Consider the following 242,500-nt stretch of genomic DNA (forward strand, 5'->3'; position numbering starts at 1 on the left):
TGTGTGGTCTTCTATTACATTGTGGGTTGATCCATGCTACTATGTACACTATTGGCACTCACTTTTGTAGACCCAACAACAGTTGCATTGTGTGTTCATCTGCGTGTTCAAAAGATTTTACTGGACTTTTTTCGCTGATATACTGACATCTGTCATGTTTTTCTGTTTCAAAACACGATAGAAACTTCCGCAAACATCTTAGGATGGTGGGAAGCCGAAGGATGAAGGTCCAGAGTAAGTGAATATGTGTCAAATATTACCGTATTTGCCAGTGTATTGGTCGAACTTTTTCGATCCAAAATCGACCGAAAAAAATCAACCTCGACTTATACACCGAGTCATAAAATTTAACTTCGTATTCATCGCTTCAAATGTGATGGTAACCGAGGCCGTTTCTCATGCATCTCATTGTGCGTTGCACTTAGAAAATTTGAACCGGGCGGCGTGCGCGAGTGCGCGGCCCGCTGGAAGTCGAATGAGGCGCCGCGATTTCATCCGCGGTGCTTATAAAGTGCCGATCCGCTCGGCGGGAGCTATTTTCGGCCACTTGGCGCGTGAGCACGGCCTCCCGGATGTGCCGGGCGGCGTGCGCGAGCTCGCCGGCCGCTGGAAGTCGAATGAGGCTCCGCGATCTCCTCCGCGGTGCTTATAAACAGCCGATCCGCTCGACGGGAGCTATTTTCGGCCACTTGGCGCGTGCGCACGGCCTCCCGGATGTGCCGGGCGGCGTGCGCGAGCTCGCCGGCCGCTGGAAGTCGAATGAGGCTCCGCGATCTCCTCCGCGGTGCTTATAAACAGCCGATCCGCTCGACGGGAGCTATTTTCGGCCACTTGGCGCGTGCGCACGGCCTCCCGGATGTGCCGGGCGGCGTGCGCGAGCTCGCCGGCCGCTGGAAGTCGAATGAGGCTCCGCGATTTCATCCGCGGTGCTTATAAAGTGCCGATCCGCTCGGCGGGAGCTATTTTCGGCCACTTGGCGCGTGCGCACGGCCTCCCGGATGTGCCGGGCGGCGTGCGCGAGCTCGCCGGCCGCTGGAAGTCGAATGAGGCTCCGCGATCTCCTCCGCGGTGCTTATAAACAGCCGATTCGCTCGGCGGGAGCTATTTTCGGCCACTTGGCGCGTGCGCACGGCCTCCCGGTGGTGCCAGGCGGCGTGCGCGAGTGCGCTGGCCGCTGGAAGTCCAATGAGGCTCCGCGATCTCCTCCGCGGTGCTTATATAGTGCCGATCCGCTCGGCTTGAAGCTATTTCCGGCCTCCCGGTGGTGCCGGGCGGCGTGCGCGAACTCGCCGGCCAGTGGAAGTCGAATGAGGCTCCGCAATCTCCTCCGCGGTGCTTATAAACAGCCGATCCGCTCGGCTGGAGCTATTTCCGGCCACTGCGCATGCGCACGTCCTCCCGGAATTTGAACACATTTCGTCAATAAATTTCGCATATTTCTGATTGAATTTTGAAGTTTAATATAATGCAACAATTGAGCTCGACTTATACAAAGGATATATCACAAAATCGTAAATTTCCGTCGAATTGTAGGGGGTCGACTTATACACCGAGTCGACTTATACACCGGCAAATACGGTATATGTAATTTAGCTTATGTACAGTTTTATATTTTTTGGAGTAAAGGGCTTGAGCCCAACTGCGAATAGCTAATTTCCGCCAATCATTGAGACCTCCTTTTATTTTGCCTCCACTGAATATGGAAAATGTCAGCCTGGTATTTCAGTCATCTTAGTTTGGTTAGAAACATTTTTTAGCATCGATTGAGGCCCGAGACAGCACAACTCTGCAGTTGTTAGCACGTCTGCATCACTGTCAATTCTCCATTTGAACAACTTTGTGTATATTTCGAATGCTGTCCACATGCTCAGATGAATTTTCTATTTCCAAATTCCAAAAATGTTTACACAGGTGCTTTATGTCCCTTTGTCTCTTGCAACATTATAATGTTTTGTGCAACGAATTTCCCATCGGAGATAGAGATAGTATGGTAAAATGAAATACTATAATGAAACTTGATTTGTGAGAGACTAAGTACAATACGTGTCAGTACTTGTCATAGATACAGCATGTGCTATTGCATCTATAACTTCCATGCTGTGATAACCTCGCAGTGGTCTCACAGTATCTTGGCAGCACTCCAGCACATAATTAACTTACCAAAGTCTGAAGTCACGACCAAATATTCACTTTTTAATCAATAGTGTGTTTTAAGTTATCCTACTATTGTCACAGGCTCATAGCAGAAAATTAAATATAACAACATTAGCTGAAATCACTCAAGACAAATACCCATCAGGATAAATGTTGTTCCTCCTTGAATCACTGCAAAAGATTTTGCTGGATTTCTTTAGGGCTCACTGTGCTGAGTGTAAAAGTACACGTGAGTTGTAAGTAACGGACTTTCTCTTGAAATCATCAGCTTTTGCCGACCGCAGAGCCAAGAGCTTCAGCCGCTCATGGAGTGATCCCACCCCTGTCAAGCCTGACTCACTGCATGACTCCAGAGACAGTGAGTCAGCAAGCCTCTCCATCACACTTGCCCGTGGACACACAAAGACAACACTTTTTCTATAATGCTTGCAAACACAAGAAGAATCTATTCAAATATTTCACAAGGGCGATGAAGATGTGCTTACACAAACAAGATTGGGGCACTTACTTAAAATGCATATGCATGGAGATGGTAGAAAAACGAAGGCTGAAAATGCATGCAGCTCACTCGGAAACTCTTGTCAGTATAGTTTTAAATATCATGTGTAATAATATACCATGACAATCACCCGCTGAGAAACTATGCTAACATTATTTTCACTATTGCATTCACTGCTTTTTGATCTCGTATTTATTCTCGTATTGTGTTTATTCCATCTGGTTCATTTGTATTGTAGATGCTTGCAACAGTCTTGCGTCATTAGGGAGGTTTTTTTGTGAGCTCCCACCCCATTATTCTTAAATAAAATGACAGGTGCAGCACTTTTAAATGGCGCACATACTCTTTAATCCCGTTTGTGTTCTCCTTTCATCTCACCCTTTTGTTCCTGTGTGTCTGAGCCAGGTGGTGATCTCCAGACCTCATCGGGGACCCTCAATGAAGGGTTGGATGAGGATGTTGACTGGGGGGATGAAAGAGAGATGGAGAGAGTAGCATGTGAAGGAGATGACTTTGTCCCACCTAAAATCATTGTGAGGATCATAATTCACTTGTCAGCAACGTTGTTATTGTATGAATATGATTTGTATATAGTAATTCTTATATGTGGCTCTCTGCATGTTTATTTGCCTCCCACAGCTGATATCCTCCAAGGTTCCAAAGGCTGAATATGTTCCAAACATTATTCGTAGGGATGACCCTTCCATCATTCCAATTCTTTATGTGAGTACAACTTAGTATAAGTGTTACAGACCCACTTTTAAGTCATAGTGTGCTTCAAGTATATATTTCAGACCTAAGTATTTTGAGCCTTGTGAAAAAAAAAAAATCATCCAACTTTATCATAGCGCCATAGTTCATTTGTTAGTCCAAGCCAGACTTTACTGAAGCTGGCAATGATGCTCATTTCTTTCTAAGGGTATTTGTAGAAACGAGTAGAATGGCAAACTGATAAAAAAGTCAAAATATTAGACACAGCTTAATGTATGATGCCACAGGAAATTAGCCATTTTTGTAAATTATTTTGACAAACATTTTAATAAAAATGTATTTTGTTCTTGTATCTATGTCAGTCAAATGTTTCTCTACTAGATGCCAGAAGGTGCATAATTAACTAGTAAAATCACTTTTTGCGAATTGTTTTGCTAAGTGGTGCACCGTGATATTTTTTTTCCAATGTGAAATGTGCCTTGGAAACTCATGGCATTATAGCATAGCAGTTCATAGCAGGCAAACAAAGCTGTTGGGACTTGTTTGATTTCAATTATGTTTTTTTCCTATGAATACATACATGTATTATTTATAATGCTCAACGGGGGCATAGAGAGCATGAGCTTGTCATTATTCATTAATTTACAAAAGATACAATGATGGATAAAGGATAGATCAATAAAGTGCATCTTCTTGGGGATTGGGATATAGGCCGAAAGTTGATTTATTCAAAATGTTTTATTGCTAATTAATTCGTAACAGGCCACACACTCATTAAATTAAATGTTATCGGTGGTGGCGTTTTATTAAAACGACATCTTTCAGTGTACTTCTCTGCTCAATGTGGTGAAACAACGCCTGCTCCTCTCCAATTTTCAGGACCACGAGCACGCTACATTTGACGACATCCTTGGTGAGTATGACGTCTTTTGCAGTTTTAGCACCAGGCACGATGCTGTATGAAGATAAGGACAAGGTGCCATATTTCCACTTTGAGGCACTGAAATGATTCATTAGTTGACATGATACTGTCAAGGGACAAACAACATATGTGTTTCATCATTTGAGTGATGAAAAGTAACACCTCTCTCTTTTGCTTTCTCTCTCTCATTCACACTATGACACTCAGAGGAGATCAAGAAGAAGCTGACCGCCTACAGAAAAGGCTGCAAAATTTGGAACATGCTCATTTTCTGCCAAGTGAGTGACAAGATGGGCAGGATTTTAGGAATGTTATGACATTATTGGTCATATGTGACATACAGTGTTGTTTACTTAGTCATCCTATTGCACCGGGCAGCCATGACAGATGATTTGTTCCACTATACATGTTATTTAGGTATAAATATACTGGGGGGTTTTCAGGTTTCAATTATCTTTGCACTGTCAAAAAGGTATCACTGTATATTTGCGTGATAATCTTAAAAGTACTGATGGTGTAATTTTGACACTTACTGTTAATGTTAAAAATAACTCTTTGGCTCCTGGTATTTATTAACATAACGAGTTATAAAAAGCTCCATCTGAAGCAATGCAGTCCTCTGTTTTGTGTTTGTTTGCCACTGTCAGACGTTTTGAAAGGTAGCAAAACAAAGAATATGTATATTCCATATCACTTTTTGTGTCGCAACAAAGATGATGATTGCCCTGTGTCATGACTTAAAATGTATCCTTCCCCAGGGAGGACCCGGTCATCTGTATCTACTGAAGAATAAAGTGGCTACCTTTGCCAAAGTAGAAAAAGAGGAGGATATGATCCAGTAAGCATTTGAGCATTTAGATAGTATATATAAATGTATACTACACATCATATTACATCCAAAAATAAATGTTCTTGTCACGGTCGGGTGGAGCATGGAGCAGGACGACCAAGTGCAGCTTGGACCAGGGTTTATTGGTGAACTCAAAAAGGCAAACTAACAGACTCGGCAACCGACATGACTCATTAACAAAACCTAACAACAAGACTGACCGAAAAAGACGTGAAACAAAATGACCGGGTGACATTACCAATGACAGCAACTGGAACGAAAAAGACATCATGACGTTGACACAACATAACTCCAACACCGAACGACAGCAACCAATGATCCGACAGGGAGTGAGGGGCAGACAGGACTTATATACATGACAGGTAACGAGAGGCAGGTGGAAATAATCACACTGATCATGCGCACACAGGAGGGGAGGGGCGAACACACAGACAGAAACCAAGACGACACATAGTGGAGCAGTTGGGGACGAGACGTGACAGTTCTATATATTTTAAATACACTTGACCTGAGTATTTTGCTTAAAGAAATATAAAAAATCTGAAAGAATAGTAAAATAAACAGTTAAATGTGTTTTTCATCAATGCAACATTAATACAATAATCTTTATTGCATCAGCCATCATGCAATTGCATCAATCATAAACACATTTGAGGCATTTACTATAAAAATGATTCCCTTTTCCTCAGCCTTCTTTCAAGCTCTCTTGTCTGAATTGCCCCATTGTCGTTGATTTTGTAACCTCTCTTCTACATGTAGGTTCTGGCGGCAGCTGGGCAAGCTGATGAGTAAGCTGAACCCTGAGCCCAACCTCATCCACATCATGGGCTGCTATGTTCTCGGCAGTGCAAATGGAGAAAAGGTAATCAGTCTTTGTGTCGTGACTAAGACTTGAGATTCCACACGCACTTTTGAACATAAAAAAAGTGCTGCAAATGTGCGCATGCACAGAGTGTGCTGAGAGTGCTAATACACACATGCTATGTAAATGCCATTATGCTGTGAACAGCAGTATGACAATTATCGGGCAAGCTGTTTGTTTCAGCTCTATAGCCCAGAGGCTTACTTAAGAAAATTATTTATTTATTAGTTTGTTTGTTTGTTTGTTTGTTTGTTTGTTTATTTTAGGAATTGTACAGTGTGTGTCATTTGTGACCAATGACCTTTTAATGTCTTGGCTGCCTAGTTACTGTTCTTATCCTGCTGTCAGGCTCCCACATGCAGGGGAGTAGTACTATGAGGAAGCGCTCTCGCACACATACACTACACTTTGAAATGACAAGAAAACAGACTCCTTGACGCCCACCCATTTCATGGACTTTGTGACCTTTCTTGCAATTATGTGCTCCCTACACTTATTTACACACTCCCACCTCCTCTGTTACCCGTGCTATTGCCCATCCACCCCCACAGAGTCAAATGCACGCTTGCCATACGCAAGCAACTCACACGTATTGCATATGCCCACACAAGAAAATAGTTACTGTACAGCAGTGGCGGCTGCTGGTCATTCAAGGAGGGGAAGTTCAATTTTTTCCATCCTATATGATAAATGGGTTTATTAATTTTTATGAAAATTCTACCCTATGTTTCCTTTTCAAGGGAATGACCTTGTCCACAACATACATGTTTTATGCCATAATGTGCAATTTGGGCATGGTACATTACAGACAAAGCATTTGCATACTGTCACAGACGAGGCAGGGCAATCATGTTCAATACGAACTTTTATTTAACAAAAAGGAAAAGGGGGGAAATTGGAACTCCAGCAGGGCAGGTGCAACAAGAAAGCTGACACGCCGGTCAGCGAGCAGGCGTCGTACGTCATTGAGGCAGACAAGGACAAGTTCGGAGTCAGGAAAAGGCATGTGGTCAGATCTCGCAGGAAAGGAAGCAGAGCAGGCAAACAAGCAGGAAACAAGCAGGCGTATTGCTTCACAGCGAATCAGGCAAACTGGGAACAGAACAAAGTGCAGGGGTTTTATAAGTAAGTTAATAAGCCTGGAGCGGGTAAGGTGTGGCTGAAAGAAATTTGCGACCGTGGTGCTGAAAGAACAGTGAGAGGAGCGCGTTGAAGAAAAATAGCTGACCTGGTGCTGATCACACAAATGCGCGACAACATATAGAAATTCCGTACATGGTAAAAGAGCCCAGAAGGAGCAGGCTGAAGCTCATAGACGCTTACCTTACCACACATCGTGCCCTACAGCACGGGTGTCTCAGCTTGTTCCATCAAGAACCGCATATTAACATGAAAAACAAAAATATCACATGCAGTAAAAATAAAAATAAGTTTTCATCCTCCATGCAGTACAGCTGTCAGTTGTTCATTCTCAAAATATAAGTTGCAAAGACTCCTGGAGCTAAACATCTTTAGTTTATTTACTACAACTAATTATAACGTTATAGTTTTTTTTTTTTAATGAATGTATATTAGCAGCACTATTTAAGTCATTATCTAGCTTGCTAGATGTGTGACCGACGGGCTGTGAGTGGGAGTGATCGTGTCAGGGGAGAGAAGCTCCACAGCTGCCTCTGCTCTTTGGGGAAAGAAACCGCAAAATGACAACACTTGTTGTTTCTTACGAAGACAAAGTTGCTGCGGATTGTTGTGACAAATTTGATGATGTATTTGTTAAAATGTGCTCCATGCTCAACATTTGTCCTCAGCAATGAAGTTGTTTACATTTCAAGGTGGCCCAAGGAGAAGCTCATGAAAAAAAAATTGGACCTAACTTTTCTTTCCTTGAGGCGTTCACCTTCACTAAATGACACATTGATGTTTCAATTGTTTATAGCAGCATCTTCCAGGAAGGTGACAGTCTGGGATAAAACCAAGGAATATTAATGCATTTCTCACTTGGCTGCCTAATGTCTGTGTAGCATCGTTATGGCAGCTCAAGATAATCTATTGTCTTGGAAGAAAACAGTTACTCACCTGCATAGACATCCATCATCAGGCTTTTTGTTTTGTTGACTATAACTAGCTGTAAGACGTTAATTTGAAAATTATGTATTTATGTTCCAGAGTGAATACGTGATATTAGCACTGTCATAATTGATAAATCGAGTCGCTGCCGCCTGTGCGTGCTACTGCAAGCTCAGCTGGGTCGACGCTATTAATAGCGTGAGCTGTCTTCAGATGACGCAGCTTATAACCAGCTTGTCACGTTTTGGGTGGAAGGTTAGTGTGGTAGTAGGCAGTTAATAGGTGGACACAAGCACAGAAAAGCAGACAAGGAATGCTGGAAAAAAGTTATCAAATTATCAATATTCCAAAATACAATGTGAGACGCGTGACATTGGTCTCTCTCTATATATATATATATATATATATATATATATATTTACTTTCAGTTACTTCATTTTCACTGAATGAACTTGTGTCATATTTGAAAAAGGTGACTTTTGACAAATAAAGGGCAGCACTGTATGTAGTGTAGGCTAAGCAATAGGGCTCTCTATTGATGACATATCACTAAATGTCATGACTAAGCATAGATCCATGACCTTTACAACGACAGTTCATGCTGCTTGAGGACCACCAAAGTGTTGCTGGGCCTCTTCTATCACAGCCTGTCAGGCAGGGGACAAGACGGAGGACTCGGATGCAGAGTCGTTTCTTTCTGGGATTTATTCCAGCAAGCACACTGAGCAAAAGTACAAATCAAATCGCCTCTTGCGAGGGAAAACACGTGGCAAAAAGTACAAACAAAAGGTGTCGCACTGAGGCGAGTCAAAAGGCTAAAAGTACAAATCAAAACGCCTCTTACGAGGGAAAACACGTAGCAAAAAGTACCAACTAAAGGAGTCGCACTGGGGCGAGACAAAAGGGCGATGGAGACCAAGGCACAAACAAAAGCGTCGCTCGGTGGCGAGACAAAAAGGAGGGTTCTTACAGAGAGTTCGGACATCAAGGGATCGCTGGTGGTCGGGGCAAGGCAAGACACACTGGCACAAGACAAGGGGAAGACACGGACTAAATACACACAAAAGGGCGGGGACACAGGTGATGACAATTAGTGTCGATTACGCAGGTGCACACAATCGGGATCAGGGAAGACAAGACAACCAAACACCGAGGAAGGAAACACGAACTGAAACGGAAGGGATGACAAAATAAAACCGGAAGTAAAGTTACGACAATTGACGAGACAAAAAACCGAAAAAATAAACGCGACCGCATGACACAGCCATCCCTGCATAATCACGTTTTTTTTTTTTTAATTTAAAAATATCTTCTCCATCTGTCCTCTCTTCTTGCAGTTGATTCAGACTTTGAAGAGGCTGATGAGACCATCCTCTGTTGAATTCAAGTCCCCTCTGGAACTGTCAGCACAGGGTGAGATCATTTTACACCACCACGCGACCAGTTTGTAAACTGCATAGCCATTTATTGCACTATTTTTATCTCTGTTTCGGAATAACTGCATTTTTTTTCTCTGTTTCGGAATAAGTATAATACTTGTGGTTTGTCAGTTGTCACATCCCTGTGTCGATGCTTGTGTCCATAGTGCCTTAATTTCCTTTTTTTTACATTCCTGAACTTAAATGCTTTTAAGATCACTTTTGCCTTGCATTCTTGTCATTGGGTCCTCAACCCTGCCAGACTTTAACAATCAGAGAGCAAACTATTTGCATCCTTGACAAGCAATGAAGCAGTCAAATAGCCATCAAATGCCCGTTTCAAAATAAATACAGACAGTATTGATTTGTCTCACAATTTCAACTGGTGGATTTTCATCACTGTCATTAGTCAGTGTCAGGAAGCCTTTCTATTGATGAAGAAAGGGCATTAGGGAGTATGAGCAGCATGAACTCTGGTGTGCCACGTGCACATCTCTCATCTATCTGTCATTTTTCACAGCTATTGATGCTCTGCTAATTATTCTCTCAATAAAAATGTCATTATCTCAGGATTTCTCAAGCCTCTCCTCTTTCCTCTTTTAAATCCTATTTCGGAGTGTCAAAGTGTACAAAGCGCCATATTGTGTATAATACGTTATTTTTCACTTGTGTACTTGAGCATTGACAAGTTTACTTTAAATGTTTCCATTTCTGTATTCTCTTCTGTGAACTGTCAACACTCAGTGTGTGTGTTGTGTTGCCTTTCTGCGCCACTCATCAGTCATCCTTTATTTTCCCATGATTGAGAGGTGAGACTCACAGCTTCATCAATAATGTTTGAATGTCTGAATGTTTGTTTTGATTAACCCAAACAACAAACAATGAATGTTCATCTGTGTTTTCTGAAGAATATTTTAGGTTTGGAAAGTTTTTTTTTTGTTGTGGAACCCCTGAGATTACCCCCATTACCTCTCCCAAGGAAAACAAATAATCGTCGGACCTGAATAATGAAATTAACCATAATCTTATATTTAACTTGTTAATGCTATACCTTACTTTGCAAGTGCGACTCGACCGTGATGGAGTCGGCTTCTCCAAAAGTTTTCTAATTGGCATGTTTTGATTTTTCTTTTCTCTAGGTAAAGAGATGATTGAGATGTACTTTAACTTCCGCTTGTTTCGCCTGTGGAAAAGCCGCCAGCACTCGAAAATGTTGGACTACGATGACCTGCTGTGATGATGAAGCTCCATTTTCTGGCTTGTTGGCCAGTTGTCTCATACCTGAGCCTATGTGCTCTGACGGAGGCTGTGGACTGGCCCTCAGAGCAGCTTGGAGGTAGAGTCGGAGCAGCAGCACCAGCTCAGCTGGGATTTATTGCTCTCTCCTGAAGGGACAGAGGGGTCGAGTAGATTCAGCTTCAGTGGGTTACCCTCTCGCCTCTATCCACTTACCCTTCCTGCTAATCTTTCAGAGAAAGTAGAATGAGAAAGACAAGTAAATGGGGAAGAAGAAAAGGACTTTTCATCTTAAGCCCAAATGTGTCAGAACATTCTAACTCTAGTTAGATTTCCGAGTGTGTGGAGAAAGTTTGATTATAGAGCGGCAGAAGAAATGGCACTTCCTTCTTACTGAAGGTGATTTTATTTTCTCACCTTTAAATATCCTTTTTAAGGTGGAGGCTTGTTTAATTTCTTTAAATAAGCAAGTGCTTATTGGAGCATAGGAGAATAGAATTCCCGCATCTCTCTGCTGTTATTAAAAATGAACTAATATTTAGTCTTATTAATAAATTAAATGTAACTATTTTTTAATTACTTGAAAACCTATGTATTTGAATTTAGTACAGACTGTTGTAGTAACTCAGGATAAAGCCAGTGTTTGATATTTTGACTTTGATTCACTGCTCATACTGCAACATTTGGTACGGCGGCCTTCATACAACACACACGTCAAGCAGGATGGTCCAACTGTTAGAGTTGGTCATTCTCTACATTTTTAGACCCGTCTTGCCAGACAAGACAGTTGAAGTAGCGCTCTATCTTGTGTAGCATTACAATATTATATTCACCTGCTGCAATAGCACAAACTATTTTTTCTGGAGATGTTCAGCGGGTGGTTTTACATGTGTTTATATTGCATGCAAGTTGTCAACACAGTTCATAAGCAAGTGGTATATTAGTAGATCATCACACTAATACTTTTAACTATCGGATAGCATATGTGATTTTCAGTAATATTTTTATGAATTTGAGAGTAGCCTCAAAGTGAGGAGAATCTTCCTGGCTGTTATTTATAACATATTTGTGATTAATAGCAAATATAACACATCTACCCTAAAGTTAAAAGTTTTGTATTGCCATTTTTAAAGGGAAGCACCAGCTTGTCTTGCGGATAAACGCATTGTCTTGTGCCGTCCATATTACACATAGCAGAGGTGAAAGCCTATTCAGCCAAATTGAGATGACTTGCAGTAAGTTCTTCATATTACACTTGGGCTTGTAGCCGACATGATCAAACATGTTTTGTAACTGAATATTGTACATTGTCTAGTGAATCTGTTTTATCCAGCAATGCCTTGTGTACAGCTGAAATAGTCGGTGTTAAATGACCAAATACTACTTATAGAATATTGTGAGATCAAAGCTACTAGATGGATTTACTTATAACATACAATAAGAAAAAGTGCTTTATGTGTAGCGTAGCGACTGATGTTATCAGGCAATTGGTGCTGTGTCAACTACAGTGACTTTGATGATACATTGCTCTATCTCTCTTTGTTGAGATAGTCTGAAAGTAGATTATTCCCTTGTCTCTATTCACCTCTTTTGATTTGATTGCATTGAAAGGAGGTCTGCACCTTTATTTATTCGATGCACATATGCGGTATGTATGCACTCGAGTGGACGCTTATGTTGGATGACAATGAAGAAATGCAAATGTCTGATTTGATTCCCTTTAAAGTGAATGAATGACAACATAATATGATGCTGTAACGAAAACATCCTTTTTATGTTCCTCAACATTGACACTGTCCACGAGAGTATTTCTTTAAAACGTAAATTGTGTATTGCGAGTGTTGCGTATACTAAAAATGTGTCAATGATTCTACTTTTGTGAAGTATTGTTGTGCTACACTGGTTTGTGTGTTTAGAAAGACAAAAAATCCATCATGACTATTTCATTACAGGTATTTTTTGTGTCAAAACAGCGTGTTCCCACCAAGATTTTAACAACTTTTTGTACAAAAAGGTACTCTTTTCTTTTAGGTCTCCAGATAACTTGCTGAGAGTACCCAATTTTTTTTTTTACGACACGACCAGTGTTGCCAGTGACGAGCGACAACACATTACTCCAAATTAGGAACCGGTTCCTCAAAATTGTCGGTCATTTAAAGTAACTTGTAATCTAAGGCACTACTGTTTCATTAGTAGTCTAACTACAGTTCCTTTTAAAAATATTACCGGTTACATTGCGTTTTCCTTGCTTACTTAGTTACTAAGTCAGGTTTTCTGTAAAGTAACTTTACTATTTCAAGGTCACTTTGCCAACACTGTGTGCGACAACAAAAGTATCATTGCTCTTTTTAAGCCAGTTATACGCATATAGATGACACAGTGACTAGAAAGACTTGCGCTCTTGGTCTTGGAAGTAAGCTTGGTTCACACTGTTTGACTATTTGATGATAAAACTTGTGTTGGATCAGATGGACTTTAGATTAACATCCTGTTTCAAAGGATGTAACATTGGAGACACCACTCACATTGGCAGTCAAATGTTTAGCTCTAAAGGTTTTTAGTGAGCTTGTTTAAATCAAGTAATTATGACCAATTTTGCTTTAATCTATATATTGAGTAATGTCACATGGTAAAAAGATTTTCGGTGTGAAATCATCAATCTATATAATGTTTCTGTACGAAATGATCCACTGCCTTGTAGTTTAGGGTATACATTTTGGGCAAAGCTGAAGCTGTTTTTTTTTTGTGTTGTTTGGTTTTTGCATACTGTTACGTAAACACACACGCTTGTCTTGTCTGTCTTTAGTAATAGAAATAATCTCTGCTTCACTGTAATGTGCAAACTAAACAATTGTCAATATATATTCATGTTATTCCTTCTTGATGAAATGTGTGTATTCACAAAGTCTAGAATTATTATTCCATAGCAATACATCGATTGAAGCACGTATAATGATTCAATTAATTAGCATTTAAGAGTTATGACATTGTCCAAGACAATTTTTCATTTCTGATGAACAGGAAAGAAAGATTTAGAATTGTCACTTTACTGATGCCTCTAAAGTCAAGCCTCAGAGCCCAATGCAACTGTCAGTGCAACATCCTGAATTATGTTATCAATATAACCCTGCTGCTGCAGGTATTGATTCGTAATAATAATAATTCTGACAGAGAAAAGCCGAACATCGTTTTATACAATTTCATTAGAGGCCAGACAGATTGGTTTGATGAAATTATTTACCCATTGGACAAAATGCCAACATGAATTTGTCTTTCTTAAATGTATTTTCTGACTATTCATTATTCATCATTTTATGACGCGAGGGAACATTATTAACATTGTTTATGACTGTATTTCGAGAATAATCTAAACCATAATATACCAAACTACAGCAACTAACAACTGTAAAATACTATACAATTATGTAGAGTAGAACAAAATATGGTGAACATTTTTGTGAATACCTCTTTAAATATCTTCACACATTCTTGTGTCATTCTCAGCTAAAATATACGCATTCGCCTAATTGGAAAATTACTTTAACTCAAAATTTGGCCAGCGTATGAATAATTTGGGCTGTTGTACATGACAGAAGTAATCATCAATATATATCGTTATTGAAAGATGTGTTGCAACACGATTAGATACATTTTAAGGAGAGGACCAAACGTCATTCCAAAATCGTGTAAACAAGACCCTAGCAATCTTTTTGGATGTTTCTTAACAAAACATATGCAAAGTAATGCAGATCTCAATGTCCAGAGACTTGTAGGATAAGTGAAAATATAAATCAAACTGGGCTTCACTTCAATAGAGCCATCTAAAGACTGACCTTTGAGCATTTAACACGGGAACACACAGATCATCATCACAAACAGAAATGCCTGCTTGTATGGGTTTAGCATCACTGTCATTGAAAAGCCAATGAATAGAGACAATGTGTAGGGAGACGCAACAGCTATTTCCATTATGTTTTCATAAACTGTGATTGAAGATAGAAAATTGGGTAGCTCACTTTTGAAGTCCTATTTTGATTGAATATAAGGCGTCTATGTATTGCATCTGAACATCTAGAAGAGCAATAATGTATTGGTAAATGTGCATAGTTGGTGACTGTGTGAGAGAAATAATTGTTGAGCTTCTGTTCATTAAACTTCAGTTTCACACAGTTTGTCATCTTGTCTTGTTCTTGATGAAGTGGTGCCACTAAATGCACAAAAAGCAGACTGCCCAGAGTTTGTCATCTGAACCTCAATGAACTGAGCTTATGATCATCGCTGATCATCATGTCTGATGTCAGGCACATTTGTTTGAACTCCAAAGGTTTTTGCGATTGTGGCATTAAAATTGCATCAGTAACACTGGTCAACCAGAAAGGTTGAATCAGAGATGGTGTTATGTAACTTTGCCTACCATGATTGGTCAGAACAAAAGTTTGGTAGGCTGCACAACTTGCCACATCACCCATTCAGATTGGTCTCAGCAATCTACTTGGTAGGGATACTCATCAGTGCTGTGTTGAAATCATCCAGTAGTGCACTTCTTTTTTTAGCCTTGGCAAGAAGAACGTAGTTGAGTTCCCTGAGGGTTTAATGATGTCGCTCAGAGGGGTATTCCAGAAAGCGGGTTATGTGATAACTCTGAGTAAATTAACCCTGAGATGAGGGTAACTGAGTTATCCGTTCCGGAATGAGAGGTAACTTAAACTCTGGGTCAGTTACTGTGGTAACTTACTCTATGAACATAACCTGCTTGGTGGCAGGTTTACTATAAGAGACACAGAGTTTCTACCTATCTCCTTCCACACAAAGAAAGCGGTTAATTCTGGATTGGCCGTTCATTCAAACTCCGATGGACGTCAAAGCCGTAATAGTTTGAAACGCTTAAGTCGCAAGAGGACTTTAAGAGAATCTTCCAACCCAGATTAGAAGTTTTATCATTTCTTGAAGAATATCTTTTGGTGTAGTTGTGCACTGGCCTGTCTTGTGTGCAGGCATCATGAGTTTGATTCCCACATATGACGGTGTGCATGTGTGTGAGCGTGTGACTTAAAGAAAAATACGTTCGTACTAGCCGTAAGCCTGCATAAGGATCTCCAACTCCATCGTGGTAAAATAAGGCGATCTATTTTTTCACAGTTGTCATGGTATTGGGGCCCCATTGATGATGGCTTTTTATAGTGGTTGTGCACGCTCGTAACTCCAGGTTAATACTCAGAGTTTATTGAACTAACTCAGATCAGCTTATCTGGAACCGAATACTCAGAATCTCCCATCTCTGGTGTAAGTCAACTCAGTGTTCAGGACTCAGAGTATATTGAACCTGCTTTCTGGAATAACCCCCTAGTCAATCGCTGTTGTGTTGAGCACACTTTCTCGATGTTTGGAGGGGTGATGGTAAAACCACCCCACTAGTGACATTGTGTCACTAGTGGGGTGGTTTTACCCCACTAGTGACCTGCTTCCCCCTTTTGTAGGACCTTTGTACCAGAGATGAAGCACATTGATGATGACGTAAGTCAAATGACGTCGGATGGAAAACGGTCTATACAGCAGGTTGCTCAAATTCCATATGTTGTACATTGCACCGTTTTCCCTGAAATGTTATCGTATTCAAATGAGACACAGTCAGATTTGCTCATGAGACCTCTGAAATGTGATGATTTCTGTGAAGATCTAATTTTCTACTCACTCAGATCAAGATGTTCTGTGTATATCATTACTAACCTCATAATTGGATTCTACACAAGCTTCATCATCCTCCTGGTGTTATGAGACCATTAAAGCAGTCCAGCACAAACCTGATTAGCAATGACCCATATTTTACTTCTACTTGATCATCAGCTGTGTACAGCCAACCACAATAGCCACCACAAAAGTGACATCTTTCCTATATAAATATTTTGATGCCTTGAGAGTTAATTAAGTTCGTAGACCTCAGCAGGTGAACGTAATCCACTTTGTTGTCCAGCGATTGAACATTCGCCAGAAGAATGGAGGGCACCGCCGGGCGCGCTGGGTTGGCCGCCAGCCTGGCCCGGACGCCTCCGCGCTTGCCCCTCTTCTGCCTCCTCGCACACCGTTTCCGACGGCTCCCAACCGGGGGAGGAATAGTGGGTGAGGTCGGCGACGTTTCAGGACGTAGCAGTCCGAGCGCCTTTAATATCGACGCTTCAAAGTCCAGAACGCCGCAAAACCCACTTCTGCCGATGTCGAGCAGAACCTGCCTGCTGTACTTGTAGCACGATAAAGCACGACGAGACGAACACATAAGACTGTCGGACGAACACTCATTAGACGAACAAATCACCGTACTGACGGGACAGAGAGTGGCCGCTGCGTGTGCACGCGCCGCCATCTTGAAATCGAAGGCAACAGGATCGCGGCGCTTGGTGAACTGTACCAGGCTGTCAGTGAACAGCAAACAGCGCACCCTGACGGTTTCACCATCTTCGCTGGAGACTTCAATCATGCCAACCTGAAGTCTGTTTTCCCGAGGCTTCACCAGCATGTTACTTTTCCGACACGTGGAGACAGCTTCCTGGACCTAGTCTACTCGGCGCAAAAGGGAGCTTTCAAAGCCACCCCCCTCCCCCATCTGGGGCTTTCTGACCATCTCACCGTTTCGCTTTTGCCCGCATACAGACAATTGGTAAAGTCATCCAGGCCGGTTCGGAGGCGGGTTCGGGTGTGGCCTGAGGGTGCCTCCGATGCACTTCGTGACTGCTTCGACACCACTGACTGGGACTTGTTTAAGCAGGCAGCCACCTACAACGATTGGACGGACATAGAGGAGTATACTGACTCTGTTACCTCTTACATCACGAAGTGCATCGATGATGTGACTTGCTCGAAATCCGTCGTCACTCGCGCGAACTGGAAGCCGTGGCTGACGGGGGCTGTCCTCAGACTGTTGAGGGCCAGGGACAAGGCTTTCAGAGCGGGGGATGAGGCTGGCTTGAGGACAGCGAGGGCCGACCTGTCCCGAGGCATCAAAGAAGCGAAGAAGGCGTTCTCGTGCAAGGTCTCCACCCACTTCAAGGACAGCAAGGACGCACGTAGCCTTTGGCGGGGCATTCAGACCATCACGGACTACAAGCCCGCGCCGAGGAGCTGTGAGGGCGACGTCCGTCTGCTGAACGATCTGAACCGCTTCTTTGCTCGCTTCGACGCCCAGAACAGCACTTGCCCGCTGAAGACCACTCCCCCCCCACACGAGCAGCCCCTGCGCCTCTCTGCCGACGGTGTGAGGAGGGCGCTTGCCGCTATTGACACCCGTAAGGCGGCGGGCCCTGACAACATCCCGGGTCGAGCGCTGAAGGACAGCGCTGGGGAGCTGTCGGGTGTCTTCACGGACATCTTTAACGTTTCCCTGCAGCAGGCCATCGTCCCCTCGTGTTTCAAGGCTGCCACCATCGTTCCTGTGCCGAAGAAACCTGCACCGTCCTGCTTCAATGACTACCGCCCCGTGGCACTGACGCCCATCATCATGAAGTGGTTTGAGCGGCTTGTCATGGAGCACATCAAGTCCGTTCTCCCCCCCCACCATTGACCCTTTCCAGTTTGCGTACCGTGCCAAGCGGTCCTCTGAGGATGCCATCTGCTCTGCCCTCCACTCGGCCCTCACCCACCTGGAGAGGAAGGACTCATATGTGAGGTTGCTGTTTGTGGACTTCAGCTCTGCCTTCAACACCATTGTGCCGCAGTGAATAATCTGCAAACTCGACGAGCTGGGCCTCAGTACCTCCCTCTGCAACTGGCTACTGGACTTCCTCTGTCAGAGGCCTCAGGTGGTGCGTGTTGGCGACAAAATCTCCGCCAGCATCACGCTGAGCACGGGGGCCCCCCAGGGCTGCGTGCTCAGTCCATTGCTCTTCACCCTGCTGACGCATGACTGCACTGCAACCTACAGCGACAACCGCATAGTGAAGTTTGCTGACGACACGACTCTGGTGGGTCTCATCACGAAGGGCGACGAGACTCGGTACAGGTCGGAAGTTGACCTTCTGACCACGTGGTGCAGGGACAACAACCTCCTGCTGAACGTCAATAAGACCAAGGAAATCATTGTTGACTTCCGGAAGGGTCACACAACACACCTGCCGCTGATCATCGACGGTGCTGTGGTGGAGAGGGTGAGCTGCACCAAGTTCCTGGGGGTGCACATCAGTGAGGACCTCTCCTGGTCCGCAAACACCTCGTCACTGGCAAAGAAAGCTCAGCGCCGCCTGTACTTCCTGCGGAAGCTCAGGCGTGCATGTGCTCCTCAGGCAGTCCTGTCTACATTCTACCGTGGCACCATTGAGAGCGTCCTCACCAGTTGCATCGCTGTCTGGGGTGGTAACTGCACTGAACAGAACTTGAAGGCCCTGCAGCGCATAGTGAATACGGCTGGTAAGATTATTGGTGCTTCGCTCCCCTCCCTGAAGGACATTTACACCTCCCATCTCGCCCGCAAGGCAACCTCGATTGCCAGAGATGTGAGTCACCCGGCTCACTCTTTGTTTGACCTTCTGCCCTCTGGGAAGAGGTACAGGAGCCTGCGCTCCCGCACCACCAGACTCGCCAACAGCTTCTTTCTCCAGGCTGTTAGGGCCCTGAACTCGCTACCCCCTTCTGCGTAGCGTGCGGCACTGTTGCGCTATTTTCGGGAATGTCTGCTGTACGCGCACTTGCTCCTTTTTTTTCTGCTCCTCTTATTTATTTATTTATTGTTGTGTTATTTATTCATTCTTTATTCAGCACGCTTTTGTTATACTTGTTTACTTGTTTGTCTGTTGTGAGCCATGTCTTGTCACCGTGGGATAGGGGGGAACGTAATTTCGGTTTCTTTGTGTGTCTTTGGCATGTGGAGAAATTGACAATAAAGCTGACTTTGACTTTGACTTTCACTAATTTCAAGCTATTTGTGAATCATGATTCTTGTCATGAGTAAAGGTCGGATAACTACAAATCATTTTTTTTGTATACAGGTCTGTTCGAACAAGTAATAAAAATATGAACTACTTAATAATTCTGAACAATCTCAGTTGGCCTCAGCTTGACCAACATTTGAAAAGTGAATGACATAACGTAACCTATAGAGCTAATATGACCTTTCAACTCACAGCCATAATCAACCCTTAAGAGTCCTCCTGCTCTGTGGGATGTGCTCAAGTAGCATAAAGGTCATACCAACGCAAGCATTCTTTGATGTCTCCCTCAACCTCTGTTTGCGCATTAAGAAATTTGAATTACAAATCTTGGCCTTGCATTACTGTAGAAATGTGTCAGTGACTAATCACTCATGTTTTAATAATAAAATACATTGATTTAGTAGATTAATGCATTTACTGTGGACCATGCAGCTTTGAGGTCATTTAGCCTAACATAATTTGAGCAATTTTAAGCCTTTATCATCCCTCTTAAGCTAAGTCACCAAAGGCCGACAGTCACCAACGTGGTGCCCACCCCAAGGACTATACAAAAAGCCAATGTGTCTTTTCCAAAAATAGCTCATCAGTGATGGAACATTGTGAATTTCTAGAAATTATGTGTACAGTGATCGATTGAAAATGTGAACACTAGCAAAGATTTATAGAAATAAAGTGTTTCGTGTTCATATTTATCCGTTTTGTTGTGAGAAATCATTAGCATAAACAGTTCCTTAACATATAAATTATGACTTATAAACTCATTCACTGCCAATGACGGCTATAGACGTCAAAGATCCATTTTAACTGAGATGGCAGTGAACGAGTCAATAGTTAACAGGATATGATTAAGGGTAATGTGAGCAAATCTCTCTCTCTCAGATGACCAGTGAATCAGTGAAAATATCAAATTAAATGTCACGACTCGTCACCGATCGTGTCATAGTTTTGTTCGTGTGTCTGTGTGCTCGCCCCTCCCCTCCTGTGTGCCCATGATCAGTGTGATTATTCCCACCTGGCTCTCGTTACCTGTCGTGTATATAAGTCCTGTCTGCCCCTCACTCCCTGTCGGATCGTCGATGTCGTCACGTCTGCTGTCCTTGTGGGTCCTGTCTGTTTTGAGTCTGTTTCTGTTTGCCATCCCTGTCGGTCAGTCTGTCATGTTATTAGTTTGCCAGTTCTCGTCTGTTTCCCTCGATGCCTCGTTCCACTTCCCTTTTCCCTCAATAAACCCTGGTCCAAGCTGCACTTGGTCGCCCTGCTCCATGTTCCATCCGATCGTGACATTAAATTTACGCAAATTAATGTTTTTCGCATTTTAAAACTTGTCTTACAACGGAACATACTATTTGAGATTATTGAGGATGGCATTCACCCCAGCTCAGGCTTGGTTCAAAATAAACCATCCAATGAAATGTGTTTACTTGCTGTGAAATGTGCGACATCACTCTTCGGCAGCAGAAGTCCATCCTCATTTAAAATCGTGTGCGGGTGAGATGATAGTTTCATTCAGCATTAAATCAGTTTTAAATAACTGGAAACATACAAGGTAAGAAAGCCCCAGCAGCTGACATCACTGGAAGGATGTAGTATTTGAATTTTTTTTTTTTCTTTGCTTCGGCATCAAGTCTGCTCTTCGCTAACTAGTTCCTTTGAACTGTCTTGTTTGCTCAGGTTTGCCCTGCCCCAGAAATGTGCCAACCTAATTATTGGTAGAGCGTTGAGTCTGAGCTTGCCAGGCGAGCCATGTATTGCCTTAATATTTACAATGCCTTTCATCCATGAACTGCCACCTCTCACATCAGCAGCACAAACGGCATATGCATCTGCATTTTTCACTTCAATGACAACTCTTTCACCATCCTTGTCACGTTTCATTTTCAGTTTCATTTTCAGTTTCATTTTCAAGTGACCCAAAAAATATCATCTTTTGCATTTCCTATTGTATCATCCCTATTATTGAGTCTACTCCAACAGCAGTTCTTCATCTCAGTAGACCCCGTACTCATTACACGAACCATTTGCTCCCTCCCATTTATTCTCACCAAACTCAAAGTACACTGCAACATCTTTCTGGTCGTAAAGAGTCCAAGCTTCAGTCAGATCCTGGGCACATAACCTGCGGGCAGAGAGGTACCACGCAGTAGTTGTATCACGTCCGACTACTTCCACTGTCATCAAATCGATAATAGAGTATATAAGTACGGAGGAATAACTCACACCTCTGCCTTATTTGTTCGTGTGGAAGAAGTAAAAACTTTATCCATCCATTTCCGACAAAAAAAAAAAAAAAAAAGACTCGGGACCTCAAGACCAAAACATGCATGCAATTCAGTAGGAACACACAATGACGTTAATGTGCAGTTTATATTCAGGTTAGGGTCAAAATTCCTGTTTCTGATATATTCAGAATAACTCATTTACATGCCTGAAAGAACAGAGTTACTCACACATTTGAATATCCTGTTTGAAATGGCGATACACAGACGTCATGACGCAAATAGACGTTATTTCTGCTTGTTACTTTCAACTGTCAGTAGAACACATATGTCACTCACCACAGTAAAACGCCAGTCTGTTTCTCCCTCACTCCAAAAGTGTCCTTTTCTGCTACCATAAACAGAATAAGTTATGTTGAAAATAGATGGACGGACCTGACATGTTTTAACAGATGTCTTTTGCCGGTCACGTGATCGTGTGTGAATCATCAATAACAAGGCATGGCTCACCTGTCATATTTGAAGTGGTCTCTACCAGGTGGTAGAGACCATGTGCGTATGCTCTCTTGTTCTTATTGATGGTTGTCGGGCCTCGCTTCCTGATCTCAGTAACATCTCTGATCATGCGCTTATGTATATTGTCTTTCATGCGGATGGCTCTAGTCTTTTTCCAGTCCATGATGTGGTTTTCCCTTTTTCAGTGATCGGTGATACTGACTTGTGGGGTTCCTTTTGTGCCTTTCTTTTATTGTTCGTTTTTTTTTTCTGCCTCCTCACACGTTTTTATGTTCCTTCTTTGTTGTAATAAAGCCCCTCCATCATTTCCCCAGTGTATAATTTATTGGTATTTCATATATGGCGTTGGTATTATTATCTGGATGTACCTTGTCCATATGGTGAGCCAGTATTTTTCAGAATTTGCTGGAATAAAATTTGGTTATTTACGGTGATGTATTCTTGCTTGGCAAAATTACACTTCAGCGACAGAGGTCCATCATCATAAAATTCAAAATTCCTTCCTATGTATGTCTTCCCAAACGGTATTTTACACTAAGTTGATATTGCTTCGTACAATCCATTAAAGACATATTTCTGCACATGCTCACTGACTCTACTATCCCACTCACTCAGAACTTATTGGGTCAGTCATTCACAGGAGGACAAAGAAGGAGACTGGGACTTCAAGAGCCCCCTTGAGACAGTAATCAAAGTGCCGGTGTAAAAAAATACAAAAGCTCTCCTGCATACATGTCACTTGAGAGGAACACGTTGTTTTGAAATCAAAGAAATGGCATAGTATTTATGGCCATAATGGTTTGCCGTCAGTGGCACACCAAAATATACCCGTTTTTTTTAAATATTGTTGCAGAGCTGCCTTTCAACAATGCAATCAGTGTTGGAGCACCAATCAACAGAAGAGTCCAGCTAAAAATAGTCACCCAGCACACACAAGCCATCCATCACTCATTGAAGGACTATTAGGTCATGCTTCTGACAACCCATTGCTTTACCTATAATTATTGATCCAAAAAGCTACGTGCCACAACTGACCTTCACGCACATTTCACAAGCACTCCATCTGTCAGTATGACGCAGGACACACTTTCTATATAATGCCCTGACGTACCACCAAATCCCAGTTGTTGTTTTTTCCCATTATGCATTGGGGTGTGACATTTCCAGGCTGTTCACTGACCCAGTGTTGGAACTGGTATGTTAGAAGAAAACATTGCACTTAAACCACATTATGCAGTAGCATTTGTCAACTCTACCATTTTAGCTCAATGGTATAACACGATTAGAGCATGAATGCTGGGATGTGATCATAATATACTTTGTATGGTGGATCTCAATTTTGAGCTATCTAGTACTCTTTCTTTCGTTTGTTTGTTTGTTTGTTTGTTTGTTTGTTTGTTTGTTTGTTTGTTTGACAACGTTTATTCCGAACATTCAAATACACAAACAATACCGAGCTTCCCGTTTGCTATCAGACAAAATCCCTGCATAAAACCAAATGAAATCGAGGAGGCAAAATAAACACGGAGAGAAAAAAAAAGAGAGAAAAAAAGATATTCGGAAAGGAGTGAGAAGCTCTCACCCCTTTATCTAAACCAGTGGTTCTTAACCTTTTTTGAGGTACCGAACCCCACCAGTTTCATATGCACATTCACCGAACCCTTCTTTAGTGAAAAATAAAATTCTAGTTTTCAACCTCAAGACATCAATGTTTTTTACGGGTGCACAAAACGAACCATGCATGAACATCACATTGTTCAAAGTACAAAACAGAACACAAACAACTCAAAAGAAATTACATACCTGTAAATCAGTGTGACTTCTGCTGTTGCCTCTGCAAGACCAGTTCGGATACGTGTCATCATGAATTTACAAGATAAATCAGGTATGTTCGGACCTCCGCAGTGAAGCTTCTGCCGAACTCAAGACCGACTCACCGAACCCCTAGTTTGATCCACTGAACTAAAACATAATTTATATGCATATGTAGGTACATATATATATATATATATATATATATATATATATATATATATATATATATATATATATATATATATATATATATCGTAATTTTATATATATATATATATATATATATATATATATATATATATATATATATATATATATATCGTAATTTTATATATATATATATATATATATCGTAATTTTCGGACTATAAGTCGCGTTTTTTTTCATAGTTTGGGTGGGGGGGGCGATTTATACTCAGGAGCGACTTATATATATGTTTTATTCACAAATTTTTACTTGATCATTAACACATCACTAACTTACAAGTATAGTTGACCACTTCACATGTTATTTTTAGTATAGTTGATCACTTCACATGCTTTTATATCTTTATCTTGAACATATTCAAAACATAAAAAAATAAGAGAAAAAATCAAATGAAGCAATTAACACTTTAAAGCGCCATATCCAAGTCCACTGTCTGGTGTATGCACACTTGCTCCATTTTTGCTCCTCTTATATTTATTATGTTATTTGTTTATTAATTATTTATTCATCTCATTGTTTGTACCTTCTTGGTTTTTTTTTTGTGTTGTTTACTTGTATGCATATTGTGTACTATGTCTTGTTACCATGGGATAGTGGGAACGTAATTTCCATCTCTTTGTGTGTCTTGGCATATGAAGGAATCGACAATAAAGCAGACTTTGACTTTGATGAAACAACCAAGTAAACAAAACAAAAAAACTACAGCTGAAAATAAATATATTTTCAGACGAAACTAGATGAGGGCGCTCTAAATGGGAAGGGCTTAAGAAAAATGGCACCAAAAAGAAACTCATATTTTGCAGGTAACAAACTTCAAGTTGGAAAATATGCAGCCAAAAACAGTAATAGGGCAGCAGAAAGAAAGTTTGGAGAACCGTGACGTACCAAAGCATTACTGTAATTTAAATTTCAAGTGACGTCAGTGGCACGGCGCGGCGAGGCGGTTGTTTACATAAAGGACAAACGTACCCACGTATGTACTACCGGCATCATTAGCGGCTTTGTTTCTAAGTGACACGGAGGACGCAGAGCTTGAAGGAATTAAGGATTTGGAGTGACATAGAAGGTTTGAAAAACTATTATGGCTTTTACGGACGCCCGGTCCTACTCTACTGAGGTCTCGTTCACCTCCGTGAATCGAAGTCGGGGGCCGGCGCTCAGCCGGGAGGCTGTCTGCGGACGGCGCATGGGGTTCGGACATGGCTTTTACGCACGCCCGGTCCTATTGTATGGAGCTCTCTTCCACATCGGTGGCTGGAAGTCCACGCCGCCACACGCTTGGAAGTTTGTTTTGTTAAATAAAGAGCCGTTTACCAAACCCACGTCTTTCCTTGTACTTTGTTAATGCTACAATATAGTTATATAGTAGATCTGTGGAATAACGACGAGGCTGACGTCAGGACGCACGCGTGGCGTTGTTGACAAAGGACGAGGAATTTGATCGATGGATTTAATGATTTAAAATGCACAGATGGTTTGATAATATTGCTTATATAATAGTTATTTGAAATATAATTTAGATATCGTTATAAGGGCCTGTGGAATATTTTGAAATGGAAGCGCCGTCAGCCGCGCGTACCCATTGTTGACAAAGAACGATCGATGGATTTAATGAATTGGAGTGACACCGATGGTTTTATAAACGTGTTATTTATGTAATAGTTCTCTTTAATAACTCTATATGTTGCGTCAGGCCCATTCTCAGCTCTTTGTTTGTGTTTGTCACGTTAGCATACCTATCGTTTAGCCTGCTATCGTATCGAAGGATCGATGGATTTAATGAATTGGAGTAACACAGATGGTTTTATAAACATGTTATTTATGTAATAGTTGTCTTTAATAACTCTATATGTTACGTCAGGCCCGTTCTCAGCTCTTTGTTTTTGTTTGTCACGTTAGCATACCTATCGTTTAGCCTGTTGTTGCTCGTTCATGACTGTTCTTGGTGTGGGATTTTGTCGAATAAATTGCCCCACAAAATGCGACTTATACTCCGGAGCGACTTATATGTTTTTTCACTTTTTGGGGCATTTTATGCCTGGTGCGACTTATACTCCGGAGCGACTTATAGTCCGAAAATTACACACACACACACACACACACACACACACACACACACGCACACACACACACACACACCGTATTGGCCCGAATATAAGACGGTGTTTTTTGCATTGAAATAAGACTGAAAAAGTGCGGGTCGTTACACATTCGGGGTCTAGACATTATACCCATTCACAACGCTAGATGGCGCCAGCTATCCTTAAAGCGAATGCTGAACTTAACTCCCCAGGCCAAAGCGAACCCCTGTCATAAAGAATAAAAATAAAAATAGCGGTAGCATGAAAAAGAAAAATAATAAATGGCGGTAAGAAAGAAAAGAGACAAAAATAAGAGAAGAGATAACAGAAAATGGAAAAACCAGAAGCCATTCATTTACAAATGTGATTGCACTTTAGTTTACATATTTAATTGTTCAGCTATTAAAATGTGATAGACAGTTTTTGCATGATATGAAAGAGGATAAATAATATGCTTTTTCTCTCGAATATGTTATAATCATTTGTTTCAGATGTACTGTAATGATTTTAAGTATAAAAATTAAATTTGGTGTTCAAAAAGTCTTTTTTGAAACTTAAGTTTTGAAAAAGAGGGGGTCGTCTTACAATCAGGGTCGTCTTATATTCGGGCCAATACGGTATATACAGTAGATCATATACAAGCATATGTACACCTACATGTATCCATATCTATTCAGGAAGGGGGGGGGCTTCACTAAATGCCGTTGTTAACGATCGCTCCGATCAGCTCTTATGATCCCACTAACTGATTTAGTTAAAGAGCTTGCATCCTCCAATGTCACGCCAAGACTAGAAACAACTGTCAGGGTCTGGAAGCCTTCTCCTCTTTTTTCACAGGTAGCGTCCGTGAGCAGGGTGGCTGAGGACCCACCGGTGTTGCCGATTGAAGCTCATTAAAGGGAGGCTTTTAAGGAGCTTGCTGCCATCAATTCCTCGCCTGAGTGTTGCCCATGTGGTTGCCTACACGGCTTTGGAGTCGTCTGCCCTGCTCGCTTTCTGCTGCTTCACCTTGCACTCCGGTCTGCCCGTTCGCCCTCTGCCAAGTTCATATTGAGTCATCTGACAAACTCTATTGCTCCTTCCAGCTCCTGGATCCACCCTGCTGATCTCCCGGCAGAATCCACTCCTCTCTGGTGGTACTTCGCTCTCTCCACCTTCTGAAGAACCAGTTCTGTTGCTCCTGCCCCGGACCCTCAGCTCTGCTATTCATCCCCTTTTCAATAAACACTTAAAGTTCTCCTCGGTCTGCTGAGTGTGTTCTGCATGTGGGCCAAATCAGACGCCAAAACCATGACAACAACGATAAAAAAAAAAAAAATTCTATACTAAAAGTACACATTTATTGGTGCAAATAAAAGATACATGCCACTCAACGCCGATAGAATACAAATTAGTAATAGTAATAATGGTTTGCTTCCTTTCAGTACATCATTATAAAAGCATCTCATGAATCAAATGTACTTCTCACAGTTTATGATAAAAAACACATGGCAGTTATAAAGTTTTACGACTGAACCTCTGTACCTTGGTGACCCAGCAATAAACCGTATCTTATTCTTTCACTATCAAGGACAAGTTTATTTTTCAACTGATCAGCTGACAACCCGATCTACCCGATCAGCTGGTAGACAAGTTGACTTGTCCTTGATACTGTCCTTAGGCTGTGCTGCAATTAAGTCCTAGCTTTTTCATCCTCAAAAATAAACACATAACTATTTACTACCTTGTGATTAAAAAAAAAATAAAAATAAAAACCATGTAGCATTTTATTGAGTCACACTTCCTCTTTTAAATTACCAAATGACAAATGGTAAACTCGTGAGCCAACAGTTACGACATTGACAATGTACACCGTATTGTTCAGCTTGCTTTCGACACACACTTTCTAATAGTCTAAACAAACAAACAAGAATTATTAGCGGTGCTCGTTAATTATCTAACAAGGTCTCAAACATTTTTCCCACCTTCTGCACCGGCACAATGTTAACACTCCGGAGAAGCATTCTCATGCGGGCGATTCTTATTTTGCCAGTCCCGCCTCATAATGTCGTGTCTTGGGCAAACATCGGACAGTCCAAAAAAAATTATTACTGATTTTGAATCGTAACACAAGGTGAAACTGGAATTATATTCAGAGGATATTTATCCTCAGTCAAAAAGCAGGGGACGATTTTCATGTCGCTGGATGGGTGTGTCCAATTGGGAAGAATTGTTCGATACAGAAAAGTGTTTGTTAGAGATTCGGTGAATGAAAGTGACCTTTCGTTAGTGTCCATGTGAACTCGGATCCTCTTCAGTTTCACAGGCGGATACCATGGTTTTAATGGTTCTGAGACAATTCTGAAATGCGATACTAAACAAGGCTCCACCAAACATCACCCCCAGCTCCCAGTAAGTGTTGTCTCCCACCTCAACATCCCAGATGTTCATCCCCAAGGCCAAAGCAGAACTGAAAACACTGTTCGTACAAGACCTCTCTGGATTTTGGGGACGCTGCTGTTCGTCACCAGTTCTCACGCTGGTCAGATCTTCAGACAGACTAAGTCCTCGACTGGCTGTGTTGGGGTCCAGAATGATGGGACTGTAGGAAACAATCTCCCTCATTCGTTTCCACGCGGTGAACTTGAGGTTGCCCACGTGTTTGGCTTCATCCAGGAGGAATCCCCTTGGGAGCTGCTTGGGCTTGGACAGCTTCTGCATTCTGGTCATCAAAGTCTGGAAGTTATTCATGAAGGAAAGGTTGTCAGATACCAGCTGCTCCTCTGTGGTTCTGATCATAACTGAGAGAGCGGCCATGTCTGCGCTGAGAGCTTCAATTTCCTCCTTCATCATCTGAGTTTTGCTCTTCTCTTCCTCCCTCAGAGCAGACAACCTGATCTCCTCTTCAACCTGCAGGAAGTGACGAAGCTCCTCAAAGTCCTTCTTAATCTTGCTTTCCACATACTCCCTCTGGACCATGACGTACGCCGATTGTTTAATGCAGTTGCCCCTTCCCTCTGTATAATCTTTCAGCCTTTCCATTGCAACCTGCAGGACTTCCTGGAGTTTCTCTTTGTTACCTTTTGCAACTTCATCAATGGGACGGATCTTATGCCCATCGTGGGTTTCTGCATCTCTGCAGACGAGGCACACAGGCTCCTGGTGGTCCAAACAGAAGAGCTCGAGTTTCTTCTTGTGCAAGCTGCAGATGTCCTTCGACTCAATTGAGGCTTGTGAAGAAGCTGGACTCGCATTCCTCTGTGCAAAGTTCAAGCCTATCTCCATGGACGAAAACTCTTTTCTAGAGACTGGACAGGAGTGACAGCTTTTCTGCTCCGACCTTATCTGCAGACACTCTTGGCAGGAGCTGGAGATGTCTTTCGACTCGGTTGAGGCTAGTGAAAAAGCCTCACACGCGTTCCTCAGTGCCAAGTTCATACGCAAATCCATGGATGGAAACTCTGTTCTACAGACTGGACAGGAGTAACCGCTGTTCTGCTTACGCCATTTCTGGAGACACTCTTATAATAATAATAATAATAACCCAAGTTTGCTTTCATGCCCAATATCATTTTGTATTCATGTCAGTATGCATTGGATTGGAATTGAGTAGTTTTGAGCGTATTGGTTCTGTGGTATTGCGATATCGATACTTTCTTAAGTAGCAATTGGTTATGGACTACGCTCATCGAGGATCAATAATTAATAAATGCATGCGTCACGTGATCGAGTGCCATGCTGTTTCTGATTGGTGAGACAGTTTATGTGTTAACAGCAGATTCTGGATAGGTCAGGCTAAAAAATTAAGGTTTGACAATCACCAGATTGTCTTGTCTGAAATCGCGATTTGGATTCAAAAACGATTACCGTATTTGCCGGTGTATTGGTCGACCTTTTTCGATCCAAAATCGACCGAAAAAAATCGACCTCGACTTATACACCGAGTCATAAAATTTAACTTCGTATTCATCGCTTCAAATGTGATGGTAACCAAGGCCGTTTCTCATGCATCTCATTGTGCGTTGTGCTTAGAAAATTTGAACCGGGCGGCGTGCGCGAGTGCGCGGCCCGCTGGAAGTCGAATGAGGCTCCGCGATCTCCTCCGCAGTGCTTATAAACAGCCGATCCGCTCGGCGGGGGCTATTTTCGGCCACTTGGCGCGTGCGCACGGCCTCCCGGAATTTGAACACATTTCGTCAATAAATTTCGCATATTTCTGATTGAATTTTGAAGTTTAATATAATGCAACAATTGAGCTCGACTTATACAAAGGATATATCATAAAATCGTAAATTTCCGTCGAATTTTAGGGGGTCGACTTATACACCGAGTCGACCTATACACCGGCAAATACGGTAATCGTCCAGTCCTCTCCTTCCATCTCACAACAACAGACACACACACAAAGAGATTAATAATGCAACAAACAAGGAGCTAAACACGCTATGTCGATATGGATTCTACTGATGGGTCAGGGTACAACAAAGTTAAAATAAGATAAAACTCGCACGCACACACACACACACACACACACACACACACACACACACACACACACACACAAAATGACAATCCTTTAGTCCTTGTTGTCACGACTCATTCCCGGTCATTTCCTTGTGTCTATGTTGTCATGGTTTCTGTCGCGTCTCTGTGTACTCGCCCCACCCCTTCTGTGTCTACTCACAATCTATGTACTAATCACAGTCACCTGCCTCTTGATACCTGTCGCGTATTTAAGTCCTGTCTGTGTGTCACTCCTTTGTCGGATTGTTCTCATCGTTCTAGTCTCTTGTCTCGTCTCTTGTCTTTCTGTTCTTGTCTCTCGGTTTCAATTAGTTTAGTCTCTGTATCAGGAACTCATGTTAGTGTGCCTGTTCCTGTTTGTCTGTTCCCCTTCGTCTCCCTTTTCTCTCAATAAACCCTGGTCCAAGCTGGATTTGGTCGCCCTGGCTCCACTCCATCTGTTACGCTTGTACCCGCTAAACAACATATTTTTGTACATTTTTTTAAACTGGTGAATATTTGGTCTTTGCTTGAATTCCTCACTTAGACTGTTCCATAGTTTGACCCCGGTTATAGATATCCATAAACGTTTTAAGGTTGTTCTTATGTTGAAGATTTTGAAGTTATGATTCCCCCTTAGCTTATAACCTCCCTCCCGATTCCCAAATAAGCTCTGGATATTTTCTGGTAGTTGTTTTGCTTTTGTCTTACAAGATAGTTATTAAATTTACTTTTTTGGGTGCAGGATCTTCTGCTCTTTGCCCACACAGCTGAAGGAAATGATATACTACAGGGGTGTCCAAACCTTTTGCAAGGAGGGCCAGATTTGATAGAGTGAAGGGGCCCGGGGGCCAATACTTTTTTCAGACATTTTTTAACTACAGAAATTTCATGCAAATACATACTGTTATGAAACAAATTTCATTGTCCCAATTGTCTTTATTTTTTAAATGACAAAATAACCAAATATAAGCCACTCAGGCAGATGTGAACAACTTTAAAAACACAAATTCTGCCTTTCGTTCATATCTGAAGAGTCAGATAACATTGAACAAACTGTAAGAAATAATTTAATTTACAAGAGTTTAAAATTATTTTTGCCTCATGAGCATTTTAAACAGGAGTTATAAGTAATGCAAAGTTGTCTGCTATTATTAAAACTTAAAACAAGTGAATTTTGCTCTTGTCATTTACAATATTTTTCAGAAAGTAATAGTTTTCGTCACGTCTACAGGTTCATAACTTCAACTGTATTAACATGGCCACTTCGTAATATTTAATATTAAGTAATTTTTATTTTTGATTTACTTTGGACTCACAGCCCCACGTGATGAATCGCTGTTGTGATGCCAGTTCAGCTTGGAGCTGCTTCACTTTATCATCACGGTCACTCCCTTTTCGCTTGTCGTATGTGTTAGCATGTTTAGTTTCTTAGTGTCTCTTTAGGTTCAAATCCTTAAACAAAGCAACCGTCTCTTTAGAAATTAGACAAACACAATTGCCTTGATTTTCAGTGAAGAGTGTTGTAATTCCCATTTCTCTTGAAAGCGACGGCCCTCAATGTCAACTTTCCTCGTTTTCTTTGCAGTCGCTATGGCAGAAATGAGCGGAGAGTGCTGGTGCTGCCACCTTTTGGTAATAGGAGGAATTACAGTTTCAAGTTTCATGTTTTTTTTTTTTTTTTTTTTTTTTTTTTTTTAATTCAGTTTGACAGTGCAGGCGGGCCATGAATAATACATTATAAGACCAAAGCTGTGGGCCGTATGAAATATGACCGGGGGCCGGATTTTGGACATATCTAATGTACTACATGCATTTGCATACTGCACTGATAACACTGGGTTGAGGTTTCAGTATCTTGCTAGATTTCCCTCTTGGGAAGAATAGAGTATCATATTCATCCAACGATCCATCTAATGACAGCCAGGTTTCAAGGACTTTGACATCTATTATTGATTGTATATGTCAATTTAAATTAATAGGTGCTCTAACTGCATGGCAGTGAATGGTAATCTAATAATGTACAGAACATGTCACACATTTTTAGGCTGTGGTAGCAATTGGTTTCAAAGAGATTTAGACCAGCGGTTCCCATACTTTTTTACCACCACGGACCGGTTACATGTCAGACAATATTTTCACGGACCGGCCTTTATATAAATATATCGATAGATAATAAACGTATAATAAGAACTGCATAAAAATAAAACTCACCATTAAGTATCTGCTCCGTAGCTTTGCGGGCTCGATTGGAGAAACATGTTACGTGACCGGGACGAGCGTCTAGACCTGAATTAATTGATCGTCGATAATAAAAAAATATATATATATATACCTTATTTTTTTCTGTGCGGCTTGGTGGCCTTGCACCAAGTGACCCACGGACCAGTACCGGTCCGTGGACCGGGGGTTGGGGACCCATTAACGAGAGTATTGTTTTGAAATTGAAATTTGGAGTTATTCATCCGTCATTCTGTTCATTTGTTTGTTCATTCATTAATTCATTGCATTAATCATAATTTGGATTTTGCACCACGACACTATGAAAATTCAGTAAATTTCATGTACATTTTTAATATTATATGTACGGCAAACTAATTTTGGAACGCGCGCTATCTATTTTGTTCTATTGTGTATGCCGTACTGAGTCATCAAATAGAGACGAACCGTTGCGCATGCGTGCTGGAGATTGCCGAGCCGACCGTGTAGGATTGTCTTGCTGTGTATCTTGTAGTTTGTTTTATTTTTTAAACTTGTTTTTACGTTCATTCACCATGCCCAGTGACCGTTGGGAAACGTTACAGGCTCTTAAAAATTCACCAAAGGGAAGGATCACTTTCAATCCGTATTGGTCGGCAAGGGGTGAGGTGAGTGTGAAAATGTATTATTATTATTATTATTATTAGTTTTTAGCTTAGCTCAACTTTTGGTCGACTGGCGATTCACCACAATTTTCACCATCCAATCGGTATCATATCAGATTTGCACGTTTATTTAGGTCTCAGAACGTGTTAATGCATTGCACATTCATTCACTCGTGATTATAAAAAAAAAAAGAAGAAGAAAAATCTTAACTGGCCACGAGAAAGATGACACCCTGTCAACTAATACAGTACAGCATGCTCGAAAAGTCTGCAATGAAAATATTTTGATTTGTACCTCTGTACTTTTAACTGAAATGCAATCATTCATGTTACTAGTTTACGGTAACTTTCCGAAAAGCCCCTTATAAACCAATCTAATTCAGTTAATTTCCGTTAATCGTTTTAACCGTGCAGTACTCAGTTTAATTTGTTCGTTGTGTTTTAGTGTATTTCTACAAACGTATGTATGTGCTTTGCAGGACATTTTGTCAGGTTATCAAGATTCGATCAGCTTGTCATCGCAGTCTGGGGTCATACTGCAAAAACTTAACTCCCAATCTCCACAAAACGCTGATGGTTTGAATTATATCGATCAGTCCAGCCCTGGGCTTACGCCTTCTGTGTCTTTCACTGGATCGAGCAGTGACGTGACATCGAAAGACAATACAACACTATATTTGAAGACTGAACATGAACAGGCAAGTTCTGAAGATGAAATGAAATCAATATAATTTTATTTGACAATATTATACTTGGGACAACTTTTGTTGTGGGTGTTTTAAATTAATTGATGAAATTTTCCATTTTATCAAAGCTTGTTTCTTTTGTTATCCAATATTTGAGAATTGTTATTTAAAGATGAATACTATGTAATTACTTGAATGAATGATTCTATTTGGAAGTCTTATCTCCCCTTTTTTTTAATCAGACTCATGATGGGAACAATCAGCCTCCAGAAAACAATGCAGATGAACTCACCTGTCGCATGTCCTCGACCATCACTCTGCTCTCCCCTGAAGCCATGGCGATGGCTGGACGCATTGTTAGGTTTGAAAAGGAGCAACAGAAAAAAGCAAAGGTCTCAACCTAATCATTTTTTCTTCCCTTGCAATTTGTTTAAGAATAACAATTATTAGTTTTTGTGGGGGAAATTGTTCATGATCATGTTAAATCAATTTGTAAGATGGTCCAATTTGAGTGTTAGTTGGACACTTTTTTGCAGTGTAAAACCCTGACACTGTTTTGCAACAGAATTATTGCTAATGGCAAATTTAATTTTTGTGTGGATCAGATGGCGTTCAGAGTGCGTCAGGAGCTGCAAGAGAAGCTGGTGATGGTGGTGGCAAGTACAGAGTCCGAGCAGCTGAAGCGCTTTGAGGAGCTCATGGAGTTAAAACAGAGACAAGAGTACCAGAGCATGCGCGATATGATGGAAAGAGAGTGAGATTACCTGACCAATGTATAAAAGTGTGTCCGCTTGGCTTGCTTTTTATGGTTTTTGAATTTTCTCTACTGTAGAACAAAAGAGAGCATTGGACGTCAAGAGAAGCTGAAGGAAGAGCAACGCCACAGATTGAAGGTATTCTCACAATGTGACCCGTCAATACATACATCCATACATTTTAAAAAAATTGTCAGTGTGTAAATTCTCATGTTGGTCTTGTCCTCTGACTCAAAGATCCAGAATCTCCGCCTGAGGGAGGTAGAGCAGCAGCGTCTGAGGGAAGCGGAGCTGGAGCGGCAGCGGCTGGCTGAAGGCAAAGAGAGGCTGCGGAACCTCAACTCTATTCAAGAAGAGATCTTGCAGCTCAACCAGCTACTGGAGTCTTCGGCCCAAACTCAAACCACTGTCCTGTCAGCTAGTCTTGGCACCTACAGCATGCGTGGGAACCAACTGTGCTCCCAAGTGTCAGAGATTGTTCGAAAGACAGCAGAGGTCAGTGTAAAACTTTTAGTCATACGACTGCATTACACTAAAAACATCTTTATTTGGGATGATAACATGAAGTATTTAAAGGGGAAGTCAACCCCAAATCTTCTTGACAATAAAGTTGTATGTGCATCCTCTAGTCTAAACACAGCATTTTGATTAATATTGCGTTTGTGGAATATGAATTAAGGAACAAAATTCACCTGTTTTTATCCATCTCATGGGATGGTCGTTTTCCCACTTGCTGTCGACTGGAAAAAGGAAAAAAAATCACAGTTGCCAGGTCTCGGGTCCAATCACGGCTCAGCTTCGGAATACTGGTGAGCCAGGGTGCGCGCTCCCCTTTCGCCTGGTCACCAATAACAAGTTTAAACGGAGAGTGGTGTTAGTCATTCGAGTGAAAAGCCCAAACCTGCCCCACCCTCCTTAAAAGCACTGGCAACGAAGCGCAAATATCTGTCGGCAAATAATGTGAATAATACTACAGTTCTCCAAATGACTGGTTACCGTATAAATGCAACATTGATTGTCAGTAATGTTAACAAGAATAAAATCCCCCCCAAATGCTTATCAATCCAATGACACATTTTTATTTGTGTTCTTATGAGATTGGTAGTAATAGAGGCCAGAAGTGGGCACTTAACCCAATTTTGCCGGTCGGTCCTCCGTTCGCGACCTGGGCAAACTTCAGTCCTCACTTCCGTCATTCCCGACTCCCCAGGCCGTCCTTTTTGGAACTTTCTTGCCCCTCTTCCTTCGTCAGCGAAATGGGCGTCCGGCTGGAATAGACAGACCGCCTAGCACAAAATGTCCACCTCTGGTTGAGCACATGACACGCACTTCTTCATTACATTGTATGGTTGGAGGCTCTGGTGCACAATGTCTGCCTTCCTGTGGTATTACATTTTTCATTGGCTCACACATTGCCCATCCCTATTCGAAATATAAAACCTAAATGCCTGGAACTGGGTGTTATGACTTGTGTTGAAACAAGTTACTCAAATAATTTTTGAAAACATGAACAATGTTTCAAAGAAATCAAGCTATTAAGAACCCCCCTGAGACTTGTCTGAGTCATTCTGTTATCTTCACAGGGACAATATCCCACTGTGGAAGACATGACTGAGGCAGAGCGGGCCCTACAGGAAATGAGGAATCAGATCCGCCTGATGGAGGAAGAGGCAGTCAAAGCTCAGGAGGAGGAGAAGAAGAAAGAGTTGGCAGAGTCCCACAGGAAGCTGGTGGAGCTGAAGATGCAGCAGGAAGAGCAAAAGAAGGCGGAGCAGTTAGCCAAAGAGAGAGCGCATAAGCAAGGTGGGAAATTGAACACCCAAAACACAGACATTAAATTATTAGGAAAAAACAAACACCAGATGTTTTTTTAATGTTGTCTGGAAATGTGCCTCTGGAGGGGCAATACAAAGTAATTGATTTGCCGATGTATTAAAGTGCACAAGAAGAAAAGTTTGCATTTACATACGATTCATTAAGCCTCAGTTAAGGTCAGTGTTCAGGACTCAACCATAAGAAAGACTGGCCCAAAATTGGCATCCTAGGTAAAATTCCAAGGCAAAATCCACTACAGTACTTAAGTAAAAATAAAAAAAAAAGTGGGTCAAAATTCCTCCACCGTGGGACTATAGACTCACCAGTTTTTGCAAAGACTTGATTTTAGTCCTTGCTGCCGAGAGTGGTACGGCCATTGGTACAGGGAGTAATAGCAACATTTTATATTTTCTTGGATTGGTTATATGAGATAGTACAATTGGTTTGAGGATCTGAGATGTTGAAATCTGATATTAAATATGCCCTGCCTTCTCCCCCCAAAAATCTGGTACGATGCAGGAAGTGGAACAAATACTTTTTCAAAGGACTGCACATTTCCGTTGTCATTTTACAGAATTCTGCTGTTAACTTTGAGCGGAATGTTTGACACTACAGTCATGTCGTCCAATAGGGCTGCAAAACAATGCAGATGACACCACGCTGAAATGGTACAAGGAGCTGCAGGATTCCCTTACTCAGTGCACTCAGTCCATTGAACAACTCAGCTCATCAAAAGATGTCCAGGTTAGTTTGTGCACTTCAGCAATTTCTCAGAGACCCAACACTGTCTGAATGCATGCTTACTGTGTCGTCATTGCTCTTCATGTAGACAAAGAGACTGAAATTGGAGCTCCAGAAAGCCGCGACTATACCCATCAGTCAAATCTCCTCCAATTCTGGATCTCGGCTTCGAGAAATCTTTGAAAAAATTGACAAGCTGCTCTCTGGCCAGGCAGTGGTGTCGGGGGGGAAGTCAGTTTCCTCCTCCCATCACCCACAGGGCTTGGACTTTGTGTATTACAAAGTGGCTGAGAAGTTTGTGGTGAGTGCTAGTCACAAGAAATAATAAGAAAATACCTGAAGATGTCATGTTATGTCATGCATGTGATTTCTGTCGTAGAAACAAGGTGAGGAAGAGGTTGCATCTCATCATGAAGCAGCCTTCCCTATTGGTGTGGCAGCCTCGGGTATCTGGCAGCTGCACCCCCGATTTGGTGACCTCTTCCTTGGCCACCTGCACAAAAAATGCCCTTATGCAGTCCCCCATTATCCTCGAATGAAGGATGGCACACCTGTGGATGAATATCAGAGGTCAGTCACCGCTTCCACTAGGATTGGGATGATAAACCCAATCAACTGACTATCCCCTTGTCAAGGAGAGCGATACAAAAACCTCAGTTGAATCAAAATTTGCCAGGAATCCTTGGCTATATCGACCATAAAGCTGTGAACAAGCTATTGCAAGGCTATGAATCGGTTGCGTGAGACTTTACAGTTTTCATCTTTTAGAACAGGAGCATGAACTCTGGCGCAGTGCTCTCGTTCTAACCTTATGCTTACAATCAAAAGCAACATTAGTAGCGACACAACGAATTTCAGTAGCATCACCATTTCCAATGTCAAATAGCTTTTCAGTATTCAAGCTACTTTTGTCCTTACATCGCGATAGCAAAGTAAGTCGTGTTCATTGTCGCTTCATCTCCTCCTGTTGTAAACATTAAATGCAACGTCTAGTACCTGGCCTTGCACGCCAAATCTTAACTTGCCGTTCGTCTTGACATCATCGCCTGAGTGCTGTATAACATCAGATGTTTATATAATATGGATCTTTTTAAAATAGAAATGTCATATTGTAGATCAGGGGTCACTAACGCCGGTCCTCAAGGGCTCCAATCCAGCCTGTTTTAGGTGCAGCCCTACTACAACATACCTGATTCAAATGACCAGCTTATCAGCAAGCTCTATAAAACCATGATGATGATTCGAATAATTTGTTTTGCAATAGGGATACATCTAAAACAGGTTAGATAAGGAGGGGCCCTTGAGGACTGGACTTGGTGACCCCTGTTGTAGATCAATTCATGTAAAATCCAATACTATTATTTTCAAGTCTCCACAAATTACAAATGTCACAACATTGATTAAACATTTCATAGGTAGCCACTAGATGACAGTATTGACCCATTTGCTATGTATTAGAATCTCGTCAAGTATAAACAACTAATTAATTAGCTGAGAGGTCAGGAAATAGCTTTGAATGCTAGACATTATAAAGAGGAGCTTGTGCAAGTTTTAAATTTATATTTTTGAACAGAATAGAGTTAAATCGTAGGTTGTGATATTGGTGTGTGAATGTGAGGCATTGTAAAGCACTTTGAGCATCATATGGTGCAGATAAAGCACAATTATATAAGCAGTCCATTTACCATTTAAGATAATTCAGACCCACACTCAGAAGGTGACAGTGATCCACTTCATGTTGTTTGCCAACCGCCATAAAACAGAAGCAGAAGAAAAAGAAACATGACCTCGACTGTAAACACAGCCATACAAGCAATTGTGGAATACAGTACTTAGGTTTTTTGTCTTCTTTTTTAAACCAGTACGTCGGGGCAGCAATTGTAGTAAATCTTATAAGAATCAAGTCAAGTTTATTTGTATAGCCCTAAATCACAAGCAGTCTCAAAGGGCTTCACATAAACAAACAATTGACAATTATTCTCAAAGCATCCCCTGATCTTAAGATCTTAAGAATGAACTAAATAGTTGAATGTTTATCCTAAATGTTCAGTAGTTTTGTTCAAAATGTGTTCATCTTTTTTTTCCTGTTGTATGTTTATATTTTAAATATTGTATTGAAACGAGAATCTTATCGTATCATTTTGCTCAGAAAGGTATCATTTGCCAATCAAATACTAGCTCAATATTGAGATGTGACGAATTGGCCTCATTCCCAACTCCAGCTTTCACACTGGCCATCTAAAGTTTGTCTAATGCTGGGTTCAGACCGATGGTGTGTCTTGCGTGTTTGTTTAGGTTTTTTTTTCGGTGGAGAAGAGTCGAGGCTCCTACTATCGCTACATGCTACAAGCTAGTCGTTTTGCCAGCATTAGTTTGCAGTCGGATAAACGTTGCGTTATAAACAACCGCCACCAATTTTTTTGTTAACTTACCGCAATGTCTTTGTAATGAACCAAGATGTGTCTCTTTAGGTTTGTTTGTTTGTTTGTTTGTTTGTTTGTTTGTTTGTTTGTTTGTTTGTTTGTTTGTTTGTTTGTGAATGGATGATGGATGAAAGTAATTGTTGCTATTGCGCTGATGTCACCACTTATCTAATTTGTGCAAAGCTGCAACGGCTCAGCTACTTGCAGATCTCAACAGTGCATATGTGAGGATCTAGTGTTAAAAAAGAAAAAAAAAAACGCACAACAAGCTGTTTTATATATAGTACATAGGTGTGGGCCTCACTGTACACCTTAAAGCTTGCAGGCATCGATTAAAAGGCTGTAAGTGACGAAGCGACAGTTGCACTCTGTGCCATGTTTAACTGCACTAATTTTAGAGGCTTGAACACATTTTCAGTTATTTCCCAACAGGAAAAGATTCAGATGAATGAATAATTAGTAAATGCATAACAAAACTAATGACTCACAACTAATGCGACATGTCACACGGTCGGTGTGCTATTAAGATATTTCATTCCGGTATGTGTTATTAGCATTAAAATCCACATGCACTGGGGCAACGCAAATGACCACAAATGTCCTATCATACTCACGTCCTGGTGTTGCGCACACATTGCCCTCGCTGCACATATTAAGCAAACCGCCATCAAAGACTTGATTAATCGTGACTGTCGTGTCCCAGCAGAGGGCAGTCACTATGTCAGATGGAATTTAAAAAAAAAAAGCAATGCAACATCTCCAGTGGTTGTAATGCGCCAAATCATACCCCATGCAAAATTAAGAGCTAAACAATTTTCCTTACTCCTGATTACCGCTTAATTTGTTGTCAATGCAGTGTGTATATACCTTGTGGGACACACAGTGACTGAAAACAGAAGAACAGCTTTGAAAGTTATCTTTTTGCTTAACAGAATTCTTGGTTACCGTGTGGATGACTCTGGGGTTGAAGGTCAAGACAGTTTCCTGAAAAGGATGTCCGGCATGATCCGCCTCTATGCTGCCATTATCCAACAGAGGTGGCCATTTGACTCCAAGCATGCGGTAGGGACTCTTTCATTCGTTTGACCAGTCATGCCTGGCAATAATTTTTTTAATGCTTTTGATCATCTCATTTGTTTCAGTTCCAAGTTGTTTGCATCATTTGTTTTTATCAGGTGAAGGTAGAGCAGTTTATTAATGGTATCCTTTATATTTCAGTTGCCCACTCATAGTCTGAATCATGGTTGGCGCTGGTTGGCTCAGATGCTCAACATGGAGCCTATTGCTGACATCACCGCAACACTGCTGTTTGACTTTCTCGAGGTGAGTCCTCCTTAGTGTACCGTATTCAATTTGGGAAAAGGAAGCCTACATTAGTAGGCTTGCACCTCACAGCAATCATTGATTTAAACAAAGCTAGAACGGCTCTTTTGTCTTTTGATTCCCTCAGGTTTGCGGTCACGCTTTATTAAAAAGCTATCAGGGCCAGTTCTGGAAAGTCATCCTTCTTCTGAAAGAGCAATACTTACCCAGGTAAATACTCGCATGGACTTGTAGCTACTAGCTAAGAGACACTTAAATATTTTGCATGATGACCCAATTATGGCTATCTATTACCAGGATTGAAGCTGTGACAGGCAGTGGACAGATGGGTTCTGTCTCCAGGCTCAGATTATTCCTTGAGGTAATAGATGCAATCTTCCAATTAGCCTCTGCATGTGATAGCTATCATTCAAAATAAGAAAATGCTACAGGGAATACAAAAGCATTCATTGAAGGCTTGAAACTTTTTTCAGCTATGAAATCTGATTGAGGTATTGAAGAGATTTAATTTAGGATTGTGAAAGTTTAAAGGAGATTGTTTCAAGCCTAAAAACAACAATGAAAAAAATCTACATATTCAGATGAGATTGCGTGCGTGCGTGCGTGCGTGCGTGCGTGCGTGCGTGCGTGCGTGCGTGCGTGCGTGCGTGCGTGCGTGCGTGCGTGCGTGCGTGCGTGCGTGCGTGCATTCATGTTAATGTGTATATTATGTGTTAATGAATCCTATGAAATGAAACTCTGTAATGGGTTTGATGATTTTTTTTTGTGTCATACCCACAGAAATTGCTTCAAGAAGGGCACATCAGTCCACCTAAAGGCCAGCTGACATCCATGTTCTGGAGGTCCTGATGTTTTGGAAGACTATATTGATTTCAGGTGAAGCTGAAATATTTCTCGGCAACAAAGTCACCATGGACAAACCCTCCTAAACACTGTGATGTATATAATGATGAAAAATATCTAGTTGGTTTGTGTCAACTTTGTTGACCTCCTAGAGAAGAAAGACATCTAAACATCTATTATTACTTATAGGAGCTTTTGTTATGACTACCGTAATTTCCGGACTATAAGGCGCACCGGACTATAAGCCGCACCAGCTAAAATTCAGGGATATTTTAGTTTTTTTCTTACATAAGCCGCACCGGACTATAAGCCGCACGTGCACATGAGTTTTTTACAAAGAAAGCCGTAAAAATCCATAAATACGCCGCGCCGCCATTTAAGCCTCAGGGTTCAAAGTAACCTTCCGAATAAAATGCATTAAAAGTTCACATTCATTACAACTTGTTTTTGGTGAGGAAAATGTCAGAAGAATTGAATTCAAATGCTGATTGATTGGGTTTTAATACAATGCAGATGGTCCAAACAGCGCCACTGCTTTGTGTAATCTCTGAGTCACACGGCAGAGTAAGAGAAAGGGTTTAGAGCCCTTTGACGCAGGTCACCTAGCGTGCATTCCTGCTAAAGCTCATAATAGTCACAAGCAACACAGCCAGAATAAGCAGCAGCCATAGTAGTGTTTCAAAATAGTATTTTTGTTGTTGTTTTTTTCTTCAAGATACCGCACAACAGTGGTCCACAGCCTTTTTACGAGCGTATAAAAGTGATCAAGTCATCACAAAAATCAGGAAAAAAATCTTATATAAGCTGCACCTGACTATAAGCCGCAGGGTTCAAAATTTTGGAAAAAAGTCGCGGCTTATAGTCCGGAAATTACGGTATATTTCATTAATTGCAGGTGATGACAACTTTGTTTATCAGCTCAAACATGAAGGTTCCACTAAAGTTATTTTACTATGTTTCATTATTTTAAAATAATGGATTCTAGTAAACAAATAAAAAACAACCATATTTGCAGCAAATGAAATGTATTGAGTTTATTTTAAAAAATGACATTTCAAACAAGACAAATGATGTTTGATGTCAATGGCAGTCTGTTTTTTTATGTAATTTTCCATAAATGCAGTGCTTAAAGCATTTATCTTTATGTTGTTATTGCTGCACAACTTTGTCTTTCCATCAGTCATCCAGACTTGGTCTTCTTTTGTTGCAGACAACAGAACTCTAAAATAGATGCTCTCTAACATCCAGTGATTATAGCATAGAAGGATCATAAAAAAAAAAAAAAAAAACGGTGCCTTTTATATTACACACAAAACTAAATTCAAGACTCCCATTAGCAGTGTACGCAGCACATGCCGAAAAGTATGCACAGATAAATTCTCATCAATGGGACATAAATTTGCACGCTTCAGTAAAACTCGAATGACAAAATGAGGAACATTTTGGTTTTTATTTTTAGGTTACATTTTTTGCAAAATTATTAAAACACAAAACTATGCAATTACATGTACATACACTGAACAAAAATATAACAATTTAAAATCCACCTACCTCACAGGTGTGAGTGACCACCAAGTGCCTTAAGAAAGCCCACGATAAACACAATAAAACGCCATTCCAAGATATGTTGTTTTATCACACACTACAGTTTCAGATACTGCTGTCACAAGTTTTAACCATCACAAGTCGTGAAAGGTCCAATCAGCTCGCCGACAGCCATACAAGCAGTTTGTTTGATTGCCTTCTGCAGTAATACACAAAGGTGTGTTATTTTAACACTTCACATCTCAGTTTCTCACTGGTCTGTAATTTATTAAAATTTGGTTCCTGCGTCAATTAGCAGTAGTTCAATCTGGAAAGACGTTTGTTGTGACCAGAGAGGTTGGAGTGGAGTGATATGACAGGCATTATTAGTATTCACCTTTAATGCCATGGGGGAAAATAAATCACTGAAACATCTTTGTATTATGTTAGAGGAGGCTCTGTAATTATATTTTTGTTGTTAGGCAACTGCAAAACAAACATCTTAAAGTTTAATTTGCAGAAACCATGGTGTGTGATTAAATTACAACAAAAAGAGAAACAAAAATACACTATTACTAGTATGACATGGGTTCAAAACTTTATTTTTTTGAATGTTTTTAATTTGATAATACAAACAAATTAAAAAGATCAATTAGTTTAGAACATGAAAACTGCATTAGCAACCACAGAAAAGTACTCAATGCAGATCAATATACTAAGTACATCCTTGCTATACAGCTTCCAATTTCAAAGTCTTTCTGTATAAAAATACCCCAATTTCAGTTCAAAACAATTTTTCGATCCTGAAATCTATACAAATGTCTATTTAAACATGTTATTAATTTCTACATAAACTCTTATGTAGTCTTTCGTATGAAATAAATGAATGTCTAATATTAACATAATAAAAATAATAATTTTAAGACATTCTTTTATTTGTCCCACACAGGGAAATTCCAAGCAAAGTGTTTCTGCCACATCTCTTTAAAGAAAAAAGAAAAAAAAAAAACACTTCGATTCAAATACGACAATAGCTGGTCTTTTCTGCCCTAGTTTTTATATTTAAATGCTGTTTTCTCAGGCAAAGCTCGTGATTGTCCTTATTTCCAATTACAGTAGACATCAAACCTCTTAGCTGTCAAACTTGCCATAAAAGGAAAACTAAGGAACGGTTAAATGGCGTGGACAAGGAAAACAGTAAATCAACAGATGTGACTGTCTGTACGGTTAGTTACAATTAGCCAAACCCCGGCCAAGAACAAAAAAAACAAAAGCGCGTGTTGCCTTATGTTGGAATTAGACATAAAAAAAGAAACAGGACTTTCTGTGTACAGTGTACACTCCTTCCAGTCTATATAATGGCAAGTTTCAATACCAAAGTCTCTGACAAGTCGTCGTATTACTTCTCAAAAACATCAAATATCTTTGCACTGTCTCAGGTGAGCAGTCTTGTCGCAGGTGAATGAATATGATTATTTTTCAATCGGGTTTATGTTGTTCTTCCAGTGCTTCCAGTCATTCATCTACTCGGCAACTCAGGTCAAGGCCAGTTCCGTTTTTGGCGGTGATTCCAGACTCTCTGCAAATTCTCCTAACTCATCTAATAACTCTGTGAATGCTGGACGTTTGAAGGACTCAACCTAAGTGACAAAGAAGCACAATTGACAAAATGTTAGAGCAGTGAAAGCGGCAGAGCTTAACAAATTTGTTGCATTTTCATACAATGGTTTCATCAGCGCACTGTATATGAGAGAATCTTTCAGAGTGGTATTTAACAACATATTTATCCTACTGCACTGCATCATGCTGAGAGCAGCTTCTAATATTTTGGTGATGTCATTTAGCTACACCAGAAAGTCCACAATATTAATAAAAAAGATCTGACATTTTTTTTAATTCATATTGAACTATACTAGTGTCAGTGTATGTGTGGACAAAAAAAACAGATACCCACCATACAGCAGCTGGCCGCCAGTTCCAAGAGACGCTGAGGACAGTCTGTCACCATCTCCTTGAATGCATTCTTATCCAACCCATAGTCCTAAAATATATATAGTCATTATTATACATTAATTGCATTTCAAAAGGTTTTGACTATGTGCTGCATACATTGAACTATCTTCTCCAACTGAAGGTAGGAGTCTACTTTGACCTTGAAAAAGTCAGATACAACGTATCTGTGCTGCATGGGATTCAGAAGTCATATGCCCATTTTTATCTTAAACGTTTTGTCCAACAGAGAGGTACAACTACCTTTTCAACTCTTTCAAGATTAGGAGTTCTTCAAGGCAGCATTCTCTCTGTCACTTTATTCAGTGTTAAATTCTATCAGTATCGTACAAGCAATGCCCCCACTTCTATTTTGTAGCCTTTATGTCAATGACCTCTGTATCTGCGATAGAGGAAAATGTATGAGTGAGAGACAACTCCGACTATGTATAAATAAGATCAGTACTTGGTCGATTCAAAATGGCTTCAAGTTCTCTAAATTTAAAACTGTACTCATTTTGGTTAGCTGAGGTCATTACATCTTGATCCTCTGCGCGACATGGATGGACCACCTAAGTGGTGAAAGAAGTTAAATTTCTTGCACATACCTTTGATAACTATCCTTAATTCCACACATGAAACTTCTTAAGAAAATATGCTTTAAAACTTTGGACAGTTTAAATGTTCTATCAAGGACAAAGTAGGGAGCAGAGTAGACTGTGCTGCTGCAATGAGGTCCCGTTTGTCTACGGATCAGCAAGGAAATCATACATTCAAATGCTGAACACTACCTCAAAAACTGGCCTTGGGAGCCTTCAGAACCTCACCAATTGGGAGCCTTCATGTGGAGGCGAGGGAACCCCCTCTTCAGTTAAGGCACCTAAAACTTGCTCTACAGTATGCAATCAAACTCAAAGCAAACAAAGAAAACTTACTGCTTATTGTACTGTCTTTAGCCCCCGTTTTTTGCAATTTTATGAAGCTAGACCCATGTCCATCAGACCATTTAGAATTCGCAACGAACCCTTCCTGGAGGACTTAATCTGGACAGTCTGCAATCTACGTATGTCTGCCCCACTCCCCTTTGACAACCTGTAATTGTAAAGTATCAAACCCAAAGGAAATAAAATCTAACACTCACCCAAATGAGTGCCTTTTTTTATACAACCTATTATGTATATGATGCTGCCAAAATTGAAACAGATGCCTCTTGCCCAAAGTTAGCTGGGATAGGCTCTGCCACACCCATGACTCAATTTAGATATTATTTCAATAACATTATGAATGTTATGCCCAACAATATGAACAAGATATCTTGGTCATATTGTGTATTTCTCTGTACAAATACTATCGACTAATACTCTACCTGGGTCCTGGGTAGTATCTCAGGGTCAGCAGGGATCCTGGCCAGGATTTCACACAGCACAATCCCAAAGGAGAAAACATCCACCTATGTATGAGAGGTACATAAAAAAACATAACGGTTTTAGGTATGGGAAAGTATGGGGCTGAGTAGAGAAATGTTACTTTTAAACATTATTTTCGCACCCCTTGAATAAATACCTTGAGCCAAAACTTACCTCATTAGTAAAATATATATATATATATATATATATATTTTACTAATGAGGTAAGTTTTGGCTCAAGGTATTTATTCAAGGGGTGCGAAAATAATGTTTAAAAGTAACATTTATATATATATATACAATAGTCCCACGTTTATCGCGAATAATTGGTTCCAAAAACCACCCGCGATAAGTGAAATCCGCGAAGTACGGTCACCAACAAGAAGTACTGGGCAGGCTAACGAGTTAGCGATAAGATGCTAATCCGCAATCGTGCTAACACGCGAAAACGGACTTCTAAAGGAATGTAAACGAACATTTGGAGCAATAATACATTGTCCTAAAGGTTAGACACATGTTTCCTCAATTTAGAAATTTTATTTTGACTTTTAAATGTTTTTTTAATTTGGAAAAAAAATCTGCGATGTCGTGAAGCCGCGATAAACGAAACGCAAAGTAGCGAGGGATCACTGTATATATATATTTATTCAGGAATAAGGCATGCTAAAATATTCTCCCAAGTGTGTCTATTTTATATATGATGCTGCCAAAGTTGAAACAGATTCTATCCGATACCTTACGGTCATACGGCTCCCCTCGAAGCATCTCTGGTGCCATCCAAAAAGCAGAGCCCACCAATGAGAGCTTCCTGCCAGGGTCTTTGATTGGCAGTTCCACCACCTCTCTTGCAAGACCAAAGTCTGTCAAGAGGGCCTCCCGACCTCTGGATGTCATCCGGATCAGACAATTCTGCAGATAAACAATAATAGATCATTCAACCAGCAGAGGACAGAGTGGGACATCTTTTCATAACAACAATAACCGAGGCCCTTGTGTTCAATTAATCTGTCAATTTTCATTTATGAATGCGCATCAGTTCAGTCTTCCATGATATAAAGTGATCACTTTTTGTGTGTGTGTGTGTGTGGGGGGGGGGGGGGTCATCCAAATAGCTCCTGAGTCAGTTCATCTGTCGCTTCTCTCTGATGTCAGCATGTTTCCCGTGCACTAAATAATTCACCTGCACCATGTGTGAAGTGGCTCAAAAGAGAACAAAGGTCGCTTGTGTGGGTCAAAGCACCCTGCGTCACATCAAATAGTGAACGCTGAACGACATGCAGTACATCCTTTCTTGGAGTAGGGAAAATGCTCTCTGAGAGTTTTAGTGTTGAATCTGTGAAGAGAGAACTCTGTCTCCGTGTGTATTTATTTTACTGTACGTTGATTGCATCGACTTTCCCTTTCCCATAAAATAAAGTTTGAGTTCGTATTGAAATATTAAAAACTAACATTAAGTTTTGATTCTGTCTGGTAACTGTATCAACAGGAAGCAGGATTATTTTTACAGTACAGATGTTGCAACTCCAAATCTTGCGGAGGTATTTTGACCCTCTACTTATTTTATTCCTTGGGGAAAAAACGTCTGTGAGAGATTTTTGGTCTAAATTTAGCCCCACCTCTCTGCCAAGTAAAGCACCAATATGGGAAACCAAAGTGGAAAACATTTGTAAGTATGATGATTTAAAGTAAGCCCTAATTTAAGAGCCTCAACCTCAATCTTGGAAATTCAACCCGGGGGAGGGGGGGGGCATTTGGGTGAAAAGGGTAGGCTGCGATTGTCACTTTAGACAGGGGTTCAGCTAAATAAAACTGTCTTACTTTTGAGTTGAGATCTCTGTGATAAATATTCTTGTAGTGCAGGTAGATCATTCCTCTGCTAATATCACAGGCAAAGTCCACCTTCTCTTTCCAGCTCAAGGGAACGTCTTTCCTGGCCAGGAGCTCCTCAAGACAGCCACCATTCACGTACTAATCCAGGCCAGAAATAAAGTTTTGTCATTGTTTAGTTAGAAGTATCACAGTACATGGCCATACAAATCAATGAGATGATATCTCTACAAAGACACGATGTATGGTCAAAAAACTATGTATGTACATACACAGTTTCATGAAAAGTATTTACCCCCTTCTGAAATTCTACTTTTCTTACATAGTTTCTTCACTTCAGTCTGTAGTATCAAATAAATGAACAGAATGATAACCAATGTAATAAAATGAAGTTTTTAAATGTTGACTGAATTTGTGAAGAAAACAATTCAGCGCTATCTGACCCCGTGTGAAAAAATACTTGCCCCTGCCTTTGTTTAATCATGAATTTGCTGATTACCTACAAACCTGTTGAATCAAGAAATTGCATAAATAAGAACCTATCTGACCAAACATAGTCAACCAAAAGAGCTCCAAAAGCTGCAAAATATTGACTGAGAGACATAGAGAATGTAGCCTATGCTAGACTCTACATTTTCCCCAAGGCCTCATGCTGAGATGTCCCCCAAATAGCTCACCAGGGAGGCTTTCATGAGGTACCCATAACAAGGTTATGCAAGGTCTAGCTCTTGGACCCAGACTGGGAGATCATGATTTTCATCCGAGCAACTTCACAGTTGGCATAAAACTGCTCCAGTGAGAGTTAAAATTCATGACCCAATTAGGCCAATAGAACTAAATTATCTGCCAAAAGGCCACCAAACTGGACTATCTCAACATCTTGGCTTCATCTGGAATTTATTAACAGAATCATCAATGGTAAGGCCAGGTTTAGAAACAAATACCCGATATGCTTGGAGCAACAACAACAGAACTGTGTAACCTGCCCAATCCAGGACCAGGGTTTAGAGCTGGTCTACACACCCTTAAAATGCTGGGTTAAAAATTGTCATGCTTCTTTTCTGGAGCTGACCAGAATCAGATTCTGCCAACCTGATTTTTCAGTTCCCATCAACATCCCTAACAATATATAGCAAATAAAAAGTTTGACTCACCTCTAAAAGTGGATATAGTTTGTCTTCTTTAACACATATACCCAGATATCTGAAACAAAAGGCAATAAGCATGTTATCGATTGTCTCTGTTTATAAAATGTCAGCAGCAACCAGGAATTTGGGGTCCACCACATCAATACTGCAAATTGAAACTATTATTTTCAACAGCCTCAAGAGTTGTCTTCATCCTGCGCAATTCAATGTCACAAAACAGTTCAATCACCCTAAGTAAGCAGTTTCATTTTCTAAGGTTACTGCAGTTGCAGCTGAACACAGGCACCACTGACTCCAAGGACAAGCGAGTCACTGCAGTGTTAACTGTAAAGCACAGGTGTCAAACTCAAGGCCCGGGGGCCAGATATGGCCCGCCACATCATTTTATGTGGCCCGCGAAGACAAATTGTGCATCAAATTCAAGTATCATTACTAGATTTGCAAATTGTCTTCACTTTTAATATATAGATATTTTTAATATTTGACCAGTTTTTACTCATCTGATTTGAAAACGGGTTATTTGTCAGTTTGTTTTATAGCTTTTACTGTATACAATATGAGGTGCTCATACATTTATTTGGGTTGACAGTCATAATGCCCCTCCGAAAGAAGCTATGACTACAATGCGGCCCGTGAAAAAAATGAGTTTGACACCCCTGCTGTAAAGGATCAAATGTTCATTGATCCAACTGCAAAGTTCTCATTTTCAGCAGTGTTTTTTTTACTGGGTTGTTTTTCGAAGATGCTATAAAACCAAACATGAGTATACATGTCAAGGGCAGACAATCGCTAGCCTTAACATTTTTTGTGCTAACAACAACAATGAAAAACGCAATAATTGAGAGTCGAGTCTTCTTGTAGTCAAGGTGCGGAAAGAGAAACCTTTCCCACAGGTAGTCCACAAATACAGACACACAGTGATTTAATTTGAAATGTAGTGACATTAAATGCTAACTAAAACAATGAAAAACTGTGGTAATTCAATTCCAACAGCAAATACTAGAAATTGCAATCCTACGACTATAATAAAACTTATTAAAGTTAAGTTAAACTTAACTTTTCATTTTAATTATTATGATATATTTATTTGTTGCTATTGTTTGAGTTCTGAATGAGCTGCTCAATGACAGTGACATTTAGACTTAAACTGTGATGAAAGCGAGATGATTTTTTTAAAGTTTTGTATATATTTTATTTAAAAATACCATTTACTGTACCTAATATTAGACAAACCCTAGAAACCGCTGCATTTAGTATTGTAAAGTTAGAAGCTTATATACAAGTCTTAACTAGGTGTTTGAGAGAAAATGCATTTTATGGCACTGAACTGGGGAGTGGGTCGAAAAATTAATATGAAGTTCTATTAAAAAAATATGAGGTTCTATAAAAAAATAATGAGGTTCTATAAAACTAAGAAAACATCAATACACTAAACACTTCTGTTTTGTGCATTTACGTATATCCTTGCTGTGTTAATAGCTACTCTTACCTGACAATATTAGGATGAGAGAGTTTCTGAAGGAGGCTGATTTCACGTACAATGCTGTCCTGGTCCACGTCATTTTTGTATATCTTCACAACCATCACCTTGCGGCTAGTTGTGTGTATCACCTAAAAAAAAGTTATGGTGATGAATTTCAGCGGCACTGATAATGGTAAAGAAATTTCAATAACAGCTACAAGAATGATAAATAGGCTCTTTTGAGTTACCAATGGCATTTATAAGAATTGCAATGCTTTTCTTATGTCCCTGTTCTCTTTCACTGGTTCATTTAATCAGGCATTTAAACCATTTAAAATGGAAATCTGTTTTCCAATAGACATTACATAATGCCTCATCTGAGGATGGCATTGTGTCCCCACAGTGTACAAAGCGTGTGGGCCAATCATGGAATGGTAAAAATGTCCTAATTAATGGCTAGGACAAAGCATGCTTTGATGTTGGCTCATATGTACAATACATCTTTATTTAGGCTGGTAGATGGCAAAAAGTGGAAAAGAACAGTTTCTGAATGCACACCTTGTAGACCTTAGAGAAGAAGCCACTCCCAATTAACTCAGTGGTAAAGTTTTCCCAGAACTCCAGTTTACGCACAGCGGTGCGGAGTTTCTGCCAACGGTCCACATGGAAGTACTTGTCTGAAGATTCACCATAAAAGGTGGGACTGGTGGGCTCTGATACATCCACGTCACACATGCTGGAGATGCTCGCTGAGAGAGACAAGAAATGGTAGACTTGAAAAAAAATGTCTCATGGTTTGTTAGTCGTCAAATCACCAGCTACAGGCTTAGTAAGAGCCTGATCCGGGATGCTGAATTTTGGCTCAAATTCAAAGAGCTACAGGTTAATTTGTGATTCAATACTTCCCTTACACACACACACACACACACACACACACACACACACACACACACACACACACACACACACACACACACACACACACACACACACACACACACACACACACACACACACACACACAATAGACTCTTGTTTTGCCATTGTTGTTTTGAAAGTGACTCAGTGCATGTCCAATATTTTCTTTTGCAGATAGTACTTTGCATGGCTCCAGGGTTGTCCAAACTCACTTTACATATTTGTTTGTTCTTTTACCTCAGTCCCTTCTTAAACCCACTCTCTAGTTAAAAAATTATCTGGTGTCAATGTCAGTCAAGCAAAACAATAAGGTTACATTTACATGTCAATGGTGCCACACAATCTTTAAAGATGAATAAAACTCAAAAGAACTTCCACAGCCATTAATTGAGCTTGAATACAAATTTAAATTGCCTTGTTGAAAAATGAAAAAAAATGAAAATAAATACATCATCACCATATGACAGTACGAAGTTAAAAAATGAAAAACAATATGTAATTTATTTTCAGATCAAATGGGTTGTATTCTTTTTGGTGGATTTTCTCCAATATTCTGGGGTGTCACTGCAGGTGAAACATCTAGGTGTTCTGTTGTTCAATGCAAAGGTGTTTTGTGGGATTGAAGCCAAGGCTCCCCTTTGTGCACTTTGCATTTGACAGTGAAGCTGCAACAGAAAATAGCCTTACCCAATCTTTCAAATGTGTCAAGATGTGCTAACCCTTTATATGGTGTATTTATATAGTATACTCACTGATAAATATGGATAGACCGTGTTGGTCATAATTAGACAAAGAATACAAGCTACTGTCGTGAGTGGCACTGAGAAAGGCAAATGGTGCATTTGAATAACTCAGAGCACCGTTAGATGAAAGAGGGGCTCACAAAAGGGACCGCCGTCCCACATACTGAACTGTAGCCTTAAACAAAGACGGTGAATAATGTGAGACTGATTAATGTGAGGGCAAAACTCGAGGCTGCGTTAATGGATAACAGGATCAGTCATTGAACACAGACCGACCTCAATGTTGATGTAATCTCATTTTAGCTCTGGGCTAAATTGAAATGATGAATGTTGATGTAAATGTACATGAATGATAATTCTCTCAGCTTTGTAAAACTGATTCACAGAAGCATTTATCAAGATAAAACCAAGCTCCATTGATACAAAACAAACAAACAAGGAAGCAAAAACTGATATTTTTCAAATATAGTATTTCAAATCTCATAATTTTTTTTTTTTTTAGCCAGAAACTCATTGGAAATGCATTTTGGCAGACAACCGTGTCGTGTCCCACAATGTTGTGAAAGAGTTACAATAATAAGGTCAACATTAGGAGTATAGATATTCACTGTATCATACCGAGGGCCGTTTACAATAAATTATTTTGCTTTTCTTATTTTGTTAAATGAGTGGCTCAAAAAATTCAAACAGGCTGTCAGTGTATTGCATTGAAGTTGTACACAGGAGTACACCCCAACTGAAATTAAAAAAAAAAATTCTGAATAAAATATAAAATTACTTCAATATGTGGTGTCTAGGAATGCACTACTTAATAGATCGGGTGACAGACATACATGTAATATTCACACAACTGAAGTGCATATGATATCATATTTCACATAAAAGCAACAGTTGTCCTTTTTTCAAGAAAAAAAACCAATCCTTTTGTGCTCTGAATGATATTGAGTGGCAACTGCAATACAAAATTTTGACCTGGTTCTGCCCCAAGGATTGGTGTGACAACGCTGAGTATTTGACCCCCACCCCCTTTAACGCCCACGCGAGTCTTTGCAGTGATGCCGGTGGAAAGCACACACTGACACGCTAACACAATTGGCAGCGGACTTTCCTCATCAAGTCGTGTCCACTCAGCCTCACTTTTCATGCTGCTTTTGTTCATTCGGCCCCAAAACAATTGTCTCACTCTCAGCTCCAGCGCTGTCAGTTAGACACTTACAAGTGAAGTATTATCACCAAACTGCTGCGAGCTGTTCTGCTGTCTTTCATAGTTTCTTCATTTCCTTGTCGCACAAAGCAAACTACACACTTTTTTTGTTTATTGACTGTCTATTCTCCAAAAACAATTTGAGGTAACAAATTTCTTTAATCACACCGCGTTTTCTTGTCAGCTACCAGCCTGTGGGTGAGTACAAGCAAAACAAATCTTCCTTTCTACGTTCAGGGGGCTGATCTGATAAAATGTTTCTTTTTTTTTTTTATAGGTATGAAGAACCCCTCCTGCTCCTCCACATTCTTTGGGTATAATTTTAGGATTAATGTTAGTACTGTTTGTCAATGCTGCAAAAACAAACTTTTGGCTCTATCTGAGCCAGCTCATAAGACACAGTAGCCACAAACTGTGGAAAAACACACGTAACACATTCGTGACATCATGGAGCAACTTTCTGAAGCTTGTAGAGGCAGCATTTTTGGTTTACCACTTTTCTTGCATTTCAGGCAACATAATGATAATATCACAAATTTCATTAAATACATCTGACTGTTGGTTGTGGCTTTTTCTTTTTTCTTTAACAGCCCAACAACTTGTGAAGGTTGAACTAGCATGAGCATGGTAGTATGACACACGTGCACACACTAGAGGAAATGATCACAACCAACTGAGAATTTAAGCTGCGACAGACATCTATGAGACCTGAGCTTCACCATGCTGACATCCAGCTTGTCGATGTGGAATTCTGCTCACAGTAAAAGTCAGTTCACACCCAGTCAGTATTTTTCACCCCTGGACTTGAGTTTTTCTACAGATGTCATTTCCCTTAGGAATGCTCAAAATCTTTGACGTGGATGTGACTTTGGCAGTTTTTAAGTTGAATGTATATGTGTGTGTGTGCACACATTTATGAGCAGACCCAAAGATGTTAAGGGTTCCTTTTTTTCTTTATGGCCTTAAAAGGTGCTCTCAAATTAAAATACCACTGGTAATATACAGGATTGTCTCAGAAAATTAGAATATTGTGATAAAGTTCTTTATTTTCTGTAATGCAATTAAAAAAACAAAAATCTCATACATTCCGGATTCATTACAAATCAACTAAAATATTGCAAGCCTTTTATTATATTAATATTGCTGATTATGGCTTACATCTTAAGAAAACTCAAATATCCTATCTCAAAATATTAGAATATTTCCTCACACCACGTAAAAAAAAAAGATTTATAACAGCAAAACGAAATCAAACATTTGAAAATGTCCATTGATGCACTCAGTACTTGGTTGGGAATCATTTTGCACGGATTACTGCATCAATGCGGCGTGGCATGGAGGCAATCAGCCTGTGGCATTGCTGAGGTGTTATGGATGCCCAAGATGCTTCAATAGTGGCCTTTAGCTCATTTGCATTGTTGGGTCTGGTGTCTTTCAGGTTCTTCTTCACAATACCCCACAAATTCTCTATGGGGTTCAGGGGGGGGGGCACAGACCATCACCAATGGGGGGCCGAAGGGCATGCGGCCCCCAGACCCCCGCTACTTCTCAGTGTTTTTTTTCATTTGCCCTTCTCATCCCTGTAATAATGATTCACTAATTCATGGTTTAAAAAGACAAATACAATGACTAAACACAGTGATTGTGTTACTATACAGTGATTCACAAGATAATAAAATGCGTTTGTTACAGTGACATGATAGAGATTTCATATTGATTTAATTCATTTAGTACGTATAACTGATTATACAATGTGGTTTCACCCTTTCCCTTGTTATTAAACCTGGAGTCAATCTTCAACCTGGCCTTCAGAGTCTTGATGAGTGTAAGTGGTTGAGCTTACTATCTTCGGATATTCAACATATTTGGAGGGCAGTTAGTTGAATACCCTACTAGTATACTTATTCATGTTATTCTAATATTTTGAAATAGTGTCCAGATAGGATATTTGAGTTTTCTTTAGCTGTATGCCATAATTAGCAATATTAAAATAATAAAAGGCTTGTAATATTTCAGTTGATTTGTAATGAATCCAGAAAGTATGACATTTTTGTTTTTTAACTGCATTACAGAAAATAAAGAACTTTATCACAACATTCAAATTTTCTGAGACAGTCCTGTAAAGTCTGAAAAATAATCCCTTAATGCATTTTGATGCTGCAATGACATTTTGGTACTCACAGAAAGCCACAAAGCCACAACTTAGTCAGAGTACGGTATGTAGTATCTGCAATGACGTATAAAGTATGTAGGAAAAACTTGCAACTGCACCACAGCAATTTATCTGCCTCTACAACCTTTCTGGCCATGACATTTACGATTACAGCTTAATGTGTTAAAGCTGAGCATTTATTAAGTTATGACTCAAGCCCCCTTATTGTTTAGTGCTTTGTGCATTTTTTTTTTTTTTGCAGCAGAGTGATTCAGTGCCCATCACCCCTGGTTTCATCTTTTGTTAGTTTCATTTGCTTGCATTTGACTGCAGAGATTGGTGACAATGAATTGCTGAATACGACAACAGTATGGGATAGCCAAGGCTCAAGTACACAGCTAGCTGAAATTTCTTGCTAACGTCAGATACATTGGCCACAGCCAGAACAAAGATACCCACTTACGCTACGCAAGCAGAGTGATATGATTGATCATGATCAGCACTAAGGTCAAAGGATGCGTCACTACTTTTCCTGGCATGTTAGATGGATGGAGAGAGGGAGAGAAGGAGAGACGGACGGGCAGATGGATAACCGTAAAGCATGATGCTGCCATGCCCGTGCTTCACTGTTGGTTTGGTGTTCTTTTGGTGTTGTATTTGTGCCATACCATTTGGGATTATGGTCAAAAGGCTCAATTTTGATTGCATTAGATCATAATAGCACATTTTTCCACGTGTTTGGGCAATATGAAGGGCGTATTTTCTCCACTAGATAATGATCATTTATTATAGTATTTGTATATTTAGTACATTAGAAATGAATATTTGTACCATTCTCCCTACTGATATCATTGCATCGAGATTCCTCTGATGCTGTTGAAGCTCTCTGTGGATCATAGTCAGTGCTGGAGGATGTGACCAAAACATGTCTGAAAATTTTTAATAGAGCAAGATTTAGCAAAATGGTGGCAAGTGTGTCTTGATTCCCACTTAACATGAATTTGAATGCAATTGGTTCAATTTTAACTGCTCTGGCTATGAAAGGGTGTGCACACCTGTGCAACCAACCAAATTGTCTCAGTTGTTTATTTTTACACTGTCTCTCAATATGTTAAGTGGTATGTTTATTTTGGTTGTGTCGCCACACTCCAAAGTCAATTGATTTTATTTCAATTGATATTGTCCTATTGAAAGGAATGAAAATATCATGAATGCTACCCCCACAACAGAACAGCATTAATTGTTGTAATGAGAATTTTAAAGATTTAAGAGCTACTTCTCTTGGCGTGCCAGCCTAAGACCAGACTGGTCATTGATTTATTATCAGGAATCCTACTTGAGGTTGAGGTGGTCGTTGCCTATTTGCAGCAGCTAATCACCAGAGCATATCCTGCCTTGAACTCCAGTGAGATCCAAATAATGTCTCAACTCAGCTCATCAGTGCAGTAATAATATGTCATTTTTCACCGAAACAACCAAAGGGTAATGGGCTTGCTCCTTACCTGCCGTTTTATCCCTTCCTCCCCTATGGCAGCTAGTCACTTTGACTAGAATTAAATGAAAAATGTACAGCCATGTGGCCTATCACTATATAGGAAGTGATGGGTGCAAGGGAGGGCCCAGTCAGCGACTTGACGTCACATCCGTTTCCAACAAATACAGACAAGACTAGACGTACATGGGACCAACAGATAATAATCAAATTTTACAGTATTGCTTCATTTACCTGTCCAGTGTTGTACCTGAAGGTGTTCAATGAATGAAAGTTCTCACTTAAAAATGTGGCCATAGCGTTAATATTTTTTGGTATGTACATCAGGAATACCAACTGACTGCATGCCACTTGGAGTGGCCCCTTCAGTAAACAAAAAAAATTATCAGCATGTTCCCGCTACAACAGTACATTGGATATACTTTCAGTTTGGTACTCTTTCAAATACATTTCATCTATTCCAAGGGTCTTCACCTGGGCCTTGGGGGCCTGTTTACTGGATATCTTATTTCCTGCAACTCGTCTGATTTAAAGGATCAGGATTGTTAGTCATCTTCTGCTGATTATCTGATCATTTTAATCATCCAGAAAACCAGCCCACTAGTCCCGCGGGCGTGCTGAAGCCGATCCAAGCAGTCATCGGGCAGTAGACAGGGGATATCCTGAACTGGTGAGCCAGCTAATCGCAGGGCTACACTATAGCCAGTAGAGTGCAGGGCACACAGAGACAAACAATCATCTACACTCGCGCTCACATCTACAGGCTGTTTGGAGTGCTCAATCGAGCTACCGTGCGTTTTGGAATGTGGGAGAAAATCCACGCAGGCACGGTGAGAACATGCAAACTCCACACGGAGAAATCGAACCCCCAACCACTGAACTGTAAGGTTGCGTGTTAACCAGTGCGTCACTGTGCCGCCAGGATTGAACATGCCCATTTTGAGTGGAAAATGCATATTGGAGGTGCACCAGTATTTGTGGAAGAATTTTGGGGGTTTACCATAAAAGAAAGAAACAAATCTGAATGCTTTTTAGTGGATTTTTGCTGTTTTGGGCCCGACCCAATCTCTATCTCCTGCAAACGGCATGGGTAGATTTTTATAAGTTTAAATTGTAATATCACAATTCCCCGCTAGATGGCAAACATCACTTGCAGCATGTTTTCTACTGCCCTATTCTACAAAGTGGACTGGCTCAATATTTTGTGCATTTGGAATGACATGCAGGATAAATTTAGCAACTGAAAAATATTACAAGTTTGAGTGAGTTGATTTTTGTTGAGCAGTTTTGTCATGTCCTTGAATGATAATTAAAAAAGACAGCACTGATGTGTGGCCTTCATTTAAGTGACCCTTTGCTGATGTAAGTATTTTCTCTTTTTCTTGAATGCACATTTTCTCTTCTTTACCCTCCATAGTAGTACTATTGTATATTTTCTTTCACACTTCAACAGGCCACTTCTATGATTTATATGACATAATGTAGCAGAGGCCAAATGCTGTGCTACACTATTAAAACTGACTGTACCACTTAACTTGGGTGACTGTATTTTTGCTGTGCTGGAGGCCATAGCTATGTGAAGATCTATGGGAACTTCTAGCGACGATCAATGACTTAGAATCCAATCCTGGCTAATGAAATATTGACCTGGTTATGAAATTGGTGAACAGCAAACTGTGACATTAATAGCAGTGTTGTTGCTTGCCCATTAGGTGTAAGACTTCCCTCCTACTCTCCCATAATATTTTTATGTGAGTGTTTTGCTATCAACCCACTGTGAGTTAAAATTTCCTTATACTCTATCATGAGTGGAGTGTGATACAAGTTCAAGGCTAATACATTCACTGCTTGTTCATTCCCTCGAAAATTCTCGGTTTAGATGAACGCTGCAAGATGCTCTGCAATTTAGGCAACCAACCGAAGAAGACTGAACATGGCATGAGTCATAAGATGTTTTACAATTTATCATATAACTGCTATTAAAACAAATTCACTGCCAGCTATTTTCAGAGCCCCCTTTACCCAACAACTGGGGTTGAACGTCTGGATTCTTAAAAAAATAAAAATAAAAAATTATATGTCATTGGTAGTGAATGAGATAAACGAGTGAGAGAGAGCGAGAGAGAGAGAGAGAGAGAGAGAGAGAGAGAGAGAGAGAGAGAGAGAGAGAGAGAGAGAGACAGAGACAGAGAGAGAGAGACAGAGAGAGACAGAGAGAGACAGAGAGAGAGACAGAGAGAGAGACAGAGAAAGCGAGAATGAAAGAGGTGCTGCTAGAAAATGAGGTAGGCTACAGTGCTATATGTTTGAATTAAAAAAAAAATCTTATTATTAAGTTTATGCTTCAAATGTTGGAATGAGAAACAAGCATAGACTATTTTTTATAGCATTGGGCATATGAGCTACTACATAAGTTTGTGTACTAATGCAACAGCTTTTTTTAAGTACACTGATTTTGTCAACTTTACCAAAACCTTCGAAGATAAGTTTTAGAATTTAAATGTCCATGTTCTTGATTTTTACCAATTTTGTCCTTGAAAGTAAAATTCAAGCTCCGCCCCGCTCACTCGACCGAAACAGCCTGCTGCTATTTGACAGAACACCTAACAATTAGACTTGAGCGAGGGGACGTCATAGACGCGGTCTTCCTGGACCTAAGAAAGGCCTTCAAAATGGTCAACCATGATGTTCTCTTAGCCAAACTAACACAATTCAATCCGGCTCCTAGTGCCATAGACTGGTTCAGATCGTAGCTAACTATGCACAAGCACAGTACAAATTAATGAAACCATTGAGACGTATTGGCGTCTCGCAGGGGTCAATACTAGGACAACTACTTTTCGATCTCTACATGAATGACCTACCCTCAGCTTGTAACGATACTAGTATACAGATGTACGCCGACGACGCTGTTTGCACACGGCAAAGATGATGCCACTGTGGCAGAGACCCTAACCAAAACGATGGACAAAATCGCCAACTGGTTAGACTCCTCTCGTCTCGCTCTAAACGTTGCAAAAACAGTATCAGTTTTCTTCTCAAAAACGAGACAACACCATCGCCTGGCAGTCACAGTACGAGGGGAGCCTACTAATCCAACAGGAGAGACTAAATACCTCGGAATTATCTTAGCCTCCAACCTACATTTTTTGTAAAAACGTTAAGAAAATGACAAACAGTATCAAATACAGCCTGTACACCTTCAAACATATTAGGAACTCCCTCTCACGAGAGGCAGAAATAACATTCTACCATGGTATGATCCCGCTTCCTGTACTGTATAATGAGCTGGTCACAGGCAAACATAACTATCAAACCCCTAAAATCAGTATACAAACAAACAATAAAAAAGTAGCATAAAAGTCCAAATCATATCACATCTGTCCTCTCTTAAAAGAGTATGAGCTGCTAGATGGCGACAATCTAACAAAGCTATCAAACCTGACCCTGATATTCAAAATACTACATGGAGCTGCACTGCCTCCACTCAAACGGCTTAACCAGCCTTTCTCAGAACGTACAGAAAAAGCCACCAAAAAAAAAACCCAGAATTGCACCACCCCAAAAAGAAAAAACTGCTTCTCATATACAGCAATAAAAGAATGGAATGGATTCCCCCAACACATAAACTCCTGCACAATCATAGTTCACCAAACAAACTACAATGTACCGACTATCACAACAGACGTGCGCTCACTGATAATTGTGTCCAAATTAGGTTTTCATATTTAGGTTTTTAACCTCACAAAAAGCACCTGAAGTCAGATGTGCTTCGCGATTTCAATCAGGCTTTCAACCAAACAACAATGCAACTACAATCAGACATGCACCAAGATTTTAATTAGACTCCTAAAAGTTTTATCCTCGAAAAAACTGTTCTCACCATGATTTTGTTTGGGCTCGTAAAAGTGTTATATATTCTATATATTCTATGGTTTTATTATTTCCCCTACTTAACCCCGATGAAGCACTGGAAAATAGCACTCCTGCTAAATCCAATGTGACCATCTTGTTGTTGTTCATGAAGTGATAATGATTTATGGTATTACATGCTACTCTTTAAATCCATCCATCCATCCATCCATCCATCCATCCATCCATCCATCCATCCATCCATCCATCCATCCATCCATCCATCCATCCATCCATCCATCCATCCATCCATCCATCCATCCATCCATCCTTCCATCCCTCCCTCCCTCCCTCCCTCCCTCCCTCCCTCCCTCCCTCCCTCCCTTCCTTCCTTCCTTCCTTCCTTCCTTCCTTCCTTCCTTCCTTCCTTCCTTCCTTCCTTCCTTCCTTCCTTCCTTCCTTCCTTCCTTCCTTCCTTCCTTCCTTCCTTCCTTCCTTCCTTCCTTCATTCATTCATTCATTCATTCATTCATTCATTCATTCATCCATCTGTCCATCCATTCATTTATTTATTCATGCATTCCTTCAGTAATTTATTTATTCATTCATTTAATCATAAAATTCAAACTTCTTTTTACATAAAAGTAGGGGGGATTAAGTACACAAAAATATAAATACAACACGTGTACATCAATAATTTCCCTTTTTCTTAGTGCAAAAATCCCTATAAAATTCCTCATCCTAAACCATGTGGTCGAGTACAAGTTTCTACAGTCTTTCCACACCACTGACCTCTCACTGCCCTAATTACTACTCTGAGTCTCGTTTTACACTGATTTGACTCAGGCAGGCTGAGGAGTCGAGTCACCATTTTGGTCGTTTGTGTTGTTACCGTAACAGTTTTTACGGACTCCTGACATGGATGATGGTGTTAAAAACCCCGGTCAGGGTGCACGCTAACATCCATCTGCACCACACTGACTCAGAGGGATCAACGGGACATTAAACACACAATATAAAGAAGTTGAATACTGTTCTAGGACCCTTGTCAGTCATATTCCCTAACAATTACAACATTACAAGCACCACACTGCTGCTCAGGAGTAAATGTTTGAGTCAAATGTTTGGTAGATGAAGGCAAGGGTATATCCACCACTGACAATTACTAAACTATTGAACATTTCCTTGGTTGTTTTCCCCGAGAGTTGAAAGTTGTAAGCTCTGAGGGGTTATGGTAGTGCTGTTCCTCTCTGACATTTACAATATAATATTGATGATCTTAAAATAAATAAAAGACAGTTAACAATTAGTTTTTCTTGAAGAATTTGTATTAATTCAAATAATATCTATTTTCATGATTATTATATCAAGTTTTTCTTTAAGAATTTGTATTAATTAAAATAATTTCGATTTTCATGATTACTTGTCCAAAAAGTAAGCAACCGAAATTGGCCCAAGAATGCCTAGGGAGTTCAACACTGTGGTGTCCCACTGTTGCGAATAGCAGCTGTAGCACCATCCTCGGACATGAAGTGTCTTTTATGTAATGAATAAAGGAAGACTACAGATGCGTATTTTAATCTCACAATACTTACTCAATTGATTTAGTATGCTATTCATATGCATCTTGTGGTAGCTGGAACAAATCCAGATGTCTGCAGAAACTGAGGAGGAACCACATACATGCAACAACAAATGAGCAAAGCACATTCACAGGACTCCACAAAACATGCAGAAAAGCAAGCAACACTGTACACAACGCATAAAAATTGACTGGCATAAGGTTGGGCTGATTTGCTCGAATACTTTCCGGAAGACTGAATATACCGGGAAACAAAAATCCTCTTCTGTTGAATATACTGTATGTCGACCAATGGATGTCAAATTTGTGGTTGGTTTGTTAAATTATATTGTGTAGTTTTTTTTTTTTGTTTGTTTTGGCGGGGGTGCTTTATTAATGTTTCCAGTCAACTTCAGAAATCAGCACTCCCCTTTTAAAGAAATTCCATCAAAGTCCTTGAGCCCCATTATGTGCACAATTGTTTATAATAATTAGTAGAGAGTTTCTATTAGATGGCAAGTTGAACCTCCAACCCACAAATGTGACAAAAGCCTTTAGAGTTGCATAAGTGGGACTCCAAACATTTCATCTTCTTGTTAGCGATCATCTTGTGTTGCATCTTGGGGTTGCAGCTGGGGTCGACGGCATACTTCCACAACATAGTGTCAGTTGTTGTGTGTAGGAAAAACTTTCTTGGCTCCATATTTGTAATATTTGTAAAGCTCTTGTTTCATATTTATTCATGTGCAATACCCATATTCCTATGCCTATATGCCTATCCTAATTCCTATACATTTACGAACAGAGTAACAGAAGTCAATTACTGAGAAAGCGATGAACACGTGAAAATATATAATTTACTGACCTGAATTATTCTCTGTTGTAAGAGGCAGGTTGAGTTTATGTGGTGGGTTTCTGCATCATATATCCTCTCATGTGTCTGTCACAACAGGAAGTGTGGCTGGATTGTTCTCTCTGTCTCTCTCTGTCTCTCTCTCTGTCTCTCTCTCTGTCTCTCTCTCTCTCTATCTGTCTCTCGCTCTCTCTCACAGGTTTTGAGTAGTGGATTGAGTTTCCCGCAGCTGCTGTGAAAGCAGTCTCACTAGTGAGATGCATGTTTCATGGGTTGTCTTAGGAACCAGCTCCACCAGCCGTGCGTCGGTGGATGGAACTCCACCCACGGGGAAGGAGGCTGGAGGGGAATAGCAGACTGACTTGATTGCCACTTCAAGAGCTCTGCATTGGATGGATGCAGATTTTCACTGGCACTTGGGATTGGATTTACTAATGCCTCCAAACATATATTTTGTGATGGCTAGCTGAACTGGTTTTTATACTCTCCTTGGAGCTACATGTGCTGATGAGATGTGTCCAGACACAAGACAGCACAGAGTGGGGGAGGCATGTGTGTGGACGTGCATGTCTACGTGCATGTCTACGTGTGTGTGTGTGTATGTGTGTTTGAGTGGAACAATGAGGAGCTTTGGCCCAAAGCATTACCTCCTACTCAGACTGTGTGATAAATGAATAGACTCAAACACAAAGCATATACAAAACCGGCAAATGAACAGGCAAATGGCAAACTGTTTTACAAAACTGTTACACGTTGCGTGTTTTAGACCGGCATTAACTGCCGTAGATTGCACGGATATAGTAGTTAAAGAGTGAACACATCCGGGGGACACTGATTGACCTCAAATTAAAGACATTAAAATTAAAATTAAAAAAACTAAAACAAAAACTTAACTCGTCAGTTCTAGAGTAAGTGCATCTGACAATTTGGTCACAAAATTTACACAGGAGTTTAGACTTGCTAAAAACATGTCGAAATGGTAGCGCAGATGGTGTCAAAGTCAAGGCCTGGGGACCAGATACGGCTCGCCACATCATCTTAGGTGGACAAATTGTACATCGAATTCATATGTCAATTCCAAACTTTCAAATTGTTTTCGCAAAAAATAGAGATATTGTTAGCAATTTTTATTGCCATTCATTTTTTTAAAATAATTTTTATTTTTAAATAGTTGATTTAATTTGATTTAAATATTTCATTTTTAAATATTTGAACTAATAAACTAATAAAAACTATTAGTCTCTGTTTTGAAAACTAGTTATTCATGAGTTTTTTGTGTAGTCTATACTATATATACAATATGAGACGTTCGTACATTTATTTGGGTTGACAATTTTAATGAAGCAAAATATGACTGATGCAGCCCGCGACAAAAATAATTTTGACACCGCTGGTGTAGTGCAATTTTGGAGCGATCATTTTTCATGACATCACGATTCTGAGAAGTTCTGTGTTGTTGTTTTTTTCTAGAAAAAAGTATAATACACACAAGTGGTGCACGAGAGAGACACATATTCAAATAGAACGGATGAATATTCCCAAAGGTAAAGATTTGGACTCTACCGAGCAATTGCTAGACAATCGCATTGTATCACTTTTAGTGCTCAGAGTGACAGAAATGTCCAAAGTTTACACTTGCATCACCTTGCTAGTCTGCATTTATTCGGGGATTCCTTATCTTGTACACTATTTTGAAGACTCCACACTGACAAACTGTGACTGGTTCACCATCAGGAGTTAGACTGGGAAATTTGAGGGGGGAATGTCTATTTTTGTATTCATTCTTTATTATTTAAAAAGCAATCCATAGCTCAGCTAGAATCAAAGTCAAAGTCAAAGTCAAAGTCAGCTTTATTGTCAATTTCTCCACATGCCAAAGACACACAAAGAAACCGAAATTTCGTTCCCCCCTATCCCACGGTGACAAGACATGGCTCACAACAGACAAACAGTAAACAAGTATAACAAAAGCGTGCTGAATAAATAATGAATAAATAACACAATAAATAAATAAATAAATAATTAATTAAGAGGAGCGTAAAAACGCGTACAGCAGACATTCCCGAAAATAGCGCAACAGTGCCGCACGCTACGCAGAAGGGGGTAGCGAGTTCAGGGCCCTAACAGCCTGGAGAAAGAAGCTGTTGGCGAGTCTGGTGGTGCGGGAGCGCAGGCTCCTGTACCTCTTCCCAGAGGGCAGAAGGTCAAACAAGGAGTGAGCCGGGTGACTCACATCTCTGGCAATCGAGGTTGCCTTGCGGGCGAGATGGGAGGTGTAAATGTCCTTCAGGGAGGGAAGCGAAGCACCAATAATCTTACCAGCCGTATTCACTATGCGCTGCAGGGCCTTCAAGTTCTGTTCAGTGCAGTTACCACCCCAGACAGCGATGCAACTGGTGAGGACGCTCTCAATGGTGCCACGGTAGAATGTAGACAGGACTGCCTGAGGAGCACATGCACGCCTGAGCTTCCGCAGGAAATACAGGCGGCGCTGAGCTTTCTTTGCCAGTGACGAGGTGTTCGCGGACCAGGAGAGGTCCTCACTGATGTGCACCCCCAGGAACTTGGTGCAGCTCACCCTTTCCACCACAGCACCGTCGATGATCAGCGGCAGGTGTGTTGTGTGACCCTTCCGGAAGTCCACAATGATTTCCTTGGTCTCATGCGAGCATGCGAGCAAAATAAAATCGAACTAAAGTGTGTTCTGAAATTCACTCTGACGCCATGTTTACTCTAAGAGTGGGTGTAATCAGAGCCGTAGTGTTACGTGAGGAGCAGGATTTGGACTCAGAAACAGACATGACACAAAGTTGAAAAGTAACAGTCTTTATACACAAAAATAAAAAGTATCCAGAGAGCAGGGCTGGACGCAGAAGACATGAAGAAAACTAGACATTCTACCTGAAAGAAAGACAACTTGTCACTGAGTAATCCGTGTTTATATATTGTGAGACATCCGGCCTATATCAAGGAATGGCAAGTCACGACAGAACTCCCCCCTGACCAAAATGTGTCAAAATCAGAATTTTAAGGGAACAAGACAATCTGTGCCAAAAATACCAACCAATCATGATATGAAATGTGCCAATGCTTTGGAGGGGTGTCTCAAACAACAGTGAACAAGATCTAGTCTACGCTCTGGAGTGGTCGCCAGCCAAGTATAGGATGACTAATTGCACTCAAGAGATTGAAAAGGCATTTCAATTACTCCATTCCTACATAAAGCAACTTGATACATAAGGTACTTTTGGTACATATCAGTCAGCAGCAAGAAAAAAAAGAGGCAGATTTTAAAGGCATCAGTGGTTTCTTCTTGCTCTCAAGTTTTAAGGTCATGACAGCTGCCATTGACACACTCATCTTCTGTTTCATACTGCCACCTAAAGGCCACAGAGTGAAACAACAGCAATACAGTAATATCAAAACAGGCACAGCTACCTATAGCAAGCAGCAGGTTTTTCTTGGTTCATGTTTTATACCTGACCGAGAAGTGCAATATTCATATACATATGCATGTGTGTATATATACACACATATACATATACACACACATATACATATATATCTACACAGACACAAACACACGCACACACTTTTCCAAGGCAAATCAGTAAAAGAAGCCATGACTTTCATTTCCTAAACTATTGCAGCACCTAAAGTAAAATAAATACAGAACATAGTGAGCTCATATACATATTAAAAATGTCACCATATGATTCTTTTTAGACAAAACATTCTTTTATCAGCAGGATATTGTTTGGTTTAAAGTTGTTCTTTCTTGCACACCAGAAATGACATATACGTCTTCTGTATTTTGACAGAGGCAATAAAATGAGGTTATATTTACTATCTCCGCATCCACTTAAACCCTTGGTTGTTCCAAATGCTGACAGATATCCAGCTTAGAAGCACTCATTGGTCAAAACCAGCAGCTTTTATAGCCTATTGAGAAATCTTTCCAAAGTTGTCGCAATTGGGGAGGCTGAAAGCCGTTGATGATAACACGTCTGGAAAAAGTGCACCTGTCATAGTCCAAATGACTGATTTCAAAGAGGTTGATGAATTGCAGCCATTTTATTGCGTAGACAGGCCTTACACGAACCAAGCGCAGACACAATCCCATGTAGACGTCCTCTAAAGGGATCCATCGGACAAACTTGGAAGCCCATGAGACCTTGGCGGCCACGTCTATTGAGAAGACATAGCCAGCACCTGACAAATATGTAGGAAAGCTGTCTTCAGGGTACAGCTGCTCTGACAGGTGCCACTTGCTGTTGCGGTTTCTCGACGGCTTGCCATCAGCTATTACAGATCCTGTAATGTAATTGTTCCTGGGAGAGTTCCTCAGTATTCTGATGAGGTAGAATACATTCACAAATGTGTCAGCATCCACCTTCATGGCATAGGTGGCGTTGGGGCAGTAGTTTGCTAGCCAGTTCATTATCATCATGCTTTTGATTGTGAGATTCTGGTAACTGTCCACGAAGGTCATCTGGATGACATCTGAATATTTCTTGCTCTCCACCTCCAGCATGTCCTGTATTCTTCTCACCTGCCCCGCTTTAGGCACGCCAATGTAAAACAGTGTTATGGTGTCCTGACCTGCAGCACCCCACGTTTCTCTTATGGCATCCCTTGCCGACAAATCCAGAGGTGCCACTGGGACCATCAACACCAGGAAGGGACTTCTTTTCTTACAAACGTCAGGCTGATTGAGAAGATAGGAGTACGTTTCGGGGCGCAGCAGCTTGTACTCTTCCACAGGAAGAGGCCATGGGTCTGTAACTTGCTTAACAGATCCCTCTCGTCCAACTAACAGAACAATCGCGAGTAAAATGGTGAGACTGAGAAGCTTCACGAACCTTTGGAAGAAACACACCTTCATAGCCGCCAAGACCCCTGTTCGTACGCACAACTATTAAAGTAACCTCAAAACAAAAACTAACCTCGATTTGTAAACACGGAAGAGTGAAGACGACAGCGACTCCACAGATCTCCACCAGAAATCTAGATAGCTCATGGGAGGGGCAGCAATGACGTTCGCTCCTGGTAATTTTTGGACATTGCTTCGGTTCGGTGTGCTGGTGTCGGCGGTAAGAATTCACTCACTTAAATACTCCTAACTGTCTAAATTCTTGACTGGTTTACAAAATGATTATTTATTACAAACCTTATTTCATGGCTATGACTTTTGAATGTTTTTGAAGGTTGACGGTTTAAATAACGTATTATTTTTTGTAATAAACGCAGGCTACTTGTTTGTGTCATTGCTTCCTCACAATTGCTCACAATTTTTCTATTATCATTTGTATTTTCTGCAACTAATAACTTTTTTTGAGCTACCTAATCGATTCAATCAAAAGAAATGTTTCTGTCGAAACACAGAAAACATGTTTTTGCTTGATAAACCAGCCAATGAAGAACACCAATGTGATGCAAATAATTTCTCGATGGTCATTAATTTTAAGTTACTATAATGTCTACCGCAAATTTGAGGATTGGCATTGAAATACACACTACTAAAGAAGCTGTCCTGTGATGTCTGCTGGGTCAGCTTTGTGATTGATGCTTAATGTGCCAGAAAAAAACAGACCAACGACCCATTTATATTTTGTTCCATGTTCCTTCGAACCAGTGGTCTCAGAAAGTTCTCTTTTAATTGATTGTTTCATTTTATTATTTGTTTTGGCTATTATTTGAATAATGTAAAGATTGAAAATATAATTTCTGTATGTATTATATATATATATATATATATAGCATGCCTGCTGTGTGAGCAATCGACAGTTACATTCTTGCTCGGTTGACTGTGGTAAGTCATCGACCAGCTCTGTCCCAAGATGGCCGCTCTCTGGCAACGCGTACGTTATCTAGTGGAAACATTTATGTACCTCCGGGTGCGTTGGAAAATATACACTGACGCTTGTGCGCTACTCCGCGAGAGGGCGTGTTCGGAGTGGAAGAGTGCGCTCCGCTTCTATTAGACTTTTCTTAGACGTAAACAAAAAAAGGTTCTTGAAGAGTAATCTTATCTTGCTCACCTTCACAGTTGAAACATATATATTTTGACTAAAAGTACATAAAGTTTATGTTATACATGCATTAGTATATGTAACAGAGGTTTCGTCACCCTATTTAAAACAAGACATTGAATTACTAATTGAGAGAGTGCATGTAGACTAGTAGACTGCTTTTGAGGGTACTCAAACAATTAACGTTGAGAAAAGCTTCACCTCCAGCTTTTAACTCACGTTCAATCTGATTATTGTGTATAAGATTATAATGGTTTAGTTTATATGAACTTTCTTTAATTTTTACACAGTTGTATCAAATAATAGTCAACTTAGTTAAACGTTCTGAATTAGCCCTTCATCCATCCATCCATCCATCCATCCATCCATCCATCCATCCATCCATCCATCCATCCATCCATCCATCCATCCATCCATCCATCCATCCATCCATCCATCCATCCATCCATCCATCCATCCATCCATCCATCCATCCATCCATCCATCCATCCATCCATCCATCCATCCATCCATCCATCCATCCATCCATCCATTTTCTGTACTGCTTGTCCTCACGTGGGTCGCGGGCGTGCTGGAGTCTATCCCAGCAGTTATTGGGCAGTAGGTAGGTGGGGGACACCCTGAATCGGTTGCCAGCCAATTGCAGGGAATACAGAGGCGGAATAACGATGTGCACCCGCACTTACACCCATGGGCCGTTTAGAGTGCTCAATTGACCGACCAAGCATGTTTTTGAGATGTGGGAGAAAAACGGACTTCCTGGGGGAAACCCACGCAGGCATAACATGCAAACTCCACATAAGGAGGGCAAGAGCTACCATCTGAACTGTGAGGCAGATGTGCTAACCAGTGCAAGACCGTGCCACCTTAAATTGTGACCTTGTTTGGAAAATATTTTTTTAGTCACATAACTTTAACAGATGCCATTAACTCCAACACTGGCATTTTTTTTTAAAACGTGTGGCTCAACTATCGTTTGATTAATCAAGGAGTTGGGGTTAAGGGACCATCCTGGACCGGATAACGGCCCACCTCGGTCCGCTTTGCTTTGTCTGTTTAAATAAGTGTTGTTTTTGTACATTTCAATGTACATGTTAATTTGCTTGATGACACTGTTTATTCTCATGTTTTATTGAATGGCTAACAATAAAACAAACAAATACATTTATGTGAAACAGGTACAGAGAAGGCTGGTTAAATTAACACACACAAACTATCAATTTTGAACAGAAACAGGTTTTAGTGTCTCTCTGCAGCCATCTGTTTCGCATGGACTAACATTTATCCTTATTTCCTTCAGATTTTTTTTCTTTTCATTCCAATGTTTTCCTTAGCAATAACAATGCTCATGTGTCCTTATGTAATCTCATTAATTGACTGTAGAGGGCAGTAATGCATCCATCCATCCATTTTCTGAACCGCTTAGCCCCCACGGGGGTCACGGGCGTGCTGGAGCCTATCCCAGCCGTCATCGGGCAGTAGGCGGGGGACACCCTGAACTGGTTGCCAGCCAATCGCAGGGCACACAGAGACAGACAACCAATCGCACTCACACTCACACCTAGGGACAATTTGGAGTCTTCAATCGGCCTACCAAGCATGCTTTTGGAAAGTGGGAGGAAACCGGAGTGCCCGGAGAAAACCCACACGGGCCCGGGGAGAACATGCAAACTCCACACAGGGAGGGCCGGAGGTGGAATCGAACCCGCACCCTCCTAACTGTGAGGCGGACGTGCTACCCAGTGCGCCACCGAGCCGCCCAGTAATGCATCAATATCCATAAATAACTCACATTTATCCACACTTCAACCCAGAAAGCTTTGAGAAGTTGTCGTCTTGAATTGTTATGGGAATTTGATTTTCATTTTTCAAAAACAAGGTTATATCATTTGTGAACTGACTTATCACTATTTTTCTACACAACACATCCATCCATCCATCCATCCATCCATCCATCCATCCATCCATCCATCCATCCATCCATCCATCCATCCATCCATCCATCCATCCATCCATCCATCCATCCATCCATCCATCCATCCATCTTCTTCCGCTTATCCCGGGTCAGGTCGCGGGGCCAGTAGTTTTAGGAGGGACTCCCAGACTTCCCTCTCCCCAGCAACTTCATCCAGCTCATCCCGGGGGATCCCAAGGCGTTCCCAGGTCAGCTGAGAAACATAGTCTCTCCAGCATGTCCTGGGTCGTCCCCGGGGTCTCCTACCGGTGGGACATGCCCGGAACATCTCCCTAGGGAGGCGTCCAGGAGGCATCCTGATGAGATGCCCGAGCCACCTCATCTGGCTCCTCTCAACGTGGAGGAGTAGCGACTCTACTCCAAGTGTCTCCCGGATGACCGAGCTTCTCACCCTATCTCTAAGGAAGAGGCCGGACATCCTGCGGCGAAAACTCATTTTGTCCGCTTGTATCTGGGATCTCGTTCTTTCGGTCACGACCCATAAGCTCGTGACCATAGGTTAGGGTAGGAGCGTAAATCGACCGGTAAATTGAGAGCTTTGCCTTTTGGCTCAGCTCTCTCTTTACCACGACAGACCGGTACAGAGTCCGCATTACTGCCGATGCTGCACCGATCCGCCTGTTGATCTCGCGCTCTATCCTCCCCTCACTCGTGAACAAGACCCCAAGATACTCCAACCATCTAATAGGGCTAATGTTGATTAAAATATGACATTTCACCTACCATAATAAACAGAAGTGGTGAACTGCAACCTTGAGTATGGCTCTTTAAATCTCAAATCTCCATCAGGTGCCATTATGTAAAGCTACCGAACTATAAATGCACTTATAGAGTGTAGTAATAACGACAATAAATCTGCCATAAAACCCATAGTAAATTAAAATCCTGAAAACGAATGGATGCTCAACTGAATATGAAGTCTTTGGAAAGTCTAAAACTGAAATATATCCTGAATCATAAAGTCCGCATTCCACTTAATCCATTTCTAATATGATTATGGATTGCCCTCCCTTTCAAAAAGCCTGATTACGTCTCAATAACTTACAGAAGCCTCTTTCAACCTGGCAGCAATAATTCATTTTCAATAAAATTATCTGTCTCAATTTATCACGGTCTCTTATCGTTACCAGATTTTGGAATTAAGATAATTAGACCTTGTTTCAATTTCTGCATTAATTCCTTATACATTTCTATAAATTAATAAACAGGATCGCCTATATGCCACAGACTTGTGGTTTAAATGCTGTGTACCGGCCTCACTTCTGTTCTGCCGACGTCCCGCATAATAGCCGTGCTCTTGCCAAGATCGCTGCCAGTCTTACCTGCAGTGATTTTGCCGAAGGGCATACATCATCTCATCAAGGCCTTTAGGGGTGTCCATGTAGTGATTCATAGAAAAATGAATAAGGAAAGATATGTTTGAGGGAGTGTTTAATGAGCAGAAGTATCTTGAGACCAAGGATAAGGACAAAAGCGTGGCTGGCCACAAGGAGGCAACGTGCTGACTGAATGCTGGAGAGCTGACAATGGGATGAAGAAATGGCTCAAAGGTTCAATGGGAGAACAAGAAGTCAACCTCCCCCCCCCCCCTTCTCAATTGTGCTGCGCGGTCAAGGGTGCTTTTCAAATATTTTTAAGATGATCTCCTGTCTTCTGATGCCCCTTTTCACTGTGCATGTGTGTCTGTGTGTGTGCGTGTGTCTGTGTATGGTTTATAGTACATTACATGTTACTGCAGTATATCAGGAATAGTCAGGAATTCAATTTCTACTGTATATACACATAGATTTTGGGTAATTATATTGTTTTTCCTCAAAGATTTCTGCTTCAAAAATTGCTGATGTATGGTATAACTTTTGAATTCCAAACTATATTCATGACATACAATTACAATTGCCCCTCAGCTCTCGTAAGAATGAAGCAGTTCTCAATGAATGAAGGAGTTACAATTGCACAAGGTTCCAATCTGAGTTCAGGGGGGCTTTGCTACAATTTCAGAAAGCCACACTCGCACACATGTTCGCACATAAACGCGCACATGCACACAGAAGAATATTGTAATGTCTTGCAGATGTGTGTCACCTATTTCAAAAATTGAGATATATGTCCCTTGAGCCAGAAATATGGGTCCCCCAACCTTTGGGAAATGCTACAAGTTGTTCTTTGAGGAATGTTTCAAAATTCTTGAAGAAAAGTCATCATAGAAGACTAATGATAGATGCTGAAGGCAATGGTTTTTTTTAATGCTTCCTGCCTCTAAATAGTATCTGTGCTAGCTCATATCGCCTCTCACCTTTAAGACACTGAACTCAAAGTGCTTTCTTCTGTAGCACCACTCTCTCATTCTCACACATAGTTGCCAGTGTGTGAATGTTACCACGAGGCCATGCTGCTTCAAACACACAGAGCACCTGGTATCATTCTCAGGGCATTTCCCGGTCAAACACCAGCTAACCCCAAGCAAACTAAGATTTTGCAAGTCTTGAGCCAAAACAACAGATTGACAATCATGGAATATGGATCTTATTGTCAGATGCTTTACATTTCAACAGCAGAGCATATAAATTAATTCGTTTTTTTTTTTTAAATAAAAATACTTGACCAGATTACTTTCTCAGTCTGTGTTGTTCTCAGCTAATTAGACATGATGAAAATACTTTTTTTTTTAATTTAGGAAAGTCTGAAGATAACAGTTTGAAAAAAATAATTCCATCCATCCATCCATCCATCCATCCATCCATCCATCCATCCATCCATCCATCCATCATCCATCCATCCATCCATCCATCCATCCATCCATCCATCCATCCATCCATCCATCCATCCATCCATCCATCCATCCATCCATCCATCCATCCATCCATCCATAGAAAGAAAGAAAGAAAGAAAGAAAGAAAGAAAGAAAGAAAGAAAGACAGAGTAATGGTGCAACACATTATTAACTCAATGTGATTAAAATGGTGGAGTGCATGTTTCAGAGTAGCTACACCTTATGGTGGCTGCCAAAGAGCTTTACAAAGCCTCACATTCACTTGTTGTCCGTTCCTGTTTGCCGCTCAACCGTAGTTGGGGGATGCAGGCAGTGGCGTAGCATGGGTCCTCTGGGGCCCCAGGAAAGAAGGTAGTTATGAGCCCTACTACAGGAAGTGGGGGGTGTATTGGTCCAAAATACCAAATGTATTTGTATTTTTATTACAAAGCAGCCATTAATTTTCAGCGATCCCAAGTAACAAAACAGATAAATGAAAACTATACTCAGTTATAGATAATAGTAATGACACTTTTGTATCTGACACTGATGCTGCTGTTGCATGTACAGTTAAAGCAAATACAACTTATTCAACTAAAAATCATTTTACTTCATGTAGGTTCACTCATTTCATATAAATCATTCAACGAAGCTTGGTTGGGACTGCACCAGACTGAGTTGGTGTGGCAAACCCAACTATATGTATTTGTCTTCCAAGTTGGAGGCACAGCACAACCACAAAGGTGTATATTGCTTTCTTTGGATATTGCTCATTTTTTTTCATTTTTAGTGATTGTATTTGGTAATTACAAATTCCATTTGTAAGAATAAATAGTAATGACAAGTTTTAATATGATCGCAGTATTTTAGAGGTGTATTGTTTCTCAATTTTGTGGAACTTTTAGCGTTCATCTATTTTATTCAAATCCCGAGCTGGGCCTACAAAATAAAATAAGCCTTATAAGATTCTTAATAAATAATATGTTTCTACTTTATTGACAAATATTCTATACAGATGCAAATTATACATTTATGTTACAGTTTAACAAACATCCATAAAACATAACATTAACAAATTAAGCATCACAAACCCACAGATTACAGAATTTCAACTATTTTAAGCGCGTTGATTTAACTCTGAAGGGTGTGCAGCTATATAATCTCTGAAGTGTTACACTCTGTGGGAATATATATATATATATATATATATATATATATATATATATATATATATATATATTTATATATATATGTGTGTGTATATATATATATATATATATATATATATATATATATATATATATATATATATATATATATATATATATATACAAGAGAAGAAATTACACAATTAACAGCAGTATTAGTTTGCAGTGGCCTGTCCAGAATAATCTTCTTGCAAGGCTGTCATATCAAAATAGATAGGAGAAACACTGCTGCTGGTCAAAATCCCAAGATGTCTCATTAGAGTGCCTGCTCGCTGTATCTTTCTGTTTTAAGCAGTGGAGGGACATATAGGATTTATTGATCATCTAACCTTCCCTCTCTCTGTCTTGAGTTTAAAATGAACAGAATAGCATTGATGTCCTTTACTGTGCTTTACTGTGAAGAGGTCTTATGATTGCCATATACTTACAGTACATTCCCCTGAACTTTATGCATACTACATTTTGCCTTCCTCTGCAGACCTCACCAAAGGGAAAAACCCTGAAATCTGAAGCCTTCAAATTTATTTAAACCCTTTGAATAGGTCGGGAAACAGCTGAGTTATTCCAGGAAGCAGGTGGACAACCTCGCAACCAGACCCATGTGTGGTTTTGATGAATGGTGGTAGATTTCCTGCTCAAGCTTGTATTAAAAATCCCGACCTATGGGTAGTAAGCAGTCACCCAACTGACTTATGATTAAAAACTATGAACAAAAACTTGTGCTTTTTGTACAACAAAGATGGTAACATTTAAAGTACCATATTTCAAAAGTCTATGTTAAAATGTGATGGGTCCTATGCTTTTAATGCATAAGGTAGAAAATCACCGAATTGTATTTGTCGCTTTCCCGTGACTCCAAAATCTCACCAGGGGGCACCTAGGAGGCATCCTAACTCTCTGGCTGCTCTCGATGCGGAGGAGCAACGGCCCTCCCAGGTGACCGAGCTTTTCATCCTATCTCTAAAGGAGAGCCCAGACTCCCTGTGTAGGAAACTAGGTGAAGGTACGAATGTAGATCGATCAGAAAATTGAGGGCTTCATCCTTCAGCTCAGCTCCTTCTTTGCCATGAGGGATGGTACAAAGCCTGCATCACTGCAGACGCTGCACCAATCCATTTCTCTATCTCCCATTTCATTCTTCCCTCATTCGTGATTAAGACCCCATAATACTTGAACTACACATTATTGTATTCTCCTTTTCAACTACAGATTATCATCGAGATTAGCATGGGACCTTTCATCTTCAAGTGATTCCCTTGTTATAAGGCCACTTTACTCAAGTTACTCATGAAGGAATAAATGTAATTTACAAGCAAGTAATTTGTGTTTGGTGGTATTAATGTTAAACTCTCAAATTAACTATAAAACTGAACTTTTACATATGGACGTAATGTTTTTTTTAAGAAATGTTTCACAAACAGATTCTGATTTTAATTGATTTAGCACAAGATGACCAAATAAACAAGATGAAAAATAAAAAATACGTCTCAAAATTGTCCTATAGAATTTACTGAGCGTGAGGAAAACATAGTCTAATCTAGTCCCATTTGTTAGTTGTTAAATGCATATCATCATTTAAAAGAAAATTGACCTGAAGGTCCAGCAGAAATAGCTAATACAATGGGATTGTGCCAGTCATTCATAGTTTATAAATAGACTCTCCGTTCTGTCCTATTCTTTTTTATTCTTTTTTTTTTTTTTTTTCCTGCAGTGAAGTGATGTCATCAGACTTGGTGGAGCCCTCTGTCTGCAAGTCTAAGCTTATGGAACAACACCATCCCTACTGCTGACAAAGAACAAAAGAGTGGGTGGAATCTTGTCTGCCTCACTCCCAGTATCTTTTACTGCTTATTTGCCACCACCTATTTACATAACTACTGTGGATGAGTCATCTTTTAATTGTTTAGATACAAATATCAGTCTTTTTATACACACCCACTAATTAACCAGTCAATTAGTAAGCACAGGTGAGGCTGTAAACGAGGATTGGGTGCATTATATGACGAGGCAACAAACCTTTTGTCTTGCCAGAATCTGACCTTTCTGTTATCAGTATTTCTGCAATGAAGCAAATTTATTTTCATACATTCCAACTCATTTGGAAGAGTTTCAATTTTCATAGGAGGCATTTCTAAAACCAATGAATAAATTGAAAGTCAGGTTATAAGCTTTTGTTTCTACAAAAAGCAACAGAACTTCTGTCGGGCTGTATTGTAAATATGAACAATTACAGTAACCCAAAATATAATATATATAAATAAATAATAGAAATATAACCTAAATGTTCATGTCATCACCAAGTAAATTTATCTTGTTATTCATATTCTGTTGTTACATTGAGGCTAACTTTAGCAAATGCTACTCTATATAGTATGTACTGCAATCACAACCTTAGACCTACTTATAATGAGACAATTTTTGGAATAACAATTGCATTACATGCAGTATTATGAGTTACCACAATTATGAGTTGCTTCTTTTGTCATATTGTACACATATAGAGCTTCAAGCTATTCTTCCATGTAAAATGAAGATAATGCAACATCACTGATTTACGGAACCCATAGGCCAAGGTAGACATGGAAGGAACATGTGGCGTGCAACTACAATATTTTACAATCGTATGGATGGTGAGCGATGAATGAATGCCAGGAACTTAAGATGCCCTCTCTGTCAGTCAATGTCAGTTTAGTTTTGGGTTGTGGTTGACTGTGAGTGTTCACATTAATCTATTGAACCAATATCAACTGCGTTTTTGTCAATATTTTAATGCTTTTTCTTTTATTTGTGGTGTGTTACTGTCCTCTACCCAGTTTTTACAGCACACTCACATTAAAACTTATTGTAATAAAATTGCAACGATACAGCATTAACTAAGTACTTGCTATATACTTGTTTGTATGTACAGCTACGTTTTGAAGTGGGAATGAGCCGAGTAAAGGTATCCTTGGCCGCGGCTGACCTACAGCAGTTTTGTCTCCAGAACATCTTCCGTACATCTTCCATACATACGTGCATACATCTTCTGTATGTATGGAAGATGTAGATATTGTTACCTCAGTTTTGTCAATTCAAATTTGCCCACTGAATTTAATTGAACCTTGAAATGTTGATTATTTTCTTTTTTCCATCAGCCTTGGCATAAATTGATAGTTGAGAAATCTTGGAAAGTGCATTAGATTGTATGTTGTTTACTTTGAAGCCAAAACCTTTGTTTTGCCAAAATATCCACGCCAGAAGTTCTCTGACACATGTATTTGATGCCTAGCAAAATGGGGCATGAATACATTTCAATTTGAAGCTTTGAAATAAAACCAGTTTTGAGTATTGTAGGTTACCGGTAGGTCCCAGCATTGTACTTGGAAGACAGAGTAAGTGAAGTAACAGCACTATATCATTTCCATAAATAGGCTACAGGCATACATTGCATAAATGCGTATCTGAGCTGTGAAAGAAGGTAAATTGTTGGACATCTATCAAAGGAGTTGCCACTGTTATATAAGGGACCTTCTGTGAGGCAGGCCACATGGAAGAGACATACATTTATTAAAGCAGATACAGAATTGGCAAGTTGGCAAGGCTCAGCACTGCGCATATGGCAAAGTGAAAATAGATTATGAAATTCACAAACAGGGATTTTGCACTGCATTTAATGGTGATTGTTAAATGAAAAGTTAAATGAGAATTTGCAATATTTGCTTTAGCTTAAACTGTGAAATGCAATTTTAAATGCTTGTTGATGCAATTTGAGGACTGAAATCCATTCATCCTTTCTCTGAACTGCTTATCCTTGCAAGGGTCGTGGGAGAACTAAAATAGGAGGGAACATTTTCAAATACCATTTTCCAATATTTACTAAGGGACATATAGGGATGTATAGCATTCCATCTTAGAAAGGAATAAAATCATTAGCCCTGTTCCCAATGTCAAGAAACAATGTCAAGAGCTGTCGTCAAGCATAAGATGAGACCTTGTGCTTCATTGGAGCCCCAACTGGGACAAGTGAACTGAGTGTGCTGCCACAAGAAAGTGAATTAACCTAAAAGGTGAACAGACTTTCACCATAAAAGATGCTCGCTAATACATGACAAGTTTGTGAAAAGACGATATGACACGACCCGGGGGAAACAAAATGACAATTATACCATTACTTGGTTGCTTGTTCTGGCGACCACAAGGTTGGCCCAAATAGATGGCCAAACTGATTATCAACCAACACACAGAGGGCAAAGGGTCAGAAAAGCAGATTACAATGAAGAGATGACAAGGTCAGAACAAACTGTAGGGGAAGAAACTAAGCAAAACAAAACCCAAACTGGATTTCGAATCATAAAGTAGATCATAGGGTTATAGTGGTAATCATCACTTTCTGGAAAATCAGCTTCTGGAATTTGGTTTGCATGGGGATGTGATACGAAAGGAGGAACTGAAAAACTATCAATGGACACAGGAAAAAACTGAGGGACAAGAGGTGTTATTGACCGACAGCTGGTTTGCTTGGCAGGCTGATGATTGACGCTGTGTCAGGTCAAGTCAAGTCTATTTGTGTAGCCCTGCATCACAAAAGAGTCTCATAGGGCTTCACAGGCCCAAAGTTCACAAAGATCAACGACATCCCAAGGTCTAAACACTCCACCATCCGGGCAAAGAAAAAAACGGTGGGGGAAGGGAAGAAACCAAGTGATCACAAATGGAAGTCGCTTCTTTCCAGGATGACCGGGCTGCAACGGAAGTTCATGTGCGCAAATCACACAGTATAGTTCTCTACAATATAACTTAAAACAGCATGAGAATCCATGTAATGAAATGAAGCACAGCTGGTAGACACTTTCGGGGAAGTGGTTCTTTCTTAGACCTTGTTGCGAGTGGCTGATGAAGATTCTTCCACAGCAGTGATCTCCTACCACCGGGCAGCTGAGCTGGTACCGAGCCGTAGGTCGTCTTAGACCAAGCCACAGCGGGCCGCACAAATGAAAGAAAAAAAAAACTTAATTAGCACTTAATTAGGCGAGGTTGAAGAATATATATTTTTGAAAAGTGATTGCATTCCTTCCTTTCCATTTGACACGTCAAGTTGTCTGGGTTTGTTTTTGTGTTAGTAGTTTTTGTTGTTGTTGAATTGTTTTTGTTTTTTATATTTACTCTTGACTTTCTAGTTGTTTGTGTGTTCCTTGCATTTTGCATGTGGTTTTAGTTTGAACTTTTTGTCCTTATATCTTGCAAGCTCATTTTGCTGCTTTGTTCCTTGTGCTTTTAGCAAGTGCCTTTTCTTGTGCATGTAAGGCACACTCTCTTGCCAAAATAAATTAGTGTTGAACTTTTGTGGCGTCAGCTTCTCTGGGATCAACGTTTTCACCTTCCCAAACGTGACAATATTGAGAGTGAAACACAACGTTTACTGATAGACTGCTATAAAGTTCAGGTTTCACCAGCCATGCTCAACCAAAATAATAATTCATATATATATAACCTATGCATGGCTTGTTCAACACAGACATTTTCTGTGATATCCGAAAGGATTAACACTCTCCCTTGGTAAATCCTGGACTCCTCTTCCTTCTTTTATAGTAATATTTTTGTTTTCAAATAAAGTTCTTGAAAAAGCAAAGTTGCTACAGCAAGTAATGGTTTACATCCATGTCCAGGAATAGTGAATGACATATTGAAGAACAATTGCTACTTTATTGAACTCTGTCTAACCAGATAAATGCTTATTATTTTTTCTTTATTTCTTTAGTTGTAAGATGTTTAACAAAGATGCCAAGTTATGACAATTTAAATGCAGCTTGCAGGGGCTTCCAATGGAACAGCTTAACAAATTGCATTTCTACCTAGCTGTGTGAAGTCATGAGGGACAGGCTGAGTAATGAAATCATTTGAGCATAGAAAATATTCTCAAGAAGTCCTAGGTATGGGTTGGGAGTGGGACTAACCAATAAATCATTTAAGAAGCAAGTAAGTGCATGCTTGGATAAGCCGATTTTGTGGAAATTATCAATCAGGATGTTATGATCCACAGTATCATATGCCTTGGATACGATCTTGCATGACACACTTTCGCTCTCCAGTATTCTCCATATTACTTAAACAATACATATTACAATATACTCCATATATTATTTAAAAACCTCATGGGGCACTTTCAGTGTTACTCTCCCTGTTTGTTTGTTTGTTTGTTTTGATGCTGCTAGTGAGAACAATAGTTGTTAGAAAATACGCATGTGGCTGGAGTAGACGACGGAACAGGGTCAGGCATGACAGACAGTATGCAAGCAGAGTCAACAGCCTCTAACGCCAGACCACAGCAACAACTCAGGTTATTAACAGACCCCCATGTTTCATTCAGCACATACCCATGGCTAATGAGATTCCAGGTATCTGAGGATTATGATGAGCTGACTCCATTTGTACAGCAGTGCTGCCACCATTTAAACATTTTTTGCAATCAATCTGACACACACTGTAATAGAAGTAGTCGATATTGTCTCCTCAAACCCTCCAAAAGTACACTCCAGTAATCGGAATAGTATGATTGATGGTGAAATATAGTATGAGGATTTGTGGTGTTGAGTCTTTCTTTGAAGATAGTCTCATCACTGCGAATATTACTTCATGAAACGCTTCAGAGGATTGCAGTCCATTACACTAGTCCATTGATGACAGAGGATTATTTCATTTGACAGGTCGTAGGAAAGGTAGGCTTTTGCCTGGAGGCTTGACAATTTATTTTATGATCATCCATTGAGTGTTCAACGCGTAAATCGTACGCGTGATTCATCATGGGCGTTGCGCTATGGTGAGAGGATGAGAAAGCTTCAACAATCAAAAAAACAAAAAGCCAATCACATAATTAACCTCTGTAAATCACTTCATGTGACTTTTTTACAATGTTCTAGCTAACCACAAAATTCTAAAGCTCAAAGGCTGAGATCGAATTGCAGAATTTCACATTTTTAGACAGATGTGATCTCTCTCATGTCAGTCATCTCTACCTTCTATGTTCAGGCTTTTTGCAAGTCTGCATGTCTTTTTACCTTGCATTTGTTCGTGTGTGTGTGTGTGTGTGTGTGTGTGTGTGTGTGTGTGTGTGTTGGGCAGGAGGTTAGGGTTATGCAAGTCAATGGGAATTGGGTTGTTCCCCAAAACAAGTTCAATCATTGATTTAAAAAGAATAGTCAAAAGTGGGCAAGCACATTATATGATGGCAGCCATTGAGTCACCAAAACTGACACTTGTAAGAAATGTTACAGTAGAATAATATTATTTGTAATTATCCATTGGGGCGGCTCGGTGGCGCACTGGGTAGCACGTTCGCCTCACAGTTAGGAGGGTGTGGGTTCGATTCCACCTCCAGCCCTCCCTGTGTGGAGTTTGCATGTTCTCCCCGGGCCCGCGTGGGTTTTCTCTGGGCACTCCGGTTTCCTCCCACATCCCAAAAACATGCTTGGTAGGCCGATTGAAGACTCCAAATTGTCCCTAGGTGTGAGTGCGAGTGCAAATGGTTGTTTGTCTCTGTATGCCCTGCGATTGGCTGGCAACCGGTTCAGGGTGTCCACCGCCTACTGCCCGATGACGGCTGGGATAGGCTCCAGCACGCCCGCGACCCCCGTGGGGACTTAGCTGTTCAGAAAATGGATGGATGGATGGATGGATGGATGGATGGATGGATGGATGGATGGATGGATGGATGGATGGATGGATGGATGGATGGATGGATGGATGGATGGATTATCCATTGGCAGCTTCACAACACAGTGTTACAGAAAAATGAAAGTAGCACTATATGCGTGCTTTAAGGACTAATGTTGCCATAGCAGCTGTGTCTCAATTCCGTCTGGGAAAATTATCGAAGTCAACCCCAAATAAACCCTAGTAAATTACAGATGCAAATAACTTTGGGATAGAGCTAAGGTACATGGTACTGGTCAAGTGCCTAGAGCAGATACATGCAAGCTCAGAAAAACATGCAACGGCCACAATGGAAAAGCCTGAGCTGAGATTTGAAGGCAGAGCCTTTCCACTTTGAGGCTGACTTGGTAACCACAACTTCACCGTTAGCAAAGTTGAATCAATTTGCTTTTGATAAAGAAACAATGTTAGTGAACTCAACATTTTTGTGTGTGTGGTTATCAAACAATTAGGCCTAGTAGCAATTCAGAATAGATTTGTAAAGTGATTCAAACTATCTTTGGTTAGAGTGTAATTGCATGATGGGGCTTTAACTTTAAATTGCCATCATGTTAATAACATTACAATAACCTTAGGGAAATGCAAGGCGTATTAATTACAAACTTAGCCTTGTGTAAATTAAAAACCTCACTCGGAGATCCAGGACAAGTCAGTAATCGGTTTATGTTAATCCTTCAACAGAGTATCAGAATGCTAAATAAAAGCTTAGTTGAAAGACAAAAGCTTTCAAATCTTAAAACCTGATGGATTAAATGTCATGCTTCAGACATTTGAGAGCTTGGATACTGGATCTGCAAATGTGGATATCGAGTAATTTATAATGACTTTGATACAAAATGATGAGAAAATGCCTTCATTTGTTCATTGTGGAGAAAAATATTGGGGTCAATTTACCATCACGGTAACTATGGGACACGGTTGTATTATGTAGTAATAATACGGACACCGAGAGAGGTGGAATAGATAAATGGTACAGATAAAGGTAGATGTATGTTGCGCTCCAAATGTATTGGAACACCCAGTCCTGACTGAAAACTTTGCGTCTGACATGAGAAGTCCAACACTACTGCCAGGTATTTATATCTGAATACAACTTAGCCCAAGCAAAGCATTTACAACAGAAAATGGTGGTGGTGGTGGTGGTCCACTACAAAAAAAGCTTTTCACAATTTTGAAGCCACATTTGTGTAATGATTTTTTTAAAATAGGCCCATCTGGCAGCAACACCATTCAACAATTTATTTTCACTTTAAGAGGACTTTAACGAATGAAATCCTCATGAAGCCGTACCTTTAAATATAATATGCATAATAGTATCGGGTGGCACGGTGGCATACTGGTTAGCACCTCGGCGCACTGGTTAGCACGTCCGCCTCACAGTTCAGAAGGTGCGGGTTTGATTCCTGTGTGGAGTTTGCATGTTCCCCCCATGCTTACATGGGTTTTCTCCGGGCACTTCGGTTTCCTCTCACATCCCATAAACATGCTTGGTAGGCCAATTGAGCACTCCAAATTGCCCGTAGGTGTGTTACAGCTGGTTGTTTGTCTCTGTGTGACCTGCGATTGGCTGGCAACCAGTTCAGGGTGTCCCCCGCCTACTGCCCGATGATGGCTGGGATAGGCTCCAGCTGGCCACCTTGTGGGGACAAGCGGTACAGGAAATGTATGGATAGATGTATGGATGTATGTATGTATGGATGGATGTATGTATGTATGTATGTATGGATGGATGGATGGATGGATGGATGGATGGATGGATGGATGGATGGATGGATGGATGGATGGATGGATGGATGGATAATAGTATCGTGTTCGTCATGTGTTCGCTCCTCCAGTAACTTGGACAGGGCCCTGCCCCTGCCCCTGCTGCCCGACCATTCCCATACACTGCCTGGCCTGACACCCCACCTGTCCCTGACCACGTCTCTGCTCTACGTCTTGGCTGCCATTTTTTCCTTCGTTCCAGTCCCCCACTTCCCTTTTCCTTAAATAAAGTAGTTCGGGTTGCACATGATCGCCCTGCAACGTCCGTGACAGTGTTATCGGATACAAACGGGAATGTTTATCGCTTGACTCATTTTGATCTTTTGATGCCATAACAAATATAACACAACAAATTTAAATGTGTGTATCAAACCTAAAGGAGTTGGCAATATTGTTTCAATACTTCTTAAAAAGGGTGTATGATCTGAGGATAGACAGCTATCCTGAAGCAATGGAATTAAAAACACTTTCCCAAGGTATTGTCCTATTGTCCATAAACGCATCAACCAATTCAACAACTGTAAACAACCATTGTGTCACTACTCAAGTCACTGTCTAAGATGAGAAAACCTTATTGCAGGCTGTAATAAAAAACAAGATAAAATTTACCTCTATTTGCAATGTCTTGTGAATTGTTTTTGTTTTCATTTTATACAATAATTTCTAAAATTGACAGGGTAATTAATTAATTAATTAATTAATTAATTAATTAATTAATTAATTAAAGCCTTGGTAAAGATTTGGGGAAAGGAAGCTGAAATATAAATCTTAAAGGGGAGCAAATAATAATTTAAGTGCTAATTCGGTCAGTTTACATTGCCGTTGAGCATCTTACACACTACACTGTGTTGGCCACATGAAATGAGAATTGTCCTGTCCAACAGTCTACATATCAGAATTAATGTCTCTCAGTCAGATGGTTTTCTCATTTAAAAAAGGAACACTCCCCCCTTAGAACCGGAATGGAAAGCTTAAGGAAGGAGTACTGAGACCCTGGGGACCACGACATTCTCGGGTTACTAGGTTGACTATAACTCAATGAGGAGATGGTAACACTAGAAAATGAGAAAAAAAGAGAAATAAAAAACCACCCATTGATAAAAAAAAACAAAAAACAATAAAGAGCCAATTGAAAGACCAATCTCTTATGCTACAAAGCACAATATCAAACAGAAAAAAGTGGGCAATATATCATTAGCGATTTGGCACGCTAATATAGCACAACACAACTCAATATGACAGATTCTACATTAACAGGGTTTCAGATGCATATAAAGCATTTTCATTTAATAAAGTAATAGCCAAATAAAAATAGTTTGTTTGTTTGTTTGTTTGTTTGTTTGTTTGTTTATTAATTCATTTCCTAATGCCCATCCTAGCAAATTTTGGGCAAATGGAAGTGCACATCTTGGATTGGTCACCACTCAATTGCAGGTCACATATGGACTAAAAACGTTTGACACCGATGGACTATTTAGAGTCTTCAATGAATGGAACATGCAAGGAACAAAGCAGAAGGATCCAAAATAAACGCTCCTATGCATGGAGAAAGCATGCAGACCACACAGCAAGGTCTGCGCCAAAATTTGAACCCAGACCCACCATGCTGGGAGGCCATGATGGAAACGTATATTTGAAGAAAAATTTAATTCACTGACACAGTTGATAAAGTAAGTGTAAATGCACGTTAACTGCTGTTGTAAATATAGAAAATGTAAAAACATTACAATGCATAACCCTCGCTATACATTTAGCATCTGGAAAGGTAGAGAGGCAAAGCGATGCAATTTCCAGACAGAATAGTAGTCATTACTATTCTGTCTGAAAGGTGTATCGCTTTGCGTTCGTTTATTTTGTATTACTGAACAAAAATAATTGTTGTAGTTCTACATCAAGTTTACACATGAATAAAATGACACATTGATATTAATTGACTTGACTGTGGGAGGAAACCTGAGTGCCTGGAGAAAACCCACGCAGGCACGGGGAGAACATGCAAACTCCACACAGGGAGGGCCGGAATCGAACCCTCTTACCTGTGAGGTGGACGTGCTAACCAGTGCCACACCGTGCCGCCTCATATTATTATTATTATTATTATTATTATTTATTATAGTAAGTCAACTCAAGTCACGGACAGTGCGCCACCGTGCCGACAATAAAACATAACTACCAAAAATCTAAACACGGAATCGGACACATAGCGATCATAATGCTAACAATGGAAGTCGTAGTGTACTTAGAGTGAACACAAAGAGAGCAAAAACTGAAAAAAATATTTGAGGATACACAAAAACAATAATAACACAACAATGAAAGCTTCCGACGTGACATTGGAGGTAAGCAAAGAAAAAAAATATTTGAAATCTCCTTTCCACCACTGCTGTGCTATAAACCTCGCTGACTGACCTTGACGTCAGGTGGGAAGCAAACGGCTCCATCCATCAACATTCACGAAGGAAACGGAAAAACAAAACACACAAACAGGCATAGAACCAAGAACAGAACAGTTTAGACAAATTCACATTACATCATAGGAATGAAACTCTGTGGAACTCCAGGACCCCTGCTCTTACCTATGATAGTAACAGAGCTGGTGAAACGTCAGTCCATCCATCTATTTTCTATGCTGGTTTGTGAGAAACTGAATCCTATTCCACTTGAATTCAAGTCCAGCCTGGACTGGTTGCTAATCAGTCACACGGCACACACACAGACAGACAGACAACCTTGAATAATGGCTAGGTTCTTTTTGCAGATGCTACTCAGGTTTTCTGAGTGAAGATTCCTTCGTCCTTTTGTAGCATTGCCAAAACTCATCATAATGAATGGGAAAGAGTGGGAACCACTTGATTGAATGTGATGTGTGTAAAAATGCATCTAATTTATTTTCCTCCTTGTTGTATGCAGCATGCCAACAGGGAAGCTATTTCATATCAAAAGTTAAAAGGAAAATAAAATTCCAGGCTTTGGACAGATATTAGTAATATTAGCATTAGCCAATAGCATTATCAGCATCATCATATAGCTTTGCGTAACCCACAAATTCATTCAGAGAAGTTATCTTGGGGTCAGGTTTCCTACTGTGTTTGCTGTGAATAGATGCACTTCACTAATCGAGAAGTCTAATTTTGTGGCTGCCTCCTTGAGTAATAATGCAGATAATGCTTTTAATTCATCATTATGGTAGCTGGCTTTTTGTCTTCAAACTTTGGGCTCCTTGGGAACAAGTAACTTAGGCTCAGCACTCTATTTCTAGTCCTTTTTATGTGAAGAAAAAAAAAAGCACAATACGCACCCTTCAATCGTCAATGACGTAGTCATTTTGTGCAACAGCCCAGAGACATAAACAATTAACACATTTGAGGCATAAACAGTCAAAACAGGTAGGATTACCGTACAGTGTATCAAATGGTTGCAGAGAGTCATCCTTTGAAAAATAGTTTCAGGGACCAAACTATTGCCTGACGTTTTGGGACTGCTTGAAGCTGTTTCCATGAAGTAGGAACAAGTAATAGTCGAATGTAAGGGAGTGGCATGAATAACATGTTGGTCTTTAGTGGAAATTTATGACTGACTGTGAAATGCAAGCCACGGCTGTGGTTGGAAACCTACTGTGTGACTCGGATGGTGCAGACATCATACATGGATGTCACCAAGATAAATTACAGAAGACAATGTATCAGGAAGTAAAGATGGCAATCCATCAAGCATCATTTTCCTGGTTGAAAGCCTAAATGGAGGAAAGTAATCCCTCACAGATTTCCTTTTTCCAATTTATTTTGCTTATAGTGGCACTCAATATTGTACTTTGCTTTGGCCATCCCTCCATCGACACTGAAATGTATTCTGCACACCTACCTAACAATTTACTTTCAAATCTTTTTATAGTTCTTGTCATATTTGTGCACGCAAATATCAATTTTGGAAAGACAGGAGTCCCTTAAAAAGGGGTAAAATAAATTATGCTCTTTGCTAAAGCCCCAGATTCCATCACTTTCATGTTAAACAGACAAACGCCAAGAGACTTCACTAAAAGACAAGACAGTTTCCCGTGTCCCAGTAACCTAAATTTGCTTTAAAAGGAATTGGACTATAATTAGACTGTATTCATATCCGTTTGCAATGTTAATGAATGGATCAACCCCCACACACTACAAATGTCCCTTTTCTATTTTGAGTGGTATGTGTGTTGGCACCCAGATGAATTCTATCCAAAGTATACTTTATTACATGTATTAATGCGTAAATTAGGACGTTTGATCTAAACGGCTACAAAATGCAGCATGATTGGGGACCAATGCCTATTCTATTCTATTCTATTCTATTCTATTCTATTCTATTCTATTCTATTCTATTGATTGATAATCAAATTAATTGTTGGTTATTAGCAATCAGTTGTGTTTTAAAAGCACTAATAGACAAACTCTTTAAAGTTAGGGTTCCTTTTTTCTCATTTTTTATCCAATGTTTTTGACAATGGACTTAATGCTGCCGGACTTTCTAGCATAATTTTCACACAAATAAAACAATAACTCTAAATCAGTGGTTCTTAACCTGGGTTCGATCGAACCCTAGGGGTTCGGTGAGTCGGTCTCAGGGGTTCGGCAGAGCCTCCACTGAGGAGGTCCGAACAAACCTGATTTATTGTGTAAATTCTGATTTGCCAGTATGTAATTTGTTGTGAGTTCATGCATTGTGTTGATTTTGTTATTTGAACAAGGGGATGTTCATGCACGGCTTATTTTGTGCACCAGTAAAAAACATCGATGTCTTGAATTTCCAAAAAATAATTTTATTTTTCACTAAAGAGGGGTTCGGTGAATGCACATAAGAAACTGGTGGGGTTCGGTACCTCCAACAAGGTTAAGAACCACTGCTCTAACTGCAAGTGAAGTGCATCATAGTAATGTCAGTTCAACAGTCACATGTGCCAATCAAGGGTAAAAACAATCATAATTGAAATTTGAGCAGCTCCTCCATCCATTACTTTAAAACCCCCCATAGGGCAACTGGGAAAATATCTCACCGAATCTTTTGTTCCTCATATATTTTAATAGGCTTTTGAAATGACACTCCGCTGTGCATCTGTCACACATAATTTGTTGTTATTTGCTTATTTCAATGAAACAGAAAATTCCATTGCTTTCTTCCCAGTATTAAGCCTTCTCATGGAAGGCAATCTAAAAACCATTACATTTATTAACTTGTGCTCTCCTATCAGATCTGGCAAGCTATATGACAAGAACAAATGTAATTTTAATAGGGTTTCTAGTATATCCCACAATATCAATCTCATATTTGTAGAAAAATGTGACATTCTTTAGTCAGCACTGCAAGATTCCTTCTTATGATACTTAAAAGACAGCCTTTCTTTTTCCTACCCCAAAAATATCTATTCAAATACGTACTGATTTTGTACTCACCCCGAAGCGAGGAAAGTAAGGCTTTTATCGCGGTTGATTGTTCAGCTCCAAAACAAACCACCCTTATGCTGCACATTAAGGTTTTAAAAACAGGTTTCATTAGTACAATTCTCAGGAGAAAAACATATTCATAGAGTGCATTCTGTAGGACTACTGAACCAGAAATATAACTTCTCCATACGCATTTGTTTGGCCAGCAGGACTCTACTGTTTTAGATTTTACTTTTAATTCATCAAAACTTTCCCTTGCAAATCTAAGTGAACAAGGTCTCAAAATGTTAGACAATGCAAACATCTGAATGCACAAAAAGCTTAAATTCGCCAGAAATAACATTGACCTTTCATGGTTGTTTCAAAATGATGAGTGACATATTTAACCAATATTTTCCTGTCTGCAGCAAATATCCTGCATGGATACGCAAGAGGCTCATAAACCCATCAACAAAGCCATTGCGTAATAGCTTTGCCTTCTCAAACCTACACAGCCTAGAAAATGCATTGCACAGTATATCATATATACATATAACAGATGTTTTGGGGACGAATTATTTGCAGTGTTAACATTCAATTATGCCATGACTGCGCCATGTGATCAAATTTTCCGTTTTTGCATGGACTGTTTTAAGTCCCCAAGCTAACAAAATGTAGATGAACGACTTATTGAAGTTTGCAGTAGGTGGAGCTTGTTGATAAGACGAATACAGTTTTAGTTGCTGTCTCACAGCGGATGCAGTATGAAATTGTAAAAGTGATTCACTAATTTGCAATACATATATTACTACTCCAGTCATTAAGAATTGAAGTTAATGAACATGAACACACTGCTATGACTCAAGTCCCAAAATTTAACTCTAAAGTCAATTGATTTTTCATGAACAGTCAGACATCAGTGAATCAGTGAAAATTAGGGACGGTGATTTTGCGATATTAATTGGAAAGTGTTAATAGGGCTGTTCTTTAAATAGCTGACCTCATGCAACTTTTTTTTTTTTAAACTCGTAGTTGCTTTGCAATGTTGTTGCTTTTTTACAGCAAATAAAAGACAGCAAATGAAATAGTGTTGTTGGTGTAATTAAATCCCATTCATCATTGGAGACAAATTGTATGATGTGTATTATAACATCAGGTCCATTATAGCGACATCAATCAGGACATCGGGAAAGCAAATCCTTCATTGTCCATCTCGGCTGTACCTTTTATTATGTGTCCAGAATGTGGTTTAGTATTATTTTGCTGAGATATGCATGAAGGCAGCATATGTTGCTCCAAAAGTTGTGTGTCCCTTCAAGCATTAGTTGTGCCACCAAACGAGGGCAGGTTACTGTTGCCAATGGCATTGGCACGATCCCTTAACATAGAAGACCCCAGCATCTGGACCTATTGCTGTTGAACAGCTTGGGTGCTCCTGATTATGTTTGGTTCAGGGTGTGATTCACGTTAGATTCTTCCCAAAAATGAAGGGATTCTATTTGACCATCAATGACTTGAGACAACTTTAAACATTAAATACGTTTGTTTAACTGAAAAGACAGGTGCTTTAGCCATTGTATATGCAGTAAGAAATACTGTAGCTGTAAATAATATGAACAGATATTGTTATCTGTACTAAATGTTTTGAAATCGGTATCATTAAACATATTAGCATTATAAAGTACAATAGATTGAAAATAAGAATTACAAATGTTAAAAACTTGTGGCCAGAACATTGATTGTGCTACAAAAGCATGTTACATTGATGATTGTTTTAATTACACCAATAATGCTACCAAAAAATAAAGAAATGTTTTAATGCGAGATAGTGTCAGAATTTAAACTGTAAGTACGACTGGAGATTGTGATGAGATGATTTCTTGGGTTTATTAATCTTGAAGTCAAAACGAAATAAAATTAACTATTATAATCCCAATGAGTATGAATTTGTGGTGAGTATGAGTTGAAATTAAACACTGCAAATACAAAAGGCAATTGGACACCCACAATAAAAACAACATTGAACAAGTCTTAAATGACAGATGACTGTTCATTAACTGATTTGGCTTGTGTGCTGCACACTGAAATCTGACCTAGCCATTATGGAGAAGAACAGCCACACGGGTGTGTAACATGATCAACGGTATCCCCTTCCCTCGGACACCTACATATTAGAAAGGCCTTTGGACAGACAGATCCCTGTTGCATTGTTAAGATGAATGACACACTTTCAACCATTTGTCATGTCGAAATAAAAGGGCTACAAGGTTAACCATGATCCACTGACTGAGTCACAAAGGTTAGTGAAAGACAACAAAAGCACACCCACCCCAAAGCAGCAGACGTTTCGACTTACAACAGTGCAATAGATACATTTATGCCACTTGTTTTAATTCCATTTTAAAAGCAGCTTTTTAAACTTGAAATTACCATTCCCTTTTCATGTGAAAGTGAAATTACAATGATGGAAGATGATGTGTCTTAGAATTAAAACTACGTTGAATCAAATACATCTGGAATCAGAAACTTAGCATAGCTCATTGTATGAGATTGATTAACTGCAAACTTAAGATGTTTTTCAAATTGTGTTTGAACAGATAATATTTCTTGTTTTCCTTAATATCAGACCAATTAAATATATTTTGGCTGAGGTGCAGGACCTCTCTGAGGTCTGTGCTTGTCACCCCCTCCAACGTTCTGCTGATTTGATCACAAGTACTGTTGTACAAACGGTGTAAGGCAACTTCTGCACCATACTTGCGGCTCGGTAACACATAGTAGGTATTGCCGTCTTCAGCAAGTGGAGAAACCAAGTTTTCTCCACTGTATATGATTCCTCTATAGTAAGCTGTTTTCTAGCGGGAGTTTGTTGATTGTTGCATTGCAGTCTTATTCTCCTAGGAAAGCATGGCTGGATGCCTAAGTTTTAGAAACTGTATTAAATTCATCGTGCTCCTGCCTTTCGTTGCAATGTGCTTTAAACAAACTTGGCTGCATGCAGCGCCGCAAATCCAAATCAATTCCAAATTACTGACAACACTTTTGCTGGAAACAAACAGTCATGGTGGGCTAACTTATGAAGTGTGTAAATCTGTGACCGAAACAATAAGAAGGGCTCAAGCTAACAAAGCCCGCAGGGATAAAAGGTGCGCCAAACAAAAGGAGTAAAAACAAATAAATTTTGGGGGGGAAATTGCCCACAACAACAAAATCGAATGAATGCAAAATATATATATATTATATTGCCCATTGTCTGATAGCCTCATATTTCTTATCAAAGTCTTGCTTTGCCATGAAAAAAGCACATCTGCTCTATAATCTGATGGCATTGAGAGCTGACATGGAATCTGAAGTTTATTGATATTCAAGTCACACACAGTATGTTTCAAAACAAAATTGATTCTTGTTTGTACATTGGTCAATACTGGAATGGTAAGAGGACACCCGTGTTATAAAGTGTGGCCCAGTTGTTTCCGTGCAAGATATCGTTTTTGAGCTTAATAAAGCACATCAGCACATATTTAGTTTCCTGCTGTGGAAGCTGTGAATACTTGAGCCGCATGGCGTGCCGCAGTAATCATTAAAGACTCAGTACATACTACTACTCTGCAGCAAAGACACCGGGGGACATCTGTCGCTCTGATAAAGACGAATGTAGGTCAGCGTTCCTCATGCCTTAGCTGAGCAGGGCCTGATTAAAGGAGGAACCTGCATAAGACCACAAGCAAGTTACACAACATTTGGCATTATTTGCTCTTGTTAAGGCTTCCTGATTCGTCGCTGATGATCCTTGCTCTGTGTCTCCTCCAACAGCAGAGATTGGATTGCCCAACTGTCAATCAATCATATAGGCGTTGATTTGAGCCCACTGTTAACATCCCAAACAGATGGTCAACTACCACCACCACATGCGTGCACCCCCTTCCAGCCTGGGTATAGTCCCTTGGTAAGAGACTGTAAGCTTCTTAGATTTTTTTTCCTGCTTATCACTAATTCAATTTCTTTTATAAAAGCTATCATAGTAATTTACAATTTGTTTTAAACCAAAATGCTTAAGGAACATCTTTGCACAAAAGTCAACAGCTTTAATTCCCATTGTCATGTACTGATTTGATCGTGCGACCGCTGAGAAATATTTGGAAAAGTATTAATGAGAGCATAAATCCGCTGCAGTGCTTAAGACAATAGCATGTGAGGGGGCTGAGGGATGGGTATAATTTGGGGCAGGGCAGCGACCCCCGACACCCGGGCCATTGAAGGAGGCTGAGCCAGAGCAGGTGTCTGTGCTGACATCTGCTTCGGTTCTCTGGGGAAACACAAGAACCCTGCAGCTACAGCACTGACTATGGCACTGGAGTGCCCTGACTCCCAATAAACAAGGTAGACATCTTCTTGCTTCACTTTTGGGATCCAGTGGGGTCAATCATTTGGAGTGTTTTATTAAGAACTGCTCATTTGTGACATATAAATCAGAAATTGTTTCGTTTTATAATTTGGTAATGCAATTTGATAATACAGTTGATAATACTATTTGCCAGAGATAGAGGGTGGTTATTTCTACCAGAAATACACAATACGTTTGCTTTGCTTTTCTTTCCTAGAATAATTTGTCTCATTTGTGCTTGACACTTTAAATGTTTCATTTTAATGTAGCATAATCCGTGAAAATAAGAGTTTTTCATGCATGCGGAGTATTAAGAGGATTCGACCCAGATCTCTCACAGACATTAAAGAAAGAAACTGTTGGCTGCTCAATCTCATGTAATATTGATGCTGTCATGTTTACTCATCAACCCACTTTCCTCTGAATCTCATCAAGTTGACAAACCCTCAAGGCTGTTGATTCAGGCGCACCATCGATCCAAGTTTGCCTTGTATTGACCCAAGTGCATTTATAAAAGACTTTGTAGTGTAATCAAAGCTTCCCTGCCCCCCCTTATTTCTGGCTGACTTGCGCTGAGCAGCTGTAACAGATACAGACTATTTTTGTAGCTCTAACCGGCATTCTATCAGAATGTCTTGCTTTGTGAGTTTGCAGAACAGACATTGATCCTCCTTATTATAGATCTGTCTAGATTGTAATAGGACAATGAATGATGCACAATAATGTGAGGGTGGCAGGAGGATGATGTGTTGAGGGAATTGTGCTGATATTGAACTAGGGGCAAAAGTGGGGGGCGGGCACCTTTGAAGAGTACCTGATAGAGATTCTGAGCATGCACAGGAGTGGCGGTGAATCCCACGCAATGTGTGAAAAACCACTTTGGATTTGACCTATTTCGAAACTCAGTGGAAAAAACAATAGATATTAAAGTGTTCCATGTCAAGTTTATACAACTGAAAAGTAGAAAGAGCAAATGTGCAACCTTTACGATTTAGATTTCAAGTGCTTGGAAATATCGGCGAATGATCGAAATAGCAATAGGAAAAACACATTGTGACTAGATGAAGTGTCGTGGTAATGGATTGATTTCAAGCAACGTGGTGGCGCCAGACATAATTTTATTCTGATCACGCAATCGTTTTTCTTGAGCCAACAGTCTCGGCATTGCTACGTTTCCATTGAGTACCTGTAAATACCAAAGGTCAGAAGGTGAAATTGAGCTTATGGTAGAGAGCGCTTTGTGTGTTTGTGTTTTGACGATGCTTGAGCATCAGCGGAATGCGACCGTGTTCAAACACTGTGAGTTTAGAACCAATTCACAATGATGTGATGTGAGATTAAGGATAATACTTTTTTCATTTGTACCCTCACTTTTAAATTAATTTTAAAGGGGAGTGTTTGCAGAAGCTTCAAGAACCTCACCAAAGATTCTTAAAACCTTTATGTCAAATCTTCCCTGAGGAAAGTCCTCCATAAGTCCTTCTTTGGAGTTTTTTGATCAGCAGCTCTGTTTAAGATGATCATGGTGACGATAAATATGGATATCATTCTACTGATGTATAATGAAGTATAATACACTGAACAGTAGCTAAATTGTGGGTTGGTGAGTCTGATCATTTGTGCAAGGTCAAGGCGTTATATGAGACCTTGTAACAACTGAATAGTGAATTCCAACGCTATTTGGGTGTTCAAAATAAATGCAATACATTTAGTTAGAGACCATATCCAGATATCTATGGTATACTCTTTTGGTAAGGAGGCCAGATACTACATAGGCTTCATGACATAAAGGAAAAGCAGGAATGTAGCATGACACACATTCACAAATGCATTTTAGAGCTGTAAGTTTTGGTTGTAATCCTTTGATTAGTGGGCAGCATTACCATTTTTTGTTGAGACGGGGTCCCTCCGGCCTGAAGTCAGCTGATCTGGCATCAGTCTGTCTGGGGACAGGATTAGGGGGGCTGTGGAGGTGAGGACTTGCTGTTAGATCAACAGACACTGGCTGAACCATTCATGCAAACAAACGCATTAGATTAGCAACAAGAACACTTAGCTCAACATACCACTTAGTGCGTGTCAGTCAGCTGTATTAGAAATCGAGACTGGAGCTTTATACACTCAGTATGGATTGAATATGATGTGATTACACATGCAACATATAGCATGGGCTTGCCCATACATGTTATATGCTACAGTAATCATTAAAGATCTCATTGTGGTTTCAGTGCTTTACTAGATTTACCAGATCTTGAGTCTCTGAATATAACCAAATGCCTAGTTTCGTAATATAATGCACATATCATATTTTTATAGTAGAACATGAACATTTTGAAGTGAGCCTATTACAGTTACAGCCTAGTTTTCACAAGCTCTAATTTTTTAACTTTTCCTCAAAGTGGAATGTTTTTCGTATACTTAGACGGGATCATCTTCTTCCAGTTAGGGCTGGATTTTTTTTATTTTATTTAGAAAACATATATCCAAGGGGGCACTTTAAACAATAGTTAATATGAATTGAAAATTGATCAGTAGAAAATATTGTTTTGAAATTACAGCAAACTGGTCTTAGTATCCCTATGAAATCAGTTATCACCTATATGATAGCGTGTCTCAAAAGTTACAGAACTGGGGACACAATGCATATATCAAACACAAACAAGTGTTTTTCTTTCGTTGTGTGGCAGATGATCAACCAGCACTTTAACAAAGCGAACATTTTGCCTTTGGTTATTTCGGTGTCCTAGGAAAGGCGAGTGTTGTGTCAGGACAACACCGTGGTTCACCATGACACGCCTGCTCACAATTTCCTGACCATCTGACAGTTCCTGGCTGAGAACATCATTGTGTTGGAACAATTCCCCTACTAATCCAACCTTGCTTCTTGTGCCTTTTCCCCTCTTTCCCAAGATCAAAGGGGCATTTGAAGATTTTTTGACGGCCAACCGGAGGGAGCATCAGAGGATTCTGCAAGAACTTGAGAAAGTGAGTGAGAAACCAGGAGGATTACTTGGAAGGGAAAAAACTTGTAGTTTGTAGTTTTGAATTGAAATATATTTTACAGCAGTTCTGGAACTGTTTTGAACACACCTCATATTTGGTTCACATCTCGACGCAATGTCTCCAGTGTTTCCAAGGACAACAGAAACATCTGTATATTCCTATTTGCGTTGCTATGTTACAACTATCCAATCAACAATAAACAGACAAACTAAAGTTTGGGGTCAATCTGTTTCCTGTGGCAATCAGAAGTAAGGATAGAGCGGAAGATGAAATATGCGTTGAAAACAGTAGCCTAGCCAGTTTGAAAATGGAGTAGACCAAAGCTCTGCACACATGCACACAGACACACACATTCATGGGCAAGTACTCATGCACACGCCCCTCAAGCAACGAGATATGCAGGAGATTTAGTTTCCTTTTGAATATGTAATGAGTTTAACATTCATACTGAGCTGATGGTAGGCTCCTGGCAAAGCAGCTGTGATCCACGCAGCAAATACAGGATTATCTGCAACCAAAGATAACGGGCACAACAAAGCTTGGGAAATAGCTTCAGGCAGAGGAAACCATGGCCATTCAGCAGTGCCAGGCCCTCGCAGCCAGTTGATTGGAGTGCCTTGCCATACACACGTTACCTTTGCATGCCCTCAGGCTCTGCTCCACTTAAGGGTAGGTGGCCTTCGGGGTGATGATATAGGCTCAGCAGACAGCACGCATATGCTTACATCTTTAGAGGATAGAGCCTAAATTCTAAGCTCTGCTTTCCATCAACCCAACTTTGATCTCAGTCAGGCTTCCGGTAAACTGAAGGCTGATGGAATAACTACATACATTCATCTAGAGGACTGTCATTGTATTTCTCTCTGTGGAACTTTAACTTAATATAATAGTCATATAATAGATTATTAACATACAATATAGCATACTACGAGACCTACTGCAGTAGGCAAATCCAAAGACTATTTGGGGTCAAGCTCTAAGGAAATTCTGCTTATTCCATGGTGCAAACATTTCTGGTTACACCATTAGTGGAGGTGGAAGTATTTTCCAGGATACAACAAAAACCTTCCATAGCCACAAATGACTATGACACTCCTTGTCGTTGGCAGACTTCGAGGTTCCTGAAGAAAGCCCTTTTGACTCTTTGAGACCTAATGACCCATTACGAAAATCATTAAACCACACTGCAAACCAATGGATGACTTAAGTCTAACTACATGAACGTGAAACTCAGCAGCCCGACATGAGAACAGCTTCGCTCTCTGGTTCGGTTATTATAATTATTGTTGTATAATTATAATACAAAAGTATGAAAAATGAAGCACACGTTAATAAACCCATCACAATTCTTAAAAAAGTAGGTAAATATCTGGTTGAAAAGTCCATTAACTGCACAGTAACTTAACAGTGTAATGATGTATTCTATTTGTGGTAAAAAATATTTCCGGGTGTACGTGAGAGGGTATGTTATAAATAAGTACAGTCAGATTTCCTCATGGACATTGTTGTGTGTTAAGAGACATTATTTATTTATCCACATGATTTTTGTGCATTTTTGGTCAAGTAAAATGGGGGACTGCATGGTCAGCCTTCAATTGCAAGGGATCTAGTGACAATCAACCACAGTCAATTGGCAATTAAGTCTTCAGTCAACCGACCACGCATGTTTGTGGAATGCGGGATGAAGTGGCATCGCCACGCAGTACAGGAAGAAACGCCACACAGCCTGAGCTGAGATTTAAACCTAGGGCCTCTTAACTAATAATAATAATCAAGAATAAGAAACACTTACTAAATAAAGGACCTTCTCATAGAAAGATCTGGTCTTAGGGGGTATGTTTGCAAGGTATGTTGATATTGCAGTGACTTGAGATTCCTGACCTCTAAGAAAGAAAGGGCATTTTCAGTCTGCTGTAATAGTTCCACTTTTTCAAGATGATTTTAACAACAAATTCTGTAGTGACATCAAGGACTGTTCTGCTACCCATAGTTGGCCAGTGTCTGTCATGCAGTGCACGTCATTGAGTGCAGATGTTTTAAATTAGCCATTGGGCTTGGTTTAGCAACTATTTCCCCTCATCGTTTTCTGTAACACCTCTTAACAAGATCTCCTGTGGTGTGTGTGTGTGTGTGTGTGTGTGTGTGTGTGTGTGTGTGTGTGTGTGTGTGTGTGTGTGTGTGTGTGTGTGTGTGTGTGTGTGTGTGTGTGCGTGCGTGTGTGTGTGTGTTGGGGGTTGGCGCGGCTAAGTGGTTTGTGGCGCTGCATTCAGCCACCTCTTGCTTCCTGATTCTCGCTTGACTTGATCTAGTGACCTAGTTAGGAGACCAGTAGTCTCCCTGTCTTAGTAACATTTTTCCATGATTTGCTCTAAAGAGGGATTTCCTCTGAAGAAAGTCAAGAAGTCCTTTCAGGCTAAACCCAGCCTTGTGTAACCCATAATCTCAACGTATTCGTGAATCATCCAAGTAATTTTGCTGGCATTTTGGCAGTGGGAGCTGGCAAAACCTGCAGCTCTAGCTGGACTCGGCATTAACGAGACTTTAACTTACTACAGTTAGTCAGTTTCTGTTGGCATTTATTTTAGTGTTAGTAAGTGGAAAAACACCTTGCCATTCTTCTCTTTGACCATTTTTCCAGCCGCACAAGCCGTTCTAAAGGCCCGCTTTTGATCGAAAGAGCTGACAACACCACGGCTTCAGCCTGCTTTTAGTTCCTTTGTGGGGATTTTATTTTCCTGTCAGCAAATACTGAAACCCTGAGAGTGTTGGAATGAATGAATTCTCCTTGCCCCCTTTGTCTTGTATTTCTCTGAAGGAAGACTCTGTTTCTCATCACTTTTTCCGCCCTTCTTGCTCCCCCAAAGAGAAGGTGGCACTCTGCCTCAGGATAGTCTGCCAGAAGAACCCAATTGGTGCCAACTCCTTCTCATTCACACAGAACAATTGGCCGCATTATTCAGACTCCCATCACTCTAGAACAGCACTTCCCAGCTGCAGGGTGACACACTCTTGAAGAGACGCTTACTGTTCAAGTTAGAGCTATATCCTTTTAATGGTCTTTTTCAGGGCAAGACTTTTCTGGTTTGTGCCACAGAAAATCACAACAACTTTTATATCAGTCAGTTAAGAGTTAAACGTGGTTTCATAGATTTACTAGCTTTCAATTAGTGTTGATAACATACGGGAAAAGGAAAATACACAGTAGAGTGTATTTTTCAGCATCATAAAGCACACTTAAAAGCCTTTAATTTTCTCAAAAAAACGAAGGTACGCCTTTTCATATGGTGCATCTTTTGTGTGGACCGAATTCCAAAATCTGTTGTTTTGTGCGGCTTCCGCCATACAGACGTAATAGTAATGCGCCCTATAATACAGTACGCCCTATTTGTGGATTACATACAAAATAGACCCCGAAACTGAGTCTGCGCCTCAGGGTGTGGAAAATATGGTAATGTTAAAACGGGTGTGTTGTATTCCGTTTTTTATTACACTCTTTTTTACACACAAATTTTATTTTCTCAAGCGGTTGCACACAGAATGATCTGGATTTATACATGTTGAGTCGATAACCAGCTCAGGGTGTACCCCGCCTACTGCCGAAGTCAGCTGGGATAGGCTCCAGCACGCCCGTGACCCTTGTGAGGAGAGGCAGCTAATGGATGGCTGGATGGATGGATGGCTGGATGGATGGATGGATGGATGGATGGATGGATGGATGGATGGATGGATGGATGGATGGATGGATGGATGGATGGATGGATGGATGGATGGATGGATGGATGGATGGATGGATGGATGGATGGATGGATGGATAATATAGTCTACCTAAATAAATTATTGGTAGTCAAATTAAATTCAAATTATTTTGTGCAACTCCTTAATGAAATGGTAAATGTACTTGTATAGCACTTTTTTGTTCTCAAAGGGCTTCTCACTGCTTCCTCATTCACCTATTGATGACAGTCCATCAGATAAAATTAAATCAACACAGTTTTTTTTTCAAATCAGTTTTTTAATTAATTATGTTTTTATGTTTGTACATCAGTTCTTTTAAAAAATACATTTTGATGACAAAATAACATCAATCATTCATAAAAAAAATCACGATTGCAATCATAAAATATTTTAAGATTGATCCAAATCTGTAACTGGGGCAAAATTTGAGAAGCAATACTGTCAAGTTTCATTGCGTTCCAGAATGCATACTGATTATATTTTATTTTTTCCAATCAAATCTATTCATTTTCTGATTTTTCATTTGTTAAATATCCCTTTTTTGCTTATATGAAAGAATTACAGTATTATGTAACAAAGTACAATGTGATGCACTTAATACCAAACTTGGTGTCAGTGAGCAGACTTGGCTCCACAGTGGACCCTCACTAAGTAGCAGTTAGAGCATTGCCCTTCTCCCGCTCAGCCTGGTTAATGGCCAAATGATGATGTGCTGAAGGTCATATGGTAGGCTGCAATGCCAGTAGCCTGGTGTGTCAGAGCAACCTGCCAGCCCACCTGCTGTTTGCTGTCATTACGCTCACTGTGGCTTCTCTTCCACTATCCAAACAGATATTGTTGTTTGTTTCACTCTTTCTAAAATACAGTTGAGGGGCTTCATAAACTGATCTCATTATCCTAATAACCACTTGTAATTGGCGTAATGGTTAAGGCCATAGACAGTATAAAGAGGGCAGGGATTATACACATACTGTTTGCATTCAGACAGTCTCAAAAGTCAACACTGTGATATCTTTTAACCAGACAATAAACTCATGAGAAAAATATAGTGTTGATACTGAAACAACGCATGCATTAATGTCTCAACCCAGGGGTGACAAACTCGTTTTTTTCGCGGGCCGCATTATAGTCATAGCTTCTTTCGGAGGGCCATTATGATTGCTACAAAACAAACTGACAAATAACTCGTTTTCAAATCAGACGAGTAAAAACTGGTCAAATATCTAAAAGAAAAGATATTATTAAAAATGAATTTGATGCACAATTTGTCTTCGCGGGCCACATAAAATGATGTGGCGGGCCATATCTGCCCCCAGGCCTTGAGTTTGACACCTGTGTCTCAACCCCAACTGCATGCTTCATCAGCATAGATAAACCTTGCTACTGTTGGTGGAAAACATGCACATTGTTTTCATGCAGGTCTTCACGTAATATAATACAGTGTATGTATCACTGCCACAGGCAGAGGGTAAACCCCCAATAAATGCATTCTAACCTCAGATTCTTATAAATATGATTTACAGCACCCCTCAAGACAGACCTCATCTAAAGCCTGGGTGTTTATGGACTGCAGGTACTTTTACAGTAGAGTCTGTTACTGGTCATTGTCTTGTAATACATCTCCACAATCTGAGGAGGTATCACTTACAAAGGCAGTTATTTGAGTGACTGGTCATGAATTCTACAGCATAACTGCTACTCATGAATACTAAAGTCATCAAGGTGTAACGTGCACCCAAGAAAGGTTACCTGTCGGTCACATTACTATATTTATACCTAGTCTATCTCGCCTGTCTAAGCTGATTGGTGAGAGGCAGGGCACAGTAGACCTTTGTAGTCACAGGATAGAAAACATGGGGAACAGAATAAACTGTTTAGATCATTGCGTTGATTCATGTTTTAATTCAATCAAAAATACACTTTTACAATCCCCAGGAATGATCCTTATAACAAGCCAGTAAAAATGCTGGCTGAGGGAAGTGGCAGTCTATCCACGTAAAGCACACTTCTTGCTTTATTCACTTTGTGCTGAAGATGAGTGACGACACATGAAATGCTACCAAGGAAAATTTATCACTGTCACTTTGAAAAGGGTTGACACTCTTGGATAATGAAAATAATGTTTTCATCATATGAACCAAGTCTGGTTGGTGCATTCAGGTCAAAATCAGATGGCTGTACTATCATTGTAATCAAAGACAAGCCATCAGGTTTATGAACCAGCAAAAAATAATAATTATGACTATGAATAAGGAAACTGGGCCACATAGATAGAGATAATAGAATGACTTTATTGTCATGGAACAACTGATGCACAACGAAATTAAGATATTCTACCAGTGGGGGCTGCTGCCATGAAAGGTGCTGCCAGGCGCCACTGGGAGCAATTCAGGGTTCAGTGTCTTGCTCAAGGACACTTTGACATGGTCACCAAGGATGAGGATTGAACCCACAACCTGCAAGACATCCTTCAAATGTCGGCAACTGAGCTTTATTAAATTTCCAATGCAATCGCACATAACTTAGTAATGTGAGACCTAAATTGTTTATAAGATTATATATACGTATATATATATATATATGGCGGCTCTGGTTAGCACTTCCGCCTCACAGTTTGGAGGGTGCTGGTTTGATTCCACCTCCGACCCTCTCTGTGTGGAGTTTGCATGTTCTCCCCGTGCCCGTGTGGGTTTTCTCCGGGCACTCCGGTTTCCTCCCACATCCCAAAAACATAGCTTGGTAGGCTAATTGATTACACCAAATTGCCCCGAGGTGTGAGTCTGAGTGTGGATGGTTATTCGTCTCTGTGTGTCCTGCGATTGGCTGGCAACCGGTTCAGGTTGTCCCTCACCTACTACCCGGTGACTGCTGGGATAGGCTCCAGCACGCCCGCGACCCCCGTGGGGACAAAGCGGTACAGAAAACGGATGGATGGATGGATGGATGGATGGATGGATGGATGGATGGATGGATGGATGGATGGATGGATGGATGGATGGATGGATGGATGGATGGATGGATGGATGGATGGATGGATGGATGGATGGATGGATGGATGGATTTCTCCTGATAAAATGTGTTGAGTTCATTGGAGTTTGTGTCATAACATTTTAATAGCCATTGACGGTACATTTATCTTCTCTGATCTCATGCTTTTCTTGCAAAGTAACGTTTGGGCTGAGAAAATCATTGGGTAAACTTAACCCTCCGGAAAGCGTGAAAGACTTTTTTCCACATTTTGAATCTGTTCCGAAAATCTCAGCAGTTTTTTAAGCATTCATTTGGGAATCCAGCCAACAAAGGTCAAAAGGGCCACATAAAAATAACTGTTTATATTCCAGTGATAAAGATGTAAACTAATTGAGATTTTCCCACGTCTCAAATATCCAATGGCATAATAATCTTTTTTATCACCCAGCATATGGTGCAGCTCCATGGCACTCTTATATTGCATTATATGGTCAGGTTCCCAGAGAGGCAATAGCTTGTAATTAAATAAGTACTCCAAAGACTACTACACTGAAATCAAATGTTTACCTTGGCTTTACTACAAAAACATAAACACAATAACAGCATTGAGTTATCATCTAGCAATAGAAAATATCACTTAAATGTATGTGTATATAAACTGTCCAGACTGGTAGTTCCTCTGATAAAGCTAAATAAAAAAATATGTAGGCTATCTGTGTGTCAAAGAAGGTCATTGTTGGGTGAAAAGTCCATCACCTTTCTTGTTTTCAGGATGAGTAGAAAAAGAATTATGTTGACATGTGATGAGAATGGTAACAATATAGGACAATACTTCAACTTTAAAAAATGCTTACCCAATAATGGGGAATTGCTCGAGATAGGGGCTTTAAACAGATGGTACAGGGGGACGGAGAGCACAGCAAAGCAGCTGTGTGATCAATCCAAGCTTTGGTGTGACATGTCATCACAGCGTCTGTGTAGAAACCCTCAATCAGCCCATGCCTCAGTGCCCTTAACAATGTAATACTGCCACTTCCAACCACTCCTTTCGATTGCAGTCGAATGATGGATTTTAGGGTTCACGTGAGTTTATGAGACAAAAAGGTACAAATTGCAAGAGAGCCAAACCTGTTTTGAATTAGCAGGAGCACACATGACTTCTATGTTTAGTCAAAGTAGATCAAAACCAGGCATTGAAATATAAGTTCAAGTGAACCAGCTGGTGAGGAAATGTGTATATGGCTACATTGAAAAGGCCCCACGGGGTTGATTTCAACCACCAGTATGTGTTTTTCTTTTGGAGCGACGAGCCATCTACAACATTGTCTCAGTCCTGATTTGACTGAATTTAAACAATATACCCATGCATTAAAGCACTTGGGGATACTGGAGTGTCTTTAAGACAAACAGGTGGTGGTACTCATACATTCCCTCTTTCTCTCTCTCTCTCTCTCTCTCTCTCTCTCTCTCTCTCTCTCTCTCTCTCTCTCTCTCTCTCTCTCTCTCTCTCTCTCTCTCTCTCTCTCTCTCTCTCTCTCTCTCTCTCTCTCTCTCTCTCTCTCTCTCTCTCTCTCTCTCTCTCTCTCTCTCTCGTAATTTAATTTCTTTTAAGCAAATGTTTTGCATTTTCTTCAGTAGTGTAAACACTGAAACGCAATTGAGAGTGATTTTTCACTTGCCTCCGGTCACACTGTGGTTTTGTTATGTCATGACTCAAATGCAACTAATCACTAAGTCTGCATTCCCTTAATCCAACTAAAACTTTGAAATCCACTGTTGCGACATGGCAAAAATCTCCAGAAAAGCCATACTGTAAGGTCTTTTTACCATCTGTTAAGCCAGGAGTCTTGGTGTCTGTGTTTGGTTTGACAGACCTACTGTATAAACATCGTTCCTGTCACTCTTTTCTTCACCTACACATTCACACACTAAGCTCTTTGTATCACTTCTCGACAGGCACTTGCCTGATTGTGTATATGCTAGTTGAAGGGGAAAGAAGTTGAAATCACTGTGAGGAAAGCACAGGTCTCTATCTATTCAATCCAAGGACTCAGGCCATAACCTAATGTAAAGGCTTCATTCATATATGTCACAGATTGAGCCACTCACACTTGTAATGGGAGTGGTGAAACAGAAGGGCTTGTCAATCCCCAAAGAAGCACAGTATACAAAACTTAGACTGATGAAAAGGCAAGGTATATGCTTATATTGCCAGTTTTTAAAGTGATATTCAAACTATCCGATGCATAGCTTTACCTCAATTAGACACACGTCATTAAGGGATGCTGCAGAATTATTTAGGGTCCTTGAAGGAGAAGGTGTATTTTGTATTCTGTGTGGTCTGCTCGAAGTGTGCGCAAGTTTACGCTTTTGAATTTTGCTTTGGCCCAGTGGGATGGGATCACACTGCAAGGCAGCAAAGCCACAGCAGGCTGAGTTTGCCAACATCAACTCCTGAAAATATTTGGATTTCGCAACCCCCTGCCGGCTTCATGCTATACCCAATTTAGTTGCAGTTTTCTGGTTTACTAGCCCTGTTCGCAGTCTCGGCATGAGTGGTAGAATATTGATTGACTCACTGACACAAGTAGGCTCTTGCCTTGCTTTTCTGCAGTCCGTGTTCGTCTAACATTGATTTACAGAGGCACAGATATTTTGCTTGAACACCCTATGCCTGGAAATACCAGTAAGTCAAAATGTCTGGATGTGTCCACTCAGTGTCGTAGCGTGGGTTGCCAGCGCCCGAAGCAAGCTGTATATTTCCAGCATCTAATCCGTGGATCCACCAGACTTATACTCAGCCTGTTTCAACCTTAAGGACAGCCACAGTTCCGTCTCATATTCAGTTTAAGTCACATTTGATTTGTTTGTGGCACCCACTCCACTTACATGAAGAAGCAAAACAAATATGGCAGAGCTGCCAAGACCTCACAGTTTTCTTTTGGGCTGGCAGGGACTCTAAAATGTCTAGCGGTATCATGTGCTTCAAATCAGCATTTTTAATGACCATAACATGGTTTGAACTAAATCTAATGTAACATGTTTTCACATATTTTAATTCCCACATAGATTTATACTCAATAATAGAAACATGTATGGCTTTTTGTCTGACTGCCAGAGCTTTGATATCCTAAATATTTGTCAGGATAGCCTAAATTATCCCATGGACCAAGAATTATAGAATGCTATGTTTTTTCTTACTAATTACCTAATTTTTCGCTGGAGTTGTCTTGTCTCATGCTACCTCCACGCATATACGTACTGCTTTACCCGTGGCAAGTACAGATGTCAACTAAGTACAGAACTAGTGGCTGCACTTGAGCCATGAACCTATAAATAGTAAGGCAAACTTTAAAGCCCCTACAAAGATGGCATGGATTATGTTTTCCCTCATGAAGCTGACAGCTCATCAGCGAGTGATCGAAGTACAAGTGCAAATTAGTGTGCAGATCTGTGTACTGGTACATGCAGCAGACATATTTTTGAGGTTGTGTTATTATGTACAGAGTCAACTATATCCTAACCCCATTTCCATAATATGTCAGAAAAGCAGTCTCAAAAGCATTTGCTTCCAACAGAGAAAGGCAAGAAATTTTGTCGGTTCGTCCTCTGTCCTTCGTCCATGAAATGGGCAACCATGAGTCCTCATTTGCCCATCCTTATTCAAACTTATTTATCGGCCCTCCACCACCCGTCTATCCTCATTACTAAAAAGGATGTCACCATTTTGTCCATTGTCCCTCTGTGTTGGAAAACACAAAAGTCAGATATGAAATCCAATTTGATTCAAATGGTGGATTGCATCTTAATATCTACACCATACAGTGGCTGCCATTGAGCCTTAAAGAGCCTCACATTCATTGATGTTATCCATTTCTACTTGGCGCCAAACTGTAGTCAGGGGATGCAAGGGAGATTTTTCTCCAAGGCCGGAGTTGCCGACAGGGTCACATCATCACACATCATTAACGCCCAACAATACACACCACTGGGAAATAGTCTCTTGGCAGTTTTTATAATTACCTAATTTTTCGCTGGAGTTGTCTTGTCTCATGCTACCTCCACGCATGTACGTACTGCTTTACCCGTGGCAAGTACAGATGTCAACTAAGTACAGAACTAGTGGCTGCACTTGAGCCATGAACCTATAAATAGTAAGGCAAACTTTAAAGCCCCTACAAAGATGGCATGGATTATGTTTTCCCTCATGAAGCTGACAGCTCATCAGCGAGTGATCGAAGTACAAGTGCAAATTAGTGTGCAGATCTGTGTACTGGTACATGCAGCAGACATATTTTTGAGGTTGTGTTATTATGTACAGAGTCAACTATATCCTAACCCCATTTCCATAATATGTCAGAAAAGCAGTCTCAAAAGCATTTGCTTCCAACAGAGAAAGGCAAGAAATTTTGTCGGTTCGTCCTTTGTCCTTCGTCCATGAAATGGGCAACCATGAGTCCTCATTTGCCCATCCTTATTCAAACTTATTTATCGGCCCTCCACCACCCGTCTATCCTCATTACTGAAAAGGATGTCACCATTTCGTCCATTGTCCCTCTGTGTTGGAAAACACAAAAGTCAGATATGAAATCCAATTTGATTCAAATGGTGGATTGCATCTTAATATCTACACCATACAGTGGCTGCCATTGAGCCTTAAAGAGCCTCACATTCATTGATGTTATCCATTTCTACTTGGCGCCAAACTGTAGTCAGGGGATGCAAGGGAGATTTTTCTCCAAGGCCGGAGTTGCCGACAGGGTCACATCATCACACATCATTAACGCCCAACAATACACACCACTGGGAAATAGTCTCTTGGCAGTTTTTATCTGCCCCATGTTCACAACCGCACGCAATCAACTAGGCCTCCTCCGCCAGACCATTTCTTCACACACATCCGCACTCTCCATACACACATCCCACATACACATCCGTCAGTCGCACGCAAGCTGTCACATTTCAACAAAATCTGCAATAACGCCAAAAAGTTTTGTTTAAAATGACTTGCTTCAACCAGGATCCCACACTTTATTGTAGCCAAATCAATCCAAGTCAGTTATTGCGCTGCCATACAAAACCACCAGTGGCGACCTAAACCTGGGTTGACGATCTCATCAACTGGTTAATTGACTATTCACATTCACTAAACGTACGGACACGCACTTCCTGATTAACATTTACATTCTCTCTGAACGGAGTGTTTTTCTTTTTTTTGTTCTGCCTTAATAATAAAGAATACTTATCTGCATAAAATATCAGGATGGTAAATGCAAAAAAAAAAAATAACGTTCGACTGTTCCGTTACTAGTATGAAATAGCAACTTATGTCTTCCAGGTCACTAACATTTGCCACTGCTGAGATCTTGAGGGATGTTTCAGATTCTATTGACTTGTCAAGGCACGTGTTAGTGTAAAGTTTGTGTGTGTACGTGTGTGTGTGCATATTTGGTTGTGTGTGCCCATGTATTTAGCATCTTGTGCTGTAATTACTTGGTTATGCTTTGAAGAGGCCACAACCGATAGAAAAAGGCAGATTGATTTGTGTTATTTGGACAACGTGACATGTCACAAAAGCTGAATAGGTACAAAAAGCTTACAGTTCTTCCTTGCTTTATATGTATCAGTTGTCTTTTAAAAACACGGCTTTCACTGTTCTCTTGTCACTTTACAAACATTTATTTATAACCTTAAAACAAGGGGGTGGGGGGGTAACTTGGTTAAAAAGATAGGAGTCAAGAAATGATTAACAAAATTTCACATGAAAAAAAAGCCTAGTGAAACGTCTGTAGACCTCCATTTGCATCAACCATGTCAAGTCCAGCAGTCATCTAATAGGATTGTTAATTATAATAATTATCACAATTATATTGGGCTGGTAAGAAGAATTGCATGACTGCCTTCATGAAATAATAGTCGCTTCCTTGATAGATGGACAAACATCTATCGGTTGCTGCAAAGCATCACAAAAGGGGTTTTATGTGGTGCCCGAGAGACAAACCAACAAAATATGTCATAGCTAAACTAACTTTTATGCCTTGTCCATCGTTTTTTTATTTGTGGTTTCTTACTTACATCAGAGACAATAAGAGAGAATAAACATACGTCATATAGATAGGAGTTCCTGGTGACGCACTTTTTTGGCCCATATCTTGGCGTCATGTGGAACTCTATGGAACGCCACACCACACAACATCCTACCACCATGCATATGTCCAATTTCTTTCAGTATTTGTTCCAAAAATTATGGAAGATTCACAAAAAGTAACTGAATTTCACACCAGCAAAAAGATGGCTGTTAGAAATCACAACTGTTTTGAGCCAAGAATATTACAATTTTGAATGAGTTGATTTTTGTTTGTTTAGGCGGCTCGGTGGCGCACTGGGTAGCACGTCTGCCTCACAGTTAGGAGGGTGCGGGTTCGATTCCACCTCCGGCCCTCCCTGTGTGGAGTTTGCATGGATGGGTGGATGATTTTTGTTTGGAAAAAAAGGAGCAAAGTGAGTTCTTGCACTTAATGTTGGTTTCTTGTTCATTTTTATGCCGCCCTTGATTTATAGTTTTTATGCAAGAAACCTTTGCACTGGAAAAAAAATGATAGTATGTAATTATTTAGTTGTAGCCTATTCTTCAAACCCTTTGTTGCTCACTGGAGGATAGTGGATATTTTTTACATGCATTAAGAATTGTATTATAAAAAATGAAATGATGTAAGAGTGTACATTTTGCACATAATCAGATATTTTGTCCATTTCTAAAATAAAATTTGTGTCATACATCTGGTCAGGAAGTGTGTAGTCCATGTGTATGTGGCCCCCCGAGTAGTACTGATGATTTAAGTTGCCCAAAGTTGGCCGAAAGACAGTGAAGAGTATAAGAGTGTTCTGCACGGACACAATTACATTTATGGGTTGGTGCCCTAATTTAAAACAAGACACTGAATTAAATGTTTATTCATTCGTAGACTGGCTGGCATCTCTGGGTACTCTTAAAACAAAGGTTTAGCCATCCTTGTCGTAATTCAAACTCCAGGTTAAACGTTCTAAATTGGACCTTGGGAAATATTTTTTTGTAGTAGCAGAATAGTGTCATTACGGAATAACCTGACCATCTTAGACCACTTCAATCCCTGCTGGTTAATTTACTTGTTAGGGTTTGCCTTCTCAGATGTAATTGTTTCTTTTATTTTTCATTTTGTGTGTGTGCGTGCGTGTGTGTGCGTGCGTGTGTGTGTGTGTGTGTATGTGTATGTGTATGTGTATGTGTATGTGTATGTGTGTGTGTGTGTGTGTGTGTGTGTGTGTGTGTGTGTACGTGTGTACGTGTGTGTGTGTGTGTGTCTACACAGTTCTGAGTGTGTGTGTGGTTTTATTTTATGTTAATGGTTGTTTGCAATGTGACTTATATTACTAAATATAATAAATCAATCAATCAACCAATCAATCAACCGCTACTATCTTGGAATATAGCAGGAGATGTAGAGATCATTTATCAAACATGTCTAAGAGTGTCCTTTATTTCTGGCAGAAAAACGCACAGCAGGATATGCGTTACATAGAGTATGTCTTTTGAACTCGGTTTCTTGAGTTGATTCATTTGAATAAGTGCTGAAAATAAAGGAGCCATACTTCCTTTCACACTCTTAGTGGCAATTACCCAGCAGGCTCTCTGCTCTCTTCTCAGAGCTGCCTCAATAATTATATGCTTCTGGTACAGAAGCTATAGCTTGTCCTCTCTGTGGACCATACTTGTGTAAGCAACATGAACATGCATGCATTAGATGTCCATGCCAGAACACACGCAGCAGAGGAATTTGTAGAAAGCATGTACACATCATATACATGTGTTTTAATCGTAAACAGTGTGTTTAAGGCAGCGTGAATATATTTAGCTTAAAAAGATTGATGGCAGAACAATGTGTTCTTCTTTTTGAATGAGCAAAATTGTACCTGTGTGTAACCCGCATATGGAAGCCATTACATTCCTGTGCTACTGTTTCAAAGAGTGCACTTCTGCAGTGCGTAATCATTATCCTGAACAGGCAAAGCAGCAAGCAACCTTGAGCTGCACTTTCTCCCTTCAGCATTTACAATTTCTGGCTGTTGTGATGGTGGCATTCAGATGTGCAACATGGATGCTGATTTGTAAAAAGGGGATAAAATATTTGGATTGCTTCCTGTGCTAATGGAGAGTTGTGTGATCACACTATGGCATGATCGTATTAAATAAAAAAACGTCCATTGTTCCGTATTGTTTTTATAAAGTTATTTTGACATGTGGGATCAGTGTCAGTGTAACACATCTTATGTGAGTCAGGTATTAATAAAGTACACTCAGGTAGGGCAAACAGGCGCCATTTACATTGGGTTGGCTCAGTTGCTACAAATGTAGCATAAACCAGGATACCGTTCTGCATTCTAGCCAAGGGTAGAATGAAGTTCAAGTCCGGTTAATGCAGTGTCGTACAAAATATTATCCGACAGCCAATGATCTCTGAGAAAAACGGCTTTCGTTTTTTTGCCATGCGTCACGGCGAGGGTTCATAATACACAATAATATACATTTAAACCTCAGTATCTGACTAATTTACTATTCAAATTCACTTAACGCACCCACTTCCTAGTTAATGTTCACATTTGTTTTTTTGTGAGTGAAAACTATTTGATGATGACATAAGACACAGCAGGGGCACAAAGACCCCCAGATGGTAATATATTGCATCCGTATTTTTTTTTTAACTTAACACCCCCAACCAGGTAAAACAATCTGGTGTGATGAAGGACTGAGGGTAGACTGTCTCAATCCCTTTACTGATCCAGAGGGGGTTATCTCTATTTGCACCAAATTTGTAAAAGGCATATTAATATTCTAAAGATTGAGATGCTGAGTAGGTTGTCAGTCTCAATTGATATATTGAGTCGCTTCAATTCATTCTCCTGATGGCTTCAGCAGGAGAGAGGTCTGTTACAGGGCTTCTTTCAACATGAGCTTTGCAGCAGATGGCCTTGTGGTGCTGTGTGTGGTGTTTCTGTAGGTCAACAGGAAATTATGACGTCTTTACCGTGTTCCTTGTCCTTGAGATACTTCATCACACGCTTCCAAGTTTGCACAGTCCATTCAGCTATGCCGCCATTCACGGCAAGGCGATAAGGATCTTATGTGAGTTGATGATGCGCTCCTTTAGCATGCAGAAAGAAAGATCTCTTGGAGCTCCTTATCTCAAGCTGGTTGGACAGGAGATCTAAACAGAGACATTTTTTTCAAAGCTTTTAATGGTCTTTATGTAGTGGTTGACCTCATTATTGCAATATTAGGCCACTTTTTGGTGATGATGTTCACCAAGAACATCTTCATGTGCCATATTTTCCAATCACTGTGCTGTGGTATTCAGAGATATTCAGCTGTGCCGTAATAAATTGTCCAAAATTAATTACAGAGCGCATTGTAAAAAGGATCGCCAAACCACTGGTCAGTTAGCATGACTACATCATGCATATAAACCGCAGCATTATGACCACTTGCAAAATACAATTATATGCAATCCAATAATTGTGTTTTTTAAATGTACTAATGCTCCTTTTTGAGAGAGGTGTTGGTGAATGGTCATCAGGTCTCATAATAAGAGTTGTCTTTTTCATTATTTCAACTGGTCACATAGAAGAGTCACATCCTCTAAACATATCTCTCAGTACAATGTTATCTTTGTAAAGGCAGAATTTTTAATACACTGCATGTATTGGATGTCATGATATTGACCAAGTGGTCATCAAGCTGTGTTGACTGTAAGTTTCTCATCTATGTTTGAACCTCTAAAATCTCCCCATTAGTTGCTGATTCTTTGGATGATATAGGTCCCAAATTTTTAATTTGTAACTCACGTAATTAACCCAGTATTATTTTTGGTTGTCATGTTTGAATGTAATTTGCAAGATTTTTTTGGGTGATACTTTATAATTAAGTACAGTGGGGAAATCCAAACATAGTATATTCTCTTTAACATGCCTGACAGGTTGTTTGAATAAATAGAGCAGACTTGAAGGCCACCAGAGTTGTGCCTTTATCACTAATAAGTGTTTAGTGCTGTTCCCATTCACTTCCCCATCAGCTTTTGTACCATCAAACTTGGCAAACATGAATAGATCTTTAACAGACTAGGAGTAAAGCTTTATCAAGCTTTAGTAAGACATTTTGTTTGCATATTAAAAAGCACAACCATCGATATCAAGATCAGAATAATCTTTTTTAGGACAAGCATGTTCAAAAATACAACACAATGGATTTGTTTTCTGTTAGATTGATCTACTTTAGTATTACAGCAACAAACCAAAATGAACATTTAGGACATAACACAAATACAAAGAGACTTCAAGCACTGTGAATATACAATTAGTGTGGCATAGTAAATAAACAATGGCAGGCAGGTGTCAAGCAATGTAATGTGAGCAGTAGTGTGGTAATTGTGATACAATGACACTTGTGCAAAACTTGCAGCGTGCTTAATTGATTGAACATTTAAGCTCTTTAAAGTGTCTAGTACAGTGGTTCTTAACCTTCTTGGAGGTACCAAACCCCACCAGCTTCATATGCGCATTCACCGAACCCCTTATTAGTGAAAAATAAAACTTTTTTTTTTTTTTAATTCAAGACATAGATGTTTTTTGCTGGTGCACAAAACACAAACACCAGTAACAAGTCTCCTTGTTCAAAGTCCAAAACCAACACAATGCATGAACTCGCAACAAAACACTGCAAATCAGTGTGACCTCTGCTGTTGCCTTTGCGAGACCAGTTCAGATGTGCGTCATCACGAATTTACATGATTAATCAGGTGTGTTCCGACCTCCGCAGTGGAGGCTCTGTCAAACCCCTGAGACCGAATCGATCGAACCCAGGTTAAGAACCACTGGTCTAGTGGTATGAAATTTTGATCAACATCAGTTATGCAAATAATGCAGAGACACAGATACAATAATGAACATACTAATACATACTGTGCAACAGAGATGTGTAAACTTGGTAAAATGCCACTATGGAATTATGACTTAACTGTTTAGAAGGCTAATTACAAGCATGATGAATCAGCTGATTATGATGTGCATATTTTGATAGCGTCTATGGAAGGAGCTCCACAATGTGGAGGCTCCACGAGAATTTAGTTTCAGTTCTTGCAGCATGTCCTCAAGAGTGGGTGGTTGCGTACCTATGATTTTTTTTCCTGGCAGTCGGATTTTATCCATTGCCGCAACACCAAATTATACTGTGATTTAAAAAGATAGGACTGATTAGTGACTGCTGTCTAGAAATGCCTCAACAGCTCCCGTGACTTGCTCAGCAACAGCAGGAAGTTGCTGAGGCCTTTGTTAGGATGAAGCTGATGTTAGTATCCTGATTCAGGCCCGATGAGACATGCATTCCAAGGAAATGAGCTAAAACCACTAAAAGACAATAAACCAGCAAAATTTGCAAAACGAAAAGAAAAAAGAGATTGTTACCACAGTCTATTGAGAGGCAAAGGGTGGGGACCTCCTCTTTGGGGGTACAGGTTACTGGGCCACTGCTGAGTGAGACGATCTTGTGGAATCTGCAGTTCCCTTCTCACAAGCAAACAAGGACTGCAGCAACAAAACACAAACACCAGTAAACAGCACAGCAAGATTTTTCAGACGTCCCAGTCCTCGGCCCCCCTGCGGGTCACAACTTCAATTGTGCACCATCTTGTGACGCTTTTGAGGAAGGCTGTAGCCTTATAAAGGAAGTAGCCAAAACATGTAAAGTAGGTAAAAACTTTACCTGTCTGACCAAATTTTTTTTTAAAATAGTTCAATTGTGGTACTCGCAGCAGAGGAAGAGCTCTTTGCCCTGACGCCAATTATGACTGTAAAGTCAAAAGTCCCGATGATCATCGTCACACATACATCTGGGTGTGGTGAAATTTGTCCTCTGCATTTAACCCATCCCCATGTGATTTTGATCCATCCCCTGGGGGAGAGGGGAGCAGTGAGCAGCAGCGGTGCCGCGCTCGGGAATCATTTGGTGATCTAACCCCCCAATTCCAACCCTTAATGCTGAGTGCCAAGCAGGGAGGCAAAGGGTCCCATTTTTATAGTCTTTGGTATGACCCGGCCGGGGTTTGAACCCACAACCTTCCAGTCTCCAGACACTCTACTACTAGGCCACTGAGCTGGTAATGTAAAGTAAATGCAACCCATGGAACAAACAGAACACTACACAAAGCCATACAATCATAAATGAATGTAAACACTTCCGCCTTATGTCACAGTCTGTGCAATCTGAACACTCCTGGAGGTTCAGCTTTTGCCTAATTTGCTACAAATATTGCACATCAACTCATACGCTAATGTGAAGAACATGCCTGGAATCATGGAAAGAAAAGTAAATAGAACAGAATTACAATGCTTGCCTCCCTTTTGTGACATACAGTACACAAGCTGAAAAAAAAACAGGAAGCCGAGCCAGCAGGCCAGGGTGTCGTGAATCTCATCCCAAAAAAGATTTTAAAAATTACTACAGATTCTTTGAGTGGCGTGAATTTTAGTACTGACGTCATTTTTACTACATATAATGTAGATTTATTAAGCCATTCTGTATAGATGGCAATGTTGAGCTCACTCAACTGACCCTTTAAAGCCATTTAAAAACAAATAAGTAAAGGCATTTTGAAAACAAAGTACAAAGTATCAACCATCGCTTTTTCGAACCAAAAATTTACCTGCAAAGGCCTATCAATCAGATACAGACCACAATTTAGAGTTTCCTCTTAAAACAATCAATATGTCTTATCTGGATTATAGCTCTGAGCAAAAAGCACAATATGCCCTTGCATTTCACAGTAGTACAAGTAATCAACCAGTAGACCAGAAAATCCACTGGGGAGTTTGCAGAGAATTGGGTGGCGTACAAACCAATACATAAGAACGAAAATCAAATTGTGTTTGGCATTAGATGACATAAAAAAAAACTTTGTTTAATCCCAGGAAAAGGGCGATGAAAAACATTGTCGTTGAAAACAAAAGAATATATTCAGGAAAATCTGTGGCACTATGGCACAGTTGTCAAAACAGTTAGTCCCGACGTGTTGCGGTTGAATTCTAACAATCTGTATCACATTGAGAAACTGCAAGGGAGGTGGTCCTGATTTTTTATTTCTAATTTATTGTCTTGAGCTACTATGTAGCTTTGTAGCTTGCTTATTTTACTGTGCGCTCTTTGATATTGCTCACTAAAAAGGAGCTCATGTCAATTGTTTCATTAATGGCAAATTAAATGCTGATGTTGTGCACAATGTTTGTTGTTTTTCCTCTGTTTACTATTCTGGCTTTCACTATTTCTGCAAAGTTTGCAACAGACGAATATTCAATCCAAATGTAAATCAATCAAATCTGAATGGCGAGGGCGAAAGGTGAAACAACCACATTCTGGTAACACTATAATATATGGTGGATAGATGTAGAAAGTTCAAATCAATAGGCTGCCACTGGATGGGGCGCAACATTAAGGTGAAACCCCACCCTGTCCTCCCAGTTGATAGATGAAGTGTTTTGAGTGGTCCTAACAGCAGTGTTTCACATCCTCCTAGTGGAGGTTCTCACTGCAGGTCGAAGGTGGCAGCAAGCCAGATTAGTTTTGTATGTGTTCAGCTGGTCTCTGACATTATGTGGACATTTGTCACAGCACGGACACGCCGGCTAACAGTGAAATATGCAAGCAAACAGATGTTTAGGTGTGCTTGAGGAAGCAGCCATATATTTATGCAGAAATGCTGAAAGTAAGTTTTGGATACATTTTGGTCTAGTCTCCAGTCAATCATAAAACATAAAAAGAACCACAGAACACTTAAGAAGTACAAAACAACACTTGGATGTGTCATCCAAGAAAGGCAATAATTTGCCAGCTTCCAACATAGTATCAGGGGTGGAACGCAGCCAGCTAAGACCACATTTTGAAGTTTAACACCTGTCTACAGTACACCCTTTTGTGTTGAAAAACATTTGCCGCTCTGACTTTGCCAAACATATCATTATGTCAATATATCAACTGCATGAACTTTATGAAGGCAACTTGGGCTTGGCAATGTCCTTCTTTGGTTCTTTCTGAAAGACAAATGCAAACAACTCCTCGTCCTATAATTAGACATTTGATAAACTAATCTACAAGGAATTGCACTGTGTAAAAATGTGCAGTAACTGCTCATGACAAAAATGATATGCACTTTTAAACCACAAATATATTAGAACAGTAATAATCATAGCTAATCTTTTATTGATGTGTTCATCCATCCACCCTGAATTCCCTCTCCCGAGCCACTGAACCCAGCTCTCCGTGTGGAGGTTCTGCATTTCCCAGGTCAGTGAGAAGACCAAGTTTCTGAAGAGTGTCTTCCCTGGCCTTTCCTTCTGGTGGGACATGTTCAGAATACCTCACCAAAAGTTGTCTAAGAGGCATCCTACTTAGATGGCTTCTCTGATGTGGCACTGCTGTGCTGAGCCCTTCCCGCATTACCATTTCTCACAGTAGAGCCTGGACAATCTGTGGAGGAACCACGTGTATCCATGATCTTGCTCTAGAGACAAGTATGGGTAAATCTATCCACGCTAACTTTCAGTTATCTAGAACCTGTTCTACGGAATCATCTCCCTGAATTAGTCCGGAAGGCTCACACTCACTTTCAGAGCAAGGTCAAATCTTTCCTCGTCTAGAAAGGAATGATTTATAGCCTCATTCATTTTGTAGCTTAATGCACCAAGTGTCAGACACTGATGAACTGATTGGATGAATTGATGGGCCGCTATCTCTCTCTCTCTCTCTCTCTCTCTCTCTCTCTCTCTCTCTCTCTCTCTCTCTCTCTCTCTCTCTCTCTCTCTCTCTCTCTCTCTCTCTGTCATTTCTCTGTCATTCTCCTTTTCTACACTCTAATCCAACCGGTGGAAGCAAACGGCTGCCCCACATTGAGTTGGGTCTTCTTGAGTTTTTTTTCCAAGAAAGAGTTTTCCCTTGCCTCCACCCCCAAGTGTGGGTTTATGTAAGTTACAGTTGGGGCTCAGTTACTCTTTTAATAAGTGAAAAGTGTGGTCTTTGGACTGCTCCATGTTTAAAACACCCTGAGAAAACTGGATTTGTGATTCGGCACCAAATTTTAATTGAGTTATAGTTTTGCCTTTCAACATAGTTCATGCTGCACCATGAAAGAGTGATGTAGTCTGCATCACGAACATTGTCTGTTGATCATCAGCTCTATTGTCAGCCAGGTGGGAAAGGATATCATCCCTAAGTCAAGGTCACAGCATGCTTTTCTGACGGAGGAGCATGGTCTGATATTTGCAGGTGTTGATTTTAATTCCAATCGCTTCACACCAAGCTGTGAACCGCTCCAGTGGGAATTGAAGATCACACCTTAATCCACCCCTCCAGCTCAGTTCCTTAGCAACTACAGCCAAGGATTGAACTTTTTGGCTCCTGCCCAGCTCACACTTCACCCGATCCCATGGGAAGCGGGACCCACATTGCCTCCGCGCCATGCCCGACCAGTTCCCACCAGGTGCTTGCCGTTCATCAAATTCCACCTTCTTCCTGAGCTCCAAATTGGGTCCCAATGACCTTTCTTTGGATGAAGGAAAATGTGGTCTATATTTATTCCTCATCATCGTGGGTGATTCATTTAGTCCAGGGGTGTCAAACTCATACAGGCCGCATTGTAATCATAGTTTCCCTCGGAGGGCCATTATGACGTCTTCTATATACGTACGTACATACAGTATAGACTACACAAAAAAACTGATGAATGACTAGTTTTGAAATCAGTGAATAGTAAAAACGGATCAAATAGTTTAAAAAGATGAACGATAATAAAAAAAAATGCTAGCAATTTCTCTATTTTTAAAAAGTGAGGTCAATTTGTAGCTTTAGTTAAAATCGATGCAAAATTTGTCTTTGCGGGCCACATAAAATGATGCAGCGGGCCGTATCCGGCCCTTGGCATCTATGATTTGGTCCCTCACAGATCCCTTACCACCACGACGAGGTGACAGCTCAAGGAGGGTCTTATATTAATCTGAAGGAAAATCTTTTAAATGGTTTAATTTGATTTAGCATTTTACAGAACATTAATCCATGTAACCAATGACCCAAACCACCTTGGGCGTTTTGCATCTAATGTCATATCAATAACATTAATACTGTAATCTGACAAAGTACAGATAACCAGCATGATCCCACAAAACATGACATTTGACCCCAGCTACATTAATGTAGGCTCATGAATCTTTACGCATCAGATCAATGAAAAGAAATCACAAACTTGTATTCGGCTAAATGTTGAAGTGATTGAACCCTGACCTGCTTGAAAGATATTCGCCGCCGTGCAGTCAGATTTGGTGTAAATATTATTCATGGGTCACGGCTACTGCTACTTTTTTCATTGTTTACATCCCCAGTCAGAGCTGACGGTTTCAGCTGGTGTTCCTCTCCCTCTCACCACCCATCAGCTCTGTCCCTTCCTCCACCGTCAACTGTATGAGCCTGTTGTTGTCAGATAGTGACAGAGCATGTGCTGTGTGGAAGGAGGATCTCAGCTGTTCACTCTGAAGAACTCTTCTCCCCTCCCGTTCCGGTTCTAGGTGAGCCTCAGACCTCCCTTTCCTTTTGGCTGACATTACCCAAACTAAGCTCATTTGTCCCCCTCAATAGACCCATGATCGGGCTTTTGTTTGTGACCCAACCTTCCATTCACGTCCCCTATGAGAGCAGACAAAAGAGGAAAAGACACAGGACTGAACCCTTTTGCCCAGACAGACTGTGGTAAAGCAACCATAAAGAGATGCTTGGCTTGAATGGAACTGTGCAATGACACATTGCTCACAAGCTTTTTCTGGAGCCTCTGTGTGTCCTGTGTTTTTTTAAATCTATCTATCTATCTATCTATCTATCTATCTATCTATCTATCTATCTATCTATCTATCTATCTATCTATCTATCTATCTATCTATCTATCTATCTATCTATCTATCTATCTATCTATCTATCTATCTATCTATCTATCTATCTATCTATCTATCTATCTATCTATCTATCTATCTGTTTACAGTACTATAATTGTTCCGCATATTAAAAAAAAAAACGTATCACTTTGGTCAAACAAGTTGAAAACCTGCAAAATTAGTTGGCAGACAACTGTGATATGTTTGCCATTATGCCACCAGCAGACGCGGCAACGTTACACTGGTAGACTCCAATAAAGTAGTTCTCACGCATGGAAGCTAGCAGAAAAAGTCCGACATTAGCTGAAAGCTAGTGACTTGAGACTAAGCCTAATTGCCTTAAAACATTCATACCAGCTGAAAGAAACAGGGGCAGCTACACAATGAAGCTTCATTGCCAGCTCATTGTGTCCAGTAATACACAGACAACTTTGTGCCAACGAGAACTTCATTCATCATAGAATAGGATATGTCATAACACTTTATGGTACTGTGTCTTTACTGTTGTGATACATTGGTGCACTGGTTCGCCTCACAGTTCAGAGGGTGTGAGTTTGATTCCACCTCCGGCCCTCCCTGTGTGGAGTTTGCATGATCTCCCCATGCCTTCGTAGGTTTTCTCCGGGTACTCCAATTTCCTCCCTCATCCCAAAAGCATGCATAGTAGGCTGAGTGAGCACTCCAAATTGCCCATAGATGTGACTACGAGTGCGAATGGTTGTTTGTCTCTGTGTGCCCTGCAATTAGCTGGCAACCAGTTCAGGGTGTCCCCTGCCTACTGCCCAAAGTCTGCTGGGATAGGCTCAGGCAGGCCCACAACCCACGTGGGGACAAGTGGGACAGAAGATGGATGGATGGATGGATGGATGGATGGATGGATGGATGGATGGATGGATGGATGGATGGATGGATGGATGGATGGATGGATGGATGGATGGATGGATGGATGGATGGATGGATGGATGGATGGATGGGTTGGGTTGGGTTGGGTTGGGTTGGGTTGGGTTGGGTTGGGTTGGGCAGGTGGGCGGACGGACAGACGGACGGATGGATGGATTGATCAATGGATGGATGGATGGAACATACAAATGAGGGGATCGGACCGCCCAGGTCCCCGCCTTTGATTGCCGGCCGGCTCTCTCTGCACCCGACCCCATGGCCCCTCCCACAGGTGGTGAGCCCATGGGAAGAGTGAGGAAGCAGACCCTGAAGACTATAACGTGGGCGCTCCTATTACTGCTGTTGAAGTCACCGAGGTGGTGAAAAAGATCCTCAGTGTCAAGACCCCGGAGGTGAATAAGACGTGAACTCATGGTGAAGAAGGAGCTGAGCGGAAAGGCGAAGCTCTGGATTTACGGGCCAATGTACATTCCTACACTCTCCTATGGTCGCAAGCTCAAGGTAATGGCCAAAGGAATGAGATCCCCGATATAAGCAGCCGTGTCTGGGCTTTTATTAAGAAGCTCGGTCATCTGGGAGGGACCCGGAGTTGAGCTACTGCTCCTCCACATTGAGAGGAGCCAGATGAGGGGGCTCATGCATCTTATTCGGATGCATCGTGTACATCTCCCAAGTGAGGTTTTCCGGTCAAAAGGAGGCCTCGGGGATGACCCTGGACACACTGAGAGAGTATGACTCTCAGCTGGGATCCCCAGTGATGAGCTGGATGAGGTGACTGGGGAGAGGGAAGTCTGGACTTCCCTGCTGAAGCTGCTGCCACTGCGACCCGACTCTGGATAAGCGGTAGAAAATGGATGGTTGAATTAGCTTTGAATTACTATTAATGAATTAATACGAAGATGGCTTGTGTGTGTACTTGAGAATACATATTTCACTTGCTTGCATTTTTGTCATTTGTGCATGCATTCAGCCTTCAGGGACTCTGCAGACAGCGGGTACTTGCGTTTGAGCACTGTGTGAGTTGAGGAAGAAATATAATACTTGACTTTAATTTTCCCTCTGCGGTTGAGCAAATTACTTCTGATGATAAGATATCAACTCTTGCTCCATGTTGTCAAACTGTTGTCAAACTGACTCCTTCAGCTTATGCTTCTCTTGTGGTTTGTAAGATTTCATCCTATTTGAACCTATCGGCTATATTAATATAGCTCAGACTTTAGTATATGCTTGTTGGAACGTTCTGTACTCACTGACATTTTAATCTACAAAGCAAGAAAGCCTGACGTATAGAGCGTTGTATCTGTCTCCACCTGTTTGATGCTAAATGTGAGCTGGAGTTCAGCTCGGAGACAACGGGTGGGATCTGCCATAATGTTCTATAGGGGCTGCTCGGCAAAGCTTAAAATAGAAGCGATAAGCACCAAGCCACCGGAGGCGTTGGGGACATATTAAAAAAAATGTTATGTGCTGCTCGTATGTTATTCCACGGAGAAATGAGCCATGTAGAATGACAAGATGAAATTAAAGGTTTAAAATGTTTTATACTCGTTATCTGATGAAAGTGATGTCAACCTCCAGAAAATTGTGTTGATACGAGACTGAACACACTCAGCAACAAATAGATAACACCCTTCTTTGTCAGTTGCATTCCCATTGCACACAACTAATGGAAGGATTGTGAGATAATACACCAAGCCGCTAGATCAGGGGTGTCAAACTTTGGCCCGAGGGCCAACTTTAGCCTGCAGTGTAATCATATTAAGCTCGCAGAGACAAATTGTGCATCAACTTTGTGTCAATTCCGAACTTTCCAATTGTCTTCACTTTTACAAAATACAGTTGTTGCTAGCAATTTTTATTACCATTCATCTTTTTTAAACAGTTTTTTTTTTCTGATTTTAAGTTCTGATTTCAAAACTAGTTATTTATGAGTTTGTTGTGTAGCCCATACTGTATATAATATGACTTTCATACATTTATTTGGGTTGACAGTTATAATGGCCCTCTGAAGGAAACTATGACTACGATACGGCCTGCGACAAAAATGAGTTTGACACCCCTGCGCTACATGATAAGAAATACACTTAGAAACACAGATGTGGCCAATGCCAAATTGCGACTCTAGTGCAAGACGAGCACGCTGGGCGAGGGGAGCAAATTGTAGGGAAATTATTCACACAAAATGTTGTGATAAGCTTTAAAAGATCTGTGAATCCTAGAAAGTTTAACCTTACTTAAGATTTGCATTAGCATATTATATTTCATCCACTTGCATCTTGATCTTTTCTAATTCTTAAATGTTTACATCTTTTCTAACAGCGGTCAAGACAGAGAATTAAATGTATAGAACAGTATGTATACCATTTTAAATATTTTTGTAAGTTGTAACATTGAAGTAGTCACATCAAAATGAACAGTGACAGAAAAAAATATTCCACACCATCATCTGAAGTTTTTTGGGTGTCCCAGTGGGTCAGTTTGGCATTGCTTTCTTCAGTTTACTTTTGACGTAGGTCAGATAGGGTCATTTCACTCAGGATGTCGAAGCTCCCACATTCCACCGAATGTGAGGAATAGCATATGCATGCTTTTTTCTGCACAGCAAATTCAAGCCGCCATTTAATAAATGTTTGATATGTTTTATAACTCAATATTTTACCACTTGTGCTTGAGTTTCAGCTGCAATAGTGAACATTAAGAAGTATTGTAATATTTATCCATCCATTATTGAGCTGAAGTTTATATCTTAGCTAACTTTGAGAGATGTGTGGTACACAATGGATTGGTCACCGGTCATTTAGTACATGGCAGAGAAACAACCAGTTACGCACGTTTACATAGTGACATGATTTAGTCTTCGATTAACATAACATGCAAGTAGTTGGATTGTGGGAGAAAGTTTGAGTATCCGAAAAAAACACACAAGAGTATGAAGAGAATATGCAAACCACACACAGGAAAGGCGGAGTCGTAATTCAAACCCAAACATCAGACCTGTCAAGCAGACGTGATAAACATAATACAACTGAGTTCAGCTCAGCCGAGGTTAAATGTTTATTATGTAAAAGTTTATTTTACAAGTACAATCTGAAGAAAGAGCCAAAAAGATGTTATTTTCATTTTATGTGCTGCGTAAAGTTTATTACCAGTTACACATTTCAGGTTTTTAATCTTTTCAACAATTCATAGGCATTGAAGGTGTTGCTTGTGTGCCAAGAACAAAAAATAAGGGCATTATAAACTTGCACGGTTCCCCGCTCTCCAGCAAAGGTTTGCCCTCAAGTCTTTTGTGAATTAACATCTGGCTGTCAAGTTACAATAAATGAAAATAAAAAGGTGATCACATAGAGAAACCCATTTAAACCAGCAGCGTGGGACCTGAATCCTTGCTGCATTCACTGAAGTCAGGCAAATGTACCACTACACCATTTGTGAGACATGAAAAATAAAAGGTAATATAAATTGTACAAAATAAAACAACAAACAGTTACCAGTACGATGCAATGTAGTTGTTCACCGCTGTAAGTTACAATGACAATGCAACATAAAAAAATCATACATTCATCGGTTATTTAATACAGTGGTTGATTGTTGCCATGATCTATTTATCTATTTGTATATTATTATTATTTATTATTATTTATTATTAATATTGAGCTAACTTCTGTCTGTCTGTCTGTCCGTCCGTCCGTCCGTCCGTCCGTCCGTCCGTCCGTCCGTCCGTCCGTCCGTCCGTCCGTCCGTCCGTCCGTCTGTCTATCTATCTATCTATCTATCTATCTATCTATCTATCTATCTATCTATCTATCTATCTATCTATCTATCTATCTATCTATCTATCTATCTATCTATCTATCTATCTATCTATCTATCTATCTGTCTGTCTATCCATCTATCTGTCAGGGGGAAGAATGACGCACAGGGCTTTTCCAACAGATATTTGAACCCATATCTCAATCTCCTAACTGTTGGTATATGCTGGCACATTAATAAAGGTCTTAGAATATATATAGAATGTACGTATATAATATATAGAGTGTACAACTCATGTCCTGGAACTCGCTATATGTTATGTGATTCAGCTCTATAGGTGCCTATTGTATTGCTGTGTTGATTGCATATATATTGTCGTATTATGGCCCACTGAGTGGCAATTCAGAGTAGTTAATTTGTTGACGTTGCATATTCTTGCATGTTTTTAGCTGTGGGTTTTGTTTTTTTGCCTATTGGTTGACTTGTGTTCTGAAGCATCTTAGAGACAAGTAGGTGGTGGTAATCTAATAAACTCTCTCTCTCCCTCTCTCTCTCTCAGTGTGCTTGTGTGTGGCTGGTAGCTTCTCTCTATATGTGCCTGCGTCTGGCTGACGACCAGTTCAAGGTGTTGTGTGCTTTCGCCCGATATAAGCTGGGATAGGCTAAAGCATGTTTTATTTTTTTGCCTCTATTAAGCCTTTACATTATACGCTTCTAAATGTAACTTTTAAAATACAAAACTGATTAATAAATATATAGGTACTTACGGCAGAAGTTCTTCCATTTCAAAGATAATGAACAACTGTAGTCATGGCAACAAGAATTTACAGTGCAAAAAGGTGCATTGACTCACCGGGATTGTAATTTTGGCTGCAATGTGAAGCGGTGATTCTGTTTTAGGCAAGCCATTTTAAACTGAAATAGAAAACTTAAAAGTTGTTACAAAGTGCTTGTTGAATTGTCCTCGTGTGGTGCTGGAAGCAGAGAGCATGCTACTCACAAAAATTTATGAATGCATCCCTCCCCTAGAAAATCAGTTTTTTTTGGCTGGTTCAACTTAGAAGGAAGAAAAACAGGAAGAAAATGAGTCAAAAAGCATAGTAAACACACAATAGATCAAGTTATGGTCACAAATTAAAACTCTGCAATAGACCGAAGCTGCAACGGAGCAGCAAAGTAGTGACATACTATACAGTCCTGTATATGGGGACAAATACTTTGTTCTCCCAGTTCTCTTTATTTTGAAGACACGGGACTACTCTTTGTGAGCTTGTCAAACCCAAATTTATCCTTTCCATCTGTATTTATCTTAACACATTGACTGACATTTCTGACGTCCGCTTCCACTTGCACTCCAATCCTCTGTGCTCATCACCATCATCATACATCCCTCTACTAATGTCTCATTAAGGCATCAGAAAGGCAGGGGGTTCAGAAGGAGAATTTCGTCTGGGTCGTTGTCCAAGTGACCTTCCCTGAGGACTTAATCCATACCGTCTCTCCTCACTGCTCCATAATAGATGAAGGACAGACATTGGAAGGGTGGAAGAGTAGAGGCGCAGGGCCCTTATTACCTTGTGATTCATTTTTAATGAGGTAAACAGGTCTTTGCAGGTCACCTGCAAATCCACACACACACACACGCACGCACGCACGCACGCACGCACGCACGCACGCACGCACGCACGCACGCCTGTCGTTGGTGGTGTGTGTTAACCACCGCCTTATTACTGCCCACTTTGACATCCTCTGTGGCTACAGGGGCTCCGTAGCATAATTGGGTCGCACTGTCATTGAGATCGTGTTTCACTTCTCACAATATCTACGCTCCAGGTTAGATACCACCAATTATAAAGAGCCATGAAAGCCTTCTTTTAGCCGCTGCAGTCAAACTTGGCCAATTTTCATCAAGTTACAAATAAAGTTTGAGTGAAAAACTGAGTTCACCATCACTATTTAATTCTACGTACTTCTACGATTTATTTTATGTCAGCAACATATCTTGTTTTCTAAAAAAAGTGGGGAACCGAATGCATGTTTTGGAATGTTAGTATTACACAAAAATTCCACAGAAACATTGTGGAAGGCTAGCGTGGACAAGGAGGAGACCAATAGAATCAAGTTTTTGATCTTGATAAAATGCAGCTGATCCTTATTTTCGATTTTATTAATGTTTGAACAAAACAGGCTTCAAACACTCTCCTAATGAGATACAGGGTCAGCCGATTGGGGAGAAAAAAAATTGTTGATTTGTTTCGTTTGATTTGTGGATTGTGCAAACCTGAATATGCCCTACGGTTGGCTGGCAACCAGTTCAGCGTTTTCCCTGCCTACTGCCTTTAGACCGGCATGAAATTTGATGATTGGCATAGTGTGCATTTGGTACAGTCATGGTAAATCAAATTTACACAATTTAATTGAAAATCAGTGTACAGGTACACTTCCATAAACAGGGATGGGAGAAATTCCATAGCAATTCCCTCTCAGGCTTTGCGAGGCTGTGAAGGAAGGAAAGAGAGAGAGAGCGACAGGAAGGTGAGAAGAGGAACAGATGGTGTGATGCAGGGGACTCTACACTGACACTCTTTTAAAACAGGTGCTCTCCATAGACAAGCTTTCAAGCCATCATCTCATCTAAATGATATCATTATAGCCAGAAGTCATTAAAACCGATACTTCCCCCTGAGGATAAAGATCCTTCTTCTCTCTTGGGGTTTGGGGCGAAAATGAATTCAGTGCCCCTTCAGTCATTAAATTTTATTTTTTATCACCCAAAAACTGCGCTTCATATGTGTCATTGTGCTGTATATAGGATTAGAGAGGATCTTTTCTGCCTGACTGGCTACAGCAGCTCTCAGCAACAAGATGAGGATCATTTCCCCTGCTGAGAAAAGCTCTGCACATCCAGCATGGAACCATCATCACACGCACGCACACACACGCGCGCACACGCACACACACACACACACACACACACACACACACACACACACACACGTGGACAGTGTGTGGATCAGTACGGCTCATCACTCACATAGCACCAGCATTTATCAACATGTGCTGCATTTGTTACTGGAAATTATAAAAGCCATTTCGAAGAACATTTGTTTTTGATATCTTCAAATTGACATGTAGAACTAGCAAGTTCCACACGCAAGGAAGCAGGATGACAACAAAAAAAAAATTGAACTTTATCATCTTCCCTATTAAAGCTCTTTGCGAGACCACATAGTTCCTTTATATGTCAGGATGAGATGTTATGGCATGTTCATCCTGTTTAGACCGGTATAGTTTTACCGTTGTTAAGTTCTACCAATTACACCCTGGTTCAAAAATATATCTCATAATTGGCATGGCAAGTTTGCTGGATACTATTCTGCAGTCGTAAATGCAGTAGAAAATGTTGGTAATGTATTGTTTACCTACATTCTATGTATGTTTCTATTGACTTTTATTGCTATCTTATTATGAGCACAAACAAGTAAGTGTATGTCATAGAGTAAGAAGTGTCATCTTGAGCTTCCTCCACTAAATTCTTTCTTTTTTTTTCATCTTTGGTAATACAATATTGTTGATCTCCTGCACAGCCGCCTCCTATGCTGAATTGAAAGGGAATGGGTGGGGGCGCTCTTTGATTGCCATTGAATCTAGATGACTGTGTTCAGTCCCACAACAGCGCAGACTCCCATTTCTAACTGCTCACGTCTAAAAACAAAATTGCCAAAAGAAACAAAACTCAACTCATGCGTTAGAGTGGACTTTGCACTAGACTTGTAGTCACAAAAAATGGAGCCCATTGTCCATATGAAAACCATATATTCGGGTATTATTGACCCTTGTCTCACACCTTGAGGTTTTGGTGGTCCACAGAGAACTTTCAGATTTTAAATTAGAACATGGTGTTTATTGAGTTATGAGAATGAATGGGGTAGTGTTTTATTCAAAACATGTCTGTCAAAAATGGAAGGGGGTGCTGATAAGTTTTGCTAATGTACATGAATGTCAATGTTTCACTTAAAACATAAAGGCATTTTTTCTTTTTTATGGAACACTAGGATCAACATGCACTAGTATTCACATTTGAGAATTTGAAATCAGAGTATTTGAGCATTTCAGAATAATTGTTTAAAAATGGGTCACAACCTGTTCAAAACTGGTGTCGGTGCATATAAGTTATTATTATTATTATTATTATTATTATGATTATTATTATTATCAGAGAAATTTCAAGTGTTTGATCGTGAGAGTATCTACTCAGTGACGGTGTGAATGTAAGAGTGGATGGTTGTCTGTATCTGTATGTGCTCTGTGACTAAATACTGACCAGTCCAGGGTGAAAGTCAGCTGGGATAGGCTTCAGCCTCTTGTTACACTGAACAGTATAAGCAGTGTAGACAATGGATGTGTTCAAAACCTCTTTACTTAATTTCTACGTTGTGTCAAATAAACTTGCTATCAGAATTGATATTTTACTGAATTATGTTCAGTTTTGACATTAGTCATTTATGTATCAAGCTACTTAGAATTTGTGTTTCTTACCTCAACCAGAGTTGGACAATTTGGCGACTCAGTTCATTATATGATTTTTGTATTGATATATTATATACTATTTATGTTGATAATGATTTTTAATGGATTTGTCTAAGTGAAGTAAAATATCTGCTCATGCATCTTTTATTTTGAGTATATTTTTTATCTTTCGTTGGGCTTAGGTAAAGCTCTACCCCCTCTTAAATTGAGATGATGCTGTCCCATTTCAGTCACTGCTCTCATGCCCTTAAACGTTATGTTAATGTTGGGTGTGCATTCACTCTTATCTCACTTTCTATTGGCTCGCTGCTACAATTTGCAGCTAATAGACCACAGACACCCCCCCCCCCGTCTCTCTCTCTCTCTCTCTCTCTCTCTCTCTCTCTCTCTCTCTCTCTCTCTCTCTCTCCTCAGCCTTGAGGCATCCCGTTTCAGCTCTTTCGCTTTCAGTCACAATGCTGTGAAGAGGGTGAATGGGTGGGGGGCGTTTAAGAGAGCAGTAAGTGGGAGTGGAGTCTGACCGCAGAAGGTCCACTGTTTAAGCGAAAGGGAATTCTCTCTTTCATTTGCTCTCTCTTTCTCATTCAGGCACACACTCTCTAGCTCTCTCACCCACTCTCTCTCTCTCTCTCTCTCTCTCTCTCTCTCTCTCTCTCTCTCTCTCTCTCTCTCTCTCTCTCTCTCTCTCTCTCTCTCTTTTCACTGGCTGTGCACAACATCAGCAGGCTCTCTTGGTGGACTCCAGTAAACACTCAAAGAGAGGAGAGAGAAGCAAGATGATGGCAAAGCTGTCAGTGCTCTGAGAGGTGCAGACTGCTGATAACAGGCTTGGCTGAGGAGCTGTTCACTACTGCTTGGGCAAACCTTGAGAAATCAGTGAAGTGGGCGTTGTGTAGAAGGTAAGTTCCCTTTTTTACCTGTATGGACAAGAAGCGAAATTGACTGACTTATCGGATTGTTTGATTAATATAATATATGTATACAAGCAAAATTGACACAATGGCTCTCCTTAATATTTCCGCACTTTTGCGTATGTTAAAACATCTGTATCCATCATTATTAGAATTTATGAAGTCATTTTTAAACTTGCTTTCTTTAGTGATTATTTTTTTATCAAGTGTAATGATGTCATTAACAATGACGTATGGTTCCAATATTAAAATAGTATTAGCTTGTATATTTTGTCAATTATCAGAAAATTTGCCACTTGTTTGGACTATCAGGTAACCATGACTGTTGCATGGACCGATAAATGTTGCAAATCAGACTTAAGTCGTACATTTTGATTATAGCCAACTGAGATACTAGCTTACATATACCTGGGCGCCAACTTTTTACTGACAAACTTTATCATCTTGTCTCATTGTTAATAAAAATGTAAAGGGTGCTGTTTTCAAAAATGTACAAATGAACTACTGTGTTAATGTAGTACATTAGCTGTGGTTGGAGAAATAATAGAGAGTGCCACTGTAGGTGTGTGTGTGTGTGTGTGTGTGTGTGTGTGTGTGTGTGTGTGTGCGCGTGCGTGCGTGTGTGTGTGTGTGTGTGTGTGTGTGTGTGCGTGCGTGCATGTGTGCGTGCGCGGTGTGTGTGTGTGTGTGTGCGTGTGTGTGTGTGTGTGTGTGTGTGTGTGTGTGTGTGTGTGTGTGTGTGTGTGTGTGTGTGTGTGTGTGTGTGTGTGTGTGTGTGTGTGTGTGTGTTGACTGCCAGCCAGAGTAGGTCCAGATGTATACTTTATGGTACATGGCAGTAGACAGTGGGCTTGTGTAACCCAGGAAACAGACAGCTGCTTTACATTAGATGCTGCCGGTTGGTTCCTCTCTTAGATCTCCAGCATAGACACTGCAGGCTGAACACTGTCAGCTTCACAGACACACACATACAGGCACGCACACACACACACAATCACTGACAGTGTGATTCCGTATCTCCAATTTCCGCATCAGCATCATTTGTTAGTTACTTCGGTCTCATGGGGGAGATTGTGAAATGGGAAGCAGGCATCACTGGAAAGAAAGGATATTTGAATTCGTGAACCAACTATGTGTGAGAAGATATCATCAGATTTTATTTAGTATATTTGTTTTTGTACGATATAAAGCCCTTGTATCTTAGCTTCCATTGCCTTGACACTGTTTGCAGAAAATCTGAGAGTAAAGTAAGAGCTGTTGGGTGAAGAATTGTAATAAAAGAAGGTGGGAAGTGAAGGAAGAGACCCACAGGATCCCAGAGCATTGTGTGCTGCATGCTAATTATGTATGATGAGGAGCTCCAAGTACAAGAAAGGATCTTGTCAATGTTTGTTGGCTGCAAATTAACGTTCAGTGAGGCCTTTGTACAATTTAACTGGTATGCCATTCATCTTTTGCAACTTTACATTATTTTAAGTAACACTCTAAATGGGTGTTCTCTAGTGAGAACTTGAGTACACAATGTGTGCTATCCATTCATAGGTGGTCTTTTAGGATTGTTTGGCTACATATGTGAGCCAGCACTCTAAGACAGTGACACTCAGCATAATGTTGAGTGGGAAATGGGCCTTTGTTTGGACAGCTGTTAGCTCCCTATGCCCCGTGCCCTACGAAGCGTTATGAAAGGGCAGTTTTAACCCCACTTAGCTCCTTGACTGGTGATGGAGCACAAACAATAATTGCAGATATTCATGAACATTTATGATTGGAAAGATTCAGGAGTGATGAGATTGGAAAACAATCATTGACTTCCACATACATTCAGAGACATTCTTTAAATGATATCTGAACCTGGTGTAATTTATGGTGACATTGTTTGGATAATTTCACCTGGACCATACTACTGATGTAAATATGACCACGTGTGGACCAGATGGCTCCAAAGAACAACACAAGAACCAAACAACAGTAAGTTTCAAGAAAATTAAATCTTCATAGTGGAACATATATTATTTGTGTTTGCCGGGGGAATGGAAAGTGAGAGATCATAGAAATTTTACAGTAGTTCAGTCTAAGAGAATGTGTTTGATCAATTACAAATTTAGCATTTATATTGTACTCATGCCTGAATGATTAAAAATATTATTATGCACTAGAGAAAACTAGAGTGCTACTCTGAATATTTTTTATCCTTTCTGAATGTAAGGACACTGAGGACAATAGAAAATCATATATTATTCTGTATTCATTGCTTATCACAATTGGCTCTGAAGGTAAATATAATCCCGCCTGCATTTAAGAGTATCAATATTTTACTTCTCTTTTGATCTTAAAAAGAAGAGGGTAGTGTAACAGCATTTCCAGACGAACGCAGATTAGCCCCCTGTAATCCAAATATGGATCGCTGCGTTTAATGGTTAGGGTTAGCCAGATGGCTTTTAGTGTCCCTCTGTTGCTAATGTGTAAAGTAAAAAGAGTGGAAGTCTTGAAGTGCTGATATTCAGGACTGCTTTGTGTAGGTCAGCCCACCATTGGATGCAGCCAACAGATGAACACATATGTTAGAGTCTTCACTATGACACTGTGCCTCCACTGGTGACCTCACACAAGAATGTCTACACCATAGGGGACTTGGAAAAGGATGGGGCTCCTTTTGAAAAAGGCAAAAAACTTGAATTGAAAAAAAAATTGTTGAAAAAAAAAAAGCCAATGGAAGCCAATGAGCAGCCGACCTGAGGCACTAGGGTCATTAGACTCATACAAGTGTCTGAATGGATGACACTCCCAATTGGGACAGGCAACACGCTTCAGGCTTTCATCGCCGACAAGGACTAACAGATGTCCCACTATCTCTGCCAACTCACTCATCGCCTTTCTAGAGGAAGGATAATTACTCCTGCTTTCTATTAAAGAGAATTCATGAACAAATGTAAAATGCTCAAACGAAAATACAATTTAAGATATGAACTCCCTCTAGCACCTATATCAAGATTTTATTTATCGTATGAATAAAATGAGGTATTTTCTTTTGCGGAGTTTCAAATTGTTCTTTTTGATAAGCATTGAGAAAGACAAAATGGGTCAGTGAGTATTCAGTGATGGGATCGCTCAGCTTGTCAGTCATGCTGCAAGACATTTTTACGCAAATCTTTAGTATACTAGGCCACTCACGCCCTAAATAGGTTTGTCTGATCTTAAACTCCCCACGGTTTTATTTGTCAAAATGATTTCTCTGAGATTAATGCTTCTGATTGTTACGTGAAGGAATGCCTTGGGGTACATTTTGACGAGCCCTACAACATCAGTTTACGTCATCAGCTTTTTACAATAGGCAGCCAGGTACATGCCAGATTTTTTGTGTAATTATACTGCAACACAAAAGCTGGAGAGAACAAAGTTGTAAGCATTTACAAGTCTTTGGACAAAACAGCATGTGGATATGTTAATGCTACACACAAGGGTGCCAAGCCTCCGCACCACACAGACTAGACTAATAAAGCAAGATCGTGTAATGTTAAAAAGCTGATGAACAATGACTTGCATCCAACCTCTCCATCTGGACCCAGCAAGAACAGAAGCGGAAGACGGAGGCACTGCAGGGGAAGAACCATAAAGAATATTGATGGGCCTCACAGCAAGAAGTCATCCAAATAACAATACAATACAAATGGCATTGAGCTCTGATTGCTGCACGGTTGACCTGGTGAGCACCGCTTCACATCCATTGTCTCCATATCTTCCCGTCAAAGTCGAAAATTGGTTTTGCTCGGAGAAATACTTTTTGGGGATGCTATCAGGCACGTCAACTGAAGCTTTCTATCAGCCCAGCAGCTCTGAAAAGCTGATTGGGGCTCAGCCTTGCCAGCGACTTTCCCTATACCGGTAGTGTTTCTGCTGCATGATATCTTAAACCAGTGTGTTCAGGTCTTATCAGCTATGAACACACTAACCCCTACTACTCCTTTGTTATCTGTCATCAGACCCAATGGGATCAGGGCTGAGAACCGATGAGCGTCGCCTCTAGACCTGTCAAAACCATTCCCTCCCAAATCATTATCTGTTTGGCGAGTCAACCATTGAAAATATGTTATCATAAGAGCAAGCATAAAATCTTTTATGTACTGCCTCCAATAAGATGTTGAAGATGGAAACACAGAGCTCATGCCTAATGGAAACCATGACCACTTTGAATGATTTCATTTTTTTTATCATTATTAGTTAGCTGTATCTATTCCTTATCATCTCAGTTAATTTCCTTTTCAAGAAATCAGTCTAGTCATAATATCCAACAATGCATCACTTTGTCCATGAGCACTCCGGTTATCTTTTTTATGCAGGTGTCAATGGTTCTTGTAGTTCAGCACAACAGCGACAGCCACATCTGTCATAACAGCCAGAAAGAGAAAATGGCGTGTGCCTTCCAGAGCGTGCGGTGATAAAATGTTAAAAACCTTTTCTGAGAACCAGCATAAAACTCAGCCATCAATCCCGATGGAGCAGTCGACTCAAGCTATAGTTCGCTTCCTGCAAATTAATTTCTGTCTTTGAATTATCATAACTCACAGTTGTAGTGCTGTCCTCAGCAACTCGGTATCTCTCCAGCTATGACCTTGGTGGAAATGGAGGATCCAAATCAATACTCACCTGCTCGAGCTTTCTTTCACCTTCCAAGCACGTTGACTGTGGTCAATGTATTTATCAGCAAGTATGGTATTTCTTTAAGTCATGATTGAAGGTACCGTATTTGCCGGTGTATAAGTCGACTCGGTGTATAAGTCGACCCCCTAAAATTGGACGGAAATTTACGATTTTATGATATATCCTTTGTATAAGTCGAGCTCAATTGTTGCATTATATTAAACTTCAAAATTCAATCAGAAATATGCGAAATTTATTGACGAAATGTGTTCAAATTCCGGGAGGCCGTGCGCATGCGCAGTGGCCGGAAATAACTCCAGCCGAGCGGATCGGCCGTTTATAAGCACCGCGGAGGAGATCGCGGAGCCTAATTCGACTTCCAGCGGCCGGCGAGCTCGCGCACGCCGCCCGGCACCAACGGGAGGCCGGAAATAGCTCCAAGCCGACCGAATCGGCACTTTATAAGCACCGCGGAGGAGATCGCGGAGCCTCATTCGACTTCCAGCGGCCGGCGAGCTTGCGCACGCCGCCCGGCACATCCGGGAGGCCGTGCGCACGCGCCAAGTGGCCGAAAATAGCTCCCGCCGAGCGGATCGGCTGTTTATAAGCACCGCAGAGGAGATCGCGGAGCCTCATTCGACTTCCAGCGGCCGGCGAGCTCGCGCACGCCGCCCGGCACATCCGGGAGGCCGTGCGCACGCGCCAAGTGGCCGAAAATAGCTCCCGCCGAGCGGATCGGCACTTTATAAGCACCGCGGATGAAATCGCGGAGCCTCATTCGACTTCCAGCGGGCCGCGCACTCGCGCATGCCGCCCGGTTCAAATTTTCTAAGTGCCAACGGCTCTTGCGCCATAAAGAGTCCGCCTCGGCTGGTTCCCCATATCGGCCAGAACAAGTGAAAATTCGGCCTCTTCCCCTGGAAGTCTGGCCAAGTTTGGCGAATATTTTCTAAGTGCCAACGACATTCATTTAGACATGGCGATTGAATGTTTACGTACTGGTAGTTATTGTCGTTGCTTGACGCGCGATGACTCGCACATTCGCTCAATACCCAGTACTTCCCCCTAGCAGTCATCGTCGCTGCCTGGCTTTCGATGTCCGTTATTGAGGTGAGAATATGTGAAATTGTTGCTGAGGATGCGTGTTAATGCGACGAACGCTTTATAATGATTCAGTTTCTCGCTGTTTGATGAGCCTGGCGGACGCACACCGACGCACAATGAGATGCATGAGAAACGGCCTTGGTTACCATCACATTTGAAGCGATGAATACGAAGTTAAATTTTATGACTCGGTGTATAAGTCGAGGTCGATTTTTTTTGGTCAATTTTGGATCGAAAAAGGTCAACCAATACACCGGCAAATACGGTAATAATGTGCTTGATTATTCACATGTCCATAGTTGGGGATCTTTCCCATCACTGAATGATGCCATTTCAAGGTTAAACTTGAATATTTACAGGTTGTACACACCAAGTGGGTTGTGTTGCTCCATTATTCAGTTTGTGTTGCCAAGACATCAGGCAGGTGCTGTGCAGTCTTACTCAGCTACCAATAGTTGCTAAATATATTTATTTATTTAGAAATTCAGCCTTTGAAAATAATAATGTTCCAATTTTGATGTGACAATGTATTTTTATTATTGTGGTTGTATATCATTGTTGAGAGTCAAAATATTAGACACAATGTTGAATGCGTTGCAGACCCCATGGACCAGGATTGAAAAACCCTGTTGTAGAAGCTCAGTTTGTCTTCTGCAGAAAGCCTGCAGAACAAGATATTTTTCATAATTTATCTTCAACCTGCTATGTGTGAAAATCTCACCGAACTACAAATATGTGTGAGCATTTGGAACTGGCTGAGTTTGAGAGAATTTCTAACTTCTGCTTGTATTAATAATACTGACCTGCTTGACAGCGAGGATACAAATTTCTATCCAAAGGTTGAAGCTGCCTGTGATCTGTGAGATTGCTATTGACCATTTATTGACCACTGACCATTGCTATTGAGGCAATGGGTCATATCTTTTTGACAGTGGCTGGTTTTTGCTGTTTCCCGCCTATTTCATGTGTGTATTACAGGGATTGCCAACCGGTGGTCCCTGGTCCTCTAGTGGTCTGTGGCAGTATTGGAAGTGGTCTGCAAAATTGGAAATGGAAAACAGTTATACATTTTTTTTAAATAAAATGGATTTATTATTTAGACTTGATTTATTTTCCAGCTAATCTTGTGAATCATTTACCCATACAAATTATGTTAAATATAACTGAGATTCCCAAAATAAACATACAAATGCAAATAAATAGCTTGTATAGGTCCATCCTCCTTCGGTGCAAAATAAAATAATATTCCGCCAAAGCAATGGTCCCCGAGTTGCTTCTTGGTTATAATTGTGGTTACAAGGTTATTGCAAATGTGTTTGACATAATCATGATGTCAGTTTGAGGAATGTACCGGTATTTTCGCTCCGGAGTATAAGTCGCACCAGCCATAAAATGCCCCAAAAATTGAAAAAAAAAAACAGATATAAGTCGCTCCGGAGTATAAGTCGCATTTTGGGGGCAATTTATTCGACAAAATCTCACACCAAAAACAGTCACGAACGAGCGACAACAGGCTAAACGATAGCAACAACAGGCTAAACGATAGGTATGCTAACGTGACAAACACAAACAAAGAGCTGAGAACGGGCCTGACGTAACATATAGAGTGATTAAGGACAACTATTACATGAATAACATGTTTATAAAACCATCAGTGTCACTCCAATTCCTTAAATAGCAACAACAGGCTAAACGATAGGTATGCTAACGTGACAAACTCAAACAAAGAGCTGAGAACGGGCCTGACGTAACATATAGTGTGATTAAGGACAACTATTATATGAATAACATGTTTATAAAACCATCGGTGTCACTCCAATTCATTAAATAGCAACAACAGGCTAATCGATAGGTATGCTAACGTGACAAACTCAAACAAAGAGCTGAGAACGGGCCTGACGTAACATATAGAGTGATTAAGGACAACTATTACATGAATAACATGTTTATAAAATCATCGGTGTCACTCCATTAAATCCATCGATCGTTCTTTGTCAACAATGGGTGCGCACGGCTGAGGGCGCTTGCACTTCAAAATATTCCACAGGCTCATATAACGATAGATAAACTATATTTCAAATAACTATAATATAAGCCAATAATATTATCAAACCATCCGTGCACTTTAATTCCATTAAATCCATCGATCAAATTCCTCGTCCTTTGTCAACATCGCCGCGCGTGCGCCCTGACGTCAGCCTCGTCTTTATTCCACAGATCTACTATATAACTATATTGTAGCGTAAACAAAGTACAAGGATAGACGTGGGTTTGGTAAACGGCTCTTTATTAAACAAAACAAACTTCCAAGCGTGTGGCGGCGTGGACTTCCAGACAGACCGGGCGTGCGTAATGGCCATGTCCGAGCCCCGCGCACCGTTCGGGGACAGCCACTCGGCCGAGCGCCGGCCCCCGACTCAGTAGAGTAGGACCGGCCGTGCGTAAAAGCCATAAAAGTTTTTCAAACCTTCTATGTAACTCCAAATCCTTAATTCCTTCAAACTCTTTGTCCTCCGTGTCACTTAGAAATGATCACCGCTAATGATGCCGGTAGTCCTTATGTGGGCACGTTTGTATGTAAACAACCGCCGCGCCGCGCTGCTGACGTCACTTGAAATAGTAATCCATTGGTACATCACGGCTCTCCAAACTTTCTTTCTGCTGCTCGATTACTGTTTTCAGTTGCATATTTTACAACTTGAAGTTTGTAACCTGCAAAATATGAGTTTCTTTTTGGTGCCATTTTTCTTAAGCCCACCCAGTTGATGAGTCACGGCCAACAGTGAAATTTAGAGCGCCCTCATCCAGTTTCGTCTGAAAATATAATTCTTTTTGGTTGTTTTATCAAAGTCAAAGTCTGCTTTATCGTCATTTTTTTTTTTATATATACTAAGACACACAAAGAGATTGAAATTACGTTTCCACTATCCCTCGGTGAGATAGTACACATATGCATACAAGCAACACAAAAAAAAACCAAGAAGGCACAAACAATGAATAAATAAGAGTGTTGAATAAATGATAAATAAACAAATAATAATAAATAATAATAATAAAGATAAGAGGAGCAAAAATGGAGCAAGTGTACATACAGTGGACTTGGATATGGTGCTTTAAAGTGTTAATTGCTTTATTTGATGTTTTCTCTATTTTTTATGTTTTGAATATGTTAAGATAAAGATATACAAGCATGTGAAGTGATCAACTATACTAAAAATAACATGGGAAGTGGTCAACTATACTTGTAAGTGATGTCTTAATGATCAAGTAAAAATTTGTGAAAAAAACATATATAAGTCGCTCCTGAGTATAAGTCGCCCCCCCACCCAAACTATGAAAAAAAACGCGACTTATAGTCCGTAAATTACGGTAGGTGAAGAGACTTTCTGACCGACGTATCCACAATCCACATTGTGAAAGAGTATTAACATCTGTTGAGATAGCGCTATAGAGGAAATAGTTCTGCTTCCACAAAATTGAAATCGGTTATCTCTTTCTTGTTTTGCAAATTTCAGCTCTTTAAACACCAGGTGCAAAGTAATGGTATGTTTTCTGTATTTCTTAGCTTTTATTTAACTAGCAACTTAATCCGCTAATGCTGGGTTTAGTTTGTGGGTGTGTGTAGGTTGTTACTTATTGGATTTGGAAAAGTCGGTAACAACACTACTTGATACACGATAGTGTATGTCTTAAAAAAATAAAATTGATCCATAAATTTAAAATTGTCTGGATGGTAGTAATGAGGTGTGAAATCGACCATTAATTTTAGCAATGATGGAAGCATCAACACCATTTATTTGAGTGAGAGTCCTATTTTCTTTTGATGCTCACTGTCAAACTGGGTTCATGAAAGAACAGAGGTCAATCAGGGGTTCAAATGATAAAAAAAAATGGAAAATTATTACTGAGTCATCACTCCTTGCTGTCTACATTCTCCTGTAGAAAAGTGTCTTTGACATGAATGTAATTTCAGACACTGTATCTATGATTGGTATAGGAATACTGTTCACATTCACGCATGTTAATGAATAAGATACTGGTGCGCTTATTTGCTGATTAACCAAGTAAAATGCTATTTGTTTTCAATGAACAAATCGGACAACATTGGAAATGACACTTAATACATTTTTATATGACCACATTTAATTTAAAGTTACACATCTTGCCTTTTCAGACAATCCATGATTTTTCACCAGTTTCCCCAAATCCCATATTAGCATACCCTCTTGTATTCGGGTCATCATTTCCTTGCCACCCGTCCCCTCCACCTGTCTGTCCACCATAGGGGAGACAGCCTCTAAGCCTTACTGCCCCCCCCCCCCCCCCCACACACACACACACACCAGCAACCACCACCACCCTTCTGGAACGCAATACCTACCACACAATATCTGCAAAACTCATGGATGCACATTTCTGAATTCTGCATGTACTGCAGTACATAGCAGGCAGTAAAGGTATAAGAGTAAACATGTTTCTCAGATGCTGTAGAGGTTTGTTTAATCTATTTCAGAATAAAGCAGTATCCTGGAGCCAGATTTTCCCACAAAGCTGCACTGGTCTGTCGAGGTTGCCTTGTTTAGAGATCCATGTGGCGAGGAGCCAGCCTTCAAAGTGAGAAAGCCAACCATCCGGCCAGAACTAAAACCTGAGCTGCGACTCAAAGCAAGTTTTCAGCCATTTCATTGATCTTATCCCTAGTTTAAGATGCTTACAGCCGTCTGTGTTTCCCTACTGGTGTGCAAGCCCCAATGAGCACAAGCGACATAGTGTCTCAGCGATTGAGACACTGAGAGGATTTCTGTGCCCCCCTGGGTTTGGTTTGTCATCACTCCCAGCAGAAGGCTACATTATCACACTTGCAGTTCCCTACCTGTTTAATCATGAGATTGGTGGGTGAAGCCATGGGATCCTTCCGCACTTGAGCTCATCTGTCAGTTTGTCTAGTCACACGTGGAGAATAGAAGACTGAACATGTCTCGTGGATCAGTACCTGCTGTGTCTTAACACATACTGGCTGGCCAACAATTCCTCTGTTTTTGTTGTTTCCACATATGGCAGCATGTAATACAAACACACATACACACACACATGCACGCACATATATATTTATATATACATATATATATGTATATATATATATGTATATATAAATATATATGTGCGTGCATATATATATATATATATATATATATATATATATATATATATATATATATATATATATATATATATATATATACATATATACACATATATGTATATGTATATGAATCGCATTGCGCAAGCTAAATTAATGTATTGCATCTTCTCCTCTTACAACATGCAAAATTAACTACACATTTTCCATATTTGGCAGATGCCCAGTTGTGTTTGATTAATATTTGTGTGGTCAATCAAGTTTGCACCCATTTTGGCATACACAAAACTCTAGTGAATAAGACCCTAAATTGTGCTTGGGCATGAATGTGTGTGTGAATAATTGTTTGTGTGCATGAGCAATTCATTGACGACTAGTCCTCGGACAGATATTGTTTGCCTTCCACCCAAAGTCTGCTGCGAAAGCCTCAACACGATATATAGTTTGAATGCGATATATAGTTTTGTCCCACATGTCTCACTCGTAGTATATGTTAGTTCGCTACAGGGTAGTTGTTATTTGCTGCAGAAATGAGAAGAGGCTCCTCCTTCTCCTCTGACAATAAATCAAAGTTTTGACAATGCCAGTGAATCAGATGGCCCGTGATTGTGATAAACTTTGGCTAATACTAAATGCTATCTTGGTTCCCCACCACCCAACATGCATATGATTGTGGACCTATCTATGCGAACTACTACATTGAATTTAAATGTAATCGAAACACTCAACTCACCTTCAGCCTGACCGCAGCATAATAAATACAAGTGACATTGAAAATGCACAAGTGACATTGAAAATGGATAGGTGGATATACCAGATCTCAGACATTCAGGTATGCAAGGAAAGATGGCAGAATGAAAGGGATGAGTGAACAGCTCATGAGCTGTGCCTTGCTCTAGGGCAGCTCTCTTGTCGTCTAGCATCTGCCTTTTTTTTTTTTTTATAGCCGGAATTGAGCCTTCTAACTCCAAAGCCCAAGTCCTTAGAGATGAGCTACTACTGAGTTGGCTCTTTATTAGGAGAAGCCTAGGGCTTTTGTGGTGTCAGTTCAAGCACACTGTGGCTCAGATAAAGATCATATCGAGCCGTTTTATGACCAATTTATGTGGAAATCAAATTAATTCCCCAAAAAAGTTTACATAGTACATGTTTCATCTGTTTGTGCTATCAACAGCTTGACGCCTACACAGATAGTCTGAACTTGATTAGTAATCTGGTACTCTTTCAAATAAAAACACAGTAGTTAAAAGGATGAGAACAAAAGCACAAGCTAAGCAAATCTTTCCATCATACCTTCTAAACAAATCATGTCTCCGAGAGGTTTGGTAAAAGGTAATGAGAATCATGTTACACAACTCAAAGAAGCCTCAGTGGTTGCCAGGAAGGCTATTTGGAAATGCTGACCTGCTATTTTCCAGGTAGCAATGAAGCTGCAGACTGGTGTGCTTTACATGCTGACCACAGATAGTTCAGCCATTGTATTCTGTCAGCTGTCATCTGCAGAGGAAAGAGCAGACTGTTGTTGAGCCTTGTCTTAAGTTAACATCGTCCAAAAAATACATTTTCTGACCTCCATGTTCACACACCGTCTATCTAGTCGCAGTTATTGTACTGTAGTGAATGTCAAAAGCACACTATGTATCCCAAATGAAAAGACAGGCTTAAATGGAAAAAAAAACATCGGTAGAAGCTTTTGTGTGTTGTAGAGTTCACCATTTGTGATATAAAAACAAGATAAAGGAAATTGATGGTTTTGGGGTAATTATACTCAAATAATTTATTAAACCAAGCAATAGCTGCCCTAAATTAACCCCATTAACCATTCCGTCATGGTTTATAAACCAGTATGTGGAAGTATTCAATAAGAAAAAGGTAACACAAATTGTTATTCCTCAATTATGAAATCAAATGATAGTAAACAGAAAAATGTGTTATGGCACTTGTTAGGGGTGTAACAAAAACATTTATGTTGGAAAATAGGTTTAGTACTTTAACATCCATCCATCCATTTTCTGGAGCGCTTGTCTGCACGGGGGTTGTGGGCGTGATGGAGCCTATCCGAGCAGTCATCGGGGAGTAGCTCAGGGACACCCTGAACTGGCAAATCCACTTTAAGATTATATTAAAAATAACTAATAACTAGGTCTCAGTATAGCTTCAACCAGACAAAAAACAATCGCAAATTTACTAGTGAGTATGATGATTTGTTATTTCTTGGAATATAATTGGTAGTACCTTTAATAGTTTGGGCTTCTGAGTGGTTTTACCTGTTAATAACATGACAAAAGCTACAAATACACTTCTGTCTTTCATGAATTTCTTTGAATGAAATACCACATTTACAGTACTGACAAGTTAATTCATAATTCACTCATTGCATCATACACTAACTGAGCCATACCTTATCAAATTGAATCATAATCCCGCTGAATCGAATCAAATGAAATTGTTCCACTTTGAAATGCATTATTCTTGAATCATATTGCACCACATTGTGTCTGCTCATAGAAACCCAGTAAGCAAGTTCAAATATGGCTATGCCTGGTAAAACATTGCAATCTCACTGAAAACCATAGAATTATGAAATTCAAGGTTCTGACTGGTCTCTTCTTTGTCACTGCATGTGTGTGAACAAACAGAGAAAATCATGATTTTGATATAGTTGTATGGTACATCACTCAAGTTGGCATTTCAAGTTGCAATAATACTTTGCATTTATAAACAATGACAATATACTGTAGATTATTACACATCACTGGCATCTCCCAAAACATTGCTTTTTAGGGAAAAAGAAAGAGCAACCCAATATCCAGAGCCACACTTTGGAAATTGGTAAAATACTAATACTACTACTACTACTACTAATAATAATAATAATAATAATAATAATTATTATTATTATAAAATACGTGGATATTTTTCCATTTCAGGTCTGAAGAGTAGTATTGACTTTGTGGGGAAAAAAATGTGTGCGTGTGTGTGTGTTGTGCGTGTGGGTGTGTGTGTGTGGTGTGTGTGTGTGTGTGTGTGTGTGTGTGTGTGTGTGTGTGTGTGTGTGTGTGTGTGTGTGTGTGTGTGTGTGTGTGTTAATATTGACTTGACAACATCGAAGAAAAGAGTCAATCAAATCTTCATCCTTTCCCTCACTTATGTTTTCATTGTCTTTTATGAAAGGTTGCAAAGGAAGAATTGGAACAGTGTAGACTTCACTCTTGGTGCTAACAAAAGGTCATCATGGGGATGAAAGGCCTCATCTTTGGCTGCGTGATTGTGGCCATGGTCCTCCAGCTTTCCACCGCTGGCCTGGTTAAGAAGGTCATACGGCATCGCAGAGAGGCTTTAATGCCTAAGAAGAACCAAGAGAACCACACCCTGCCAAACCCTGAACACCCAGTCGTCTTCAACCACGTCTACAACATCAATGTTCCTTCTACATCCCTCTGTTCCGTGGACCTCGAGTCACCTGGCGGCACCTTGCCCAATCACAAGAATAGCCCACTGGACATGCAGAACACAGAGCACATGGAGCACACGGTGGATGGTGACAATCAGATCGTCTTTACCCACCGCATCAATATCCCCAAGCAGGCGTGTGGCTGCAACAATCAGCTACCTGATATAAAAGAAATCCTGAACAGACTGGAGATGTTGGAGTCGGAACTTTCCAGTCTGAGAGAGCAGTGTGCCAGTGGTGTAGGGTGCTGTGGATCTCAAGTGACTGGTAAGTTAAAATGTCATGCTGTATGTGGAATTTGGTGGCGAACATGTGATATAAATAAATCTCTTTAAAAGCCTTGCTCAAAGGTGTGCATGAAAAGACCGAAAAGAAAATCCATCACTACTGTTCCAGCAATTCCAACATCATTTCAAAACCTGATATCTTGTATAGTCATCTCAAACAACGCTCACTGTAGATGTAAAAATCAAAAGCTCAGTGGCAAACTTTTAAATGCAAATTAATTCCCATTCTTTTTCAGTGCTGTCTACTGACACAAAAAGGATTGTAAAGGTTTTAGTGTGATACATAAATTGTGTCAGAGTGTGCTTTGAAGCAACACAAAGTTTGCAACTTGGAATATCAAATAAAAATCTCACTATGCTGAATGGCACTGACTTCATTGAGGGAGTGGAATTTTGATACACTCTACAACACAAGTCAACAACCTTTTACAACTACTTCTTGGGTACTGATTAGTGTGAAGGGCTACCAGTTTGATACACACTGCAATATATTACATTACATTGATAGCTCAAATTACCTTGAATGTTTTACAAATAATGTTATGATATATTACTATAATAATGATGACAATATTCATGGACGGCACAGTGGCGCACTGGTTGGCACGTCCACCTTCGGCCCTCCCTGTGTGAAGTTTGCATGTTCTCCCCGTGCCTGCGTGGGTTTTCTCTGGGCACTCCAGTGTACTCCCACCCCCCAAAAACATGCATGGTAGGCCGATTGAGCTCTCCAAATTGCCCGTAGTGGTGAGTGTGAGTGTGGATGGTTGTTCGTCTTTTTGTGCCCTGCGATTGGCTGGCAACTGGTTTCCTACTGCTTGATGACTGCTGGGATAGGCTCCAGCATGCCCGCGATCCCAGTGGGGACAAGCAATATATGGGTTGGGTTGCGTGGAAGGATGGTTGGTTGTATGGATGGATGGATGGATGGATGGATGGATGGATGGATGGATGGATGGATGGATGGATGGATGGATGGATGGATGGATGGATGGATGGATGGATGGATGGACGGACGGACGGGCGGGCGGGCGGGCGGACGGACGGACGGACAGATGGATATTAATTAATGTGAAGACACTGACCTTGTTTGACGCCACAATTAGAAAACAGTGAAATTGACTTCTCTTGTCTTAGTTTGATTGAGCGAGAATGCAAAAGGGTGTTTGCTAATGAAGATCATGAAAATAAAACAATAAGATGGAGTAATGTGACTATAATCGCTGATTCCGCTTCTGGTTTCAGAAAATTCAATGCTTAACAATGGATTAATACTGCATGCTTGTGTTACCTTACTGAAGTGTGTTCAAAATGTTCTTGAAAAATGTCTTCTTCTTTTCTCATCTATCAGGTGAAGTCTCCACAAAGCCTTACTGTAATGGCCATGGAAACTGGAGTGCTGACACCTGCAGCTGTGTATGTGAGCCAGGATGGAAAGGCCCCAACTGCACAGAACCTGAATGCCCTAATGACTGCCAGGACCAGGGCCGCTGTGTGGACGGGAAATGTGAATGCTTTGAAGGCTTCAGCGGTTACGACTGCAGTACTGAGCTATGCCTGCTGGATTGCGGTGATTATGGGCATTGTGTTGAAGGGGCGTGCCTGTGCGAGGAGGGCTTCATTGGGGAGGACTGCTCCCAGACAAACTGCCTCAACAATTGTCTGGGTCGTGGGCGTTGTGTTGATGACGAGTGTGTCTGTGACGAGCCGTGGACGGGCTTTGACTGCTCCGAGCTCATCTGTCCAAACGACTGCTACGACCGTGGACGCTGCATCAATGGCACTTGCTTCTGCGATGATGGCTTTGCCGGAGAAGACTGCGGCGAACTCACTTGTCCTGGCCACTGTAACAACCGCGGCATGTGTGTGAGCGGACTGTGTGTGTGTCAAAGCGGCTACAGCGGAGAAGATTGTTCCAAGCTTACATGTCCCCAGAACTGCAATGAGCGAGGCCATTGCTTCAATGGCAAATGCATCTGTGACCCGGGATTTGAAGGGGATGATTGCTCTGTTCTGTCATGCCCTGAAAACTGCAGCAACAAAGGACAGTGCATAAACGGGGAATGTTTGTGTGATGAAGGATACCAAGGTGAAGACTGTAGTGAGCTGTCCTGCCCTAACAACTGCCAAGATCATGGGCGCTGTGTTACCGGCCAGTGTATATGCAATAAAGGGTTCACCGGCGAGGACTGCAGCATCAAAACCTGTCCTAAAGACTGCATGGGACGTGGGGAGTGTGTGGATGGCAAGTGTGTGTGCTTTGCTGGTTTCACCGGGAAAGGATGTGGTGAACTGACGTGCCCTGATGACTGTCTCGGCCGTGGCCACTGTGTGAACGGTCAGTGTGTTTGTCACAAAGGTTTCACTGGTGAGGACTGCAGTGAGAAGACATGTCCTAAAAACTGTCTGGACCGAGGATATTGCAATGACGGCATCTGCGTATGCTACGAAGGCTTCGCTGGGCTGGACTGCTCCTTTCTAACTTGCCCTGGGGACTGCCAGAATCAGGGTCGCTGTGAAAATGGAGTGTGCCTCTGCGATGAGGGTTTCATTGGTGAAGACTGCTCTGCAGGTAAGGATAATAGCTTGATCATTGCTTTGGCTTTCAGATTTTGCTGTACTTACTAAACTGCTTGCAATGCTCATTTGAGATCTGAATAGTATTATAACGTTAAACATAATAAATGCAATCATGCATAAACGTAGATTGGACACTATCTCAACTGCTTGACTGGCCATTCTTGTTATTGGGGGAAAAACTACAATGATGATTCTTGTGAACGAATGTAAATCTGTAATGATTGAAATAATAAAATATTCCTTGGGTTACCCAAAAACAAATAATAGTTCATGTTAAATTAAAAAACAATCAAATGCAATTTGGTGCCCATCCAATTGCGTAGCAATAATGCTCATTTTATTTTTTAGGGGTTGACAATTACCATACAACAGAAAGGGTAAAAATAAAAACACACCCAAGGCCCATTGGGAGTGTTGAAACTTATATACTAGCTGCTACTCCCTTCCCTATTCATTATCACCCTGTGATTGACTTGCAAACAGCCCATACACCTGTCAGCTGTCGTGCTACATGGGGTTTCTCTGATAAAGAATGTTTTCCTTGGCCCAATTCAAAACCTTCCACAAGGTTTCGTGTAAAATATGTAGTTTATTTATATGTTTGTTTATTTATAGTTCTCATTTTAAGCGTGGCATGTACTTTCTGTTTTCCTCAGTTTCACCTCCAAAGGACCTAACTGTGGAAGAGGTCACACCTGAGACGGTGGATCTGTCTTGGGAGAATGAGATGCGCGTGACAGAGTACTACATCATCTACATTCCTACATCGCCCGGAGGTCTGGAGCTGGATGTGCGGGTGCCCGGTGACCAGAAGAAGGCTACGATTAGAGAGCTCGAACCAGGCATTGAATACCTGATCAGCGTCTATGCTGTTCTCAACAACCAGAGGAGCATTCCTGTTAGCGCAAGGGTGGCAACACGTATGAGAGTTCCAGTTTATATGTGACTATAAAACAGTCTCAAGCCAATTAAAAAGATCGTAAATTAACTGTTTCTAAACATCCCAGACCTTCCCGAGCCAGAGGGCCTGAAGTTCAAAGCAGTGCGTGAGACGTCTGTGGAGGTACAGTGGGACCCCCTGGACATCCCCTTTGATGGATGGAATCTCATCTTCAGAAACACTGTGAGTAATGCTGGCAATGACTATTTACAATATAAGACTACAGTAGTTCAACCCATTGTATAAAGAAGCAAAATTTTGAAATGATCTTCATTTTGAATAAGTTTTGCCTCCATTGCTCAGAAACATTTGAAAACACTGCCAACCAATTCAAAGTCTATTAAAAGATGGTCTATGTCTCATCGCTCACTCATAAGTGTAGTGCTACACAATGCTGACTTTCATGCTTTGTGATTGATTTCCAATCAGTCACTGATGTGGAAAAATGGTTCTCTGAACTGTATGTGCCTGTATGAGTTCTGCTCAGTGGAAAAAAGGCATCATGTAGGCATACTCATAATAGCAAACAGTGTGTGGATATATTCAATGAAACAATGTCATGATGTTATGATGCAGTGTTTTTTTTCTACATTTATTATATTGACAATACATTGTAATTTAAGCAATGTTTCAGGCCATGCTTTGACAACACACTGAGACACTGAAAAGCACTGCTCAGTGGTTTTATTTGGTTCTCCCAGAAAGAGGAAGATGGTGAGATTCTGAGCTCCCTTGGCCGACCAGACACAACCTTTGAGCAGTCTGGCTTGGGCCCTGGCCAGGAGTACGAAGTCAAACTGGAGGTAGTGAAGAACAAGAAGCGCGGACCACCTGCCTCAAAGAATGTTGTTACAAGTAAGTGTACATATGTATTCATGCTGCAAGCTATTATTATTATTATTATTAGTAGTAGTAGTAGTAGTAGTAGTAGTAGTAGTAGTAGTAGTAGCAGTAGTAGTAGTAGTAGTAGCAGTACTGTACACAATGGGCTGGATATTTAACAGTCTACTTAAATGTTTTGCGTTTACTATTGCACATAATTTTTCTTGTTTTAATATTTTATTCACAATATTTTAGTTTTTCTCAATGTAAATATATATTTTAGGTCACAGGAGATTCCTTCAGCAAAAATGTATTAACAGAGGAGGAAAACCTGTTAAAGACGAGTACTTTGTTGATATTAAACCTTTATTATTGTCTTGTTTGGTATTCCAAACAAAATTACTTTAAATCAAATGGAGGGAGTGCCTTTATTGGCTTGAACAGGACCGCCTCCATAAAACAGGCTGAGTTCAGCAAGACTCAAATAAGAGTGTATAATTATTGATCGTTGGTGTAATGGAAAATGCCGAAAGCATGTCACAGACAAGACAGCTAGGGACTTTTAAGCGTGTTAAACCATGAGGAAAAAAGGTGTAACCTGTCTCCTTTGGAGGCAAAATCAGTCGGATCCTTCATACAGTATATCTGATTGATTCACACTGACATGCATGACATGTGCAAGCATGTCTGATTAGTTCAATAATTCCATTGGTTAGAGGCTAAGTATAAAAAACTGTGTCTTCATTAGAGTGGTTAATGATAAGGCGTTTTTTAAAGATTTTGACAGCAATATTCATTGACCAGATAAAAAAAAACAATAACTCTAACTTCTAGGTGTCCTTTGATTTTATTTTCCAATGCATCTCTGGAGTAGTACTAAAAGACAAATTCAAAAAGGTCCAATGCCATTTTCTGCACGCAGATTACATATATGTCAATCCTAAATTAGATTAGCGGGATCCGTTTTTTTTAGTTGTTCAGGCTATCTTGTCTATTGAATGTCTTGCAACACTCAATGAGACACTTACAGTTTGTACTCAGTTCAAATGTAGATTATCACAGGATGTCTTTCCTCAAGTTGCCTGGGTTTGACACGTCATTTCTAGCCTTTATGAAAAAGTGTCCTTCACAGAGCTTTGATCTGCACAAAGTTTAAATGACCTCATAAATACAAAAGAATGTCTGCGCTTGCATTTCTGAAATTGCAATAATATGCACAATACTCTGGTCTGTATGGAGGAATCCTTATCCAGTGGAAGAGACAATTGGTGTGTGCTGTGAACCAAAGTGAAGACACACAAGAATCTTGTACAAAGGTGTTTTGATTGTTTTTTAAATCAGTGTGTGTGTGTGTGTGTGTGTGTGTGTGTGTGTGTGTGTGTGTGTGTGTGTGTGTGTGCGTGCCTGCGTACGAGAGAGAGCGAGAAAGAGAGAGAGTGAGCGAGCGAGAGAGAGAGAGAGAGAGAGAGCTCTTACCCATGAAATAATATCATTAAACTTTTTTGTCACTGCTCACACAAAATGGCAATAATGAATTAAATGGTAGTAATAGTTTTAACCCGCGCAAGTTATCCCGCAATAAGTAGTGAAGTATTTAATTTGTGTCTGAGAAATGTGTCTAGCGCAGGTGCTTTTTACTGAAACATGCAAAATCTCCTCCTTATCTACCCTTATATTATTATTATTAGTTGTATCAAAAATGAGTTATTACCTTGACATATTACCTGTAGCTCCCTGTACTTGTTTAGCTCCTGTGTAAAAAAAAAAAGACAACTGGTTTAGGTGGAGAAGACCTGGTTCCTTCAAGAATGTAAAAAAAGTACAATAGAATACATCATACCTGAATGCACAAAGCGCCATGTGAGCAGGGCGGACTCGTTCAACATAATGTGATCTGTCAGCAATAATACTGAGTTTTATTACTTTGTCGCAACTATTGGGAGAAAGCGGCGTACTGCCACATACGAGAGTGGCTGGGGCTTGTGCACAGTGTGACGTCACTATGCAATCAGTAAGTATGCCTTAAAAGGGAAGCCAACCCCAAAGTTTTCTTTGTAATAAAATGTTCTGTGTAGCCCAGCTAGTGGAAACACAGTGGTCTGATTAACGTTTTGTTTGTGGAATATGTATTGAACAGGCAAAATCCATCACAACTAATCACGGATCACCAGTTTTCTGAAACTGAGGCGTGACTGGTTGTGACCTGAGACCTGGCAACTGCGATGTCATTTTCAGTCGACAGCAAGTGGCAAAATGGCTTTCCTGGAAATGGATAAAAAGAGGGGGATTTTGCCTGTTCAATTCATATTCCACAAAAAAAGCATTAATCAGAGTCTTGCGTTTAGACTACTGGGTCCACATACAACATATTATTGTGAAAACAATTTGGGGGTTGACTATCATTTTAAGAACTGTAACTGGATTCATCAAGCGATTAAGATTCATCAAGCGATTCATCGACGTATTAAGTTGTATACACGAGAGTCAATAAAAAGCACTTAAAACTTACTAAGCTATTCTTTTCAGATGCATTAGCAAGCGCTTGACTCAGGTATTCTGCGCGTTTTAACGACTGGGAAAAAAAAAAAAAGCAAATCCATGACGTCTTCCTGATTCCGTAAGTCCTTGAGGGCCATGAACAAAAATGGGTGTGGTAAACAGATTTAAAACCATATGAATCATTCTATAGCGCTGTGAGCTCATACAGTTCAGGTATAGCCACGGATGATACGAAAGAGGAGAGGCAGCTTAGTCTTCAATGCCTTCCAAGTTCCTGACAGATGCTGCACATCACCTTTCCACTCGGACTTGGATTTTACCTGCAAGCAAACTGAGTAGCTGATGTGTAAGGGGCAGATACAGCAACACTGCTTGAACACAAGAAATGGAAACTGAGTTTTTTTTAAACCTCCAATGCGTCAGTCACTAGTAATTTTTAGTGATATTATAGAATCAAAGGTATGTTTGCTTTTCTAGGGTAGTGAAGTCAAAGTACAACATTTCCAAAACAAAATGCAAACCAGTAAATTGTAAAATTTTTACAAACATCAGCCATTCATTTCCCATATGCCAGCTTAACCTCATTTGGGTCGCAGTTCTACTAGAGATATAACAGATGACTTTGGGGTGACAGTATATAGGACTGGTCGTACTTCCTCAAGAAAAATGACTTTGTTACTTACAGTCCACCACTGCAAGTTTGTGATCTTGCACATTACAAAAACAAGTGTTGTTAACAGAGTTTAATTAGTCTCGTTTCCATGGAGTCTGTTTCACTGGTCTGTGCAATGTTTTTTTGTTGTTTTTGTGTTTTTACACTTGACGTGGCATTGTATTAAAACTGCATACCCCTAGGAAATGGAAAAGTTAATTACTCGGTTCTTAAGTGTCATAATCTCACCGTGTTTTGAAACAAGGAAACAACATTTAGTTATGTGTGGTTTACTTCTCCAGGAATTGACGCCCCGAGCCAGGTGAACATACGGGATGTGACGGACACAACAGCGCTGGTGACGTGGGTCCAACCTGTGGCCCATGTGGATGGGATCAGCATCTCCTTTGGGCCTGGCGCCAGCCCTGCTGATCACAGTGTGGTTGAGCTTTCCTCCACAGACACCCAATACCACTTTGGGGGCCTCATCCCAGACACCCAGTATGAGGTGTCTTTGACAGCCCGGAGTGGAGAACGGTCCAGTGTCCCTGTTTATGACTCATTCCTCACAGGTAAGAAATACACACGGTAAGAACCTTTTCAGATGTGGAAATGTATCTTCTTTCCTCCACTGTATTCTAAACCAGTAATTCTTAACCGATGGGTCGGAACACAAAAGTGGGTCGTGTATCCATTTTGGGTGGGTTGTGGACAACTAGTAAAACATTATTATTTAGATTTTTTTCTACTACAGTACAGAGGTGTTCCCAGCTCCCAAGTTGAACATAATTAAGTGAGCAACAGGAAGTCTGGCTTTCTTGCTTTGAGTCACTAGTTTATAAACAAAGACAGGGCAGCTCAGCCTAGCTGGCTAGCGGATGTCACAGTGAGCAATGTTCTTTTGCCGGTAGGTCATACTCATTTTGAAGGTGTAATAAACAATACATGTGTTAGCAAAGGATCTACATGTGTTACTTTACCTGCTAGCTGAATTCTCGTGGTATTTGTGAGTTCACAAAAACATCTTGTAAATCCAGCTCGGAATTTTCTCCAAACAGAGCCACTGGTAGTACAGACCGACCACAAAGCAATAATTTGTTTGGGGGCAGGGTCAAAGTCAAAGTCAAAGTCAAAGTCAGCTTTATTGTCAATTTCTCCACATGCCAAAGACACACAAAGAAACCGAAATTTCGTTCCCCCCTATCCCACGGTGACAAGACATGGCCCACAACAGACAAACAAGTAAACAAGTATAACAACAGCGTGCTGAATAAATAATGAATAAATAACACAACAAATAAATAAATAAGAGGAGCAAAAAAAAAAACAAAAAAAAAAAAAAAAAAAAAGGAGCAAGTGCGCGTACAGCAGACATTCCAGAAAATAGCGCAACAGTGTCGCACGCTACGCAGAAGGGGGTAACGAGTTCAGGGTCCTAGCAGCCTGGAGAAAGAAGCTGTTGGCGAGTCTGGTGGTATGAGGCTGCGTGGAAAATAAGAAGCGCTGTGGCCATCGGCGCACGAATGCATGGACACTGCATGTAATTTTGTTCTCGAAGACTTAGTACTCACAAATTCCTTTTGCATGAAGAGCAGCAAGAGGCACTTTTTGCATTTTTAACTGGAAAAGAGGTTTGTGCTTCTTTTACTTCTTGACAAGGATTTCCATTGTCGTGAGAGGTCAAAACAAAAAAATGGTTGGCTGCATAAGTTGCCACATCGCTCACTCAACTTATCAGTATTGTACTCAGTTGTCCCTCCTTTCCCCAGCAGATCACAGTGGAGCGATCCCAGATTGACACTGCAAAGAATCCTTTCAGCGATTCACAATTCATCAGTCTGGCTCATGCCAGGTTAATACCTGTGTTAGCAGAGGCTATTTTGGACAAAATGTGTTCTTTCTTGTTTCAAACATCTAAAAATGTGGGTCACAACTACGCAAATAAAGGAAAATCCGGGTTCTTAAGTGACAGCTGTTGAGAAACACTGTTCTAAATGGTAACAATCTAAATCTGCATTACCTGAATAAAAAGCTACATACTACTACCTATTCTCCACAAACAGGTATTGAATCTGTACGGTATATTATTGTATCACCTAGATGAGGTAGAAAGAGAGAGGGGTATGTGAAGGACCACACATTCTACAGGTTTATGAGGAAAGAAGTCCTACTGCGGTGTAATTAATAATGTTTGGTTTTCAAAGGGCCACATATCCCACCAAGTTTAGAATAATGATGAATACGCATTTCCTGTGGTGGGCCGCTCTCACTCTAATGGAAACAACTTGTCAGAACTTAGCATCAGTATGAAATCAACTTCTCTGTGTGTGTTAGACTTGGATGCCCCCAGGGACCTTCAGAAGCTGGAGCTGACTGATGAAAGCATCACTCTTGAGTGGAAAAACAGCCACGCTCAGGTGGACAGCTACCGCATTAAGTACGGGCCTCTGTCTGGAGGCGAGCACAGAGAGCTACTCTTTCCTGCCGGACTCCAAGACACAACACAGGCTAAGATAATTGGTATGCACACTCCTTGTACCTCCACAGTCCACCCAGTAACTAATAATTGTACCATCCAGTAGAAAGATATATTGCACATTGGCAAGTTGGGCAGTCTGCCCAGCATCTCAAATAGCCGTTTGCTATGAAAATAGAAATATTGAAATTCAGTTTCAAGATGCGTAATAACATTGGTATCCATGGTTTGTCTCTAATATCAGTTAAGCACAAAGAATATGAAGTTCACAACAGAGATAGAAATGTTGAATGACGTTTATGATTATTGCCGCAAATGGGTACAGAAGGCACGCTTCCTGTTTTTATCTGTTCATTTACCATATCCATTTTATATATCAAAAGTACTCAATATATTTTATCACCTTAGACCAGTTAATGTGTGTCCAAACGAAAGGTACTTTAGCTTCATCGCTGAATGCAAGGTTTTTCTATTCCTGGCACAAACAATGATTTCTGAGTTGTGTCACTGCTCTGTCTGCATCTTACGTCACTGTAAGTGAAAAGCAAGTTTTGACAGTATGAAGTGTTTACTCTCATTATTTGGACGTGCAGTCTGTCTTAATAATTGGACAGTGTTGTGTTCTGCCAGCTGATTTCTGCAGTAGCTTTCCTTTGTTTTGGATTGCGAAATGTTTGCCCGTCTACAATAAGGCTGCCTTATGAGAAAACCACCCAGGGGGTTTGGCATTCACTGTTTAAATTGAATCAGTATGCTGCTTATTTCTCTTTTGCTCAAGCAAGAGACATGGGCATGTTTTCATCTATCAATGCTGTTGACATTATAAAGCAGCGCTTTGAGCTTTGTTTTTTTATTTTTTTTATTTTTTTATTTTGTCGTAGTTTGTTGATTAGACACAATAAGAGAGGGGAAAAACTTTGTCAAATGGTGTCTTTGTCTGGCACAATTCTTTGTCCTTGGGAGGCCCATCTCATGGAAATAAAGCATAGTGTCCATTCAGCAGACGTCCCCCTCTTCACCACACACCTCAGTAGTGCTTTCACACAGTTATTATCTGTAATTGCCTTCACGCTCGTGATTTTATTGATAATGAGTTTCCTGGGTATTAGGTGTAATTTCATGCTGCAGAACTCTGTGTGTGATGACCTCTGTGGGAGTTAATAAAGGAATTAAAGGCGATCAGGCCGAGAGAGGGCTTAATTGTGGAAACCAAAGGCTTTCCAAAGCCAGCGGTATCATTGGGAGTAGTGTTTCTGCTGCACGACAAGGGCCCTATAGATCCATCAATGCAAACACACCAGCCGTGTTCCACAAGGAGCTCAAGCTTACCATGAAATGCAATTTGGCTGCAACCTATTGTGCTATCATGCCACATGAAAGTGTTTTTGTGTTTGCCATGGCCACTGAAGCCATTAGCAGAAACAGCTGGCCACTTGACGAGACAGACTCCCAGCCATTCAGCTCAGGGAAGATAGAGGAATTTGGACAAACAACCATATCAGTTGGTTGATTTTGTTTATTTTGCATGGTTACCTAGGTCTGAGACCCGGCACAGAGTATGGAATGGGAGTGACAGCAGTGAAAGGGGAACGAGAGAGTCTGCCCACGACCACCAATGCTGTGACCGGTATGAAGATTTCACTTACTACCATAAGACAATTAATGTTAACTTTAACAATGTCTGTAATTGTCAGTAATGTCCATCATTCAGCAGTTACACTATGTATGTTTGTATGTTTGTCCAAAAATGTTATATTTTCCCAGTCTTGTGGGAGTCTTGATATCGTCTGAAGTTCAGTTTGTTTTGTTCATTTTTGCTAATTCATCAATTTTGTTTGTCAGAATTCCACCAAATCAAACGTATATACTGTATGCTAATTACAGAAAAGTTTCAATAGTTATCACAGTTAACAAATAGTAACAAAATTCCGTTCAAATCTTTGCAATAAATTTAGGCCCTTTAGTGGTAACATTTATTGATTCGCACACTCTGTCCTGTATCAAGCTAGCAGATTAACTTCCATTCTCTGTGTATGCAGTTACTGTCATCATTGGGTATAATTTAGTGAAAAGACTAAGGGAGGGAGAAGAAGCTAACAGAATCATTTTTTTGTAGGACGTCACTAAACCATTTGTAACAAAAACAAATAAAAAAAAACATTATTATTGAAAACCCGGTTGCTCATTCTCATGATGAACTAATTAATTATTGTAAATCACAAGGGGAAAACAATGTTTCCTTACAATAACCCTCATTTTATTTTGCTTTGTAGGGCCAAACACCTCCCCTTTGACTGATGACGAGGGTGACAGTCCACTGTCTCCCTCGCTTTGCATCAGCTCAAAAAGGCCCTGGCGTCAAATCGCAATTTACAAACTAGTGTCTTGTATGTTTCAGCTCTGGATGCACCAAAGGACCTAACTGTTGCAGAGGTGACAGAAACAACAATGATGTTGGAATGGAGGCGCCCCTTGGCCAAGATAGACTCCTACCGACTTGTTTATGTTTCCGCTGATGGTCAAAGAGCAGAGGAAGTGGTCCCAGGAGGCTCTGAGTCCCACACCTTGAGAGGCCTGACACCAGGCATGCTCTATACCATCAGCATCACTGCAGAGAGGGGCCGCAAGACCAGTGAACCTTCTACCATCTCTGCACCTACAGGTCGGTGAATATGAATCATCAGCAGTCTTTTTGACGGATAATGTAACATAGCTCCTTACTGGACAAAGTGATATGGCATTGGTATCAAACTCATGGCCCAGGGGCAAGATACGGCTCGTCACATCATTTTATGTGGCGCGCGGAGACAAATTGTGTATCGACTTCACGTGTCTGTCAGGCGCGGAGCAGGGAGAGGACTCGAATGCAGAGTTTCCACTGTCCAAAGATGTGTTTATTGTCTCCACTGGTAGTAGTAACAAAAAGCGCCTCAATATGAGGGAAATAAAGGGGGAAACTAAGGCGCCTCGAACCGAGGGAGAAAAAAGGGGAAATCAAAACGCCTCGAACCGAGGGAACTACTATAACGAGACAACGATGTAACCAAGTTACCATAGGTGATCAAACAAGGCTTCTAAGTGAAACTCGAGGGTTTCGTGATCGCTAGTGTTCTTAGCAAGGCAAGACGCACTGGCAGTGGACACGGGGAAAGACGCGGGTTATATGGACACAGGAGGGGAACACAGGTGAAGACAGTTGGTCATTGACGCAGGTGCACACACTTGGAATCAGGGGTTCACGTGACCGGACGCACAGGGGAAGGACACACCGACTGGAACGAGAGGAAAAGTACACAATAAAACAGGAAGTGATCCGGACGACAGATGACAGCATGACAGTGTCAGTATTAAAATTACAACTTGTCTTCAGTTTTAAAAAAATAGAAGTATTGGTAGTATTGCAATTACCATTCATCTTTTTAAAATATTGGAACAGTTTTTATTCGTCTCTTATTTCAATACTTGTTGTCCATCAGTTTGTTGTGTAGCCTATATTGTATCATCATATATGGCGTTGACAGTCATAATGGTCCTTCGAAAGAAACTATGATGCGGCCCGATCAGTGAAGTAACAGTTGACACAGATTTCAGCCAAGAAAGGCTCAACTCTTAAAAATAAGAAGTGGAGTCTGTACTTGTCTATCTTTCTATTTGTTTGTTTGTTTGTTTGTTTGTTTGTTTGTTTGTTTGTTTGTTTGTTTGTTTGTTTCCCACCAGTTTCTTTCACTTTTTTATTGATTCTTTCTTAGTTTGTTTCTTTGTGGAGTATAACATTTTTGTCTCCCTCCTTGATTCATGCATAAACCCAGTACTGTAACTAAGCAACACATTGATCAATTATCAATTGAACATAAGCTTCTGCCTAACCTTTTCAATTTGGTTACATATCTGAAGGTTTCTTGATCTCTTTAACCATGTTACTTTTTTGTGTTACTTTTCTTTTTCATTGAAATCTTACCAAAATGACAAAAATGCATGATTCCAGCAATACATTTTAAGGTCTGTAACATAGATTTTCCCATTTTGCAATAATGGTGAAGGGGTTGCTTTTGTCAACATGGTCCCGTGACAACAGCATCTGCATTTTGAATGAGCTTTACCACTTTCTTGGCTATCTCATTCAATATTCTGTCACGCCTTTTCAGTCTCTGTGGAGACGGTGCTGCTGATAGAGAAGGGCAGGGAACAACAACAATGCAACCCAAAAACAGTCGAACAATGGCTTTTCTTATGCTACCAGACTTTCCAGCAACTTTAAATAGATTTTTTTCCCCCCATTCTCTAACCATCCCCTAACCAGGAACTAACTCACTTGCAGACCACTGATGACCACACGATCTAATACTGCATGCACAAACAAGTACAGCCAAGCATCCTATAGTAATGGTCGTACATTTTAAAAGAATAATAGTGGTTCAAAAATACCACTGGTTCATGTAAGTATTGCTGCCCATCAAACAGAGGCAATAAATTGTTTGTTTGTTTGTTTGTTTATTTATTTATTTATTTATTTGTTTGTTTGTTTGTTTGTTTGGTTGGTTGGTTGGTTGGTTGGTTGGTTGGTTGGTTGGTTGGTTGGTTGGTTGGTTGGTTGGTTGGTTGGTTGGTTGGTTGGTTGGTTGGTTGGTTGGTTGGTTGGTGAAGAACAAAATCTATTGTAATTAAAAAATTATATCAAGAAGAGAAAGCACATCAATGGTTAAGTCGTTAAGCACAGTTTACATGTTCAAAAGGGAGTAGGAAGACGTAAAAAAAAAAAAAATCTAGTCCCACCCCTTGTTCTTATGTGACTCATAATAATACAAAAATAAGTTATTTGTTGGAATTAATTGTTTGCCTGAAGTAATACCGCCTATTTCTTCGACTGGGGCTCATATATAGTATGTGGGAATACATTTGCCATTACTGTGTAGTATTAATTTTTCCTCATCCTAAAAACAAAACAAAATAATTGTGGCACACTTACACACAATTGTCAAATCACCTTATGCAATAAGTTTCAACATCTGTGGACAAAAATCAAAATACGTGGGAAAAGAAAAAGATCTATAAATAACGGCTCATTGTGTATATCTGGACTGCACTTTAATTATAATGGGCAGGGTGATGGCAGTGGTGGTGTGGGGAGGGCCATTGAATAATGTTCATTCATGTGGTAATTGTTGACGTGAGCCTTGCTCCCCTCTGGTTTTGTGCGATTTGACCGCGATGAACTCTGGTTCTGTCAGATAAAAGGCCACATGCTGGGACTCCTGTTAAAACATTGTCTCTGAAATCAGCAGCCTTCTAATCCACAGCCTGCGTTGATCTGAGCTGAGCCTTTATCGTCTCCAGACATGAACGTAGATTGGACTCGTTTTAAAGGAGGAATTGGAGAAATGTGGAGCAGTGGATATGACAAGGTTTGGATGGACGGTTCAGTGATCTACTTACTGCCTAAGTGACGATTACAAGAATTTAATTTAATAGTGTTTGAAGGGATCTACTGAGAGGCAGATGAAAATGTTTTATGTGAATATAATACTTGAATGATAAATAGAGAAACAGACCACCGTCATAAGGCTCACACCAAATTTGTCACAACGTACCGTTGCATGCCTTGTGCGATTTCCCCTTGACGATTTTCCACAAGTACTTTAATGCACTCGTTGTCGCAGCAGGTCCATAGTTTACCTCTGTCTGACGTGCCATGTTCCTTTTCTTTGTTGACTTTATTGGTGGCCTGCACTTTGTCTTTGTGGTATGATGTCTCCTAATAATCTACCTACATTGCATGTTTTGAAAATGAGGTCTGCAACCCATGGCTCCAGAGCCGCATGTGCAAAGCAAAGAAGAAAAAAATAAGGCAAGCCAAGAGCGAATGCGCCAGCCCCACCCGCTTCCTCAAGTGACATTAATATCCATCCATCCATCCATCCATTTTCCATACCGCTTGTCCCCACGGGGGTCGCGGGCGTGCTGGAGTCCATCCCAGCAGTCATCGGGACACACTGAACCGATTGCCAGCCAATTGCGAACAACCATCCGCACTCGCACTCACACCTAAGGGCAGTTTGGAGTGCTCAATCGGCCTACCAAGCATGTTTTTGGGATGTAGGAGGAAACCAGAGTGCCCGAGATGTCAGATATATTTATTCATTTATTTACTTTTGTCATTAAGCCTTTTTATTCTGATTAGGCTTTTAATCCAAATGAATGCGTCCTAAAAACATAGCCACTGTCTCTCAGGACATCTGCTCTCCATAAACCTGGCAGTGTTGAGGACATTGCGAGTTGTGATGTTTTTCTGCACCCTCTATATCATTCTAATCTATTCTCTGAATGTGCACATAATGGTCTCGGATTACAGGCTGCTGCACATTGTTCCGCATGGCTTCCGCACTTCTACTTGAAGTGGACAGTGTACTTTCTACCGTTCTGGGAGGGCTACACTCCACCTTCAAATGTTAATGGCTCATTTGTGGTCATTAATGCACACAAGCTGCATTGCATGTCTCACTGTTGCTTTCAATTTTAAAGTCTTCTCTCTCATATGGTAATATGGACGTTATGGCTATAGGCAGCCATCAATAATGAGACGCTTTGTTCAGGTCTGTTCTTTTGTAGTGAAAATTGCAGAATTGCAGTCAAGTGAAAGCAGCATTTTCCTTTGAGACAGCAAAATGAAATGACTGAAATACAGCACCATTAGTGTCAACATTTTCGCTGCTACCACCTACGGTCTCACAAAACACCACTCATGTTTGCTCGGATGTTCAACATCATGCATTATAATAAACGTTTTGGAATGCTTTGTTTGTATGCTAACGTTTAGACCAATATCAGATGGATTCTATCAAAATATTGGCATTATACTACCTGTGATACAGCCCTAACTGTCAGCACAGCCAGGTGAACCTTGAAAGCCATATTGTTCTGTGTGAGTTGGAAGTTGGACCCCTATTGGCTATTGCATGACTGTGGCATAGCTGGAAATGTCATATGGACTAATCTTAATAGCTTCAGCTTCTAAAATGAGTTCACCCAGTTGTGTGTGTGAAGAGAACTGGTCGGGGGGGGGTGTTCCACAAGATCATTTAAAAAAAACATGGCGGACTCTCCATTCTTTCTATGTCACCACCCTGTAACTCCATATTGATATGTTTTTCATCACCCAGCGGACGAGAAGCCCATGGTGACACATGTCAGTGTCAGCAATGTGTCATGGGACAGCTTCCTCCTGTCCTGGTCCGCAGACGAAGGGGCCTTTGAAGCATTTCTGATCGAGATCACTGATGCAGAGACGGGCGCTGAGTGGCAAAATCACACTGTGCCCGCCGATGCTCGCAGCATTGTCATCTCTGGCCTCAGTCCCATCACCTGGTACAGGGCCAATCTGTACGGGGTGTACAGGGGCCTGCTGTTAGATCCTGTCTTTGCAGACACCATCACAGGTATAAACACCGTCAATGCTGTGACCTCACTCTTTTCTTTGCTTGAGTCCTCTCTTGCTGCTTCACACTATGAGAGTGATTATCTTGTCTTCGTGGAATTCTGCTCTGTTCAGCACCGACTTCAGTTCTCTCCCGAGGAGGTTTTAAAAAAAAAAAAAAGTTATTTTCTCCTTTTCCTTTCCTTTTAAAAACTATAAACTACAGCCTCAAAATTACCCTGGACCAAAGTTTGTAGAATGTTTATTTTATAAAAGGTGAAATAATTGGTATTTGCCATGTGACTGAAATTCTTTGGTTGAAAATCTGCATTGAAATCTAGAAAAGCAGGTTTTGTTCCCTTTCATTTGTTAGCACAAACATTTAAATAGTTGGAAAAGCACATTAAGAAACACAGACTAACCCATCACCCACTGCCAGACTTCATGCCAGACGCCAGTGTGACTAACTCAAATTCACCAACGACACCCAGAAATAGTTACGGAACTAATGCTCCATTTCAGAAAAGTTAGACGTATATACTACACACTTCGTTACTTCCTTGGAGGATATAAGTATGTAGTCCAATTTAGTAATCAAAAACATGACTAATGAGTGTCACATGTTTGGTATTTGTTTTTTTTTTAATTGAACAGTCGATTTAATCAGCAAACCTGGCCACAAAGTCCAGTTTTTTTCAGCCAAGATAAGTTTTTAAGATAAACTTGTAAACATTTGAGAGCACATGTTGTGTTGAATGGTACATGGTATATGTAGTACAACAATTAAATACAAATAGCTTAATGGCCTCCGGTGTACAGAAGTCTGTCTTGGCCATAAACTCCAGTTATATGAATAGTAGTTTGTAAGCTTGCACTTTTATTTATTGGAGATTAGATGGCCAACTTTGTTGCAGTTTTTTTTATATTTTCCCATTTTGAACAATTATGAAAATTGGGCTACCCCACCAGCGGCTCGGTGTGGCACTGGGTAGCACGTCCGCCTCACAGTTAGGAGGGTGCGGGTTTGATTCCACCTCCGGCCCTCCCTGTGTGGAGTTTGCATGTTCTCCCCGGGCCCGCGTGGGTTTTCTCCGAGCACTCCGGTTTCCTCCCACATCCCGAAAATTGCTTGGGAGGCCGATTGAGCACTCCACATTGTCCCTAGGTGTGAGTGCGAGTGCGAATGGTTGTTTGTCTCTGTGTGCCCTGCGATTGGCTGGCAACTGGTTCAGGGTGTCCCTCGCCTGCTGCCCGATGAAGGCTAGGATAGGCTCCAGCATGCCCGCAACCCCCGTGGGGACTAAGCGGTACAGAAAATGGATGGATGGATGGGCTACCCCCCACACACACGCATACACACACACACACACACACACACACACACACACACACACACAATCATGTCATTTGTGTTAAAATGGGTCACAAACTTGACCTTAAAGATGTCAGTCTGCATGCTGAAAAGCAACTGAGGTCCTATTTTCATAGACAGTGCATGTGCATTTGAGCGTAAAAACTGGCACATTTTGATTTCCGTGCTTGCATTTTGGCCCAATTTCCTCTGTTTGGGATTTTGTCAGACCGTGCTGCAACATGCTGGGCATTCCAGTGGATGGGAGACGAGTTTTTTTTTTTTTTTTTTTTACATGCCGTGATCCATCCAACAAATTGGTAGTAGAAAGTACAATCATTTCTAGATTATCTAAAAGCAGGTCTAAGTTTTGAGGCAGGTGATGTAACGCATTTGTGATGTATTTGATCAAAGTGGAGGCAGACAGATTCTGAGCTCTGCGTGAAATGTTTGGTGGCTCACGTTTCTGTGATTAAGGGCTATGTAAATAAACCTGACTTGAGTTGAATCAAGAGAACATTTTCAAATATTACACACTACTCTATAACAATACCCCCGACAAACAAGAAGATTCTTGTAGGCCAATTGGCAACATCGTAAAACTGAATCAATCCTCGCTTTATTCACAGTTTTATGAGTGTCTCATTCCAGCATAAAGCATCATTTAACCTTTTAAAGACTAATCAGTCAAGTGGGGAAAAAAATGGGAGAACTGACAGGAATTAAATAAAAAACCCGAGGCTTTGTATGAGACTTCTCGTCTGTATGCATCCCAAGTTCCCCAAAGACTGGGCCGCGCTTCATTCTCAGGCTGCCATTGCCCTTGCCTTTGCCAGGGGCTTCTGAGGCCACGCAGAATATGGCATACACTCAACACAGTCTATTGTCACCATGTTAATGGTCGAACAAACCATCTTTTTTCAAGAGCATTAAGCATTCCAAGTAGTGAATGCAGGCACTGACTAACTTAATTATGTCGTGCACAGTAGTCAACACTAGTCAAGTGGAGAAAGACATTACAAGGGAGATTAAGTCCTCCAACTGAAAAACATTAAGCACGGAAACTTTGATTAGCCAAATAGTTTTATGTAACAATGTTACCACAAACAGATGTGGACAGCATGCCGAATTACCTTGAATCTCTCTGGATTTTTATCACCACAAACTAGCAGTAAAGTTGTCAGGTGTAACTGGTACATAGTTTCTGCTTGCAGAACACTTGTTGCCGCAGGCGAAGCTCCATGACCTCATCCAAATGACAAACTCGCTTTTGTGAGTGGCGATTCTGTTCCCCCAAGACGTGGGGGTGTGCATAAAGACACAGTGGAAGGAGCAGTGGTACGGTGGAGAGGGTGAAATCAGTAGCAAGCTAGCGCTTGTAAGCTGATGGAGGTGACCCTCCTTCTGTTGCACTGACCAGTTAAAGCTGCCGATGCTGGCTAATGAGGAGTGACAGCTCCTTGTTGATTTGTCTGTTCTGTTTCTCATTTCCTCTGCTTCTTCTCACAACAAATGCCTTGCGCATTTTTTTCCTCGTAAGGAAAAGGGGCTTGAGGTGAACCCTTACAACACTCACATTTGGTGGTGTTTTAATGAGCAGTGGCACTAGGATTTATTCTAGGTTTTTCTTAGCCTTAATATGCCTTTTTCTTTTCTAGACTGCTTTAAAAGCTCCGTCTGATCCATGTGTCCTTGGATCCATAGATGCTACTGGATGTTTCTCTGGCTAATTAGGTTGTGGGTTTACTGTTGTCTTCCTATAGGCTGCTAAAAATGGCTGCCGGTCAAACAGCTTTTCAACAACACATACTCGCATTTGTGAAATGAGAGGTAGTGGGATGAACTTTTCCACTCGTGCAAATATTATTGTCAAACATTGTCTATTCTGTCATGAAATTTTGGAGATTCTAAATGACTTGGACAAACTTGAAACCAGTCACAAGAAGGAGTCATTTCATATTGCTTGACAAAACTCCTTTCAACTTTGCATTTACTTGGATCTCGGTCATTTGCTTTCAGTACGCTGTGACTTTTCCTGGAGGAGTTTCTAAGATGTGCTGTCCCAAGTTTTAAACTCAGCGTTAAGCAGAATGGATTCGATTCCCAAGCACCCGGACCAAGTTAAATTGAACAAAACATGGCTTTTAACCCAGTTATGACTTCTCTAAAATTACAGATGGGATAGATTTATTTTCTGTTTGTTCTTCTTAAACTAACACTTCAAATTCATTTTGTATGCAAACTTGTCAGTCAAAAAAATCAATAGGTTGAGGTGGAAAACAACTTTTTAATTGCAAGATTTAAGGTTTTGATGATGACCTTTTTGTACTTACACAAAAGATTTTAATACATATCCAGATAAAGAATTTATGAAGTACGCCCTTAAAAATACTGGGTTACAAACAACTCAACAAATTTATTTTGCCCAAAACACTCAGAATTTTTTTTTTTTTGCAAAACAACACAAAGTTTGATCAAATTGCACCAACTTCCTGGGTTGGTCCAGTTTTTTAACCCAGCAGTTTTAAAGGTGTGTTAGCCTAGCAGGTACCAAGTAATGAATTTGAGTAGCATTCAAAATATTACTTTTGTTGTGATTCGACCTAATATACAGGATTAGAGACTTTGGTGTGAAGTTAGTCAAATCTGTGGTCTACTGAACTTTGTAGAGACAGTATTTCAAAACTCAGGCTTACTGTTGCTGAATTTCCATTTCAGATCGATTTCATTTCATAACGGTGTTCCTATTACGTAAAAGCATTCTTGAGTTTAACAGAAGAGCAAATCTGACCTTCCCTTGTCACTCAGAGACTGAACCACAGGTGCAGGCTCTCCTCCTGTCTGACATCACTCCTGAGAGCTTTAGATTGGTGTGGACAGCAGATGACGATACCTTCGACACCTTTGTCATAATGGTGAGCCAGGCTGAGAGCCCTGACCAACCCCAAGAGCTGGTGTTGAGTGGCGAAGAGAGAAGCACAGAAGTGACGGACCTCAACGAGGACACAGAGTACAAAATTGAAATCTTTGGACTAATTTTGGGAAGGCGCTCCAAGTCTGTAATCGAGGGGGTGAGAACAGGTACAGCTTGAAAGGATGGCTCTCAATGAAAATCTGGGAAGAGTTATTCAGTTTTATTTGTTTTGTCAATGTTTTTTTCCTCCTATATATGTTCTCACAAGCATGGAAAGGTCCAGGATATTGTCTTTTTTAATGTGTTTACTAACCAAACAATGTCCAAACTACTTGATGCAAAGTCTAAAATCTTACGTGTTTCCTTTGAGAAGTAGATTTAGAACATGCATCTTTATGGCACGGTTGTATTTGTGTGGCCTTGTGTCACTGGCTTGGTGTCTACAGTAACCCTGAGTGGTTGAAGTCAACTGAAAAACTGCATAAAAAATGACATATTCCAAACTGGGTCTAAAGTTTCATCTGAAAATTTTCAGACACATCTGTTGGCTCCCACTCAGGAAGTTTACTGAGCTTTTCTGCAATCCTATTGTGACATTATTTTCATCTGGTTGTCCTACCAGTGATGTCTTTGATTTATTTATTTTTTGTGTGTGGGATGGAGATGGGGTTACTGTCTCTGTCTTATACTATACAACTGTGGCCTATGAATGTGTCCTTTTTCCTCCCTGGGGATAAGGCTTTACTCTTGGGTTGTGTGGTGGATATTTTGTCTCTTGATGAAATGGGGGCAATCTCCTCAGGTCTGTCACGCAAGATACTATTACTACTGGCCGTTACTGGGAAGTAGTCTGTCAGCACTGGTCTTCTTTTGTTTGTCTACATCACTTCACAATCTCACTCTTTTCCCCTCCTTTCTTCTGTGCCTTCTAGCAAATCTCCGACAAAGCGACAGTCCCTGTATTTTCTGCTTTAACAAATGTAATTTCATGCTAAAATGCTTGATTTCATGCATTATTGAATCCTCATTGATGTACTCTAATGTTCCTGTTCCATACTATGACTAGTCTGAGAATGCAAAAATCATGTTGACTCACTCCCTCCTGTTTTGTCTCTTTTGTGTCCCTTGTGTCATTTCTACCAGATCTGGGATCACCCAAAGGTATTCGCTTCTCTGATGTCACTGACTCATCTGCTACTGTCCACTGGGCAGTTCCAAGAGCCCGCGTAGACAGCTACAGGGTTACATATGTGCCTGCTCATGGAGGTCAGTCTCATCATGTTCGAACAACATTAATTCAGGCAACTTGACAATCTCTGTCAAGAAAACCAACCCATGACCTACGTATATCTAAATCTTTATAACCGCTGGCACTTTAACTCTAAGCTACATAAAATGTGACTTGGAAGGAACTTGTATATTATGCAAAATATACTTTACAGATACATTGTGGGGCATTGAATACAGTGTTAGCACAGATTAGCTAACATTTGTGACTAACGTGTAGTGTTACCTTGCGATATTGGATGGATGGATGGATGGATGGATGGATGGATGGATGGATGGATGGATGGATGGATGGATGGATGGAGCGTGCGTACGTGTGTGTGTGTGTGTGTGTGTGTGTGTGTGTGTGTGTGTGTGTGTGTGTGTGTGTGTGTGTGTGTGTGTGTGTGTGTGTCTGTGTGTGCGTGTGTGCGTGTGTGTGTGTGTGTAGGTGCATGCATGCTGCATATTTCAAATGTTCAATATGAGCTCTTCAATCGCATCATTTTAATGGTGTGATGTACATTTTTCATGATCACACTTTCTACAGAGTGTCAATGATATTTCCTGATTCACACTGAACTGTTTGGGCACTCAGGGAATGCTAAGACTCTGACAGTGGACGGATCAAACTCGCAGACTGTTCTACCCAACCTGATACCTGGTGTCACCTACCAGGTTACTGTTGTTGCAGTCAAGGCTCAAAGGGAGAGTCAGCCTGGATCAGACAGTGTCACGACTGGTAAGATTTGTGTTGCACTGACAGTTTTTTGCCACACAGTTGCCGGAAACTTCAATAGGAAGACATACACCATCAAATTTAATGCAAGATCAAAAAATATATACTTGATTCCACACTTGATTACTCCAAACCTTCCCACCAGCTTAAAGTTTTATTGTTTGTGTTACAGCTTTAGATAAACCCCGTGGTCTGACTGCAGTCAATATCACAGACACGGAAGCCCTACTTCTCTGGCAGCCTGCCATTGCTACAGTTGATGGCTATGTTATTACCTATAGTGCAGACTCAGGTAAGAATTTACATACACTGCTTCACACTGCTTCAAACCTATGCTAATTACCTACAACCAGCTGTGGACATCCATCTATTTGCTATATTAACAGAGAAACTAAAAGATGTGGTTAAAGTACCAAAGGTTTGATGCCAGTATTATTTTATATCTCAAACACAATTCAAAATTCAATCTAGCATTTCATCTATTGAAACTATTCACTACCACTCTCAAGCTGCTTGATTTTTATTCCTGACATTTTGTGTCCCCCAGTGGCTCCAGTGATGGAGCGTGTGTCAGGAAATGTGGTGGAGTTTGCAATGACTACCCTGGTGCCAGCAACGCGATATACTGTAAAGGTCTATGCCATAAGGGATGTGGCCAAGAGCGCAGTCACTACAACAGAATTTACCACCGGTGGGCTTTTGTTTGAGCATAAAATAATTCAAATATTTCAATGCACATTGACTTCATTCAAATGTTGATCAAATGACAAATGGTGATGCATTAGACATGAACAATCCAATCTGTAGCTGCTGACTAACCCCTTTTTCTGTTAAGATGTGGATGCCCCTCAGGACCTGGCAGCAAGCAATATCCAGACAGAGTCAGGCATGTTGACTTGGAGGCCGCCACGTGCTGACATTACTGGGTACATCCTCAGTTTTGAGTCTTCTGATGGCGTCTTCCGGGTAAATAGATATTGTACTTCACGCATTCTGATCTTTTTAAGATAGACATTGCCAATATTTCTTGTGTAATTTTGCTCTTTAATTATTATAAATGAAGTCAGTAACATAACATATTATTTATTACCTCATCTCAGGAGGTGGTTCTCAGTCCGACTGCAGTTTCCTACAACATGGTTCAACTCAGTGCCTCAACAGAATACTCAGTCAGGCTGCAGGCCATAGCAGGGCCCAAGAGAAGCAGAGTCATCAGCACTGTCTTCACAACCAGTAAGTAAAAGCATGACCACTGTATGATGAAAAAAAAAAAAAAAAACATCAGATGCAAGTTGATGGACCGTATGTTCAATCCTATAAGTCCTTAATATTCACCCCATAAATAGATGGGGCTACCAAATAAGCACTGTGATTTCCAACCAACGTGCCATAGGTAATTTGTCAATTGCCACTTGGGTAATATTGTACAGTACACCATAAATATGACATAAGTCGCGACAAAAATTAAACCCTTGCTCTCTACAGCATTCTTGCTTCACTTTGGCTATTTCCGTTATCATCTCTGATATAAAATTAAACTGATTAGATGCCTCAATAAATTATGACATGTATAATTGTATAATTATTTTTTTATTGTTACAATTAGTACTTGATTGGTTAAGTGACATCCTCAGGTAACATTTAGTTATTAACTGGCATCATTGGGGAGCCAGCACTTAAGTGTGTGCGTGTGTGTGTGTGTGTGTGTGTGTGTGCGTGTGTGCGTGCTTGTGTGTGCGCTTGTGTGCGCGCGTGCGCGTGCATGCGTGCTTGCGTGCGTGCGTCTGTGTTTCTAGCTGGCGTGCTCTACAAATATCCAAGGGACTGTTCCCAGGCCTTGCTAAATGGTGACACCCAGTCTGGCCTGTACACCATCTATCTGGGTGGAGATGAGAGCCAGCCCCTTCAGGTCTACTGTGACATGACCACTGACGGAGGTGGATGGATTGTGAGTCCCTGACATATTTAAGATACATAAGTTGGAGAGAGACCCTAAATGTTCTTATTTTAAATTTCTTTACAAGCCCCTCAATCTATCTATCTATCTATCTATCTATCTATCTATCTATCTATCTATCTATCTATCTATCTATCTATCTATCTATCTATCTATCTATCTATCTATCTATCTATCTATCTATCTATCTATCTATCTATCTATCTATCTATCTATCTACCTACCTACTTACCTACGTACCTACCTACCTACCTGTCGGTCAGTCGGTCTGTCTGTCTATCGATCTGTCCATCTATCTCAAATGGGCTACTTGCTTAATTAAACATATCTTTCAACCCAAAACCTGAAAACATTGTTGATAAATACAGTATTATCAGTATTTGGTTTAGTTTTTCACGATTTCTAAAAAGATCAATAAAAGGCCTAGGCCTTATTGTAGGAAGTTGGATAATAAGAATATAAGTGTTTATGAGATATCAAATCACATAAATCCTGCATAATCAAATCTTTCTGTTATATTTTTCCTTTACAGATTTTCCTCAAACGCCAAAGTGGCAGATTGGAGTTTTTCCGCAATTGGAAGAATTATACAGCTGGCTTTGGAGACATAAATGACGAATTCTGGCTTGGTATTTTCTAGTTGATAATACAGTACACCAAATATTTTTGTCCAAGATTCTATATATTGAATTCCATTGGGCTACTTTTTTTCATCACTTATAATTTAGGGCATTTATCTCTTTATTATAGCTACGTATGTCTACAACAGTTGAAAAAAAAAATGAAAAAAGAGATTCTGATGATATTTTTACTTTAATTATCGGTAAGTGATAGCCTTCCATTCAATTGGCTGACCAAGAGTAGTTGGCAGAATACAGTAGATGAGTTTTGTCTCTTAGGTGATAAACAAAATACACTACACCGTGCATTTCAAACCTCAAATGTGTGTTTAACTATGCTTCAATGTGCAATTTCAACACTATTTTGCCCCTCAGGTCTGTCCAACCTTCATAAGATTACAGCTGGCGGTCAGTATGAGCTGCGAGTGGACCTTAGGGACAAAGGAGAAACAGCCTACGCTCATTATGACAAGTTCTCTGTCTCTGAACCTCGGACTCGTTACAAAGTTCATGTTGGGGGATACAGTGGAACGGCAGGTAAAGATGAATCAGATGATAAAGACAGCCAAACTATTTCAATATTTTGGATACACTTGGATACACTTCAAAAAGTAAGAATGGAATAAAACCATAGTTGACCCTGTTGTTTGTTTTTGAAGGTGATTCAATGACCTACCACCATGGTCGTCCTTTCTCCACTTATGACCATGACAATGACATTGCGGTTACCAACTGTGCTCTTTCATACAAGGGCGCTTTCTGGTATAAAAACTGCCACCGTGTCAATCTCATGGGAAGATATGGTGATAACAGTCACAGCAAGGTACGATTGATATCCTAAGCTCTTGGGAGAAATGTGAAGGGTAATCGCAGATACAGTATAAAACACTTTGGTCATCAACTCTTTTTACCAGCTGCAATATCTGGACACAGCTCAATTGACTTATTATTATATAATTATTCCAATTATCACAATATTTTCACACAACAATATTTTTATCATTACTTTGCTTTATCCAAAGTGTCCCACTAAAATGTGGTCAGATCTATACCTGCAGTCTTTTTAAATGAATTGTACTTGCTCCTCCTCAGGGCGTCAACTGGTTCCACTGGAAGGGCCACGAGCACTCCATTGAGTTTGCAGAGATGAAAATTAGGCCATCCAACTTCAGAAATCTGGAGGGACGGAGGAAACGCTCATAAGCGCATCACCTACTACATCAGCAACAACAACATTGCTACAATTCTTTTTGGACTCCCTATAAAACATCTCAATCTAAACCTAATCCTCTCCCGCCCCGCCATGCAACAACCAAAGCCACTGCCAAGGCCCTTGTTGCTTCCATGCACATCAACAAACCTTACTGTTCTCTCACAGGCTCCCTATACCCCATGCTGCCTGTGCCAAAATGCATATGCATGTTGCAAACTGGACTTAAGTAAAACCTGAATGGATTCTGAGTCACACACCAAAGAGAACAGAACATTGTACAAGACCTGATTATCCAAATCTCTCGTGTTTGCAGCATTTGTCGCGAGGCATGTGTGCAGCTAGGGCATTCTGTTATGTACAGTCATGAATTTACCCATCTCGTGAGCCAATTTCTTAGTAGTTGTTAACAATGTCTAAGGCAGGCAAAGCACAGTGATGTTTATAAAATTGGAATAGAGATAGCACAAGTCAACTCGAAGACACTAACCTCCTTCCCCGCACCTTCATCATCCCCTCTTCCGCACCGTCCACGTAAATTGTCATTTGTTGGTCTTTGTGTGACTGAACTCGTTGTCTCTGTGCCACTTTATCCTCCCCTGGTTTCCTCACACCCTTGTACACAAGCTAATCGATGATAGGATAGGTTTCAATGCGAGAAGAGAAAAAACTATGGGATACAATGTTTTCCATTCATTTTTGCCCCCCCGAGTCATTAGCCACTGTAATCTGCATTAAAGGAGACATATTATGCAATTTTCACAATTCAAAACAGTTCCAGGCAATTTCATAAAAAATTCCGAGTACTCTGTCAAACACATGAACGTAATATTTAATTACAAAGCTCTACTTCAAGTCAAGTCAAGTTTATTTATATAGCCCTAAATCACAGACAAGTCTCAAAGGGCTTCACATGTACAAAAATTGACAATTATTCTCAACATCCCCTGATCTTAAACTCCCACGAGGGCAAGGAAAAACTAAAAAAAAAAACTACTGGGGAAAATGAGAAACCTTGAGAAGAGACCACAGATGGGAGGATCCCCCTTCGAGGATGACCAAGCTGCAATAGATGCAGCCAGGGCACATAGAACACATATAAACACATAAACACATGTAAAACAATCCAAAGAAAAAGTGGATGTCCATATTCAAAGTGAAGAGCTGCAGGAAGGTGCCGTCAATTGTCCTGGCAGTGTCTTCGAGGGTGGTAATCCAACGTAGTTCCCTCATCCCGATCGGTTGACGAGAAATCCAGACAGCCGTTATCAGTTTGGGTGTCACCTAACCCAACTCCAGCCGAACCGGCCAACTTCAAATTATTTAGTTGATTTTTCTCGGGGTGGACGGGGTGGACAGTTCAGTCTTTTGCATACGAGCCACTCACCATCCAACCCTTGTACTTCGAAGCCAATGGGAGTACTTTTTCATGACAACTAGGGACAAAGCTCAGGTGTTGTGCTTTTGGGAGAGGCGATTAAACGGTTCGGAGGCTGAAGAGAAAGATGAGCAGAAGAGTAGAGAAAGCAGACATTGAAGTCAAACATTTTCAAAACTAGAGGCAGCACTTTAATACCAAGCTTAAAAAAAAATTACAATTATTGCAGTGGATCTGTGTATGTGGTGCATGCAGCAGAGATTTTGCCAGACTCAAATATTTTTGAAAACTGGAGCTCTTTGCCCCAACAAGCTGCCAAGTCATGGATGAAGAAACCCGTTAAGGAGGTCGTGGTAGTCACACACGTGGTCACAGTTATGGAAAAGTCAGGTCAGTTCTTCACAGACACATTTTCAGAAATGAGTAGCTCAAAAGGTTGACTTGCTTAATTTTACACTTGAGGCACTCTATGACTCTACTTTATTAGTATACAACTTATTAAATTTTTCCATAATATGTCCCCTTTAAAACACTCATCTATATTCACGTGTTTGATGAAACCAAGGCAGGACCTATTATTGAGTATATATTTTTTTCATACTCTGAGTAATGCGAATACAATAGATATATGTCAAAAAAGAGTTGTTGTGTTGTGAGAAAAGATTTTGATGCTCTAAATGTACAAAACTATCAAGCCCGTCAAGTACTATGTTGTTGAAAATGTTTGAATGAGTTAACTAAAAAACTGGCAAATATTTTTAAGCCCCCCATTTCCCGCAATGGCAGGATACTAAACCACTGACCATCAAAATTTGCCTGTGTAAGTTTGTTTTGTTCTTATTGTTTGTTTATAACTGGGTGAACAACAGGTGTTTCTCTGTAAACTGTATCACAATAAAACTGTGTTTTAAAGGATATTTTTACAACAATTTTTACTATGACAATTTACTTTTCAGTACAGAAATGTGTCACATATAGAAAAAGGGAGGCATAAGAAATACTAGAAAAAAACCTGGAACGATGAAATGCGTTAAAGATTTCACACAACGACTGACGAGCGTTAAAAGTAAAATGTATCAATAATTAACAAAATGGTTTTGAACCCATTGATGACGAATGATCGATTCTGTAACTGTTTTGACACTCTAGGACTAGAGGCTGATCGTACAGTACCGCTCACAAACAGCGGGTACTAAATGTTAACCAGCGAGCCCGATTCTCACCTTTTTGGCTGAGAAGGATATGATGTAGTATTCAGGAGGTGACAGAATTACACCGGGTTGGACTCACTGTCCCAGGTACAATCTTGTCAGTGGAAAAAGAATTGATTCGTTTGGAATAGGAAGGACTTTTGAACTTTTGCAGCCCAAAGAAAAGGAGGACTGAAGGAGAGGTGCATGGACTTTGGATAAAAAGTAAAGGAATACATTTGGCCAAAAAATTAGATAAAAAAACAATGAAAGAAATAACCCAAAATTAAAATAAAATTAAAAAAAAAAAAAAAAATATATATATATATATATATATATATATATATATATATATATATATATATATATATATATTTTTTTTTTTAAATTAATTAATTTATTTATTTATTTATTTTTTATTATTATTCTTTTGTTGAATGGTTTGTATTATGAAGAAAAACACCGGGACATTATAATTAAATAGTTTTTACATTCAATGGAAATTCAAATTCAGTTTTTCCACAGAACTTTAGAACATATTCTCCCATGGGCTAAAGTCAGAAAAGGCATGCAGCTGTGCACTTTGAACGCTGGGCTCTTTCTGCGGTAGACTCAGCGGTGTCATTTTTACACCCACAAGCAAAGCCAGGTACACACAGGCTGGAGCAACCTTGAAATGTGAAATATGTACGTAAACATAGACAGACTGACTGATTGACAGACAGACAGACAGACAGACAGACAGACAGACAGGAACTGTTTCAATTATATTGGCCGCATAGGCAGATGTTGTGCAAATTGTGTAAAGAGTTTTGGAATCATCATCATCATCGATTTAAAGTCCGTTTTCCAGGCACCGCTGGGTTGGACTGGGTTCTTGATATGTCTTTCTTCCACCGGGAAAGCCATATCAAGAACCCGATGATGATGATGATGATGATGATGATGATGATGATGATGATGATGATGATGATGATGATGATGATGATGATGATGATGATGATGATGATGATGATGATGATGACGTTTCCAAAACTCTTTACACAATTTACACGTGTGAGACTTATAGAAATTTGTAATTAGGACAATTGTATAAAACTGATATTACTACTACTACTACAACTGCTTCTACTACTCATACTACTCGTAGTATTCCTACTACTGCTACTGCTACTGCTACTGCTACTACTACTACTACTACTACTACTACTACTACTATTACTACGTGATTGTGAATTAATGTGATTCATGAAAAGTGAGAGATGATAAATATCCTACTTCTTCTCCTCTCTTATCCTGCCACCTAGTGTAGAAAGTAAGTACTGTTACAACGCAGACAACAGACATCCATCCATTTTCTGAACCGCTTAGTCCCCACGGGGGTGCTGGAGCCTATCCCAGCCGTCATCAGGGGACACCCTGAACCGGTTGCCAGCCAATCGCAGGGCACACAGAGACAGACAACCATTCGCACTCACACTCACACCTAGGGACAATTTCGAGTCTTCAATCGGCCTACCAAGCATGTTTTGGGAATGTGGGAGGAAAATACAGTGCCCGGAGAAAACCCACACGGGCCCGGGGAGAACATGCAAACTCCACACAGGGAAGGCCGGAAGACGGAATCGACCCGCACTGCGAGACGGACGTGCTACCCAGTGCTCTACCGAGCCGCCCAGACAACAGACAACGGCTGTTAAATGTTAATTGTAGTACTGTGAATGTGCCGCAAGCCACCAAAGCAAGCATAACATTTAATACTGTAGATTAGAATAGACTTAAATCTTTAAAACAATGATATGCTATGTAACTGATTCCGAAACAGATTTTATCTTGTTTATTATGGGTGCATAAATACTGCTTTTCAATTTTGACGTGGGGTCAACAATATCCTTTATCAAAAAATAAAATAATGAACTATGGTTAGGACATTTGAAAGTTCACCATGCCGTTTGAGTCTTGCCGACAGTATTTTTTCCAATTATAGTTGTTGCATTGATGCAACAAAAGCAAAACATTGACATTATTGTGGCAGAAAGGTTAATGTGATGGACTATAAGAAGTCATTTGTGGTCTCCTTGCAAAGGTCTGAATCCTTCTAACACAGTGGTTCTTAACTGGGTTCAATCGAACCCGAGGGGTTCGGCAGAGCCTCCACTGCGGAGGTCTGAACACACCTGATTTATCGTGTAAATCTGTGATGATGCATATCTGAACTGGTTTCAAAACGTAAAAGCAGAATTCACACTGATTTGCAGGTATGTAATTTGTTGTGAGTTCTGTGTTGTGTTGGTTTTGGTCTTTGAACAAGGTGATGTTCATGCATGGCTCATCTTGTACATCAGTAAAAAACATCTATGTCTTGAATTTGAAACAATGTATACACATATATATATATATATATATATATATATATATATATATATATATATATATATATATATATATATATATATATATATTATATATACACTACCGTTCAAAAGTTTGGGGTCACCCAAACAATTTTGTGTTTTCCATGAAAAGTCACACTTATTCACCACCAAACATTGTGAAATGAATAGAAAATAGAGTCAAGACATTGACAAGGTTAGAAATAATGATTTGTATTTGAAATAAGATTTTTTTTACATCAAACTTTGCTTTCGTCAAAGAATCCCCCATTTGCAGCAATTATGGCATTGCAGACCTTTGGCATTCTAGCTGTTAATTTGTTGAGGTAATCTGGAGAAATTGCACCCCACGCTTCCAGAAGCAGCTCCCTCAAGTTGGATTGGTTGGATGGGCACTTCTTCCGTACCATACGGTCAAGCTGCTCCCACAACAGCTCAATGGGGTTCAGATCTAGTGACTGCGCTGGCCACTCAATTACCGATAGAATACCAGCTGCCTGATTCTACTCTAAATAGTTCTCGCACAATTTGGAGGTGTGTTTGGGGTCATTGTCCTGTTGTAGGATGAAATTGGCTCCAATCAAGCGAGAAATTGCTAAGAAATTGAAGATTTCCTACAACGGTGTGTACTACTCCCTTCAGAGGACAGCACAAACAGGCTCTAACCAGAGCCGAAAAAGAAGTGGGAGGCCGCGTTGCACAACTGAGCAAGAAGATAAGTACATTAGAGTCTCTAGTTTGAGAAACAGATGCCTCACAGGTCCCCAACTGGCATCTTCATTAAATAGTACCCGCAAAACACCAGTGTCAACATCTACAGTGAAGAGGCGGCTGCCGGATTCTGGGCTTCAGGGCAGAGTGGTAAAGAAAAAGCCATATCTGAGACTTCCCAACAAAAGAAAAAGATTAAGATGGGCAAAAGAACACAGACATTGGACAGAGGAATACTGGAAAAAAGAGTTGTGGACAGATGAATCGAAGTTTGAGGTGTTTGGATCACAAAGAAGAACGCTTGTGAGACGCAGAACAAATGAAAAGATGCTGGAAGAATGCCTGAGGCCATCTGTTAAGCATGGAGGAGGTAATGTGATGGTCTGGGGTTGCTTTGGTGCTGGTAAGGTGGGAGATTTGTACAGGGTAAAAGGGATTCTGAATAAGGAAGTCTATCACTCCATTTTGCAACGCCATGCCATACCCAGTGGACAGCGCTTGATTGGAGCCAATTTCATCCTACAACAGCAACACAAAATTGTTTGGGTGACCCCAAATTTTTGAACGGTAGTGTATACATATATATATATATATATATATATATATATATATATATATATATATATATATATATATATATATATATATATATATATATATATATATATATATATATATATATATATTTTTTTTTTTTTTTCACTATAGAGGGGTTCAATGAATGCCCATATGAAAGTAGCGGGCTTCGGTACCTCCAACAAGGTTAAGAACCACTGCTTCTAACAGAAAGGTTTTCCTGAACTTTGTTCTAGTATGTCAGGCCACTTGGTGTCAGTAAGCACTAACATTAACGTAATGTTTGGATCCGGAAAATATTTTACAGCCTGCCGCATAGCCACCGAATGGTTTAGGCGATGGACTTGAAATCCATTGGGGTCTCCCTACAGTGCTGAATCATAACAATGGGATAATATTTAGAGATTTGCTCTGTGACTAAATTGTATCTTGGTATCAGTGCAGGCCCTGAGAGCAATACAAGCATTAAACCCTACGTCTCATTTTGTTGTGGCCGGGTGGTTAAAAATGGTGTCTTTGGGTTGAAGACCTGTTTTTGCGCACCCCCATCCAACCTAAAATATCTTGTGTGTAGGTATTGAATGCCATTTGAATTTTAAAAGCATATATAGAGATGACAATAGCTCACTTAAAATTGTTTATTACATTCATGTTTCAATTTTGTAGTTGAAACAATATTTGCCACTTCAGCAAAGAATAAGGTAAAAGAATGACAATTGAAAATCCACAAAAACCTGTTCAAAATTGATTTGTTATAAAAGCACATTCACAATTCAGTGAGTTTGTGGAACAAAAAAACACAATTAAACAGGCACGTTTAATGCAAATAGTAGATCAGTGAAGTTTAAAACAACAAATAATAATAAAAAAACAATTACTTCAGTTAGATAATTTTTGTCACTTTGAACAGCTTCCTCGGGTCTATCAGATCACTTTTACAGTTCAAGCCTCCACATCTTTGTGCAGGAGCAAAAAGTTCATACATCTGGAAATGTAAACAAGAAAATGATTCAAAAACTGTTCTTACTTGCCAAGTAATGTTGCAGAACTGCCAATTATATTTAAATATTGACAAAATATGGTCAACGATGACAGGAGCCACAAGACTCAGGGTTAGATGGGGAAAAAAAAGGCCCGTCTCATACCAAAACACAAATGCAAGCACAAACAAACCAAATTAGTATAACATTCATGTGGATAGGATGATATCATGATTATTTTCAAAGCATCAATACTAACACAAACTTGAAATTTTAATTCAATTGCTCTCAAGTAAACCTCGTCAGATTTACTCCATATCTCCATTCATCCATCCTTTTCTGTGGTCATGAGTAAGGTGGAACCTTCTGCGACTGACTTTGGGAGAGAGGTGGGGTGAACCCTGGATTGGTTTCCTGTCAATTGCAGTATCTAAATAATCATTTTTAAAAAGTAATTATGACTGCTTAATATTTAATAAAGACCTTCCTCACGCATAGCGAGCGATCACACTATTATACACTATTATACAAACATAGGAAGCAAGTAAAAATAAACAATGGTGAATGAAAGAACATTTAATAACTTCATATCTGATAGCTATTCAGACACCAACACTGCAGCAAGCATTCATTTAAACTGCCAAACTCCTTTTCAGTCAACACACTGAAACATCATTCATGAAGGTACGAGAAATAGTGAACTGGCTCCACATTGACTGCTTTGGGAGCTACTGTAATTTTTTAGCACACCAATAACTGCAGATGTATAGCATGTGTTTACATTTGAATACGTGTTCATATACAGTAGCTCTTTGTAAAGATTATTAATGGTGCAGTCCAAATTCAAAGTTTTCCATGTAATCACCACAGAGACAAACGGGATTTCTTTCACTGCCATTATTTTATTCAACTGACAACTGAGTCTATATCGGCTGACTTTGAAGTTGGGCTCCAACTTGTTTAATTATTTGGGAGTTTTTGTTTTACTTTAAAATGGTAAAGAAAAATTACAAGAACTGTTGTCAATGTCCATTTATGTACATACAGACTTTTAATGATGCAACATGTAAGATGTTAATGTCAATCAATCATTGAGTTCCTACTCCTTCATTGAGACTGATCATACTTAAACACTAAAATATTATTGTAGTAGATGTAAAAGACATAAGATCCCTAGAAGTCCCAAATTACCTTAATGTATGTGTACATTTCGAATATACAATAACCTCAGGTTATAACAATAGTTGTTAGTACATATAGTTAGTTACTGTATTAGTAAAATGGTCATTGTACATAAATGGCAAAATATGGCAATATGAACTGTCAAAATGAATTAATCTGGTGGAATTTGGCAATTCAGCTTGATTACTATTGTTACTAAAATCAAGAATAAATAAAACTAAACACTCATTTTCTGACACACACACACACACAAATGCCCACACAAACTACACAACATTCATGACTAAAGTACTGCACTCAGAATTCATGGAATTCAAGTAAAATCCACAACCACAAAGTGATCACTGCAATCAAGTGTTGAAAATGATGACTGGTAACATAATACTACTCCTAAATGCAAATGAACTAAATTAATGCAGCTACATTGCAATTCTTTTGTGAGGGAGAGGGCAAAAATGAACAGCACATGAGTTGGTATCTGTTTTGGTCTTCAATGCATCAAAAGTCATTGCATCCTAGAGAGAATTAGCACATCTGCTGGAGGAAACAAACAGTTGTTAATGTGAGCTGTAGTAAGTGAATCTTGGTCTGACTTCTGAATCTTAACATTATGAGCTTCAATTATGCTACAAGAAGCAGGCCCAATGTCATTTCACTGTATTCATTTAATTAACTAGCTAATTTATATTTGTCAATTAAAAAATTACCAGTTATGATATTTTCACGACCATAAGGCGCACCTAAAAGTCTTACATTTTCTCCAAAATGGACACCTTATGTTCCAAAATGAAATGGCCATCTTCCGCTCTAATAAAACACATGCAGTCCAACAATATCACTAACATGGATGAGGTACCGCTTACTTTCGACATTCCGGTGAACCACACTGTCGAGAAGTCAGCTTTTACTGTAGCGCTAACTTGCCATGCTCAAGTTCAGAAACTGATACCTTTTCAAGAGGAAGGCGCTGCCTAAAGAAAAGTTTCCACCTGGAGTCATCAATAAGGCAAATCAAAAGGGCTGGATGGACGGGGAGAAAATGAGATTGGCTAAGTGAGGTGTACGTAAAGAGACCGGATGTTTTTTTTCCACGTGTCACCGTCCTTGTTGATCTGTGACTCCATGCGCGCCCGTCTCACAGCCGCTGTGAAAAACCAAGTTCAGCAAACAAACTTGGAGCTTGCTATCATTCCACAAGCTTTGACGAAGGAACTCCAATCATTGGACACCGGTGTAAAAAAGTCGTTCAAAGTGAAGTTGCGAGCGTCATGGGAGCGATGGATGACAGATGGCTAACACAGCTTTACAAAAACTGTGAGGCAGCGTGGAGTGAGTTACATCACAATATGTGAATGGACTGTGGATGCTTGGGCTAACATGTCTGCTTGCACTGTTGTTCGGGCTTTCGCAAAATCATTTCTGAGGAGCCGCACGGCAACGAAACTGACTCTGAAAATGAGGAGAGAGAATCTGGCGTGTTTGGAGAACTTGCTGAGCTGTTCATTTAAGACACAGAAGATGAGGACTTTGATGGCTTAAAAAACATCACTAAATACTTCAATGAAGTACAATCAAACTCAGCTTTGCTCCTGCCAAGCTGTTCATTTCGGACAGAGAAAATGAGGACTTTGATGGAATTGTGGATGAGGATTGATCAAAAAACATTGCTAAATATTTCAATAAAGTACAACTGAACTCAGCTTTGTTCCTTCTGCCTTTTTAAAACAATGTGAACGCATGCTACCGTATGTTTTAAGCTAGCGTATGTTTTACCATACCTGCGCCCAATAATACGGTGCACCTTATGTATACGTTAAATACAGAAATAGCACCCGTAACTGAGACTGCGCCTTTTATTATGGTGCGCCCTATGGTCACGAAAATACGGTACTGATTAAGTACCGGTAGACTCAGCAAGTGGGAAATCATATTTGTGCTAATGTTTTTAGAACACTGTCTTTGATTGACAGTTACATTTCCAACTCTTATACTGTATATTGACAGATGACAACAAAACTCAACAGACCCTAAAGAAAAATGTCATTTAGAGGTAATGCAAATGCCTGTTTTAAACCTAGAGCCCAGTGAGGTCTACAATGGCCTTGATGAAGATGGTGTCATCGCGAATATAAGTGTTTTTAGATTCCAGCTTGGAGAGCGGACAGAAGAGCGGGCAGCCACTGGCAATGTTCATATCACTCACAGGCCTCTGGAAGGATGAGGATGAGATGTCAGGCCGGAAAGCATCGATTATGTGCTCCCTGTTGTTCTGGTCGAGCAGCATTAGGGTGACCTGGGTACAGATGTGGCAATTTTGCTTAAAACAACGGTTCCAATATGCAAAAGTCAGAGGCGCTATTAGACAGCGGTACCTTGTACAGCGGTACAGGCGTGCTAGAGCCTATCCCAGCTGACTTCGGGCAGTAGGCGGAAGACACCCTATACTAGTGGCCAGCCAATCGCAGGGCACACACACAAACAACCATTCACACACACACTCAATTTGGCAGTTTTCAATTTGGAGTGGTCAATTGGCCTGACTTGCATGTGGGAGGAAACTGGAGTCCACAGAGGAAACCCACAGAAGCATGGAGAAAACATGCAACTTCCACAGAGGAAGACCGAGGCAGGAATCAAACCCTGCACCTCTGAACCGTGAGATGGAAGTGCAAACCAGTGCGCCACTGTGCCGCCTAAATAAAATAATAATGTGTGTGTGTGTGTGTGTGTATATATAATTTAATATGTATAATGTGATTTTAATTTTTTTCACATTCTGTCCCTCTGATGATTATAGAACTCTCTCAAGCACAGACCAACATATCATAGTTGATTGTATATATTGATTGCATTATCCATCTTTTTGAACACGGCTTATCCTGTTCAAGGTCGCGGGGAGTGCTGGAGCCCAGCTTCCATCAGGCGAAAGGCAGACTACATCCTGAACTGGTCGCTAGCCAGTCAGTTGTAGGGCACATAAAGCCAGAAAACCAATTACACCTACATACACAGCTGGAATCGATCCCATGCTGTCAGGCAAGTGTACCCCGAACACCATCTGTGACTTATACACTGTGTGCAGAATTATTAGGCAAGTGCGTATTTTGACTGAATTATCATTTTTATGCATATTTTCCAACTCTATGCTGTATAAGCTTGAATGCTCACTCAATACAAGCATAACATGTGATGTGTATGTGTGTTATAAAGGATGGTGAGGCCTCAGCAGATCAACACCCTATTTCATGGTGTGCTTAATTATGAGGCAGATTGTTATCCTCAGGCAAAATGGGGCAAAAAAAGAAAAAGAGATATGACTCTGAAAGGTAACAAATTGTAAACATTCTTTCAGAGAATTTCAGCACTCTTGAAATTGCTAAGGTTTAAGCAAAATTGTTTCCTCCCGCTTCCCTTTTCACCAAGTCATGTCAAACAAATGTGAAATGACTGTAATAAGCGCGTTGTTTATGTGTTTGCCAAAATAAACAAATCAAATCAAAGATATTGGGGCGTGACCACAGAACCATAAACGTTTCATTGTAAATAGTCAACTATGTTGCAAGATACATGGTAAGGAAAAAAAGACGCAAATTAACTGCCAAAGATTTGAGAAAACTCAAACACAAAGCTCCCAGGAACCCGTACCATATTCCGGAACTTAAATCTACCTGGAATGCCCAAAAATACCAGGTGTTTAGTGCTCAGAGACATGGCCAGGGTGCGAAAGGCTAACACCTGACCACAACCGAACAAGACATACATGTTAAAACATCAAAACTTGGTCAGGAGATATCAGGAGACTGATCTTTCACAGATCCGATGGACTGATGAGACGAGAGTGACTCTTGACGAGCCAGCCGGACCCATGGCTGGATCAGTAACAGCCACAGAGCTCCACTTCAAATAGGATGCCAGCAAGGTGGAGAATGGGTACTGGTATGGTATTATTAAAAATGAGCTGGACCTTTTTGAGTTCCATATAGACTTCAAATTAACTCTAAAATTAAAACAAAAATGTATTCAAATTAACCAACTTCTAGTTTTTAGAAGACACTTTCTTCAAGCAGTGGATCAGTAATAAGTACATCTTTCAAGAAGACCATGATTGTTATGCAGGAAAATATTCCATTGCATGCATCAAAGTACTCCATTTGGTAGCTCGCCGGTAAAAGGCCTTAAAGAATAATGACGTGGCCCCCCTTCTTCACCTGACCTTAATTCTATTGAGAACTTCCTAAACGGAGGATTTACGCTGAAGGAAAACAGTATACCTCTGTGAACAATGTCTGGCAGGCTGTGGTTGTTGCTGCACAAAAAGTTATTGAACAACAGATCAAGAAGCTAGCTGACAGACTCCATGGATGGAAGAAGGGTGGCTGTGTTGGTCACTGATTTTTTTTTTTTTTTTTAAATGTGTAAATTTTGAGTCGTTTGTTATTTTCACTTTAACAGATGAAAATAAACAAGTGACAATGGAAAATTTCCATTTTTACTTTAGTTGCAAAGTAATTCTGCACACTAATTGTCGCCAAATAATTGTACATGTAGAAATGTTACCAAGAAAGCCAGGATCTCACTTTTACTCTCTTAAATATTCAAGTTTAAGGTTTATTAACATTTTGATTGACCGAGAGCATTGTAATCCTCACAGTGTGTACATTCTAGATTTTCTTTTATAAATGAAACTACGAAATATAGACTGGTCATGACATTTTACTTTTTATCTTTTATGAGTCTTACCTTCTGATTAAAAGGCCACTTAAGGAGTGCATCACTGTGTCCTCTCATCACCACAAAGAACAAAGATAAATGGGTCCCCCTTCCTGTCCCATCACCATTTAGGTAGATACGCAAGCACATCTTGTAGCCATATTTACTTGTATAAAAGGCTGGAAAACATGACAATATGTTGTTATAAGAAAAACTCATCAGTGTCTTTATGACAAGAACAATTTTTAATCATCAGATAATTATACCAGGAGAGAACATAGCAGGAGCTCGTCCAGCGATAGCGTCCTGTCTCTTCTTTGTAAAATCGCAGATCTTCCACACGAAGATCCCATCATATGTAGCTGCGGACATCTCCCTCATCTTCCCCTCCATCTCTACAATGGACAAGTCCCGCAGACTCACAGTTCTCTCCAGCTGACGAACCTTTACCACACATAAATAAGCTGTCATATATCTATCTATCTATCTATCTATCTATCTATCTATCTATCTATCTATCTATCTATCTATCTATCTATCTATCTATCTATAGATATATATGTATATAAAAAGTAATTGATTAATCAAAAACAAACTGTTTATACATTTAATCATCTCGCATCTTTATAATTGAGTAATCGTTTAGAGATATTTATAACAATATTGTCCAAATCTTTATTTCAGGCTCTCACAAGTCATAATTACCTGATTCCTCTTGTCCTTTATGAAAGCAGACAAATGTATCTTTTCGTGTTTAGTCAAAATAAGACATCTGCTTTTACTGTGGAAATTAACGACGTTAAATCATTCTTGTGTGAGATTCTTTGTTGAGTTGTTTTTTATAGTCATAAATAACATACATTTATTCATCTTCTGTATTGCTTATCCTCATGTGGGTCGCGGGTGTGCTGGAGCCCATCTCAGCAGTAAACAAAAATAATCAAACACTAATTGGGGAAAAAAATGAATACACTTCAATGCACATGAAATTGTATCCGGTTGCTGTGATTTGTTTCTATATTCGTTTTTATATCTTGTCTTTTGAAAAAAGCCACTAACGCTTTTCAAACACAATCCAGCAATGTGGGTTCCAGTAATGTGAATCCATCAAGTGTGTGGGTTTTGTCAGGGTTTTCCAGATTATCCTTATCGTATGATTATGTAGGAATGCAACCTGTAATAAATAACCTCTTGCAAAATAAGTTAGAATGAGCGAAACTCTAACAGGTTTTCACACAGCGACATAAGATCTTGCGCAATAAGATAACTACACCGGTATGTAGTGATATATAAAACATTTGTTGGTTAGTGGCAATTGATTTGAACACAACGGGGCAAATAAAGTGAGTGGGTGTGTAAACTTCCGACTGTGAGTTGCAGTGTATCCTTAATTTAAAGAGGTGTGCTGTGCCTCTGTTATGGCCCTGAAATTACAGGTACCTCTGAAGGACAAAAACTGTTAAGTAGATATTGTCCGCTTTAGCTTCATGTCATGCATAAAGAAGAGCAACATGCAAAAAGGGAAATATGCCTGCTTTAACAAACATTAATAATTACATTTACTAGACAATATCAATAGTTTATTTGACTAGTATAAAGACATTTCCAGTGTTCTATTTGTACCTTGTTGTTGAGAATCTCAATTTTGTCCTGGTCCAGTCTGTGTTGTCGATTGTAGGCTTCCATGGTGGTGCAGGAGCGTTCCATCTCTCGGTTGAGGACACAAACGATGTTCTCGAACGTATTGATTTTTAGCTCCAGCTCTTGGCAGCGTCGGCTCAACTCAACAACCTTGGTCTTTTCACCTTGGAGCTGCAGCTCCAGGGTAGCACCCACAGTGCTGGGTAGTGTGATGGAGGTGGAAGCCCCAGCACCACCTCCACCAAGCTGGCTCATCTTGAGTTCTAAATCTCTCAGGGACTGGTGGAGCTCCTGTAGCTTGTGGCCAGCTACCTCCAGGCTCTGAGGCTGCAGGCTCTCCAGGCTCACTTTGATGCCCATGATGAAATGCAGAAGCAGGTTAAGGTGCTCGTAGGAACATTGACGCTCATGTTCATGGATCTTCTCCTTCTCCACCTGCATATTAGAGAAGAGATTAGAATGTGTTTAGAACAAAACAGTTCTGTTAGAAAGCACCAGGGGTCACCAACTATTGTGACACAAGCTATAGTGTATTTCTTGAGTACTGAATCATGCAAAGTTCCACCAATTTGACACAATTCTGCCATAACCAAACTGCTTAAATTACCTTTACGTAATTACGTTCCTGTTGTTAATGTTATTCTTCTATGTAAACACACTGATTATGGTAATAATTTCAACAAGTTAGAAAAGAGGTACATATTAATATGCAACATTTGAATTTCATAAATCATTTTCAAATGATTAATTTTACAACATTCATAGGAAATCACAGTGTACCATTCACTGGTGAACTATTTTTAGAACTGACCCGCAGGTGAGTGCTCCCCACTGCCCGTGGGCACCATATTGGTAACCCTTAGAATACACGACCCCAGAAAATAATAATGCGATGATGATGTACAATATGTAAGCAAAACAACAACAACATTACAAGCACACAGAAAATAAATAATTGAACTTTAAGCATAGAGTATACATGCACCATTAATGTTCAATTTATTATGAACATTGAAGCATACAAAAAAGTAAAATGTAATTAAAAATTATATTTTAACTTTCAATGTCCCGGTGGGATTGTTTGATAATCGGGGATAGCCATAACTGGGTGCAGCTATCGGAGGGCCCACAGTTCAACTGTCCCAACAAGGTCAAGAAAATGGGAATTAACAGCAAATGTGCTCCTCAGACTCAAACTTCTCAAATTTGCTAAGTCGGGGAGGAAAAGCAGCCCACAGGTCCACTGTACCACTAATGTGCGAACAACAGTCACTCATGTTACATGGTATGCAGCAGTCAATTGTCATGAAATGCCCCAAAATGCAAATTATTATGCAAGAAAAAAAAAGTGTTATGTTATTATGGTCTTTGTTTTTTTAATGATGGGTTTCTACCATCAACAAGTAAATAGTATACTGAATTTCTTTTTCAGTTTTTTGGCAGTGTCGACAATATTGTCGTCTTTGGCATGCTGTGTCAATTGGTAAGGTGGTAAAATGATTGTTTCTCAATCCCCTTGTATATTGTGCTTTGAAGTAGCATAACCGTCAGTAATTAAGTGTCACGGGTCTCAATGCTTCTACATGGTCAGTCTAGATCAGAGTAGTAGTACAAACCGATAAAAAATCAAATCTTTTGAATTTTGACAGCAATCTGTAATGACTGTTGAATAATTCTTGGTTTCCCGTCATTACGAAAGTTCTGATACATTGTTATGGTCTTATCACGAGTGTGTTAATACGACAAGATCAATAAGTTAAGTTCAATAACGATTCAGCATTTGTTGCGTTAGCCAGTGTCACACACAGCAAATTATGATGAAAATGTCTACTTACAGACGTATCGCAGCCAACAACATGAAATCTGCATGGTGCTTTAAATTTACTGCAGAACTTAATATGGTCCACATACTGCAAAACAAAAAATTAAAGAAGCTAATGATCTACAGATTGTTTAGTCGAATTAGATCCCCAACTAAATGAGAGTAAATGAGAATTGTGAATTTAAAGAAAATCACTTAAAGACCATATCTGGGATACCTTTTCTCTGGGTATCTTTTTCTTTGCACAACCTTCACAGATCATTGGGTACTTCGGGCAAATTTCATCATGAGCCTAAAAAACAAATTACAAAGGAACAATTCAATCAGAATTCTGACATAGTATCCTAATTACAGTCCAACTATGATTTCATTAATTTTAATATTAATACAGATGGAAAGAAATACTCTGAAGATGTCAAAAACTAATTAGGGGTGCAACAGTACAGATAACCTACAGTAGGGTCCGTGCCTTGGTTTCCGTACGCTTCTATTGAAATATCCATTTTTTTTAATTCTGGGATTGATTTAACAAATAAGGATTTTGACACTCAATTTTGACACAAAAGGAAAATTTGGTACCATAGTGATTACGTTTACATGCAGACAATAACCCTTTTAAAACCCAAATATTGGCAGTATTCAAGTTTTTAAAGTACATGTAAACACGCACAGAAACCTAAATATGTGCTTTATCGGGTTTTTAAAAATCAAAACAAGGCCCCTGGGTTACCTCTCTTCTTACCCAAATATCTCGGCTTGTAACCGCGATCGGGTTACCTCCTAACCACGCACGCTACTGCTCTATCCACAAGGAATCTTGGTCTTTGTAGCACAGGTACATTTGTATGCGAACCATCCTCGTCGTAGCAAGCCTAACTTGAACACAGATTTTTCAGCAGCGTTTTCACGTTATTTTCCGTCTCTAAGGCAAAAATGAAAGTGTGTACATTGGCAGTGGTACCTGTGTAAATCCATGCGTCGTACGAGCAATTCACACAAGCAGATTTAAACAATCACGGCAGAGCTCGGATACGCGACAGAAAAACACTTTTAGAGTGTGTGGGTGGCGGGGGCAGACTGCTTTATTCCTGCGGTGAGCGACGTGACTATAATGTGTTTTGTTAACAGTAGAAATTAACACGCTGAAATGACATTTATTTGCTTCATGACATCAATGTGTGTACTTGACAGACCAAAACCTAGTCTAATCAAAATGTATCACATAAGTACAAGTACGTATGTACACAAATTGCAAAAAAAAAATAGTGTCTAATGATCACGTTAAACAAAATCAAGCAATGCTTTTTGTGAAACAACATAGAAAGTGATTGAATCTAGAATACACCGTGACAACATGCTATCAGCCATTTCTTTTAAGTGTACAGTTACACTTTATACTTGCAAGCAATGCTTTTTGTGAAACAACATAGAAAGCGATTTAATGTAGATTACACCATGACAACGTGCTATCAGCCATTTCTTTAAAGTGTGCAGTTTGTTTGACACTATAACAGTCTTAACACTAGAATTTGCAATTTCTGTAGAAATTGCGTGTGAAGGAGAAGAGGTTGAAAAAAAACTTAGGAAATGCTACAGAATGATGTTCAAAGTTGGAACGGGTTGAATTGGTCAGAAAACGTAGAAATTAGAAGGGAAAAAGGCAATTTTGTCAAATTTGGCGTGAATTTTAAAGTTTAAAATTTTGAATATTTGGTCAGTGGGAAGTTTTGGAATAGGTAGGCATAAGATGTACAGTTAAAAGTTGAAACGGGTTGAATCGGTAAAAAAAAAACAAAAAAAAAACGTAGAAATTAGAAGGAAAAAAATTAATTTAATGGGAATGAAAAGTGAAATTTTTGAATCGTGAGAAGTTTAGTAACCCATACTTTGGAATCCTAAAGTTGAAACCGGTTGAATCGGCCTTTGTCTTCACACAATTAGCATAAAAACACAACGCCTCCTGCAGGTAGAGGGAAAAACTATAACCCTAACTAAAACACTCCCCATCTGAAATCTATGTCACCTCTAATTCTTTGGCATGATGTCCTTGTTAACCATTACATAGACGTACAGGCTCTGTTATTGGTCTTAAAAGGTTTTTTGCAAGCTCCTCCGGAAGTGATCTTGATTGCAACCTTTCTGACTCGTTCATCTTGACTAAGAAAAGTCTCAAACACAAGCCTCACGGGCCAATGGTTTCATTGGGCTTAATTGTTTTTAGCAGAACATGATCTCACTTTTATAGATTTAGAGCGTCTGATTGCCATTTCCTTCGTCCTTGTCGTGTTGGAGGATATTGTGTTCTCCAGTGATGCCCAAAAACATTTGAGAGATGTTGCACCTGCCTCCACTGATGTTCAAATAATTCATTCTTATCAAAGCTTCCTTGAGGCGTAGGTGGCAATCTAATTTTATGTGTGACGAGGGTAGCAGGTTTGAGAATGACCGGACAGTCCGGAATTTTTTGAGACAACGATGAGTGGACAAAAGTTTACAGTTGCCGTTACTTCTGCCAGAAGAAAACTTTGAGAGTCAACAACATTAATGAATCTCATTGCTGTTGTCAGGCAACATGTCACACTTGATGTTTTGAGCTCTCGACGTGACTTCCGATCTGCAGATTCCAAAATGAAGTTGTAAGCTCTCCTTCCTGTAAACCAGCTCAGGTTCTCAATTTAGATGGAAAAAAAGTTCTTTGTTATGCCGAACATGTTAAATACTGAAAATACTGATGATCTGGCAAGCGACCTGATGCTTTGATCGTCTAGGATGGCATAGGCTTTCAGTTTCTTCTCAGGAGAAACTTTTGGATTCATGGGCACAAGACGGATTTACGCCTCGCTCACACCGGGCTCGGAACGGCTGCGGCGTGGTTTCTCTGCGCAACGCCGGCAGCGATTGACTGCATTGCGTCTCCGGAAATTTCCGCCCACAAGACCATAAGATTACGGGGGAAGGAGGGGGGGGCACGTTGAAGGGTTCAGCTCACACGATAAAAAGAGAGTAAAATAGAGCTATTTGTAAACAATAGCCCTTCTTTTGTTCACACTGAAATACTTGTGGGACATTATTTACAGGACTTTGGCTCCTCTGCTATGGTTAAGCACGTTTTATGCTTAAATAGTGGTTTTTTTTTTGGTTAGGTTTAATTTATTCAAACTTGTGTTTTGCCTTTCAAATACCCGACTCATGCCAAGCTATGTTGTTAGCGGAAATTGATCCTTCTGTAGGTTGTACATATGTCATGTTTTCGTAAATTAAATCAAAAAACTAGTTTCCAAAACGGTTTTATATTGAAATATAGCGAATCCACCCCGTATGCCGACACCCAATTTCCTGTCTGAGCCGTGTAATTTCTTGTCCAGTGCAAAGCTGAATAAAATGGTTCAATATTTTGCCCTGTACTGAACCCTCAGTAACAATAGATTTAGTGATAACTCTGAATAGTTCTTGTGACCATGACAATTTCTTCATCGACAGGGTGAAACTTCAGCAACACAGAACCTGAATGCACTAAAAATCCATCCATCCATCCATCCATCCATCCATCCATCCATCCATCCATCCATCCATCCATCCATCCACCCATCCACCCATCCATCCATCGACATTCTTGTCATCAGTGCATTAGGCGAACCAACACTGTACCTCAGCAGATCTCGGATGTGTACTGGAACTACAATAACAAATTCCCTTCAGCAGAACTTGTTTGGACTCAAAAGATTAACTCTGTGGGCTGTATGTATATTCACGCTTAGTGCAAGTCTGACATAAAGTGAAGTCCAATTGTGCGAAAAAGGGGGATTTCCATCGTTTTGGTATTTTCGTAGCTGCACATAGTTTGAATTGGGTGTTTGAGCTGTTGTGGTTGTAAATACAGACAACAATCTTCGCAAGCAATGGAAGCTGCTTTTCTCAGATTGAAGCACACAAATTAAGTTTATAAGAAGATCTCCATGGGTGGATAATCACTGGAGCTAGATTATTTTAGAAATAATAAAAGTACCGTATTTTCCGGACTATAAGTCGCTCCGGAGTATAAGTCGCACCAGCCATAAAATGCCCCAAAAAGTGAAAAAAAACATATACAAGTCGCTCCGGAGTATAAGTCGCATTTTGGGGGCAATTTATTCGACAAAATCCCACACCAAAAACAGTCATGAACGAGCAACAACAGGCTAAACGATAGCAAAAACAGGCTAAACGATAGGTATGCTAACGTGACAAACACAAACAAAGAGCTGAGAACGGGCCGGACGTAACATATAGAGTGATTAAGGACAACTATTACATCAATAACATGTTTATAAAACCATCAGTGTCACTCCAATTCATTAAATAGCAACAACAGGCTAAACGATAAGTATGCTAACGTGACAAACACAAACAAAGAGCTGAGAACGGGCCTGACGTAACATATAGAGTGATGAAGGACAACTATTACATGAATAACATGTTTATAAAACCATCGGTGTCACTCCAATTCATTAAATCCATCGATCGATCTTTGTTAACAATGGGTGCGCGCGGCTGAGGGCGCTTGCACTTCAAAATATTCCACAGGCTCATATAACGATAAACTATATTTCAAATAACTATAATATAAGCCAATGATATTATCAAACCATCCGTGCACTTTAAATCCATTAAATCCATTGATCAAATTCCTCGTCCTTTGTCAACATCGCCGCGTGTGCACCCTGACATCAGCCTCGTCTTTAGTCCACAGATCTACTATATAACTATATTGTAGCGTTAACAAAGTACAAGGATGGACGTGGGTTTGGTAAACGGCTCTTTATTAAACAAAACAAACTTCCAAGCGTGTGGCGGCGTGGACTTCCAGACACGAGAGCTCCATGGCATAGGACCGGGCGTGCGTAATGGCCATGTCCGAGCCCCACGCACCGTTCGCTGACAGCCACTCGGCCGAGCGCCGGCCCCCGACTCAGTAGAGTAGGACCGGGCGTGCGTAAAAGCCATATTAGTTTTTCAAACCTTCTACGTCACTCCAAATCCTTAATTCCTTCAAACTCTTTGTCCTCCGTGTCACTTAGAAATTATCACCGCTAATGATGCCGGTACTGCAACTTATTTTGACATTGGGTAGTGTGGATGCATAAAGGCACTTTGCAGGTGTTAAAATTAGCCCGAAGTGGTGAATTTACACCAGCAACTGCTCGAAGATAGGCTCAAGCACGCCCGTGACCCCCGTGGGGACAAAGTGGTACAGAAAATTGATGGATGGATTTTTCAACATACAGGGTTAGTGGATGAGGTTACAGATAGGTTCAAAGCATTTTTGCTTTTGTTATTTTTGAGGATACACTTGCATATGTTGCCAGTCATCATTGTACCTGTCAATTAAAATAGCTCCACATGCTTGAGGCACTGATGCTATATGACTGCAGTTAGCAACCACCTGGTTATTTCAGCAAGTCATCCGTGTTGGTAAATGCCAAAACACGTAATTGCCAATTCAACAACAAAGAGGAAACATGGACTCGTCAACTAGACAGTTAAATTCCAGATAGAAACAGACAGATCTCACATTCACACAATTGCTGAATAAAAACTCATGTGAACCCACGCTGCTTTCATGAACGACTACATCCACAGAGACTGCTTCTAACAACTTAGTCTTAATATAGCATAACATTTCAAAACTACATCTACAGAAAAACAAATCTACATCTCACCTTGATGTTCTTTAAAAGGAATGGTTCTTTACAGTATTTGCAGTTGAGTGTCCTCTCAGGACATTCTCGCTCATCATGACGTTCCTGTTCGTTGGCTCTCATCAACTCTTTGCAGGAAGGGCACAAGATGATAGCAAAGTCACAGTGGCCCTCATGGCAGGCCTGCAGGGAATCAGCATGAATACTTTAAAATCATTAAACAGGCAGAGGAGGATGCTTTATTTGAAAGTTTGGATGTAATAGAAGAGTAAGTAAACACCAGCAAACATTTTTTAAAATATGTTTATATGTTTGCTTCAACAGCTTATCTTTGCTAATATTATTTTCTACATGTACTTATATGTCATCCATGCATTTTCTATACCAGTTGTCTCATTGAAGTTGTGGGTTACTGCTTCAAATTCAGCAATTTAGGAAAATTCAGGCTAGAGGGGGGGTAACCCCTGGACAAGACTTGATGGTTACTTGGATTTTTGAAAAACAATAATTGAGAGCCTTTCAATCAGTTTAGAATGCAGCTGATGTTTCGAATTATCTTGTTGAGTCAGACAAAGGGCTTGTTTCTGTATTTTTCCTCTTAGCTTAGGCTCACCAACATTGTGGCCCTTGGGCACCAGTAAGCCCCCAAGGAAAGACAGGAGTAGTCCGTGAACCTGCTATAACTATAGTTTTCCAGTAATGGCAAATTGTGATTTTCTGGGACTGTTGTCGATATGACGATTTGAAAATGTTGAAATATATCAGTTTCCTCATTACTTTAGAAAATCATCAACATTATCAGTGCCTATATGTAAACAAATATCCTTAATTATGAATTGTAACACATACAATTATTAAAAGGCATATGAGCACATTTATTTCAGAAGTCTGCATGAAACTGGTAGCCTTCTGCATTAATAATACTTAAGAAGTAGCTCAGTTTCAGAAAGGTTGGTGACCCGTGTTAGATTAGTGCAGCGATGATTATAAAATCCTTATACAGAAACATCATTGGCCCTAAATCGGTTCAAGTACTACTGGTCGGATCACTTACAGTTAACGTCCATTGGTGATAAATAATCTGCGGTTGTACAAGTTTGCCATGGCGTACCACAGGGATGCTCGGCCCATCATTGTTCATTCTTTACATTTGATTCCCTCACGAATTATGATTAGAAAGCACTCTTGACTTCCACTGTTGTGCAGGCAACACCAAAATGGAACAAATGAAACCAGCCAGCATGCCAAACTCCAGATGTGGCTCAAAGACATCAAGAACTGGATGACTGAGAATTTCTTATTACGAAATTCAAATAAAGCTGAAATTATAATCTTTGCATCTGACCACCTCAGAGGCAGGGAGAGCAAGATAGAAATGCTCTCAATGGTTTTGCATTTACACCAGCAGCATCACAAACACAAATATTGACTGATCCCACTGAGGGGCAAACATTTGCAAGTGTTTGTGAACAACACAAATGTGTGTTCAAGTCAGGATTTGGTCAAGGTCGCAGACATTTTGATTTTGTTATCTCAATGATGAGTATCAAAATTCTCTTTCAACAAAAACAGTACAGGCATATGTTTGTGACCTTGAACAAACCCTGACGAGAATTTTCTATGTTCACAAACATTTGCAAATATTTGTCTCTCAGTGGGACTGTCTTTACTGATGATGCAGGATGAGGAGCAATTGGGGGCTCTTCAGTACCTTCCTCTATGACACCCGCAACCCCCCGCCCACACTCCACTGACTTCACAAGCCTTCAAAAATTGGCTCTTGGTTTGTGTGTGCTACCCCAAAAATGTAAGTGACCCTATGAAAAAGTTATGAAGACACCCATTTTTAGTGAAGGAAGAATTGGGTTTTACATTTCTGTATTTACAGTATACCTCAAAATCTTTAATCGTCCCTGTCCATGTGCATCCTTCATTGTGGCAAACAGCTGCCAAGGCCTCAACTTCTCTCCGAGCTGCATTGTCTGGAAAAGCCTGGAGGGAACATCAGGGAATCCTGTCCATTAGCAGGCTGATGTGTGTTGTTGGCTACATTTTGAATGGTTGTGTTACTTTGACGTACTTTCCTAAGGATCATAATAGTACATGATAATACATCTGCAAGGTGCAAAACATAAGCAGTAAGCAAGCACAGTTTTTGTTTTGTTTGCTCTTTACAATCAATCGTTGCTGCGTTTCATCACCTACGTCAGGGGTGCCCAATACATCGATCACGATCGACCGGTCGATCGCCTGCCCACTACTGGTCGATCGCGTGACATTAAAATGTTTTTGGGTTTTTTTCGCACTTGACGCGTGCGCAAACAACGACGCTAACAACACAACACGCGAGCTCGCGAGTTCCCTCCAATTGTCAGAACCCTGTTTTTTTCTCTTAAACTTAAGAAAGGGTAAAAAAGGGCAGCTGGACATAGTAAAAAGATTTTAAAAAGTATCACTTTCACAGGGAATGGGAGGACTTTTGTTTCCCGATGACATATACATATATATATATATATATATACACACACATACATACATACATACATATATATATATTTATATATATATTAGTGGGTAGATCTTTGTGACTTGGTCATTTCAAAAGTAGCTCGCGAGCTGAAAATGTTTGGGCACCCCTGATCTACGTCATGTTAGTTCCATATAATCAATAGACAAGTGAGAGTAAGAAATACAGAAATTACTTACGCCTCCTTGTTTGAGAATCGAGGTGGGTTCCTCGAATAAGTCTTCTTTGAGGCAAGCATTGCATTTCTCAGGTCCAGAACTATGACAACACATTATTATTCCACCAGTAAATATTTTGTGTTAACCACCTTCAACGTGTCACACATTAATGATTGCTTGCATTGATTGTATTAGAATAAATATTTGTGTCCTCAAAATAGAAGAAAACCTTGTCAATGGTAGTGAATAGCAATAAATGTACAGATACTGTACAGTGTTCCCTTGCTCTATTGTGGTTCACCTTTCGCAGTCTCACTGTTTCAATTATTTTTTTGGGGGTGTTAGTGTATCATGCATTTATTTTAATTTATTGTACAGCGTAGGAATGGTAAATGGCAAATGGAGTGCACTTATATGGTGCTTTTATCAAAACTATGGTGTTCAAAGCACTTTTCAAAGTCTCACATTCACTCATTCTTACCCGCAATGTGTTCTAACACACCAAGTCCCCATTTGGAGCACTGACATTGCGCACCGGCACCATTTTTGGTGGACTCTGAATAACCGAACGGCACTTTAAAACAAGTCGAGACGTGTAAGCTAGATAGTTAACAGTTGCGTTCTGGGAGAGGGGAATGTTTAATCACCCCCGCAGTACAAAGAAGATAAAACATCGGCAAATAGCTGTTAAGTATTTGGTCAAATTTTGTCTTGAAAAAACTTACCTTAACTGTAATCTGCATTCTTTAGTCAAAGACACAATCCTAGTTTTTTAATGCGTGCCTTGTTGTTTGTTATTGATCAGAGTGAAAGTAAGTTACCATGTTACCAGTTACCGCTGTCAGTGCATCATCTTCGCGACCTTAAAAGAGCGAAGAAGACGAAGATGGCAACGAAGACAACGGGAAAAAAGCAGCAAGATGAGCAGCTACCAAATTTTGTTTTTTGCACAATAACATCAAAAAGGGTTGCATCAACCCATCAGGATTTGGCTAATATGCACCACAACATTCTAGTTAAGGAAAGCCATGTTGGGGTAAAATTAAAAAGTGGCCAGGGGGCAGAGCACGCTCCTCTTACAGCCTGCAGCTTGCAGTTAAATCAATTAATTATAACGAGTATTTAGAAGGAAGGGCACCGTTTGGGGATGGAAGGGGGCTCATAACCGCATAATGGGAACATAACCCCACCCAAAAAAAAATAATAAAAACTTAAAATTAAAAAAATCATAATAAGGTCTACTTCTTTGATTTCCCTTACTGCAGTCACTTTTTGGAACGCAAGTCCTGCGATAATTCAGGGAACACTGTACACAAGAATTTAACTCGGATTAATGTGTTACAGGAAATAGACTATATATACTTAAAGTTAAAAGTCAAAGTCCCAATGATCATTGTCACACACAAACATCTGGGTGTGGTGAAATTGGTCCTCTGCATTTAACCCATCCTCATGTGATTTTGATCCATCCCCTGGGGGAGAGGGGAGCAGTGAGCAGCAGTGGTGCCGCGCTCAGGAATCATTTGGTGATCTAACACCCCGGCCAGGGTTTGAACCCACAACCTTCCAGCGACACTCTACCACTAGGCTGGTTACAAGATTATCACAAATTATTTAAATGATTATATGGGGCACAAGAAGCGCGGAAATTAATAATTACTAGCTTCTTTGAAATTCACTATATGAATATACCTTAGACAATATCACTTGATCACTGTACTAAAAATGGCCAATCATATTATATACATTGGGACTGTTTCTAATTTGGCTTATTTTGTTTTTTTATAACATGTTGCGAAATAGCTGCTGAATAACTTATTGTTTTTTTCAACAATGACAATAAGTCAATATTGTGGTTGACCCCCGCCCCCTTAAAACGATGATTGGAACACGTTTGAATATTGGTCAGCTAGCTAATCGTTGAGTATACAAATAAATAAATGATGTGCCGTAACACTTCAGGGATATTAAATTTAGCTGAGAGATGTTATTCTAATTGAACGAGATACAAAATCATGGTCAACGTGAACATGAGAACGTTGGAAACACAAGCTATCCTCAGAGTCTTTTAAAAAAGATAAAAGTTGTGATTAGAGCAATGTCCGTTGGCCGAATTCAGAGTATGTGTTTGTAATATGAATATTACAATTACCTTGTATTTCGTTGCCTGTGACAATACACACAGGAGCATTAAAATGATGCTTCAAAAAGGCTCAGTAGCCAGTTGTAAATCAATGTACGACCGCTAGCCCGTCAGCCACCATGACACGATACCCACCTCACTATTTGGTTGAAACAGAACGAACAAAAGCGGTGTCCACATTGCGCCTGTAAGGGCCTTCGCAGGATTTTCAGGCAAGAATTACACAAATGTTTGTCCTCCAGGTTGTTGGCCAAAATTTTCTTTGGGAAGCCTGGTTTGTTTCCTTCCAGCGAAGATGGTGGAGACGGCTCTTGAGCAGCCATTATTCCCCTTGAGCAATATCGGGGTGCTCACTAACTGGGGTCTGTTCAAGAAAGCAAAGTAGGAAACACCTCTAAAAGTGTATTTAGCGATGTACACCAATAAGCACCCATTAGACTACGGGCTAAAATAAATATCTCCATTCGCAAAACACACAATAGACTGTCTGCCTCTCGTAAAAAGGAAATCTTGATTTCACGTGTTTAAAATAACCAACCGAGGATGCTATGCTCACAGGTGCAATCTTTCTCTGCCTCTAGGGGGAGCAAGTACAACAGGAGAGCATCAGGAAGATGACAGCATTTTTGGCCATCGTTCCAACTTCAACGTATGAATTCCCCAAATACATAGCACGGGTGCTTCCATTCGTTTCATTCGAAAAAATTGTGTTTTTCACAAAATTCTAAATTTTCAATCAAAAATTCACCATTCATTCCCAATGGCACATTCAACATTTCAGATTTACATATTTCACATTTGAAATTCACAACATTCAGCTCATTCAATTCACCTTGAAAAAGATTAATTCAATTTGCTGCAACTTTAAGCTGTCTATCTTATATCTACTGATTCCAAAAATTCCCACTTACCAAAAATTCATCATTTTCCCTATTAAAATACCCACTATAAATATTTAGATTATTTCTCATTGTTCTTTTGTAATTTAAGTAAAACAAGTACTACTACTACTACTACTGCTACAAAACTATTCAATTGTAATACACATATTAAAAAAAAAAAAAGCTTTTATGCTGGAAATTTCAAATAAAACAACCTGCACAGCAAAACACAAGGGGTGAAACAAAATAAACATCACTCTCATGTGTATCCCCTCCGCCACTCAGCGCTGGAGCCTGTTTTAATTTCAAAGCCATTGCTGTCCTTTTTTTTTTTTTTTTCTTATCATCCGAGGCCTCTGTGTATGTGTTACAAACAGCTTCTGTAAAAAAAGATAGACTCAATGGAGATTGAGCACCACCCGTTATAGATTTTAGAATTACTCTGTACAGAATTATGAATAAGTAAAGTCTGACAATAACTTTAATATGGTTAATTTGGTTAATTTCATAATTGTAAGTAGAGATCACCTAGTACAGTCTAAACAAAATGTTGTGTGTCATGTCAGTCACACATTTCGAACATTGCACAAGAACGAGCAGACGTTTTTTTTATTTTACCAGCTGTAACAGAGTATTCTTGATGGCCCTCTTTGCATGAAACCCACCACCACGCATATTGAACTTTCTCATTTGTGAAGAGTCGGCAACAGAAAAAAAAATTAAACAGTAACTAACAAAGCTGTATTACACCACCACATTGTAACCATCCACTACTGTTCTAATCTACAGTACAGATGTTAAACTTGCATGTGTAATCAGCGTTGTCAATGGTTTTCTTACTGCATGTTTTCAAATCCTCCCCACCAACATGAGATAGCTTTGCAAACTATATAAAACAAATTATGAACAGTGTTTCAGGAGAGTGGAATTACTTAAAGACAAAGTTTAATCGAGGGACTTTTTTCTCGTAGGTCAGACAGATGTGACTGTTAAAAGTCAGTAACTCTGGTACTATACCAATGAAACCAAATAGACCCCTATGGGATCCATTTGTACGCTACCAAGACCAAAGGGGAGACCAAAACAATTAAAATGTTGATAAACATTGATTCGATGGTCTATCATTCTGATTAACCCTTGAGTGTCGTACGTCCTGTTTGGCATTTATTTCCCTGGACCTCATCTCAAAGGTCTCCAGATTAGTTATGAGCAATTGTCCACTCTCTGTGCACATTCTCCCCTAGAGTTGAGGCTTCTCATCTCAAGATTTGAAAGGACTCCACAATGACAAAAAATGTTAGCTGCAAGATTCAAATCAACCATTTGCCACAAACAACTTTACCTTGTATGAAAAAGGATTGTGGCATTTTGTTTGTGCTGTTGGGTATGTTTTATTTAATTTGCTTGCTTTGATTTGTACATATCAAATAATATTCTCTTAAGTTTTAAATAGTACAGTGTAGATATAAAATTGCTTGTTCTACAAGTTGTTTTCAAATGAACAGAACGTATCAAGTAATACTGTTTTTTTTTTTTTGCATTTTGAAATCGGTCCCGGTTTCCTAAGGGTCAAAGACAATGCATGTCATGAATGCATCATTCTTGTTCCATCCATCCATTTTCTGGACCGCTTGTCCCCACGGGGGTCACGGGCGTGCTGGACCCTATCCCAGCAGTCATCGGGCAGTAGGCGGGGGACACCCTGAACTGGTCGCCAGCCAATTGCAGGCCACACAGAGACTAACAACCATGCACAATCGGCCTTCCATGCATGTTTTTGATTTGTGAGAGGGAATCGGAGTGCCCGTAGAAAACCCACGCAGGCATGGGGAGAACATGCAAACCCCATACAGGAATCGAACCCGCACCCTCTGAACTGTGAGGTGGACGTGCTAACCAGTGTTCCACCATGCCGCCCTATTATTATTATTATTATTATTATATGCAGCTGTGCTGGTAAGCTCTTTATAAACAATTTCTTCAGCATTGTTGAAATTAAATGGCCGAGTTGTACATCGAACCTTTATGCAGACATTTCTCAAGACTGTTTCATAAAGTGCTTGTAATGGAGTTGTGATAAAATAGCTCGTCTGTCCCATGATTTATTTATTTATTCATAGTTTTCACACTGGAGGCCTTTCCTGACCAAATCAGCTCATTATTATTATTATTATTATTATTATTATTATTATTATTATTATTATTATTATTATTATTATTATTATTATTATTATTATTATTATTAACATAAAATGTGCGTCGACCACGCTCGTTCGTATCCTGTTAAGCTTTATTGTGAAAGAGTAAAGGGAAGTCGAATGTATTGTGTCGCGCTTAGAATAGGCGACGCTCGTTTCCTTGCAAAGGAATGTAGCTGCAGTAATATTTCTTTTAGGGATGGATCTCTGACTAAATGAAGATGACGGAACTGCACTTTCTCTTCTTCGACACCTCCGTGAGTATTTTTTTTCCATTGCCACTCGGGAATCATCAGCCAATGGAGCCACAAATGTACGTCCGCAGAGGGGAACGCTAAGCTAGTGCGGACTGTGTCGCTAACATTTGTTACTTAAAACGGAGACTAGGGATAACGTTACCTTTATCTAGAGGTGGGTTAAAATTGGTCCAGGCTTGAGTTACGATCGATGTTGTCATAATCTTCACGATCATCGCAGTTTCTAATCGTTATTGTCCTAAAATTCTAAATGTGCCCAAACGAGCCAACAGTCCGTAAAGCCAATGCTAGGTGGTTACGTTAAAAAGGAGTTCTGCAGCGACCTGGATTTTTTAGTAATAAATAAATATAGTGGAGAACTGTGACATTCCTAATGCTGTCGTACCGCTTCTGAGTGCGTTCACATAATACACATGTACTTCTCGGATGATGTCATAGATAATGTCATGATGCACCACTGGAGCCTTCAAGTGCCACATGACTTTGTTTCCGTTCATGTCATCAAGGAGAGTCTCTATTTTTAAAATATAAAATACAGCGTAGTTTTGACATAATTTCATGCTGTAGTAACGCTGTGTCTTATGCTCTAACCCATAAATTTACTATTACTGGCATATTCTGTACCAGTGCTGTTTACTTTCCACTGCACAAAAAAATGTCAACCGCATCTGGGTTTGGGGGATTCAGGTTTTTTAATGGGCACCTCAGTAGTTGGCGCTCAGGGTACAGACTTGAAAACCGCCAAAAACCTGCCCAGATATCTACTTTTACCCCATTAAACTTTAAATGATGGACGATGGACTTTAGATGCATGTTTTGGCTGGTTAGCACTTCTTGCTTTACAGTGCAGAGGTTGTAGGTTCAAATCTGGGATCTTGCCTACCTTTGTGGAATTTGCGTGTTCTTCCTGTTCCTCCGTACATTTTTCCTGGGTGCCCTGATTTCCTCCCATATTCCACAAGGTATTACAGTATTACATATTACATTTAAAAAATCCACACCGTTTAAAATGTAGTTCTGGGGATATTGACAGCATTTCATTTTTATCTACCATTTATACACCCACCCATTCATTTTCTTTACCCCTAATCCTAAAGGTCAAAACTAAAATGGTGCCTGACCCATCTGACCATGGACTGGTTGAAGTTCAATCGCAGGCTGCACATTGACAAGTAGAATATACTTTTGCAGCTATTTAGAGTCACTCAATTGTTTTTCTTTTTTGGGAATATGGGAGAAAGCTGCTTTGGTGTTTAGACAGAAAGGTCAGCAGTTTATAAATATTACATTTATTTATTTATTTTCATTTGTACTGTATTATAAAACAAATTATTAATGAAGGAAAAGGCATTCCCCTGATGTTCTGTTTTTTTTTTTCTTTCCTCCCCCACAGATGATGAACAGCATGATGACCTCTTCTATTTCCAACTGGCCAGAAAACACAACAGCTCAAATATAGTTCTTACCAGATCAGAGTGTTGACAATTAACTTTTGTACCTACTAAGACTCACCATTGCAATTTTTATACAGTTTGTTGCATGATCAATTTATTCAGAAAAAAAACACTTTCCACCTTTTTGATCATACCATAAGTTTCTGACAAATTGAAAAATGTTCTCGGCGTTGAAAAAGCTGGTGGGGTCTGAGCCGGGCCAGCTCAGGGACAAGAACATTCCTGCTGGCCTACAGTCCATGAACCAAAGTTTGCAAAGACGCTTCGCTAAAGGGGTCCAATATAATAGTAAGCTTTCAAACAAACATTTTCCATTTTTAAACAAACTCATATACACACAATCTTTTTTGTTACATACATAGCCTATTTCTCCGTACAGTGCAAACACACTGAAAGAAAGAGTCCAGAATTAAAAATAAGTCACGTGAATTTTTTTTTTTAAAAGTTGTTGTGTAAATTTGCTTTTCAAATACTCGATTAAAATATAAGCAAATTGGCATTAATATTTAAACTCCTAATGTGTCCCCCCCCCCCCCAATTCATTTTACTCAAGTGAAAATCGTCATCCGCGGCGATCGGAACACTGGAAAGAGTACTTTATGGTATCGACTGCAGGGCAAGAAGTTTGTGGAAGAGTACATCCCCACTCAGGAGATTCAAGCCACAAGCATTCATTGGAACTACAAAAGTGGGTGGTTTTTAACATCTTTAAAAGTCTAGTCAATGCTCAGTGTGTCTGTGTTGTTTTTTAATGTATTGCTCATGTGAACACATTTACATGTACTGTTGCCTTTTTATTCATTCCAGTGGCTCCATATCAAGGTAAACCTGTTCGATTTAGCCCAAGTTTGGTAACCGTTCGTTGTTGGCTTTGCTGTACTAGCCCTTGCTCTTCTTGTAGTGTTCTAAATAATAGAGCAGTCACTGAATCTGTGTGAGCGTATCATCATAATCTCTGTGTTAGTATAAACGTCTGCAAAACAACACTTAGATAATTAAACCTCCTCTCATGTTTCTCAGCTACTGATGATGTGGTCAAGGTCGAGGTGTGGGACGTGGTCGACAAAGGTAAGTGGTGGTGAAAAAGTGTGTCATGGTGTATCGAGCTTTTTGCTAAGTCTGACCTCATCGCCATAGATCAAACTGCTGAATCTCATGACTCCATGCGTGGCTATTGTTTTGTTTCCTGTCCTCACTCATTTCTTTTCTGAACCCCTTGCGCTCATCTCAGGCCAAAAATATCCTCTTCCTGAAGGTGTAGGTGAGCGCCACTCTAGTGTGTAGAATTTCAACACTGTTGTGTGCTGTTGGTATGCTACACCGTCCTCCATTGTTATCTGAGAATTGATATTCTCGAGGTTTGCAGTTTGGCTACATCTTAAAGTTTGGCTGTTTTCTTGCTGTGTTAACAATAGTAGCCCAGATCATCTACAAACTAACCAAGCTTACTGATACTAACGATATTGGGTTACTATACTTGAAGCATAGCATTTTGAGATGCATTGGTACACTGCAGTTCTGTAAGAAAAGTATGTGCTGCTCTGCTTGCTCCACCCACAAACTCACCGAAAGCGAGAAGAGAACCCTACATTTGATGTAATCCCTCTTGTATCTTGATCTTTCAGGCAAAGGCAAAAAGCGTGGAGAGAATTTGAAACTGGAGAATGAGCCAGAAGAGGTAATATTAATCACATGACTGTCATGTGTTAAGAACAAATAGCTTACTCATAGGATGTGGGTCAGTGATGGGGGGCGTCTCCTAGGCTGTTACCAAATCAAATTGATGTGGCAGTTCTTATGTATTATCAATACTTTTATGTGTTGCAGTCAGATGAAGTAGCCCTTGACGCAGAGTTTCTAGATGTGTACAAGAATTGCAATGGAGTCATCATGATGTTTGACATTACCAAGCAATGGTAAGAATCGTCTGTGTCCTCACTTGAGGGTATACTAGAAGTTGTTTTTAGAAGTAGACGTAAGTGAAGTGTAATCAACTCCAGCTTTGACATCGCTTCCTCCTCTCTAAATTACTTAAGTGTAAGTTTCTACTAGATTTGTTTGGTCTGCGATTTTAAAATGGACTTTTATTGAGAGCTGTCCACAATATGTTTTCAGGACATTTAACTACATCTTAAGAGAACTTCCCAAAGTTCCCACTCATGTACCAGTTTGTGTGCTCGGAAACCACAGAGACATGGGTGAGCATCGAGTCATCCTCCCTGATGATATAAGAGAGCTAATTGCTGGACTAAACAGGTAAATATCATCTCAGACCAAATGCCGCATCTCCCTAACACAAGACAATCACCTCAAGCGAGAAAGGTCAATTGTAAGAGTCTAGAAACAGCAAAATGCTCAACTAAAAAACCTCATTCAATGCATTTTCATGTTTCATTTATTTATTTTCTGGACGATTTACATTGTAGATTCTCACAGAATATGTGGAGTTATGTACTTCACAACCAAAAAGATGAAATAACTCAAATCATGTTTTGTATCTTCGTTCCTTTAAAATAGCCAGCCCCCCCTTTGCCCTGATTACTGCTTTGCATTCCCCCAATATGCTTCAAGATATATTTCTTATCATATTATGATGAAATTTACCGTAATTTCCGGACTATAAATTGCGTTTTTTTCCATAGTTTGGGTGGGGGGGGCGACTTATACTCAGGAGCGACTTATATATGTTTTTTTTTCACAAATTTTTACTTGATCATTAAGACATCACTTACTTACAAGTATAGTTGACCGCTTCCCATGTTATTTTTAGTATAGTTGATCACTTCACATGCTTTTATATCTTTATCTTGAACATATTTAAAACATAAAAAATAGAGAAAACATCAAATAAAGCAATTAACACTTTAACGCACCATATCCAAGTCCACTGTCTGCTGTATGTACACTTGCTCCATTTTTGCTCCTCTTATATTTATTATTATTATTTATTATTATTTGTTTATTTATCATTTATTCAACACTCCTATTTATTCAGTGTTTGGGCCTTCTTGGGTTTTTTGTGTTGCTTGTATGCATATGTGTACTATCTCACCAAGGGATAGTGGGAACGTAATTTCAATCTCTTTGTGTGTCTTAGTATATGAAAAAAAAATCGACGACAAAGCAGACTTTGACTTTGATAAAACAACCAAATAAACAAAACAAAAAACTACATCTGAAAAAAAATTATATTTTCAGACGAAACTGGATGAGGGCGCTCTAAATTTCACCGTTGGCCGTGACTCATCAACTGGGTGGGCTTAAGAAAAATGGCACCAAAAAGAAACTCATATTTTGCAGGTTACAAACTTCAAGTTGTAAAATATGCAGCTGAAAACAGTAATCGAGCAGCAGAAAGAAAGTTTGGAGAACCGTGATGTACCAATGGATTACTATTTCAAGTGACGTCAGTAGCATGGCGCGGCGGTTGTTTACATAATGGACAAACGTATCCACGTAAGGACAACACCGGCATCATTAGCGGTGATCATTTCTAAGTGACACGGAGGACAAAGAGTTTGAAGGAATTAAGGATTTGGAGTGACATAGAAGGTTTGAAAAACTATTATGGCTTTTACGCACGCCCGGTCCTACTCTACTGAGTCGGGGGCCGGCGCTCGGCCGAGTGGCTGTCCGCGAACGGTGCATGGGGCTCGGACATGGCCATTACGCACGCCCGGTCCTATGCCATGGAGCTCTCGTGTCTGGAAGTCCACGCCGCCACACGCTTGGAAGTTTGTTTTGTTTAATAAAGAGCCGTTTACCAAACCCACGTCTATCCTTATATATAGTCATATAGTAGATCTGTGGAATAAAGACGAGGCTGACGTCAGGGCGCACGCGCGGCGATGTTGACAAAGGACGAGGAATTTGATCGATGGATTTAATGGAATTAAAGTGCACGGTTTAATTCAGTTTGATAATATTATTGGCTTGTATGATAGTTATTTGAAATATAGTTTATCGTTATACGAGCCTGTGGAATATTTTGAAGTGCAAGCGCCCTCAGCCGTGCGCACCCATTGTTGACAAAGAACGATCGATGGATTTAATGAATTGGAGTGACACCGATGGTTTTATAAACATGTTATTCATGTAATAGTTGTCCTTCATCACTCTATATGTTACGTCAGGCCCGTTCTCAGCTCTTTTTTTGTGTTTGTCACGTTAGCATACCTATCGTTTAGCCTGTTGTTGCTATCGTTAAGCCTGTTGTTGCTCGTTCATGACTGTTTTTGGTGTGGGATTTTGTCGAATAAATTGCCCCCAAAATGCGACTTATACTCCAGAACGACTTATATATGTTTTTTTTCACTTTTTGGGGCATTTTATGGTTGGTGCGACTTATACTCCGGAGCGACTTATAGTCTGGAAAATACGGTATATGTTTACAATGCCAATCGCCCACTAAAACCAATTCTAAAATTTGTGCATGAACTCAATTATTAAAACTACATTTGTATTAATAAAATATGTTTAATGTAGCTACTTAAAATTCACATTTTCATGTAGTGCATTCACCATAAAAAAGTCTTAATTTACATTTAGCTTGATTCAGGGAGCAGCAAATGCTGCTTATTATGTCTGCTTAGATTCTCAATCTTTTATTTTTGTGACCATACTCACCAATACAGAAAGACATAACTGCCTTATCTTGGCAAGGGGCGGGATAGTCCATTGTTTTAGGAGAAATGCACAAATTTTCATTTCTTCATTTCCTGCCTTCTTTCTTAACATTTTAATCAGGCACTGCATGGCCACCCCACCCTGGGTGCAAACCACATACTGTAAAAAATGCGGCACCTGATCATGTGTTGGTTTCCTTCCGTGTCGTCTCAACCACTACTAGTGGCACTTGTCCTTGTTTGTCTGTAATTTATCCATTTTTACATTTGGCACCTGTTTCTTGTATTCTTGCACTCTTGTACACTGCTGTGACAAGAAAATTTCCCCACTGTGGGATAAATAAAGTTCAATCAATCAATCAATAAAAATAAAGATGAAACCATTTCCATGTACAATTAAGATATATTTCAATTCAGCTATTGGGCAGCACATGCCACAAGACTTACCGAGCGAAGCATCAAAAAAATTACAAGCATCGAATTGATCACAAAAATTGATCCTTTTGCTTTTACGCTGAGAAAACACAATTTTTTTTCCATCGAAGAAAGACTTGCATTGACTTTGAAGGCATGTTCAAGGGGAGTCGGAAAGCGCACAATATTGTAACGCCAGAGTTGCGTGCTCCCAGTGCTTCCTAGTCTTATAAATGTACGTCACATGTAACTATCGTGTTTACAGTAGATAGCATGAAGTCTAGTGTATTTCTGGCTTGTAAGATTTGTCTCCTTGCTGAGTTGGACATCCCACATCAGGAAGTGGGTTGATTGAAGTTCTGATAGTGGTGCAAATTCCCAACCTTTTGGTCGAACTTAACGCATCAGCAGTTGCAGCACAACATAGGCAATACCAGTGGTTCTTAACCTTGTTAGAGGTACTGAACCCCTCTAGTTTCATATGTGCATTCACCAAACCCCTCTTTAGTGAAAAAATTTATATTTTTAAAAATTCATGACATTGATGTTTTTTTACTGGTGCACAAAATGAGCCGTGCATGAACATCACCATGTTCAAAGAACAAAACCAACACAATACATGAACTCATGACAAATTACACACCTGCAAATCAGTGTGACTTCTGCTGTTGCCTTTGCAAGACCAGTTCAGACATGCGTCCTCACAAATTTACATGATACTCCACAGTGGAGGCTCTGCTGAACCCCTGAGACCGACTCACCGTACCCCTAGGGTTCGATTGAACCCAGGTTAAGAACCACTGCGCTATACACGCTCCATGCTTGTCTTGATGGAAGCGGAACATTAGTCTTCTGTGTTACTGGATTTTTATTTCGTGTTGGTTTTGCTTTGCATTCAAACAAAGGGAAAGTACCAACAAATCGTTATTTTACCTTATATTAATTATTATTTTAGTGTTGAGGCCCACTTGACATCAGATCTGGCTGAACTACTACATGGTTGGTTTGAGAAGCCTTCATGTCAATGGGTAATTCCAGTCATTTTAGGTTGAATTGCCTCCTAGTGGCAAAAAACACACTTGGATTTCTATTAGAGAAACAGATTGATACTCTTCTTAAATAATAAGTGTTTATGATATGCACAGTGATCAATTATTACACATTGCCAAATGAAGAACTCTAATATAATGAAATTTGTTGTCCATTTAAAAGTTTGAGAGCTCTAAATTCAACTTGAAAGCATTGTGTTTTATATAATATAATGAAATTTGTTGTCCATTTAAGAGTTTGAAAGCTCTAAATATAACTTGAAAGCATTGTGTTTTCCAGACCAATGGGATCATCCTACATCCACTATGCTGAATCCTCGATGAAGAATGGCTTCGGCCTCAAATACTTGCACAGATTTTTTAACATCCCCTTCCTACAACTGCAGGTAATCTTTTTCCCTCACTTGCCATTATTAATATGAACGATTAACGATTTTGTTGCAGATTCTAATCTTTGTGATTTTGTGTATGCAGAGAGAGACCCTTCTGAGGCAACTGGAGACCAACCAGTTGGACATGGATGCCACCCTAGAAGAGCTTTGTGTGCAGCAGGAGACAGAAGATCAAAATTATGAAATGTACAAGTGCTCTCCCTCCCTCTTCTTGTGTTATGATTTTGTTGATAACGTCATTGTTGTAATGTATTTCAATTTCTATAGCTTCCTGGAGAACTTAGAGTCTCGCAATAAGGGCTATGGCTCACCTGGTCCAGCCAATGGTCAGAGTCCATCCTCAGGCTCCCAGTCCCCCATTGTTCCTCCGAGTGGGGCCTCCACGGGAAGCTCCAGCCCAAGCACACCTCAACCCCCAATCCCTTCCCAGCCACTCCCACAGTCGCCTTCTGTGACGGCTTCTTCGGTCCCAGCTCTCGCTGCAGCCATTGGCAGAGCAGCCTCGCCTTCCGCTGAGTTAAAGACTTCAGCGCAATCACCGGAGCACCTTCAGTCCTCCATTGCGCCAGTATCAGCCCCCCAGAAACGCAGCTTCATGTCTCGATGGTTTGGGTCATCATCGCCTGTCCCTGAAGCTTCTGCTAGTGCAGCAGGTACGACTCCTCTATACCTTAACCCTGAATTGGTTTCTTTTTTGCATTTTACATCTGTGCAGTGTTCAAAACAATTACTTCACATAAAATTAGTTGACATGGTAGAAGACTCACTCTTTGAAGGAACTCTTTATTCAGTCGTATTTAGTTTTAAATCCAAGATTCATATTTAGACATTTCTTGAATGAAAAGCTTAAATAACATATATATGACCACTAGAAATATAATACTGAAACTGCCACTTAGATGTCTCATTGGAGTAAGTTGAAAATTAGAAAATGCTACTTTTTATGCTGTTATTTAATTGACCAATTTTGCATGCGTGCACATCGTGTACATATTCTTACTATGCAAAATGTTTTTCAACGTTAATGTGACCTATAACATCTGCAACTCACTTGAAAATGAAAAGAAATCTTTCAGAGTAGAATTCAAAATAAAAACTAAGTTGTGTTTTCAGAAGTGTGCACACCTTTTTTTTTTTTTTAGATAAGTGGGCATTGGGTTTTGTTCATAATTAAGCAATTGTGTTCAAGCCCATGGTAAAAAAGACTCGGCACACACTTGCCACTATTTAAAATACACCAGATTGACCTTATACCAAGTTCAGATACTTAATTAGTTGCTAGTGTTGGAAAAGCATTTGGTAGCTTTCTCAATCTTGCCGTCCACCTCTTTGCAGCCTACCTAACCAATTATCTTTTTTATCGATTTTTGGAGGGATGTACTGTTCACGGTAATGACCCTCATGATGACTGTCTTTGCTTTCTCCAGGTATAGTTAATGCCTTGGAAATTCATTTGTTTCATTCTCCCAATTTATACTTTTGAACAGTTCGACTGCACATAACATATTATTATAAAGAAAATTTGGTTGTTGATTTCCCTTTAAAATGGTGGTAGGTGTGTTCTGACTCCCTATTAACATGTGGTTATTTGTGAACACAGCCACCTCCTCAGTTAAAAGGGTGTGCACCTAACAACATTGTCAGTTGTTAATATTTACTTCCCCAATCAAATGTATTTTTTTCCCAACTTGGGTTATACAGGTTTGGTCATGTGTATGGTGGAAAAAGTTTTGTAACTATTTATCATTATGTAATTTGTTTTATATCACAAAAAAAACCTGGCATTTGTAAAAGGGTGTGTGGGCTTTATGTATTAACTAAGTAGAGGGAAGTCACAAGTCCTAGCCTGAGCTGTTGAGAAATTCAAAGGCTGCAAAATACTCATAGTACTTGCGGGTATTAAAATGTCTCTGTTTCATTGCCACGTTTAGTGTAGGAAGATTGCAACACCGTTGAACTGCAATTGAACACAAACATAATCAACAAGAAGAAAATATTGTAACTATTATCGTGACTACTCGTGACATGCAATGTTTTCCTCAGAGGACGAACCTGCACCAGTGTGTCCTACTGTAGTACAAAGCGTGGATGACTTTGTGCCAGACGACAGACTGGACAAGAGTTTCCTCGAGGACAGTTTGCCTTCAAAGACAAAGGTGCCTCAGCCAGCTGCAGCAGTGGACAGTGACAGGTGGGCACTTTAACTTTTACTTTAACTTTTGGGGGGAATATTGCGGTAGTTGTGATGGAATGTTTGCACAATGATGTATATCAATATCTCTTATTGTTATTACTGTTTTCTTTTATTTCAATTATTTCTATAGCTGAAAATAAATTATTTCAAAAAATTGCAACACTGCATTTTTATTTGGCGATGTCCTTCAGTACACCCCCACCATTTAGGGTTACATGAGCTGTAACCTAACAACCTGCTTTTGTTTTGATTAACACTGCTTGAGGGTATTATAATTTTCTGTATAGATGCCTGAATAAGATGCAGATTGTTTAAAGAACTACACACACAACTACATTCAATTGAATAGACATACTACACAATGTGTATTTGTTTTTTCATTTTCTATCCTAGTGATTTTGAAGATAGAGGAAACCCCATGGTGTCTGGGTTCCAGGACGAGCTTGATCCAGATGACACGGAGCCCAGTCTTCCACAGCCTAAAACGCAGCCTACCAGTAAAGATATCATTCTGACCAGTGATGAGGATGACCAAACAGCCCCTTCTGGCAAAAACCACCATGACCTGGACAGTGAACCTGAACTAAAAACGTAAGTCTTGACACATCACCAAACATGTTGACTGGACTAATGCATGGTATGACAAGTCATCTTACTTTTTGCCTGTAACTCCCGTATTTTCCGGACTATAAGTCGCTCCGGAGTACAAGTCGCACCAGCCATAAAATGCATAATAAAGAAGAAAAAAAACGTATATAAGTCGCACCTGAGTACAAGTCGCAATATTGGGGGGACTTTATTTGACAAAATCTAACACCAAGAACAGACATGAATAGGCAACAACAGGCTAAACAATACTAACGTTACAATGCTAACGTTACATAAACAAACGAGGAACTGTGAACGTGCCTGACGTAACATATTAACGATTATTAAAATAACTATAATATAAATAACACGTCTATCAAACCATCCGTGTCACTCCAAATCATTAAATCCATCGAAATCATTGTCCTCTGTCTAAACGCCGCCGCTGACTCCGGACTGTGGCGCTGATGTCGGGCTCATCGTCAGTTGCGGTTCCAGTTATTTCACAGGCCTATATAACTATATATAAGCTATATATCAAATCACTATAACATAAATAGCAGTTTTATCAAACCATCCGTGTCACTCCAAATCATTAAATCCATCAAAATCTTTGTCCTCCGTGTCACTTATAAACAACACCGCTGCTGACTCCGGAAGTACATGCGGCGCTGAGGTCAGACTCATTGTCAGTGGCGGCTCCAATTATTTCACAGGCCTAGTGTGCCCTCATGCGGTTTAAAGTGAAAATAACGTGTGAAGTGATCAACTATATTATAGTAAATAAGTAATGTGTGAATGATCAAGTAATAATGTGTTAATAATTTCATGTATAAGTCGCTCCTGATTATAAGTTGCACCCCTGGCCAAACTATGAAGAAAAAAAAAGTGACTTATAGTCTGGAAAATACGGTATATTTGCCATAAATATAAGTGCAATCAGAAAGTGATGGGAGTCTTTTTGTATTTGGCAATGAAAAATTAATTCTACACACGAGTTCAACGTAAAAAAGTATGGTTGTGTATGTCACATTCAGTCAGAGGTTAATTATAAATGCTGCTTCTTTGGCTAAGAGGTACAGTATGTCCAAATCAAAAAACTTTTTGGGGGAAGTACAAATCACATGATTTATACAAGTGCAGAGCAGCAAAGTGCAACATACGACTAATAAGAATCCTGCCCCAAGGCATTATTTCAAATGTTTGAGAAACCAGGTGGTACATGGGGGACTGGTTAGCACATCCGCCTCACAGTTCAGAGGTAGCAGGTCCAATGTTTGAGAAACAAGGTGCCCTACCCCGTGCCTGGGTAGGTTTTCTCCGGTTACACTTCCTCCCACATCCTAAAACATGCATGGAAGGCCGATTGATCACTCCAAATTGCCCGTAGGTGTTAGTGCGGATGGTTGTTTGTCTCTGTGTGCTCTGCGATTGGCTGGCAATCAATTCAGGGTGTCCTCCGCCCACTGCCTGCAGACTGCTGGGATAGGGTCTGACACACCTGCGACCCCCATGGGGACAAGCGGTACAGAAAATGGACGAATTGATGTTCAAGAAATCCAAGGAAGATATAATGACATTATCAAGTATTGGTAAATCTCTCTTTCAGCTGCATCAGCAAACCAAAGGTGGCATCTAAAGCGTTAGAGCCCAGTGACCAATCTGCTGCTCCCATCTTCCTCACTTTAACTCCAACACAAGAACAGCCCACCCAGCAGCATGGAAAAAAGAAAGGAGTCTTACCCATTGCTGGTGACTCTGACACTGACCCTGAGGGCCCCGTGGCCCAACAGATGCTCTCTTTTGTTATGGATGACCCTGACTTTGAGTCTGATGCATCAGACACACCAAAAATAGCAAAGGTAAAGTATAACAGACTTACCAGTATATCATAGATTGTAAAAAACGTGTCTACAAACACCCAATGTCTTCACAGATACTTTTGTTCATGAGTAGGACAAAATTATTCTTGAGTAGGACAAAATAATAAAAAAATAATTTACAGCGATGAATGTGCTGATGAATGGGGTAGAAAATATGAACCCAAGCTTCTGTAGTGAAGGATGTATGTCTGTCACATATTTACTTGTCGTTCCCCATGAAATCCTCTGTCGCCCATACCCATAGTCGTTCTGTTGTGTCATCCTCAGACTACATTCCTTGCCAGGGATGATCTATCTGACCTTTCAGATGATGACGTCCGGTCAGCCAAGGTGCCAAAACCTGTGAACCCCACCGTGATCTCCTTTAAACAAAAGGATGTTACTGATCTTTTTGGTCTTGGCATCCAAGAAGAACCTTCAGCAACCAAAGAGAGCAGTGAGGAGCACGAAGGCAAGATCATGGAAATGTTCCTTTTTGTTGCCTCATTGTTTATGTATCAACAGACTGTTGGTTTGTTGTAGTTTGAAAAAAAAAAAAAAGTTGAATATCTCCATCCCTGTCATGACAAGGTGACATTTCTGTTAACAAATTAAGACTACTCGGATAGGCTCTAGCACACCCGTGCCCTTATGAGGATAAAGCCGTTCAGGTGATGGATGGACGGATGGATAGAAATGAAATGAACTGCAGTGTTCAGCTTCACCGTTTACAGCAAAAATTTAGCTGAAATCCTAGAAAGTGGTATACATATTACGGATAAGCTGGTTTCAGCACCCTTCACAGCTTTTGCCAGGCGAAACACATAAAATGTGTATGTGTTGGTGTGAGACGATTATTTGTCAATGGATACTATCCTTGCACATCACGCAACTGTTTTTATTTTCTTTGTTTTCAGAGAAAGAAAGCAAACACTCTTCCAAAGACAAGAAGAAAAAGAAGAAAAAAAGCAAAGAGGTAAAGTTTTGCGCAATCGCACAAAAGGTTGCTAGCGCTTTAGTTTGATTAAATGATTCAATAATCCTGCTCCATTTTCAGGAAGATGAAAAGAGTAAGAAGAAACATAAACATAAGAAAAAGGAAAAAGACGAAGCTGTTGATGACAAAGAGAAAAAGAAGAAGAAATCGAGGACCAAGAAAACAGAAATGGATGAGTTGGAAGACTTTCTAGGAGGCGGGTTGAGTTCCACCAAAAGAGAAGATGGAGATTATGAAGAACTTTAGAATATCCTCTTCTATTACTAAAATGAACTTCAGAATAACCATGGCAAAGAGTGAGATCACTACCCAGTTGCCCGACTTGTATGTGCACAAAGTTGTATCCCAAGCCATACAAAATGCAATACATGAGGCTACCAACAACCACCAAGTAAAATCTCAGACACTCTGGATGTGACCCTGTTTGTTCTACTGGTCTGATTGGGGTTTCCTTGACTGCACTTACGTGGTGTCTTTCATTCTATTCAACTAGAAACAACAAGGAGACTACAAAATGACCTTTGTTATAGCTGTAGTTGTTTTTTTTTGTTTTTTTTACGTGATTAAACATTTGTGACGATTTGATACTCCTCAAAAAATCCATCTCCATTCTGACCATTCTGTCTCAATCTTGGTGTGGTTGGAATCATGTTTGCCAGCATGCTCCAAGTAACAAATGCCTCCCCTTTTGTCTCTGTACTTGTGCTTTGACGTGTCACACCACTTTTTTTTTCTCTCCAAGTTTACAACTGTAAAGTTAATCCATACAACAATCTTCTTCTTTCCACCATTGAGTAGCATTTTACAGACTACTAACATTGGAGTTTTTCTTCAGTTTTTTTTTTTTTTTTTACTGCAGCACCTTTCATGAAAGTTATTCCAGCTGGTTTTGTCATGCCACTCTATGCATGGGAAGTTGGAAATATATGTGCATTCTACTAATTTTGATGGTTATATGTACATAACTGACCTAAAACAAATAACCTTAAAAATATATATACAATCATCAGTCTGTTTTGTATCTCATAGAAACAGCCATTTAGATTTTAAATGATATCCAGGTCAAGAGGTTTATAGTAGCCTGAATCAAAGGTCAGACCAGTACATGTTTTATTTGTCACAACTTTAAGCATTAGCTTATGTCTTTCATCTAATTAATGATTTCCATGCATGAGTTACATACACTCTTGTCTACAGAATTTTCTTATGTTGACACCATGGTGGACCAACATATTTAGTTGCCCTAATTCTAAAATTGGCTTGTTGTGGCTGTAGCAAAACTGCAGTTGCCTGAGGTTTCTGTGATCTTTTGAAGCATCTTGCAGAAGAATCATCACTCTACTTAAAGCTTTTCTTGCAAGCATTGTACACATCTAAATTCTGTTTTCTTTTAATGCCTTATCAGTGGTTACAATGACTGGTGTGCCGCTATGAGCTATTTTAAGTGTTCTTAAATTCATCTTAGATCTGCGATCAGAATTGCACCTTTGCAGCTGAATTTCATTTATAACGGTTTTAAGATTGCAGTGACCTATTTACTAGGCTTCTTCCTTTGGTTTGTGTCCTTTTGAGTTTATCTGTCTCTGCATGTTGCAACATTTACATTTCTAATGATCTGATTACTTGTTACGGTCTTGTTTTGCTACAAGGTGACATGGTTGTGTTAGTATGCATTTTGGTGAAAACTCCAAAACAATGCAGCTTTTCATATCTCTGTTTACATTGCAATGTTTTTCTCCTGTTAATTTTTTTTATTTCCACTTGTTTTAAGGAATCATAGACTGTCATGCCTGTATGTTTCAGGCCAGATTGGTTGCTTCTGATAGAATTTTACTGTATCATCTTAAGACTACGTGTCTAACATACCTGTCTTTCAAAAAAGTGGAGTACTAGAAAAATTCTTTGTTTCCACCTCCTTTCCCACACTCCAAGTTTGCACTCTATTGGTTTATTAAGTGTGTTTAAAACTCCACAGCTGAAACAAAACAGCATTGGTTATGTTTTTTTACTTCTCCGATTAATAGAGGATGAATGTAGAAAGCAGTTTCAAGGAAGCATGAAGCCTGTATGTACAGCAAGAAAATAATTTATTATGAAAATAATATATGACAAGTGTCACTGATTTTCCATCAAGTTGTTGTAGGCTGGAAAAATGCGAGATGATTTCATATAACGAGTAATATTTTCTAGAACTGACATGCACTTTGAAACTGTTTTTTTCCTCCAAGTATGAGGTTTCTTCCAAATTTAAATAGTGTAACTTAGAAAAAAAGAATCCCATAATTTTTTCCCTACTTCTTAATGATATGTTCCATCTTTACACTGTGTGAGTCTGACAGTGTTGTCCAATAAATGCAAACATATTTCTGAATATGCTGCCTTTTTTTATGTTTTGATGTGACTGAAAAAAAACCTACTGGAAGTTGTGGGTAATTACCAGGGAAAGACCAGTGTGCTATCCAAGCCTAAACTGGGTGCTTCTCTGCAATGCGCTAACAAATAAAATGCATTGGTTAGCATAACATGAAAAAAATAAAAACATCAGTATCAGCTGACTTTGGGCAAGGGATAGTGAACTGGTCACTAACTCATGACTGGGACTAGGACACAACAGAGAAACAACCTAAAGCAGTGGTTCTTAACCTGGGTTCGAACCCCAGGGGTTCGGTGAGTCGGCTTCAGGGGTACGGCAGAGCTGGTATGTTATTGCCCCGCCCCTGCCTCCCCTCCCGCGGATGGACGAACACACCGGTAGTCTTTTTTCTGCCCGACTTCGCAAATCGGACCTGCTTATTCCAAGAGGCGTTCGAGTGCTTTCCTCGCCCTATAAGTCCGACTTCCCACTTTCCTCGAACGCAGCAGTTTTGGAATCATTTTCCGTGTGCTAGTATCAAATGCTCCTATTGGCCCCAACTTTGGCCAATGAAGAGCAACCTTGTATGGGGGACTCCTTTCCATGTGGGTACTGGTAAACTGCTACCCGCTAGTCAAAGGGAAAAAACATGGTAAGGTTTTTACAAGTCATTCATATTTGACAGACGAAATACAAGTGTATTGTTGAACAAGCACATGTTAACACTCGCTTAAGTAGAAAACGGTGTTGGTATGGTTTTGTGTTGTCTGGGAAAGTCTCAAACTGTACGATGCAGCTAATGAATCAACAGCCATGACGCAAAAAAAACATTCTATGGTGGCTCGAAGGGAGCATCTAGTACAACGTTAAACTCGTACCAATTAAAAACTATTGGTTAACAACTAACAAACCAAGATAGTTTCAATCTTTTTAATTTTATTTGAAAACAAAAAGGATAATGCTTTCTGCGCGTGCAACAAACAGATTGCAAGCAATGGCGATGAAAGATTTCCTCATGAGATGTTTGTACATATTTTTAATTATTATACTTTACATTAATGTGATGGCATTGTTGTTATTTTGATAGCTTCGTCGAGAGGTCAGACTGAGGCGGGAGTACTTGTATAGGAAGGCACAAGAAGACAGGCTCCGAACAATCGAAGAGAAGAAACAGAAGCTGAAGGGTGCTCTCGATGGTACAGATGGCATGCTCTTCTTATCACCGGAATAGTGTAATGTATGGCATTGACGTCACATTTTCCCCATTCCTTGTAGAAAACTGTCTGCTTCCAACTGAGGTACGCAAAGATGCATTGCAGCTCCAGAAACTTTTGGAATATGATGATGATGGCGCAGAGGGTTAGTGTTACGTTAGTTAGTACTATTAATCAAATGCTTAAACAATACTAAGTTAAGTTATATTATGACTTTGCCTCCCTTACAGGTGTCAGCTCACATATGGATGATGAGTACAAATGGGCTGGAGTTGAAGATCCCAAAGTTATGGTCACCACTTCCAGAGACCCGAGTTCTCGACTCAAAATGTTTGCTAAGGTTTGGCCCAGTTGTTTCTGAGAGATTCCTAAACTACTTAACGCGTTAACATAAAGTGTCCTAGCAGGAACACTATAGTAGAATAGACAAGTTAATAATAACATGACAATTTCGGTGTACAGTAGCTGATGTATTAAATGCAAATTCAATGTATCTCATGTTGGCACGCATTACGCATGTACAATGAGTGTGTCTTAATATCTGGTTCTTCAACAGTAGATACTGTTAAAAACAAAACAAATTTTCAGCAGTTGCAGATTTAAAAATATATTTGCTCAATATTATTACACATTTGTATTGTGCAGAAATGCACATATTTGTTCCTATTTGTTCGCTTGCTCTAGAGATGTCAAAATTACCTGATTAATCAATAGTAAATCAATTATCAAAATAATTGCCTTATTTTATCAATTGGATAATCGTTTAGACATTTTTAACCTAATGTCCTAATCTTTTCATTTTAGGCTCTCAAAAGTAATAATTTGTCTGGTCCTTCATGAAAACAGGCCAATTTATCTTTTTGTTTAATCCAAATAACATATTTGAAAACATGTGCTCTTACTTTGGAAAACAATGACCATCAATCCTACTGGCGTGATGTTTCTTAAGGGTTGTTTTCAAGTCAAGTCAAGTTTATTTGTATAGCCCTAAATCACAAGCAGTCTCAAAGGGATTCACATATACAAAACAAATTGACAATTATTCTCAAAGCATCCCCTGATCTTAAGCTCCTTTGATTTTTTTTTTTAATGACTAAATAATACCAAATAAACAAAACAGCTGCTTTTACTTTGGAAAACAATGACCATCAATCCTACTGGTGTGATGTTTCTTAAGGGTTTTGATTTTTTTAATTTACTAAATGATACCAAATAAAAATACATGGTTAAGAAACAGTAATTGGAGGATTTTTTTATACACTTTAACGACGATAAAATTTTATCTGATTAATTGATGGAATAATCGATAGAATAATTTATTCTAAAAATAAACCATAGCGACAACCCTACATTGCACCCAGACGTACTTCACAAAATGAAGATGTGCCACCTGTTTTTCAATAAACACACGTACCTTCTGTTCTGGCACAGGAGGTAAAGTTGATGTTTCCTGGAGCTCAACGCATGAACAGGGGCAACCATGAGATTCCTACACTGGTGCGAGCCTGCAAAGCCAACAATGTCACTGACCTTGTCATGATTCACGAAACCAGAGGACAGCCAGGTTTGTTAATTTTTTAACGTTCAACAAAAAAGATGTTGTAAAACAAAGTTTCAGAACTGGTTTCACAAAATCGATATTTCAAATACAAACTTTGAACTACAAGTTACCCATTTGAAATAATCCCTCAGGAGTCTAACCTACTGTCTTAGCTTTCTCTGCCATGCCTTTTTACATTCTTTGAAAGATCTTCTGGGATGCGTTGCAGCTCTGTCATCTAGGCCATCTTGATATGGCTTCAAAATGGGTCCCCTTTAAAACGCCACTTGAGCTTGGAAAGAATAATAATAAATTAAAAAAAACACTCAATGCCACATCTGGTGACTGGGAGGTTGCTTTAGCACAAGTTCTTCGTGGCCATGAATTGTCAGATGTCAATACATTATTAGCCGGTGTATTGTCATGTTGAAGCAGCTACAAGTTGCTCTGCCAAAACTCGCCTCTTTCTGCAAACAAGCAGGCTATTGCTGGAATCTTGCTGGTTAATTGTGTAGCTCACATTGAAGGGGAAAATTCATAGTTTGGACATATGGATTTTGTGACACTTGTCCTGCAGCTTTTCTGACACATCTCAAGATAGCACATATTTGCTTTTTTTGGGTGGGGGGAACGGAAAGAAAATGTACCGTAATTTCCGGACTATAAGTCGCGAGTTTTTTCATAGTTTGGGTGGGGGGGCGACTTATACTCAGGAGCGACTTATATATGTTTTTTTTCACAAATTTTTACTTGATCATTAAGACATCACTTACAAGTATAGTTGACCACTTCCCATGTTATTTTTAGTATAGTTGATCACTTCACATGCTTTTATATCTTTATCTTGAACATATTCAAAACATAAAAAATAGAGAAAACATCAAATAAAGCAATTAACACTTTAAAGCACCATATCCAAGTCCACTGTCTGCTGTATGTACACTTGCTCCATTTTTGCTCCTCTTATATTTATTATTATTATTTATTATTTGTTTATTTATCATTTATTCAACACTCTTATTTATTCATTGTTTGTGCCTTCTTGGTTTTTTTTTGTGTTGCTTGTATGCATATGTGTACTATCTCACCGAGGGATAGTGGAAACGTAATTTCAATCTCTTTGTGTGTCTTAGTATATAAAAAAAAAAAAATCGACGATAAAGCAGACTTTGATAAAACAACCAAAAAAAATTATATTTTCAGACGAAACTGGATGAGGGCGCTCTAAATTTCACCGTTGGCCGTGACTCATCAACTGGGTGGGCTTAAGAAAAATGGCACCAAAAAGAAACTCATATTTTGCAGGTTACAAACTTCAAGTTGTAAAATATGCAGCTGAAAACAGTAATCGAGCAGCAGAAAGAAAGTTTGGAGAACCGTGATGTACCAATGGATTACTATTTCAAGTGACGTCAGGAGCACGGCGCGGCGGTTGTTTACATAATGGACAAACGTATCCACGTAAGGACAACACCGGCATCATTAGCGGTGATCATTTCTAAGTGACACGGAGGACAAAGAGTTTGAAGGAATTAAGGATTTGGAGTGACATAGAAGGTTTGAAAAACTATTATGGCTTTTACGCACGCCCGGTCCTACTCTACTGAGTCGGGGGCCGGCGCTCGGCTGAGTGGCTGTCCGCGAACGGTGCATGGGGCTCGGACATGGCCATTACGCACGCCCGGTCCTATGCCATGGAGCTCTCGTGTCTGGAAGTCCACGCCGCCACACACTTAGAAGTTTGTTTTGTTTAATAAAGAGCCGTTTACCAAACCCACGTCTATCCTTGTACTTTGTTAACGCTACAATATAGTTATATAGTAGATCTGTGGAATAAAGACGAGGCTGACGTCAGGGCGCACGCGCGGCGATGTTGACAAAGGACGAGGAATTTGATCGATGGATTTAATGGAATTAAAGTGCACGGATGGTTTGATAATATTATTGGCTTGTATTATAGTTATTTGAAATATAGTTTATCGTTATATGAGCCTGTGGAATATTTTGAAGTGCAAGCGCCCTCAGCCGTGCGCACCCATTGTTGACAAAGAACGATCGATGGATTTAATGAATTGGAGTGACACCGATGGTTTTATAAACATGTTATTCATGTAATAGTTGTCCTTAATCACTCTATATGTTACGTCAGGCCTGTTCTCAGCTCTTTGTGTTTGTCACGTTAGCATACCTATCGTTTAACGTGTTGTTGCTATTTAATGAATTGGAGTGACACCGATGGTTTTATAAACATGTTATTCATGTAATAGTTGTCCTTAATCACTCTATATGTTATGTCAGGCCCGTTCTCAGCTCTTTGTTTGAGTTTGTCACGTTAGCATACCTATCGATTAGCCTGTTGTTGCTATTTAATGAATTGGAGTGACACCGATGGTTTTATAAACATGTTATTCATGTAATAGTTGTCCTTAATCACTCTATATGTTACGTCAGGCCCGTTCTCAGCTCTTTGTGTTTGTCACGTTAGCATACCTATCGTTTAGCTTGTTGTTGCTATTTAATGAATTGGAGTGACACCGATGGTTTTATAAACATGTTATTCATGTAATAGTTGTCCTTAATCACTCTATATGTTACGTCAGGCCCGTTCTCAGCTCTTTGTTTGTGTTTGTCACGTTAGCATACCTATCGTTTAGCCTGTTGTTGCTATCGTTTAGCCTGTTGTTGCTCGTTCATGACTGTTTTTGGTGTGGGATTTTGTCGAATAAATTGCCCCCAAAATGCGACTTATACTCCGGAGCGACTTATATGTTTTTTTTCACTTTTTGGGGCATTTTATGGCTGGTGCGACTTATACTCCGGAGCGACTTATAGTCCGGAAAGTACGGTATCTAGATTTGTACCATTTCTGAAGTATCCTGAAATACCACAAGATGGTGACAAAGCCCTGTTTGTTAGAACAGCAACTTTACTTTCACACCTTGTACAGTGTTCCACCAGCAGTGCTCAAAATCCCACATTTGCCATGATGGAATAAGGATACAAATCATTCAATCACATCTGAATTGCAATGCATCTAATAATCAGAAATTTTCCCCGCCTATAATGGTGAGGGTGCCCTTTTGAAGAAATAATCTGGACCTCAACATTTTAAAGAGTCAGCGACTTGTATCCAACCTACTGCTTTTAGTAAAATCAAGAAAAACTGGTTTTCAGAGCAGGAGTGGCAAACCAATCAGTTGCAATTGACTGTGGCAGACTGTCCCCAAGTAGACTGTGGGACTTAGGAGGGGAACGGTATTTGTGTGCGTGCGTGCGTTTTACTATTATATATTTTGTTAGTATACAGTGCTACAGCTTGCTCATGCTATCAGTCATGTCTAAAGGATGTTAAGAACCTACATTGAATTTTGTTTCATTCACAAGAGTTTCATTTAGGGTCAACATTCCCTCCAATTTAATGTTATGCACAACTAATAAAATCCTTTTTTTAAAATAGGCTTTAAATAAAACTTTGTCACTATAAACCTGGTGTGAATGGAAATACTGGCCGTGATCGTTTGTTCATCCATATTTGCAGATGGCCTTGTGGTGTGCCACCTACCATTTGGACCCACAGCTTATTTCACACTTTATAATGTGGTAATGAGGCACGATGTCCCAGACATAGGCACCATGTCTGAGGCCTACCCCCATCTCATCTTTCACAACTTCACCTCACGGCTTGGCAAGCGGGTGAGTACTCAACCATGCTCTGCTCACATGCTGCTGATAGTGTCTTTCATCATTTGTCCATGAGCTTACCTAATTAATCCTTCTCGCACAGGTATCCAATATCCTCAAGTATCTTTTTCCAGTGCCGAAAGAGGACAGTAGGCGTGTAATCACATTTGCCAACCAAGAGGACTTCATCTCTTATAGGTCAGTATAGAGGTGTCCTCTCATTTAAAAGAACATGTTGCATCATGTGCTATAAGAAGACGGAGCAGTAAACGTGTGTTTGTGCTTTTTTTTTGCGGTTTTCTTTTTAACAGACATCACACCTATAAGAAAACAGACCACAAGAACATAGAACTGACAGAAGTGGGGCCCAGGTTTGAAATGAAGTGTAAGTATAAATTGAGCCTGGTTTAGAACTCTGGTGCATATTTTAATCAATCCTGTGATCCTGTGAAAGTTCAACCTGCTTTGAACTTAAACCACCATTTTTTTTATCTGGGTATGTTTGGGAAATGTACTGTATTCACCTAAGAAAAAAGGGCTCAGTTTCATTTATTTATTATAATAAAAATAATGAAAATGGGCCTGCTTTCGGCGTGGGATTATTTTTCCCGCACCATTTTGATTTTGTATTCATTCTGCTGGCCGTGGAGATTTTATCATTATCAAGGAATGTAACAAATGTTACATTTATGCCGGTTTAGCTGCCTAAATATTAGTGTAAAATATCTTATCCTGTGTTATGTTGTTTCTTATAAGTACCTTTTTCCCCTTTTGTTCAAACCATTTATGTTGTAATGCATGATCTTTTTGACATTTCCATGTGGAAAATGTTCTCTGACTTTAAATCCCCCTTTCTCTTTCTAGTATACATGATCAAATTGGGCACACTGGAAAATGAGGACACAGCAGATGTTGAGTGGCGACACCATGCATATACTCACACGTCCAAGAAAAGAAGGTTTCTCAGTGTCCAATCAGTTTAAAAATATTTACTATAATCGAACTTTTGGACAGTTTATCAAACTGAACGACTGGATTGGTTTTTTTTTTGTTTTGTTTTAATCAGACGTATCATTGTTGAGCTCCCATTAAAAACAAGACAATTTCAATATTTCCACTGTAGATGTCAGCATTTGTCAAGTGATTATCCTTTGGACACTTCTTGGTTGCATGTCCTGTACTTTTTTTTAAATAAAATGTATTGCCTATTTGCACATTTCTTGACTCTTGAATAACAGCCATCATCATTAAATGAAAAGTGTAATTGCCACTGTTGATAATTTACGGCAGGAGCATCCCAATGGGATGTGGTAGATGCAAAACATATATTATGTTAGACTTTAAATATCATCTCTGGTATAGGTGAGTGCCGCTGTTTGCTTCGCTGTAGTTTTGAAAGCGATCAGATTGCAGCTCGACACTACTGTTGTAGACTTAATTTACATGACAGTAAGGTTAGTGAACGCCCATCTCTGCTATGTCCAACTGGCGGCGTCCAATGAAAGAAGCCAGATACAGGAAGTGGCCAATGAAAAAAGAGCATTTCCGAGGTTTTCCGCTTTCCCCGAAGTTCTTGACAGATTCGATTTGAGATTGAGAGAGTTCAAGATGGCTGCCGCAGGTAGGAGTTTGAATTTGTATCTAGATTTAAATAATATATTTAGCGATGTTCGAATTATCTCCTAGCTTTAGAAGTAAACGCAAAACCGCACAACTATGTCGTGTTATGTTTTAGATGGCGATGTATTGTAACGAGTCGCCGCTGACGAAGCTGAAAAAGGACCAGCAACAGCTCCAGAGCCGACGCAGTAGTTAAACCACTGAAGTTTGCCAACGTTTTCAACTGGGCTGGCGACGAATAGCTAAAAGGTACGCTAGCCACTTTGGAGCTACATAATCTCTTCCACTACGGGCACAGCTTAACCAGAGCACAATTGCTAGTTCAAGTTCAGTTAACACTTGGATATGCCAGAATGACATTGTCAGTACGCTGTAGTTGCCTTTACTTGCAAAACTATTTGGCAAGGCAGTTTTAAAGTCGCATAAGTGGCACAGTGCAGAGAGACAAGGCTTTCCACAACTCCAAATGTCACGTACAGTAGACAAATCCCACGCTAAGCTAAGTGGCTAACGTTGCATAGCATTAGCATCACTCATCTGTGACTTTTGCAGCTTCGACTTTCCGCGAGTAATGGCATGTATAACTCGTTTAAATTCATTCACGATTACTCAATTGAATGTTGCACGGTCTGTGATTTTAGTTATGAGCGTTCAAAGTATATGTAATTGCTGTGGGGATCTTATGGCTTGCCAAGTTAATGTTAGACCAAGTAGCGCTTCATGCCATCTGTCAAAATACAGCACCATCATTTGTTTATTCAGCCAATAGACATCCTCCTTTTGTCAAATGCATATGTACTGTTATTCCCACCATACAAAGTCCTGCCCATTGGAAAAGGCACTCAGTTGAAATGCATGTGTTCAACAACAAGCTCGGCTTCTTTGCTCTGTTTAACATGCTCACAAATGAAGCGTGTTAATTTTGTTGCAGGTTGCATGACTCTCTCCTGAGGCTTTGGTGCAACTGTCAAGAATAGCATCCCCTTCTAGCTACCATTCATCATGTCCTCCACCTCCTCCTACTCCTCTTCAGGAGAAACTAGTCCGGAGGATGTCCCCAGAGGTGGGGGTACCATCCGAGTCTACCTCCCTAACAAGCAGAGGACTGTGGTGAGACAAGTGATTTGATGATGCTCTTTATTTTTATACAGCTACTAAAACGCTGCAACTAGATTGATTGCTGTGTGTGGCTTCGTGAAAGTCCATAGCTGGTATTGCTGATTTTAAGTGTGATTACTCTCACAAACTTTGACATATTTCTCACTTGGTCAGTGAGTGTGAAACTCACCATTTGGTCTGGCAGATGGTGCTTTTCATAATCCTCCCGTTTTCTGATTTATAATTCAGATCAGATCTATCTCACTTTAATACATTTGTTAGTTTTAAAATATAATGCATATAAGCGCTCTATAATAATAATATCGGGGATATTGTCATTGCCTCATAGCTGAGAGGTATTGGGTAAAAATCTGGGCAAATGCCCTCTTGTGTGGATTTTTTCATGTTCTCCCCACATTTGAGTACGTTTTCTCCGGGTACTGTACTCTGGCTTCCTTTTCCTTCCACATTCCAGAAACATGCATGTTAGATTAATTGAACCCTACTCGTCATTAGCTGAGAATTTGAATGTGAATGGTAGTTTGTGTGTGTAACGAGGACATCAATTCATAAGTCATTTGAAAACACTTTCAATCAAAAGATGACATTTATCACATAAAATATTAAAATACTTGTTTTTAACATGGCGTTTGAATGTGACATTGACAATGTTGTTGAACAGCGGTCTCCTTTTTGCAGGTGAATGTTCGCCAAGGACAGACGGTGTATGAGAGTCTAGATAAAGCACTTAAAGTGAGAGGCTTAAGCCAAGACTGCTGTGCTGTATTCCGCCTTCTCGAAGGGTAAGCTTGCATTTTGTCCTGATCAAGTTATCGTAACAAAAGCAAGATGGGTTAGAAAACTGTGGTGGTCTGAAATACAGTTCTTTCTTAAAGTATTGGAATGGCAAGGTTTATTTTTCTTGTGTGCTGAAGAAATTTGGGTTTCAGATCAAAAGATTATTATTTTTTTTAGACAAAAGTTCAGAAGCCAATTTTATTGGTACCAGGTTTTGATCCTAAAAAAACAGCATCATTCCAAAATACTTTTAGGTAGGTCTTAGCATAAGTCTCCCAATTTTCAAAGATTTTGGTAAAACGTAGGCCCGGGAATGCGTCATTAAAATGTATAGGGGGCGCTATACAGACTTTTTTTTTCTCATAAAAATGTTCATAAGTATTGATTCTTATGCCAGGCCTGATCTGTGTGTTTGTGCAAAGTTTGTCTTCCCCCCTAGGTTTGTACATTCAAAAATGACATAATTTATCTTTATAAACAGTGCATTGCCGCAGCAACAGCATGCGACGAAATAAAAAGCTTTCAATAACTTCACATCTTAACCATGTTTCGATCAACGACCCAGAGTTTGAAGACTGTCCAATAAAATCTCTGGGCGGAGTACGCTGAAATATGATCTCTATAAAAGGCCAAAATTTAGCAAAATCCCAAAATGATGTAAAAATTGCCGTCTTTCTTTTAGGTTTAGCATATGAATAAAATATATTTTTGTTGGTCAATGTTCACCTTCCACCGATAATGCTTTGTTAAAAATCTGTAGGTGGTGCTGTAGAGAATATTTTTGGAAATAGCACAATTACTCAGTTATGCCAGATCCAATGTGTGAAGTCTCAGGTTTTTGCCCAAGTTTAGAACCTCAAAAGCAGCAGTTTTTCTTTGTATACACCGCATCACTATGACAACAGCGTGCAGGCAAATAAAAAGATTTCAATAACTTGTCTTTAGGTGAAACATACAAAGTTTGAAGACAAATTCTCTTGGAGGAGTTCATTATGATATGCCCTCTATGAAAGTAAATTCAAAATGGTGGACATCTTGTGAGGTTTAGCATAAGGCTCCAAAAGACCTTTTTGTATGTCGTGGGCCTCCCAATTGATGCAGATCTATAACCCAGAATGCATCGTTAAGAAGGAATTATGAAACGCATAGTTTGATGCTCCGCCCCATCGTATAGTATGTAGAAAATGTAAAATATTTTTCCCTTTTTATTTTTCTGTTGTTGAGATGGGACAACCCAAGTTTCAAGTCACTCGGGTTCACTGTTTAGGAGAAGGGTGCAGATGTATGACTCCTGTAAATGTGTGAAGATGGCCTAAATTTGTACTTTGAAATACATACTATTCGTAACTCACTTCCTGTACATGTTCATAATATCAAGAAACTTTATTTATAGATTCAGTGGTCCAGATAAAAAAAGTCAATCCAAAAAATTAAATACTAAAGTATAAAAAAGATGTAAAAGTGAACATCTTTAAAAAAAAAAAAAAAAAAAAAGGCAATGACACTCAGAAGAGTCAAGTATACCAGTGCTTCCAAATCACTATATCATTATAAGCATCTTGGAATTTTTACAGGCTTAATATGGTGTAATTTGATCACAGGTGAGGCAGTATATTGTGTGCAATGGCCTCTGAATAAAGTCACCTCCACTCCATCTGTTCATTCACCAAATTTGTGAAGCAAACTAGAATCTTATCTGCATTGAATTTCATGCCAATGAATACCATACTCAGAGCAGACATTAAGAAGCTGCTGGAGACCAGCACTGCAGGAACTGAAGACCAAAAAGTCATTCACACTCCCCAAACATATGATTCACCAAAGTATTACCAATCATACATACACCAGTATTACAGGTGTTCTGATAGAAAATTCATCACCATACAGATTAAAAATAAACAGAGAGCGGATTCCATCTTGTCATAATAATTATTCAAAATATATATATATATTTTTTGCTGTTGTCTTTTAATTTACTTTCCAGTCGTAAGAGGCTGACGGATTGGGAGACTGACATTACTCCTTTGGTTGGAGAAGAGCTATTAGTTGAGGTCCTGGATGATATTCCCTTAACCATGCACAACTTTGTGAGTAGTCGACAAGCCTGCTTTCTTTGCATATACTGTAAATTTACCATGCTCCCCCCCCACACCCACACACTTAAATGTTCCCTTGCTGCACGAATAATGACATTTTTATCTGCACAGGTACGGAAAACTTTCTTCAAGCTGGCTTACTGTGATTTTTGCCACAAGTTTTTATTTAATGGCTTCAGGTGTCAGACATGTGGATACAAATTTCACCAGCACTGCAGTAGTAAGGTACCGACCGTTTGTGTGGACATGGACACAGTAAGCAAACAACGGTGAGTTGAATCACAATTCAAAAAGCATTAAACGATTTCTACTATACTTTGGTTATTAGCAAAGTTTTGTTGCAGTGTGTGGGTTTGATGGCTCTTTTAGGGTAATTACATTTGAAATCAGAAATTTACATATACTACATAATCCCCCCCCCCCCCCATCACCTACTCTCACATGAACTCAAAGATCAATTAGCATTACTACATTTTTTGCTAAATGTCAGGTTAATGAGAGGATTTTTTAAAGATTTTCATCACTTTCTTCAGTCTTCAAGTTTACTTACAATAGGCTTACTATACCTTTAAACAATTCGGAAAAAGCCAAATGATATGTCTTTGGAATCTTCAGTTTTTTTATATTCATTGTTTTATTTTTATTATGTTTATTGACAACATTTTAGTTTGAGACACTCTTTGAGACACTCCGGAAACACCACTTCTATCTGTAAAATTGAAAGGTCAAAAGAAATCAAGAAGAAAATTGCCAAGAACAGGGATGAGAATTTTCCGCGGATCCGCAGATGTCGGTGTTTTTTTCCGTCGAAAGCATCATTTTCGTGAATCGTTGAGAATTTTCTTTTTTTATACATAAGTGTGTGTGTGGGGGGGGTAGGGAAGCAGGCAACATTAGCCTCGGCGACTCGCGAGCATTCTCCCGCCCGCCACAACGGCATCTTTTGGCACAATGTGAATTTGCGATTGGGTTTTCATCACTTGTAGACTAGTTATTTAGTTAGATAGATCTAGGGCCTACTCACCAAAAGTTTTCGCCAGCATGGCGAAAGTTTGGGAGAAAAAAGACGAGGGAAATAGACAAGTCGAACGGGATCAAGAACTGCTTCAGATGGGCATGGCTCGAGAGCAGCGTCATCGTACAACTCAGAACACAGTTCGTAACCACGTGCCTGACGGAACATATCTGTAAAGTAGATGTCCCGGGGAAGGTTTTGTGTATTCTCTGTCAAGATATGACCAACTATGGAGATCGCGGCGCTAGGAACATTAAAGAGAACAAAGAAACAAAAAAAACACAAAGGTACCCCCAGCCACTTTTCAGTGTTTTTTCACATTTGCCATTCTCATCCCTGTAAGAAATTTCATTTCTGAGTACAGTATTGAAATGAAAAGGCATTTAATGGCTTAATTTGACATAGAAAGCAAAAACACATGTGCGTTCAAAGTAGCTTGTTAGATGAGTCGCTCACACGCCACTGATGACAATTAGTATTGCTTCCGGATAAGTGTGACATTTTCCAAATGGAACTTCATAAGCGGTCCTTATTTACAATTGGATGATCATATCGGCATACTAGCTGAGAAGCAACACTGCTTTTAAAGCAATAAGTGGCTAATTAAATATTTCTATGAAATAATCCACTTGAGCATACTGACATAGAGTTAAGTCTTAACATGTTAGAACACACCCTTGTTTAATGTTATCGTCTTTTTGTCTCATCCTTTTCTACTTGTGCTTGGACGGGTGTGATCCAAGTCCCTGCACAGATGAGTATCCTCAGATACTATTGCCAGAAAATTCCCCATCACAGAGTAATATAGCCTTAACACCGGAGCCTGCTGGGTAAGCTTGCAGACCAAACTAGTTCTAAATGTGTTTAAAAAAAGTCCATCTTAACAGATATTCTGATGCACGGTTTGACTTTTTGCTTGCTGTTTCAGGCTGGACCTCTTGTCCCCAACATCAGCCTTTCACTTCCCCATCCCTAGTGGAGATGGCCAGTCTCTGCAAAGGCATCGTTCTACCTCGACACCCAACGTTCATATGGTCAGCACAGTGAGCCCTGCTGTTGCTAGCATTATAGAGGCAAGTGTCAGTTACCCAATGCGCGATCTTCTTTTGTTCTGTAATTTTGAAATAATTCAAATGTAATTTCTTGTCCAGGAATGGGCAATTTGCGGCCCTTGGAGTTATTTTTTGAATATTATAAATGTGCTTTCTCTACCACTTTAGTCCTGAAGTATAATAGTATTGTTCACCACTGCATGGCAGACATCGCTTTGTAGCTAGAACTCAGGAAGGCAGAGTACGGTGGTGTCAACGCGTACTTGTAAGCTCTGATCACGAGATCACAACTGACAATAGTCAGAACTGAGAAACAACTAATCTCTTCTAGAATAGGTGACTCTTGCCACCACAAAGACACTACATCATGGTGAAACGCTTTGTAATGTTTGCATTAGCCTTAGCATGGTGTCGAACTGCACTAGCCGGGGGTTTTACTGTATCGCACATACATGTCATGATTTTATATCCACAATGTGAAACACAAATTTAACCCAGTAGTTAAGACACCCATTCAACAAACTAAGGGGCGCGATAATGATTTACGTCCTTACTACAGAAAAAAATGCCTGCATGCAAGGATTTTCAGTAGCCATAGAGTCAGCCCCTGGAATCCGGCTCTGTTTGAGTCAAGTGTTGTAGTGTCCTTGAGCAAGACACTTCACCCACCTTGCCTCCAGTGCTACTCACACTGGTGTATGGCCGTGTGCGAATGTTTGGTGGTGGTCGGAGAGGCTCTCGGCACACAGTGGCAGCCTTGCTTTTGTCAGCCGGCCTCAGGACAGCCGTGGCTACATATATAGTGTACTACCACCAGAGTGTAAATTTGTGAGCGCATGAATAATGCATCCAATCAATGTAAAGCGTTATAAGAGTGTCCTGAAAAAAAGCCTGTAGGAATCTGATGATTTGATGTTGTAGTTGTTATAATTAACCGTGCCTGTAATTGTGGCACACATTGTTTGATTTCCTAACGTGGGATTTCCCCAACTGAAAATAATTGGACTAGTTGGATTTTTATCTTTTAATGTTGGCATTATATTTTTTAGGAGATAAAATAATTTATTTAAAGCTTAGGAACACATCTTGATCAAGGGTGTCAATAATAAGACACTTAATCTGCTCATGCATGAGAATCAATTGTAAAAAAAAAAAAAAAGTGAGGGGGGGACTACTAAAAAACAAGCTATTTTATATGGAGTGCATAGGTGCCTTATTGTACATCTTCAAACTTGCAGGCATTGATTAAAAGGTTTTAAGCCAAGAGCGCTCTGTGCCGTGTGAAACTGCTCTAAACTGAATGTAGGAAACCCCTGTTAATTCTTCATAATTTTTCTACAGAAAAAGACCCATGATAAGGAGGGACTCAAATTGAAGATTTCTTGACCACATTTTTGTTTTGTCAATATCTGTAAACTGATTTGGAACAGAAAGAGACCATACAGCAAGCTACTGGACAGCGAAACTAATGAGAAACTCAGCATGTGATCAGCCCGATAGAATTTATTTTAATCACTATCACGATAAAATTAAGAAACATTTCTGCATTATTTCGGTGTTGCGGCATCATGGCATGTCACATGGCCATTGAGTTGTCGCGTGTTATGCTTTCTCAGGTCACTCACATCATGCGAGCAAAACAACACATTTATTTAGCCTATTTGTCATTTGCTGGCAGTGTTGGTAGTAAATGTATTATAAAGCTAATGACTTAAAATGAATGTAACGTATCACATTTAACTGTGGTCGGTGCGCTATTAAGACATTTATTTTCTTTATGTACTATCAGGATTATAATCCGCATGCTCTAGAGCAAAGCAAATGACCATAATTGTCCTACTTGTTTCGTCCTCACGTCCTGGTGTTGTTCCTCGGGGTTGCCGTCTGCCCTTCGTCAGCCAAATTTCATGAAAAAATGATGACGAATGAATCTTGACTGTCATATCCCAGCAGGCTGTCCGTCTGTGTAAGGGGTTTAAAATGACATAGATTTAAGAAAAGAAAAGTTCTAGCCGTTGAAGTGCTCCAAATCACAACTTTGTACTCTGCTCACCAATAGTTATAAAGGAAAAGGTAATATTGCCTATAAGAATTTGCCTTACCCATAATGTAGAACTGAAGATCTGCAAATGGTCTATTCTGAAGGACATTGTAAAGTAAAGAACAAAGCAAAAATAATTTAAAATAATATGACTGCCTCAGTGCATTGTGACAAATGAATAGTAGTTTTGCCCTTTGGAGAAAAGTCAAGTGTTACGCGACAGTAAATATGATGACAATGAAAAAGCCTTCGAGAAAGGCTTCCTGTTTGTAGTGTGGTTTTCAAATGGGGTACGTGAAGCCACTTTAGGGGGGACATGAAATTTCTAAATTATGTTTATTTATGTTTGTTTTTAATAACATTTTTCAGTTTCTACTTTTATTTAAAATAAAGTTAATGGTTTCTCTTTGAGAATACATCTGTTCTATGATACCAAAAGAGGACACTTTGTCAACAATTATGTTTATGTGCACAAGTCTTTATTTGTAATAGTTAATTACTATTTCCTCCTTTTTTTTTTTTAGTTATTTTTTTACACAATGTTAATTACTATCTCCTCCTTTTTTCTTTTATAGTTATTTCTTACCCAAATAGGTCTAGAGACACAAATACAAACAGAGTTCCAATTTTCAATTAATCACCTACTGATGGCACAGTACTCAAACAAAGGAAATGTTAGGGTATACTTGACTGGAAAACATTTTTTTTATAGGTACGTAGTTGACAAAGGTTGAGAACAATTTGTCTTAATGTAAAATTCCATGCAATCCATTTAATGAACTGTTTTTTTCCCTTCAATCCTTTTAGGACGCAGTGAAATTTAACAACACAATAGGTATGCTTTAGTTTTTTTTTTTTTACTAACAATTTTAGGTGTGGCTTTTTGGTTTATTCTGCATGTTGGTTTTGAAAAGTTAATGGCCTGCCTTTTATATCTGCAGGTCCTGAGCCATCACCAAAGCCATCCACTAGCCCGCCCTCTTTAGGTTCCCCAGGGAGAAGACCACCCAAGTCACCTTCAGAGCACAAAGAACGAAAGCCCTCCTCCTCGGATGACAAAAAGAAAGTAGTATGTAATTTTTGCAGTACTCTTTGTCAGTGGATCTTTTCTGAGACACAAGTGTTAATTTACAAATTTATTTGGCAAATTGAATGTGTTTTAGCATCGAGGGGGCTACAGGGACTCAAGTTACTACTGGGAGGTCCACTCCCGGGAAGTCACTATCCAGAAGAGAATAGGAGCTGGCTCCTTTGGAACTGTATTCAAGGGAAAGTGGCATGGGGATGTTGCGATCAAGATCCTTAAAGTCACAGAGCCAACACCTGAACAGTTACAGGCTTTTAAAAATGAAATGCAGGTCTTACGGTAAGTTGTTTCACCTTCTTGAAAACAAGTGCGTGAGAAAATATTCAATCACTTTAAGGACAATGATCCTTGATGTACGGAATTTAGGGATTTTATCATCTACGGTCCATAATGTCATCAAAAGGTTCAGAGAATCTGGAGAAATCACTGCATGTAAGCGGTAAGGCTAGAAACCAAACTTTCAGGCGGCACTGCAATAAAGACCTCCATCATTGTGTAAAAGATAAGCCAACATAGGCTCAGAAACACTTCAGAAAACCAATGTTAGTAAATACAGTTTGGCGCTACATCCATCAGTGCAACTTAAATCTCGCAAACCAGAAGTCATTTATCTGTATCACCCAGAAACTCCCTTCTGGTTCACCCTTGTGCTTCTCCGGGCACAAACTCATCTATGATCGACTGAGGCAAAGCGGAAAAGTGTACAGTGGTCTGACAAGGCCACATTTTAAAATGTTTTTGGAAATTGTAGACGTCTTGTCCTTTGGACCAAAGAGGAGCAGAACCATCCGGATAGTAGTAGTTCAAATGCCAACACGTGTGATGGTGTTGGGCTATGTCAGTGCCAATAGCATGAGTGACTTACACATTTATGAAGACACAATGAATTGCTGAAAAGTACATGCGCATTTAGGAGAAACTAATGGTGCCATCCAAGCAATGTCTTTTTCAGGGGCACTCCTGCTTATTTCACACCACATCCTGCGCATGTTACAACAGTGTGGCTTCATAGTAAAAGAATGCAAGTACCAGACTGGCCTGCCTGCAGTCCAGACTTGTCCCCCATTGAAAATGCGTGGCACATTATGATGCATAAAATGCGAATACTGAGACCCCGGAATGATGAACAGCTGAAGCTATACATCAAATGAAAATGGGAATGAATTTCACCACCTTCATCAATTGTGTCCTCAGTTGTATTCAATGTTAAAAGAAAAGGGTGTCCCAGCTTTTTTGGAATGTCTTGCAGCCCTAAAATTCCGAGATAATCATTATTTGCTCAATTAACAACAACCATGTTTATCAACTTGAACATTAAATAGCTTGTCTTTGGTATATTAAATACAGGTTAAACATGATTTGCAAATCATTGTATTGTGTTTTATATGTTGAACAACATCCCAACTTCATTGCAATTGGTTTGTAGAGCCAACCTTAAAAATAATGTTCATACTCTGAGAAATTATGCAAATTACAAAGCGACAATCACTAAGTGATTGATGGTAATTAATTTTTTATGGTAATATGATTTTCCATTTCTTCAGGAAAACCCGCCATGTCAACATTCTGTTGTTCATGGGCTATATGACGAAGCCCAATTTTGCCATAATCACACAATGGTGTGAAGGCAGCAGCCTGTACCGCCATCTGCATGTCTCTGAAACCAAATTTGACACGATGAGGCGGATTGACGTGGCCAGACAAACAGCACAGGGCATGGAGTAAGACTTTTCCACATTCAGTTGTACCAATACTGTTTGCTTGAAGATTTGACTGTTTTCTACACGTGACATGTGTGAAATGTACTACAATGTAGAGAGTGGTGCGTTTGTACGTATAAAAGTTGATACTTAATACTAAGGCTTTCTAATATTGCAGTTATGCAGCAAATTTCCACTTTTGTGCTTGATATCTTATCCATGTAAAATTAATGATCATTTTATTTTTCCTTGTAGTTATCTTCATGCAAAGAACATTATTCATCGTGACCTGAAATCAAACAGTATCCTTTTCTTGCCCTGTAATAGTTTTTAAAGCAAGAACCATACTGGTAATCTTCAATGTGATTCCAGTTGCCTGATGACAAGTGGCCATTGTCTTACTTTGTATTCCAAATGCTTACCGCAATCCTACTTTGTCCATTTTGCATATTGTTATGAAAATCCCTTTGTAAAATTTATTTGTCCACTTAGTACAGAGAATGATTAATCAACTTCATTGGAATTGTTTTTTTAGAACCAACTTAAAAACCAATGTTGGTTGCACATTTTTAGTCACCTATTTCCTGAGATTGTTTTCCAGACATTTTCCTCCATGAGGGTTGGACTGTTAAGATTGGTGACTTCGGTCTTGCAACAGTGAAGTCACGGTGGACCGGCTCTCAACAAGTTGAACAGCCCAGTGGATCAATTCTTTGGATGGTAATTTTGTTATAAGGTCATTCTAGAAACACTTATGATGACAGAAATTATCTATACACGGCATGACACTTTTGTTTTTGTTCCATGTGTTCCAAGGCCCCTGAGGTGATCCGCATGCAGGACAGCAACCCATATACATTCCAGTCTGATGTATATGGCTATGGAGTAGTACTGTTTGAGCTGATGTCAGGGACTCTACCATACTCCAATATCAACAACAGAGATCAGGTTAAATAATGCTTTGTTTGAACCATTCAAAACCTTTTGAGCCAAAGTCTAATGAATGGTGGATTTGTTACATTAGCCGTAACAAATACCAAGGCAGCTTTATGAATATATCAATGTAGTCATACACACAAGCACACACACATAGCACCTAAAAATATTTAAATACACTAACAACTGACGATATGCAGAAGCAAAGCAGAAAAAAGTAGTTTACTTAAATGACAGAGTGTACATTGACAACATAGAAACACATTAACCGAAGACTAAAACATTTAAAACACAACAAAGACTTAATTCTTGTTCATGATTCTCCATTCAGCACATTAGAATTCCGGTAATAATGTAGTGATTCCTCCAACCCTTCTCTTCTTCCAGATAATCTTTATGGTGGGACGTGGTTACTTGTCCCCAGACCTCAGTAAGCTCTACAGTACCTCACCCAAATCAATGAAAAGGCTTATCATTGACTGCCTGAAGTTCAAACGGGATGAGAGGCTCTTGTTTCCACAGGTAACAAGTCTGTGTTTTCCTCAACCAAATGTTTTCGTCTGAAGTAATAACGCTTCAACTGGCTGTAAAAATTAAAATGTAAATTTAGTTTTGTATTATATAAAAATGTGTGGATTCTAAGTGTGTTCTTCTCTGCAATGTTAATGTTCAACACAGCAAGTATCTAGGAAGCAAAGAATTTTGAAAAAGATTCTCGTTTGATACGTGTTCATGATATGAATCATCTTCGTTTTGACATATTCTTGCCAAAATGATCAACTTATTTTTGCCAAATGCAGTTGTTTTTAATGTAATTTTTATACATTATGTTGCTGATTTACATTTTCTTTTATTTTCTCTTATCAGATCTTGGTAGCCATCGAGCAGGTACAGGATCTGCTGCCAAAAATTGAGCGCAGTCGTTCTGAGCCCTCTCTCCATCGGGCCGTTCATGCTGAGGACCTGAACCCTCTTCTATTCCACACCACTAGGCTAATGCCACTCTAAGATTTCAACATCACTAGGCAGAAAGGTTGTTTCCCTTTCTAAAACCACAGCATTCCAGTGCCTCTGAGAGGCTTCAGCTGCTTTTGTTGCGGAACTTCATCACTAACTTTTTCAGAGCCTTGGCGCTCCAGCACTCAATAACACACTGCAGGAATAATCTTTAGGTGTTTCGTTCCAGTTTGAGTTTTTCTAATGACAAAGACCTGCTCCTTCAGAGGGCCATTCATTAGCTTTTTCCTCAACAGATTGTCAAGTTTGTTTTGCTGTACATTATATTTCAAATGGGCATTCGATACTGTAACTTACTGGGGTGTCCATCGTTTCATGGCAAACAAACACTGCAGCATCGTCGTCGTCTCATACATGGCCCAATCTTGGAAGGATCACTTTGAACATAACCAAGAATTCACAATCATATGACATCAAAATCGGTGATTCTATTGCCCTTTTAACAATCACGTAAAAATGTTTTTACTCTCTAGTAAATCTACAGTGGAGCACGAAAGTATTTAGTCTATCACAGACTGTGCACTTTAAATGATGAGAGTTCTGTAACAGTTACTATACTATAGGGACACTTAAACTGTGAGAGACAGAATGGGGAGAAAAGAAAATCCTGGAAATGACATTTTAAGATTTTAAAAGTATTTACATGTCAATTACTATAATATTTTG

At 40.0% G+C, this 242,500-nt stretch overlaps 9 protein-coding genes, 2 long non-coding RNA genes and 1 pseudogene across 21 annotated transcripts in view; 6 read left to right on the forward strand and 6 right to left on the reverse strand.

The window, feature by feature from the left end:
* The window catches only part of LOC148398375 (uncharacterized), a 30,025-nt gene extending 21,779 nt beyond the window's left edge, over positions 1 to 8,246 (reverse strand). Inside the window, exons 1-3 of one of the 2 annotated variants that reach the window (XR_015858679.1) lie at positions 8,075 to 8,246; positions 5,375 to 7,959; positions 3,032 to 3,116 (exon numbers count right to left, since the gene is read on the reverse strand). This is a non-coding gene — a long non-coding RNA (uncharacterized LOC148398375). Of the gene's footprint in view, positions 1 to 3,031; positions 3,117 to 5,374 lie in introns of both variants that reach the window. The other variant, XR_015858678.1, reaches the window with a different exon arrangement.
* The window catches only part of LOC148398376 (NMDA receptor synaptonuclear signaling and neuronal migration factor-like), a 35,438-nt gene extending 20,547 nt beyond the window's left edge, over positions 1 to 14,891 (forward strand). For both annotated transcript variants that reach the window (XM_088376628.1, XM_088376629.1), the window contains 10 exons: positions 182 to 234; positions 2,423 to 2,512; positions 3,059 to 3,186; positions 3,293 to 3,376; positions 4,244 to 4,277; positions 4,494 to 4,564; positions 5,045 to 5,124; positions 5,896 to 5,998; positions 9,403 to 9,478; positions 10,623 to 14,891. In XM_088376628.1, coding sequence (XP_088232754.1) covers positions 182 to 234; positions 2,423 to 2,512; positions 3,059 to 3,186; positions 3,293 to 3,376; positions 4,244 to 4,277; positions 4,494 to 4,564; positions 5,045 to 5,124; positions 5,896 to 5,998; positions 9,403 to 9,478; positions 10,623 to 10,720 — 817 coding nt within the window. In that variant the 3' untranslated portion in view covers positions 10,721 to 14,891. The remainder of the gene's footprint in view (positions 1 to 181; positions 235 to 2,422; positions 2,513 to 3,058; positions 3,187 to 3,292; positions 3,377 to 4,243; positions 4,278 to 4,493; positions 4,565 to 5,044; positions 5,125 to 5,895; positions 5,999 to 9,402; positions 9,479 to 10,622) is intronic.
* Positions 14,892 to 28,485: 13,594 nt separating this feature from the next.
* Positions 28,486 to 31,535, reverse strand: LOC148398377 (E3 ubiquitin-protein ligase TRIM35-like; annotated as a pseudogene).
* Positions 31,536 to 33,617: 2,082 nt separating this feature from the next.
* gle1 (GLE1 RNA export mediator) lies at positions 33,618 to 45,495 on the forward strand. 2 transcript variants are annotated; one of them, XM_088376696.1, is made up of 16 exons: positions 33,618 to 33,818; positions 34,295 to 34,513; positions 34,744 to 34,893; positions 35,107 to 35,255; positions 35,334 to 35,394; positions 35,494 to 35,751; positions 36,840 to 37,059; positions 37,703 to 37,815; positions 37,901 to 38,113; positions 38,192 to 38,382; positions 41,168 to 41,297; positions 41,454 to 41,558; positions 41,686 to 41,768; positions 41,856 to 41,919; positions 42,339 to 42,434; positions 45,432 to 45,495. In XM_088376696.1, the coding sequence occupies exons 1-15, from the start codon at positions 33,627 to 33,629 to the stop codon at positions 42,405 to 42,407; spliced, it is 2,217 nt and encodes a 738-aa protein (XP_088232822.1). In that variant the 5' UTR covers positions 33,618 to 33,626; the 3' UTR covers positions 42,408 to 42,434; positions 45,432 to 45,495. The 2 variants fall into 2 exon arrangements, with proteins under 2 accessions (XP_088232822.1, XP_088232821.1); XM_088376695.1 differs by having other exon boundaries at positions 42,339 to 45,495.
* LOC148398379 (dual specificity testis-specific protein kinase 1) lies at positions 44,512 to 64,769 on the reverse strand. 2 transcript variants are annotated; one of them, XM_088376697.1, is made up of 10 exons: positions 64,545 to 64,769; positions 63,714 to 63,782; positions 52,316 to 52,506; positions 51,785 to 51,906; positions 50,302 to 50,350; positions 49,139 to 49,288; positions 48,056 to 48,229; positions 47,281 to 47,364; positions 45,880 to 45,966; positions 44,512 to 45,565 (listed from the first exon to the last, which is right to left on the reverse strand). In XM_088376697.1, exons 2-10 carry the CDS (start codon positions 63,742 to 63,744, stop codon positions 45,461 to 45,463), a joined length of 993 nt encoding a protein of 330 aa, XP_088232823.1. In that variant the 5' UTR covers positions 63,745 to 63,782; positions 64,545 to 64,769; the 3' UTR covers positions 44,512 to 45,460. The 2 variants fall into 2 exon arrangements, with proteins under 2 accessions (XP_088232823.1, XP_088232824.1); XM_088376698.1 differs by lacking the exon at positions 63,714 to 63,782.
* A 2,573-nt stretch (positions 64,770 to 67,342) lies between these two features.
* LOC148398380 (beta-1,3-galactosyltransferase 2-like) lies at positions 67,343 to 69,608 on the reverse strand. The gene has a single exon (XM_088375884.1). The coding sequence runs from the start codon at positions 69,415 to 69,417 to the stop codon at positions 68,452 to 68,454; it is 966 nt and encodes a 321-aa protein (XP_088232010.1). The 5' UTR covers positions 69,418 to 69,608; the 3' UTR covers positions 67,343 to 68,451.
* On the forward strand, positions 69,235 to 176,879 carry tncb (tenascin Cb). The gene is made up of 28 exons (XM_088375883.1): positions 69,235 to 69,625; positions 78,208 to 78,300; positions 95,159 to 95,291; positions 95,573 to 95,725; positions 98,640 to 98,714; positions 132,338 to 132,514; positions 146,583 to 147,129; positions 148,501 to 149,721; positions 150,386 to 150,649; positions 150,737 to 150,852; positions 151,371 to 151,524; positions 154,945 to 155,214; positions 156,977 to 157,162; positions 158,656 to 158,745; positions 159,517 to 159,780; positions 164,276 to 164,551; positions 168,689 to 168,961; positions 169,938 to 170,060; positions 170,659 to 170,802; positions 170,972 to 171,091; positions 171,347 to 171,490; positions 171,635 to 171,765; positions 171,900 to 172,032; positions 172,596 to 172,747; positions 173,289 to 173,385; positions 173,752 to 173,913; positions 174,036 to 174,199; positions 174,469 to 176,879. The coding sequence occupies exons 7-28, from the start codon at positions 146,643 to 146,645 to the stop codon at positions 174,577 to 174,579; spliced, it is 5,082 nt and encodes a 1,693-aa protein (XP_088232009.1). The 5' UTR covers positions 69,235 to 69,625; positions 78,208 to 78,300; positions 95,159 to 95,291; positions 95,573 to 95,725; positions 98,640 to 98,714; positions 132,338 to 132,514; positions 146,583 to 146,642; the 3' UTR covers positions 174,580 to 176,879.
* LOC148398382 (uncharacterized) lies at positions 151,292 to 153,837 on the reverse strand. The gene is made up of 3 exons (XR_015858565.1): positions 153,332 to 153,837; positions 153,203 to 153,242; positions 151,292 to 151,500 (listed from the first exon to the last, which is right to left on the reverse strand). It is a non-coding gene; the product is annotated as an uncharacterized LOC148398382 (long non-coding RNA).
* A 4,578-nt stretch (positions 176,880 to 181,457) lies between the features above and the next one.
* On the reverse strand, positions 181,458 to 202,269 carry LOC148398383 (TNF receptor-associated factor 2-like). Of its 4 annotated transcripts, XM_088376603.1 has the most exons (11): positions 201,811 to 202,269; positions 199,554 to 199,632; positions 198,741 to 198,839; positions 196,869 to 197,030; positions 191,387 to 191,461; positions 191,183 to 191,257; positions 189,330 to 189,782; positions 187,973 to 188,150; positions 187,737 to 187,885; positions 185,200 to 185,289; positions 181,458 to 181,819 (listed from the first exon to the last, which is right to left on the reverse strand). In XM_088376603.1, the coding sequence occupies exons 1-11, from the start codon at positions 201,996 to 201,998 to the stop codon at positions 181,718 to 181,720; spliced, it is 1,650 nt and encodes a 549-aa protein (XP_088232729.1). In that variant the 5' UTR covers positions 201,999 to 202,269; the 3' UTR covers positions 181,458 to 181,717. The 4 variants fall into 4 exon arrangements, with proteins under 4 accessions (XP_088232729.1, XP_088232730.1, XP_088232728.1 ...); XM_088376604.1 differs by lacking the exon at positions 185,200 to 185,289; XM_088376602.1 differs by having other exon boundaries at positions 181,458 to 185,289; positions 201,811 to 202,268.
* A 2,589-nt stretch (positions 202,270 to 204,858) lies between these two features.
* rabl6b (RAB, member RAS oncogene family-like 6b) lies at positions 204,859 to 220,957 on the forward strand. 4 transcript variants are annotated; one of them, XM_088376136.1, is made up of 18 exons: positions 204,859 to 205,011; positions 206,405 to 206,753; positions 207,019 to 207,153; positions 207,273 to 207,287; positions 207,486 to 207,533; positions 207,697 to 207,726; positions 208,091 to 208,143; positions 208,293 to 208,381; positions 208,581 to 208,721; positions 212,834 to 212,939; positions 213,028 to 213,131; positions 213,213 to 213,598; positions 214,989 to 215,136; positions 215,533 to 215,730; positions 217,337 to 217,589; positions 217,878 to 218,061; positions 218,507 to 218,565; positions 218,647 to 220,957. In XM_088376136.1, exons 2-18 carry the CDS (start codon positions 206,624 to 206,626, stop codon positions 218,830 to 218,832), a joined length of 2,265 nt encoding a protein of 754 aa, XP_088232262.1. In that variant the 5' UTR covers positions 204,859 to 205,011; positions 206,405 to 206,623; the 3' UTR covers positions 218,833 to 220,957. The 4 variants fall into 4 exon arrangements, with proteins under 4 accessions (XP_088232262.1, XP_088232264.1, XP_088232263.1 ...); XM_088376138.1 differs by lacking the exon at positions 207,697 to 207,726; XM_088376137.1 differs by lacking the exon at positions 207,273 to 207,287.
* Positions 220,958 to 221,379: 422 nt separating this feature from the next.
* On the forward strand, positions 221,380 to 228,590 carry imp4 (IMP U3 small nucleolar ribonucleoprotein 4). Its single transcript, XM_088376140.1, has 9 exons — positions 221,380 to 221,591; positions 222,027 to 222,135; positions 222,215 to 222,298; positions 222,384 to 222,493; positions 223,585 to 223,717; positions 227,232 to 227,386; positions 227,478 to 227,572; positions 227,686 to 227,759; positions 228,239 to 228,590. The coding sequence occupies exons 1-9, from the start codon at positions 221,589 to 221,591 to the stop codon at positions 228,355 to 228,357; spliced, it is 882 nt and encodes a 293-aa protein (XP_088232266.1). The 5' UTR covers positions 221,380 to 221,588; the 3' UTR covers positions 228,358 to 228,590.
* A 291-nt stretch (positions 228,591 to 228,881) lies between these two features.
* Positions 228,882 to 242,500, forward strand: part of araf (A-Raf proto-oncogene, serine/threonine kinase) — a 16,174-nt gene continuing 2,555 nt past the window's right edge. The window contains exons 1-17 of the mRNA XM_088376422.1: positions 228,882 to 228,995; positions 229,110 to 229,243; positions 229,926 to 230,104; positions 230,792 to 230,895; positions 232,875 to 232,977; positions 233,098 to 233,255; positions 234,745 to 234,831; positions 234,930 to 235,074; positions 237,902 to 237,929; positions 238,036 to 238,163; positions 238,258 to 238,460; positions 239,726 to 239,902; positions 240,137 to 240,183; positions 240,483 to 240,601; positions 240,698 to 240,829; positions 241,205 to 241,339; positions 241,685 to 242,500. The exon at positions 241,685 to 242,500 is cut by the window's right edge and continues 2,555 nt beyond it. Of these exons, the coding sequence (XP_088232548.1) occupies positions 229,997 to 230,104; positions 230,792 to 230,895; positions 232,875 to 232,977; positions 233,098 to 233,255; positions 234,745 to 234,831; positions 234,930 to 235,074; positions 237,902 to 237,929; positions 238,036 to 238,163; positions 238,258 to 238,460; positions 239,726 to 239,902; positions 240,137 to 240,183; positions 240,483 to 240,601; positions 240,698 to 240,829; positions 241,205 to 241,339; positions 241,685 to 241,825 (1,815 nt within the window). The 5' untranslated portion in view covers positions 228,882 to 228,995; positions 229,110 to 229,243; positions 229,926 to 229,996 and the 3' untranslated portion in view covers positions 241,826 to 242,500. The remainder of the gene's footprint in view (positions 228,996 to 229,109; positions 229,244 to 229,925; positions 230,105 to 230,791; positions 230,896 to 232,874; positions 232,978 to 233,097; positions 233,256 to 234,744; positions 234,832 to 234,929; positions 235,075 to 237,901; positions 237,930 to 238,035; positions 238,164 to 238,257; positions 238,461 to 239,725; positions 239,903 to 240,136; positions 240,184 to 240,482; positions 240,602 to 240,697; positions 240,830 to 241,204; positions 241,340 to 241,684) is intronic.

This window comes from Syngnathus floridae, chromosome 5 (genome assembly GCF_059516105.1).
Source record: "Syngnathus floridae isolate MCC-2025c chromosome 5, RoL_Sflo_1.0, whole genome shotgun sequence".
NCBI classification, from domain to species: Eukaryota; Metazoa; Chordata; class Actinopteri; order Syngnathiformes; family Syngnathidae; genus Syngnathus; species Syngnathus floridae.

Coding starts and splice junctions, on each gene's coding strand:
- gle1 (XM_088376695.1), top strand. CDS start 33,627: ATGCGTGCTGGAGATTGCCGAGCCGACCGTGTAGGATTGTCTTGCTGT. Junction 35,395..35,493: donor AGCAACGCCACAGATTGAAG/GTATTCTCACAA, acceptor TCTGACTCAAAG/ATCCAGAATCTCCGCCTGAG. Junction 41,769..41,855: donor AAAGAGCAATACTTACCCAG/GTAAATACTCGC, acceptor ATCTATTACCAG/GATTGAAGCTGTGACAGGCA.
- LOC148398379 (XM_088376697.1), bottom strand. CDS start 63,744: ATGCATATGAATAGCATACTAAATCAATTGA. Junction 52,507..63,713: donor TAGCATACTAAATCAATTGA/GTAAGTATTGTG, acceptor TGTCTCTCTCAG/CGAGCATCTCCAGCATGTGT. Junction 47,365..48,055: donor GGGAGCCGTATGACCGTAAG/GTATCGGATAGA, acceptor TCTCATACATAG/GTGGATGTTTTCTCCTTTGG.
- LOC148398380 (XM_088375884.1), bottom strand. CDS start 69,417: ATGAAGGTGTGTTTCTTCCAAAGGTTCGTGAAGCTTCTCAGTCTCACC.
- tncb (XM_088375883.1), top strand. CDS start 146,643: ATGGGGATGAAAGGCCTCATCTTTGGCTGCGTGATTGTGGCCATGGTC. Junction 168,962..169,937: donor AATCGAGGGGGTGAGAACAG/GTACAGCTTGAA, acceptor CATTTCTACCAG/ATCTGGGATCACCCAAAGGT. Junction 170,803..170,971: donor ATCAGACAGTGTCACGACTG/GTAAGATTTGTG, acceptor TTTGTGTTACAG/CTTTAGATAAACCCCGTGGT.
- LOC148398383 (XM_088376602.1), bottom strand. CDS start 201,998: ATGGCTGCTCAAGAGCCGTCTCCACCATCTTCGCTGGAAGGAAACAAA. Junction 197,031..198,740: donor GGACGATTAAAGATTTTGAG/GTATACTGTAAA, acceptor GATTCCCTGCAG/GCCTGCCATGAGGGCCACTG. Junction 191,462..196,868: donor TCCTTTTAAAGAACATCAAG/GTGAGATGTAGA, acceptor TTTGTTTTTTAG/GCTCATGATGAAATTTGCCC.
- rabl6b (XM_088376136.1), top strand. CDS start 206,624: ATGTTCTCGGCGTTGAAAAAGCTGGTGGGGTCTGAGCCGGGCCAGCTC. Junction 206,754..207,018: donor TAAAGGGGTCCAATATAATA/GTAAGCTTTCAA, acceptor ATTTTACTCAAG/TGAAAATCGTCATCCGCGGC. Junction 215,731..217,336: donor AGTGAACCTGAACTAAAAAC/GTAAGTCTTGAC, acceptor TCTCTCTTTCAG/CTGCATCAGCAAACCAAAGG.
- imp4 (XM_088376140.1), top strand. Junction 227,387..227,477: donor CCTCACGGCTTGGCAAGCGG/GTGAGTACTCAA, acceptor CTTCTCGCACAG/GTATCCAATATCCTCAAGTA. Junction 227,573..227,685: donor GAGGACTTCATCTCTTATAG/GTCAGTATAGAG, acceptor TCTTTTTAACAG/ACATCACACCTATAAGAAAA.